General features: G+C 41.3%; 7 protein-coding genes across 14 annotated transcripts; 1 reads left to right on the forward strand and 6 right to left on the reverse strand.

The window, feature by feature from the left end:
* Positions 1–3,470: 3,470 nt before the first annotated feature.
* PCBD2 (pterin-4 alpha-carbinolamine dehydratase 2) lies at positions 3,471–38,011 on the reverse strand. The gene is made up of 4 exons (XM_054037501.1): positions 37,883–38,011; positions 32,788–32,919; positions 7,457–7,537; positions 3,471–5,376 (listed from the first exon to the last, which is right to left on the reverse strand). The coding sequence occupies exons 1-4, from the start codon at positions 37,994–37,996 to the stop codon at positions 5,281–5,283; spliced, it is 423 nt and encodes a 140-aa protein (XP_053893476.1). The 5' UTR covers positions 37,997–38,011; the 3' UTR covers positions 3,471–5,280.
* Positions 38,012–40,303: 2,292 nt separating this feature from the next.
* Positions 40,304–46,144, reverse strand: TXNDC15 (thioredoxin domain containing 15). Of its 2 annotated transcripts, none has more exons than XM_054037389.1 (5): positions 45,994–46,144; positions 44,948–45,423; positions 43,203–43,366; positions 42,397–42,527; positions 40,304–41,249 (listed from the first exon to the last, which is right to left on the reverse strand). In XM_054037389.1, the coding sequence occupies exons 1-5, from the start codon at positions 46,070–46,072 to the stop codon at positions 41,203–41,205; spliced, it is 897 nt and encodes a 298-aa protein (XP_053893364.1). In that variant the 5' UTR covers positions 46,073–46,144; the 3' UTR covers positions 40,304–41,202. The 2 variants fall into 2 exon arrangements, with proteins under 2 accessions (XP_053893364.1, XP_053893363.1); XM_054037388.1 differs by having other exon boundaries at positions 40,323–41,367; positions 45,994–46,143.
* Positions 46,145–64,857: 18,713 nt separating this feature from the next.
* On the reverse strand, positions 64,858–89,326 carry C8H5orf24 (chromosome 8 C5orf24 homolog). 3 transcript variants are annotated; one of them, XM_054037939.1, is made up of 3 exons: positions 89,144–89,326; positions 75,286–75,376; positions 64,858–69,660 (listed from the first exon to the last, which is right to left on the reverse strand). In XM_054037939.1, the coding sequence occupies exon 3, from the start codon at positions 69,654–69,656 to the stop codon at positions 69,090–69,092; it is 567 nt and encodes a 188-aa protein (XP_053893914.1). In that variant the 5' UTR covers positions 69,657–69,660; positions 75,286–75,376; positions 89,144–89,326; the 3' UTR covers positions 64,858–69,089. The 3 variants fall into 3 exon arrangements, with proteins under 3 accessions (XP_053893914.1, XP_053893915.1, XP_053893913.1); XM_054037940.1 differs by lacking the exon at positions 75,286–75,376 and having other exon boundaries at positions 64,858–67,304; positions 69,230–69,660; positions 89,144–89,323; XM_054037938.1 differs by lacking the exon at positions 75,286–75,376.
* A 16,086-nt stretch (positions 89,327–105,412) lies between these two features.
* DDX46 (DEAD-box helicase 46) lies at positions 105,413–141,930 on the reverse strand. Of its 2 annotated transcripts, none has more exons than XM_054036509.1 (23): positions 141,802–141,930; positions 136,232–136,420; positions 135,685–135,819; positions 131,972–132,068; positions 130,705–130,870; positions 129,547–129,698; positions 129,109–129,222; positions 127,590–127,755; positions 126,958–127,078; positions 126,422–126,597; positions 125,248–125,369; positions 124,221–124,299; positions 121,939–122,021; positions 120,663–120,827; positions 115,919–116,081; positions 115,066–115,259; positions 114,029–114,166; positions 113,202–113,351; positions 112,081–112,254; positions 110,417–110,635; positions 108,994–109,138; positions 108,195–108,268; positions 105,413–107,395 (listed from the first exon to the last, which is right to left on the reverse strand). In XM_054036509.1, exons 1-23 carry the CDS (start codon positions 141,816–141,818, stop codon positions 107,348–107,350), a joined length of 3,087 nt encoding a protein of 1,028 aa, XP_053892484.1. In that variant the 5' UTR covers positions 141,819–141,930; the 3' UTR covers positions 105,413–107,347. The 2 variants fall into 2 exon arrangements, with proteins under 2 accessions (XP_053892484.1, XP_053892483.1); XM_054036508.1 differs by having other exon boundaries at positions 112,057–112,254.
* Positions 141,931–147,492: 5,562 nt separating this feature from the next.
* Positions 147,493–158,747, reverse strand: CAMLG (calcium modulating ligand). The gene is made up of 4 exons (XM_054037400.1): positions 158,492–158,747; positions 155,436–155,893; positions 154,705–154,770; positions 147,493–150,744 (listed from the first exon to the last, which is right to left on the reverse strand). Exons 1-4 carry the CDS (start codon positions 158,667–158,669, stop codon positions 150,553–150,555), a joined length of 894 nt encoding a protein of 297 aa, XP_053893375.1. The 5' UTR covers positions 158,670–158,747; the 3' UTR covers positions 147,493–150,552.
* A 3,514-nt stretch (positions 158,748–162,261) lies between these two features.
* Positions 162,262–216,319, reverse strand: SEC24A (SEC24 homolog A, COPII coat complex component). Of its 3 annotated transcripts, none has more exons than XM_054036816.1 (23): positions 216,151–216,319; positions 206,677–207,201; positions 202,356–202,532; positions 198,201–198,281; positions 197,682–197,848; positions 196,538–196,710; positions 194,692–194,794; positions 193,593–193,719; positions 193,080–193,189; positions 191,486–191,598; positions 189,950–190,068; positions 186,155–186,210; positions 183,320–183,526; positions 182,876–182,996; positions 180,524–180,682; positions 178,742–178,915; positions 178,014–178,124; positions 177,389–177,564; positions 175,370–175,507; positions 174,161–174,265; positions 173,941–174,033; positions 173,240–173,343; positions 162,262–165,615 (listed from the first exon to the last, which is right to left on the reverse strand). In XM_054036816.1, exons 1-23 carry the CDS (start codon positions 216,158–216,160, stop codon positions 165,501–165,503), a joined length of 3,264 nt encoding a protein of 1,087 aa, XP_053892791.1. In that variant the 5' UTR covers positions 216,161–216,319; the 3' UTR covers positions 162,262–165,500. The 3 variants fall into 3 exon arrangements, with proteins under 3 accessions (XP_053892791.1, XP_053892790.1, XP_053892789.1); XM_054036815.1 differs by lacking the exon at positions 216,151–216,319 and adding an exon at positions 212,910–213,069 and having other exon boundaries at positions 198,201–198,278; XM_054036814.1 differs by lacking the exon at positions 216,151–216,319 and adding an exon at positions 212,910–213,069.
* Positions 216,320–219,013: 2,694 nt separating this feature from the next.
* On the forward strand, positions 219,014–242,109 carry SAR1B (secretion associated Ras related GTPase 1B). Of its 2 annotated transcripts, XM_054038471.1 has the most exons (8): positions 219,046–219,115; positions 223,294–223,342; positions 228,947–229,022; positions 233,136–233,255; positions 234,190–234,255; positions 235,017–235,120; positions 235,347–235,478; positions 237,295–242,109. In XM_054038471.1, the coding sequence occupies exons 3-8, from the start codon at positions 228,965–228,967 to the stop codon at positions 237,409–237,411; spliced, it is 597 nt and encodes a 198-aa protein (XP_053894446.1). In that variant the 5' UTR covers positions 219,046–219,115; positions 223,294–223,342; positions 228,947–228,964; the 3' UTR covers positions 237,412–242,109. The 2 variants fall into 2 exon arrangements, with proteins under 2 accessions (XP_053894447.1, XP_053894446.1); XM_054038472.1 differs by lacking the exon at positions 223,294–223,342 and having other exon boundaries at positions 219,014–219,115.
* Positions 242,110–287,350: the final 45,241 nt, after the last annotated feature.

Raw genomic sequence — 287,350 nt, forward strand, 5'->3', positions numbered from 1 at the left:
GGAAATTATAACTCATTTTTATATGCTTAAGTTTTAAGAGGGCCATTTCTTTTCCTTGCTCTCAGTCTAATTATATTTTCTAAAAATAAGGCAGAAGGGCAAGGAGAGGGACACTAATCTCAAATTTCTGCAGCACAGAAGGTAATGGTCTGAGTGGTGTCTTCTACCATTACTCACTTCTCTTGCCATATTCAATCCCTCTTCACACAGTAGAGGGCTTTACATTTAGCAGACAAAAGGTAGGTCTATACTTACCTCCGGGTCCGGCGGTAAGCAATCGATCTTCTGGGATCGATTTATCGTGTCTTGTGTAGACGCGATAAATAGATCCCGGATCGATCCCAGAAGTGCTCGCCGTGGACGCCGGTACTCCTGCTCCGCGAGAGGAGTACGCGGAGTCGACGGGGGAGCCTGCCTGCCGCGTCTGGACCCACGGTAAGTTCGAACTAAGGTACTTCGACTTCAGCTACGTTATTCACGTAGCTGAAGTTGCGTATCTTAGTTCGAAGTGGGGGGTTAGTGTGGACCAGGCAAAAGGCATAACAAGTTCCAATGGCTGGAAGCTGAAGCTAAACAAATTCAGTCTAGAAATAAGGTGCACATTTTTCACAGTGCGGGTTAAGAAGCACTGCAACAATTTACCTATGGATGTAATGGATTCTGTCACTTGAAGTTCTCAAAATCAAGACTGAGTGGACTTTCTAAGAAGTATAGTCTAACTCCACCAGAAGTTATGGGCTTGATGGAAGAATCACTTGAGGAAAATTCCTCGGCCTGTGTAATACAGGAGGTCAAACTAGTTGATCAGAGTGGTCCCTTCTGGCCTTAAAACCTATGAATCTATACTTTGAAGATATTCTGAATACTGTCTAATCCTCCACAGATAAATCTGTCTAATCTCTATCTCCTGGACTAGATATAGAGATCTGGGCATCACAGCACAACAGAAAATGTTTCACAGATCAAGTTTGGAGAATGAAATGAGAATACAACAATATTTAATTAAAAGACCTTTATTCTCCCGATTCAGTACTGTAGGAGTCTGCTATTGGGAATAGGTATGGATATTCTGTTATTAGCGTATCAGACTTCTGTGCTATTCTTGCAAAAACTGAAATTTAATTAAAAGAAATACCAAAAGAAAAAGACACCTTTCTCTTCAGCAACTACCTCAAAGTCTTTCCATCACTACAATTGAGTAATAAGAAGGATTAGGAAAAGTTCGTTTTTTTATAGACAGATGGACATGCTTCAATGGTGAATGGGTTTACTTCCAATCTTTCTGCTTGATCTGGTAAAGTCCAATGATTGTGTCCTTTCACTTACATCTACTTACATTTGTAAGGCTTTCTTTATTTTTTTTTCCTTTTCTATTTTGCCTCTGGTATTCCACAGGAATTTTTTAGGGAAAAGTTACTTTTCTTTTCAAACATATTCTGTGATGAGGACAATGTCTTTAACTCTGTCAGTTCTCTTTGATTATAATCAGATGACGGCTCAAAGTGGGAGCAAACACACAGGCCAGTGGGAAATGGGGAACATTTGGTGACCTTGGTGATATTAGCACTGCACGGGATAGCATCAGGGTTGCACTGTGATAGCAGAAGCCAGCACTCCTGCCAGTGATTATAATCACTACTTTAATTACCTCACCAAGACCCAGTACCCAATGTGGTGTTTGCATGGTTTGCTTAACAGTCCCACTGAGGACTCCTGCTTTTGGGGTAATTTATTGAATTTGTTTCAGACTTCCCTGTGAAACTGGAGATCCCATTGGCAACTGGGAACAGGTCTAGATTAATCCAGATGCAGGGAAGTTACCTTCAAGGAAACAGTTGTTTAATGACAGATAATCCAAACACTCATCAGCACCACAATCAACCTGGAAACAAAAACATTCCAAAGAAATATAACCTAGTGGTTGCTGACCTAGTGGTTGCAACGAGCAGGGAAACATTGCCAGTGTAAGAGAAAGGGGCACCATGCTGCGGTGGGCCGTTATTCTGAAGTTCCAAGCAGAGCAGGCACCCGTCAGTACTAGAAAGTGAAAGCTACTAGAAAAAAAATTAGGACACCGCAGAAGTGGTATCTGTGATGAAATAGGATGTTTTGACCTATTGAACCAGCCTGATGTGATGGAGCATTAGGACTCTACAGGTTCTGTTTTTCAGACAAGATTAAAAACTGAAGTTTTGGCCACTTTTGGTCATCCAAAACCCACTGGTACTTTTCACAAGAGAAGCATTAGCCCATATGTCCTGACTAAAATGCAATACCTGTAATTAAATTCTTCCTATATAAAATTTCCCATAAAGTTTCAACTGGACATGGCACCATTCACTTCCTTGGTTAAAGTTGCTATACACTGTCGCAAAGCTCTAACCGAGGGGTCAATATTGAGTGAAACGATTATTCTCCCAACTTCTCAATATCTCTACACATCCTCTCAACGTATAACAAGAGCGTATATACTCATGTACAGGAACTTATTTTGAGAGAGACAGACACATGCACAAACTGTGAACTCAAGCTAGATGGCGGATTTATGCTTCCTTAATCTTTCCCAGATACAGAAAGGGAAGCCAGAGGTTTTTCAGCATAGTTAGTGGAGTGCCAAGATTCCATTGCCACTTGCTTCACACAAAGCAGCTAGTTTATTACAAAAGCTAAGGATTGGGGGGGCGGGGGAGGTGTGATGAAGGTTCAACACAGTTTGGATGCAATTCAAAAATGCTAAGAACTCTGTCAAAACCTAAAAACTGGACTTTGGTAATGAAAGGAGAATCTAGTGTCTGCAAGGCAAACCAAAGCCCAGGAGAACATCATTGCTTTTTGTGCCGAGGAGCTGCAGGTATCATGGAGTGCAGGAGAAAGAAGCAGCCAATAGCCGTTTAGCAAAAAGATTGAAGAGGAACTGGAGGAAAGGAAATTGCCTCTGAGGCTAAGGTGAAGCCAATGGCATAACTGCCACGGATTTCAAAGGAGCCAGGATTTTCCCCTTAGATTCGGTCTCTGAAGTCAACAGTCTTTGAACAGACATGAGCAGTTTTTCACTATTATTTTCATTACAAGATAACAAAGTTTACACAGCAATACTCACAGAGGACACCTCACAGCTCTCTGCAATAACCAGGAGAGGAGCAGGAGGCAGAAGCCAAACAAATATTATCCCAAAAAGCTACGCTGAAGTAAGAGTATTTCCAATGCACTGCTCACCTTTTCTATTTATTTCGCTCAGTCTCCATCACCAAGCAGCAGACCAAAAAAACAACAACACTGCACAGCCTGGCGTCACTAGAGAATACTGCTCTGAGCTCTAAATGAATTTGTGGGGATTTTTTTCTAAGAGAATGTAAATATATATTAATATTTTAAACCCAAGACCTCCCAGTAACTAGATATAAGTTATGCGAATGCCAAACAGCTTTGTCACATATGTGCATGTATATAATAATTATACAGGAACAAAATTACAGAGGAGGAATTAGATTTTATTGTTCTTATCTAAAGCTTTCCCATAATATCTCATTTCTAAAAAACAAAAATAGTTTTCAGAGCTTATTAGAGAGGCATTGTCAAACCTTCAGGACCAGATTTATTTATCCGTGGGTAACACAAGACACCAGTTATTTTTTCAAGTAATTCCCTGCAGCAGTGATCACTTTAAAATCATGTCAAAGAAATTCTTAGTTTCATACAAATACAAACAGATTTTAAGGGATGGGCATTTGAAAGCATAAAACCTAGATTGGTTCCCTTTAGTTTTAACTTGGTAGCCTATGGATGCTAACTTAAAAAACTTCTCGGTTCAAAAATCTTCCCAATCAACAACTGTCGTCTATAAGTGCATGATACGGCATATGTTAATTATTTTGTGCTTCATTATTTTACAAATGTATTGATGGGAATATTTGGATAGCAGCTACTGCACTGCATCCAAAAAGTATTGGGAGAGCACATATCTAATACATACAAAAAGGCTTTGACAATGACATGAATCAATATAGATCTAGTTTCTTAGTAGTTAGTAATTGTGCCTCTGGTGTCATTCTATCTATGTATCTAGGCATTTATAAGATGCCAATTAACCCGGTAGTTAAGCAGCAACATAATTATTAGAAAGGCTTGATTGTGCATGTTGAGTACACTTAGTACTGCAGAGAGAGTTCTTTCCATACTTACATGAGCAGAACTCCCACTGCGATCAGTGGGAATTTTGTCTGAGTGAGAATAAAGGCCACAGACTTTATGACCTTTGGGATGTTGTGAGAAATGGATTTTAAACCTAGCTGGATCTGTAGGATCTGTAGCTCTTAGAACAAGATTTACAAACAAATTTTTTTAACTATAAGAAAATGGGTCACCATAACTTTAGATTAGCCCTGCCCACATTATCAAGAGAACCCTGCTAACGTCGTTTCCTTTACTGCTGGCAGCACTTATTGGTGTGACGGAAACCTGGCTTAATCCACACTCCCCTTTCCTATAGATGGGCTTTAATAAAATATGAGAATGCTATCACAAAATAAGGATTCAAATACTGAGTTCTCTGGCCCCAATCCATCAAAATATTTAAGCACTTCACCCAAGTACATGAGTACTTCCAGTGGCTTCAGCAGGACTATTCATGTGCTTAAAGTTCAGTAAGTCCTTAAGTGTTTTGACGGATAAAGGCCAGGGTACTCAGCAGCTTGCAGGATCAAGCCCTCAATATACTGCTATTGGGAAGGTGACAGGTCTGAAAAGCACCTCACCACTACTGGTGTCTGCATACAAGAGTACAGAGAAAGAAAGCTACTGTCCTGCTGGCTGGGATCAAGAATAAGGCACGCTCACTTGGCAGTACCCCAGTGCTATTACTCCCTGTAGGGTTAACTAGGCTATGGGCTTGGAGAATCCTATCACTCTGGAAGGATTCCAGCAGTCATTCTGGCCTTTATCCATTGTGGAAATAATGGCGAATCACATTTCTGGTTTGGGTTTTTAATGTGAAAAGTCTATTTTAATTTCTAAGGAAGGATTGTTCAAAATTCCCTTTGTTGCTTTGTCTGATGTATTGTACGTGTGACCAGTAATGATAAGTAGGAGGTATTGGCAGTTTTCTCAGACTAAGGTTGATGAGTTTTGGTTTTTTTTAAATGCTGCTGCTAAACTAGTTTTATTACAAATCATTTTACACTACAAGTGGCAGCAGCAATTTAGAATGTAGAACACTTCACTGAATGATAAAGTTCAAATATAAAGCAGTTTGAAGGCAACGCTATTTTCAACATTCAGTTATTACACAGAAGCAGCAGCTTTGTCAATAAATTGAGCCAGCTTCACATCTCTTTTGGTCAGTCCTCCACAGTCATGGGAAATAAGAGTTATCTGAACCTGTAAGCAAAAGGAAAGGAAGTGGATTACAATTTACATTCCAAGCTTTCAATGAAGACTGGTCAGAATTCAATTTGAAATTTTTTGTGGGGAGGGTGATCTTTAATGAATTGGTTTAAAAAAAAATCCTGCCTGCAGACGAAGAGTAGGAATCTTACTATTTTTTCAAATTGTAAGACATCATATGAGTCAGCTGCAAGGTGAGTAGGCTCAACAGAATCTGGAGACTAACCAAAGAGGCACTTCACAGAGTAAAAAAATAATTTTGGCTTCATGTTCTTGGGTTTCATCCAAGAGGCAGCATCCGATTAAATTACTCATTCTTTACATTTAAATTCCACATATTGGTTTCATGAAGAATTCAGGTCATTGACCAAGTTGCAAACACCAAATAAAGTGACTGGAGCATAAAAATCAGTATCTTAAAGGTGAAGAAACTGGTGAGCTCTTTGCAGATTAGTTTTGAAAGGAAAAAATAAACAGACTGGTGTGCATGTCGCTATGATACAGGCTGCCTGTATGAGTTTGTTTAGACTTACCCAGATGAAAAGTCATGTGCTACATTTTGTTAGTTGTTCCTGTGTAGCAGGGATTTGCAAAAAAGAAAATCTAAACACCCTGGGAAGTCAAGACAATCTTCCAGAGTGTGAGATAAGCACTTTGTCCAACATCACTTAATGTCTCTCTTTAAATAAGATAGTTAGAATGTATTTAATTTTGCCTTATTGTTTAAAAAAAGAATTAGATCGTTTCAGTGCCAATTAATCCCCATTTTGAAAAAAATACACATGGCACTTTGTGCCAGTCAGACAAAAAACATTGCTTTATGTGTATGCATCATCATTCTGCTTGTCCCTTGTTTTGTTTTAGATAGGCATGGTATATATTTACCAGTGACTAAAGAAAAAATAGTTAATAGAACAAAATGAGATTAGAAAATAAAATGATAGTAATAATCGGCTCTTGAAGTATTGCCTTTTATCGGAGGGTCTCAATGCACCTGACTAATATTTGCTCTCATGAAACCACTACGAATTAAATAAGTTTTATAACTGACTTTACAGGCAGCTACACTGAGAAACCGGAGTCAAGATTTTCAAAATATGAGTCTAAGGGCTTGTCTACATTACCCACTGGATCGACGGGCAGTGATCGATCCAGCGGGTGTCGATTTATCGCATCTAGTCTAGATGCGATAAATCGACCGCTGAGCGCTCTCCCGTCGACTCTGGTACTCCACCAGGGTGAGAGGCACGGGCGGAGTTGATGGGAGAGCACCAGCCGTCAACTTACCGCAGTGAAGACACTGCGGTAAGTAGATCTAAGTACGTTGACTTCAGCTACGTTATTCACGTAGCTGAAGTTGCGTAACTTAGATCGATTCCCCCGCCCCCAGTGTAGACCAGGCCTAAGTTAGCTTTCCAGGCTCCTGTTTCGGCACCGGAACAAGTGGCTTGATCTTCCAAAATTCTGAACTCCCATTAACTTCCACATGCATCAAAAGGAGCTGATAAGTGTTCAGTAGCTTTGAAAAAATCAGAGCATTTATTTAGATGGCCTAAACATGGATTTAGGGGCCTAAGTTTAGGCTTAGATTTTAGGAAATTTTGTTCGAAGAGGTTACATGATGTGTCCAAGTCACACAGCCTGTGGTGAGAAATCTGAGAGAACTATGGAGTCCTGGCTCTCTAACCACTGACTAGACAATCTCTTCACTATTTAATATACAAGTTTAAAAGGTAGGAACAATTTGAGGTTTAAACACTTTCACAGTGTGTCAAATGTTAAGCACATTACCATGATGACAACAGGAAGAAAATCAGCCTAGTCTAAGATAAAAGAAACACCCACACACACAAAAAAGAACAAAACGCTAATTTATTCTGCCCATCAGCAGGACTGGATCTTCTTTGCAAATATTATTTTAAAATCCACAAAGGAGATAGGTAAAGTCACTACCTCTTTTGATGTATAGAAGCTTCCTAATGTGAAAAGGAGTGACAGAAAAGGATGTTCTATACGCTGATCTGGTCTAGTAAATTGTTCATAAAGGTACCTAAAAAGTTATTCAATGTATTACCTTGTTGTACACATTAAACCATTCGGGATGATGATTCATCTTTTCTGCTTGCAGAGCAACTCGTGTCATAAATCCAAAAGCCTAGGATAAAAGGAATACAGAGAAATATTTCATCTGTTAGGAACGTGCGTTAAGGTTAGTGTTATGGATCTACAAGGATATATTCCAAAAGCCTAGCGATATGTAATGACAGGGATGGCCCTTGTGTACTGGGACCTAAAGATAATTTTTTTTGTACCCTATCCCTTTGAGTACTCTGAGTACGTCACCTTTTGGAGCATTCCACCTTCCCTGGATTACTCCCCATTCTATCATCACTGTTCCCTTACTAAAGCAGCATTCTGCAGCACATGCCCCAGGGATGAACTCCCAGTAGAGTGACCAGATGTCCCGATTTTATAGGGACAGTCCCAATATTTGGGGGAGGGGGGTATATGGGTTCTGATTACCCCCCACCCCATCCCGATTTTTCACCCTTACTAGCTGGTCACCCTAACTCCCAGAGTTCATGGCTTTCTGATTAGCTGGCTTCTTCCTGCAATGGGTTACAACCCCCTCTGCTCAGTGGGATACTGCTCCAAGTCATGGTCCCCTTGTTAAAAATTTACTACCAATCTAAAGGGATTATGGTCATTTTCCTGCTGCTGATAGAGTTCTCTCCCTCTTTGGATACTGGTCTATCGTTCTATCTAAAATGACTTATCCAAAGATACCGATGAAGAACAATTATTTTGCCTATGGTGTGCCACAGGTATCAGATATTTTGAAATATTCACCCAAGGGAGATATCCGTATGCCCCTGGATCTTCACCCCACCTTTCCTCCAAGTTAAACACTCTGCTATACTATCAATATACACCAGGGGTGGGCAAACTTTTTGGCCTGAGGGCTGCATCACATTTCGTAAATTGTACGGAGGGCCGGTTAGGAACCCCTGTTGTTCCCTGATGGCCCCCCCGGAACCTCTGCCCCATTCACACCCCGCCCCCCACTCCCTGTCCCCTGACTGCCCCGGGAACCCCTGCCCCTGAGTGCACCCCGCCACCCTATCCAACCCCCCCCCCCTCCTTCCTGACTGCCCCCCCCCAGGACCCCTGCCCCCATTCAACCCCGTCCCCTCCCCCGACCCCTATCCATACTCCCACCCCCTGAACTTCCCTGCCCTCTATCCAACCCCCCCTGCTCCCTGCCCCCTTACCACGCTGCCTGTGGCTGGCGGCGTTACAGCTGTGCCACCCGGCTGGAGCCGTGTCACGCCGCCGCCACTGCCACCATGCAGCACAGAGACCGGGTCAGGCCGGGCTCTGCAGCTGCGCTGCCCCAGGCGCGCACAGCCCTGCCGCCCAGAGCATTGCGCCGGCGGTGGAGCAAGTGAGCTGAGGCTGCGGGGGACGGAGGACAGTGGGGGAGGGGCTGGAGCTAGGCTCCCAGGCCAGGAGCTCAGGGGCCGGGCAGGACAGTCCCGCGAGCCGGATGTGGCCTGCGGGCTGTAGTTTGCCCACCTCTGATATACCCAGTGTATTTTTCAGGAACAGAGTTCATTTCCAGTGACTTTCCCTGAATGTAAGCAGTTTAGTTTAGTTTTGTTTTGGAGCGGGGGAGGAGGGAGGTTGGCCATGTGAGGTCACTTCTCTCCTTTATGAGAAAAGGTTTTGGTTTAAATGAGAGAATACAGACTTCCGAGTCCCCCACCCTCTTCTCTTCACACTCCCCCGTGATACAGGATTTAATCACAGGCTCAAGGAGAAAATGTGGGAAGCCCTTGCCAAAAATATTTCCAGAAAATCTCTGCATTATAAAAAAAACCACTCCATGCAAATCAAGGACTCACTCTACGATAGTACCCATGTAGGTAGGCCCATATGCCTGCCCAGAGACCAAGGAAAGTCAATGGGCTCTGCACAGATGTAGGAGTCCATCCAGGAGGATCAGGGCCTAAATTAAAACTGCAAAGCAAAAAAAACCCCTATCCACATACATAATCTGGTTCATATTAAAATACTTGCCATAAGTTAGTATCTTGACATAGACCTACCTGTTTAGATCATTTTTAGCACTAATTTATAGACTAGCCTGTATATGGCCCATCAAGCAATGGCCATTTCAAACAAACATGTGGTCAATAAATAACATAATGGTTGATAATAGTTTCAGTCTTTTTTTCTCTCACAAATTACAAACACTTTAAGAAAAAGCATCAGTGCCTGGATGAAGTATGACTTTGTAAGTCACTTTGCCAGTCAGATGAATGCAAACGTTACAATCAGAGCAAATTATTCCAATGAGGTTTGTCATTTGGAAACCACCAAACTGTCAGCAATTAAAAAGCTTTTTTCTTTGACCCGAGAACATTCAAAAAAATTGGGAACACTAACTTCCCTTGAAGCTCTAGTTTGGTTTAATTTTACTTGGAGTGAACAATTACGTTTCAAAAATGTCAAGCATTGCAACAAGATGCTTCAAAGCATAAAGCAGTAAACTCAGCACTAGACATTCGGGAATATACAGCTTTATTAAAAATTCTAAGATTTACATTTTATTTAAATATTTTTTTAAATACCCACTGCCTTAACATCTTTATTTACAAGACCATACCAAATTATACATAGAATTGCTTCCAAAGGGTAGTTTAAAAGCCACTGTTGCAGTCAGAAAGGCATCTGAAACTAGATTGCCTTTTTATCGCCAGGCAGTGCAGGGAAAACGGGAGGGAATTCATGAAAAATCTGACCAAATCCATATATGCACTGCCAGTATCTATATCTATGTACAGAGACACACACGTGTGTGTGTGTGTGCGCACACGAGTACATACATATATTTTTCCATGGATATTTTTATTTTATTGCATAACCATCACCACTCACTCTTAAGTTCAAATGGAAAAAACATTAAAGAACAAATTAATTGGTGACCAAATATGACCATTAAACTTTACCAGACCATTCCCTGTGCCTCCCCCCCCCTCACCAACTTGACCAGAAATCAGCAGTTAGCAGACCTTGATGTCCCCCCCACCACCACCACCACAGCTAAAAATGGAAAGTCATCTTAAAGTTGCACTTCATCCTGAAGATAGCCAAACTCAGGATTTCATCAACTACAAGAGGGAATGAATTCCTAAGCACTGGACCCTCCATGGAGAATGTCCTGTTGTCCTTTCCTATGAGCTCAATCCTGGGAACAGGTAGTAAGAGCGTTCCAGTGGGACATAACTACCACAGCAGAGGCTTTTGGAGGTTTCAGAGCTAAAAGGATCCCAAAACTATGATTTTATACATACGTCATGTGTGTGTGCAATTATATACACGTAGGGGTATGTACATACATACACATATAACCCTGCTTTACCCAAAGCAATCTTCTCTGCTCCACGTTACTAAAATAAACTACTTTTTCTGTTTTGATTATAGACTATTTTAATTATGCACAAAAGAGCACATATCTCCCACTAAGAAAATGAGCAGCAGTTCTGCTGAGTAATTTCACCAGTGCAATCTCCATTAGGCCCCTAAATACATCCTTTTCTAATTACATAAATTAGAACTCTATTGTTTATGGATCACCTTTATGTTTGTAGGCCCATAACCTTCCTTTTACAAAATACAACTGGCTCTGGAGGAAAAGATATTTAGGTTTGATTAGATATGAAAACACTATTACACAATCAGTTTGGACGTTTCTTCACGTCTTGAAACATGATCGGTAATTTGGTCTAATTGGTGATCAAGGAAACTATCTTGTGATCAATTAAAGTAATTACCTGATTCCGGCAACATAACCAACCTTATTTTGAGCTGGAGTCTGCACTTCTTCAACGTTAATTAAAAATAATGAAAATTATTAAGCAGTCTGCAGTGCAAGATCATTATCAAGCATGAGTCACATGACAGTATTGTCACTTGGCATTGGTGGGTACAGTTTACCAGACAGCCAAAACATTTCTTGTTGCTAGGTGGATAAGTGTTTTATTTATGCTGATAAGTCCCTACATGGCCTTGACCTTAGCAGATTGTTTTTGGCACCTATAACCACTGATGACATCATTTTAAGATCTTAATTTGAATATATATATATCATCCACAACACAGAACCTCAGCAGCATTTTCTAAAATCTGTGCATCAAGTTTTAAAAGCAGCTATTTTGAATAAAGGAAATACCATACCGGATGAGATCAACAGTCTTTCTGTGCCTTGGTTCCCCATCCATAAGATGGAGATAAAATAGTACTTCCCTCCCTCACAAGGGGTGTTGTGAAGATAAATACATTAAAAATTGTGAGGTACTCTGGTACTGCGGTAATAGGAGCCACAGGAATACCTTATATAGATTTTTGACTGTGTAATTTTAGTTTAGATTTAGATAATGTTTTACTAAAATAAAGTTTAGAAATATAGGTTTCTACACATTTCTTAACCTGTGAAAAAATTTCCCCAGGGAAATATTGGAAGCAACACTTAAATTAGAGTGGAAACAGCACTAGAATTTTTACTGTATGGAACAATCCGGCTCTGGCAAGGAGATGGACTGGATGATCCAACGGGTCTTTTCCATTTCTATCTTCTACGAGTCATGAAAGGAATAACTAAAAAACTACTGAAATTGCAGGAGTAGCTCAGCTGCAATTTCTAAGACAGAGATTCATTTTCTAGATGCCCCCAGCTTTGACATGCCTGTTTTGGGAAAATATTTCCTTGCTAAATCGTTCCTGAAAGAAGAAATCATATTGAGAAAGTGTTTTAAGCAAGCTCAGCTGGTACCTCTTGCTCAAGCTGTGCCCTGGGATAGCCCAACTATACTCTTAAAATGACAGAACATGCTATCACTAAATATGGCTTAATGCAACTTGCTTTTCCTGAGAAAGGGAAAAAACTGTGCTATATGCTTTGCTTTCATGAGTGAATGGAAAGATGAAATTCCATCTACCTCTTTGCACTATAGAGTATTTAACAGCTTTGGGAGGCTTGCAGAGTCTCTCTGCTAATCTGCTATTCTTCTTTTCACATGTCTTAAGCAAGGACTCAATTCATCTTAACACTTTTTAAACATACAGCTTTTGCACAATGCTTGCCAACATTATCCTGATGATTAATACATCAAAGCAAGGCAGGCTGATGTGTGGTGCTAATATATCACTGCCTGGTGAGTTCCCAGTGATAGAGTACCATAATGTATCACCGGAACACAGCATTCAGACAATTCTTTACTCAAAAGATGGGGCTCCTCAAGAAAAATAGCTTTGAGACCTAGCAATTTAGCAAGCATTTTATTTATTTGTTTTTAAATGCAAAGGTTACGAACTTAGGGTCCCCGGGCCTCCTAAATCTTTCAGCCAAGAGAAACATAAGCTAATCACAAATACATTAAGGTTTTTATTTCCAATCTGTCATTATAATGCTGGGAGCAGTATTAACCTTGACCTGGTGTAAGGGCTACCTGTCTTTGCAGCATTACTATTTAATAACAAAAACATTTTGTATCCTTTATTAATGGGATACACGTACGTAATGGATAATACAAGTCATAATAATGCATTTATACTTTAGAATATACTGTGCTTAGCATGTTTGCTTTCACTTTGTACCATTACATATTCTCACTGAACACTATGCGTTGCATTTGTCCTCTTTGTTCTTCATGCAGTTTAACTCCCTATGTTACAGAATAATAAAGAGAATTACACATCATTAGGCCTCAGCTCCAAATTGTGAAACTTCCATGCATGCAACCTACACTTTACTCATTCCTGTAACTAGCTAACTTTTATTTATGGGTCAGCAGGCAGAGAAAATAAGTTGCTTAATGTTGAGCTAAATTAAAGGTATGCTGTACAATACCTTCGTTTATAGTCAGTCACTTGGTTTTGTTTAAGTTAGTTTCATTACTTTTTCTGTTGTGCTCCAAGCGAAATCTGCATTTTAAAAAATTCTATTGACTACATTTAGGGAAGATTTTTCCTTGTTAAAACAGAGACATCTTGTTACATGGTTATGGTATTTTTTTAAAAAGTTAATTCAGTTTTTAAAAACCTAAAAATTCCACCAATGTTAAAAAGGGAAGGAAGAGACATTTGGTGAGGTGTTTGTTATCAAATCTTTATCTATTTATCCATCTAAAGATTCTCTATTGTGTCCATCACCATAATATCTAGGTAAATTAGAGCTACAAGGCACTAAGCAGCTATCTTCATGGAACTGCCTTTCCTTTTCCCTAGCTGGGTTTTACATTAATCATCACATAAAAAATGGTTTTTAATATCATTGCAAGAATGGTGGGAAAGCTCACTCAGAAAAGGAGGTAGCTAAAGCATGCCCTAAATATAATCACACTCTTGCATAGTCTGACTCCTTCTGGGAGCAAGTTCCACAACTGAACTTCCTTGACCCAGAGAACTTTATCTCCACCTCTCAAACACCTTCTCCTGCACTTTGTGGGCTGCATTGCTCCAGAAAAGTGCAGCTGCCTTGAGGCGTCCTGGATGGATAGGCTGACCGGATAGCAAGTGTCAAAAATCAGGACAGGAGATGGGGGGGTAATAGGTGCCTATGTGAGAAAAAGACCCCAAAATCGGGACATCTGCTCACCCTATGGATAGAGAAGCAGTTGCTGATATCCTGACCTATTTGACAATCAGGACTATGTCTTTGAACTGGCAACAGAAACAGACAGGAGCCAGTGAAAGGATCATAGTGCAGGGGTGATGGATGCACAGCAACCATGGAGGCAGGCTACCACATTCAACACAAGCTGGAGCCTTTGCATTGCTTTCACGTTCAGGCCCAGGGAGTTATACTAATACATATTGGAGGGGCCTAATGCATAGACCACTGGGACCAGAACATCAGCACTTCCTAGCAAACAAGGTGAATTTATGTTTTTCTATTGCCAACACTACCTGATCATTTAGGCAAGGGACACCTAAAGGGCCTGAACATGCAATATATTGAGCACCCTAAATTCTTCTTGTCTCACAGGTGCTGCTCAGCACTTTAGAAGATTGGGCGCTTAACTATGAAAAATACTAATGGAGGGAAACAGTAGGGGTACAATACTAATGACATGTAGGCATGCATGGACATGGAATTTTTTTATTGGAACATCTAAAAAAATACTGACCTTGTAAGAAATATTAACCTCAATTATTGGTCTATATTCTTCCTAATTTAGACTATCATATTAGAAATCAAATGAGGACTGGCTGCTGAAGTTTTCCATCCTTGATCATCAGATCCCATTTATGCAAAACTGAAGCCTGTTTGCTTTGCTCCCTAAAATAAAATTATATATCAATATTAGAGCTGTATATTCTATACCCCAAGTTATATGTTAAAGCTTTCAAAATATCTGAAAACCTTTACACTTTTTTTCCACAAAGGAGGCTGTCTCTGGCTTGCAACACTTGTTTACAATTATGTCGGTGAAGAAACTAGCTAGCCAGCTCTATATCAAACATTTTGACAGCAAAAGCACAAACACTGATCTATTCTAAGTAGTTTGCCACTCTATGTAATCTTGGAAAAGGCATTCTTGCCTTTGATTCTTCAAATGTTTATACTTCATACATCATGCAAATAGTGTTTTAAATATTAAGAAATAATGTGAGCAAATCTGAAGTTAAATTAAATTCTTTAACAATAACCCTGCCAAAGCACTGTGATTTTCCTATAAAAAAATTATTCCAATTTGTTGATCTTACATTGGATGAAACATACTGTAACAATCTTCATAATTTATATCCTGTTGGGACACTATGATTTAAAGTAACATAATACAGACCAGCATCACTGCTAATCTAAACCACCTGACCAGATAAACAACAGTTTCCCCTTCTCTCTTCACTGAGGGTATTTCTGTTTATTGTCATATGATTTACTCATTTTAAAAACATGAAGAAAAAATGCTGTGAAACAGAACTGCAGCTAGGAGGCATGGCCTTTCTTACACTGGGAACTTTTCACACACAGGTACCAGTATAATGTCAAGAAATGCAGGAGACCGAAGGCAATTCCAAGAATTCTGTTCTCAGGGAAAAAAAAAAAAAAAAAATCACAGCAAAAAAAGATTAGGTTCATTCTGTACAATCTGGACCAGGTGCAGTGTTAGAAGCTACATATTTTTGATGTTACGAAAGATACAATTCTACAAAATAAATCAGAGTCAAAGACATTATGTGCCAAGTTCAGCAGTGCTCTAAATTGTGGTATACGTTTGTCAGAAAACAGGTGCAAGTGTAGTTTGCCTCTATTTGGCATTCAGTGTGTGAGCAAATGGGTACCATTTTTGTGCCAAGGAGGCATGGGGGATTGTTGAAGAAAAAGCATTAAAAGAAGGGTGCAGATAAAATAGACTCTCTCCCTTAAGCCCTTCTCTTAGTTGTTCTGCTTCTTACACTCCTTTCCTGCTATTTCCTCAGAGTGTATGTTACACTCATTTTTGCACACTCCCTGAAATTCAAATAGGTGCAATTTGCACTACTTATTGCTAGCCACACATTCGGCTTTTCTGACCAACTTACACTCCGATTTGTATCACTGCTGCATTTGGCCCTATGAATAAATATTTTTTTTCTTGTAACTGATGTTACGGATAGTCTCCTAAAGGGAAGCAGGGTATCAGGTCTATCACCCTTTTCCTCATCTGTAGCCTTCCAAAATAACCACAATGTTATTTGGAGATCATCTTTCCCTCTTCCCGTTTTACAATGCAACGGTGACAGAATGCAACTGGAAATCATGTGCAGGCCCTATTCACTGTGATTCAATTAAAAGACTTTACAACCAAATTTTTATAAACTTGGATTGAAGACAAACAATTGTTTTAGAGTGGCATCAAAAACTACTTTCTGCTGTTGCTGAGACATCTCAAAGCTTTTCATGCTCCATTGGAAAGTGCTCGCTTCACAAGCCATGTTGGCCCTGACAACTAAATGGTCTGATACGCTTTATTACAAAGTGTATCAGTTTTCTTACACAGGCAAATATATAATTATCTTTGCCCATAAAGACTAGTGCAAAGTAAGTATGATTCCTAAACTGAGAAGATTGGAGTTACAAAATCACAGCTTGAAATGGAGCGACTAACTCGCACTAGCTTGCAGCAATTAAAATCTCCTTTATTGTGCCATCTACTTTGAAGTCTGTTGTAACAATCGCGTACTAATTAATACAATTCTTTTTGAATAGGCAAATGTAATGGCAAACCTTACAATCTCAACCTTGCTGGCTTTTACTAGTGACCCTAGACAAAATTCCTGAAAATTAATTTCAGCTTTGTACCACAAATCTGGTGTCTAGGTAATACTGTATATTGCATTTCACTGTGCACTTTGCACTGTGTCCAAAGAAGGAAAAGGAAAATGAAGGAAAAAATTGTGACTTAATAATACTTTACAGACTTATTGTTAATTAAATTCCATACTACCAGTATGAGAAACAAAGTTCAGTATGCTAAAAGCATGTAAGCTTACAAAGCACTCCAAAAGGCATTATTTGTTATGTATAATTTCACTCAGAAACATTTGGCAAATGGGTAGGATTTCTACATTTTGCATTTAATGCTTAGGGCAAGAGCTACCTTGTAACTATATTATTTCTTCAAAAATGAAGCCATGTCAGATTTTAAAATATTACCCAGATTCACAGAAAATTTGTATCAAGCTGCATTTTTCTTTATTACTGATACTTTATGTCAATTACTCAGTAGAGAAAAAAATCATCAAGAAGCACCATGTCTGAATTAAAATCTCACTTACCAACAAGAATAGGCAGCTAACTTCCACCTTCCTCTTCCTAAGCATATTGGTTTAATGTGTGTTGTGTCAAAAATGAAAAACAAAGTTTTCACTAAGAGGTTTACACTAAATGAAATGCTCACTTAAAGAAACTGGACTTCTTTTTTATTTACTAAACAGGCAGTGCACCCAACCAAAACAATTAAATAATACAGCGAAACCCTCATTAACTGAGCACCTGTTAAAGCAATCAGTTACTTAAAATAATAAACTCTCTTTGTTGTGCAACTGAAAGGACAATGATAATTTGACTTGTTAAAAGAAATGCTTGGTCTAGCAAATAAAAACACTTGATGTACTGTAATAAAACCCTCAAACAAAACACTATACAAACTAGTAATAAAATGCACTCTGGGCCCTGTTCAGACCTTTTGATTGTATATACCTGAATGCTCCGTTACCTCACTTTACTCACCCTGATCTTTACAATGTTCTGCCACTCAGATGTTAAAAATGCTTGAGTATATATTACTATACCAAAACATATGGCTATATAAGCACTTTGTAAAAGCCCAATTTAAGAAAGGACCCAACTTTAAATACAAATCCCATTGACTTCAATTGGACTTACAACACATGCTTAAGAGCTTTTTTGAATAGGAATGCGTTCCTGAATTGGTGCCCAACGGTATGTCCATACTACAGACATTACACTGGTAGTTATAGACACAGCCTACACAGACAGAAGGGGTCTTTCTATTGGCGTACAAACATCACCTACCCAGATGAAGTTAGCTATGTCAACAGAAGCCCAATATAATTTTTGGCGTAGGCCAGGCCAAAACAAATAGAGAAATGCAAGGGAAATTCGCTAGTTATCTAATTATGTCCTATCAGAAAAAAAAAAATCAGGAAAAAAGAACAAAATTCTGCTGGTTTTCCAACTATTTCTTTCACTTCCCAAAGAACACAGAGGATTTCACTCTGAACATGAAAAGCCAGTCCACATTCCAGACATGCAGTTGATGACATTAGTAGCAATGATACAAGGTTCTTCTTGGTCTGTTGCCAAGATCATGTGCAATGTCAGCTCAATATCCAATATAGTCTCTGCTGAGCATATATCCTAATCCTAAGAGGACATCAAAGAACAATAAGAAAGTCTCCCTTTATAATACTTCCCTAACTCACAAGAGTGTTGTGAGGATAAATACATTAAAGATTGTGAAGCGCTTTGAGACCTGCTGATGAAAAGCGCTATGTAAGACTAGGTATTACTATTGTTAGGATGGATGAAGAGAGGAAGCAGTTGGCCCACATCATCATCAGGAATCTTTTTTTTTGGCGGCACAGACATATCTCAATGTCAATCATTCAAACACGTTAAAGCAGAAAAAAGGTCTGAAATTATAAATTGATAGGAGATGAGAAACAAGATCTGCAGGTCCAATCAGGTAGGTCATTTGGTCCCACTGCGTGTGGCTGAAAGCACTCTGGCCATGGTATCGAGCCATACTGGCCATGGTATCGAGCCATCTCTCAAGCCTTCGGCAAGTTTCTATAAAACTTCAGGAAAGGAGATTATATCATAACCCAATGACTCCAATGGGAGTTTTGCCTGAGTCCGGGTTGTTAAGCTCATAATTTGTATCCAATTGTAATATTTGAATAATCGTATGAAGTGTTTTTCATGTATTTATTTCAAATCTAGTGATGATGCATTCTTTGAAAGAAGAGTATGGAGAGAAGGACCATCTTCCTAGACAATACGAGAAAACAGAAAAAGAAAAATAAGACTTAAAAAAAACCTGATTTGTTTTAGACAGTTACCATTTCTTACATAATATTTCCAATTTTCCTTATGCAAAAAGTTATGTAATCAGTATAAATTACATTTAATTGTATTTCATTTGCTGTTCTTGATATTTGAACAACTGGTGAAATGGGGCTAGAAATACAGAAATTAACAGAAAAAGTGACAAATTAAGAACAGATTATTAAAAACAAAAGTGGATTAATTTTATTAGCAATATTTTGCATAAGGATACATGACCTACGGTCAATATTTTAAGCTGTCATGAAAAACTTTTGGTGTACTCCAAATTTATGACGAAGTGCCAGACAGTATGTGTAATGCAATATATTGGGGAAACTCCAGGGGTTTTTCTTTTAACCCACAATTGTTCTTTCCCTTTTGTAGAACCCACCACCACACACACACACACACACACACACACACACACACCTTTTGCAAATCAATACATTCTTGAAATAGATGCAGTCCATGAATGGTAAAAACTGATTGTAGCCAGGCAAGGGATTTTTTTTTTTAAATAACATTTAAAAAAAAAAAGATGCATCCAACGTAAGTGAGATGAAATATGGTCCTTTGTAAGAAAGATTAACATCTGTATACTTTTATTAGATTAGACACTTTACAATCTGTGTGTAACTGTAACCAACCAAAGATTGTAAAACTAATAAAGTTTTGCCTCCAAATGCCCACTTCTACCAGGTTATGGAGATTCCTCTAACAATACAAAATACACATTTACATAGCTATTGCTGTTACTATCCCAATCAAGATTAAATCATCCAGTCCATGAAATGAATTACTACTCTCCACTCAGAATCCCAGTGCCAGAATGTTTCCTTGTAAAGCACCACCATGAACAATTCTCAGGAGAAGAAAAAAAAAGGTGCTGAGTAACCTCAACCCCCACAACCTGAACGTACTCAGTATCTCACACGACAGGACCCAAAATTAGAACCCTGGCTCCTAACTGAACAACATGTGCTTTACCAAAACAATCTCACACAAATCCCTCAATGGATTCAGCCAGCTCCATGTTAGTTCAAGACGTAAGCAAGTTTTAATCTCAACCCAACAAAAGTTAAAGGAAGAAAATGGCAAATGAAGGAGGGGAGGAGGCAGTCCCCAAAATACATTTAGAGCTGGTTTACAGCTTTATGAAGGACAAATGAAAAATTATACTCACATCGCACTGATCAACTGTGGGTCTGCCAGTGGTTTTTCAGAGCAGATGTAACATTTTAGCAAAATGTGATTGTTTGTGAAAGAAATAATTCTGATCAAAAACTAAATTGCAGCCAGCGCAAGCTCTGCACTTTGTCACTCTAATCCATTCTGACAGGAAGCAGTAAGTGGAGATTCCTACTGTGAAAGGAGCAGATGTGAAAGGTCAACCTTGGCCTGGAACTTCAAAACCGTTAACGTGTAAAACAGTGTGCATTAAAGCCTGAAACAGCTAACCGCTGGATTAACGGATGTCCGCTAAGTAGGTCTGATGTGCTTTTGGCAAGTAATGGTTAATTTTTAAATAGGTTCATTGTAATTTTTTTTATTTTACTTTTTACCTTTTACCAGCCAGAGTCCATTTTTAATTACAATTGCAGAGTATAATATTCCAAAACATGCCTTTTCTTTACTCTTTGGGGGGAAAAGCCACTGTTGTAGAACGCTATTTACAGTTATTAATAAGGTCATGCTCACCATTTGGAAAGCAAGGGGATGCAAGAGGTTAAACACTATCAAACTGGAGACAGAACTTACCATCTGTACTGAAATTAGTATCTTCCCAGTTCCCCTATGTTCAGAATAGCTATCCCAGGACATTACAAAGCTACAAGAGAACAGGTTTCTTTAACTGAAAAAGTAAAAGTGATTCTGAATGAAGATATTCTTGAGAATAGAGGGAATGTAAATCTTACTAATTTCCCCAACTGAAACTGTACAGTTACAGAACTTGCCACCACTGAGTTAACAAATCTGGGAGGATTCCAAATTTTAGTTAAAATCAAAGTCAACATGCCGGCATTTGGTATCTTACAGGAGTGAAGGAAAGTCTTGCCTCCACAGTGGACATAACCATTTTCTTCCCTTATTTCAAATGCAACGAGCAAGCATTAGAAGAGTAGTTATGGATTATATAGAGCAGCCAATAGTGTGACACTTCCATTTTCTTTTTCAATCTAAATGAATACTTGTGAGAAGTGAAAAGTATATTTACAAAAATCTTTAGCCAGTTCAAATTCAACCCCCAGATACAATATTTCCAGATTAATGGATGAAAATTAAATGCTATAATAATTTTCACTTAAGTGATCATAAATCTACACTAATATTTTAAGAGAAGCATTGGTAGAAGAGCCAACTGCAAAGTGGACCAAAGGTCAGGAGGAGAACTTCCTGGTCCTCTTTAGACTAGATAACACAGGTCTAACTGCTCCAAGGGTATGCAGCACATGCACAGTAATTGTAGAAGAGCCTCTTCCCCTTGGAAATACGCTATTCTTTCTTTATTTGTATTTTATTTTTTTACCCTAGAATGAAGGGAAGGAAAGAGAGATAAGGTATTCTAAGTCACAGTTAAGTTTAACTAATAACAAATTGATGTCAACTTCTGTTTCTAGAGCACATGGAGAATAAGAGTCTTGAACTTCTACATATCACCTGTTACCTGTGGCTGTCAGGCCTGCTGCTCCTGATAGATACAAACATAAAAACCTCTTCCTACCTCAAGAAAGCGAAACACAAAGGTATGTTCTGAATCTTTAATGTCATTATGATTCACTTAAATATAATTTAATATAATAGTATTGTTAATTTCAATACTGTGACATTAATAATAATATTGCAATAGCGCCTATGGCCACAAACAGGTTGGGCTCCATTGTACAAATAGCCTATGCCCCAAAGAGCTTGTAACCTAAAAAACAAGACGTAATGGGGGGTAAGACAGTTAAGTGGGATGTGCAGAGTTCTTAGCCATTGACTAGCAGTGATCACAGCTTGCCACCTGCTTGGTCTTCAGTTTTCTATATGCATTACAGCAGAGATGAGTTTGGAGGATAAAGAGGTGACTTGATGGATTCTTACTAAGCTTTCTCCACTCACAAAGGGCAGCATGACCGAAAACTTGAAAGAATTTGTCGGAGAAGTGGCCTGTTGAGGCTGGCATTGCTGGCACCCATGGAAGGTGGGCACAGACGTTGCGATAAGGAAATAGCTCAGCTAGGTACAGCAAGACTAAATTTGGGCGTATGGAGGGTGAAAGTAAAGACAAAAGTTGCCAATATAATATGATGATTCAATTATTTACAAGTAGGAAAAAATGCTGGTAATTTAAAAAATTTGGACTGAACATTGAGGCAGAGACATCCTTCACTCTGTATTTTGCACAGTGGCCATGACAAATAAGTAAGTAAATAAATAACAAATATTTCCAAACTCCCAGCAACAAGGAGTTAATTTGTATCTGGTAGCTCCTGACTGACCACTGACATCACACCAGACTCTGTATAATTATGCAGCATTTCTCGTCAATAAGAAAACTACTTCTGCCAGTTAACTGGTAGTATTGTTGGAAAGAGGCTGCATTGACTAGTACACCATTGTTGTCTCTTTGTCTTTTTAAAGCCAGGGCAGGAGAATCTTAAATTTTCAGATGAATGATCTCCAGAGAACCTCCATTTATTTTTCATCCAGAAGTCAAGCACCCTAGCTTTTCAGACCCAGTGCAACACTAGGATATGGGTAGGTGGAATGTGTCCAGTTCCACAGCTGGATCTTGACCCTATAACCTTCTGACGCAGAGGCAAGAGGGTTATTTACTAAGCCATTCACAAGCATAACCATAAGGAAGGTGTGATTGTATAAAAATATATTTTTACTAAACTATGTTTTGACCCAGCTCACTCTCACATATTTTGGCCTGAATTAATCTTCACGAGGCCTGAAAATTTTACTGTCAGTTTCTAATAAGGAAAAACAACAAATAGGCAGATAGGCCAAAAATTCAATATTCAAGCCTTATTTTCAAATACAAAGATTTTCTCTACTCTGTAAACCCACTCAAATAATTTTGATTTATAGCAAATCAGTTATTGTGTTCATAAATGCAAGGACATTAGCAAACATACCTACCAAAAGAAATACTTTCATAATTTTGCAGGTGTACAAATCATAGTAAATGGGAGAGGACTCGAAGAATAATGGGAAATTGAGCAGTCTAGGAAACACTATAAGAAAAACAACACCTACCTAGGTGGATATAAAACCAATTATTTTCATCCAAGAGGCAATCTAATACAAAAGTCTAACAGAGGGGCAAGTAGTCAACAGTCACATTAAAAACAGTTAACCCACCAAATAAATGAAATTGGTTTGTCTTTTGATAAGCAAAACTGACAATAATGGACTCATGTTGCTCATTCTTTGAGGTTAAACACAACTGACATAAGCTACACCTGAAACCAATCAGGGCTGAGGCTTTGAGAAGATTCACACGCGAGGACTAAATTTGTCACAAATGGGTTGGTTTCCGATCCTAATGTAGCCAACTTGCTTTACTCTGACCTCCATTTAACAAATCAACTTAATGGGCAATGGGAGTGCTATAAAACTTAACAATGGAGTGATTTTAACTTTTAAAATATAGTTATGAAGCAAAACGTTAGAGAGCTCCTTCAATACTGGAAATCAAATTAAATCTAGACATTTTTTAACAGTCTTGACAGACATAATCCTAGTTACCATGTAAATTTATGGTAAGCTGCTGTGATATTAGTCACAGGTGCTACTTTTAATATATGGGCTGCATCTGGCTGGGAATAAAATTTCTCAGAGGACTGAAAATGACCTCACTAACAGACAATGGGGAGGGAGGATAATACCACTGTGGCATATAAAAAGCTGGAGATATGGTCCACAAGTGAATATTTTACATAAAATTCAAGTTACCTCTGCAGATTGTAGGTTTATGTTTTCAATACATAAATGGCGCAGACATATTTCAGCCAAACAGCCAAAATATTAAGTTCGTAAAACAGCTATGAAATACTCGGGCTATGCACATAATAACAAATTTTCCAACCTGTGATTAACAGAGGAGACAAAGTGATGTGCCGAGAAACTGAAAAAAGGAAGTATCAACACAGATTAAGTTCAGGAATATTCAGTATTTTTACAAATGAGTTAAACTAAATTAAGTGATTACAGCAACTAAAAGAGCACTAATTCATTAAGAATGTGTTCCCTGTATCCCAGTTCCATGGGATTTGGTAAATTTGTGAAGTTCTTCATGGTCATTAATCAAGGTGAAGGTACCTATAGAAAGGACTAGCACCAAGGGATTGTCACCGAGTAAGAAGATTAAACTATATAAAGATCATAAATCGCTTAGCCAGCAAGTTAGTTTTGATATACTGATAACAGGGACCATCCATTAGAGAGCACAAAAATAAATATGCCCTAGCACAGTTAAAGCAAAGTAGCTGGAAATACAGACAGGGCATATAAAACAGAAACTCTGTTTGCAGTGGATGCTTTCTGAGTTTTGGGTGTTATTACTGGTTTGGAGAAGGAAAGTTGGGAAGTATACCAACTTAATGCAAGAGCTACAATGACTTAATTTCTTCTGAAATAATTCTTCAGAAGCTGTGCAAGTCTCCTTTAAACAAATAATCAAAGAGACAAGATTTGCTACGATTTTCAGGATCCATGAGCCCTACACAGCAGGCAGCAAGCAACAGAGGGTCCTGTGGCACCTTTGAGACTAACAGAAGTATAGGGAGCATAAGCTTTCGTGGGTAAGAACCTCACTTCTTCAGATGCAAGACTGCAAGCTTATGCTCCCTATACTTCTGTTAGTCTTTAAGGTGCCACAGGACCCTCTGTTGCTTTTTTACAGATTCAGACTAACACGGCTACCCCTCTGATACACAGCAGGCAGTCTCCCTGCTATTTTCTCCAGTCAGAGTTTTATCTTTTAACTTAAATAGGTTCTTATGTCATCTGAATGCAAAATATATTTTAAACAATTAAAAAAAATTCAGACTTTTAAGATGGGATATAACCACCTGCTACTTTATATAATAAATAAGGGTACGATTCTGTCATAGAGGTCACGGATTCCGTGACTTTCTGGGACCTCCGCAACTTCTTCTGAAGGGGCAGGGCTGGAGCAGCTGTCAGCCCCAAAGCCACCAGAGCAACGGCCAGCCCTGGGGCCACTGGAGCAGGGGCCACGATAGCAATGGCCAGCAGTCAGCCCTGGAGCCACAGGAGCAGAGGCCACCATAGCAACGGGCCACATAGCAACAGCCAGCAGTCAACCCCAGGACCGCCCAGAGCAGGGGCCACCATTGGGTCAGCCCCCCTGAGGCTGGAGCTGCAGCAGTCAGCCCCTGCCACAGGAGCAGCAGTGGGGATGGTGCAGCTGCAGGAGCTCAGCGCCCAACAGCGCTCCAACTGTTAGTCGTCTCCCCCCCTCCCCCGCCCACCAGGGAGAGGTCCTGGGCTTCTGTGAATTTTTGTTTATCGCCCACAAACTGTCCCTGACTTTTACTAAAAATCCTCATAACAGAATCTTAACCTTAATACTAAAGGTTCAGTCACTGAACTCTGTACACAAGCATACACACTTCACCTATCTAGAAAGTGTGATGGATAAAAGATTAAATTTATTCATTTAAAAAAATCTGTGAAGTAGTCACAAGTATTAAACCTCAGCATCCCTGCCAAATATTTTGGTTTTACAACCACATTGTCCTAAGTGTTTCTCTCCCCTGTTGCTATCTGATGGACCTACACAAACAGAGGAAACTGATTGACTATACAGGGTAAGCGTGAAACTGGCTGAACCCAAAGGGTATGTCTACACAGCGACTGGACACCCGTGGCTGACCCGTACCAGTCGACTCGGGCACGCAGGGTTATTTCAATGCAGTGTAGACTTATGGGCTCAGGTTACAGCCCAAGCTCTGGGACCTTCCCACCCCACAGGGTCCTAGAGCCCAGGCTCCAGCCCAAGCCTTCAAGTCTACACAGCAATGAAATAGCCATGCAGTCTGAGCCCCGTGAGCAAAAGTCGGCTGGCACGGGCCAGCCCTGGGTGTCTAGTTGCTGTATAGACATACCCTATGCGAACAAACCAGAAACAACTTTTCCCCTTCTTCTTTCAATAGTAGTAATTTTAGGTGTTCCTTCTAAAAGCAGTAGGGAAAACATTTTCAGATGGAAGTGACTCATCCTTCTGCACTATAGTGGACAGGGATTCTTCAAGAATTGAGCGTTATGTAGAACATGTTTTATTAATTTAGATGGAATACCCCTGTATAAAACCAGTCATTGTCCAACATTGAACAGTGTTAAACAAAGCTTGGGGTTTGGTATACAGAGACCTCAGTCCGCTTAGTACCATGGTGCAAACACCATTAAAACACATTATCTTTTTATTAAAGATAAAAAGGAAAAACAGTTAAAGCATTTGAAATATTAAGTATTAAATAAGGCTTTCATTTTAACAACAACAATCCCTTTTCCCTTTCCTTTTAGCTGGAGAGTGTTTTTGGGAAAAATACCAAGTTGTCTCTTAGATGGTACCAAAGATGGTAAAAACTGTCCCGTCAGGGAAAAGAGAAGACGTTAGTTAAGAATGGCTGAAGCTATTGTTGAAGTCTGTTTCATCCCAAATGGTGTTTGGGATTCAGCTGAACCCAGTAAAGGTGGACATATCATCTGAGTCCCTCTCTCTGGCCTGGTCTGGTCAGGACATCTCTCAGGATCAGGATGACAAAGGTCCGAAGTCCCAGGAGATGGTGGTAGTGGTAGCCATGATGGTGAACCTCACTCTAGTAGCCAATTTTTATCCCTATATCTGTTTCTTTAAGGACTCACAAAAGGAAGGGTGGACGGAGTAGCCCATGCCCTCATTATTTTGTTAACGAATTAGGTCTAGTTTCCCCACACACCAATTTTGATTCACTGATTTCCAGTTCCACACTCTTCTGACTTACCAAGCATGATCTTAACACAGTCTTTGAGTTATAACAGGACAGTTTTTTGTTTGGACTAATTCAGTCTCTCCTTTGTGCACCATTTCCTATCAATCTTTGTTATAATAGGTGATTGTGACATGTTATTAATTTTCACGTTTTTTTTTTTTTACAGTTGAGCTCACAAGAAGGGTAAATTTGTAGGCCAAATTATAAGACCAGATACAGGCCAGGAACCTTGAAGTTTTGAACAGTTTGGTGACAATTCTATTTTCTCTAGACCAGGGGTCCCCAAACTTTTCAAAGTCACGCCTCTCCTTTACCTGTCTGCGCCTTGCTCCCACAGGAGCTGGGGCCAGGAGCGGGGTTGTGGCTGGGTCGGGGGGGGGGTGGAGGGGGCCACGAACAGGGGTAAGGGGGCCAAGGCTGGGACTGCAGCTGCGGGCAGGTCTGGGGCTGGGAACAGAGCCATGGTCAGGTGCCAAGGCTGGAGGCGGGGCCAAAGACGCAGCCGGGGGCCAAAGCTGGAGGTGGGAGTAGGGCCAGGAGCAGAAGCTCCAGTTGGGTCATGGTCAAGAGCCAAGGCTGGGGGCAGGGCTGAGGGCGGAAGCCTGGGCTGGAGCGGGGCTAGATAACACTCCCTTCCCACCCCCCATGGGGGCTGGCCCAAGCCCTGCTGCACCTCCCCAAATGTTCCTTCATGCCCCCGTAGGGGGGCATGCCCCACCATTTGGAGACCTCTGCTCTAGACTAAAAACTTTTCAACTTTTTCTTTTTGCCAGAGATTTCAGTAAATGAAGAAAAAAAATGCATTAGCAAACATTGCTAGTCAGGCTCCTGAAGTAATGACAGTATTTTTGTAACTCTCATTGACTCAGACTTTTGCTTTGGCAAATTGAAATGGATTGGTTGCTCTATCAGTGAGTAATAGGCATTTTGTTTCTGTATCTGTCACTTGGGAATAGAAATTAAGAGTCTTTAAAACATGTTTCTTTTATGTAATACAAAGTGGCTTGAAAGCACAGATTACTTCTTTTTCTTTTTCTTCCACTCTCTCTCTCCACAGCCCCATTTTAAAAGGCAATAGTCTCATAAACATCTGTAGCCTGCCAGTTCACACAAATAGAGGGCAGAAGACTGGAGGAATGATGGAATGGGAAAACAGACAATGACAACAGTATTTAGGGTGACCATATTTCCCATGGGAAAACGGGATACTGCACAGGGCTGGCTCAAGGCCCACCCTTCTCCCTGTGGCATAGGGCTAACAGCCTGAGGCCCAGCGTCTGGTGTCATCATTCGCCTCCCTCAAAGTTCTTCCACACTCCATTGGGAGGGAGGGAGGAACCCCTCACTTTTTTGGCAAACTGGGCATTTGTCCCATTTGGTCTTGCCAACTGATAAATTGGCGAAAGTAAATGGGACAAATGACCACTTTCGCCAAGAAAGTCGGGACATCCAGGACAAGGCTTAAAAAGGGTACTGTCCCGGCCAAAACGGGACGTATGTTCACCCTACTTGTGTTTGTTGTCTTGTCAGTCAAAACAGAAGCTGTAATTGTAAAAAAAAAAATCTGTGAACATGGCAGGATGCATCAATATCAGGCTGTACTGATGGATAAATCCAGTGAAGATGGGACCATGTATGATGGCTAGTCTTCTTCCAGAGCTATTACAGGATTCTGTGATTTACCGTGGACAAGTTTGAAGTGATTAGGTACCATGATTTTCTTATGCCTCAGTCCCCCCAGCTGGTAGGGAATGGAGTGAACAGCAGTGATGATAATATGGCTATGAGGAGAAAGTGGAAACTAACATTTCAGTCATAGAAGCTGCCCAAATGAGGGATGGGGAACAAGCTGCAATGGATACCAGATGCTTTTCTTTCTGGGTAGGGTTGGGTGGAGGACACTATATACATCAATTTTTTTTCAAACCAGGACATCGCAACTAGCATGCAATGGCAATTATAGCAGAGAAAAGGACTGACAACAGGAAGTACAGTCACTGACTTATTTTAGGAACATTTCAAACTGTTTTCCAACTCATTTTCTGAAAATCACTCTCTAAAGCCCATTTTTATAAAATTTATCTTAAAAAAAAAAAAAAAACACCACCAGCGGTTTCAAGTGAAATCCTGTAATAAAATAATTTCCCAAGCCAGAAGCGTAATTTCTGATAGCTTTTAAGCAAGTTAATCTCAGTCTGAAAGCTTTAGGAATCTAAATAACTTTCTCATTTCACAGAAGTTTCATTTCATTCTCCCTCATACTGAAAATATACATAAACCACGTTCATGTCTACGCATTTGAGCGACTTTATAATAAAAACTCTGTTTATATTCTTAACATCTGTTGACATACATAGTCTTTGTAAACCTGGCATAGATTTTAAAGCCACAGAATTTTCCATGCATCATGCACATTATCTGTGGGAAGCAATAAAGAAACAATGAATACATTAATCATACTCATATCATCTGCAAAACATAAATCTGAAATACCTTTCATGTCAGTTCAACTGCTCAGGTTTGGATTTGTTTTTTTTTTTTTTTTTTTCCTTTACACACCTGATTTTATGCCATCTGTAAAAGGGCAGGATGGAGATCATAGAGGAAATTGTATTTCTTGGCTGTCTGACTTTTACTAAATATTCACACTAAGTTCTGTAAACAGAAGATTTATTAAATAAAAAGTTACACCTAAAAGTCCATGTTTATTAAAGGACAGCATATTGACTGCAAAACTCTACAAAGCAGGTAGCTAGCTCCATTTTTGGCACTTTTGTTTCCCTGATCTGTAATATGCTTTTGAGACGTACCAATAAATAAATAAATGTTGTATGGGGACATTAGTAAATGTAAGCATTGGTAGATGAATTAAAATATACCAGTTCAGTTTATCTTCAGTGCCACCTTCCCAGGAGACAAACATTTGCTCTCTGCAAACATTCATGCATTCCCTAGCCAAATTCCATCTTAAGCCATACCCCAAGGCTAAGAGATCACCAACTTGTTCTACAGCTTGAAATGTCAAATGGCGATGTTACATCACCACAGCTGCCCCAATTTTCTAAATGCTTACGGGCAAAATTCTGCCCTCATATAGATACATGTAGCCCCCTTGACCGCAATGAAAACAGTGTAGACAGTTTGGCCCCTGTTAGTTTACCCAGTGGTACACACAGCTGAAAGTGCCAGAAGTTTTGAATTCTTAAGCCAATTTCCAATCATTCAGAGTAATAATAGCTCTTGCGTAGCCCTTTTCATCTAACACTTTTAAGGGTCAAGCAGGAATGGGGGCACACTGAGCACCCACCAATATCTTCCACCCAACTGGAATAGACATTTCAAAAAAGGACCATTTTAGGATGATATATTTGATGGGGTGAGACCTAGCCAATTCTGAACCCAGAAAAAAACAACAGACTATTAGCTTTAGGCTTAGTATAACCTACAGTGTACATTTAAATATATTTTGACTTTCCACTCTAGCATCCTCTTCATGTCTCTCTCTCGGACTTGCAACTTTATGAATAGCTGACTAATTTCTACCCTGTAACATTTCAAGGATAAAGCCTTAAAAAAAAAAAAATCAACTATTCAATTCTCCTTCTGATGTCTAAGCTGCTGGGTTTTCCAGATTTCTATTACAGGGCTGTTTGCTCTCATCTCTTTGGTATATAGTCTTCAGGTCCACTGCCTAAAGATGAACGGCAGAAATGATTTATTTCACTTATTTGCAATATACAAAGGTTACTTTACGCTAATTTTAAAAAAGCATTTCCAGCTATGCTGAGCCAACAAGCTCTCCAATTACACCGTTGCATGGACACTTTCAAGAGTGCCCCCAGCGTGAAAGCTGTAAACTCAGCACCTACAGTTTGATGCAGAGGAGTAGCTATCCCTCGGTCCTTGGCTCTCCAGTTCTCCCATCCAGGTCTCATGTAAACTCCCCCTCATAGTTTCCCCCTCCTTCATTGCCTCATAATTTGTTTTATTTGAAGTTGTTTGTTTTGTTCTATTATTAACTCCCAGGTTTAAAGTGCAATCCAGGAAAAATGTACTCAGGGCTCCACACGTGCAGTTCTGTACCTGCTCTTGCTCCGTATTGTAGCTATGCTGCTCTTTTCTCCCTACCTCACACACATTTTATTCTATGTTCTCTTGAATGGCTGCAATTTCCTAACTATGACAATTAACTATTTGAAATATTAAAAAGGGTGGGCATTGCAAATTGGCATTTTCACATATCACCATACAGGGTCTCCTAAAGACCTTTGTCTGGATTATATTAGGGCCATGAGAATAAACAGCACATTATATAACACTTACATGCGTCAGTCTACAAATGTAGATAGATATTACACTGTGAATTGAGTGTGGTGTGGATGGGACGGGGCGGGGGCGGGGGGGGAGAAGAGATATCTTCAGAGGAATATGGCATTTTTTTAAAAAATGTAATCTTACCCTTCAGCCCTGGGAGAGCATAGCCCTTTCAAAAATAAAGTAGGAACTGGGAATTATCTTCATCTGTTCCCATTCCACACGTAGGTTACCATCTGCCTAAAACTGTAAGAATAGCTGATCTTTCACAGCTAATCATTTAGTATATAACAATCTACTACTATTTTGATCAGAACTGAGGATTGTTAAATTGACTGTACCCGAGCAATAGAAATGAGGGGAAGAGGAGTAGGAGACCTAAACAAACACATTTAGTGGCAATTTTTCAAAAACACTGGGTGGATATCTACACCCAAACATGTGCACAATTGCAGAGTCACATGCTATAAGGCTAAGCTTTAACCTTTTGATAATGTGACCCTAAATCTGCATAAGAAGATCCAAGCTAGAATAAAAATAGGTCCCTTATATAAAAGGTGCAATAATATCAGTAAGGCCAGGTTTTAAAAAAAAGAGCAGTGAGAAAATTAAATAAGACATAACTGAAACTAATGTATTTTCTCCAGATAAACCCAAGTTTAATGGCACTGAAATGGGAAGGGTATGTTACGACTAATTCTTGTCTTATTTAGCAGGGCCATAATACAGCTAATTATTCCTCTTCTGACTTGTATCTTTTTGTACGTCTCACTTGATTAATCAGAAATCAAATTTTCTTTCCGAAATGAGATATGGTAGCATGAATCTAGTTGACAATCTTACCTTAAGAAAATATATTAAATAATAGTTGGCCATATGGTGCCACCAATTTTCAAAGCAGGTTTCATCTCTGATTTCAAATTTAAAGATTCTTAAAAACTGATGACACAGTATGGCCCAGGGTTTTGACTTAAAATTCAAGCCCAACAGGGTTTACAATCTGCTGTACCAAGGTAGCCTCACAAAGTGTCTATTGCAATTCATTCAAGACAGTACCATAACGCTCCCTTCCTGTATAAAAGGTGAGTTTTATGACACTTCTCTTCACATTTTCCCCCCAGGTCTGGCTTGATAAATATCAGTACTTTCATTCTTACGCACCTTTGTAAAGTTCTTGATAGCCAAATATTTTTATCATTGAGTTAGGACTGCTAGTAATAACAAAGATATCAAGAGTAAAATTCTGCTTGCCTTACCATGGAACAATGCCAATAAAGTCAATGAATTACACCTGGGTAACTGAGATTAGAATCTGGCCCGATAACTTTAGTGACACTACTGACATGAGGAAAGCAAACAGGATTTGGTCCCAAATACTCCTAGATTTGTGGATGTGAACATCTCTTCACTAGGAACACAATACAAACTAGGATAATTACATTTCCTTTTATATTAGGAATAATATATAGCAATAGTTACCTGATTAAAAGTTTTGAAATTGAACTCTTTGTAGATGGCATCTCTTTCACCCAGCTCAGACCATCCCGAAGCTTTGAGGTCAAGTAAAACTTGGGTCCTTTCCTCTGTTGTCAACCAGTGAGACTGTGAAGACTATAAAGAAAAAAAAATACATTCCAGAACTAGGGTTAATGTCCTCTCATTGCTTTACACAACAATAAGAAAATTATGTGCTGAAATTATGATTTATGTATTTCAAAAATATAATCCTTCAGGACAACAGAAGTAGAAAATTTACTGTGCGGTTTTGTTCCACTTTATAATTTAACAGAACACCATCTCTTGCCAGTTAACTGAGCCATGAAACATAACTATTTTGGTGAATTAACTTTGGTTATGTGCTTGCATATAAGAGTTTTTTACTCTTTTGCTGGGATGAAATATGGACTCAAGAATACCTCTGTCCAGTAGTAGTATTACTTTCATTTATACTAGGCCTATCTGAATTATCCATATACTGTGAAGCTTGAAATATTTGATGACAATCCAATTTCGCCATTTTTCCTCATTTAAATATTAAAGTTAAATGTAATGTACAGTAATTAGTTGAAGTTAAAAGGGGAATATCACCTGAAAAATACTAAGCATGACTAATTTTAAATTAGAAAAGCACAGATTATACCAGAAATCACTGTGTATTATGTATAATTATATGTATTTCCTAAGAAGAAAGTTTAAAAAACCAAAAGCAAGATAGTTACTGAACTCAAATAGTAATATAGTTTCTCTCTGGCACTGAAAAGAAAAACAATCCGACACTAAGGATATGTGCTACCCCCAATTTGCCAAGGCATTCCACAGACAGCACTGAGGAGTTCTGTCTAAGGATATGAAGCATGGGCCACTCATTCCATTACAAATCCAGAAGTAACTCAATTAAATAGAGTTCCCACTAAAAGGCCCAGACTCAGCAAGGTACTTAAGTATCTGTCTAACTTTAAGCAAATGAGTACTCCCCTATTGAGGTCAATGGAACTACACACACACTAACTATTTAAGCGCATGCTTAAGTACCTTGCTGAATCAGGACCTAAAACTGGTATGAGGTCAGAATCAGATCTTGAGAGTAGAATAAGATCCTAAAAGTTTACTAAATTTCTCCCTGAAAATACAGAACACACTCCCTCCCTCTGACAGAATGTATGAGATATTAAACTTGATCTTAGCTAAAATCCAAGTATTTCATCCAAAGGTGGATTATCCAATTTTCTGTCCCTGGTCACAGACCCATCCCAAACTCATTCTAAGAACACAATCGGTAGAACAAAAACAACAAGGAGTCCTTGTGGCACCTTAGAGATTTATTTGGGCATAAGTTTTCATGGGCTAAAACCCACTTCATTAATAGGTAGAACAGAAATTCTCAGTTGCCTTTTGTCTTTGCATATATTAATAATCAACTATCCTCATTTTTGAAAACTTACTGGCAATTAGCTGAATGATTATCTACCAAAAACTGCAAAATAGAGTCTAAGATGGGAGTTCCACCCAATATATCTGACTTTGTAAACAGTTTTTATTTTGACGGTTTTAAAGTGTGTGGATACTTCATTCCAGAAGTGCCAGCCCATGTATAGTCACACTTAATTATACACTCATTTGGCAATGTTGATGTGAACTTTTTTTGAAAATATAGTCTGCCGTGTATGTGTATAAGTGCTGTATCTTTGTACACATCTTTATTATAAATATAAAGTTACCACTTCACCACTAGATGGTGCTGCATGTCAAATCAGAAGTTAATTCAATTAATTCTAATTAAGCAGCAGAAAGGTTTTAAGATTGTTCCTTATTACTGAATGACTTTGGCACAGAAAGTAATGATAAATACACATGCATCATTTAAAGATGAAATATACTTATTACTGTAACCTACTAATTAACTCCAAGAAGCCAAATATAACACATTCACTAACAGTGAGGATAAAAAGAGCACTCTGTACAGATGCAGTTAATGCAACTAATTAAACAATTGTTTTCAACTGGATTCACCCATTCTAACATACAAGTTTTAAATATCCAAAAACTAACATTTCAATTTAGTCTATCTAGTCTTTCTTATAAAATATGTGCCTTGCTTTCATATAAAATTAATGTTCCACAAACATATATATTAGTGTTGCTATAGGAACATTTATTGATTAGAATTTCCCTTTAAGCCTGTTTTAAAGCATGTACAGATAGTCTCTGGGTTGAAATTGATCATGTTTATAGTCAGCCAGGAGGTAAAATTGTTTTGTTTTGTTGGAGATTTTTGTGTTCTTACTTTTTAGAACCAATTAAGACATTTCAGTTACTTTCTTGAGGCCTTATCCAAACCCCCCTGGAGTAACGAAGAGTCCATCCACTCATTTCAGAGCTAATCATCAGATTTTAATAAATAGATTTATTTTGTTTGGCCTGGTCCTCAGTGCACAGCAGCTCTTTTGACACTGAAGAAATTTAACTTAGAAATAATGGTCGTAAAAGCCAAGTTCTGCATTCTGGCTGCAAATACACGTGCACCTGCCACTGACTTAAAAAGTTTAGTAAAAAGCAGTATACTGAGCACATGCTGATTTATTTTAAGACAACTTCAAGGAGGTGCAAGCTCCAGAAACATGCTCACATGTATGTATCTGTGGTAACACACAATGAAGCACAGTGCAAACCCACTGAAGAGGTGGAAAGGTACAACAAAAACAAACAGAGTATGGACACTGAAATGTAAACATAAGACTTAGCATACAAAACTGACCCATGATTTACTGATTATATCCTGTTATATGATGGGCCCTAAGCTAGTTAAAAAATAATAGCTTTATTTGAAAGTAGACCAGGAAAGAAAGAGAGGAGTTTGATGCCAAAGCATCCATTATCCTGTATCAAAGATTTGCATGATAAAATATGTTCTGGGGGCAATGAGGGGCGGCTATTAGATAATCATATATGCAAAATTATGTATTACTATTACTTGATGTCAGACTGCCTATGCTCTATAGAGACTGAAATGCAGGGGATGTAAATAATCATATATCTTCTGAGAGAAGAGGGGGTAGATCCAAGACTGAAACCGATTTAATTTTTTTTATTAAAGTGAACGTTAAAATTATATAATACATAGGTTAAGAAAAGAGTGTCTGTACATCTGGGTATAGTGCTTAAATTATGTGAAAGTACAAAGTCATACAGTACATATACTACATAATCAGCAATAACCCACATTTAGATGAACATTTAAAGATACAGTTTAGTTATTAGCAATACTAGATAAAGAACTAATTCAACTACCCCAAAGATAATTCCTAAAGAATTACCGTACTTCTACTCAGGATCCTGGCTCCTAGGCCCATGCAGCATCCTAACTTTGGTATTCCTTTGATTTAGCAGATTTACTATTCTGCCTAATGCATACTTGGTACATTTCTTTCACACAGTGGCTTTTAAAGGACTCTGCGTTCAGAGGAATTAGGAGATGGGATGGCTGGGCTGGGTGTGAAGAGCATCTGGGGCAGTCGAGGTTTAGATGGATAAACTGGGCACAGCCTGAAAGCTCCATCAACTGGTTTGCCCAGGAAAAATCACATTCAGACAACCTGCACAAGATAATTTTCACTTCTTTAGAACCTTCCAGGGCAGGACCGCAAATATGAGTGAATTGCACTTATGTGCAACCCTAGGAATCAGGTATTACTCCCACTTTAAAAATGGGTAACCTGAAGTTCAGACAGGTCAAGTGACTTGCTCAAGATCAAATTGTGAATTTGGGTCTGAGCTAGAAATAAAACCCAAATCTCTTAATTATAAATCCTGTGCTTTCCAGTATCAAATCCACATAACCCACCCATTCACATGTTGACAGATATGAAGAACTAAAGTTGCTTCTCATATTGACAGATCATGAGCTTTCAGTTGGTAAATGGAACATCAAAGTCAGTCCAGCAGGAAAAGTTTTTTGATGGGTAATCAAGCACATAAGGATTAGAATAATAATTTCTTAGTTCCTTAGTTTGGGGGGATTTTAAAAGCGCATTTGAGTCCATTATCTCCCACCATTTTCCCTTGAATATTTAATTAAATTAAGCACCAAGAGCTGGGAGAACTTTTTAAACCAATTGTTATTTGCTTCAGTGTGAATCGCGCCTGGCACATTATTGGTGATATACAAAACAGATTATGCAACATTTTGAGAGGCTGTTGTTCACCCTTCACCCCATTTCTCTGGGGAAGTCATTTTTGCCTGCTTTCAGGGGCTGATACCCATCTGATGCCCAGAAAGCCACCCCCTTACCCACCTAATCTGGCCCTTTAGCAGGAAACAAATCAAACATATTTGCAATGCTGTGACTGGAAAGTATTTTCTTCATGGTAGCTACATTTTGTGCTCCACAATTAAAATTTTCATTTAAAAAAAAACCCAACAAATTAAGCATCAAATCCTTATAAAGGCAAAGAAAAATCACAAAACACGCCTACGTAGAGGTATCAAGTATCAGAAGAGTAGCTGTGTTAGTCTAAATCTGTAAAAAGCAACAGAGGGTCCTGTGGCACCTTTAAGACTAACAGAAGTATTGGAGCATAAGCTTTCGTGGGTGAATGCCCACTTCATCAGACGCAAGCGTATACTCCAGTACTTCTGTTAGTCTTAAAGGTGCCACAGGACCCTCTGTTGCTTTTTACGTAGAGGTAGGCACCCAACTCTGCAGACAGCATGAAACAAAAGCTCTGGCAGAGGTGAACTGCCGTATTTATCTCAGCAGCGTTGGCTCTGAACCCTAATGATGGGGATGTCCGTGCCCAGGCAGTTCGCTCTTTCACAGCACAGAGGGAAGAAGAGGGATGATCCTACTATGAAGCACCCAGCACAAGTAACATCTGGAATGGGGTCCCCAGAGTGCGGGACTTGGGTTAGGGCTGCTCCTAGGGGGCTTTCCTCTGGCCACCCCCCGCCACCTGGGGGACTCGCCCTGCCCTGCCCAGCCCCTGGATCGCGGCTCGCTTGCCCCATTATCTCTGGGGCGCTCCCCAGGTCTGCTGCCCTCCCGCACCCCCAGGGCGGCGGCCGCCTGCCTCTCACCATGGCGGAGAGGCTCCTGCTGCCGGGTCCCGAGCCGCCCTGCCCCGCGCTCGCCGCCGCTGCCAGGCGCGCTCCGAACCGCGCCAGCCGCAGCCCGACCCCGCCGCCTCCCATCGCCTCAGCGCGGCCGCGGCCCCGCCCCCTCACGGCGCCAAGGGCCCAGTGCAGGGGCCTACGCAAGTGCCTGCGCCGCCAGGGCCGTCGCGCGGCCCAGGGAGGGACACAGGCTCGTCTGCGCCCGCGCCTCCGCAGCGAACCCGTCAGGGGGGTTCCCCCAAACCCCGACAAGAATGGTACTTACCCCCTCACCTGCACCGAACACCCCCGCGCTGGGCGAATGGTACTTACTCTCCCCCCAGCTGTGATCCATGCACCTCTGCTGCAAAACCCCAGCCTGAGTCCCCGGGACCCCAACCCTTCACCTTTGTCAGTGGCAGCTGCAGCGTGCAGCTGCAGGCAGAACGCTTCACTGGCTAGAATGACTGACCAGATGTCCCAATTTTATAGGGACATTCTCGATTTTGGGGTCTTTTTCTTATATTGGCTATTACTCCCCACCCCCGTCCCGATTTTTCACACTTGCTGTCTGGTCACCCTATCACCACCTCTTAGTGGCTTCGATTATCAAAACAAGGGAGTGCCAGGCCTTTAATCTTCAGCCTTCAAGGGGGTTGTTCCTATTTCCATTCATTTTGGTTTGGTCAGTGAAGTTGGTTTCAGTTCAGGTTCTTAGATCTGCAAAGGCAGCCTTTCCCACTCAGCAGGGAATGGTTAAAAGAAAAAAGAGGACTTTACAATTCTTTATAGGGCTTATGTTCTGTAAAGGATTGCTTATAAAAGTTTTAATTTGGGTATAAATTGTGGCCTTGGAAAATATGATTCTATTCTAAAACAATGCAAAAAAAATTTATTGCCTTTGCTATGGAATGATTGAAATAAAAGATGGACCTGTCTTTTTTACAAATCACTTTTCAGGGTAAAATGTTGCTGAGGGGAAAGGGAAGGGTAGCTACAAAATCAAGTCCACAGTCTGAAGTTCTATATGTTTCAGCTAAGTGCATATTCATAGACAAAACTTCATAGGCTGTTTTAAATACATAGCCACATGCCAACAGCCAGGAGGGTAAATACAGACCAATGTAGTATAAAATTGTGTAGGTTCTTAAGGAAAATCTTATCTTTAGTCTTTTGCACAAATGGAACAATTTCAAGAGTATTCTACAGATCTCTATTAACCATGTGAGGAATAATGCAAGCCAAAATGGAAATTAAAAGTGGGCTAGATCCTCAGCTGATGTAAATCAGCATTGCTCCATTGAAGCCAAGGGAGCTACATGAGTTTACCCCAGCTGAGAATCTGACCCTGTATGTCTAAAGCTAAGCTGTATCTTATTCTAGAGCCTCAAAATTAATAAAATCAGATTAGTACTAAAAGTCATAATTAGAGTAAGCTTATCAACTCTTTACACACTCAGCAGCTGAGGCTTTCAAACTAACAATGAACAAAGATTTATGTAAATACAAACCAGCCTCATGACTGGTCCTGCTTATTTAGATGGGAGATCAGTACTTGAAGTTGTATGGAATGCTGAATGGCCATTTTTATTCCTGCCAGAAATCAATACCTAGAGAAAAGGAAGTCAATTCTGACCGCAAAAGTTACATTAAAACCCTGCTGTAGAAAAACAAGTAGTAAGTGAAGTTTAACTGTGTAGAGAAGCAAGGAAGAATACATACACAATAAAATGCCTTTTCTGCACAATCCTTAGAAAGGAAAGGCAGATCCCTCAGAGCATGGTAAACCAAGGATATCAAACATCCAGCCTCAGGGCCAAATGTAATACATGGTCACCCTCTCCGCAGCTGCAAAATGAAGATTTTTATTATTGCTAAACTTAACCAGCAAGTGCAAAACACACTTTCCTCAAACCCCAAACATCAGTACTAAACTCCTTTGGAAGTGGTCTTTCCTCCAGTAGGTACCATTAAAATATAAGATGGAAGAAATAACTACTCTTAATAATATATTAGTGAAACATATTAATAAACAATTTTAAAACCCTATTAAAAATACAGTAGAACCTCAGAGTTAAACACCTCAGGAAAGGAAGTTGTTCGTAACTCTGAAATGTTCATAACTCTGAACAAAACATTATGGTTGTTCTTTCAAAATGTTACAAATAAATATTGACATAATACAGCTTTGAAACTTTACTCTGCAGAAGAAAAATGCTTTTAACTATTTTAATTTAAATGAAACAAGCACAGAAACAGTTTCCTTACCTTGTCTAATCTTTTTTTAAACTTTCCCTTTATTTTTTTTAGTAGTTTACGTTTAACACAGAACTGTACAGTATTTGCTTTTTGTTTTGTTTTGGTCTTGCCTGCCTGATTGCGTACTTCTAGTTACAATTGAGGTGTGCGGTTGACTGGTCAGTTCGTAACTCTGGTGTTCATTACACTGAGGTTCTACTGTAATCTTTTCCCTTTGTGTTACTGTATCTTGTCAGTGGAAAAACACCAATTTGAATTTGTTTAGTGACCTCTTTAAAATGCTGGATGCCTTTATTTAAGGACATATAATATCCTTTAACCTTTTATTTTGGCTTCTCCCTTCTTGCAATAACATGAACATCTTCCATGTAGGTTTACACCTATTACTAGTAATTTCTGTGGTTTTCTACAATACACATCATCTATCCATGTATGCAGTTTGAATTTGTAGTCATGGGTCTTGAAAAGGAAAAACACATTAAAAGGCTGAGATCCCTGAATTCCAAAATAATGGAAGTGGTTGTACATTACTGCTGCCAAAGCAGTACCGCTGGCTGTAGAACTCTTACTTTCCCTATAAAGATCATCTGCAATATTTCAACGTCCCACTGTATGACACTACTGATAACTACAAGTTCAAAGTAAAATTTTGCAACAAATTAACATTATTCCTAAAAAAGTGAGTCAGTTTATTAAAAAACAAACAATCTTCATAATAATTATTGTTTTCTGATATTTACACAGCAAGGATTTGTAAACCTGTTAATACTTCCTAAATAAATAAATAAAAACCCTTCTACTGAATCTTTTTGTATTTGTTTACTTAATTACCAGCAGTTTGACTTTACACATACAGTAGTTAATGAACAAAAGTGATTTTATTATTATAAATTAACTAATAAGATTATAAATTACAACCATCTAATTCACTGTACAAGTTTATGCAATTTCAGTTCATATAAATTCCTGCTTTATCTGTAGGCATGAAGTGTGTTCTCACGTCACTATCTCAACTTATTCCTGATGCTCCTGCTCTTGTCCCGGTATTAGCCAACGAATGCTCTCAGTCCGAATGGTAGCATACATAATAAAACTAACCAGAAACAATAAAGAGAATAAAAGTAACCAATCTATTCCTTTTGTTAGGACACTCGGTAGAGGGCCTGCTCGGTCTTCCTCAGTTACCACCACATCATTCTTAGCTTCTATTCCTGAAAGAAGAAACCAGCGATAAAAGCTGCTAGCAATAGGCATTTTTTAAATCTATGGGTGATTAGTTCATTGTAGGAACTGTATTCTCATCTCCAAATTAAGCAGCTTGTGCTACAGGACTTAACACAACTCTGGTTCATATAGTCCCAGGATTTTACTATATAACTATGGGGCATCTGCTCATGCGTTTTAGATAGTAGAACAGCACAGATCTGTTTTCAGTGACCTATGCTAAAAGTCAGTTTTCCATTTTCAAACTGTCAAAGTATCTTAATACATATTTTCTTAGTACTATGTCATTAGAAGAGTTTTATTCTCCCCAGTCCCAGTGTAATCTTTGGTAGAAGTACCAGTCAGGGAATCTACAACAGTAGTAAAGGTAATCCTGCTTTAATAACGATTTAGCAGTCTCTTCCATTAATCTGTCACAATACTAGTGCATGTTCTTTCTTCTACTCTCATAAGGCTAATTATGCTGTTGGAAGGGAGAGGGGAGCTGGGTAAACTCAGCCCATGGAGATCAGAGCCTGGACAGCTGATTCCCAGGAAAGCTATTCAGGGCTCCCTCTGCTCCTATGTCCCCACCAACATAAGAACTAAGGCTGCCATGTCCCCCACCTGTTGCCTAGCCTACAGCAATGGGACATAGGAGTCTGATCCTTTGCCCTCCTGGACTGTGGAGATAAGGGTAGTACTAATATCTGTCCAGAACTATTCCCGAATAATCCAGGACTTCAGGAGTGGGGAAGTGCTTGATCCTCCTACTTACACTCTCTGCCTGAGCTCCAAGCACCCTCCCCCACTTTCCACCAAAACAGCTTTCGATAACTGGGCTGTTTGCTTCTACCTTGTCCTGAAATTCCACTCCGTGCTATAGTGACTGAACAGGAACTTCCTAAGGCTCTGTTCCTGGCAGCAGAAAGGCTCTAGGAGGCCCTAATATAGCCTCTTAAAAAAAGGGAGAAGTCAGTTTGAGGCTATACCTGATCCTGACCTTCATAGTTCTGCATCAAGTTTAGCCTACATACCTGTCTGATTAAAAATGAATGCTTTCAGCATTTCCAGGGTTCGGTCTGTATGATTAAATCTGGCCATGGGTTTGGCTCCTTGGAAAAGGAGGATATTCGGAACGGCCACAGTTCCAAATCTGGTTGATAAACTGAAGGAAATAAGTAGGTAAGAAATGAGGTCACAATAGAAGAAGGAAAAGTCTGCTTTACTAAATTAACATTTAATTTAACTCAAGAACAAGGGCACAACTATTTTCTTATGGCATTAGGGAATGTTTCACTAGTGAATTTAGGCAATACAAAATTCTGCAGTGGGTTAGTGCATTAACTTTCATTTTGGAGACCCACGTTTCAATCCTGTCTTAGGGCACAAGGGTCTTGTTCTTGTCCTTTGAGGATGCACTGTGAAGTGGTCAGAGAAATGGATGTGGCATATTTTACAGTCTCTGCTCAGAAGAAACCCAGAAATGAATTTGCATGTCAAGATTTAGATGAATTAGCAGAGCCCAGCATCAATCTACACTAGGTCAAATTTTAGCCAGTGCTATTAATCCCTCATCTTGAAGAGCAAGATATTCATTTGAACATTTAAGAAAATATTAACTTCATTATCAAAAGATGAATGAGGGAGAAAATTGCCTGAAGAAAAGCTAAAGGAAGTAAAGGCAGAGTCAGAGGGGCAGAGAACTCTAATTTACTCAGGGAGTACATATTACTCCATCAATACATTTTAAAAACATAAGGTTTGTCAGAATCAAGAAACAAAGTGCTAATACTGTAGCATGTGAAGCTTTATAAGGTGAAGTGTATTTATTGCAAGTTACCTGCTATGCTGAGATGCATCCAATGCCAGGAAGTTTAGAGTTGGAAATGCTCGGGGCAAAGAATTAAAATGAGGGGCCAGATTGGCAGAGAAGCGACACCAGGGTGTATAAAACAAGACTAATGTACAGTCACTGCTGTTTGGGTTTAAAAACTCCATCAGGTCCTGTGAAAGAAAACATGCTGATTTAAAAAGGAGGGGCCAATAAAATATTTAAAAGGGTTCTATTACATATCATTGCATAATACTTTGGTAACAGATTAATTTCAGGAGAATACTGTAGTACCATCATAAGCAAATTTGAGTTGGCATTTCAGTCAGAAGTCTGTTTTTAGCAGTATTTCAACAGTACATAAACATTCAACAAACAAAATTTAGTCAGACCGATTTTAATCTTAACTGCATTTTTCAAATGTAAAAATCTCCTTGGTAGACAAATAATACTTAGGGGATTATTGCTAAATAAAAAAGGCATTTTTTCATTCTCTTCTCCCTCACCTAAGAGGCCTTACTCCCTGGCTGCCGATGTGTAATGTAGGAGCTGAATCCTGTTCATCAGGAAGTGGGCCTGACAGCTCTGAAGGGAAAGTTAGGAGATCCACCACTTCATTTCTTCTCTAATACAGGAATTCCAAGCCTTAACAGGGCTAAGAAGCTAATTTGTGGGATAAAAGGGTAGTGGAGCTGTTCCAAAAACAAGACAAGTGAAGGGCCAGAAGAGAAAGCGGGAGATGAACAAGGATATGAAAGGAAGTTACTTAGTCACAGGACAGAGAACTAATCAGGCTAGGGAATCACAGGCAAGGATGGCTTGTGGAAGGGTAGGAAGGAAGGCAAGCAAGGACCTGGTAAGCTAAACTTATTCAAATAAACTGTGCCCAGGCCCATGCTCCCTTCTGACTCCCTTTATCTCCCCAGCATTTGGGGGAACAGAGAGAAACCTCTGTTGTATAAAACCAGACTCAAACTGGTTCTGCTATCCTATAGTTTGGTCTGGGGTGATGTAATATCTCAAATACTTAAACCAGTCTTTAAGACAAAGCTGGGAGCTAACAAAGGGGAGAGAGAGACTTGCTGTAGCCTCCTGGGAACAGGAATGCCTTACTGAGATTCCAACAAGACAAGCTGCTTTTTAAACTATGGGTCAGCTGAAGGACTTTTAAGGTGTCTCAATTATTTTCCATACTTAGTAGAGCTGGTCAGAAATGTCAAAAATGAAATTTCAACTAAAATTTGTGAAAAGTTTCCATTTTCCTACCAGCTGTAATTCATAGTAGTATTTATCTGAAATCTGTTTTGTTTTTTTTTAGTTTTATTTTCTACCCTCTCTTTAAGTAAAGCCACCTAAATTAGAATTTAGTGGAAACAAGTGCTGCAAAGCATTCCTGCGGAAGGAAATTGGTCTAAAGAAAAAAGTGCTGCAGGGAAGCTGGCACAAGTCACGATGGGTTCCGTGAGACCCTTTAGACTTGGGGAACATAGGCATGGTACATAGTGGAATTGAATATCTTACTATTTCTGTATTTCAAAACAATATGGAAAGTGCACTGCCCTGTATGCTAACCCCCTCCCACCAGCACACTAAACACTTGTTTTAAGTTATCCTTTTTGTGCTACTAAACTCACAAGGGCAAATACTGGAAGGATTATAGAGTTTTTACTCAAATGCTACATATATTTGTGTAACACCTACCCAGGTATCAAGATAAACATAGAAAGTAGCAAACAGAATGATTTCCTACTTACTTGCGAAACATTCAGGATTTGTAGCGTGAAGTTTCTGATCCCGGTAATATTTCTTTCCTCACAGTTCACTTTGGGAGTTTTTACACTGTCTGTGCTATTAGATTCCTCAGCTGGTGAAGCAGGTATAGCCTCTAGCACTACATTAGTGTCCCCTGCTTGTTCTTGAACATGTGAACCAGGCTGTGAGAAGTGAGAAGCAAGGCTAGTCCCCACACTACATTCAGCATCTTCTACTGCTGCATCGCAGGTGCCAATACCGAATTCAGACATGCGTCTGTCCTTTGCTTCTCCTGGAATAACTGACAGCACCACAGACTGATCAGCAGGAATCCCACTACCCAGCATTGCATCAGCAATTTCTGCAGTCTTGTACTGCACTGGTGCCTGAGGCTCTCCAGTAAGGACAGAACCACGTTCTGTGCTAAGAGGTAGGGCAGTTTCAGACAGTGGGTCAGCATTTTCCTCTGCTGCTGCTCCTATAAAAGTAACAATATTTAGCACCTGCGTTCAATTGTAGCTTTAGCTTCTTTCAGGCTATTTTTTTTTTAAGGGATCAGCAGTTTTCGTGGAAGTGAGGGTCAGGGGGAGGAGAACACAGCGATAACCACCACGGCCAATATCTCCTGCTCTTAGAGTTCTATTACATTTGACACCTGGAGAGCCCTGCCTGACAGCAGGGAAGAGCCCCACACAGACGAGCCCCTACATCCAAGCAGAGGGCAGCTGGAAGATGAACGTGTCCCGTCCCCTCCTCCTACCCCTTTACTCAAGAGGGCCATGGTGCAGCTTAGAGGAGCAGGCAAGAAGGGAGCCAGCCTGGGGCCGGCTGTGCGACCCTCCTACCCGGCACAGAGCAGCGGGAGAGGGCTGGTACCAGCACCGTGACCCTAAAACCTGGGTCAGGCCCGGGAATGGTGGAGACAAAGACACCTCCCCCCCAACACACACAGGACGGTGGCGAAGGGGAGCAAGAGCGAGCAGGGCTGGCGGATCAGCCTGGTTCCCTCGGGCCGGCCCGCTACATGGCCTCTCCCCCGTGCCCTCACCTGCCAGGAGGCTCCCGCTCAGCCAGGTCACCCAGAGCAGCTGCCGGAGTCTCCCCCCGGGAGAGGAGAGAGCCCGCATCCTCGGGCGGCAGAAAGAACGAGCCCAGCCGGCCTGCGTCTCCACTGACAACCACCGCTTCCGGCCGGCTCCTCACTCGCTTCCGCTACCGGGGTCAAAGCTGCAGACCCAGCTCTGAAAGCGCCATCTTGGGCCTGGGCAGCGTGGCCTCGGCCGCCATCTTGGGTTCGGGCAAAGGATCCGTAGAGTCTACAGACTTCAGGTCACTGCCCATCACGGCCGCTGTGCGCGCGAATGCCCTATCGCATCCCTCCCGCGAGCGCCCGAGGTACTCTGGCCCCGCCCCTTCCCCCCCGCCTGCATCCCTCAGCTCCTCTCACCTTAGCAGGATGCCCGCCAACAGGTGGCAGACTGTCCCCGCCCTTCACAGCCACTCCGGGCCTGTTGGTCCAGCCCTGGCCTAGGGTGGCTGTAGCCTCTGGTCCTGGGCGGGCCTGTAGCGGTTGGGTTCAACGTTTAGCAGGGAGGCGAGTGTTTTTCATCACCCCCGCTTTGCACACATGCCATAACTCATCCTCATAGACAGAGTAACGCGGGGGGGGGGGGGGGGGTTACTCACACCTTACAGATGGAGAAAGGGAGGCAGATCGGCTGTAGCACTGGTTCTCAAGCAGGGGTACTGGGGGTCTTCTAGGGGATACATCACCGCATCGAGCCTTTGGCCTAGTTTTACAACAGGCTACATAAAAAGCACCAGCGAATCAGTGCAAACTAAAATTTCATTCAGTGACTTGTTTATACCTCGCTCGAGACTATACACTGAAATGAAAGTACAGTATTTATATTCCAGTTGATTTAGTTTATAATTAGATGGTGAAAATGAGAAAGTAAGCAGTTTTTCTGTGACCGTGTGCTGGGGGGGGGGGGTGTTTTTTCTGTATAGTGTGTATTTTTATGTGTGGTTTTGTAAGCAAATAATTTTGAAGTGAAGTAAAACTTGGGGGTTCACAAGACAAATCAGACTCCTGAAAAGGGGACAGTAGTCTGGAAAGGTTAAGAGCTACTGGGTCAGATGATTTGCTCAAGCCCAGAGCAAGAGGCACGGTCCGGGTACAGAACTCAGGAAGTTTGCTACTTAGGCCCATTAATTTTTCACTAGTTTAAGCATCCTTCTCTTATTTTATGAGCCAGATTAGGTGACTGGTTAGTTTAAAAAACTAAAATTACCATTTAGTGTGAACTTTCACCCAACCTAGGTTGGCAAGGGTGCTCTCAAAGTCGGGCCACCGCTTGTTCAGGGAAAGCCCCTGGCAGTCCCGGCCAGTTTGTTTACCTGCCATGTCCGCGGGTTCGGCCGATCGCGGCTCCCACTGGCCGCGGTTCACTGCTCCAGGCCAATGGGGCCTGCAGGAAGCGGCACGGGCTGAGGGATGTGCTGTCTGCCCTTCCCGCAGCCCCCATTGGCCTGGAGTGGCAAACGGCGGCCAGTGGGAACCGCAATCGGTCAAACCTGCAGATGCGGCAGGTAAAAAAAAACATCCCGGCCTGCCAGGGGCTTTCCTTGAACAAGCAGCGGACCGGCTTTGAGAAGCACTGGGTTTAGTCTATTTCATAACTTCAGTAAATAATTCAGTGTTGGCTTTTGGTAATTGTTGTCTAAAGAGGGGCTAATTCCTTTTATTTGCATATAAGCACAGCTATCTGCATTTTTAAAAAGACATTGACTACACCTACATACTATTTGTAAAATGCATTTCCATCCCAAGAGGCTGGTAATGTAAATACAGGACTATGACTTCACAGCAGAAGCAAAAGGAGGCAGTAGTGTCTTACAGGGGAGACAAAAGACGGTTACTCACCGTTGTAACTGTTGTTCTTCGAGATGTGTTGCTCATATCCATTCCATTAGGTGTGTGCGCGCCGCGTGCACGATCGTCGGAAGATTTTCTACCCTAGCAACACCGGCGGGTCGGCTGTGGAGCCCCCTAGAGTGGCGCCTTCATGGCGCTGAATATATACCCCAGCCGACCCGGCGCCCCCTCAGTTCCTTCTTGCCGGCTACTCCGACAGTGGGGACGGGGGGCGGGTTTGGAATGGATATGAGCAACACATCTCGAAGAACAACAGTTACAACGGTGAGTAACCGTCTTTTCTTCTTCGAGTGCTTGCTCATATCCATTCCATTAGGTGACTCCCAAGCCCAACTTAGGTGGTGGGGTCGGAGTGAGACATTGCCGTGTGCAAAACCGCTGATCCGAAGGCAGCATCGTCCCTGGACTGCTGCACTAGTGCATAGTGAGCTGTAAATGTGTGGACTGATGACCAAACCGCCGCTCTACAAATGTCCTGTATCGGAACATGTGCCAGGAAAGCAGTCGAGGAGGCTTGGGCCCTCGTGGAGTGAGCGGTGAGGTGCGGTGCTGAGACACCTGCCAGGTCATAGCAAGTCCGGATGCAAGACGTAATCCAGGAGGATAGGCGCTGTGAGGAGACCGGTGAGCCTTTCATTCGGTCGGCCACTGCAACGAAGAGCTGCGTCGTCTTTCTAAAGTGCTTTGTGCGGTCAATATAGAAGGCCAGGGCCCTTCGTACGTCCAGGGAATGCAAGCGTTGATCCTGGCGAGTGGCATGTGGTTTGGGATGAAAGACCGGGAGAAAGATGTCCTGGTTGATGTGAAAAGGAGAAACCACCTTAGGGAGAAAGGCAGGATGTGGACGAAGCTGCACTTTATCCTTATGGAAAACTGTATAAGGGGGCTCGGATGTCAGCGCCCTGAGTTCAGAAACGCGCCTTGCTGAGGTGATGGCTACGAGGAAGGCTGTCTTCCAGGATAGGTACAGAAGTGAACAGGTGGCCAGTGGCTCAAATGGAGGACCTGTGAGCTTGGAGAGAACCAGGTTGAGGTCCCACGTCGGGACGGGCTGACGTTGTTGTGGGTACATCCGGTCTAAGCCCTTGAGGAATCTAACGACCATCGGGTTAGAGAATACCGAGGACGCGAGTCCCCCTGGGTGAAAGGCCGATATAGCGGCCAGGTGAACCCTAATTGAAGATATCGCCAACCCCTGATGTTTTAGGGAGAGGAGATACTCCAAAATGAGAGGAATGGGTGCCTGCAACGGGGACGTGGCTCGTTGTTCGCACCAACAGGAGAACCGCTTCCACTTGGCCAGGTACGTGGTGCGTGTTGAGGGCTTCCTACTGCTCAGCAGAATCTGTTGGACAGAGTGCGAGCATTGCTGCTCTGCCTGGGTGAACCATGGAGCAGCCACGCTGTGAGGTGGAGTGATTGCAGGTCGGGGTGACGCAGCCGGCCGTGGTCCTGCGTGATGAGATCCGGATACAACGGAAGCGGGATCGGTGTCTGAACCGAGAGTTCCAACAGTGTGGTGTACCAATGTTGTCTCGGCCACGCTGGAGCGACCAGAATTACCTGTGCCTGGTCTCTGCGCAATTTGAGCAGTACCTTGTGGACCAGAGGAAACGGAGGGAAGGCGTAAAACAGGTGGTCTTTCCAGGGAAGGAGAAACGCATCCGAGAGGGAGCCCGGAGCTCGACCTTGTAGGGAGCAGAACACGTGGCACTTCCTGTTGTCTCGGGATGCAAACAGGTCTACCTGGGGAAACCCCCACCTCTGGAAGATGGAATGTATGATGTCCGGACGGATAGACCACTCGTGCGTCTGGAAGGACCTGCTGAGTCGGTCCGCTAGAGTGTTCTGGACTCCAGGGAGGAACGATGCCGTGAGGTGGATTGAGTGGGCGATGCAGAAGTCCCACAGGCGAATGGCCTCTTGGCATAGGATTGACGAACGTGCTCCTCCTTGCTTGTTGATGTAAAACATGGCCGTGGTGTTGTCGATGAGAACTAACACACATCGGCCACGTAGGAGGTTGAGAAATGCCTGGCACGCCAGGCGCACCGCCATCAGTTCCCGAACATTGATGTGCAGGGCTAGCTGGGATGCAGTCCACAGGCCCTGGGTATGGTGTTCGTTGAGATGGGCGCCCCAACCCAGAGATGAAGCGTCTGTGACCAGGTGCAGAGAGGGTTGTGGGGCGTGAAATGGCATCCCCTCGCAGACCACATTGTGATCTAGCCACCAGGTGAGGGAGGTCAGGACCGAGATCGGGACCGTGACCACCATGTTCAGGCTGTCCCGATGTGGACGGTATATTGAAGACACCCAGGTTTGAAGTGGGCGAAGCCGAAGTCTGGCATACCTGGTTACGTACGTGCAGGAAGCCATGTGGCCCAGCAGGGTAAGGCACGACCTCACCGTGGTAGTTGGGAACGCCTGGAGCCCTTGAATGAGGCTCATGATGGTGCCAAATCGGTTGTCTGGCAGGATGGCTTGTGCACGTCTGGAGTCTAGAACTGCGCCTATGAATTCTATTCTCTGGGTAGGTTCTAGAGTGGATTTGTCCTTGTTGAGTAGGATGCCCAACTCGTTGAATGTGTGCACTATTATGTGGACGTGAGCTTGAACTTGCTCCTTGGTGCGACCGCGTACCAGCCAGTCGTCTAGGTACGGGAACACCTGTATCCCTTGCCGACGAAGGTACGCTGCCACGACAGCCATACATTTCGTGAACACTCTTGGGGCCGAGGATAGGCCGAAGGGAAGGACTGCAAATTGGTAGTGCACCATGTTTACCACGAATCGCAGGAAGCGTCTGTGAGGTGGGTAAATTGAGATGTGAAAGTATGCGTCTTTCATGTCGAGGGCGGCGAACCAGTCTCCAGGATCGAGGGAAGGGATAATGGCCCCCAAAGAGACCATGCGGAACTTCAACTTTACTACGAATTTGTTGAGTCCGCGCAAGTCCAAGATGGGCCGCAGACCTCCTTTGGACTTGGGGATCAGGAAGTAACGGGAATAAAATCCCCTGCCCCTTAACTCTACTGGAACCTCCTCTATGGCCCCCATGGCCAGGAGCGTAGAAACCTCCTGAATAAGAAGTTGCTCGTGAGAAGGGTCCCTGAAGAGGGACGGGGAAGGGGGGTGGGAGGGGGGGATAGAAGAAAATTGGATAGCGTATCCCCTCTCCACCGTGCGGAGGACCCAACGGTCCGAAGTTATAAGGGACCAAGCACGGTGGAAGTGGGAGAGGCGATCCCGAAAGGAGGGGGTTGGATCCTGGGGGATGACTGGGGCGCCGTCCTCGACCGCACCTTCAAAAGTTCTGCCTGGGGCCTGAAGGTGGTCTAGGTGGCCCCTGGTTTTGGCCGGGTTGAGGGCCGGTCCACCTTCTTCTACCACCTCGCCCTCGCCTCCTGGCCGAGTCCTGTCTCTGACGAGGTGGGGGGGGGTAGAAGCGCTGAGGCTGCGGCCTAAATGGCCTGCGCTGAGGGCCCACAACATGCATCCCCAGGGAGCGCATGATTGTTCTCGAGTCCTTTAGGCTCTGCAGGCGAGAGTCCGTTTTGTCTGAGAACAATCCGTGTCCCTCAAAGGGGAGATCCTGTAGGGTTTGCTGCAGCTCCGGAGGCAAACCCGAGACCTGAAGCCAGGAGATCCTACGCATAGCGATACCCGAAGCCAGGGTCCTCGCAGCTGAGTCTGCTATGTCCAAGGAGGCCTGCAAGGAGGTCCGAGCCACCTTCTTGCCCTCCTCTACCATGGCTCCAAACTCTTCCCTGGACTCTTGGGGAATCAGCTCCTTAAACTTACCCATAGAGTTCCAGGAGTTGAAACTGTAGCGGCTCAGCAGCGCCTGCTGGTTCGCTGCTCTAAGTTGTAGCCCTCCGGCTGAGTAAACCTTACGGCCAAACAAATCGAGCCGCTTAGCCTCTTTTGATTTAGGCGCTGCAGCCTGCTGGCCGTGGCGCTCTCGTGCGTTCACTGATTCCACCACCAGTGAACACGGTTGGGGGTGGGTATACAAGTACCCGTAGTCCTTAGACGGGACAAAGTACTTCCTTTCCACCCCTCTCGCTGTGGGTGGGATAGAGGCAGGAGTCTGCCATATCGTATCCGCATTCATTTGAATCGTGCGGATCAGGGGTAACGCTACCCTCGATGGGGCATCCGCTCCAAGGATATTCACGATCGGGTCGTGAACCTCCACTATCTCCTCCGCCTGCAGGTCCATATTACGGGCCATCCTGCGCAGAAGATCCTGGTGAGCCCGAAGATCTATTGGAGGCGGGCCTGTGCACGATGTGCCCGCCACTGCCTCATCGGGAGAAGAAGAGGAAGATGCCTGCGGTGGAACAGGATCCAAGGGCTGGTCCTGGTCTCCCTGTTCCTGGGCTGGAGCATCACCTGTGCCTGGGTCCAGGGTGTCAGGTGGTGCGGACCCAGAGGCCTCCATGCCCCCTGGCGGAGGCCGAGAGATGGTGGACTCCGGGGCCCCTCTGACGGAGTGACCGGAGCGAGAGGTCGACGCAATTGGAGCCCCTTGCGCCTGATGGTACGCCCACGGGGTCCAGAACGACCAGTGAGATGGGCCATGAGCAGGGTCCTCTGCTACCTCCTGCCAATGGCCTATGTCCTGCTCCTCGGCTTGACCCTGAGGGGGGTATGCCGATCTCGATACTTCCTCAGAGGAGCGGGACACCGATCTCGATGGCCATGGCGGTGCCGAGTGCGTCGAGACGAATCCCGTGGGATGCGGTGCCGCACGGTGCCGGTCCGGGGATGTTCTATCTCCACGCGGTGCCGGCGATCGGTGCCGGGACCGCGACCGGTGCCGATGACCTCGTCGGTGCCGGGAGTCGGATCTGGACCTCGACGAGGACCTGGAGTATGCCCGGTGCCGGGAGCGGCCTCTCGACGTCGAGCGTCGACCGTAGCGGTGCCGAGAGCTACGTCTCGACGTTGATCGGTGCCGACGATCATATCGGTGCCGAGACGTAGAGCGGTGCCGCGAAGAAGATCTTGGCCGCGAGTACGACCGGTGCCGAGATGATATTCGGTGCCGGGACTGCGAGCGGCGTGGGGACCTGCTTCGGGACCTGGAGCGGTGCCGAGGTTCCAGTCCTTGTGGAGGGCGCATCAAGGCCGGTTTCCCCCTCGACTGGACCGGGCGAGTCAGCGGTGCAGTCGGTGCCGGTGGTTGAGGCGGTGCCGGCTCCGTGAGAGCTATTAAGTCTCTCGCCGCCGCGAAGGTCTCTGGAGTCGACGGTAGGCACTGTATCACCGCCGGCCTCGGTGGAGACGCTATCTGCACCGGACTCAACGGCTTCGGTGCCGGAGTCGACGGTGCTGGAGGCACCTGTTTCCTTTGCTCCACCGGCGGACGCGGCTCTACCCCCGGCACTGGGGGAGCTGGCGTCTTCGGCACGGACGTCCCCGTTTTATGGGCTTTTTTATGCCCCGGGGATAATGATCGGCGCCGAGGCACTGCTTGCGGTGCCGACGAGGTCCGGTGCCGGGGAGGCTTGTCTGACGCCACTCGCGTGGTCGTCAAAGCCGGTGCTGCCGGTGCACTGCGCACCGAGGTGCTAGGCGCCGGGGTCTGGCCCGTAGAGGGAGTGTCCGGGCTAAGTGCCGCCTCCATCAGGAGTTGCCTGAGCCGAAAGTCCCGCTCCTTCTTGGTCCTTGGTCTGAAGGCCTTACAGATCTTGCACTTATCTGTTTGGTGGGACTCTCCCAGGCACTTCAGACAGGAGTCGTGCGGGTCGCTCGTGGGCATAGGCTTCGCGCAGGAGGCGCACTGCTTGAAGCCGGGAGCGTTGGGCATGAGCCCGGCCCCGCGGCCGGGGAAGAAAGGGGGAGACGACCCCCTTAATCCCCTGAGCTACTTAGAACAACTATAACAACTTTTTTAAAAACTATTTAACTATTTAACTATAAACACTATAACTATAACTGCTAATAACCAACAAAGCTAGGGAGAGTGGAGAACAGCTAAGCAGCGCTCCACAGTTCCAACGACCGTCAGGGGCGGTAAGAAGGAACTGAGGGGGCGCCGGGTCGGCTGGGGTATATATTCAGCGCCATGAAGGCGCCACTCTAGGGGGCTCCACAGCCGACCCGCCGGTGTTGCTAGGGTAGAAAATCTTCCGACGATCGTGCACGCGGCGCGCACACACCTAATGGAATGGATATGAGCAAGCACTCGAAGAAGAACCTGATTAACACAGAGTTATGAGTTATCATCCATAACAATTTTAGTCTTCAAACATTAAACTACTCCTCACCAAATCCCTAAAGTAGATAATCTTATCATCCCCATTTTGTAGATAGGAAAGCTACTAGAAATTAAACAATTTGCCCAAGATTACAGCAGTGGCAAAAAAGAATTAAAATTCAGTTCCTGCATCCCAGTCCTCTGTTCTGACTGAGCCCTAGACCACTGTTTCTCAACAGCGGGTCCATGGATCTCCCTGACACAGTTTATGAAGGCAGCAAGCCAATCCCTGATATCAAAAAAGGTTGAAAAACACTACACTAGACCATTCTATCCTCATAGCAACATGGACACAAAAATTAAATGTTAAATCAATTTCTTACTCAAACCTTCACTGTTGCATACCTTTTGATCCATGCCAGAAGCCCTCCTCTAACTTCCATGCAAGCATGCAAATAGGGCAGTTCCATTAATTTATTTGTACAGTCTTTTCATACAATTAGGGAAAATTCAACTGACAGTTGTTTATTACAGCGTATTTCAGAGCAAATGCTACACTAATGAGAAGGCTTAAAGACTTGCCAAGAGTGTGTCAGCTGATGCTGCCATAGAGATCAATCGACATTTTACTATGGACTTAACTTGGATCAGGTCCAAATTTCTGCAATGAGAGAGAGGTGGCCCTGTGGCTATGACAGGATGTTTTGATTGTATGGAAGCTTATACAGTACATGAGCACACAACATGCAGTTTATTTCAAAAGTGTGCTTCATTGTAGCACAATAGCACAATGCTAGACTCCAGCGGTAATGAGTGAAAGTAGCAGGGAATATTGTTTACCAACTTCCCAGCATGGTAGATATCAAGCCTCCCCCTTGAGCTATGGGAACTCAAGCCCTAGTTGCCTTTGGCCTTCCAAAGCTGAAATGCTGGCTTCAGTGGAGCACTAGCACACATTTATTTGCCATCCTGATCAGACACAGGTAGTTTTATAAGGACAATGAGCCAACCAGCTACAAGCTGCTTTTTAAAATTCTATAAAGGAGGAACAGACAAGCACATGTGCAAATTGAGCATGTCACTCCTCATTTAGCAGACCATCAGTAAAGAGAAATTTGGTAATTTTCCTTTTTGTGGGGATGAGGGAGAGGGGGAAAAGGGGTGGTATTCTTGCCAGAAAGTTACCCCCATTTGGGTTGAATGCAGGGATTTGCCTACACCCCCCGAATTTGCCCAACACCCCCCTCCCCAGTTTTGTGAACTAGTTACATGCAGTGTTGCCAATTTAGTGATTGTTCCGAAATCTGAATTGAAATTGAAACATTAATACACATTTTAAAAACATATAAAGTGTATGATAAAATACGTGCATTTGAAAAAGTATAATAGATTTGGAAAGTATGAACATAGACTAGCTTCCTTATACAGCTGTTTTTTATGACAATGTCAGTGCATTCATTTCGGTGATGTTGGCCAAGCTAATAATTTCAAATGATGATTTGTAAGCAAAGTCTAAATGAGCTCTCCCTGACAGCTAGTGATGGGCTGGGGGGAAAGGCTTCAGGACCAGATTGTATTTACATTCATACCTAATCTACCTAGGTATCCAGCAAACAGAGCTGTGTTGCCCAAGTGATAGATTTTGGCTGGGGTTGGGTTACAAATCACTTGAATGTGTGTGTGTGTGTGGGGGGGGGGGTAATGAAATGTTATTCTTATTGTATGAGTAAAGGGCAGTAGAACTGTACTTAGCCTGTGCTGATTGAGGGCATCAAGAGAGAGGGTGGGGACAGGTGTTTTGCTTGATGGTCTGCCTAAGTCACAAGTACTATTTGACCTGCCCCTCTCCATTGTTTAAAGACAGAGCTGATTAGGTTCCATAGATAGTCATTCGTTTTGTTAAGTGACAGCTGAAATCACTGATAATCAGGTCTAAGTGCTTAGACCTGCTGTGGGACAGTATTTCTGTGGAAGAGACAGCCCAGTGTGCACTAGCAGCGAGGTTCCCCCACTGAGAGCTCAGCTCAAATCATTCATAGCTGGGTGGAACCTCAAGAGACCAACTTGCAGACGTCACAGTGGCAGGTGGCAGCAGAAGGTGACGGCACAGGGCCATTGGCAACAGAGCGATGGAGTGAACGGTGGCACAATGAACAACAGTGGCCAGAGCGAACAGTGAGCAGATGGAGGAATGAGCAAGGTGCCTTATTGCCTCCCACCTGGGAGGTGAACTCATGTGAAAGCGCCTCTGAACTCAGTCTCCACTGACCAAGGACAACACCGGTGAGAGTGTTAATGAGGCTGTTAAGAATGCTGGAGATACAACATAGTTCATGCAAACAAACATGGCTGTGGCATCATACTTTTCATTTAAGCAAGAGATACCACACACTACAAACTGGAAGCCAATGTTAAGTGCATTGTCACTTGTTCATCCTGAAGTTGAACACTGGTTCCGAACAAGACCAGCAAATGCTCACTATCTTTCTGGCTAGAAGCATGTGGTGCAACAGTGAAAGACTCAACAGTTGAAAAAGTGAAGCGCACTCTCACCACATTCAAAAAATTTGCATACATGGCTGATGAATGCACCGATGCAAATGAGCATCAAGTATTAAGTCATTGTGTACATTATCTTGAGGTCAGTGGTAGGCCAGTACATACATTTCTAGATGTCCAAGTTATGGAAGATACATCACCTGCATCTGTGACAACCCACATCTTAAAAGAGTTAAATGCTTGTCAACTTGACCCCAAACAGATGGCTGCTTGTGCATTTGATGGAGCTGCAAACTTCTCTGGAAGACATGGTGGAGTACAAGCTTTGCTCAGAGAAAAGTGTAACCCTAATCTCTCCTATACACACTGCAGAGGCCATCTACTCCAACTAGCACTAGTACAAGCTGCAGACTCTTCAAAAGACATTAAAAAAGCTATAAATGTAATGTCTTCATTATATTCTTTTTTCAGCAAGAGTCCAAAAAGACTGAATATCTTGGAAAATATAGAAGATCAAATTAGTCCAACCTGGGAAAACCCTCTGGCTTTCTCATGAGCGATCCTTGGCTATTGTCTTAAAATTACTCCAGCTGTTATTACTGGCTTTGGAAAGTATCTACCAAGATAGGATGGATCTAAGTAGTGAGGTTGTTGGATTACTTTTGCTACTATGTTCAGAGAAGACTATTGCCATTCTCTCTCTTGTAAGTCTACTGTTGAAACCACTTGGGTCATTAAACAATCCCGTCCAGGCATCTGCTACAACAGTAGTAGATCTTTGTCCAGCAATAGAAGCTACATTTGGATCAATCAGAGAGTTATCCACTGAAAAAGTACTGAAAGAAGCAAAGATTTCAGTCCAGAAGTTGACTAATGAAGGCATTTATATTGAATCCTTAAGTGAAGAGGACAAGAAACGTTTAAGACAACTGAAAAAGTACACAGACTTGATTCTTAAAAATCTACAACAGCGACTTCTAGATTCTACTCAACCTCTACGTAGCTTTTACAGATCCCTGTCCTATAAAACACTGACAGTTGAGTGAGGCACTACCTGCAATGGGGCTGCCACGTGCTCAGGACAGAATAGAGAATTTGAACACAGAGTGGAATATCATACAACGAATGAATGAAGATTTGACGACTTCTTTTTTATCATCTCTAGTGGCTCGACCCGATCTTTGTGGTATGTTTCCTGGGATGAAAGAAGTAGGAATTCATCTCTTGCTACTCCCAGTCACAACAGCTACAGTTGAGTGTTCTTTTTCATCATTGAATAGAATTGTGTGTTCTGAAAGGAGTCGCCTTCTGCCTGATCATGTGAATGAACTAATGAGCATATCAATTGTAGGAATGGAAGTACTGGACACACGAGAAGCCACTAAAGATGAACGCAATGCATTCAAGAAGCTTATTAACAGACTTGTGCAAAATTATAAAAAGAAACCAGGACGGATGTAGATCAGGGATCGGTAACCTTTGGCCCGCAGCCCGTCAGGGTAAGCACCCGGCAGGCCGAGCCCATTTGTTTACCTGCCGTGTCCGCAGGTTTGGCCAATCGCGGCTCCCACTGGCCGCGGTTTGCCGCTCCAAGCTGTGGGAAGCGGCGCGGGCTGAGAGATGTGCTGGCTGCTGCTTCCCGCAGCCCCCATTGGCCTGGAGCGGCAAACCACAGCCAGTGGGAGCCGCAATCAGCTGAACCTACAGACACGGCAGGTAAACAAACCGGCCCTGGCGGGCTGTGTGCCAAAGGTTGCCGATCCCTGATGTAGGGGATGTAGTGCTTCATAGAAGGCTTGAGTAGTCAACTTTAATTTGTGTCAAGTATCAGGGGGTAGCCGTGTTAGTCTGTATCTACAAAAACAACAAGGAGTCTGGTGGCACCTTAAAGACTAACAGATTTATTTGGGCATAAGCTTTCGTGAGTAAAAACCTCACTTCTTCGGATGCATAGAGTGCCTGGCATCTGTAGCTTTCACTCTATGCATCCGAAGAAGTGAGGTTTTTACTCACGAAAGCTTATGCCCAAATAAATCTGTTAGTCTTTAAGGTGCCACCAGACTCCTTGTTGTTTTAATTTGTGTGATGATTTTAAAACATGAGTTAAATCTCATGACCATTTTATTAAACATTTTTCAGTTTTTACTATGGTGCCATACAGCCCACCTTCACCCTCACGGTCTCACCCCTCATCGGCCCTGACTCCTCTCCCCCCACCCCCATAAATTCGAACACCCCCCCCCCCCATTTCAATTCCTGGGGAAAACATTGGTTGAATGTAAAGATGAAATCTAAGGATTAGCTACCTGACTCCTCCGGTGACAGAGTAGCATTTGGACACCTTCCTTAGCTTCGTTTTCCATTGTTCCTTAAAATTATCAGCAGCATACACAAGGTGGGGGAAAGAAACATATTTATTAATGTTAACAAGACTACAGGCAAAAATAAGGACAAGGAATACAGATTACAAGAATGAACTATGTCCACCATATCAAAACAGACAAAAGATTGTGTGGCATATAAATGAATGCAGATGTCAAAAAATGCACTAAATAGAAATGAGACCTTGTCTTTATCAACTCCTATAGCTATCAGACATTTTACTAACCATCTCTTACCTAGTTTTGTTTCACGTAGGCAGCCTGAGTTTGGGAATTTTTCCACTTCCCATCCTTTACATGCTTCTCTCTTTCAGGAAGGATTAAAGAATCCAGCCTGGAGCAGATTATCCAGGAAACCGTATTTCTTCCTCATCATCACCTTGGTGAATTTTGGATAAGGAAACTGTGATTTCCAGCCTGACAGCTATTTCTTTCCCATACCTGGTTGAATGTGGGTTCCTGCCCTGACCTCTCAGCCACCAGTTTCTTCAAATAACTGCTGCTCTGCTTGGTATCACATCTCTGTCCCCAATTGTTTATATTGCAACCCCTCAAAGTAGATGTGTTGCTAAAATGATATGACTATCATCCCTGTAGAATTCGCTTCCATCACAACAGAAGGGACAGGAGCTGTGCGTATATGTGAATTTACACACACATTACACAAGAGAATGGGATAGTAATCTGTATTGTGAACTAAACAAAATATTCCCCTGAAAGATGTGGGTACTCAGCACAATATCCCACACAAGTCAGGATAAATGTATTGTCCCAGTCTATGCATACGTTTTAGGCAAGGCTGTTATTAAAGTTTCCTAACAATTCCAATTATAATACCCTGTTTTCAATTGCTTACAACTTTGCCAAGCTTAAACCATTTGAGCTGAAAGTTTGCATGCTGGGTGTCAGCCTCAAGCCGATTATTAATTATTATTAAATTTCAGCCAAACTGGTCCAGCCATTTCCACGAATGAGGCTAGGAAAAATTACATTGGTTTGCTCATGTTAAAAGAATTCTGGCAACCTTTTTTTTTGAGAAGCTTTGGCACCCCCATGCTTTGTAGCAGGGACTTGAAATTTGTCAACAAGGTAGCCTTAGTGTCAAGGATAAGCCTTTTGTCATTCCCTGAGAAAATCCGCTGAAATCCATCCAAGTTACAAGCTTTAACAAATCAGTTTATACATCAGAGGTGGGGAAACTTTTTGGCCTGAGGGCCACATCTGGGAATAGAAATTGTATGGCGGGCCATGAATGCTCACAAAATTGGGGTTGCAGTGCGGGAGAGGGTGCGGGCTCTGGGGTGGGGCCAAAAATGAGTTCAGAATGTGGGAGGGAGCTCCGGGGAGGGCTCCAGCGGGGGGTGCAGACTCTGGGGTGGAGCTGGAGAAGAGGAGTTTGTGGTGTAGGAGGGTGCTCTGGGCTGGGACCCAAGGGGTTTGGAGGGCAGAAGGGGTATCAGGGCTGTGGTAGGGGCATGGGAAGAGGCTATGGGGTGTGGGAAGAGGCTCAAGGGTTCAGGCTCCCAGCAGCGCTTACCTCAAGCGGCTCCTGGAAGCATGTCCCCTCTTTGGCTCCTACACGGAGGTGTGGCCAGGCGGCTCTGCACGCTGCCCCATCCACAGGCACCGCCCCTGCAGCTCCCATTGGAGCGCTGGAGGGGGCCATAGAAGCCGGAGTGTGGCCATGACGTGGCTTCTGGGAGCCGCGTGGAGCAGCCCCTGACCCTGTGCCCCAGCTGGAGAGCCAGAGCGGGGTCATGCCGTGGCTTCCGGGAGCTGCGTGGTGTAGCCTCTGACCGTGTGCCCCAGCTGAAATGCCAGTGGGGCCAGCACCAGACCCCGCTCCCCAGCGGGAGCTCACGGGCCAACTTAAAACAGCTTGTGGGCCAGATCCAGCCTGCGGGCCATAGTTTGCCCACCTGTTACATATGCTCTATAGAGATTTTGATTTTAGAGCCAAATTCTCCAAAGATTCTGTCCACACTGGGCATCTCCAGAAGCTGAGAATGTATCACTTGATGATTCCCTCCAAAGCACCTGGCATTGGCCACTGTCGGAAGACAGGATATTGTGCTAGATGGACCTTTGGTCTGACCCAGTATGGCCATTCTTCTTATGTAGGGGCTGAGTAAGACTTTCCTGGCAATTGCACTTCTTGACTGTTGTGGGTCATGCCAGAGCTGGGCACCAGAGTAGGGAGACTGTCTCTCCTGTGTTCTCAATGACACCCTCGACCCCCATCCTTGCTGGGCCTGGGCAGCAGCAAAGAGGAAGCTGACTGATTTGAATGCAGAGGGAACAAGAGCCACGGGGGTAGGAGTGAGGAGAAGCCTAGATTGAGGCAAAAAATGGTAGAAAGACTGGGACTGCAGGTTGGCACGGGGGGAGGGAAATGGGACTGGGGAGGAAATCTGGGGGGCCTGGACAAGGAAACAGAGAGCAGGAAGAGAGGACAGATTGGATGAGGAGCAGGAATGAGGGAGACGGACTGAGAATAAGTTGGGCGGAGGGAAGAGGGGGGCAAGGAGACAGATCTGAAAGAAATGAGGTGTAGTGGGAGAACTGGGATTGGATTTATTATAACAATTTATTATAATGTAATAGTTAAAACAATAAGGTCAAAATTAAATATTCAGAATATGTAATAGGGCAAAAAAAATCTACTTTCAGATTTCAACTTTTAGTCCTGAATTAGAATAAAACAAAATTTAGAAATCTCTATTTCCCTGGGAAGGAATTTTTGTTTTTTTGACAGCTCTAGTTCCAATCCTGCTAATGACCCATGTCAATATGATGCCACCTAATGGAATTTGTTGAGAGTTTTTTCTGTTTGCTCTTTTAAAAACTTAGAAAATTACACACATACAAATCTACTTTAAAAGAACAATACTGTATTGAGGTTGCAAAGTCAAGCACTCAAAAGTAAGGAAGATTGCCTGTGCAACTTTAAATTCAGTCCCCTTGTGCTTATGCATTGTGATAGTCTAATTACACAGGCAACTTTAAATCGGATACTTCCTAATTTTTGAGTGCTTGATTTTACAATCATAATATTGTTGTTTTAATGTAATTGTGTGTGTAATTATCTAAACGTGGTATTAACATAGAAAATACTCGAAACAGAGAGCACCAACCTACACATTGTTTACTATGTACATCACAAAGGACTAAATAATAAAACTCATTTTCACCATTATAGAAAGTTTTATTTAATAATTAGAACAGGCTTTTGTGGTATGCAAGGTAAATAGCATGTACCCTAAGGATCTGAGTCAAATCTTTATAACTGTTTTGACATAACACTTAGCAGTTCTACAATGCTTTTCATCTTCAACATGCTTTAAAATCATTAATTAGTCCCGCCAGCACCCCTGCAAGGTAGGCAAGTAATTTTACTTCACTTTTATAGCTGGGTAAATGAGGTGGACCTGTTCCAAGACCGGAGAGAGAATCTGGGCCAAAGCCACATTTAGAATTTAGGAGCTTCCTGGCTGCCAGTCCTATGTGCTTAAACTATGCCAGTCTCTCAAATATAAAACAATATTCAACCATAGGCAGAGATCCTAGTAAAAATAACAAGCAAAGCAACAAAGCAAGCCAGCCAAGCCTTTATTTCTCACAATACAGCTTTAACGCTAGCTTCGGAACATTCTTAATTTTGGTCTCAATGTGAAAGGCGGCTCTGCCTAGCCACCATCTCACCATGTTTAACATTTATTATTTCCATAAACTCACTTGAAATTATTTGTATTGCAGTACTACCTAGTGGCCTAGGTCAGGCATCAGGGCTCCATTGGGCTTCACACTGCACAAAAGCATAAAAAACAGCCCTGCCTCACAGAAAAGCTTGGTATCTCACCAAGTAAATAATGTCTTTCTTAAAACAAAAGGACAGTCACCACTTAGAAAACTCTCCCAAGATGCCCTACTTGCTTAACAGCCATCCAAACATAGCTGTGAGCAGTGTCAAAAACCTGACAATCCTGGAGTCTCTCAGCATGAATAAATCATAATGTGGTTCTGTCGTCAGCGACTCTGCACTTGGCATTATACACTGCCTGCATATTGAGGGAGCAGACTGCTTTGCAATTCTTATTGTTCAATTCATTATGTGGCAGAGAGAACACAATAGCCATGTGAGTGGTAAAGTAGCTCCCAGCACAGCTAAAAAGCCAGTATTGTCGTGTGATATAATTTATGAATGACTTTGTAGTGTATACTTAAGGTCTTATGGAAAACTAACGGGTTTACTCATTTTCCCCTAAGAATTGCATCTGAGAACTGATCTATACAATAAGATGTGGTAGACTGCCTGGAGTCTGACTCACTCTGTTCTAAATATATCCAATCGCCTTGAAAGCCAGGGCACTTAGAACTACCAGACCCGTTTAAGTCAATCAAAGCTGGCATTGGTTAGCTTTTCTGAGTAAGAGCCACTATACTCCTTTGCATAGTCACAAGCTATAGTTTCTAAAATGATCCCTTCCTAGCCACATTTAGTGTTCTTAGAGTAGTTATTACAGAGTAAAGTATTTAGACTGCCTACACCCTCTCTGTCCCCAAAGTGCAGCTGCTTGGATAAGTATAGTCCTTCTTACTCCAGAATTACTTACACCATAGGAGCAACACAGGTTTTTGGTATTTTTCTAAAGGGTTTCCCTAACAGTGTAATTACCCACACTGGAATGTAGCCAGGACACAGGGATAAACACACCACTCCTACAAAAACTGCCATATTTAATGACTGGGACAGAAGGTTGGAATACTCCGGCTTACACTCAAAGAGGATGGCTTTGCCTCTCTAACTTTATAACCATTCATGAGACTAACAGAGTTCACCTGCCTACAAATATTTAATAGTCTTCTTCCTTACATTTGATTTTCAAATGATTTTTCAGTGCAATATACAGACTATGAAAGTTGGTAAACTCACCACTTACTATTTCTTCCCCTTCCTTTGTATCTGTAAAGACCACATAATGTACTGTTTTAAACAAATAATAGGCAAATATTTCAGTGCTATGGTTTTGTTTTTTTTTGTGAGAGTTTTAAATCTAATCTCAGAAGCCCAAAACTAATGAATACCACACAAAAATAAACTGGTACATGCAGCCCAACTCATGAGCAACTCTAAAATAACAAATTGTCATTCACATGCAGTGAAGAAAGGGAAAATCAAAAAGGAAGTACAACGGAAGTTTGCATAATGTTGTTATAAACAATAGTATAAACAGAGCTTTTAATCTATTTATGTACTTATATGACCCCTCATGACTGTCATATTTAAGCATCAACAGAAGGATAATTTCAAAGTTATGAAAACTACCTTGGCTACATTTTCCATTTAATAATAAAAGAGTTGTCATTTCTCTATTTTCTAATAACTTGCAATACAAAGTGGGATTTTTTGTTAGGCCACAAATCTGCTGGCACTTGCTTATAAAGAACACTTGACCATTTATCACTAACAAATATAAGCATCAGCTTAGCAAATCCTGTACCGAAGAAAAAAATTAAGTCATATGGTGACATCCTTGTGGGGGTGAGGAGGTGGGGGGAGAAATCTGATGTAGTTAGAGGTCTTTCCTCTCGCTCACTCTCTCTCTCTTTAAAAAGAGCTGAAAATATATAATGTTTGGGGCAAAAGGAAAATAAGAATGGATTTAAAATATAATCCATATAATAAATGGCATAACATTTGCAGTATCAAATTTAGGTCACTTGAAACATGAATGAGTAAAGCAGAAGGAAAAGCAGCATCCCTACATTCACAAGAGATGAGTTAATCTAAGGCCTTATTGAAAAGTAGCTCACAATGCTGCCACTCCATCTTCTTTAGAAAGAGAACAACCAAGTTTCAGAATGGTGTAAAACAAGAATAAAATATTTGGTTTAAATGTATTGACTTTATTAATAAATATACATCCATATGGTGATGTAAATACAGATCATGAAGACTACTCCATTCCCATACACATAATTGCACATGAGTAGCTCAAGTTCATGGACATAAAAACAAACAGCATCTAAACAGGCTTTTTACAGCAGAGAACAGGGTGCTGATATTAGATATTTATTGGGTAATTGTCTCCTCCAAAATAACCTGTGGGAAAAGCAAACTGTGAAAGATTAAGGAATCAAAGTGGTCCAAATTACTACATAATAAGCAAAATCTTCCTAACAATTTATCGTATCATCATTATACTTGCAAAAATTTGAAAAAACAGATTTGCCTACATGAGGAAAATAATCACTAGGAAAAGGCTCTAGTGTCTACTAGAGTTCAAAAACATATTTAAGCAATGTTAAAATATATGTATAATAATAATAAAGGGAACAAACTTTTGTGATCAGAAATGAAGTTTGCAGTTCCAAGTTTTTATGATTATGATCCACTGCTTTGTATTTTTAATTTTCTGTTGGAATAGCATTGAACTTTACTGTCCATGTAGTACAAAGAACAGCAGAGTCACAACGAAAGTAACCTTCAGACACATAACCTTGAATTGCTCTGCCTTTTAAAGCTCTTCAAAATGGGGGGGGGAAGTGAAGTTCTGATCTCAATTACTTTATATGTTGCAGATAAAAGGTAATTCTTTCCCCAAACATATCACTCCACTGACTAGGTTTGGTTTTGTCCTGACTGAATCCAAAGAAAACTTCCAGACAAAATGAAAAATGTATTATTTCGGAACAAAGATGTTTAATGGGTCTCGATATATGAAGTGGTGTGGGATTAATTAAAAGCAAATACAATATATAAAGAATGTGTTGTTTTAATGACGGAGCTAACAGTGGATATTTAAAAATGCCATTTTAGTATTCAAAGTTAGCCACTTTGATAGATTTTTTTTTCTTGACAATATGTGCTGCTAGCATTCTGAAAATATACAGTGCAAAACTTCAAAAATAGTAGCAAAATTATTGAATTCTAAAGTTTATGTAAATTTAATTGGAAATTGAGTAGCAGTTACTGGATGTATTTTAAACAATGGCTTTTGAGTTCTCTATTACTTAGGTTTCACTTATGTATAAATAAGACATTAGAAATGTGATATTTAAAAAAAAATCATTAAAAACACAAAACTTGACATGTAGATCATTTTTCTCAACAGTGTTAATACATAACAGTAACCCTATCTTATGAAGAGCAGTATTATTGTACATAATATAAAATTAGCGATTTACCTTACAAATAATGTTTTCATACTATAGTGGAAAAGGCCAGTTTTCCCATTGATAATATCAAAGTATGGGCATTAACATGCTGTTTCAGTGTTTGTCATGACAACAGACAGTGTTACAAAAAAAGCACAATATATTCTGTAGATTATATATAATAGGCAAAGCAAAAACATTTGACGATTCCATTCGTATTTCTTCTTGACTTCTCTCTCTTTCTCCCACAGCATGGCACCAGTAAACTGCAGTTATGTATAAAATAAACCAGAATGAGGAAGTGCCAAGCATTGCACTTTCTGGTCTCATTGCCAAATCCAAGATGCCAAGTGGCCTTTTACAGATGCCATGAACACATTTTTCTACTTTAGTTCATCCTTTCACAATTGACAACGTTCATTCTTTTTACTGGGATTATATTTCATCTGATATTAATAAACACTATAATGAATATAAATTGTTTAGATGATTTCATTATTTCATCCACATACTTGAATACAAAATTCATTATTCTAGTAGAACAATAATACATCTGCATTATCTCCTGACACACGGCACAGCACCATTGAGTAGATGCACAAGTGAGAAACGAAACGGGTGAACAGGATAAACAGAAGGAGGTAAGAAGTGGCATTATTCGAAGGTACATTGGTGACATGCAAAGTGTTCCTTGCCAGCGAGGTGTGACACTCCTGTAGTTATTACATTCAGCTGAAGAAGACTGCTTTCCAGGAAGAGTTCAGGAAACCTAAAGCAGCCTTTTGTTGAAAAATCATCTGATAAAACAGCCAATATAACACGTATCCTGAGGGTGAATTAGCTCATGTTAGCTTTTTGCATGTATCAGAAGTTACACCATTCTGAGAAAAATTACTAAAAGTGTCATATTTTTCAGTTTGTTGAGGAACAGAAAGTGTAACTTGACTTTACAGCTTCAGCATGGAGAAACTATATTTTAGTAGCAGTTTAGCTGCCATTAGTTTACACATTGACTAAGGAGCCATCCAGTATTGTTGAGGTTCATTGTCTTAGTTGCCAGTGCATACATAGTCCCCCAATCACAATTCAACACACCTATTGTAAAGTACAGCATAAAGTCCAGCTCATTATGTGTTAGGCATCACTGGAACACCTGAAGGCTTGCTGCTTTTTTCCTGATAAAAAAGGTATGAAACATGACATCTGTTTCTTAAGTTGTCATTATTGAAATCAGAGTTCTCATCAAAATTACAGCAAGCCAGACTTTATCTTACAACAAAAGTATTGATACTGTTCATTTTCAACAAAAGCTCTAATTAACCTGAAAGATTTCGGTTCCCAAAAACCTGCAAACATTATATAACTCCCACCGGTATTTGAAGCTACAAATTCAGTATAATTTTAAACTACATTTTAAACAATTTTATGTAAACTTTCTTCCAGAATTAAAAGCTTTAACTCTAGCAAGAGCTATTTAGAATAAATATATCAATATGCAATATTGAGGAATGTTATTTTCCAAGTATAGGTGGGTGTGTACATATTACACACACATGCACACGCGCACTTTTTTAAACCACACACACCCAGTTGAAAATGAAACTGGTTAGATGCAGGAAAAGTTTCAGTTTGAGTCAGAAAAAGATATTTATAGTTAACAAACATAGCTTTTCAACTTGCATGCATAGATTAATTCCTATGAAATGCTTTCTATCTGGGGTCTGGCAATTCAGTAAACTGCATCCTGTTTGAACCAGCTATACAGTTTGCTATTATGAATCATGAAAATGTTATCCTTTGGTAGATATATAAGCTTCCATAACTTAAATAAGTATAAATGTTAAACAATGGGATAACTATTCCTGGAACATCTGGAAAAACGAAATCTGAAAAGCTGGCAACAGTGTAAAAAAGTTTAATCTATAAACATATTAAATTAGTACTTTAAAACTTATTAACTCCTGCCATCAAAGCACATACTGTGAAGGCAAAAAACAGCTTATGTAGCTATTTACAGATTTAAGAACATACTGTGTAATATTCCTATCTATTCAGTTTGTTACTAGAATTAACAGTACTTATTTTGTAGTTATTTATAAAATATATCAGATTTTTAATTAATTATTTGCAATTTGGTATATGCATTCTCAGGCATTTTTAAAATTATACAGCAGAATCCTGTAAGTAGCATAACTACAAGATCTGCCATCACCTAAAGGCAAATTAGCTCATGTTTGTAAGGCGCTTTTGAAGATGTAAAGCGCTGCATACATGTTTATTATTATTATTACTACACATTTTCAAAAAATATTTTTGGAACATCAGTGAGACCTGCCAATGCTACAATAGAGCAAATAAAAACTGCCTGAAATTAGCACTTTTAAAAAAAATAGCTTTTAAAGTTTCAAAATATTTATGAACAATTGAGGTCTGTATCAGGTCTAGCAAAAGTGGAAAATTTAATTTGCTCTCTATTCACAAAACCCACAGACATTTCAAAACTGTAACAGATTCTTACTTGTAAAATAGTCCAGAATTGTTTGTTTCGTTTCATCAGTTATAAATTCTTCTGGACGAGATCTTTATTATGGCCTAGGCTCACTTCATAGCCAACAGCCAGATAATGTTTTCCTGCTTATTTCAATTTCTTGGTGCATAATCACACAATTAATTTTTTCAGACAATAATTGTGAAGCTCAGGATCTGAGTATTACTTTAAGGAAACACCCAAGGGCATAATTTAAGAGTTTACTTATAAACCTATGTAAAAAACAAAAACAAAGCAATACCTATGCCCTTTCACGTTATATTAAAAATTAGTGGACTGCACGTTGGACATATGAACAAAAAATAAAATTTGGAAAGCCAAAGTTATAGAAATATTACATAAAAATGTGAAAAACATGCCAAGACTCAGTTTAAAAAGGATTAATTAGGAAATACTATCTAATTCCTTTCTTTCACTCATTGGGTTGTTTGACTTTGCTACTAGTTTCACCAGCAGCATGTACTCCTCTGTTATGCACCATAGGATAGGGAAAAGCTGCACTGCCACAAGTATAACTTAGATTTGCAAGCCGTGATAGAGCTTTAATGCTACCTGGAGGTCTGCCTGGGCTGACTTTGTATCCTGCAGCTTTAGTTGTACCCAAGGGTCTGCCTGGACTTGTTTTAAATCCAGCTGCTTTGGTGGTCCCAAGAGGTCGACCTGTGCTGGTTCGGTACCCCGCTGATTTTGTGGTCCCCGATGGCCTTCCACGTTTACCAGATCGGTTGAGGTTTTTCTTTTTCTTTAGTTCATCTTTTGTCTCTATATTCCTGCCACTTGTGGCCTGCAAGTGTGTTTCATTTAACGTGTCTTGTCTCTGGCATGCAATTGGTTTGTGGCTGACTGTGTGGCTGTATTTGCTTTGCTGTGTAGAATACAAGTCAAACTGATCAGTGGATCTCACATTGTCTTCGTTAAGGCAAGAACTCTTGCCAGTCCCACAGAAAGCTGTATTACTGCTGGCAACAGGATGCATCATTTTTCTACCAAAAATAAAAGACAAATATGTATAAATATATAACATGACATCGTTTAACCAAAAACTTCTCTTTTCCAACAGCTATGAAGGTTCCCTAAAATTACCCTGAACTGGCTTGAATGCAAACCATTTAAGGAAACAAGATGTCTATCAATAGATTCAAAAAATCAAAAAAATCATGACATTTAAAAAAATATCTTTCAAACACATACAATGATGTAAGAAATGCATCAACGATAAAATTTAAATGATCTGGACTTGAAATATCCTCTCACCCACAGTGATTTGGAAGCTTTCCTGGGTGAATCTAAGCTTTCGTTTGAGGAAAACAATTCTAGCCACTTAGTTGCATCAATAACCTATCAAATGAAAAGCAATACAGTGTCATCTTCCTGATTCAGCAGATGGCTCCCAATGTTTCTGCTTCTAAATTTTCCATTACTGCTGCAATGTGAAATTAATAAACAATTTCACTGCTGCTATCCAGAACGTTGTGAAAAACATACAAATGGATAAAAATCCAGTCAATTTAGTTCTGCTGAGGGTTAAGAAAGCAACTGAGGTAAGTACTGAAACTATTCACAGGCAAGAACTATCCTAAAACAAAGGCTGTCACTGAGTAGTTTAGCAGAGACACTCTCTCCCTTCTCCCACTCCATTACTACTATCAAAGCAGGCAGCAGACCCTGGAACAACAAGGGGAAACCAGAGAAAAAGATCACTCTCAATTCATTCAGGGGGCTTGAAGGATGGTGGAACTTAAATTTATCCAACACCTATTAGCCTGAGCTACCACCCTGCTAAGATGAATGTGGTCAGCTCAAATCTCTCTCAGAGTCATGGTTTCAATTGGTTCCCTTTCAAACAGAGTCGGATCACACTTCCAAGTTTTTTTTACAACCAGAAGTAACTGTAAGCAGTAGGTGCTCAGCATCTCTGAAAATCAGGCCAACACCTGCCACTAACTATTCCATTCAAATACACTTTAAGCTACCTTTCACAGCATCGAGAAAAATATTGGCACTTGAGAAATAAATAAAACTTGCACAACACAACTCCTCACTATACTTGGCATAGCTGTTAGTCACATCTAAAAACATCAAATTCACACACACTATTAAGAATTAAAACAAATAAAGCGCACAATATGTAAGGTTCACAAAACTTCCAGAGACAACTGTTGTACAGAAGTCACCCTGCCAACCACATCTTTCCTAAAGAGTAATGTGTAGATACATTCATTTTAACAGCTTTAAACAGTGACTTGAATTTTAAAATTAGTAATTTTGTTACCATACCTCAGATACATTATTGTAAGGTGCATGGAACTTGCAGGGAAAATATTCCCCATAACCATTAAAGAGCTGTTCATGGCTCATGGAACTCTTTTAAACACTCTAGTTGAACAAGCCTGCAAATATACCCTATTTTATGTGCCATCTTTCCATATGATTTGTAACATTCATGGGAAATAACATTTTCTTACCAAAAAACATAGGACCAGATCTGCTTTGCATCACACCACTGGCAAAATCTGATGGGATAGAGCTGCCATAATCAGTCACGAGAGGACCAACTCACTACAGAAGTAACAGCTCCTACACCATTATCCGCCTCTGCCATTGCTGCTGATATAAGGGGCATGGCTAGGACACCCTTAGGCTTCACTGATGATCAGCTTCACCTTGGGGCTCTTGGCAGCTAATGTACCCTTTAAGATGTTTTAACTTAGGCCTGGGAACCAGACCAGCACATAGCAGTCACAGGATAGAGGAAGTGCAACGGTCACATTAGCACACAGCCTATGCTGTGTCGTTCCTAAGTCATAGCTGATGATCTGGCACAGAATCTTTTGTTTAGGAGATCCCAGGGGGTCACTTTGAAATTATAGTACTAGCAGAAGTACAGATCCTGCATAGGCTCCATCAGCACAGACCCCTGTAGTATTGCAGAGTAGCACTGACTTCAACAGTAGGAATTTTTTTTTTTATTATTTCCCTCATATAAACAAGGTTCTAGATGAGTGCCTAGTGATATTTTTAGATGAATGCCAATCTAGCTCTCACCATCTCCAGTCATGCCAATTCCATAACCTTCTTTGGCAGCTTCTCCCATTTCTGAACAGTGCATTCAGTGATGCCAATTTTTCCTAAAATATTCTCTGCTGTAGCCCATCACTTCTTGTTCTGTCCTTAGTTATGGAGAATAATTGATCCCTATCATTTTTAGTACATCCCTTTAGTTATACGTAGACAGCAAGCAGGTCTCTTTCTCTAAACTGAACATGCTTCATAGTCTTATTTTTCCAAAGCTTTTATTATGTGTGCTTCTTTCCTCTGACCTTTCTTCAGTTTAACTCATCTTTTATTAAAACTTGATATCCCAAAATGAATGCACTGTGCCTCAACTGAGGCTTAACCTGTGACTGGAATGGAACAGTTATCTTTATCTCCCCAACACTACCACACACGCCCAATACCCATATTAATATATATACACCTCTACCCCAATATAATGCTGTCCTCGGGAGCCAAAAAATCTTACCGCGTTATAGGTGAAACCGCGTTATTTCGAACTTGCTTTGATCCGCCAGAGTGCACAGCCCCGCCCCCCTCCCCCCGGAGCACTGCTTTACCGCGTTATATCCGAATTCATGTTATATCGGGTCGCGTTATAGCGGGGTAGAGGTGTGTATATGTGGAGAGAGAGAGAGAGAGAGCGTGCGAGCGAGCGCGCGCAAGCGCATTTGGCAGCACCAAAAACCTCAGTATTTACTAACAGAGCAGGTACAGAATGGGCACCAGTAATGCAAACTTCAGTCTGCCTGTGGATTTAAAGATTTAATTTGTGATAACAGATTATGTGATATGAACAAGTCTTGAAACATTTACCCAGCATCTAACATCCTGAGATCTAAGCCTAAAAATCAGAGTGAAAAATACCTGTGCAATCATACACCCTAAGGCCTTGCTTCTGTCCACAGCACTTAATTTTAACAATAATCATATATACTACATTTAAAAATGCAACTCACTATTAGGACTGGCCAAATAGCTGGAAAAAAATTCTGAATAGTCTCTAACCAACTATGTAGCTGGCTGAACACTGCAAAAAAGTATTTTTTAAATAAATGAATTTTTTCCATTATAAATCCCATTTTTCAGCAGTTTATAAAATAGCCATAAACATTTGATCCAAGCAGAAACATGGAATGCAAGGCCTCAGCCAAAGCGTGACAATTGATAATTTTTAACAATTGATTTTACTGGCTTTTAAAGGTATAAGGAGACCAAAAACAAACAAACATGTCTTACAGATTCATACATATTTGCACAAATCTCCATCAATACTGCAAAGCAATTGTGGCCTGTTATGTCAATAATCTGCAAATTAAGGGTTTATAGCATCCTGTACCTTTATGATGTACTGTAACAACTTCTTACATATTACGTTAATAATTCACACATCAAAAGGAGTGATCCTTATGTTTCCAGAGATTTGCCTTGGATTTTTTTTTTTTTTTTTTTTAATCAAAGCAGCAGAATAAAGTAAGATCACAGCTAGACCTTCAGAATAGCTTCATAGGGTAAAATCTCCAAAAAGTTTATCAGCACCTTTTGTCTGTACATCACTTCAGTGCACTCTAATCCTAATGTACAAAAAGGTATGCACCTGTCTATGATGTTCCAAATGGGTTGTCTGTTGCCCAGCTGGTAGCACCCCTTTAAGGCCATGTCCACAACTGAGAATTGACCTATTTCTAATTGAATGTGTTGGGCATAACTGATTTAAGCACAAACTGTTCAGTATATTCATATTAGCAAAGCTTATTTATATTTTGAATCACTGTAGTTTTGCCTCACTTCCATACTAGCACCATTCTACCCTTTTTCTGTTGTAATGCTTTCTAGATTCCTATCATGCAGATCCCAGCACAAATCTCAAGAGAAGTGGATCCTGAGAGATTGGTAAAGGCCACCAGTGCACTCTTGGACAGTAGTGGGAGGACAATTTGAACCATTTTAGCACGGTCTACATGGAAACTAAATTTATACAGGCTGAAACCATTCAGACTAAGACAGTATTTAACCCTGCTGGAGGCAAATCTAATCCAAACACTATCTGGAATACACAAACTATTTGGAGTACATGTACGTGGCCATGAAGTGCCTTACAAGCATGACAAGGAGACCACAGTTTTCAGCATAGCAAATTTCTCCAGTGTATACTAGGTCAGTACCCCTTTATGTTAAATATAGGAAAAAGAGAAATATAATAAACGGCTTAGCGTAGCCAAACTTAAATAGTATCACACAGTTGCTTGCAGGGTCTATTTACTGGCAGAAAGAGTTCACAACAATATAAAGGTTGAGTCTCTTTTCCCAGAGCTGACATCTCTCTTCAGCCACCTCTCTCCTTCAGAGGGCATAGCATTCATAGCAGTTGTAATCAGTTCCAGTTGGGGCATTTCCTGCTTCCTATTGCCTGCATTAACCCCTTTCTTCCTTCTAAGGTGCCTGGGTATATAAACCTTATCACAGTGCATATGCAGTGCATGTGTAAATATGTGAACATGATTTTACATGTGCAATATTTAAATATAGATGCAGTAATAATGTAGTTCAGCACATCCATATATTAAATGGTTGTTATAACACAGATTCTCTATGCACTATAATTCAGATTTTTTGAGCAACATATGGTGGAGCAGTCGTGAAACCATAGTTAAGATTGCATTACAATTTCAGTTTCAAAGTAAGAATACGCAATAATCCTGTGTTGTTTAGAAAAGGACAAAAAAATGTAAGATACAATTTGGGAAGGGGACGAATTTTTGGTGTGGTAATAACAGAGGTAAGTAGTTAGTGTCTGTAAAAAGCAATAAAAAATCTTCTGATTTTAACAAGGCAACATCTCACTTCTCTTTCGACTCTTCAATATAGTTTACATTATAGAATTGCCTGAGACTTCTCATGACACTTAATGCATGCATGAGGGTTCTGCAAATTCTCCTTTTGTGTCACCAAGTTGTATTAGTGTAATGGAAAGATATAACAAACAGCAAGTAAGCACGCCATGCATATGATGCTAGATTTGTATATGTTGATATACTATCTGAGAACATTAATCAGAGTAATAATCAACATTTTTTCCTTCAGTGTCTCATTTGAACATTGGCACGCAGGCTCTAGCTTTCAGGAGGAGCTCACGGCTCTCCAGTCTGCCTCAATGGCCCAGTCACAGAGAAAGTTGGCTTCAGCTGAGCAAGATCAATGTCACACAGGGAATCGGACAGAATACAGAACAGACACAATGATGCACAAGGGAGGCAGTCATAGAGAGCATTGCCAGGCAAATATCAACAACCACCACCCCAAATTCCTATCACCATTTTCCTCCTATTCAGAGTCTACCATACTCTACCATCTGCATCCCCTCTCCCCACAGGGAACAATGAGTCTTGCCATGGCTTCCAAGATCCACCTCCCCAGCCACTCCAACACTACACCAGGGAGTTCTCACCCGCAAATATATACCACTAACATGTAAAATGCTGCAACTTCATCTTTGCGTACATACTTGCACTTACTTCTGACAAGTGATAAAATTCTCTAGAGACAAATGTTACCTGTCTATAATTGATGATATCAGAATTGACACATGAGGAGCAAAGCGCAGATCACAGAGAGTGTTTCAGAGTTCTCGCAAAAAGGGGGAGTCTGAAAAAAGGTGAGACAATCCAGTTAAAAACAAACAGACAACAGGGATATTTTTGGAATGCTTATTATTCTCTCTGTATCCATTTTTTCATCGTGCTATGAAAAATGCAAGTATTACTAAAGTTTAAAAATGGCACAAATAAAAACAAAGAATGTAATGAGATTTTTACAAAATACGTTTTTAAGACATGTTCAGAGTGGAAGTGACTTTGTTGGCAGAGGGATGTAGAGTACAAGTGAGGACTGGTCTACACACAAATTTGTATTGGTTTAGCAAAAGGTGTGATTTAAAACCCATTCAATTAAACCCATGCAACTGTGTGTGTTGACACTATTAAATCAATGTGAACCTGGCTGCTATTGGTTTATCTTACACCTGTAAATTTAGATGAGCAAGGTAAACCAATATAATCAGTTGTAAACCAATGTAAGTGCATCCTCACAACAGTCTGAACCAATTTAATTAAATTGGCTTTTAAACCAATCTAACTTAAACCAGTGCAGCTTCTGTGTATAAACAAGCCATAAGAACACTTAATATGAGAGATGGGTATTATGGTAGTGAAAAAATTATTATTTTAGCTACTCATTTCCCTGCCTTTAGGGGTTTGTGTTGGTGTCACTTAAAAAACTTCTTCTTTCATATGGCGATAGTCAAACAGTGAAAGCAACAGTATGACTACAGTTGGATCTTAAGAAATCTCTTATCCAGTCCAGAGCAGAGGGTAGCCATGTAAATGGCTGAGACACCTCCAGGAAGAGCATGGATTGGGCAATTGTCCATGATGTGTCCATGACAGTTTGCATCAGACCACAGTCGCAGTTTGGTAATTCCCTTGCTTTCAATCTATGGAGTAAGTATGCGCATCTTCCATGTTAGATGCAGATATGGTTTAGAGCTGTCCATATGCACGTGGGGAAGAGAAGCCTGGCACTTGCACAGCTGGGTCGTCGATTAGATTTTTGTTTGGTACATCAGCAGCCACCCAGGCTTTAGACCATCGTCCGTGAACATCCTTATCTTCCATGAGGAGGGCTGTGGCACGAGACCAGAAAGGTTTTCTTGATTTTAGTCAGTGGCGAGGGAGTGTTAAAAATTATAACTGGTTGTAAACAAAGGGGTCTTTATGGTAATTTCTTTTTTTTAATAGGTGTTGCTGTGGCAGAAGGAAGAGAACAATAGGCCAGAGGATTTGGGAAAAGAGGGATGGGTGGCCTAGGGACCTCCTCTATAGTGAAGCACGGGAGCTCTACCAGTGCTACACAGGAGTCAAGGAATAAGTTCTTCTTTCCTGGAACTTGCGAGGCATTTCTGATGGGGACGCCTATGAATCTTGGGGACAGTAGCAGGTCCCAGCCTAACAAAATACAGCTGGTTTGTCACCAGGACAAGATAAACCCTTAATGGCAACCTCAATAATGTTAAAGCAGATTAACTTCCCAAATACCCTGAATGTTTGACAGTAAGATGTGCTGATCTGTTAATACAAAGCATAAAATCATAGAAATGTAGGGCTGAAAGGGATCTCAAAAAGTCATCCTCCCGTCCAGCCACCTGCACTGAGGCAGGACCAACAAAAACTCCTAGACCATCCCTAACAGATGTTTGTCCAACCTGTTTTTAAAAACTTCCAGTGATGGTATTTCCACAACCTCCCTTGGAAGTCTATTCCCAAGCTTAACTATCCTTATAGTTGGAAAGTTTTTCTTAATAGCTAACCTAAATCTTCCATACTGCAGATTAAGTCCATTACTTCTTATCCTACCTTCGGTGGACATGGAGAACAATTGATCACTCTTCTCTTTATAACAGTCATTAACATATTTGAATACTATCATGTCTCCTCTCAGTTTTCTTTTCTCAAGACTATACACGCCCAGTTGTTTTAACCTTTTTTATAGGTCAGGTTTTCTAAATTTATCATCATTTTTGTTGCTCTCATCTGGATTCTCTCCAATTTATCCACATCTTTCCTAAAGTGTGGTGTCCAGAATTGGACACAGTACTCCAGCTGATGCGTCACCAATGCCGATCAGAGGGGGACAATTACCTCCAGTATCTTACATACAACACTCCTGTTAATACATCCCAGAATATTAGCCTTTTTTGCAGCTGCATGAGATTGTTGACTAATAATCAATTTGTGATCCACTATAACCCCAAATCCTTTTCAGCAACACTTCCACTTAGTCAATTATTCCCCATTTTGTAGTTGTGCATTTGTTTTTTCCTTCTTACATGAAGTACTTGTACTCATCTTTATTGAATTTTATCTTGTTGAATTCAGATCAATTCTTCAATTTGTCAAGGTCATTTTGAATTCTAATCCTGTCCTACAAAGTACTTGCAACCCCTTCCAGATCGTTGTCTTCTGCAAATTTTATAAGCATACTCTCAGCTCTATTATCCAAGTCATTAATGAAAATATTGAATAGTACCATACCCAGGACCAACCCTTGAGGGACCCCACTAGATACATCCTCCAAGCATGACAGCAAACCATTGATAACTACTCTGAGTACAGTCTTTCAATCAGTTGGGCACTCACCATTTAGTAATTTCATCTACACCGTATTTTCCTAGTTTTCTATGGACATGTGAATGTCATGTGGGACTGTGTAAAAAGCCTTACTAAAAATCAAGCTATATCACATCTACTGCTTCCCCTTATCCACTAGACCAGCAACCCTGTCAACAAAGGAAATTAGATTGGTTTGGCATGATTTGTTCTTGACAAATCCATGCTGGCTATTCCTTATCACCCTATTATCCTCCATGTGCTTACAAATTGATGGTTTAATAATTTGAGGTTGCCGCTAAGGTTTTGCATTACATAAGAATATAAGAATGGCCATACTGGGTCAGACCAAAGGTCCATCCAGCCCAGTATCCTGTCTACTGACAGTGACCAATGCCAGGTGTCCCAGAGGGAGTGAACCTAACAGGCAATAATCAAGTGATCTCTCTCCTGCCATCCATCTCCACCCTCTGACAAACAGAGGATAGGGACACTATTCCTTACCCATCCTGGCTAATAGCCATTAATGGACTTAACCTCCATGAATTTATCTAGTTCTCTTTTAAACCCTGTTATAGTCCTAGCCTTCACAACCACCTCAGGCAAGGAGTTCCACAGGCTGATTGTGCACTGTGTGAAGAACTTCCTTTTATTCGTTTTAAACCTACTGCCCATTAATTTCACTTGGTGGCCCCTAGTTCTTATTGTGACGGGTTGGATCACAGAAACCCCCTTGGGAGCTGCCACCTGATGTGCAAAGACTACCTCTGCTCCTGTTTTCCCTGCCAGCTCAGGACTCCAGCACCCTGTCTTGCTGAGCCAGACATTTCTGTCTGCTCCAACACAGACCCAGGGTCTGAATCACTTGTCCCAAAGCTGCAAGTTTACCTGAAAACAGCTCACAGAAGTGTGCTTGTCTTTAGCACTCAGATGCCCAACTCCCAATGGGGTCTAAACCCAGATAAATCCGTTTTACCCTGCATAAAGCTTATGCAGGGCAAACTCATAAATTGTTCGCCCTCTATAACACTGATAGAGAGATATGCACAGTTGTTTGCTCCCCCAGGTATTAATACATACTCTGAGTAAATTACTAAATAAAAAGTGATTTTATTAAATACAGACAGTAGGATTTAAGTGGTTCCAAGTAGTAACAGACAGAACAAAGTAAGTCACCAAGTAAAATAAAATGTGCAAATCTATGTCTAATCAAACTGAATACAAATAATCTCACCCTCAGAGATGCTTCAGTAAGCTTTTTCTCAGGCTGGACACCTTCCAAGCCTGGGCACAATTCTTTCCCCTGGTACAGCTCTTGTTCCAGCTTAGGTGATAGCCAGGGGATTCTTCATGATGGCTCCTCTCTCTCCTTTGTTCCCTTCCACCCCTTTATATATCTTTTCAATAAGGCGGGAACCCTTTGTCCCTCTGGGTTTCCACCGCCCCCTCACTGGAAAAGCACCAGGTTAAAGATGGATTCCAGTTCAGGTGACATGATCACATGTCACTGCAAGACTTCATTACTTACTTGCCAGCACACACATATACAGGAAGACTCACAGGTAAACACAGCCATCTGCAGACAATGGGAGTCATCAAGATTCCAAACCATCATTAATGGCCCACACTTTACATAATTACAATAGGCCCTCAGAGTTATATTTTATATTTCTAGTTTTAGATACAAGAGTGGTACATTTATACAAATCGGATGATCACACTCAGTAGATTATAAGCTTTGTAATGATACCTTACAAGAGACCTTTTGCATGAAGCATATCCCAGGTACGTTATATTCACTTTTTACATTATATTCACTTATTATCATGTTTTTATAAAGCCATATAGACTGCACATCACACTTATATTATGGGAACAAGTAAATAACTTTTCCATATTCACTTTCTCCACACCATTCATGATTTTATATAACTATCATATCCCACCTTAGTCTCCTCTTTTCCAAGCTGAAAAGTCCTAGCCTCTTTAATCTCTCCCCATATGGGACCCGTTCCAAACCCCTAATCATTTTAGTTGCCCTTCTCTGAACCTTTTCTATCGCCAGTATATCTTTTTTGAGATGAGGAGATCACATCCATACGCAGTATTCATGATGTGGGCGTACCACAGATTTATATAAGGGCAATAAGATATTCTCTGTCTTATTCTCTATCCCTTTTTAATGATTCCTAATATCCTATTTGTTTTTTGACTGTCGCTGCACACTGCGTGGACATCTTCAGAGAACTATCCACGATGACTCCAAGATCTCTTTCCTGATTAGTTGTAGCTAAATTAGCCCCCATCATATTGTATGTATAGTTGGGGTTATTTTTTCCAATGTGCATTACTTTACATTTATCCACATTAAATTTCATTTGCCATTTTGTTCCCCAATCACTTAGTTTTGTGAGATCTTTTTGAAGTTCTTCACAGTCTGCTTTGGTGTTCACTATCTTGAGCCATTTAGTATGATCTGCAAACTTTTCCACCTCACTGTTTACCCCTTCCTCCAGATCATTTATGAGTAAGTTGAATAGGATTGGTCCTAGGACTGACCCTTGGGGAACACCACTAATTACCCCTCTCCATTCTGAAAATATACCATTTATTCCTACTCTTTGTTCCCTGTCTTTTAACCAGTTCTCAATCCATGAAAGGATCTTCCCTCTTATCCCATGACAACTTAATTTACGTAAGAGCCTTTGGTGAGGGACCTTGTCAAAGGCTTTCTGGAAATCTAAGTACACTATGTCCACTGGATCCCCCTTGTCCACATGTTTGTTGACCCCTTCAAAGAACTCTAATAGATTAGTAAGACATGATTTCCCTTTACAGAAACCATGTTGACTTTTGCCCAACAATTTATGTTCTTCTATGTGTCTGACAATTTTATTCTTTACTATTGTTTCAACTAATTTGCCCGGTACTGACATTAGACTTACCGGTCTGTAATTGCCGGGATCACCTCTAGAGCCCTTTTTAAATATTGGCGTTACATCAGCTATCTTCCAGTCACTGGGTACAGAAGCTGATTTAAAGGACAGATTACAAACCATAGTTAATAGTTCTGCAAGTTCACATTTAAGTTCTTCAGAACGCTTGGGTGAATGCCCTCTGGTCCCAATGACTTGTTACTGTTAAATTTATCAATTAATTCCAAAACCTCCTCTAGTGACACCTCAATCTGTGACAATTCCTCAGATCTGTCACCTACAAAGGACGGCTCAAGGTTTGGGAATCTCCCTAACATCCTCAGCCGTGAAGACTGAAGCAAAGAATTCATTTAGTTTCTCTGCAATGACTATCGTCTTTAAGCACTCCTTTCATATCTCGATCGTCCATGGGCCCTACTGGTTGTTTAGCAGGCTTCCTGCTTCTGATGTACTTAAAAAACATTTTGTTATTACCTTCTGAGTTTTTGGTTAGCTGTTCTTCAAACTCCTTTTTGGCTTTTCTTATTACATTTTTACACTTAATTTGGCAGTGTTTATGCTCCTTTCTATTCACCTCACTAGGCTCTGACTTCCACTTTTTAAAAGATGCCTTTTTATCTCTCACTGCTTCTTTTACATGGTTGTTAAGCCACAGTGGCTCTTTTTTAGTTCTTTTACTGTGTTTTTTAATTTGGGGTATATATTTAAGTTGGGCCTCTATTATGGTGTCTTTTAAAAGTGTCCATGCAGCTTGCAGGGATTTCACTTTAGTCACTGTACCTTTTAATTTCTGTTTAACTAACCTTCTCATTTTTCCATAGTTCCCCTTTCTGAAATTAAATGCCACAGTGTTGGGCTGTTGAGGTGTTCTTCCCACCACAGTAATGTTAAATATTATTATATTATGGTCACTATTTCCAAGCGGTCCTGTTATAGTTACCTCTTGGACCAGATCCTGCGCTCCACTCAGGACTAAATCAAGAATTGCCTCTCCCCTTGTGGGTTCCTGTACCAGCTGCTCCAAGAAGCAGTCATTTAAAGTATCAAGAAATTTTGTGTCTGCATTTCATCCTGAGGTGACATGTACCCAGTCAATATGGGAATAATTGAAATCCCACACTATTACTGAGTTCTTTATTTTGATAGCCTCTCTAATCTCCCTTAGCATTTTATCATCACTGTCCTGGTCAGGTGGTCAATAATAGATCCCTACTGTTAGATTCTTATTAGAGCATGGAATTACTATCCATAGAGATTCTATGGAACATGTTGATTCATTTAAGATTTTTACTTCATTTGATTCTACATTTTCTTTCACATATAGTGCCACTCTCCTTGCCCACCCCCACACGACCTGTTATGTCCTTCCGGTATATTTTGTACCCCGGAATGACTGTGTCCCACTGATTGTCCCCACTCCACCTGGTTTCTGTGATGCCTATGATATCAATATCCTCCTTTAATACGAGGCACTCTAGTTCACCCATCTTATTATTTAGACTTCTAGCATTTGTGTACAAGCACTTTAAAAACTTGTCACTGTTTGTTTGTCTGCCCTTTTCTGATGCGTCACATTCTTTTTTATGTGAATGTTTCTTGTCTGATCTGGCCCATACTTTATCCTCTTCCATCCTCTCCTCCTGACTAAAACCTAGAGAATCTCTATCAATAGGCTCTCCTCTAAGAGAAGTCTCTGTCCGATCCATGTGCTCCTCTGCAGCAATCGGCTTTCCCCCATCTCTTAGTTTAAAAACTGCTCTGCAACCTTTTTAATGTTAAGTGCCAGCAGTCTTGATCCACTTTGGTTTAGGTGGAGCCCATAATCCTGTATAGGCTCCCCTATCCCAAAAGTTTCCCCAATTCCTAATAAATCTAAATCCCTCCTCTCTACACTATCGTCTCGTCCATGCATTGAGACTCTGAAGCTCTGCCTGCCTACCTGGCCCTGCACATGGAACTGGAAGCATTTCTGAGAATGCTACCATAGAGGTCCTGGATTTCAGTCTCTTTCCTAGCAGCCCAAATTTGTCCTCCAGGATGTCTCTCCTACCCTTCCCTATGTCATTGGTACCTACATGTACCACGACCAAGTTTGATAAAGTTGGGTACATATTGCTTTTTGGTATCTGCTGGAGAATGAAGTGAAAGCCTTATGGGGTGTTATCAACTAAGACCCAGGAATCTCTTAGTACTGACAGGCAGAGGTCACAGGGGGTGCAGAGTGTTTTACAGGGATCCCTGAGGGCAGGTATATGCATAATAATTCATTAAAGCATAGCATGTGAGGTCCCTGAGAGACAGTAGCCCACTGAACATACTAATCACTGCAAAATATATGTATGCATAATATTTAAAGAGCTGTGTCAGTACTGAAAATTCTGTTTTGAAGGCAGGTAACCACGAGGTGACATGTCTCAGACAGGTTCCTTTTAAGCAGATGGTAACAGACATTTACCACTGTGTCTGGTCGTGTATTAGGCATTATACAACTCTCAGTGGATGCCTGTTTGCATATTGAGCCAAATGTTAATCAAGATTGCAAAATTTTCAAGAGAGGAAATTTACAGGAAGAAAAACAGCAAGAGAGGATCTTGTTTACAAATAACGGCAATGGATTGTTGGGGTATATTTAGGGGTGGATCCTTCACTGAGGAGGCAAGCTAATAGAGTGTCTGTCTTATGAATGGAGGGTGACAGTCAGCCAAGCCTAGCTATAAAATGTTGGAAGGACTTGAGCACTGCTCTATAAAACATCAAAGTATCTAGTTAAGTCAGTCTACGTCATAGAAGGCATGTTATTATTTCATTTTATATGTAACCATTTGTTTCCATCACTTAAATCTCTATGTTACTTGTTTTCACTATAAATGTACCTAAGTACTGTGTGTTAAGCGGAGTGGTGACCTGAGGAGTAACTGGTAAGCTGAGGTGTACCGAGAGTGTCCAGTGGAACAGGTGCTAGACACTCTAGGGAGATGCCTAGAGATGGATGGACAGGGTACATCCTGATGAAACCTTAATTATCACTAATCATAGTTTTTGTTTATGTTAATATAGCCTTATGCTTTAAACTTAGAGCTACTGGGACCTCTCTTTCACCACTATGGTCTATCCAACACGATGATGGAAACTGTGCTAACACAGTGTTTAAATCAGCTTCTCAGTTCAAAGAGACAAAGAGGGTATTTTTAAAGAATAATGCTAGCCAAGCCATGTTACAAACCCCTTAGGTCTTCACTCGTGCAGTGTTTGATAACAGTTGTCAAACACCATGCCCTCTACTCCCTCCTTAACTATGGGTTAGGCTGCTTTTGTGGACAGAGCCAAAACGCAGAAGCGGAAAGCATCAATCACCACTAATAATCAGTTGATCATAATTTCTTACAATGCGTATTGAATGTGGTTCAACTTACCTACATTAATGGGACAACTATTTCCAGCACAGGAAGTGAAGTCCTGTCCACAGTAGGGAGATTTCCCCCTAATGTTAACACCAGTTGTAACAACATAAAATGGAAGTTGTAGTATTGACTCACAGATGGTGTTTTTAACAATATTGATAAGACCTGTTCTGAATAGGTTTACCTGATGCAGAGTTAAAAATTATGACAATAACTGGCAGCGCATCTACACTATGGCTCTCAACACTATGAACACCATTAGAGTTGAAGTTGTGTTGACAAAAATGAGACATTTTAAAAAGTGGTCCTAGTGTCCTTTCTAGAATTGTGCTAGAAATAATGTTTAAACATAACTAACCTTATTTTCTGAAATCTCCTGCTACTGAATTACCAACTCTATTAGTGGCTTTCACAGTGATCGAGCTAGTGCAGACTTGGCATCAGCATTATATCATCTTGTCATCTAACCTTGATTACAGCAAGTCTGCACGATGTGATAATAAAAATGCCAGAAGTCACCAGTGTTCTATTTGCACTAGTATTCCCAGCTGTAGCTGCCACTGGTGAAGCTGCAACAGTGGAAGAGCAAGGTAGAGTGTTTGTAAAGTCTAGCATATACCAGGCCTTAGCATGGACAGTACTGGTATGATGCTGAGTGTGAAGCTACAATGTTATGGAGTGCTGGTTCCAAATGTGCCACAGATTACTATTGGAGGAGCACATTTTACCTTAAAACTTCCAAAAGAAGTAACACACATACTATATTGTTTTTACTGCTTCCACCAAAGGATACAAACAATGAGAGAGACACTGGCATACAACATCTATAAAATGAACTATATCCACAAATAAAAGGAACAGTACAATTACCTAAAAAAAGTTAATATTTATCAGCTCAGTCTGTACAAATTAACTCTTCTGCAATTAAGACCTTGTTTGTTTAAAACACTAAGTGCTTACTTTTGCAACTTGTAAATAAAGCTTTAAAAATAGTTTATAAAAAGAAACAGTCACCTATCTTGAGTATTCCAGTGAATTAAATAGGTTTATCTCAATTATGTACCCAGCAAAATAGACAGAGTATAGATAACCAAATATCTAAGTATGTATCTTTTATTCAATACTCCAATAAAGTATATTCACCTGCAAAAAAAACCCAGCGCACTTGTCCAGTTTTTGAATATTAAATTTGAGAAAAATGCCTAGTCTGTTAAATGGGTAGAGAGAACTTTCACTCAATTTTAGAGATTTTATTAAAGCAACATATTATAGGTGTTCTGATGACTACATTACTGTATAATGTCTCTTTAAACAAAATCTAACTGTTGTAACATTTCTTTTTGTTTGTTTGTTTTGTTTCTGACATTTACATAGCAAGGATTTGTAAACTTGTTGAAACTTCCTAAATAAATTAAATATGCAAGAGCTACCTGTAAACCCTAATCTCCAACACCAGCAAACTTTGTATCTAGTTTTTCGAAGTCCTATCAGTATTTGTACAACACACACCACCAAGACACCTAAACATACATGCAAAGTATAATCTACTTCTGAAGCTAGATAAGAGTTTCCCAAGCTTCAGTCATGAAGCATTTCCTGGTGACCCATAGAGAGTAGACTGGTCATATAGTATGGCTTTTTATTTTGCACTTGCTAAATTATATTTTAAAAAGCTAAACAAATATTAAATTATTTCCTAGTATTACCCTACATACAATTGTTACAGATGCCACAAGGATGTCAAGAGACTGTGAATGATAGGAGAGTGAGTGTGGATGACTGAATGGGAAGAAAGCAGTTTATTAGACGCTCTGTGTACTAAGAAGTGCTCTATGAAATTGTTCAGAGGTTCCTGAACCAAAACAAGGTACCACAAATAAATTAGAATTGTGATCCTTGGCTTGATGACACAGCCAGCTACTGCAACCTTTCCTCATACTGAATGGCACTTACACAAGTAGCCTCACTGACTTCAATGGAGCTACTTACTCAAGCACTATGCGTTAAAGGTTGCAGTGGCCCTGCATTACCAAGCCAAGTCATAATTTACCTAGGATAGCATGTGTTCGGTTTAAAGTCCACTTGCTAGGCATATTTAACAATTGCCACTTGGATCCTTACACAGAAACACAAATACACACATCTATCTGAAGAACAATAAAAAATAAACTGGAGTAAGAGACCCTCTGACCCTTGTATACCGAGGAACCAGTTGTAACATTCATTTATTTTTCTAATCATCTTAAACTAATCTAGGGTCACACTCCAAAAGCAACTTCTTGCTACTTCTGTATTTTGTGGAGAGTTATAGAGAGCAAAATCATAATATTATTCCCCTTTGAATATATGCCCAGTTATAAACACATGTAAAATAAACAATTAAGACATAAATATCCACTAGCTAACTGCACTGAAAGTGTTATATACTATTAAGTTCACACTAAAGGAAATAAATAGGTACTATTTATATGCACTAATGGAAATGGGCATTATTTACATGCATTACAATAGTACAGTATATACTAATAAACATGCACAAAAGGAAATAATCAGAGACAATGCAGATGCACTCAAATTATGTGATAATGAAAATATGCACTATTCATGTACATTAAACAATATGCCCGCCTAATAAATATGCACTGTTTATATACATTAAAATTCCATGCACTAATTGAACTATGCACTAAATGGAAAGTTCAAAAAATGTGAATTAAAAAGAATATGAACTAAAGAGAATAAACAGATGATTTCAAGGCACTACAAAGACTCTGTACTAAGACAACATGATGTTCAGCTCTCCCTGCTGCTTAGAGGCCAGAGAAGTGGGCAACAAACAAGAGGGGGAGCAGGTTGCACAGCTGCCCCAACCCTATGGGCATCTGAGTTGGGATGTTCCTCCTTGCAGTATTTGCAGGGGAGGTTGTCCAGCTGCTACCCCAACCTCCAGAGTAGCTGAGGGTTGCCCAGCTGCCACCTCCCTGGGGCACTGATAGAAGGAGATGGGGAGTAGCCCAGCTCTATCACCTCCCCCTCATGGGCACTGAGACAGATACATGTTTAGAGGAGTTCCCCGCACTGTCACCTTGTCCCAGAGAATTGAGGAAGTAGATGAGGGGCAGCTTTACTCAAGTCTGTCACTTCCCCACACCCCACAGAAAAAGGAGACCTGGGAGAGTGGTGTTAACCATGTTGCCCCAGGGCAATAAAGGAGATGGGGGACCCTACTCCACCTGTCCCTGTCTCCCCAGCACTGAGTGAGGAGATGGGGGGCCCCTGCTCCACCCGTCCCCACCACCACCCCGGCACTGAGGAAGGAGATGGGGGGCCCCTGCTCCGCCTGTCCTCCTCCTCCCCCCAGCACTGAGTGAGGAGATGGGGGGGGCCCTGTTCCGCCTGTCCCCGCCCCCCCAGCACTGAGTGAGGAGATGGGGGGCCCCTGCTCCACCTGTCCCCCTCTCCCCCGCACTGAGAGAGGAGATGGGGGGCCCCTGCTCCACCTGTCCCCCTCCCCCCGCACTGAGAGAGGAGATGGGGGGCCCCCTGCTCCGCCTGCCCCCCCCGGCACTGAGAAAGGAGATGGGGGGGCCCTGTTCCGCCTGCCCCCCCCGGCACTGAGAGAGGAGATGGGGGGGCCTGCTCCGCCTGCCCCCCGGCGTTCAGGGAAGAGATGGGGGGGCCCTGCTCCGCCTGCCCCCCCCGAACTGAGGGAGGAGATGGGGGCCCTGCTCCGCTGCACCCCCCCGCACTGAGAGAGGAGATGGGGGGCCCTGCTCCGCCTGCCCCCCCCGCACTGAGAGAGATGGAGGGCCCTGCTCCGCCTGCCCCCCCCGCACTGAGAGAGGAGATGGGGGGCCCTGCTCCGCCTGCCCCCCCAAACTGAGAGAGGAGATGGGGGGCCCTGCTCCGCCTGCCCCCCCCCCCGGCACTGAGAGAGGAGATGGGGGGGGCCTGCTCCGCCTGCCCCCCCCCCGGCACTGAGAGAGGAGATGGGGGGGGCCTGCTCCGCCTGCCCCCGCCCCGGCACTGAGAGAGGAGATGGGGGGGGCCTGCTCCGCCTGCCCCCCCCCCGGCACTGAGAGAGGAGATGGGGGGGCCTGCTCCGCCTGCCCCCCCCCCGGCACTGAGAGAGGAGACGGGGGGGGCTGCTCCGCCTGCCCCCCCCCCGGCACTGAGAGAGGAGACGGGGGGGGGCTGCTCCGCCTGCCCCCCCCCCCGGCACTGAGAGAGGAGATGGGGGGGGGCTGCTCCGCCTGCCCCCCCCCCCCGGCACTGAGAGAGGAGATGGGGGGGCCCTGCTCCGCCTGCCCCCCCCCCGCACTGAGAGAGGAGATGGGGGGGCCCTGCTCCGCCTGCCCCCCCCCCGCACTGAGAGAGGAGATGGGGGGCCTGCTCCGCCTGCCCCCCCACACACTGAGAGAGGAGATGGGGGGCCCTGCGCCCCCTGCCCCCCCCGGCACTGAGAGAGGAGATGGGGGGCCCTGCGCCCCCTGCCCCCCCCCGCACTGAGAGAGGAGATGGGGGGCCCTGCGCCCCCTGCCCCCCCCCGCACTGAGAGAGGAGATGGGGGGCCCTGCGCCCCCTGCCCCCCCCCGCACTGAGAGAGGAGATGGGGGGCCCTGCGCCCCCTGCCCCCCCCCGCACTGAGAGAGGAGATGGGGGGCCCTGCGCCCCCTGCCCCCCCCCCGCACTGAGAGAGGAGATGGGGGGGCCCTGCGCCCCCTGCCCCCCGGCGCTCAGGGAAGAGGTGGGGAACTGCTCCCCCCGGCGCTCAGGGAGGAGCTGCCTGCGGCCCCCGCCGGGCCCGGAGACGGGGCTCCCATCCCTCCCGACTGGGTGCCCGCTGACTGAGTCTCCATCTTGCCCGCCCGCCCGCCCGCCGCTTCTTCCCGGGGCTCGGCCCAGACCTACCCGCAGGGCTGCCCGGGGCGCGGCGCGGCGCCTCCCCTCCTGGGCTCGGGGTGTCGGAGCGGCCCGGAGAGGACGAGTCCGTGCGGCCCCCTCCCCCCAGCACACAGCGACCGGGCCCGGCCGGGTGGCTGCAAGCAGCGGGCGGGGAGCGGGGCTGCGGCGTGCGCGGGCGGGGAGCGGGACGCGCTCCCGACAGGACGGGGGAACGAGCCTGGCGGCTGAGTGGGGAAGCGGGCGCGCGCTGGGGCGGTTAACGGAAGGGGGGGGGGGGGGACAGGCGCCGTGGGGAGAGCCTGGGGCCGGGGCTGGGGCTGGGGGAGAGACTAGAGATAGTAGCTAGGGGACGCAGGGAGACAGTGGGGTAGTAGGAGATGGAGGGAGAAGTAGTGTGGGGATGGGGCAGGTCCTAGAGGGGAAAGGGCGCAGTGGGGAAGTAGATGTGGGGCAGCAGTGGGAAGGAGTAGTAGGATGGGAGTATAGCTGCAGGGAGGTCCGGGGGGGCAGTGGGAGAGATGATGTGGGGGGGAGCACTGTGGGGGGTGATTCAGTGGGGGTGTAGCTGGAGATCCGGGGGGGGAGTCACTGGGTGGGGGTGTAGATGGAGGGAGGTCCTGGAGGGCAGTGGGAGAGGATGTGGGGGGAAAGCACTGGGGGGGGGGTGATTCAGTGGGGGTGTAGGAGAATCAGTGGGGGGGTGTAGATGGAGGGAGGTCTTGGAGGGCAGTGGGAGAGTAGATGTGGGGGGGAGCACTGCGGAGTGGGTGATTCAGTGGGGGTGTAGCTGGAGATCCAGGACGGAGGGGGAGAATCAGTGGGGGGATGTAGATGGAGGGAGGTCCTGGAGGGCAGTGGGAGAGTAGATGTGGGGGGAGAAGCACGGGGGGTGTGATTCCATGGGGGTGTAGCTGGAGATCCAGGGGGGAGGGGGAGAATCAGTGGGGGGATGTAGATGGAGGGAGGTCCTGGAGGGCAGTGGGAGAGTAGATGTGGGGGGCGGGAGAAGCACTGGGAGTGGGTGATTCAGTGGGGGTGTAGCTGGAGATCCAGGGGGGAGGGGGAGAATCAGTGGGGGGATGTAGATGGAGGGAGGTCCTGGAGGGCAGTCTGAGAGGATGTGGGGGGGAAAGTTCAGGGAGGAGAATTGGGATGAGATTTGGGGGGTTCTTATCTTGACTGACACCCTGAGTTCTTTTCTTGTCTCTTTTCTTCTGTCACTTTTATTTTATAAGGGCAGTTAGTTGCAGTGGAAATGATTATCCAGGAGTGGTTAGACTTTCTCACAGTGGCTGTTTGTGCTCCATTCCCATCCTCAAGGATTGAGGAACCCCAAATCAGAGCAATATCATTTTGTACATATCCATGTTTTATGAACAATAGTGAATTAAAGAAAAGTGATTTAAAAGGACCGAAAATTTGGCATTGCACATTGAAATAAGGTAGGACTGTCTCCTATCAAGATTCCAGCAAACTGGCCTGACTGCAATCCACATCATGTTTCCTAGGCTTGGTCTCTACACTATAGAGTTAGGTCAATATAAGGCAGCTTAAGTCAATGTAACTCTTTAAGTGTCTACACAACAATGTTGCTCCCACCCATGTAAGTTGCCCACTGCTACACTTACCTAATAACTAAACCTCTGCAAGAGTCACAGCGCTTAGATTGATGTCGTTAAGGCAGCACAGTGTCTGTGTAGACACTGCATTACTTACATCATCTGTTGGCTGGGAGCCCCACAAGGAGTTCACAGCTGGAGCTCCTCTGCCCCAGGGCTCACAGCTCCAACTGACAGTCCTGGGGGGGAGGACTCCAGCTGTGAGCCCTGCGTGGGGTGACAGCTCTGACTGTCAGCCCCAGGGAGGGGGGGCTCCAGCTGTCAGTGCCCCACAATCCCCACACACTTAAGTTGGTGGAAGCACTCCTGGTGAGGATGTGCTCCACCGACAGAGGGGGCATAGTGTGGACATGAACCACCGCAGTAATTACTGTGGTGTCTGTGCATCAACCTAATTTAGGTTGACTTAATTTTGTCATGTAGACAAGGCCCTATTGTAATTTAAACTGGAAGCTGAAAAAGAGCCACCAAACTAGAATGTACCTGTGACTTTTTTGCCTGCATATTCAACTATTAAAAAGGATTTTAATTTAAAAAGAGAGGTGTGGCCAGCTCTGATAATGACTTCCTTTGTGGCCTAGAGCAAGTCACTGAACTACTCTGTCTCAATTTCCTAATCTGTAAATTAGAGAGAACATTTGGCTCTCTCAGGAGCAGTATAGTGAAGATTAATTAGCTAGGGTGATAAAACACTTGGGAGATGAAAAGTGCTAGATAAATCCTAAGTGTTGTTTTAATTTCCTAACTTGTTAAATACAAAAACATATGTACTGACACACAGCATTGTTGACAGCTGACCGAGTATATTCTCCAAAAAGCACCTCTGAAGGTTCTGATATTGGCCAGTGATTGAAGCAACATACTGGAGTTGGTAACTAGTGTTTCTGATTCTGTATGTCCAATCAAGTGTTTCTATTTAGCGCATACGTCTGTTTTAGGCCCCCATTACCATTGTATCTGAGTGCCTTGCAATTTTTTTTAATTAATTTAATATCCTAATAGGCCTGTGAGGTAGAGAAGTACTATTTATCTCCATTTTACAATTGGGGAACTGAGGCACAGAGCAACTAAGGGTATGTCTACACTACCTGCTGGATCAGCAGGCAGCGATCGATCTATCATGTCTAGTCTAGATGCAATAAATCAACCCGAGCGCTCTCCTGTCGACTCCTGTACTCCAGCACCGCGAGAGGCACAGGCAGAGTTGACGGGGGAGCAGCAGCAGTCGACTCACCGCAGTGAAGACACCACAGTAAGTCGATCTAAGTACGTCGACTTCAGATACGTTATTCACGTAGCTGAAGGTGCTTAACTTAGATCGATCCCCCCAGTGTAGACCAGGGCTAAGTAAATTGTCCAAGGTCACCACAGGAAATCTGTGGTAGACCAGGGAATTGAACCAGTGTCTCCCAAGTTTCAGGCTAGTACTGAACCATCCTTCCTTTCCTGACTTTACTATTCTGATCTATGTAGAAATTGACCACTACCACTAACTGCCTCTCTATTAAAAACAAGTTAAATTACTGATTTATTTTACCTTAAAATAGAAAATATTTTTATAGGGGATTTTTTCTGGAATGTGAAGGGTTAAACACAATAGCAAAAGCTGCCTTTTATTCCCAAGCAATGTTTCCATTGCTGCCTTCAGAAGGGGTGCTGAGGAGTTTGATGGGTTCTCTTCCAAAGGCCCAATAACGCTCCCCTTGCAATCCACAAGAGCAAAAATCGAGCCCTAAGACTGTATTGAAAATAATTTATTGAAAGATTGTTTCCCCCTTTCCCTGCAGATTTGCAACAGGGAAGGCAGCCATTGCTCTGACATGTATAACCCATAAGTGTCTGGGTACATGCATCGTGGGCCAGTATAGACTTGCAGCACCACCAGCAAGAGAACTATTAAATTTTAATCTGCTGTATTTCTTTTAATGATGATTGAATCCTGTGAAGCCTGAGAGTGCAGTTCCCTCATCATCTCTTCCCTTCAGGTAGGCAGTTTATAAACCAGACTCTACACTCATCTCAGCCCCTTTAAAGTGTGAACAGCAAATTCCGCTTGAGATGTTGAAGGAGATTTAAATACCGAATGGGCTAATTTAGGACCCAAAGTCAATGGAAGTTGAAGGCACTCAGTGCTTCACAGCATTAGGCCTTTAGTTAGCAAGGTGAGCCATATTACTCTACAGAGCTACCAACTGCTGATTTGTGTCTGAATTTGCTAATGAATGCAGCTGCAGCAACAATAAGGTCAGCAGCTATTCTACCTAAGTGCTGCTTTGTCCAATGCACGGACTAGTTCAAGTTAAAGGTCTTGGATTTAAATTACCATAAACCTTAAAAGGACTGAGTCCCATATACCTGAAGTTGAGTGGTAAGAGACGTACTGTGTGATTCAAACGAGACCTTAACAAACCAAGGGTGTGTTAGCTCCGATAAGACAGAGCTGATTGGAACTTTAGGTAAGAGTTTTTCCAACACTGCTTGTCCAAATGTTTCCCTCCTCCACTGTTGTGCAATGTGGTGGCTGCCGTGGTCCACCCCAAAGGTACATATTTCTAAAATACGTTGTGGTCCTTTGGGATGAAGGTTGCTATACAAATGTGCGACATTTATCTTGCCAGGACTATGATCCACGTTGCCCTCTAAATTCAGACAGAATAAGGTTTTAATCCAAAGGAACGATAGAGGTAGAATAGTTGCCTCCTTGCCTTTGTTGCCCAAGGTTTGTGGAATTCCTAACCTCTGCCATTAGGAAGTAGCATGGAAGAGAAGCATAAAGATTTTTTTTTTAATTAAAAGCCACTTTCATCCCTGCATAATGATTTAGTTTATTTATGTGACTTTCTGCCAGACTGGGGTTAATTTTTACTTGAGAGGCACCATATCAAATCAAACAGAATTAGGCTCCAAGTACTTCCTTGCTACCTTTCTTTATATTATTTCCCCTTAGTTTCCAACCACCACTATCCCCATTCTTTGAAATCAGATGAAGTCCTGGCATGCTTTATGCCCCAATTTCCCTACAAACAACTCTGCTCTCTGACCTCAGCAGAAGCAAGCGTTGGCAAAATAATGTATACAAGTGAATTGCAATAGCATTTCCATGCACTGAACTGTTCCATCTCTATAAAGAGGGAAACCAAAGTCAGCCTATTGTTACAACTATCACTGTGAGACTGACAGAGCAAGATCTAAACATTTGACCTTCAAGCTGGAAATGGATTTGTGGCTGTACTAAGACTGCGTGACTGATCTGTATGGTTCTGGGGGCAAATTAATTCCAGGTGATCAGTAAGGCAATCCTGGTGCCATATTGCTCAAACGTTAGTCTGGTAGCACTAATGTCTGGATTTCTAGTCTGTTTTTTTTTTGTTAACACAAACAAAAGAATTTGAGTGTTACACTAGCTGATTTTCCGAAAACGCTCCAAGATCCGCAGTCTGGCCCTTATTTACATTGTAAACTACTTGGGGCAGGGACCTTCTCTTTCTGTCTCCAAAGCACCCAGGCACCATACAAACTAATAAAAGTTTCCATCTGTACGGAAAGGGGAGATGAAATGCTACCTTTTTCCCCACCAACCAAAAGAATGGAGTTCTCCCTCTACCTTCAGTAGGGTCAGTATCCCCACCCACCAATGCAGTTTGTAGTCTCACTGAGGGACAGGGCAGGGGATTTGAATTTGTAAGAAGAGGATTTTGGGGAAATTTATTCCTTTTATTTCCCTCCCCCACACACATCCCAAAACAGCTTTGCAACATTCTCTCTTTACACATGGAGTGGGGACCACATGTGGCAGAGTGGGAAGAGGAAGGGATGCTACATGAACTCTTAAAAGTAGGGTGTGGGTACATCTGTGCTGCAGCTACACGTGCCGGAGATCTCATTCTTGGACCACTGCAGCTGTGTATTCATGTCTATTTAATAGTAAATTAATAAAACCGTTCATTTCTAGAAATGCACCAGGCAGATGCTAACACCTACATGCAACAGGGGCTAATGTTCCATTTAAGGTAAAAATAATATAACAACTTCCTGGCTCAGGGTTCAGAACAAGAGTGCAGCTGCATCTAGTGCAGGGGTCAGCCACCTTTCAGAAGTGGTGTGCCGAGTCTTCATTTTCTCATTCTGATTTAAGGTTTCGCGTGCCAGTCATACATTGTAATGTTTTTAGAAGGTCTCTTTCTATAAGTCTATAATATCTAACTAAACTATTGTTGTATGTAAAGTAAATAAGGTTTTTAAAATGTTGAAGAAGCTTAATTTAAAATTAAATTAAAATGCAAAGCCCCCCCAGACCGGTGGCCAGGACCCAGGCAGTGTGAGTGCCACTGAAATTCAGCTCATGTGCCGCCTTTGGCACGTGTGCCATAGGTTGCCTACCCCTTATGGGAACAGGGTCACAGAGTAGTGGTGACCTAACTAGAATGCCTGCGATAGTCCTATTTAAGAAACACTGTCAACATAAAAATTATACACCCCTCTGTATTACATTACCAGTAACTCCTTAGAGAATCAGAACTAAACATGTTTTAAATCTAACTTTATTTCCCTCCCTTCCCCCCATTTATGCTGGCTGTAACAGGAGCAGCTGCCGCCCAAGTACCCCCTCATGCACAGAAGTGCCTGGGCTATGCCCTGCCCCTATTTTTCCCTTCACCAGGGTTCCTTCCCCAGGAAAACACCACAGTCTCTTTCAATCACAGCTCTTCTTAGGGCAGCTTTATATTGAAAAACAGCCTTAAGCTGGGCATAGCCCCTCCTTCCTGAGGAACTGTGCTGGAGGAAGCCTTCCTTCCCTGTACCTTTACACTGCTGTTCCCTCACCGCAGGAGGCCCCCCAGCTTCCGGCTGCCTTCTTATCCTGGGATAACCTGATTCAACCCAGGTGTGGCTCATCCTGCAAGTAAGCCTGTTTCAGATGAGAATTCTCCGTGAAGCAATGTTTGGGTTGCAGTCACTGCAGGGCAGTGGCTCTTTGTTTAAAAATAATTGTTTCCACTGGAACTAAAAAGAAAATAAGAAAAACTAATCTATTTGAGGTTTTGCTAACACTCAAATATCTACAAAATGTGTATTTGGGGCCAAATTTGAGTCCAACTTTGTCTCTTTTGTCCTTGTATTTTTGGAAAGAGTTCTAGGCAGAAGGTTTTTTCCCCCTCCATTCTGGAAGCCAGAATTTCTTCTGCAAAAGCCTGAGCTTAAGATCACAAACTCGTTTAAGCTGATACCATATTTGGAAGAGATCTGCGTCAAGAAAAATAATCAAAAGGGAAGTGCATTCCTCTTCAGTCATGTGACTGGAACAGACTGCATGCGTGCACACATGCTCATTTTAGCATCACCCAAAGCAAAGGGACAGGACACTGCTCTAAGAAACAGCACCGTCGAGCTTTGGTGCAAGTGGGAGATAGGGAGGTGAACTGGCATCATAAACTGTTTCACATTCTAAAAACCTCAGTTTTACTGGCTTATTTAAAGGTGAGCCATGCTGGTTTGGGAAAACCTTTAAGCATAGAGGTGCACTGCACCAAGCCCTGGATAGTTTAGCATCTGCACAACCAACCAGATATGTAGGTTCCCATTTAGGTCCCCATCCTGCATGTACACATGTGCTTAACTTTAAGCACGAAGTCCTAGCGAAGTCATTGGGACGACTCATGTGCTTAAAGCTAAGCACATATGTTTGCAAGGTCGTAGCCTTGAACTGCATCCTTACAGAGAGCTATGCCATCTTTTCATATTATCTCAGCAAGCTCCTGGATCCAGCCACTACCACTTAATTTCAGCTTCTTGGGCTATGACAATTGCAAACTTTTAGCCAAATAAAGCATTTTAGCTTTAGAAACAAACTATATTTTCAAGTAATTGGGCGATTCATGTGAGAAATTGTTCCTAAAGCTACTGATACATTGTCTGCAACCCTCCCAACCATTTATTCAATTACCAGCTATATACATATTTAAAATGATAGTACAATCAAAGCTGTACAATAATTAATGTTCCACTGAACAGTTAATGTTCTAATTATACCCCTAGCTGGGCCAAGTTGCACATCTATTACATTTTGGATACACATTTTACAGCATAAAGAGTAATGTATTAAATTACCTATTTCACCAAAACACAGGAAGGGAAGCAAGGGCACCGGAAGCTTTGTAGAAGTGGGGACATGCCCCCCACTTTCTAACATAGGCATAGTTCCAGAGTGGGCAAACTGATCTGACCCACATGTCCTTCTGTTCATTTGATCTGCGTATGAAACAAACAGATGAGGTGAGGAATGGAAAGGCTTATCTCAATCCAGATAAAAAGCTAGACATTTCCCGACATCCACATGTAAAGATGCTGCTCCTCTGCGGTTGAATGTGGCTTAGAGAAGAACACTAATAAATATATAACCTGGTTCAAGTGACTCGTTCTCTCTTGCGGCAAACAGGTTGACCATTGGAATGCTCCAAACTGCAAAGATGGCCTGCAGGATGCTGGGCTTCAGAGACCACTCGTGAGTTAGGGAGAATTTCCTGCTTAGATGATCTTGCCAGATGATTGTGGATCCCAGGCAAGTGATTGGCCATAGGGGTAATGTTTTTCCTGATGCAAAACTGCCAGAGCCTGATCACCTCCTGACACAGCACATTGGCATGTGCTCCCCAGTCGTGTTCACATAATACATTGTGGTGGTATTGTCAGTGAGTATGAGAACCTTTGAGCCCCTGATGTGATCCTAAAAAGTCTGTCAGCCATTGTAGATGGCATGAAACTCCAAGAACATTGATATGCAGAGAAACTTCTTGTTCCAACCATAGGTCTTGAACTTTCAGCGAGTCCAGATGTGCTCCCCAATCTATTAAGGAGGCATCAGTGACTATAGTCCTGGTTGGCAGAGGCCATGTGAAAGGGATACCTAGCACACACCATCCCGAATTGCCCACCACCATAAGGAGCCCAGAATCAGTGGAGGCAGTCAGACCAGTGTGTCCAAAGAATATCGATTTGGACAATAGATTGATTTCAGCCATAGCTGAGGAGGACAGAGTCACAGCCTCCCATATTAAATTACTTGTGTATACGTGGCCATATGGCCTAGAAACCTCCAGCATACTCAGTCTGTGGTTGAGTGTAGAGACTGCAGCTCCAGCAATGGGGGTGGATTGCCTGAAATTGCTCAGTGGGTAGAAATGCTCTTGAACTTGTAGAGTCTATCCGGGCCACAGTGAACTCGGTTCTTTGCATTGGAACCAATGCTGACTTCCTGCTGTTTTGGTTGACACCTAAATGCTCAAGTAGGCATAGTGTGAAGAGAACATGAGAGAGGACTTCCTCTCTGGACTTGCCACTCAGTAACCAATCATCCAGATACAAGAAGATATGAATTCCCTTCTGTCTGAAGTATGAAGTTACCAGAGTCACATACTTAATAAAAACCCAGGGAGTAGAAGACAGGCTGAAAGGCAGCATGGTGTACTAGCAGTTCTGGCCAGCCAAGACAAACCTGAGAAACCTTTGTGGCTTGGGATGATTGTTACATGGAAATATGTATCCTGCAGGTCCAGAGCGGCAAACCAGTCATTGTGATTCAAGGTGGAGAGGATAGTTGCCAAGGTGACCATCTGGAATCTCACATATCTGATGTATTTGTTGAGATCACAGACTCAATAATAGGTCTCATCCCTCCATTGGGCTTGGGGATCAGGAAATACCGGGAGTAGAATCCCAGCCTCAAATGCTCCAGGGGAACCTCCTTTACAGCCCCCAGAGCCAGTAAAGACTGAACCTAATCAAGGAGCAGTGTCTCGTGAGAAGGGTCCCTGAAGAGGGACAGGGGAGGGGAGAGGGATTGGAACTGTATGGCATAACCCAATCTGACCATGCTTAGGACCCAGTTGTCTGTTGAAATTGAGTCCCACTCACTGTAAAAGAAGGTCAGCCTGTCTCCAATCAGGGAGGACCAAGAAGGAGAGGTTACCACTGGATCGCTATCCTGAACACACAAGTCAAAATGAGCACTTGCTGGGTGCCGGGGGCAGGGCGGCAGCTAGTTAAACCCAGAATCAGAGGACCTTCACCTTTGTGATCTGTAACTCTTTCTGAAGTAGTCCCGCTGCCACACAAGAAGGGAGGATTGTCCAAAAAAACCACTGTACACAGTATTGCTGCTGACCATTATAATGGCTTCTCTTTATGGTGAGAGTATATACTCCCAAAACATGCAGAGTTTCTCAGGAGTCTTGAAATGAGGCCAAGTTTTCGTCAGTCTTTTCTGAAAAAAAAATCCAGCCGTTGAATGGTATGTCCTCATTGGTCTGCTGCACATCAGGCACAATGCCAAAATTCTGCAGCCATGAGGCCTCCTCATGACTACAGCCGATGCCATAATCCTGGCTGAGGCATTCGACATGTCTAGAGCTGCCTGCAAGGAGGTCTTGGCTGCCACATGGACTTCTGAAATGAATGCCTTAAACCCTTACCTGCAGGGTTCTTGTAACCTTTATGTGAACTTACACGTGGCCACCCAATTAAAGTCATTTTCTGAGAGCAGTGCCTGCTGGTTCATGATGCACATCTGCAGGGAAGAGGAAGTATAAATGTTTCTCCCCATCAAGTCGATTATCTTGGACTCTCAGTCTTTTGGTGTGGACTTATACCTTCTCTTCTGAGTCCTGTCATTTCCTGCAGTCACCACAAGGAAGTTAGGGGCTGGGTGGGAGTAGAAAATGTCAAATCTTTGCATGGGAATGAAGTACTCTTTCTCTGAACATTTCGCCATAGAGGGCAATGAAGCAGGGATATTCCAGAGGGCCTTTTCAGGCTCAGGACAGCCTCATTTATCAGGGGGCTACTCCCCTGGAGCTGATGGTTAGAGAATATCAAGCAGCATATGTGTATTCTCCTGGAAGTATTCCACCTGGATATCCAAGATAGTGGCCAAACACCTCAAGAGATCCTGATATACCTTTCAAGTCCTCGGGCACCAAGGGAAAGGAAGATTTCAGCATGCTAGAGTCACCCAGGGAGGACAAGGAGGTGGTGTACTGTCCCAACGATAGATCCTTTTCTTGTCCCACAGGATCCAGTCAGAAGAGCCCCATAGGTCCCAGGGGAATGGACTCAGTGGTCACTTGCAGTAGTATGGGAGTGGGAGCCACCCTCGGGACCAACAATCTCACTCTGGAGCGGGTGAAGAAGTGGCACATCAGGGACTAAGGAGTGTCCCAGGGATTCCAAGTAGGCCACTGGGCTTACAGATAAGGCATCCGTGGTCAGTAGGCACCAGGCCAAGAGCTCCTTTCTCAACTGCAGGACAGATACCAGTCTCAGTACCTATAGTGATCCAAGGGTGATCTCTGGTGTCCATCCGATGAGGAGGATGATCTCAGCCTGAATCTTGAGGAATCACACAGGTTCAGTGGTGACAATGGGAGAGCCAGGCATTGGCAACAAGGCTGGTACCAAACTTGATGGTAGGAGCTGCTGCCAAGACAATGATGATGCCAAAGGATGCACCAGCATTGAGGGGGCCTTCAGTGCCAGGCCCAGCATAAACTCCATAGCCTGCAGCCTAAGTGGTGCAAGCTGTGTTGCCAATGGAGCTGAAGGCTCTGTGACACAGTCAGAAGGTGTCAGAGGCACAACAGAGGACAAGCCGTTAGAAGCCATAGCACCAGAAAACTCCTGAACCAGCAGAGAGTCTGGGACTGAGAGGCAAAGCAGGTCTGAAGCCACCTCATATGCTGTCACCATGGAGATGGTCAGCGTGGGTGCCAGCATTGTCAGTACTGGACTCAACTGATAACCCATGGCCAGAACCAGAGTCAGACAAGGGTCTCAGTGCCAAAACGGGTCTCATGGCCTGCTCCAGAAGATGCTGCTTCAAGTCTCTTGTCACCCGAGTCCTCTTGGTGAATCTCTTGCAGATGGAGCACTGCTCTTTAATGTGTCCCTTGCCAACACACAACAAGCACCTCATATGGGGAGCACTATTGCAGATAGCCCTATATGAGGAACAATGCTTGTACCCTCATGAGGGCATCACACAATGGAGCCAACTACTCTACTAACTAAACTAACTTTAAACTAACCCTAAGGTACTACTACCACCATATACAAAAAAAGTTTTCAGAAAACTGAGTGCAACAGTGTGAGGTGAAAACTTCACACAGAGCTCTGACTCTAGCCACAGGCAGTGAGAAGGGACTGAAGTAGCCAGGGTGGTGCCACCTTTATACAGCCAGGGGAGCGACTATGGCTGCAGGGCATGAGTGCAACCCTTACGGGTACTGCTAGGCAAAGTTCTCTTGCTCCGATGCGCAGGGCATGCACACCCACATGGAATACACGGCTGCATCTACTCAACGAATGTTAGCAATGGAGCATGCCCACATTTACATTTCCCATCTTTTGGGATTCTCCCTGTGCAACCTTCATGTTGCATTGACACAGCTTTCTGCATTTAAGTCTCTTGGTTTATTTTAAAGAGAAAAGAAATTCTGGAGCTAGTTCATTGACCAACAATAGTGCGCTCCAGCAGCCACACACATGTGCAGCACAATTGTGTTTAAGTGTTTTCTACTGAACATGCTCAGTATGTGATTTTCTAAATAATTTCTCTGTTAAATTAAGTTCTCTTAAATCAAACAAAGGCACTAGCGAGGGACCATTGGCATGCTAGGTTTTAAACTTCATCCATATTTGGAGCAGCCTGGTGGTAGCTCTATGCCAACGTGCATGTGCAGGGCTTTGGAGGACTGTATTGTTTTTTAATACAGACAGATGAACTTTCTGCTAAAAAACCCTCCCTGTGCGCCCGAGGCAGAGCATAGCACGGCACAGTATAAGGATACAGAAAATTTCAACTCAAAAGGTGAATATTAGAAAATGATGAGCCTGGGCACGTGCTAAAATAGGAATCACTTCACCTCATAATTGAAATTCAGGTGCTTCTGTGATAAAAACATGGCAGCTGTTTATATGGACTGAATATTAGATATCCAGGGCAGGAAGTTAAGCAACTGGTTAGGGCTGTTTGAGCTGGAAAACAGATATTGACTAACAAAATGATTTTTCTAGGAGATTGGGGGAATCAGAAAAATAGAGGAGTTTTACTTTTTGGCTTCACTGAAAATAGCTGTTATGTGAGTGGCAATAGCACAATCAGTTCTGTACAGTATGCTACACTGATACTTTTATAGCCCACACCATCATAGTATCTGAGGGTCTCACAAACAATGAATTTATTCTCATAACCCCCATGAGAAGTAGGGTGGTGGTATCTGTTTTACAGATAAACTGTGCCACAGAGATTATTAATCGACTCCAGGTCATACACAAGAACGGCCATACTGGGTTAGACTAAAGGTCTATCTAGCCCAGTATCCTGCCTTCTGACAGTGGCCAATGCCAGGTGCCCCAGAGGGAATGAACAGAACAGGTAATCAAGTGAGCCATCCCGTCGCCCATTCCCAGCGTCTGGCAAACAGAGGCGAGGGACACCATCCCTGCCCATCCGGGCTAATAGCCATTGATGGACCTATCCTCCAGTCTTTAGCAATGCCAGACCCAGACCCTCTGAGTCCATTGGCTTAACCACAAGCCATTCTTCCTAAGTTCCTTATTCACAAGTTACACAAAGGAAGGGCTGGGAAATAAGACTCTTTTCTTCAATTTCTGCTTAGGTGCATAAGCACAGATTTAATTTTGCTACCATATGACAAGCTAAACTGTAATCTGAGCAGGGTCACAGACTCTTAGGTTTCTATAAAAAATATTTTTTACTTTTGAAGCTTTGTAGTGTCATGGGGCAGCAGATATTAATGGTTTCAAAAAAAAAAAAAAAAAAACCCAAAACACCACCACCAAAAACCCTACTCACTGGAGTGGTGAAACACAAAAATCACTCTTGTGACCACTGCAAGATTTTTTTTAATTTAAAATCTTAAAACTGCTGCACTTCTTGATTACTCTAACATTCATTATTAAACATACGCAATGTATTGTGTCCCAGGACAGCTGCCATAACCTTTAGGCCACAGAATGCCTCTTTGAATCATCCAGCAGAAAGACCCCTACCACTATAAAATCAAAGTATTTCTCCAGAAAGCAAACACAGTTGTGCGGATTTTTGCTGTCTCCCATCTTAGTATCGGCAGCTTCTTCCTGACACTCACATCGTCCACCTCCTATAAAATACAAAGCAGATGCCAAGAGCATCAATCTGACCACGTCACCCCTCCTTTGAATCCTTTCCCAAGCTCCCCCACCCCCCTTTGCTGCATCTTGAGTGCAATTAGTTCTTTGGGGAAGGGCCTGTGCAATTTATATATACTGCAAGTTACATCGCACCATGCTGAGCATGTCACCATTTTCACATTTCTGTTGCACTGTTGTGCTCACGAAGGTACAACCCCCTGTACACAACTTGAAAGCAAAGCAGAGGGGTAGCTCTTGTGCTCATACCTCCTCAGGAACAGATGCAGATCATGTAATTAGCTGCCTCTAATGCAGTCATTGGAGCCAATGCTATTCTTGTATTCAGACACCCATTTTGATGTATTCTGAAAAATCCACTAATGTGACTTCTTACGTGCACAAGCCCAGTCAGTGTTTCTGACAAAGTAAAAGGATTGGAACCCTCCTTTTGCTTGTGTTTGCTCAGCACCTAATACGATGGAGTCCTGGTCTCAGCCTGGGGCTCTTAGGCACTGCTACAATACAAATAATAAAACAACAGGCCCAGCTGTGAGCAAGGAGTGCATAAACGTAACCGCCCTCAATAGTCTCATGTGGTATTGTGACTCCAACATCCAACTGATGCACGATTCCTCCCTACTCAGGATTGGAGAGCAAGAATTAGGTTCCAGCCAAAACCAGCAGCAAATTGTGACTCCCACTATGCAAGTCCCATTGTGCTGGCCAGCCAGTGGGCAAGGCTCTGCCAATTTGCCACTCAGCTGCTAGGAAGGAGGTGCAGGGAGGAAGTGGACGCACAGCACCTGCTTACTCCTGTGGACCCAGCGACCCAAGGTCCATGTAGCCAACTTACAGGTGTAAGGGATGTGCTTGTTCGCCCTTCACTCCATTGCACAGGCACTTAGGGCTGGTCTACACTAGAGTTAGATCAATGTAAGGTGCCTTCCATTGATCTAACTCTGTAAGCATCCACACTAAATGTAGCTCCCACCAATGTAAATTGCCCACTACACAGAGTAAGTCCACCTCTGCAAGAGGCATAGCACTTAGGATGTAGTTAGGACAACAAGTGTCCGTGTAGACATCATTACTTAGATCGCCTGTTGGCTGTCAGCCCTGGGGCCTTGGGGCTTGTGCCCCATACAGTTAGTCAGTGGAAGCATTCCTGGTGAGGACGCACATCACCAACAGGAGGAGCATAGCGTGGACATGAAACACTGCTTTAATTATTGTGGTGGCTGTACATCAACTTAACTTGACTTAATTTTGTAGTGTAGACATAGCCTTAAAATCACGATCTAACCCTCACAACCAGTGGTTAGTCACTATCAGGAGGGATATTTCTGCACTGCACACACTATAGAATAGCTGGTAAGTATATAAGGCATCCTGGATCTACCACTAGTCAGGACAAGAGATGCCACAAGAAGAGGAACCCATGGCTAGTAGCTGCTGACAAAATAGGATAACAGCAAAACATTTCAAAGTTTATTATCCAGCATCACTTTTTGATATTTCTGCCCAAAATACAATCGCTGGAGGATGTTTTGGTTACTCTAACACCAAAACTGTAAGGAAAATATAGGGAGTTGGGAACACACACTCTTCAGAAAGTGTGTTAGATAACAGAGCAAAAAGGGTATATTGCTCTATTATATTGCCTTTTTTTTAATTATTATTAAAAAATACAGTTCCAGTTCTCTTCCAGCATCTGAAAGGGGGTGCATCCCCCAAGGAAGCAGCAGACATGTTATGGTTATCAGAGAGCTGGGTCCATTTCCATGAGCACAAAAACAATTAGGAAGAAAGATTTAATGCAACAATTTTACTACATTGTTTTCCTCCATATTCTTTTATTCTTCGCATTGTTGCCACTATAGCTTTTTTCCCTTCATTTCAATTTCTCTTTTTTCCTTAAGAGTTTCTCATTTTTTTCCTCTCTTGCGTATTTGCCGACCCTCCCCATCCCAAGTTCCTTCAGTGATGTTTCTATTGCAGCAGTTTTACTGTCTAGTGTGTCTGTCCTCCTGCTTTTCATTACATGCCTAACAAAGATTCTAATGTAATGGTAGTGCACGTTTCCCTCCCCTTAAAGGAGCAGCTACAATTAGGCCTGGTCCCCACTAACCCCCCACTTCGGAGTAGGGTACGCAAATTCAGCTACGTTAATAACGTAGCTGAATTCGAAGTACCTTAGTTCGAACTTACCGTGGGTCCAGACGCGGCAGGGAGGCTCCCCCGTCGATGCCGCGTACTCCTCTCGCCGAGCTGGAGTACCGGCGTCAACGGCGAGCACTTCCGGGATCGATTTATCGCTTCTAAACCAGACGCGATAAATCGATCCCAGAACATCGATTGCCTGCCGCCGGACCCGGAGGTAAGTGTAGACGTACCCTTAGTGAGCACAGAGCTGCAGCAGAACAAGTGCAGAGGCATAGCAAACAGGGCAGAAAACACATCAGAGAGAGCATTTCAGAAAAACACATTGAAATTATTTTTATTTTTAGAGGAATTAAAAAAAATATGAATATTGACATTGCATTTAAAAAACCTTGGAAGATTGTACATTTTCCAACCTCGCTGAAAATCCAACAGCGTTGAGCTGGAAATCACAGAAGTATGTCTATCAGAGCTTTGCTCAGTAGATATCATCACAGAAATTTCAAACCAAAGACGTTTAAAAAAAAAAAAAAGTCAGAATGCCTGAACCTGAAAGTGCTCTACACCAAACATATCAAAACCCACCACAACTCTGGGGGACATCGCAATTTACAGCACTGTCAAAAAGTTAGACAAGTCAGCACAAACTGTGTGAAACATCTTACATAATAAATAATCCTAACTAAATGTGTGAAGCCTGAAACATTTAAAGGGAATCTGATTTTGAAAATATCTGAGATTTTGTTTGAACTTTAAGAAGATTTTCTTGTATGTGCTACTTCTGGCTCCATTCAGGGTTTTTTTGTTTTTGTTTTTAAACTTTCTTAGGTATCGTATTAAGGTTGTTCCTTGCAGAGTAAATGTATAGTGCTTAGTGGATATGGCCAGTGTTTTCTTCTAAATCTACAAATTTATTTTGTATCTCAAAACCGGAGTGGACTTCAAAATATTTGATTTTTGGAAAAAATGAATTTATAACCATGATGCAAGGATTTGATTTGTTCTTCACTAGGGTTAAAGCAGTACATACACATAGCTATTTTAAAATTATATTTTGTCCTCCACAATGTCAGGTCAGGAAAGCTTTCTACAAAAAGCCTTGTAAGTTTATCTTCTTGAAAGCTTTTTCAGCTGCTAGAACGACTCAACAATCAGTAACTTTGGTTACAGATAAGACAAGAGGCTAAAAAAAAAAAATTAAATCTTGACAGTAACAATGTGAAATGTTAATGGCTTCTGGGGATGAGGGAAAAGTGGGTTAAAAAAAGTTGACTCCAGGAAGTGATCACGTTCCACCACTGCAATAAGGGTCAACGCTTGTGGAGCCGACCTACAAAGTTAATTTTTTGTGTAAAGCCATTCTCTAATAGTATAAGGACAGTAGTCCTGAAAGAATCACATTAAATGTATATATATAACACTATAAAAATGTGTCGAACTTTATACTTGATTACAAAAGTGGTTTCTCTTTTGCGGAGCTTGATTTTATTTTATTTACTAAAGGTTGAAGAATGGGAACAAAATCAAATCCTAAAATGCTGACATTTAGAGAAAATCTGAAAGCCATTTTTGTACTACAAAATGTCTCATTTTACAAGAAACCCAAAGATTTAACTATTCTATTCCCCAAATGATAAAGGCAAAGTAGGAAGTAAAGAAGGATGGGGGGGAAAAACCATCTGTAAAACTAAACCCTAATTGTTCTAGGACAAAATTTTAAACTCTGTTCAGCACAGGGCTCTCACTGACATCAATGGGGGTTTTGCAGAGGGAATGCATATGGAATAGGTCACAGAGATGCTACAGATTAGGGAGGAAAATTCTGCTCTTATATTGGCTGTTTTACTATTCCACAAAAAACTGAAAAGGTGTGAACTACCCAATAAATGTGAAGCTGTAAGTACATCGTAACAAATTCCAATGCAAAGCCAAAATAGTTTAATTTACATTATACTAGAATGTCAGGTAAATTAAAAATCTGTTTTATTCAGTAGTTTTACAGTGAAAAACTATATAAACTATACTTTTCAATTAAATCATGCCCTGACAAAGCTGGTCTGCTTTTAGACTGCTAACCTTAGTGAAGAGAATGAGATGTCTCAGCAAATATCAATTTTGTGTTAAAAATGTCAGCAAGGAAAAAATAAAAATATCTTAATTTACAATAAGCAGTGTGAACACCAAAGACAACAGAAGCCACGAAGTGTCAGACACCAGCCACTGGCAGACAGGTTACTCCAAATATTTACAGAACTTTGTATCTTCCTTTGTTGGTTGGCTGGTATGAATTTTGCTGCAATTAAAGAGGAAAAATAAGTCAATGACAGCACTAGTTGAAAACAGACAAGTGAACAGTGAATCATTCAATATTAGAATTGCTCAGCAACAGTAACTTTAACAGTTGGAAGGAATTTTTACGTAGAGCTCTGTTTTTAAAATTGCTGAGCAAAACTAGGTCAATGAAGACACAACAAGAACAACGGGACCCACAAGTGGTTCGGTTGAGCAGTGTCTGCTACCAGCAGTTCTGCCTGAGTCTAATGCAATATTATTGGAGGTTGCGCCACAAAAAGCCAAGGCTTGTGCTTCTGAAGAACTTAGAATTCAATCTCCCAGGGCAATCCCTGCTTTGAAAACAAGGAGCAAGATAACTGAATACAGACGACTACTGCTCCAGGGCGTGCTGCATGGAGCAACAGATAGAAAGAAAAACAAACCCCAACAATACAAACAGAACTAAAACCAAGAAAAGTTAAAAACCAATCTGTTACACGCCCAGCTGCCTGATGGAGCTAAAGCCAGGAAATGAACTGTTTTGTTAGGTAAGAACTAGCCCTTATAGTGATGTCACAACATTCTGTTGATGTCTTTTGTCGGCATAGAATACCTACGAGCCTGGGTTGACCCACAGAACAGAGAAATGTATTTTCTTTGCTCTTCACCAATACAGCATATTTTAGATCTGCAGCTTCCAGTCCCAGATATTAACAAAGATTTATGCTCTGTCGCTGGTATAAACTTTCTGAAACGTGTTCTTGTAAAGCTTTAAAAAGCCAAGCACATTCTTCTGAAATACAGTATATTTCACTTACCAGTCTGATAAGTTCTTCTTTTATAAGCCTAGTGATTTCTGCCTTTGCTTTCTGCACAGCCAGTTCATTGGCACCTGGAGACAGAACAAGAAACAAAATATTAGAATCTTTTCCACACACAAAGCCTAAAAAGTAAAACTGCAAATTACTTCTAGTAGCACCATGTACGTTGCCAAACATCTTAATAGTTTGCTGTTGAACTGTCTACTAGTGTTTATTACCAGTGCTGGTATGGTTTTTTTAAACAAAGGACATACTTAACATTTCAAGTCACATTTTACACTACCCACACAAACACCTAAAACAACAGGTTACTTGGCAGACAAACTCACGTCAGCAACAGAGCATGCCAGAGTAACCATAAGATGAATTGGGCCATAGGTTGCAGACAATAGATTTGAGCAGATATGATCCCTGCCCGGTCCTGCTGGATAACAGCAACATTGTGTCTCTTCTTCATGGCAGCTCAAATAAGGTCTCCCCGTTTCCTCTCACTTTTTAGCACCAGGTGAATTCTTCTTGTTATTCTTTTTTTTGAATATTGTCATATACACCATGTAAGGACTTTCACTTTGGGTAGCATGTGAAGATTTTTTGGGACCTACATCACTACAGCTCCATGATCTAACTGGCAAAAACTATCGAGACAAATGAGTGGCTTCCCTGGGTGCCCACCTTTCCATAACCAAAGATGGTCTGGAGTGAGGACCCAAAAGTTACTATCACAAGGATTCTCACGTCAAGTTTTACTCTGCACTGGGGACGTTTTTTTAAATTTAAATACATCTGTCATACTTACTCTCTATAGCCAAGTAAATTTTTCGTTCTCCTTCCTTGGGCTCCTTGCCTGGAGGGAAATACGTTCCTCTGATTGTAATGGCAGCTTCAGAATATTCACTGATTCTCTGAAGTGCTTCCTTGGAGGTAACCTTCCACCTAGCAGTCTGCACAAGAAAAACGTATAGGAAGAGGGGCAGTGAGAAAGACATTTTATAAAAGAGAAATCAGAGGGTTAAGCTGACATTCGAGAAAAAATGTAGCAACAAAATTATATAGTAAGAGCTATTTAAACAAAAATGTGTTTCAGGGCAAATGGGTTTTAATCAGTTCTTTTAAAAATGAGTACCCACGTCCAAACGAATGTATACCTAAAATACATTAGCACTGCTGCTCCTTATGTCAGGGGAATAAGAAAGGGGGAGGAAAGAGAATGATGGATGTACAGGACCACTGGAGAGAGCTCGCCAAGTGTCTCCATTTCACTCTGTGGGAAGTTTACAAGCCCAAAGACTGAAGTGTGAGAAAGAGTACTTCATTCACTTAGACATTGAGATTTCAACAGAAATAATCTCTTAGACACACTGTTACAAATTCTTTTCAAGAATGAGACAAACTTATCTTGTGTATCACCTACTATGATCTAATGTACAAAGGTAGGGGCATATGAAGAACAAACTCAGGGTTAGGATATAGCCCATACAGTGATTAAGTGCATGCAATTTGAGTCCCATTGAGAAAACTCATGCAATTATACTAAACATTTACACTGTACTTGCATTAGGAAGAGCTGGCGGGAAAGAGCAAACTCACATCTCTCTCACTAATTCTACTAGTCAGGCAACTTTCTTATTTGTATTAGAATAGCACCAAGAGGCCCAATCACTGGTCAGGGCCCCATTGTGCTAGACAACATACAGACAGAGAGCAAGAGGCTTACAGTGGAGATTTTTTAGAAGCATAAATGGCAGTTAGGTGCCTGACTACTTTTTATGCCCCTGAAAATCTCCCCTAACAATCTTAATTTCAGAAGAGATGTAATAATCAAGACATATGGGTCTAGACCAGAATTATGGTAGTGTGGCCAGAGAAAAAAGGCCAGATCTTTTCAATATTAGAGAGGAAGATGCAATAAGATTTAGATGCGGATTAGGTCAAGGGCAGAGCTTCACGTTTGTGTGTGGTAAAGAACATTCTTAGAATGTGTCTGAAAGATTATGTATCTCTTGCACGAGGAAAGAAAGTCAATAGATACATGGTGCAGATTACACAGCTGAGCTAATGTCACAGAGCTTTATTGGATACAGCTGATAAAGATCTGAAATACAGCTAAAACCTCTCGGTTAGAATCAACACATTATAAACTTGGTACAAAGAATCTGAGGTAAAGCACTGTGTTAAGTGATTGGCATTAAAATATGATTAAAGAAAAAATGGATGCTTGCCTGTGGGAAGTCATTGATCTCTAATTCCTCCTCATATCTCTTAAACGATTCACTTTGTCCTCCCTCCTGTTTTTCTTCCTCTTGTTTTTCTATGGGCACATAGTTGAGTTTGGCATTTATCTTTTCAGCCAGTTGCTCTGCAATAGTTTTGGCAGATACAGTAGGAGCCTGAATTGTGCCTCCTCTCAAGATAGCGTTTGTAGCCTGCTGCATCACATCCTGTAATGAAACAAGTCTACATTCATTACAAAGTACCCAGAGATAGCACCATAAAAACCTGGCCTTTTCAGCACCAGAGTTTCATTACATTTCTACACATAGTAAATGTCCATGTAGGCAGCTTTAACACTTCCCTCCCCCCAAAAAGCCTTGCTGCATTTTCAACTCTAAATGCTATGGACATTCCAGACTGCCGTCAGCAAAACAAAATGTAATTTTAACTCTTCCCACACACTTCTAGTCCAATTACTAAGCTAAGAAAATGAGCATACACTCCTTCCTGCGATGGAAATCAAAACTCAGCAGTGCACAAGGACTGCTCTGACAATATACTTGGTTTTTTAGTTCAGTGGATCTCAACCTTTCCAGACTGCTGTACCCCTTTCAGGAGTCTGATTTGTCTTGGGTACCCCCAAGTTTCACCTCACTTAAAAACTACTTGCTTACAAAATCAGACAAAAATACAAAAAAAGTGTCATAGCACACGATTACTGAAAAACTGCTTGCTTTCTCATTTTTACCACATAATTATAAAATAAATCAATTGGAATATAAATATTGTACTTACATTTCAGTGTATAATATATAGAGCAGTATAAACAAGTCATTGTCTGTATGAAATTTTAGTCTGTACTGACTTCGCTAGTGTTTTTATGTAGCCTGTTGTACAACTAGATAAACATCTAGATGAGTTGATGTATCCTCTGGAAGACCTCTGTGTACCCCCAGGAGTATGTGTACCCCTGGTCGAGAACCACTGCTTTAGTTCATCCAAGACATTATACATTGTGAACTGAAATCCCCCAACACTAAACAAGAAACTACATAATAACTTTCACAGCAGTATATTCTAAAAAGCTTAAACTTTCAGCTGAACATTATTAATGCTTTATAGCAGCAGTGAGTTGACTGCTGTTAGCTAGGAGTTAGATTTGGATCAAAATCTCCTCCTCCCCTCTAGCCCTCCACTAAGAATCAGAGGTTCATGGTGACTATGTTGATTCCAACTGTGGAAACTTCAAAAACTAAAACCATCTTCTGCAAAATACTACTAAAGTTCATATACATTTTAAATTAAATTACAGAGTTCTACAACCAAGAGAAAACGTATTGTATATTGCGTACTTCAACAGACAGATATTTTGTAATTCTAATAATGTTAACAAATCCGTTAGTCACTACTGGTAAAATTAGTTATAATTAACCCCTTTGTGTCAAAGCAGATCAGGGTTCCAGTCTTTGTGCTAATGCATTTTGTCACATCAAAAAGATTACAAAACGGATAGTCAAAGACTCATATGATTTACCATTAAGTACCGAATAAAGAAGCTAAATAGAACAATACGTTAACATGGCTGTAAAACAAAAATACATTCTATTAAACATTTAGTAAAAAATGGTTGCTTGGTAGAGAGGGTGACCTTAAAGTGAAAAGGGACCAATACTTGTGCCTCTGCTCCAAGATTCTTCTGAGCATTAATTCTTAAAGCTAGTCTTTTGGCAATTTCCAGTTTTTCTGCATTACCAGCTGTTGGTGTAGGAACATTAGATGTTCCCGGTGCTGCCATGTCTTTCACTCTCTTTTTTGAATTGAACATGCTCTCAATTTGTTCATCAATCTAAGGAATAGAACAATATCATCAGTACATTTAGCATTACGCAATTCTTGTCCACATATGGTAAGAAAATACCAGTGTGCATTTGCTTTATATTTCAAAAAATAAATTCTGAATCTTGCAACAATAAACGTTGCCAAAGCCTGCACAGAACTACAGTGCAACCATGAGGAAGGATGATCTTTTGGTCAAGAAACAGACTGGGCATCAGGAGATTGGAGATCTATTTCTGGCTGTGGCAGAGATTTACTTTCTACCTTTAACAAGGGATTTATACTGAGTCCCTTCAGTTTCACACAAAGGTTAAGGTTAAGCACTTTGAGATTCTCACAGGGGAAGTGTCATTTAAGTGCAAACTGATGCACCAAATTCTGTAAGCAATCTCACCCTTAAACTGGGAGAGGCAGAGGGGGGCAGCGTTCACATTGTGAAGGCTACAGAGCTGGTTTGTGAGGGAGGATTTCCAGCAGCAGTTCTTCTACAGCCCTTGTACCAGTAGTCAGAGTAATTTTCCAGTTCATGGAAAAGGTAGCAAATATTAAGGAAAAGTATCGAATATGGATTTAGAAATGGAAAAAGCTGCTATACATTTCTTTCAAGCACTATACTACAAGACTATTGTGAATGAGTGCAACCATTTTATTTTGTGCAAGATGATTAACTTTGCAAAGGTGAAAAAACTGCTTGTGCCCTTTTGAATGAAATAATATCCGTATTTATCTTATTTATAAAATACTAGTAAGTGACAAATGGCAGATTTTTAACTCTTTATGAGGTCTATACCCTCATACATTAAAGGAAATATAGATTTACACACAAGATGTGTGAAATAGCAGAAATCCATGCATTCTGCAATCTGTTATTAGACAGAGTTGTATTTGTATGGGTTATTTTAGTGAATACAGTGAAATCCCTTAAAAAATGTTAACACTTTTCCCCCTAATGCTTACATCGAGAGCGGTATCCTCATCATCTGAATCCTGCAAGCCAAGAGCAGCTTTTTGTAGTTTCTTTCGCTCATTAGCCAAAGCATGTTCTGTTTCATCAAACTTGAATCCTTTGCCAGAGAATCCGCTGCTCTTTTTAATAGTCTTCCCCTCCTATAAAACAGGTATGTTTATTCTAAAAAGTCACTTCAAACACTAAAATTTTTAAAAGACACTTCCAGAAGTAGTAAAACAATTGTGAATATAGACTATTTATCTAACTGATAATGACATTAAATGAAAAAAAAAAATCAAGACAAAAAATTAGGACATTTATCAGGCTTTTCAAACCTTGAAATAACTATTTTACAATGAAAAGTTTAACAGCTATTTTATATCAATTGAGTAGATCTAAACAAATCTTTTATTTTTGAATAATACAAGTGTATAAACTAAAATACTCCTTAAGATAACAGAATTCTCTCTTTGGCAGACAAGAAACACATTATTTTAAATTGAACCGTGTGCTCAAATACTGTGATGGTGTGACCAATATAAATAAAATATAAATACTACAGCACCCTCGTCTTTTATATGATTTCTGACAAAATAAAGTCTCAAGACAGCCACACACATATGGTTACAGCATTCAAATTCACAAGAAGAGTCTTGAAAACACTTCAGACCCCAGTCCTGCAAACATTTAATCCCTATTTGACCTCACACGAGTAGCCCCAATGAAGTTAGTGAGATTACTTATGCATGTAGAGTTATGTGTGCCCAGAATTGAGACCCAAGAGTGCAAAGTAGCAAAAGCACAACTCACATCAAAAAAGAAAAAGGTCACTTACAGCCTTCTGTTGATCTTTGAAGTCACTCCAGAGCTTCTCGAGCTCAGCAGGAATTGGTTTCCCTGACAATTCCAATGCCTTAATTATATCACCAGCATACCGTGCCTGATCTTCAGTAATGAAAGTGAATGCAAATCCCTATTGAACATTAATAAAAAATGTGAATTTAATCAGTATTAATAATCCATTAAGACCCTTGACCTCTTATTCTATTGAAGCATTGTAGCACAGGTAGCGCTGTTAAACTGCATTTTTAAATATACACTTCCTTTTTAAGAGGAATTTGAATGAACTAGTTCCACTTTCGTGATAAAAGAGATTGCACTTGTATTAGGTGAATTGAAAAATACTATTTCTTTTGTTTATTTACAGTGCAAATACCTGTAATCAAAAATATAAAGTGAGCACTGTACACTTTGTATTCTGTGTTGTAATTGAAATCAATGTATTTGAAAAACTTAGAAAATATCAAAAATATATAAATAAATGGTATTCTATTATTGTTTAATCACGATTAATTTTTTTAATCGTGCGATTAATCGCTTGACAGCCCTAGAACTAACTTAGCTTAGCATGTAAAGTGATACAATAATTCAACCATTCACAATTAAATCTAAAGCTTTTTATTTAAGTCTGGTCATGGTTGTAAGTTTAGAACATGAAATCTTCCAAGGTCATTCATGCACATTACCAAGCATGAGCAGTATCAAATGTTCAGCAACAGGGCCAAACTCATGGGGAAATCTTATTCCAGTAAGCATTTCCTAAGTGCCACATAAATTTGGTTCAGAACAGGAGGCAGAGTTTTAAAATTTAGACCAGTGTCTTACTCTTGATGTCTCTAAAAACCTCACAGCATTCTTTTATTATTATTATTTAATATTTGTATTACTGTGGTGCCTGACCCTAGGATCCCTTCTCATCAAATACCAAAGGAACATTCTCTTCTCCCAATCCCTGTTTTGCATAACTATATTAGACAAACAGGGCAGGATTCTAAAGACAGTTAAGAAGAACAAATAATTACTTTTACATACTTTGTTGCCAGCTCGTCCAGTTCGGCCTGCTCTGTGCACATAGTCTTCATAATGGTTGGGACAGCTGTAATTGACTACCAGCATTAGTTGCTTTACATCCAAGCCTCGTGCTGCTACAGATGTAGCCACAAGAAGTTTGCACACTCCGTTCTTAAAATCATTAATTATGCTGTCTCTGTCATATTGATCAATACCTGCAAGGAGCCACACAAAATACCTCATTTTAAAACATTGTTTGATTTAATTTTAGGCATTTATTTTCTTTCAATTTTGAATAATAAAGAGCATCCTTACAGAGGCTCAGGGAACCCTCACCAATTATTTAAAATGCCAAAACCTAATACAAAATTCAGTTCACTCCAGAACAATAAACCATTTAGTTTCTGCACTACAGTAGCCTGAGCAAAATTATTTATGCTCCACTCTGTGTTCTAGACAGGTTTCCACCACCTACATTTTTAAATTACTACTGCATGGCAGAGAAATTAAACAGCCACTAGTTTTGTGGACACTACAAAAACCCATTTTATACTCCCGGTATTGGTCTGCAGCAGCAATGAACTACTATTCTCAGAGATGCGTTACTGCCAGACCAGTTCGTAATCCTGCTGCATAAAGAAATATTTTGGCATAATGGCATTTTATAGGTTAAAAACGCCATGTCAATTGCAGTTCCATTCAAACGGTGAGAAAAATATCCGTCTCTCAAATGAAAGGCCACAGTGGCGAGGGAGATAATATTCCAAGGTCTATAATAGTATTGTATGGAAATAAAAAAATTAAAACATTTCCTTAAAATTACCCAAGCCTATTATTCTAGTTTAAAACGTCAGCCCTTAAGATTGCACACTACCTCCATGAAGTGACATGCAGGGATAAGAGGCTCTCATTAAATCTTTCAGCAGCCCGTCAGCGTGTTCCTGTTTATCGACAAATATGATGACTGATCCTTTCTCTTGATAATGTCCCAGAAGCTCAAGTAACTTCAAGAACTTGTTCTCTTCTTCTATCACGATCTGAAAAGCAAACAGAACAAACCAAGTAGAGACATTGCACCTTCAACTGGATTATGGGTATTACAAACTCTTAACTCCTTTTACTGGGCTTTGATTACACGAATACTGTGAACAGGAGCTGGATTTTCTTTGTGTTGCATCCACAGATAGAAGTGGGACTATTAAAGCTGCCCGTGAGCTAAGCTGGTCCAAACCTAATAAAGAAACTAGTTACATTACTATCCACAAAGGGCAGGGGGGGCTTATTATAGCACAACAGCATGGGGCATGGCTGGGGAAGCCTGGATGAAGCAGGGGCAAGAGTCCCAGCTGGAGGTGGGTAGTAGGAGTGAGGGGGCTCACCTCAGTGTGCTGCTCAGGCTACATAACCAAGGTAGCGTGCAGCCCTCCATTAAGCTTCTGCCTGTGAGATGTGTACACAGCAGCATTGGGCAGGAGACAGCAAGGAGCAACTTTTAAAGGGATGAGTACGGGCAGGGGAGCTGGAAATGTTGGTGGGGAGCCAGATGTTCTGGGGAACGGTGGGGCAGGTGAAGAAGGAAAGAGACATGCCAGTAATAAAACTGTCAAGCTTTTGGGACATAACCCATGGATGAAATTTCTCTTACCAGACCTGTTAAAAAACTACACATTGCAAACATTTCACAGCACAACCATTATCTCCATTTCCTTATAACAAAATGTACAAGAGGAGCACTTAGGAATCACATATCAATCATGTGGCCTAGTGGAAAGACCATTGGACTGAGGTTTTTCCTAGCTCTGCCACTGGCCTGCTGGGTAACCTTGGGTAATCACTTCACCTCTCTGTGCCTCAGTTTCCCATCTGTAAAAGGGGAAAATGATGTAAAGTTCTTTGAGATCTACTAATGAACAGCACTGTATAAAAGCTAGGGGATGGTCTACATTGAAAACTTGTATCAGCATAGCTACATCTCAGTGGTGTGAAAACTCGACTCCCCAGTGAGACGTAGCTATGCCAACCTAGTCTCTGGTACAGGTAGCACTAGACTGACAGTATTTTTCCATCAACCTAGCTACCGCATCGCAGGAAAGTGGATTAACTACAGGAAGGGTTCTCCCATCGCTGTAGTTAGTGTCTACAATGAAGTGCTGCAGCTGTGCCACTGTAGCATTAAGTGGAGACACATCCTAAGGCCACGTCTACACTTACAAGTTTACAGTGGAACAGCAGCATCGGTACAGCTGTGCTGCATCAGTACAGCTGTGCTGCTGTAAGATTGCTCGTGTAGTTGCGTTATGCCAACAGGAGAAAGCTCTCCCATCGATATAACAAAACCAGCAAAATGAGTGGCGGTAGTTATGTCACCAGGAGAGCATCTCCTGCCGACACAATGCTGTGCACGAGGGCTTATTCCAGGAAACTTATGTCGCTCAACGGGTGTTTTTTTTCACACCCCTGAGCAATAAAAGCTTTGCCAACGTAAGTGCTAGTGTAGACATGGCGTAAGTCTTTGGAATATTACCTACTCACAGTAGCGTATCAACTGCAAACGCAGGTGAGGACTAAAGCTGTCTAAATGATTATTAACTCCTACCAACAAACATTTTTCTTTCTGTTTAAAAAAAACCTAGAAATTAAATGGCAAAATGCTTCACTAATGGAGAGTTAAGGTTGTGTGGTGATAGCTTGTGCCCTGCCAGAATATCTAATTCAGCAAACCTCAAACTTCTCCAAACCTGGAAATATAGAGTTAAGGTGAACACCCTGTGACACATGGCTAGAAAGGGTTAAACATTCTGCAAAATAAACAACCCTCAAAAGACACCTGGAGAGAGAATGTTTGTGTTTTTGTGTATTTACATAGGTCTGAGTAGGGTTGACAATGTATCAACAGTCCCTGTATATGCTGTATTCTGATAGTTCAGAGATCAAAAGAACATCCCAGCATTTAAATAAATTGTAAAAACGGGATCTCAGTATTCATCTCTTTGAAATATACTGCAAATGGTGGAGAAACAAGCAAATTGCCTTATGTTAATTCTATAGTTAAGTACCAGTGATGGACCTCCATCAAAGTCATCCTAATGACCTTTTGTTCCTGGAAGAACTCCCAACTTGTCAAAGAGGACATGAAATTGTATAAAAGATCCTTGGGTCCTGATTCTGTCATCTCAGATCTGCTTAGGCTACATCAGGGGAAGTTTGAGTCGCAAGACTGAGATCCCAGTTATGCTGGTACACCCTGAATATGATATTTAAACAGTGGACTATATATAACCTATGAACTGAATTTTAAAGGAACTCTTTGCAACTAAAAAGCTCACCAACTCTGCTGTGAATCTAAACCTCAATGAACTGAACTCATGTCTGTATGTATATTGATCTTGTAAACATACTCACTCTTTTGTTTTTTAATAAATGTTAGTTTAGTTAATAAGAATTGGCTGTAGCGTGTATTTGGGTAAGATCTGGAATATTCAATAACCTGGGAGGTAATGTGTCCGATCCTTTGGGATTGGTAGAACCTTTTCTTTTATATGATGAAATAAGATTTTCAGGAATCTTCATCATATTTGATTTAGGTACCTGGATGGAGGCCTGAGGCTGGATCACTTTAAGGGAACTATGTTGTTTGGACGTCTGAGTAACAAGAAAGGTAATAAAGAAGGTGTTTTATGCTGGTTTGGTAAATCTAAATACTGGAATATCCACCAGCTTTTGGGGGTTTGTCTGCCCTATTCTTTGCCGTTCACCCTAATTGAGTAACCACAGATGGCTCCCACAGGGACCCCGGTCACACACCCACTCAGCCTTAACTCTGCTCTCTGAGCAATGACACACACACACACACACACACACACACACACTCTTTTCACTGTAATGGACAGGCACAAACTGCACTTCCCTTACGCTCAAACACGGAGTCTATTCCACCGACAGAATACTACATTTGTAAAATTTAACAGCAACTTCAGACCCTTTTACAACTCCTTCATACTGGCACACAAGATACCACCTAAACCTATACTTTCTCCTACCTATCATTAAATCCACAGACTGCTCTCCTATCCCACTACCCTATTGACAATACCCATGGCAAGACGACCCCAGGGCCCTGTTACTGACAGCCTACACAATTCCATAGTGCAATGATGTAGACTGAAACCTCAAAGTACACATGCACCTCTTTCTTCTGATAGCACACAGGGGTACCCAGATCTCCTCATCTCAATCACAGCTCTTTCAAGCTGCCCTAGTTTATTCCTCCACCATTCAATACGGCTACACATAATGCAGTGATTGCAGCTGAGGGCATGCTGACAATTCCCAGTGGCTACTGCTAGCTCCAGGGGCGCAGAGCTAAGGCTGAGTAGGTATTTCCCTTAACTCTATTTTACTGATTTTCAGAAGTTTCAATTGTGCTGAGTTCGACATTCTGGAACGGCACAACCTATCACTAGGCACTCTGAACTCCGCATTAACCAAGCTTTTTGCCACGTAACTGCATTAGTACTCACTAACATACCTGATACCATTTCTGTAGCAATGTAATGTTCTAATGAAAAATGGCACATGAAAGACGACACCCCAGAGTGGCACAGCAAAGTGACTAGTAGGCAAGCCAAAATGACTCTACAAATATAACTTAATAGTTATCCATTGATTTGGGCTGCAATTATTTGGCAAGGCAGTTGTTTTTATATTCAGAGAATGTGGCCATCAGAGATAGGCCAGGATAATAAACATTATTTGATTTAAGCATTCCATTATAAACTTTTGGAATCATAAAAACAAGAAAGGCCACAAATAAAAACATACTTTAATATAGCAATTCCTTTTAAACCCCTTTAGCTTTGTTTGAAGAAAAATTGTATTTACTAGGATTTAACTGACAAACCATAAGATATTACCATATCAGTAGGATGTTTGAAAATTTAAAGAAACAACTGCACCTTCTGCTGAGTCCAACAGTCTAAAAATTCACAAGGTAAGAAGCACCTGTACAATGAACAAACTGTGGAATATATATTTTTAAAACATTCTTCATTACAGTTGCCATTTCTGAACTTCCATATAATCTAATGTCACATTAACTAGGATGGCAGCTCAGAAATGCCACTTAACTGTGACTGACCATATACATTTAATATTTTACCCAGAGTGAGGACTGCTTGCCTCGTGAGAACTTTCATGCTGCTGAGCTAGCCAAAATAGGTGCCATTTTCTTTTAAGTACTAGCAAACATTTCTGGAAACCTTCTGTATCTCCCACAACTCATTACACCAAATAAACAAGTTGTATCCCTTGGGCATACATGTAAGGGGGAAAATAATCTTATTTACTGACATAATTTTAATAATATGCTGTCCTTTCCAATCAATTCCAAGAAACCTATTACTTTTTCAAGTCAGTGTCTCAAATCATTGTTAAATTATTTACTACTTCATTGAGTGAAAGTATTAGAAAGTATTTTTAATGGTTTAAGCCCACAAAATATCCAGAAGTAAAATAGCCTTTAGTATATGGTTTTGCATTCAGTATTAAATATTCTTCCAGAAATGTCTTATCACTAATGAAACAAAAAAAGATAAAAGATGCAGCAATGCAATACTCACCACCTCTTGTTCCACATCAGAACAGACAACACTCCTGCCCCCAACTTGTACCTCAATTGGCTTATTCAGAATTCGGCGAGCTAATGCCTCCATAGCTCTGGGGAAGGTGGCAGAGAACATGACTGTCTGACGATCAGGTCTGATGTTATCTACAATGCGCATGACCTGGATGAAGAGTAAAATAGGGGGGAGGGACAGCTCAGTGGTTTGAGCATTGGCCTGCTAAACCCAGGGTTATGAGTTCAATCCTTGAGGGGGCCACTTAGGGATCTGGGGCAAAAATCAGTACTTGGTACTGCTAGTGAAGGCAGGGGGCTGGACTCGACCTTTCAAGGTCTCTTCCAGTTCTAGGAGACAGGATATCTCCATTAATTTAAAATTGAATTTATTTATTTAAAACTACAGTTAATACCAAAAAGTGTTCTACACAAGGCGGAATGGACTTCACACACACATTTGCCTGTCAGTTTTAAAACTAAGGAGTAACAGCTTTGCACAGAATATAAATATCCTTTTGTAAGTTTTATCTTCCAGAGTCTGTGTATTCTCACTGGAAAAGCAACAGAAATTGCTGTACTCAATAGAAACACCACAGAAATGGAAAAGGGTGGGATGTTGTAGTGCTCCTCGGAGGCACAACACAAACCTCAGCCCATGGGAACAAGGGTGGTGGCTTCCCAACTCTAGAAGAGTAAATGTCCCTTGGCGTAACCTAGAAGCCCCAAGCTGCCCGTGAAAGGGGGCCCCACCACCCGGATTCACCTGTCACTTCTAGGGCTTATCCAAGGAGATAATGGAGTCTCTAAGGCTCAGTAGTTTGAGCATTGGCCTGCTAAACCAGAGTTGAGAGTTCAATGCTTGGAGGGGGCCATTTAGGGAACTGGGATAAAAATCTGCCTGGGGATTGGTCCTGCTTTGAGCAGGGGGTTGGACTAAATAACCTCCTGAGGTTCCTTCCAACCCTGATATTCTATGATTCTATGAGAGACACGGAGTCCTAGTCATGATCAATGCAAAAAAACCTCAGAGTCAGCTTACAAACTGTCACCCAAAACCAGCACGCCTTGCTGACCAGGTGTTGGTAGTCTCATTATATGACAGCATTGATAATATGTAGGTTTAATCCAATTAATTCTCCCCCTCTTTACCTGTGCCCCACAAAATCCTTTAAGCAAGAATAATGTCCTCAAGCCTAGCATGTCCTTAAGTCACTTCCATTGCCATCTCTCCTCCACCACTAAAATCAAAACTTAAAATCCACTGTGCCATTCATTACCTGAGGTTCAAAACCCATGTCAAACATTCTGTCTGCTTCATCCAGTACAACATATGTAACTCTGCGAAGGTTTGTCACCCGACCTGTGAAAAAGGAGAGGGAAAAAAAGAAGAATCAATATCATACAGAACTCTCTTTCCCCTCAGGAGTAATTTTAAGTAAAATGTTAAGTATTCTGACTAGCTTCTAACAAACATATAAAAGTTAAATAGGGTGGTTTTTTTTGTTTTAAAGAATTCACCATGTGTGTTTTAAATTTCTTGTTCTAACGACATATACATTCTGGCAAACGTGTAAAGATGCACAAGGCCCTTTATTTTGTCAAACTCTTCTCGTGCGTACCATCATAGGGCCAGAAGAACCTGTAAAATTCAGAAAACAGCCCTCGCCAAAACACATCATAAAACTAAGACTGAGATGAAGCAACGAGCCACATCAGCCATTATCTGATAGCGCCACCTAGGAAAAAACATATTAGAGATTACAGCGCATGTGTGGAAGGCAAAGTTCCAGTTTTAACTGATGAAGCCTCACAAAATTTCCCTCTATATTATAATCTGCAATGCCTCATTGGATTTAGAAATAATGATTTGAGGATATTCATTTGTATTAACTATTTGTAGTTAATTACTAATAGAATAATAAAGTGTAACCAACATTTTACTAACAAACATATACAGATTAAAACCTGTCTATTAAACCCGCGAAGATAAAAAGTAACAAGAACCCCAGTCTTTGGTACAAGTGGAATCAAAGCACGCAAAAAGTTGTACATCTGTACACATCTCATTTTGAAATGGTCATGGATAAACAAGTTACTAGTCTTCCCAAGCAGTGGAAAAAGGCACCCCTTAAAGAGTGAAAATAAAAACATCAAGAGGTGAAAAAAAAAGTGAATTAAATCATATTATCTTTAAAAGATGTTTATACAAGAATACATTGGATTTCAAGCAATAATATGGTGATACTTTATTGTCTGTTCTCAGACTGAAAGCAGGATTTGCACATTTCCCTACAACCGTCACTCAAACTGGTACCTTTATCAAACTATGTGAGAACCTATTACTTTTACATTTAAACTATAGCTGTCAAGTCCTCAAATTACTATTTTAAAAAATATAATGCAATATTTTTTTAGATGTTCAATTCACACTTAGTGGTCCAAAATAATATTTATTAAAAATCTACATATTTAACATGTTAATATTTGCATCCCCAAATAATAACTCTGCAAAATTACTTGGGAACAGCATTAATGTACCTACCTTTGACGGTTTAAGTCTTGGAAGCCCAGTTCTATAAGTCTTGAAGGGACTTTCCACAGAAGTTAAATAATGTCAACAGTTTATTAGTGGTTTGATGTGGAATATTTTAATAATCAAACGTTGTCTAACAAGCATGCAATGATTACAGTAAGCCAAAGCCTCTTAAAGCTGCAGTATCTCATTTTAACCTACGCAGGTATTTGATCTAGGAAGACACTAGTTTTAATTTTTAAAACATTTTAAATAGATGATCATTCAGGTAACAATTTTTGTTTTTTAGCAACAGATAAAAGCAGAGTCTTCTGTATAGCTAAGTCTCTTTTATGCAAAAGTGAACTGCTGTTAAGTTGTGCTAATGCTGAAGATCAGTTATTGGGCAATGGAAAGTCAAAATAAGCAAGCATTACATAAGTAAGCCTTCCTTTATCTACAGGGTTGTCTACATGGCAAGTTAGTCTGCAGCAAGCTAGGTTGTGAATCCACAGCATACCAGCTTGCTGAACAGTAATTTCCCCGGTGAATACTGCTACCGCACACTGAAAATGAGAGCAGCTTGACATACTAGTACTTGAAAGCATAGTAAGCCAAGCCAGTCTTTAGGATTTTCAGCGAGCAACAGAAGTGCCACATGGGACATTACTGCACAGCAAGCTGGTGAGGTGTAGATTCACAACCTAGCTTGCTGCAAAATAACTTGCCATGTAGACAAGCCCGAAACTACCCAAAAGTACCAGAAATTTGGAGTAGAGTTATAAATTGACTGTACATATAAATTCTTAGAAATTCTTCAAGCATGTTGCAATGCCTGTCCTTCAAAATGAAGCTAATAATTGAATAGAGCCATTTTCATTGCTGTACATTCTGAAATGCCACTAATAGATATCACAGCTTCAAGAGATGTAAATAAATACCAGAAGACAATTTATAAAAAAAAACATTATTTCCTGATTTTGTTTATTAGAATTACAAAATAAATATATAAAAAAATATCTCTAAAGGAATAAAGTTTCTACTCACCATTATTAGCTGCTAACATGTCAATCATACGTCCAGGTGTGCAAACAATAATTTCAGCACCTCTTTTTAGTTCAGCAATCTGATTTTAAAGACAATTAAATTAAATTTAACAAACCATTTGAAGTTTTTATGGATATCAGAGATTGAATCATTTAAGTAATGTTTTCAGTCACTGTAATTAACCATTCATGTTTAACTATAATTTACAACAACATTGGTAGAACACTGATTATTTATTTGAAGATTTTGTTTGGCAATTTCCTTAGTGTTTGGAAATTACTTTTAAAATAATGATTTATGAAGACTTGGAGTTGCTACAATCTAGAGCAGTGCACATGAAAGGGTTATGATTCCTACACAACGTAGCGTTCATCTTTATATTATAGCAAACGCTGCATATTAGGACAATTCATGTAGGGAATCGTAAAATATCTCTACAGCTGTGAATATATTAATCTCTATTACATATGGTTATTGAATTTATAAATCTTGTAGTTTCCATGGGTTAAAAATAAAAAAACAAAAATACACTGGGTAACTTCAAAATTAATCAAGCTTTATGAAAATAGTCAAAAAGCATTACTCGCTAAAGACAAATCAGATTAAGTGTTCCTCAGCCTTCTTTTTTGAGATAGGAGATATCAAAAAAGTTAGGGAACTCTTTGGAAACAAGAAACCGTTATTTCAAACTATCATGTTCCAAAAATGCTTTGCTTAATTACCACCAAACTATATTAAAAAAAATACTGTCAGACACATAGGCCCATACATGAGAAACTTCAGACTGATGACTTCTGGCAACATATGCTTGTGTACATGTGCAAAGGACAGGTGCTGGTGGTAGTAGTGAGGGGCAGTCAAAAGCAGGCTTTTAAAATAAACCTAATTGCTACCAAATCTCCAACATATAGAGAAAATCAAAAATGAGAGTTCAGAACTAATATTGTATTTATGGGAAACACCCACTAAGCAAGGTTGGTAAATGACAGATGTTATGAGATTTCTGATAAATATACTTTAAGTGTACCTGTTCACTGATTCCTGTTCCTCCATAGACACAGACAACTCTAAACCCAAGTGTCTTTGAGAACTTCTTACATTCCTTGGTAATTTGTAAAGCCAACTCTCGAGTTGGGGTCATGATGACAGCTGAAAAACAAAGATATTAAAAACATAACCACAAAAAGTTTAGGAGATAATGATCCTTTACATGGTAGAAACTGAACCTTTATGGTGAAGCTTAAACCATCTCTTTTAGACTAATACAACTCTACTGTATACATTATTGTCTGTACTTTAAAATCCCTTATTTCAAGCGATCTACAGTATCTGAGGCTGCCCTGGAATTAAAAATAAACTTGACCATAGCTCCAACAACCCACTGAAAACAGGATAAACGAGGGGAAAAATTCCTCCTTTAAAGGTATATGGAAATGTGTAGTTGAGTGGAAATGCAAATATTCCTCAAGTACAAACCATACAGCAAAAATACATTTTTGTGGCTTATTGTGTTGGCAGAACCTTCAGTGCTCACTAAGAAAAAAAGCCTCTCAGGGTTGACGTACAGTCGTGAAATACATGTTCCTCCAAAACACCAAGAGAGGAACTGAAGGCCCCTCTGAAAAGCTTATAGAAGCACATAAAGAAATATCTGACAAAACAAATTGAGAATGCTGTACTTCAGGTCCTAATGAGTAAGAGGACTTGCACTGACTGTTAAAATCATGTAGCAGCCCTGTGCCAATTTCCAATGAAAAAAAATCAAAGGTGCAAACTTCCCTTTCATTCTTCCTAACTAGTCGTTCTATATAAAGAGATACGTTAAGCAAAAAAATCCCTCAATGTACACGAAACAGAAGGATGTACAATGAATCTATTTGCTGAATCAGAGCTTAAAAACTGAGCTGTGCCAGAAGAAATGTTTGTGGTAGGTTCTGTGTCATCATCCCAGAGCTCTGAGGATTCTCATTCTACCTTCTGGCACGGGGAGAACAATTCCTAAGTTACACATTGGTACAGGGAATTTATACCACACACAGAGTTCTATTGTCACAATATATCTTAGCCACAACTAGTGTATTTAAACACAGTTCACTAGAAAAATCAAAATAAACACAGATGTTTAAATTATGGTATCCAAGACTTAAAAAAAAAAAAGTATAAATTTCAATCTGTCAATATCTGAAAACAAAGATTTGTACCTATTGGACCTTCTCCTTCTTCTAATGACCTCTGATCCATGATGTGTCTGAACATAGGCAACAGAAATGCAATGGTCTTTCCACTTCCTGTTTTAGCAATGCCTATCAAGTCACGTCCACTCATAATTGCTGGTATAGCCTGAGTTTGGATGGGAGTGGGCTTTTCATAGCCATGTCTCAAAGAAAGAAAAACAAGTACTGTCAGGAGCAAAAAAGGATTTCTCATGAATTGCACATAATCCTGCTAGAAAGATTTACATATTCCACTTGAGTGGAAGCTTTAGTTCCGTGCAACTACAGCACAACAAATACAGGGTGAAGAAATGTGTGTTATGTAATTAGTGGGAAAGAATAGTTTATAATTGCCCAGAAGAGCAATCCTGAGTGAGCACCTTAATCTAGATGGTTGGTATACGTGGTGCCATAGAATAAGAATATGTAAAACAAATAAGTATCCTGGCCTGAACACTCCACAATCTTAACACAAGGACACAATGGAAACAACTGGTATTTTGGTTCATAAATTGTTCACTTACTTCTTAAGAGAGCTGAGAATCTTCATGGAAATACCACACTGTACCCAGGTTTTGATTGGCTTGGGGCAGCCTTTTCCCTTGACTACAATGCCCTCCATTTCCAGCCTGTATACATTTACCTCTGAAAAAACACACTCTGAATTAATACACAATCAAACTAAGTACTTCTCTGCTATCTTATTCAAAGTCTACTTGAAACGTACTGTCTCCGAACATGATGCAACAGATTTTAGCTAGCTACAGACACAGATGCTGAATATGTAGAAAGTGTAGCGGAAAACTTTCAATGAGCAGGTCACAAATATAACTAAATGGAAAGTAACAGTACATCAGTAATACTCACTGACTGGGTGATTAAACCTCCCTGCCCCACCTCCGGCCTGTCAAGTTGCACCAAGAAAATTCCCTTGCACGCTTTAATTCCTCTCTGTAACTAATAATTGGGTTGCTGCTTTATGTCAGCCTCTCAAATTATAGCCTGTACTTTCCTTCTCGATGGTCCACAGAATTTTGGCTTTAATGTCCAAAGGACAAGACCTAAAGAACTTACTGGTGTCTTGCATATCTAAATTTGACAGACATTTTCTTCCATTAAAAACTACCCTACAAATTTCATTTTTATTTGCCATTACCATCTAGGGTCATTTTAGCCAGCTCTGGTACTTCAACATAGAAGTTTTTCCTGAAGGGCTCATATTCTATCTTTCCATGATCCACTGGTTCCAACAGCTTCCTCTGTTTGGTCTGATAGCCTGTCAGGGCAGTCTGAAGATCAACTTCCTCCTCTTCTGACGAATACTGTACAGATAATAAATCATAAAGAAATATATTCAGTGACAAAAACCCTCTTCAAGGGTTTGATTTTTCACTGACATAACAATGGAACATTGATTGGGGACATTTAACTCTTCCTACACTGCGCCAAAACCAGTTACGAGAGGGAGAATTACTTTAAGCTTCAAGGATCTCCCCAGTTTTACACACATTCATTCTTTTGGCAACTTCCCCTCTCATCACTCCCCACCTTTCTCCAGCTCCCACCAATCTTAACTGACTTCTGGATAGGACTTGCCATCTAGAACTAATCAACAGTGATTCGGAGGGGGGTGGGGGCAGAAGGGAGAGAGAGAGGAGATTCTCATGCAATGGAACTCATCCAGCCTATTCAATTGCCAGTGCAGTGCGGAGAGATTTAAAACCTATTTAAGACCTAAAAACCACAGCACCTTATAGGTTAATCACTTGACATCCCTTTTATGTGAGTAATCTGGACACAGGACAAATTGCTCTGATAAGCTGGAACCCAATAATTGTGCAGGGAGGCTATGCAAATCCCCCCAGCAGAGTATCAACATTGCATATTTATTACATACAGGCAGTGTAACAGAAGTTTATTAGTTGAGTTTAGAGTGTTACCTGATAATTAGAAGCACATGATTGGGAGTCAGAAGACAGGCATTGTATTCCTGTCTTTGTGACTTTGGGCAAAAATCAAACCTCTTTGTACCTGTTTCCCATTCTGTAAAAGGAAAATAGCTACCTCCCAGGGGTGCACAGAGATTTCTCATTAATATTTGTGTATTTTGAGATCCTCAAATTAAAGGCACTTTAGAAGCATGAAGATAATTTAACTATAAACATAAAACCCAGATTTTGATAATTAAACATATTCAAATGGACCTGTAATTATTGTGACTGAATATATGGGCTCAGTAGCTACATACATATATAACCACTTAGATGTTCAACTGGTCATTCGCATGCAAAATTGCCATGACTGAATGCACAATTTCAATAACTGTGTATAAATTGTGTATGCACCAAGTTTAGACATCCACACAGCAACTCAATTATATTAAGATGTTATCAACCTAAACAACTTGATGCATTAATTTAGTTTTCATTTATACCATGTTGTCTTTACACAAGATTGTGCGAGCTGTGGTGTTTTTTAAATTAATCAGTGTCAGCTCTATTTTGGCCATGATTCAACAACATACATAAGCAAATGCCAAACTTTTAGCATGTAAGTAGTCCCACTGAAGCCAACAGGGCTACTTGTGCACTTAAGTACTTTGCTGAACCAAGGCCTTTTTGCTAGAAAAACAAACAGCCCATTTCCACAATAGACACCTAAGACTTTTCAGTTACCTCCATTGCATCTTGGTCATTCTCCATGAGCTCCCCTTTCTTCTTTTCTGATTCCGCAGCTGCCTTTTTGGTTGTCACAACGGTTACTACTTTGGTAACAGTCGGCCCAGATTTCTAATAAAACAGTTAAGGAAAACCATTATCCTACTACAGAGAGCGTGGAGACGCACTATGCAGAATGTACAAATTCTGTATACTCCTGAGCACAGTATAGTGGCTTTGATCCCACTTCCTTAGATGAGATTTCATCAGGGTTCATATCAAACAGCTGATTTGGGGAGATAAAAGGCAAGGACAGGTAGGCATTACATGTAGCATAACCTCTTTGTCTGTTTGCATATTTTCCATCTTAACATGTGCTCTTCAAGATCATTTTTCCTATATTAAAATGCTAACACTACTTAAAAAAAGACAAACAAGACAATCTTAATTTTTTACCTTTTCACTCCCACCTCCACCTTTCACACTTCTCATATTAAACTTCTTGACCTCTTCTTTAACTTCTTCCATATAAGCATCCAGTGGATCTAATTCTTCATCTTCAATCTCATCTGCTTCTTTTTCCCCTTCTGCAGTCTCCTCCTCGTCATCTAGTACATGACAGAGAAATGTTTTTGTTTAAAAAAAAAAAAAACACGTTGTGCTTATGAATTCCAAAATCCTTGTTTTTTCCTGCTTTTAGTACAATGCAGGTGTACAGAACCCTGAAAAATGTTTACAAAGCACATACAAATGGGGGGACACTATACTGTAAACTTACAGAACAAAGGTGAAGAACACCATGAGGATAGGAATACACCCCTTCCCCTGGAGTGGAGCCAGCCACGGGGGAAGAAGAGTATCTGGGAGCAGAAGGGATGGGGATCTTCTAATGTTGTCTAAGGGTTTAGTCACCAGTCAGAGAAACCCTGGAATCAAAGGCCATCGTTCCCCATTGACACTACATGGGCACTCTCCCTTCCCCTTGGAGACGGAATGTTCCCTGAAAGAAGACAGACTAAATGTGGAGATGCCAGGGGAGCCAGCATGCTCCCGCAGCCTGCAGGAGCTCCTCTAATGCCTCTAGGTCATTTTAGAAGACTTCTCCTCTTTTGGGGAGAAGTGAGGATGGAGATTCTCCACAAGGGGTATGAGGAACTGGCTGTATTGAGAGAGGTCATCAATAAATGGGAAATTTAGCTAGGATTTTAGTGGGTACAAAATAGCAGTTACGGGTTCCCGGAAAAGAATTGGGTCCACAAAAATGTCCAAAGCCTAGGTGAAATTTTTTTAAAAACTGGGACTGAAGTAAGAGGGAGAAGAAAAGAGTTTAAACATATGTTGATAAACTACCATTATATCCCCATAACTGATCTGAATAATTGCACAGCATTATTATTGTATCATTTGTCCTCTCTTTCTCTTAATCCCCCACCAGGTGCTCACTTGTGTCTTAAGCTGTTTGGGACCATGAACCAGTCTAGATTTCATAATTTTAGATTTCACTGAAGAATAATTTAAGTTTTAAAATCAAAGATGGTAATTAAAAGCTGTGTTTATCACTACAAAATGAAGCAATTATCTGTTAATTGTTATATAAAAATATTAAGGAAATACCATCATCATCTTCTAAGCTCCATTTTTTGCCTTGTTTCATCTCTTCAATTTCTTTTTTCAGTTCTCCTATGTTTTCCATAGCCTTCTTGCGCTGTTCTTCCCTCCATTTCTCCACTCTCTCTTTTCGTTTTCTCATTTCCTCCTCTAGTTTGTTCTGATCAAAGTTCTAGGAGAACAAACAACCAAACTAAAAAGTTATGAATTATTGGCCTGCCTCTGCACTTCTCTAGACAAACTCCTCTTTCAAATCTATGGGAGTTTTGTCTGAGGATTGACTAATAAAAACATATTGCAATACAAGTTTAACTTAATCTATCTCAGATACACTCTGTAGTGACACCAACTACTATACTTGCATGAGTGAGGTGACTGTAAAATAAAGTGAAATGTAGTTATCTGCCTTGCATCCAATGCCAGAACTTGGGCCTAGGGATCTACATTTCTAAACAAATACTCCTAAATACGTCAAATTTTCCTCACCCTCATAGGGAAAGTATACAACAGCAATGATTCTCAACCTTTTTTTGGTGTGTGACCCTGAAAAGCCACCTTGCAACTCACTATTTCCCCAAATGATTTGGGTCAGAGAAACAAGCTATGAGTGGTTATGACCAATGAGTCCTAGGCAGGAGTGCTGGTTGAAGGTGCATGCATTCTTGACTGGGTTTGATGAGGATGTTGGTTTGGTGGCCTGTTGCTGACTCCTGCCAGACTGGAGGGTTGCTCGTGAAGTACTGCTTCCCCTGCCCCAGAGCCAAGCACTGTCTGTGTGTTGGAGTGCTGCTCTGGAACTGGGGGAAGCAGAGGCAAAAACAGAGGAAGCAAACTGCTCCTTCCCTTTCTTCCCGACTCCTGCTAGGTTCTAGTGACCAAAGGATGTTTTCTACATAAAAATGTATTTAGAAAGCACTTGACCTGAAGTAAGATTTTACACGTTTCCAAATCATCTAACCCACCACATCCAGCAATCACTGAAGTGACAAGTGACCCCTCACTATCCGCCTGAGATCTGCATTCTACAGGTTGAGAAGTCCTGCATTAAGGGAAGAATGTTTCTTCTGTCAAGTGGTAGAAGCATACCCATTGTAACAGAAGTCTGTGCTATATGAAGTCCGTGCTATACGAAGTCCAGACATAAAAAAGGGATTATCTAAGGTGATTTTTTAAAAGTACAGTAAACTATATCTAAATTTATTTTAGAACTTTATCATTTGTAAGAGCTAATGTTTAACTGATACAATCTTCTCTCATTGGTCAGTATACATACACTAACATCTTTATCCTTTTCTTCCTCTTTGTCTTCTTTCTCTTTTTTCTTTTCTTTGGAAACTTCCACACCTTCTGTCTTTTCTTTAGACCTTGATCTGAAAGATAATATCAAAAATGTATGTACTGCATGTCTGAGTTGAACAGACTGTTCCAGCTTTTCTTGGGAAAGATGTGTGTGTGCTGGAAGAAACAATGTCATTCACACATTTTTTAAATATCTTGCAGAGTATATTCACGTCCCAGAGAATCTCTTCATTTCATGGACATATTTCCTAGAACTACCAGAGATGCAAAAATCTATTAGGACACACTGATTCATATGCTCTAGTTCTGTTGTTCTCATTTCTTTATGGGAGGAAGTTGCAGACTTCATTTCCAGAAATACTTAGAACTGATACTCTCATGGTTCCAGAGTTTATTTTACACCACCTTGAAAATAGCTGTTGGAATAGAGAGACTCAGAAATTCCTGTCTTTTGCACTTCTAATATCAAAGTGATCTAGCACCTTGCCTTGTAAGTCTGAGTGCCCCTGAAGGATTTAACTACTGGCTGAAAAACATAACACCTCCCGTCAGGAAAGGCTACCTATATAACTTGATCTAAAACCCATTCACATTTATTATAGACTTTACTATTCCTACCCCCTCTAATAATAATAATAATAAAAAAAAAAATAGATACATCCAACCTAAACATGTGTGGCTAACCCATGATAATACATTTAAAATTCGCTTTTCAGCTGAAAGGGGGAAAAAAAACGTAGTAAGCTTTTTTCAGAGCTCATAGGGCTATTTTAATGCAAACCATGTGTTTATTTTACAAGATGTTATGTCATTCCAACTTCTCAGAATATAATTTCCATGTTGTTTTAATTAAGGCCCTGGGATAGTCACCAACCTCCTTATTCCATATACACATTAATATTACAGTTTACCCATACAGTACTGCTTTTCTTTAAACTGTGCAACTTCATTGTCTGTTTGTGATTATAATTGAAAATTCAGTTTAAAATGTATTTAGAAAGCACTTGACCTGAAGTAAGATTTTACACATTTCTAAATTCAACATTAAAAGGACCTCAAACTACACCTTTTTGTTACTAGTCATCTTATTTGATCATAAACGCATACAGGTAGGGACCTTGTCTACTCCATGTTCTCTACAATGCTGAGCACGCTGACCGTATTCAACAAACACCACAGATGAGAAGTGATGGCATGGTATAAGCATATTTCATGGATTTCTTTGAAGTGTTATACTATGCACTTTATCTGTTAGCATGAATATGAAAAATCTTGGCTATGAATCCACTGTAGTCATGCTACTTTTTTTTTTTTTTTTTAAATATAAGAACATGAATCATTTAATTTCTTTGAAGATGTGTGCACATGTGTGGGACGGGCGGGCAGGGACTCAGTGCACCATTTGGAAACCATGCACAAAAGTGACTTTAGTAAGTGAAAAGTCAGCTGTCATCCAACAATTTAAAGCAGTTTATAACTACTAATTAAGTCTCATAAAACCCTCTGAATTGTAATATAGTAATATTAAACATAGGTTCAAAGAGTTTAAGTGACTTGGCAGAGGACACCCAATAAGTTCATGGCAAAGCCAGCAATACAACCCACAGCCCTGGAGAGCACCACTTCCCAGATGAAGTTGGCACCTAGCATGGGGCAAACACTTGTTACAAGAAGGACTGCTGCCTACATAGGTTTTGGAGGACATTAATATATTAAAATTATTTAAATAAGTCTTGAGATAAGAATAATGAATGATACCATCACTCAATTTTCTAAGAGGCATTACGTGATTTAGCCACAGTATTTTCAACAAGAGTTACATTTTCAACACACTGCATGAGTGTCAGCTGTGCTAGAGATCACCTTTAACACATCTTTTCCACAGAGGTGTGACCACAAAACAGCACTCACTGATCCTAGACCCTGAAGTAACTATGATTTAAAGATATTAGACTAAAGGGCCAGTGTGAATTTTTTTTTCTGGTAGGTGTCACTAGCTTAACTTTAAATTTATGTGTATTCAGGTCTTTTCCTGAATTACTGAAATAGAAATATTCCTCCAGTGAACGTAAAACAGCATTTCTAGAACTTAAAATATTGTTTTATTGCTTCCTTATATTCTTCTGTCTGCCTGTATCCATCTGTTGTCTTGTCTTACACTTAGACTGTCAGCTCTTTGTGACAAGAACTGTCTCTTTGCTCTGTATTAATACAGCACCTAGCACAATGGGGTCCTGGTCCATGACTAGAGCTCCTATGTACTATGCGAATACAAATAATAAATAAAATATAGGATATGTAGCTACTTAGATCTATAAAAGAGTTTTTAAGCAATGGGAACAAACCATAAGATTTAGGTAGTACATGTGCACTCACTGAATATTCTCCTTCTAAAAGCCAGAGCTGTGCATGGCTTTCCTGACTTATTGCCTCCAGGCCTTAATATCAAGTGCAATATTTAAATACATATGAGGAGTTTTTAAAACAAACACATGATGCATTGAGCGGGGCTATTTTGCAAATAGCGAAACAAACTAAGCCATTCAGTATGTGTTTGCTATTGAACGCAGGCTCACAGAAATCAAGAACAAAGACAAACAACATTTTGTATGGTTACTCTTCCTCAAAATTGCTTATTGTGTTCAAGGTCAAAACCACTTATATGAGATATAAAAAGTGCTGCATTTTCTAATTATTATTAAAATAATGGAGGATATCAAATATAGCAACATACTCAAATACAAGTCAAGTACATGTCACAATGATCTCAGTTGAAACAAACTAAGATCAACATCTAAAGATAAGCCTTTTTACCAAAATCTATTCAGACTTTCCAGAAAGTTTGTTTTATTCTCCTACGGGGATGGAGAGCTTTACCAAAAAAGTGGACAAACATCCAGCAGGGAGAATATGAGAGTGAACTCCTGTCTCTAGGGTTGAAAGATTAACCTAATGTTTGATCTAGCTACCAATTTGAGCATTTTGAATTTGAGCAAAATTCTGCAATGGTGAAAGTTAATCATCTGGAAAATGATGATCCAGGAACAGGCATAAATAGCCTAAGATGCTGATGAGGCATTCTGTGCACGTACAAAACAAGCACAACTGCATTTTCACAAACGCAGAGAGTGACGATGACAAGGGATGTAGCATAAAAAGGGGTTGCAGTTAGAGATGTAAATAGCATGTACAAAAAGTAACCATGTAACCTATTAAAATTCGATCGGTTAAAAGGTTAAACATTTAGCTGGGGAATTAAGGGTGAGGGGAGTTCTGCAGTACCCCCATGTTTGGGACCCCGCTGGCGCCCGGTGCACTTGGGGTCCTGCCCGGCCACTGGGCGCACGGGACAGCAGCAGAGTTTAATTGTTAACTGAAACCGATAAGCATCAAGCTCATGGTTAAACTTTTACATCCCTAGTTACACTCAGGCTACTTGGGTGAGAAAACCAACATTATTTTGCAAATGTGCGCACACACACACACACGAAAAAGCCTTAGTATGCCAAGGAACATGGTGAGGAATATTTTTATTCCTGAAAAAAAGATTTACAGAAATACTGGAAAACCAGTTTAATATCTCTATCTGGCAACTATATCCAGTCCCCGTATAGGAAGAGATTATAATCTATAAATCTTTCCATGTCTAGTTACTAACGTATTAATCACAGCTGTGAATGAGAGTACCTGTTTTCTGTTTTCTTGTTCTTGTTAGGACTGGTGGACCGGGACCGTCTACTTCTGCTTCTGGACCGTTTCCTCTCTCGACTGCGTGATCTTCTTCTCTCTCTGCTCCGTTCCCTCTCTCTGCTTCTTGAACGTCTGCCACAGAAGCAGAATTGACTTATTTAGTATTCTGCACTTATGGCCATTATTTTAAAATATAAGAATATATGAAAACTGAGAAGTTTTAGTTTGGGGGGTTTAACATAAATTGGTCTGTTAACATAAGAAAAAACAATCTTCAGCAAAAATCTGCAAAAGGAAGCCAAGAGCCATTAAGGTTACAGAGAGGGTTACCAAATCCGAATTACGGCAGCTTACCACAGCCAAAATTGAAATCAAGTTAAGTATACTATGCACTACTTTACCTAAGTAAAACCTATTACAAAAGGCAGATACCAATCGTACAGAGAGGAACATCAGATATTCATAAAAAGATAGCCCAGACTGACTCAAGTCAAATCTTATTTTCGAAGAACACATACATTTCCTGAGACTTTGCAACTCATACCTCAGGCGCTTCCTGTCCCGTGACCGAGATCTCCTCTTGTCCCTGCTGCGTGACCTCTCACGCCTGCGTTCTCGATCTCTACTTCTAGAACGTCTGTCTTCTCCACGTTTTGTTCTTTTGTCAGCTGGAGATCGACTTCTAGAGCGGCTACCAGAACGTCCACGTGATGTAGAGCGCTTCCGATAATGTCTGTGTAGTTGCAAATTCATAATAAGAGTCAAGATGTACAGGAAAACACTTTGCAGTTTAAAGGTACTTTAATCCCATTTAGAACAGAAACCATAAAAAGGAAAGACCAGGTCCTTTTTTTTTTTTTTTTTTTTTAAAGATTACAAAGCAATTTGAGCATTGGCCTGCTAAACCCAGGGTTGTGAGTTCAATCCTTGAAGGGGCCATTTGGGGCAAAAATCTGTATAGGGATTAGTCCTGCTTTGTGCAGGTCCCTTCCAACCCTGATATTCTAGGATTCTTTCCTGGTCTTGCGTAACTGAATCAGTACACACACATATGCACCTACCGAGACACTGAAGTTAGCTGGATTACTTTGCTATATATCATTGAAAGAGCCCTAGTGAGGTCACACCACGAGAGCAAAGCTTTGTGATAGCATCAGAATTCCAAGAGGCATTTACTATTTAGTAATCCATCAATTTTTATATGCAGGAAAAAGATTAAAACTGCATGTGAAGAGGTCTCATAGGGCAGTCTGCCTCAGTTTATATCTCAGTTCCAAAAAGATACTATCAAACTCCATTCAAAAAATTGTGTGCAAGCGTGAGCCTGTGTGGTGTAATGGAAAGGGCACTGGACTGGTAGTCAGGAGGCGTAGATTTTCTTCCCAGCTCTATTACTAACATTGATACCAGACACCTCTGTGTTCCTGGGAAACCAGGGTGCAGTATCCAGCCGGACTCATGAAAGACACCTCCCCCCAGCCTCTGCTTAAACCAAAACCCATCAGAAGAAGAAAACTTGCAGAGAGCAGTGAAGGGCGTTGGGAGACACACCTAGACCCCTCCTGACAAGGATGACAAGATTAAGACATCTCCATTAGCATACAGAATGGAGAGTAGAGACAACTCCCCTAGCCTTATCTGCATGAAAGATGGGACAGGAAGACATCTCAATTTACATACAGAATGGAGAACAGAGAACCACACTAAATTCTGGGACCAGAAAAAGCAGGGAAGCACTGCGTCCTGAGAATCTCTGCTCCAGATGCTAATGAACCTATGCCTGCACACACACCCAGCTCAGCAGTTAGCAGACCAATTCTAGTAATGAATCCTTAACTGATATCCAAATACTGAAGCAGCCTAGTTGCATTGTGAGCTCCCTGGAAGAAAACACCACCCATAGCCAAGAGTGATCAGATCCTATTGTCTAGTCTAAAGAAAACCCTTGAGTCATCAGTTTACCTATAAACAAATCTAGTGTTCTCCCTTGAACCATTGTATTTTCGCTACAAAAATCCCTACTCACCCTCTAGTCAGGGTTCTGATGCTTAGATCCAAACTATGCATCAGTTCCACTGGAACTCCATCTTCTGACTGATTGTGCTGGGGGCTCTGCCTGTCTCCAGCATTCAGGACCCTCAGCTACCACCATCACCTGGGAACCCCCACCAGTTCAAGCCTCATGGAGTGGGTGAGATCCCCCCTTCTTTCTCTCTCTCTGTTTTCCTTTCTACCTTAGGTATTAACCTTTAATCATGTATGTTAGGTTGGTTTAGTCCTCCTTGTGTAGTTATCACTATTAACCATAGAAGTTATTTATTGAATAAGTTGGTTGCTTCTCTCTCTCTTGCTGAACTTTACTCGTTTGTGTTTTTAGCTTCCCCCGTTCACTCTACAGCAACACTTCTTTTACCTAAGCTAAAGATCCCTGCAGCGCCCAAAATACTGTGGGGTTTGCTCATCAAGTAGGTTACTGCCAGTACAATTGTGTTGGGGGAGTGGGGATAGGGACGTGCAGAATTTGGGACACATAAGGGTAACAGCTTGAAAGTGCTGCTTGACCCAGTCCATGGAGCGCAGAGGCATATAAGGAGAGACAGCTTGAAAGTGTTGCTTCCTCCAGCCCAGTGAGTCCAGAGACATACAAGGGGTCAGTTTGACAGTGCTGATTGACCTGGTCCGCTCAGACTTGCTCTGTTAATGTACGGGTGGGGGTGGGGGTGTTCATCCGGTTCTGGGGCGGGTGTAACCCAGCTCTAGGGACCCTAGGTTCTGCAGGATAGCTCCATTGGGAGGGGACTTGCAGAAGGGAGAAGTAAAGCTCCATATGAAAACACAAATGACACAAGCAGTACATTGACAGGATTACAGAACCCCCTTCCCCAGAGGAGTAACCCGAATAAATGAGCATACCCCAAAGTAATGGGCACATCTGGTGGTAACATGCTGTGTGACCTCAAGCAAGTCACTTCTTCACTTCTCTGAGCCTCTATATTCCCCTCCAACCTTTTGTCAGTTCTGTCTATTTAGACTTTAGCTCTTTGGGAAAAAGACTGTCCCGCCAGACATTTGTGCAATTTGTATCGGGGCTTGGATCTTGGCTGGGCCTGTAAGTGCTTCTCTTATAAAAATCACGTGGCCACAGAGCACATTTCAAGTTGGCAGCACTATCAACAAAGGATACAAACTGTAATGAGCAGAGGAGTCCATGACAAGCATCTTTTATCTTAGGATTCAAAAATGCTCAAACTTTATAAACTTATACCTTTAACAGACAGGAATAATTGAATCCATCACAGAAATGCAGATACCTCTGAGTGGAGCATAATGTGTAAACACCATATTAACATTAGACAACAATTCAAGACAAAAAATGAAGACCTAAAACAGCAGGGATAATTTACATACACAGCATCTCACTAACTGAGGTGGAATTTTCTCAGGACACAGAGATTAACAATCAGCTATCAGGGAATTAGAGGTATGTCTCCACTATGGCGACTATCTCAGTACAGCTATGTTGCGAGGGCTGTGCCAATGCAGCCTACATCAACAGTAGAGGTTTTTCTGTCAGTGTAAGACACACACCCCAAATCACATTAGCTGCGCTGATGACATTCTTCTGTCACCATAGCTGTGTCTACACTGAGGGTTATGTCGGCATAGTTATTTCGGTCAGGGGTATGTTTTTTTCAGATCTCAGAACAACGTAGCTATGCCAATATAACTTACAAGAGTAAACCAAGCAGAGGAGCCATGAGACGTAGGCTATGCCTACACTATAGGCTTCTGCCAGCACACAGGTATGATCCCAGACCAACACAGCTGTGTCAGCAAAAGATTTTAGTGTAGACACAATTATACAGAAGCATCCAGTGCAGCCCACCCTCTGCATACACTGCTCATCTCAGACGTATAATCAGGGCCAGCTCTAGGCTTTTTGCAGCCCCAAGCAAAAAAAAATTTTGGCTGCCCCCCACTCCAGCCCTGGGCTTTCCCCCCCCCCCCCCCCGTATCCTCCTGCTGCCCCAGTCCTGGGCTCTTCCCTCCCCACCCCCTTCCCCACCCCCCCACCAGTGCCCTCCCCCCCACCCGCACCCCCCTGCCGCCCCAGCCCTGGGCTCTTCCCCCCACACCACCTCCCCCCCCCACCAGTGCCCTCCCCCCCACCCGCACCCCCTGCCGACCAAGCCTCTCCCCCCCGCCACCTGTACCCTCCTGCTGCCCCAGCCCTGGGTCACCGGTAACTCACTCCCAGGGCAGGTCATCAGCATTCCGCTCATGACACTAGCAGGGGCGGAGGCTGCATCCACCCGACTCCTTCCCGGCCCCCAGGGGGGCCCTGACTCCGCCTGCTCCCCCTCTCATCTCCAGCCGGTCTGGCGCTGGCAGAGTCGGGGTAAGCAGCGGGGCTCCCGCGCCTCAGCCCAGGGTCCCTCGAGCCGGGACTCCTGCCTCCAGGACCGGCAGGGAATTAGAAGGGCAGAGCCGGGAGGGACTACCTCAGCAGGGAAGCCTCAGAGGGAGCGGCCAGCGGGGAACGGAGCCCTAGAGAGCGGGACGTGGGCTCCACACAGCAGCGCCCCGGGCACCGGTCCCCTCTATGGCCCCGCTGCTGCTCCTGGCCGCCCTGCCGCAGCCCCTGAGCGACTCGAGCCACTTCGCCCAGCCCCGGCACTGGGGGGCAGCCGCCCGGTGGCACTTGCAAGCGGCTCCGTGTGCCCCGCATGGTGGCCCCCTGCCCAAGTGTCCCGTGCTCCACGTGTCAGAGCCCCCTGGATGGCCTGCCCGGGCCCGGCAGCACAAACCACAGCAGCCCCAGGGCACCCCCCGCATACGAAGTGCTGCTGGACCCCAGTCTCAGGGCCAGCTTTGGCCACCCGCTGCGGCTCTTCCACCTGGACTGCAGCATCAGCTTGGGGGCCAGGACAATGTCTACCTGGGGGAGCGCCCGCAGAGCCAGCCCGCCCCCCCAAAAAAGATGGCCCGAATGCTGCCACTGCAAATGTGCCGCCCCAAGCACCTGCTTGCTTTGCTGGTGCATAGAGCCAGTCCTGGGTATAATCTCCCAATATCATTCATGGGTATGGCTTGAATTAGGTCAGTTGTGACATGCCTGCCAGTCTGACCCTTCTCTGATGGCACCACTGCATTCCACAGAGTGTGGGTTTTTCCTTAATTGAAAAAAAGGTGCACTCATGACATCAGGATAACCTACCTCTGTGTAAAATTCTAGTAGAGGCACCACACAAGTAGTTTTTGTCTTGATATAGGCTGGACATTGTGAGTAACTACATTTCCCCCCACCCCACCCTTAGGGCTGACCTTCACCAGCTCCATCAAGATAAAAACGGCAATGCCTTGTCCCCACTAGCGTTCAGCGAGATGAGGCACTTCACGGACGTGAAAAACCAGCACAAACCATTCACATATAATAAATGTATGGGCTTGAATCCCAACAGTGGTATCCATCATTTTGGTACACGGAGTCTGCTCCGCTGGGCTGGAGACGAGAACCACCACTTCCTACCCCTTCGTTTGCCCTGAGGACTTGAAGCCAATGCCTCCCCAGAGCTTTTCGGGAGACGCCGAGCGGGGGTGGGGGTGGGGAGAGAGAGAGAGAGAGATAATAACTGGTCGGAGATTGGGGAATATCCGAACAGGCGGCATCAGAGCCATGTGGACCTGCGATCAGAGCCGCTCTCCGTCTCCAAGAACTGGGCCACACTCGTGCCGCCGAGCGGAGCCACCTGGAGCGCCAAACAATCGCGTTGCGACACCACCAGGGCGAGCGCCCCCCGCCCGCCGCGGCGGGCCGAGGTGACGCCACCGCTCGGGCCTCCGAGCCGCGGACTCCCCGAAGGCCACATGCGGGGCTTCTGGAGCCAACAGCCCGAACGGGGCAGCCCCTCTGCGGACGGGGGCTCCCTGGACGCTCCCCCACAGCCTCGGCCACTGCCGGCTTCTCCCCCCAGCCCAGCCTCCGGAGGGAGCCCGCTCCCCCGCTCCTAGGCGAGCCTCCCCTCGGCTCGGGCCCGCCGCGGCCCTTTGTTCCCGTGGCCGGGCTGGGGCCGCCCCGCTCGGACAGCGGCAGAGCCGCTCCCGCCTCCTCACCTGGACTCTCGGCCCATGGCTGCCCCGGGCCCGAGCGCGCGGAGCAGCGGCGGCCTGTGGGATTCAGCTAGATCCGGGAACCCCTACGCAGCTGCCGCCATTACGAGCCCGTAGCGCGGTGACCAACGAGAGGAAGGAGCGGGACCGGCAGCGGGAAGCTGCCTGCCCCACTAGTCCCCGGGATACAGCGCACCCTGGCGGCGGGAGGCGGGAAGTGCAGCCTACGCCTCGCGCCGGTGCGGGCCTGAGAGAGCAGTGCAAGGAGCGCACTTACACCTTGCTGCACTCCGGAGCATCCCGGCCACGGCGATCAAACCCGGCCCAGCCCAGAGTCCCAAGCAAGGTCCTTTATGGAGGCTGCTGGGAGTTGGAGCAGCAGCTCCAAGAGGGCCTGGGTCGGGTCTGGTCTACACTAGCCTCTTTGGTCAAGTTTCTCATTGTTAGCAATGGCCGGAGTGCACCTGTTGACTGGCCACCTTCTCAACTAGAGCTGCGTTTAGCAGGGCTAACCAGTGGTGGTTAAAATGGGAGTCGCTGCTCCACACCTGTTCTCCCATTGGTGGAATCAGGGTGTGTGTGTGTGGGGGGGTCACAGTCTCTGATTCATTTTCCTCATCTCAAGAATGGCTATCCCCCTCTAAACCCAGAGGCCTTAGGGTATGTCTACACTACGAAATTAGGTAGATTTTATAGAAGTTGATTTTTAGAAATCGATTTTATACAGTCGATTGTGTATGTGCATACTAAGCACATTAAGTCGGGGGAGTGTGTCCTCACTACCGTGGCTAGCATCAACTTACAGAGCGGTGCACTGTGGGTAGCTATCCCACAGTTCCCACAGTCTCTGCTGCCCATTGGAATTCTGGGTTAAGTTCCCAATGCCTGATGGGGCAAAAACATTGTCGCGGATGGTTTTGGGTACATGTTGTCAGTCGCTCCTCCCTCCATGAAAGCAACGGCAGACAATCATTTCCTGCCTTTTTTCCTGGGTTTCCCGTGCAGACTCCATATCAGGACAAGCATGGAGCCCACTCAGCTCACCGTCACCGCTGCTGTTGCATCAGAGAGGCTTTGAAAACCAGTTTCATGACTGGCCAGGCTTCAGTGTGACAGTTGTGTGTGTTTCTCCTCAATGCAAACCCACCCCCTTTGTTGATTTTAATTCCCTCTAAACCAACCACACTCCCCTCTTCGAAATAAAGTCACTATTGTTTTAAAACCATGCATTCTTTCTTTATTAATTAAAAATAAGTGAGATAACGGACAAGGTAGCCCAGATGGGGTAGGGGAGGAGGGAAAATAAGGCCACATTGCTTATTGTAGCCACACTAAAAATCGAACTGTATGAATGACAGCCTTCTGTTGCTTGGGCCATCCTCTAGAGTGGAGTGGCTGGGTGCCCGGAGCCTCCCCCCTCCCCCACATATTTGGGTGTCTGGGTGAGGTGGCTACGGAACATGGGGAGGAGGGGGTTATACAGTGGATGCAGCAAGGGGTCTGTGCTCTTGTTGGCTTTCCTGCAGTTCCAACAGACACTTCATGTCCGTTGCTCCCCCATTAGCCTCAGCATCGCATCCTCCTCCGCTCTTCGCGCTCACTTAATTCTTTCCTAGTCTCTGCCACTGAACTAAGCTGTGCCCTATCAGTGGGGGAGGACTGCATGAGCATGGAAAACATGTTTTTTTTTGCCTTCTAATCTGCAATAACCTCAGGGACGGAGATGATAGGGGGAGAGTAGAAACATTCTACGCTCTACGATTCTGGGGGGACTGTATGGGCACCTGTGCTGCTGAATTCACCACACTGACCACACAGGAAATAAAATTCAAAAATTCCCAGGGCTTTTCCTGTGTACCTGGCTAGTGCATCGGAGTTCAAAGTGCTGTTGAGAGTGGTCACAATGGAGCACTCTGGGATAGCTCCCAGAGGCCAATACAATCGATTTGCATCCACACTACCCCAAATTCGACCCAGCAAAGTCGATTTTAGTGCTACTCCCCTTTCTGGGGAGGAGTACAGAAGTCAATTTTAAGAGCCCTTTAGGTCGACGGAACAGGGTTGGTTGTGTGGATGCATTCATTTCTAAATCGACCTAACATGGCTAAATTTGACCTACCCCCGTAGTGTAGACCAGGCCTTAATGTTCAAGAGCACTAGGGAGTACATCACAGTTGGTGTTCACATCTCATACTCAGATCCTGTGGCTATCAGCCTCTTTAGCATGCAAAAATAACCATGTTGGAACACCCTTTACTTAACCCTGTTCTAACATAGTTTATTCTTGCCCACAGGGACAAAATCCCACCACTGCACAACAACGCTGGCATGGCCCCAGCAGTACTCAAACAGGAATATTTTTGTCATGTAATACTCGACTAAAGCCTCTGTACCCTATACTTGGGGGAATCCTGAGTTAAAAGTTATAGTGCTGATGAAACCTAAGTGTCACTGAAACCAACCTATAACATTAATTTTTTTAATCGCTTGATAAATGTAATCATGATTAATTGCACTGTTAATAATAAAATACCATTTATTTAAATATTTGTGGGTGTTTTCTACATTTTCAAATATATTGATTTCACTGACAACAGAATACAAAGTGTACAATACTCACTTTATATTTATTTTTTATTACAAATATTTGCACTGTCAAAAAAAATAGTATTTTTAAATTTACCTAATACAAGTACTGTACTGCAATCTCTGTATCTTGAAAGCTGAACTTACATATGTAGAATTATGTACAAAAAAACCCCAGCATTCAAAAATAGAACAATGTAAAACTTTAGAGCCTACAAGTCCACTCAGTTCTACTTCTTGTTCAGCCAATCGCTCAGATAAACAAGTCCGTTTACATTTGCTGAAGATAATGCTGCATGCTTCTTTTACAATGTCACCTGAAAGTGAGAACAGGCATTTGCATGGCACTGTTGTAGCTGGTGTTGCAAGATATTTAGCACATCTGGCATGTAAAGAGTCACATGTCCCTTCATGCTTCAACCACCATTCCCGAGGATGTGTCCATGCTGATGATGGGTTCTGCTCAATAATGATCCAAAACAATGCAGATCGATGCATGTTAATTTTCATCATCTGAGTCAGATGTCACCAACAGAAGGTTAATTGTCTTTTTTGGTGGTTTGGGTTCTGTAGTTTCCACATCAGAATGTTGCTCGTTTAAGACTTCTGAAAGTATGCTCCATACCTCATCCCTCTCAGATTTTGAAAGGTACTTCAGATTGTTAAATTTTGGGTTGAGTGCTGTAGCTATCTTTAGAAATTTCACATTGGTATCTTCTTTGCATTTTGTCAAATTTGCAGTGAGAGTGTTCTTAAAATGAACAACATCCAAGGATGCTGAGTCATCATCCGAGACTGCTATAACATGAAATATATGGCATAATACACGTAAAACAGAGCAGGCGACATACATTTCTGCCCCAAGGAGTTCAGTCACAAATTTAATTAACGCATTATTTTTTTAACGAGCATCATCAGCATAGAAGCATGTCCTCTGGAACGATGGCCGAAGCATGAAGAGGTATATGAATCTTTAGCGTGTCTGGCATGTAAATATCTTGTGATGCCAGCTACAACAGTGCCATGCAAACACCTGTTTTCAATTTCAGGTGACATTGTAACTAAGAAGTGGGCATTATCTCCCGTAAATATAAACAAACTTGTTTGTCTGAGCGATTGGCTGAACAAGAAGTAGGACTGAATGGATTTGTAGGCTCTAAAGTTTTACATTGTTTTGTTTTGGAGTGCAGTTATGTAACAAAAAAAACCTACATTTGTAAGTTGCACTTCCATGGTAAAGAGATTGCACTACAGTACTTGTAGGAGGTGAAGTGAAAATACTATTTCTTTTATCATTTTTACAGTGCAAATATTTAATAAAATAAAAATATAAAGTGAGCACTGTACACTTTGTATTCTATGGTGTAATTGATATCCACATTTGAAAATGTAGAAAAACCAAAAATATTTAATAAATTTCAATTGGTATATTAACAGTGCAATAAATTGTGATTTTTTTTTAGTTAATCGCATGCATTACCTGCAATTAATTAACAGCCCTAATTTTTACCATGTTGTAACCCTTGTTAGAGGGCAGGTTTTCTTCGTGTATAGGAATGTAGTTTGGGAAGGGAAGCCGCACCTATCTAAAAATAAATGAAGGGCTCTTATTTAGAATGGTCCAATGGGTGTAACTTGAAAAAAATGCAATAAAATTAAATCTGAGGCTGCATATCAGGATGAAAAATCATAGTGAATTCAATTAGCCTGCAAAAATTGCACCTCAAAGGTGATGGAAGCCTCATTTTTCAGAATATTTAAATCTAGAGGGGAAAAAACACCTCAGAATACAGATAGAGAAAAGTGACCTAATTATGACTTCCATACATAACTACTTCTTTGCTAATGGGTCCCACCGTCTGAAACCAGAAACATTTGCTCCAGGTAAAAGGACTGAATTTGTACCATACAAATTACAAGTCCAGATTAAGGGGCATTTTTATTTAAATTTACAAAATAATATCAAACTTCTTTTTAATGGTTTTGGGACTAAAATTAACAAAAATTAATCAGTCAAATGAAAACTACACCTGAAAACTGACCACTTGTGTCTTAGGCAGATGCTAATTTTACTGGTAAAGTTATAAAAACCAAGATTTACTAGGGAAATAACTATTTTATGAAGACCATAACAAGACACGTTGTCAGTCCTGTGCATTTACAGTAAGACTGTAGAGAATACAGATTAGAATTTTGATTTGTTTGATTAAAAAACAGTCATTTTAAATGACTGCTGAAGGCAAATCTGTTTTACAGAGAAAAATATGAACCTAAATAAACACAGCCAGACACTTAGAGCTCCTACATGTGATATACCTGGTACAAAGACTCATCACATGTAACAAGTGTATGATATCAATTACCAAAGGGACTATTAATAACTTCAGAAATTCTTGTAAAAAAGGTAATATTGGGATCAGGTATGGTCACCTCAGAGTACCCAAACATCTGTACATTGAGATTGATTGTTCAGTTGGCATTCAAATTTAGGTAAACAATTTGTACATGCAATCAATTCAGATTTAAAAAAAATAAATGTATATGCATATAATGAACACCAATTTTGAGGTTTACTCAGTAATCAGTGTGCTAACCTCATGGCTGTAATTTAACACACATGCAGTTTATGTGTAGTAATTAACCCCAAACAATACTTAGCATTTATATAGTTCTTTTAATGTTTACAGAGCTTTACAAATATTATATATTATTAATTTATACAATACCCTGTAAGTAACCATGAGCTTCCCCCCTTCAAAGTGTTACTCAGGCAAGCATTGTATCTTCTGGGGTCTTATTAATGTCATTGGGATACCTGAACAAGTACAGCTTTGTAGAATGGGAGAAATAGAACCGAGCTCTGCAGATAGGGAAACTGAGGCAGGGGGTTCAACTACTCATTGAAAGCATCTGAGCTGGGATTACTACTAAGGAATTTCCAGCTCTTAGTCCTGTGCTCAAATTAAACAGTTTACTAATACAAGACCATAAAACTTAGCCCTTTTTTGATGTTCCTTGTGGAATTGGCAACTCGTTCAGAACATTAACAAAGCAGGAGATCTCAATTAATAAAAAGGGTGGCTTCCCAAGCACAGTCAAACCATAAGAGAAGGTGGTAACAAGCATAAATTTAATAAATTTAATTGAAAACAACCAGTGTAGAAATAAAGAAACATTAAAGAGAATATTGTACATGAACAGAGAAAATGAGATCATGGTGATTGAATTCATCCTCGACCAAGCAATGAAAGAATTCCATCTTATGAACATTTGCCCTATCAGCCCTATGCTTCATTCGTTAATTACAGCAGGGAGGAGGGTTATATGCCCACCCTATCTTCAGCAGGATTATATGTCTGACAAAAGTATTCTTTTCAGAGTCAAAATTTCCATGTTAAGCCTCAGAGCAATATTTCTTCTGGCACCTACGAAAAAAATCTGGTTTAGTCATTTCCAAGTTATAGGAATGCAAAAGGAGTAGAGTCCAGAAAGAATAATAATCTGTATGCCAAGGTGCTTTTCTAGGCTTAACTAATTACAATGAAACCATTCTTAAAAGCTGAAATATTAGTCAGGAATAATGAGAAATTCCGCATTTTTAGACCCTCCATAGGACTAATATGTTGCATTTCTGCAATACTTGTTTATGTGCTATATAATCCTGAAAGTTAGGTCACGTATCATTTTTTGAGCAGACTCATTATTTACATTTCAACAATGGTTTGAAAAGCCCCTATCTGAATCTGTTGACTGAACCTTTTAACGTGTCTACTTTTGTGCTAAGACAAGGTGGATGAGGTAATATCTTTTACTGGACCAACTTCTGTTGGTGAAAGAGACAAGCTTTCAAGCTACACAGAGCCTCTTTTACCAAGGGTACGTCTATACTTACCGGAGGGTCTGGCGGCAGGCAATCGATGTTCTGGGATCGATTTATCGCATCTGGTTTAGACACGATAAATCGATCCCGGAAGTGCTCGCCGTCGACGCCGGTACTCCAGCTCGGCGAGAGGAGTACACGGCATCGACGGGGGAGCCTCCCTGCCGCGTCTGGACCCGCGGTAAGTTTGGACTAAGGTACTTCGAATTCAGCTACGTTATTAACGTAGCTGAATTTGCGTACCTTAGTCCAAAGTGGGGGGTTAGTGGGGACCAGGCCTAACAGAAGTTGGTCCAGTAAAAGATATTAACTCACCCACTTTGTCTCTCTCTAATATCCTGGGATCAACACAGCTACACTGTCACCACAAACTGCATTGGTGCTATCAGACCTAAATCAGAATAGTTTACAATCTAGCCCTAAATGTATACAATTGGCTGGCCAACAAAAATAATGGTAATGCAAAAGAACTGAATGTAGTGTAGACTCAGAACATACGATTCTTTTTCATGCCATAGACATAGGTCTAACAATTGGCTGAGAAATACAGAATTAAAATTATAATGCAGATAATTTTAGTTGAGAAAGATTAGGCAGAAAGCACAGTCTTGTTTACTTTAGCAACATGTAGCCAGATTTTTTTTTTTTGTTAGGAAGCAAAACTATCATTGTAGACAAGCACCAATAAAATGATTGATCTTCTCCAAATTAAAAAACTGATATTGGCCTATTTCACCAATAGACAAGCTACATGGTGGAGGTAACACCTAGTTCAGATGCAGCAGAAATAATTGAAGATGGCCAATGTGAAGGGGTGGCTAGCTGGGATAACACTTCACATAGCCCATTCCTTCCTCTCAATGTGTCACATTTCTGTGGGATTGAAAAGGTAGCTCACTTCCCCCTAGAGAGAGAATAGTATTTATCTGCCTTGGCGGCCTCCTAAATCCCTCCTGTCTGGTTTTACATGTGCTCCTAACAGGTACCACTTTCCCCCTCAACACATTGATCTCCATGTGGAAATAAACTCAAAACAACATGGTGATAAGAAAATGTTTTTTCCATTGCCCGTTTCAGTAGTTCAGATTTGAATAAGCATGGCTATTGTGATTTATTTGGGGGGACTTCAAACCAACATGTAGAACAAAGGAATAAGCAAGTCAGTCAATATATAAATAGCTCTGCTGAATGCCAGCCAAAGGTTCTGTTATGCTGTTGAGCAGTAGCAGTATTAAGCAGCGGAGCAGAACTCCCATGCAATTAAGATCCTGTTTACATGCAAATGTCTTTAGTAATAAACACAGGGAGAGAAATACAGAAAAGATATACATAGTCAAAATATGTAGTCCCCTGGTTAACTAGCGGTTGACCAAAACAACACAGACATTTTTAATAAATATGAAGCAACTGCTTTAGACTTGGGCTTTTTGAGTGCTGCTTTCACTGTAGAAAGTGAACCCTCTAGAGAGAGAGAGTAGTAAACCGAGGTCAAGATGAAAGTGTGGGTAAAACTAGGGTTAGGATAACTACTAGGATTAGAGAGCTGCCAAATGCTCAGGGAAACATTATGAGATTAGCATAGTTTCTAAATATGTCTTCTTACTTCTTGAAGAACGACATTTGTAGGACAACAGGATTTTTTTGCTTAGTAGTTTTGCTCCAGTTTCCTCACTTGAAATCAGTCATGGCTATAACAAATAACTTATGCACAGAGAGAATGAGGACTTCAACTGAGAGCAAGTCAATGAGGTGGCACATCACCAAACTGCTGCAGAAGCAGCAGGCATGTGGGCTGAGGCTATTTTTGTTCAACATTCAAAGTTTGAACAATAGAATGTCTGGGTACATTTTACTTTATTTAAATTTTAAAAAACAGAAGTAATACACAGGGAGCAGTCTTTAGGTAAGTCCTGTCACAATGTATAAATAGTTCTGTTGAGAGCACACCAGTTCTGTTGTGTTCTCACACTACCAAGTCAACAAGAAAGTGACATAATGTAAGTGATGCTTGGGGTACGGTGAAAAGGACATCTAACTAAATAAGCAAAAGATATAAATCACTGACACTTGCACTCTAATCTCCACATTAGAAATTGAATAAACTGTACTAATACAACCCCAAACCAGGGACCCTGTTCTTCCATTCATATGAGTGGATTTAACCGGTTTCAAGCATTTGAATAGGTAAGAATTAAGTAAGGTATAAACCTGTGTGGCATACCCAGCGATATTATAGGAATACAGAACGGAAAACTTTTATGCAACTACTGTATTGAGTTCTACAGCCATCACGGCACTTCAGAACCAAAAAAACCAAGCAGTTCATGGCAGAAGATAAAAGTAAAGAAATAAACACAGAGATCTGTGAAAATGTCTCCCATTTTGCTATAGGTATCCATGGAACGACTAATCACTTCTGCAGGGATTCCTGACAGTAAAAGAGCAGCAGTTAATACCGTAGTTTTCATCTTCTTTTCACTCTAAACATCAAAAAACAAAAACAGTGATTACTAAATTATTTCACAATCCAGTTCTGCTTAAAGCAACACACCTACCTTTAAGCCAATACCTGAATATTTTTAGTATGTTTATTTGTATGAATTGTCAGTATAGATAACATACATTTTATCCCCCTGTGAAGTCTTGCATCCATTCTCTGCAATTGTGCTCTAGGATTCTGAACATTTCTCTCTTATTGTCTTTGCAGCAGATTCATGCTGAGATGGTTCCAATATTCTCCCAAACCACCGTGAAAAATAGGGAAGTCTGAGTTAGTTTAGCTATGCTGGCAAAACTTCCTAGCACAGACATAGCTTTTGCTGGGAAAAAATGTGCTTTTGCTGGTATAGCTTATACCAGTTCCCTATATAAACTACACTGGCAAAAGCCAGTATAGCTGCATCTACACTAGGACTCTTGCCATTATAAAAATGTCGAAGATTATATCCCTAACGGACATTACTTTACCAGCAACAATTTCTAGTGCAGACCTGCTCTAAGTTTGGGAGGCTTTCATCTATCCTTTCATTTCAAACTATCCAACCCTATTTTTTATTCTCAAACTGTCACTGTGTGCTAATCCTGTGGCAGCAAGTCCAGACAGCAAGACTCAGCTTCAGCAGTAAATGCCACTGGCTGCTATGGAGGATACAATCTTCTCTCATCTTTCTAGACACCATGGATATTATATCTCCCAAAGACTGACAAGGGAAGAGTGGAAGCTCACTTGGTGTGTCATGCTTATTTTGACCTGTAAGCTCTTCAGGGCTGGAACTGTCTTCACTTGTATTACTGAGTTAAGATCAATTTGATCACGTCCTCTTGGGAATCTGAGATCTTGATCCTTTTCTAATGCAGAAAAATGATTTAGTTTAAAACCTGACCCCACGTGTGGACTCCAGCAAGAGTAGCTGGGACTGCTACTTGATTGTTTTATTCTTTTATCTCAGAGATCCCAGTGAGCAGTTTTGGGAGGGTGCTTTTCTGCCCGGAGGATGATCTCATGTGGGATGCTGCAGGTTTCCACTATGCATAGAGAGCTGAAAGGATGGCTAGCAAGGAGACATGCAGTGAATTTTTTTTTTTTTTTTAGTATCCTGACAATACCCACTTTGTATTTTCAGGTCATCCAACACAAAGTGCGATAAAGAATCTTTCTGTGTCTGTTTGAGACTGGTGCATGAGGAGAGCAAGCTAGTTTACCTGAGTTTTATACCCTTGAGCTTTATGACCAGCTGGGGCAAGAAGCCAGGAGCTATAATGAAGACTAATCAGATTGTTTGTCCCACTGGTTGTCACTCAAGGGTGCAATCAGTAGTCTTGTTATATTAACAGTTGATACTGGATAATCCCAACAGTGATGATCAAAACTACTTTTTCCCCATCTTTTTCTGGTTAGAGAGTGTAACCATCTCTTGATGCAACCCTGCTACTGTAATCAATGCCTTTATCATCTCTAAATTAGATTATGACCATGTGCTCTATTTAGGGCTACATCTTAAATGCATTTGGCAACAACTAGCATAGAATGCAGCAGCTTACTTGCTAAGCAGCTTTTCCCTCCATGAACACACATACACTGGCTATCAGGCTGGTTTCTAGGTCAAGTTCAAGATGTTGGTTTTGACCTAGTAATCCACAAATGGCATGGCACTTCTCTCTCCATCAAATACTGCTTCAGATATCATCAGCACAGGTGATCACACTGGTGCTCCATCAGTTTTCTAAACGGAACTGCTGCAGAGCTCTCTTAAGAAGGGCCATGACCACCTTCAAATTCACTCCCTTCTCAGTGGTCTGAAATAGTTTGAATCTGTTGACCATTAGGAGGCCTTGACAATTCCATCTCTTAAAACGGGTAATAGGAAAGGGCTGAGACTGTAAGGTTAAGGTTTTTGTAGGATGGGTGAATTGGCTACTCTCTGTGTTACAGGTTGTGGTTTAAGTTATTTGTCAAAGGTCCTAAATTCTAGAATAGATGTCTGTTTGGCATTTTATACTGAAATTCATTTTTGGGAAGGCAACATTAAGTTGTGTGAAATTTCAAAATGTGATCTATTACAGTTTAGTATTGCAACTTATTATTGTACAGTATAGGTAAATCAAGCCATTTATGAATATTTAAACAATCCTATACTCATGGTATCCCAACATTTTTATAAAGCAACAAAAATGGACACCGATAGCAGAATGACCTGCGTAAGTATTAGTAATTATTTACTAAGCAATTAGCTCACACAAGATTAATCATTATAATATATTTAAAATGAGGGAAAGGGGTTTGGCCATTTCCTCTCAAAATGTGCCAGGAAAGTTGTACTTTCCACTTAGCTAGCCCAGAGATGGACCGACAGGCCTGTGGTTTAAAGTATCATTAAAGCAACATACACAATGAACGGTAAATGTTGTCAGCAAGCATATTATTTTCAAATTAAAAAAAGTCACATCTTAAAATATTACAGTTAAATAACTGAAATTAGAATCATGGAAACTAGAGCTAAAAAAAATCTAATGGGTGATCTAGTCCAGGTGCTCTAATCCAGGATGGATCCCCTTAATACACTGTCTGGTGTTGTCTGCAGATCAGTTTAGAATGACTTCTTGAAAGTTCACTGTTTTCAATTACATCTTACCTAAGAAAGGCCAACCACTCATTTATTCCTACAGTCTATAGTTAATCTACTATTCCTTTGAAAAGGAACATTAGAATTTTAAACTATGGATCAAGTATTAGTTGACCTTCCTTTACAATGTAGGCTGATAAAGACATCAGCTAAGCAGTCACTTAATTGTAATTAACCAGGATAGATATATAAAGCAAGGGATACAGTTTCCTATTGACGAACAGGAAGTTAGGCATGTAAATAAATCCTCACATTTCAAAGTCTTCCACCTTGACTTCTGCCCTACATTTAAACAGTTATTAGTAAGTGAATTCAGTGACCTTGAAAATGAAGGACTAGGGTTTAGTTCACACAGAGGGGAAAAATTCTGTTAGCTCGAACATCTCACGCACATCATCTGTGGATGAAACCACACAACAGTGACCGCAGATAAGTACCGTATATACTCGTTCATTAGCCCGTTCGTTTATAAGCCGACCCCCCAAAATGGATAGGTAAAAATAGCAAGAACTGTATGACCCTGTCATAAGCCGACCCTATATTTCAGGGGTTGGAAAACTTTGACTCCTGGCCCATCAGGGTAAGCTGCTGGCAGGTCGGGACGTTTTGTTTACTTGGAGCTTCTGCAGGCATGGAACCCCCCTCAGCTCCCTGTGGCCGCAGTTCGCTGTTCCCAGCCAATGGGAGCGGCGGGAAGTTCCCACAGCTCCCATTGGCTGGGAACGGCGAACTGCGGCCACAGGGAGCTGAGGGGCTCCATGCCTGCAGACGCTCCAGGTAAACAAAATGACAATGTATTAGATATTCAATTAAATGATTCCATAGAGGTTAAAATCATCAAATTTTGGTGTAGACCCGTTTATAAGACGAGCCCCGCTCTTTGATGCATCACTTTTTAACCAAAAATATTCGGCTTATGAACGAGTATATATGGTACTGCATGGATGGAAGGTAAATGCTTCATAACACAAAAGAAGAACTAAAGTCATCTTTTGACCAGATACTTCTAATGGTAGTATAACTAAATGTTCACGAGGCACAAGAACAAGACAATAGAACTCATTTTCACTCGAGGGTTTAACAGGATTTGAATTAAGGTCCTGACAATTTAAAGGCTAGTGCATTAATCCACAATAATAGGTGCCTTTCATTTCATTACCTTAAAATGAAAGGGGGTCATATTGATACATCAATTAGTCACTTAATCCTGTTTGTAAAGTACATTCTGTACTAGCTGGGCCCATGCTAAACCACTCAGTTTTAAAGATTCTCAGTTTTAAAGATTTTAAATTAATCTTTTCTGAATACTGATCTTACCTTTGGAAAATATTTGGACAGTCCCATATATGCAAGTTGTAGAGTAAGAAATGGTGCAAATATTGACTGTGAAGATTGAAGAGAAAACATGAAAATTAGTTAGACAAACAAGGATAATTGGGGAATCACATTAACTTACTCTTCCAAGGAAAATGCCATTTGTGTGTAATAAAATTTCAGTCACTGCACTGCAAAATAAAATAACCATTTTTATGAACACTGGTTGCCTAAATAGATAAATTTAACCACTAAGGAGGAATAGCTGCATAAATTCTCTTAAGCCCTGACCCTGAAAGGAGATAGACATAGGAGGCCTTACAGACTTACCAAAGATTGTTGCCACAGTTACATCATCAATGCTGTCTAAAGTCAACCCAATTACTCAGAAGATGGTACTTTGTGCTAGCTACATACTTCTAGATGAGATTCCAGCTGGAGACACAGGCAAATGCTTGAAGCATTCTGGTGCTAATGTTCTTAGTCTCTAGGAGATGAGGTTATAGTTTGCTCTTCTCTCAACTGCTACCTACTGGCTGCATTACCCAGACAGTGCAGGTTCTGAAATGACTGCCTGCCTCAAGAAGGTAATGATTACTCAGGGCTTATATAAGAAAAAAAGTTCCCTACTCATCCAGTCACCAACTACAGACAAGGGCCATGATGAATTTCATGTTACCTCTAGAAGAGAACTAATGTGGGATTTGCAGCAACAAATATTTTTCTTAACTCACCAAGTACTTGCACACAAAAGCCCTAACTCCTATGGCAAGAAGCGCACATCCCACCAATCTAAAAATGCGAAAAGAATCAAATTCCTCCACTGCATTCCCATTCTCTTGACTAGGCTTCTCATTCATCAGCTGGTTTCTTAGCTTCATAGCTTCATCAAATCTTGATAAGTATTGATCTAATCCATGTCGAGGTGCTCTCTGTGAAGCTTCTGATGCCAGATCCCCTCTGCTACGATGCCGGAGCTCGCTGGTACCATCGTTACCGAGCTCAGGAGTTTTACTGAACAAGTCCTTTTTATCTCCTTTGAGCTCTATAATGCCACTTGTGTGGTCAGATGTTCCTGCCAAATTACAGACAGAATCACCAAGCACAATTCGCTTTGAAACTGCAGGAATAGGGAGGGAGTTCGATTTATCTTGCTCATGTTGAAGTTTTGATTCTGTGTGACTTTCATCATCTGAAGAGGAGAAACAGAACATGAAGCATGTTATTCCCACTGAATATTTAGATCAGCCTCTCAGCCTGCTGGATTTTGGGCATCAGGTTGATGTATTAAATCATTTTTGTGAAACCACAGCTTTACTATTGATAACGAATACGTTCAAGCTTTTCTTCACAGTATTTTATAAACAGTATTTAACTAATCTTCCTAAACCCCCTGAGAAGTAAATGAGTGACTATCAGCAGTCCCATTTGACAGATGGAGAAACTGAGGCAGTGGTTAAGTGACTTGCCCTAGGCAATAGAAGACCTCTGTGTTAGAGCTAGGATTAGAATTCAGGCGTTCCTGACTACTACTTCTATGCTCAGACCATTACACCATGTCTCCTGGTGGAAAACAATAAAAAAAATTGCATAAAGCCAGCTTCAGCATCAAGACAAAAATCTGTTATCTTGACAGTGACTTCATAAGATCCATCCTTTTATTTTTTTATATATACATTTGCAATGGGCTCTAAGAAGCTCAATGACTTCCCTCTACCACCATACTGACTTCCATAGGTGCATATGACACTTTCCAAAATACAAAATATACATTAAAACCCAGCAATAAAGAGTTTATAAAAACTGTAGCAGATGTTGGGCTGCATTCTTCAATTGTCTGTACAAGTGTCAGCACAGCACAGTCACTCCGCAATGAAAAACCAAGTAAAAGCACTGGGTGTGAAGAGAGATTTGAAGAATGACATCTGGAACACAGGAAGCAAGGGGTTATTTCAAGCAAAGAGAGCAGTGTAAAAGAGACATAGAATTCAGAGTAAGTGAAGCAGACAGAAGGAGCATTAAGAACCATACGCAACCTAGAAGGTATGGAAGGAAACAAGCCAAGATGTAGTCAATTGTGGAGTTGCAGAGTGCTAAATGAGGACAATGACCTTTCATTTGGTGGGGAAAGAGAAAATGCAATAAAAGGATATTCCAGTCATGGGTATTAAACCAGAAAAAAAGAAAAACTATAAGAGAAGTATTTTTCATAATCAAAATTTAGCTTATTAATTAGAATGGTTAATGAAAGTTGGAGACAAATACAAACTGGATTGTTTAAGTGAAGCAAATTGTAATAAGGGCTCTTAAAGGCTCCCGCTAAAGTCCTGGGGTGGCAAAACAACAGGTGGAAAGGTCCCAAACAAGGACTGTAAAAAGCGACAGAGTCCTGTGGCATCTTATAGGCCAACAGACGTATTGGAGCATAAGCTTTCGTGGGTGAACACCCACTTTGTCAGATGCATGCGGTCTGTGACTCTCTGCCTGTGCTGACACTCGAGCTGCATTCTTCAATTGTCTGTACAACATCTGCTACCTTCTTTAATGCCATCTGCAAAACTGTCAAGAAGGGGTTACTCCTTATCAAGGCAAAAGGAATAAAGAATATTGTTAAAATGAAAGCCTTACTTACAACTTTACATTTCTAACGCTTTAACTGTTTTTGTTTTTCTGTATCTTTAATAAAATATTTAAAAGATTGAGATGGTGGCTACTATAATGGGAGTAAACCAGCGATAATTTCACACAAAACCCCAAACACAACATTAAACAGGATTAAGTGTGAACAGTGAAGAAGAGTTTTATTAGCATTCCTTTGTTGGGCCCAAGGAACCCCCAATCAGCACAACAGGACACAATCCTGCCTACTCCTGTACAAGCAGAAAATTCCATTGAAGTCAATGGCAATTGTGTGTGTAGAGTCCTTGCAGGATCAGACCCTTAAATTGTAAATTATTTTTAGGGGGCAGGAGGAGGACCCCCCCCCCTTATTTTATGTGTATACATCTATGGTGCTTTATAGATAATAATAACCCTAATACACTAAAGAGCCCTGAACAGAAGTTTAATGTGATTCCAAATACATGAAACATGGAAGAAAAAAATATGACCACAAGCAGCAAATCTCAACAACACAGTAAACTGGAGTGTGCAGAAGTCACCTAAACTATTTTACAGAGAGCAGAAAATGCTGAGGTCAGTAAAGATCTCCAGATACCATCCCTCACCCACTGAGGGAAATCACACAGGCATTTGTATGCTGCACTGAGGTGTGTTTCTGCACAGCAAAGTGGACTCCTCCAATCTCTGCAGTAAAGCATGGGCAGAAGAGGAGTGAGGATGTAACTACCACAAAAAAACCCCATCACCGATAGCACAGTCATGCCCCCACCCATCTTGGTGGGGAAGAGTGTTTTCCCCGCTCCCGGAGAGGAGAAAGATGCCATCACTATACATCCCCAGAGCCCCTCGCCTTGCCTAGAGGCAAGGTAACAAGAGCATGGCTGTTGTGTATCATATACCCCAAAAGCTGAGGGGCTAGCCACAGCCTCCAACCTATGCTGGCCCTATCTCCCCCTGCCCCTTTTTTAATGGGAGGAGTATCCCCAGCAATCTCCAGCCCAGACTGGCTCCCTTCAGTGGCAGGGGTCCGCCCCAGCAGCCTCTCCCTCTTGCCTGCCCCCAGCCCCTTCCTCAGTGTCTTCGTGGAGGCCACAGCCCCTCACCGTTGGCCTCCCGTCGGGCTAGGGCTGAGCGACACCCGGCCCCCACATGTCTCCCCGCCTCTTACCCCTCACCCCGCCCGGCCGGTGGAAGCCCATGATGCGGTTGATCCTCTCCTCCGAGTTCAGCAGCAGCTTCCTCCGCCGGAGCTCGGCCCGGCGCTGCGACACTGAGAGCACTGGGGGGACTCCCAGGGGACCAGGAGCAGACCCGCCATCCACCCCAGCCAGCGCCTCCGGCTCCATCCGCAGCAAAAACAGCACAAGCGGCTCCGCCCCCCACAAAACAATGGGGCCTGCCAGGCCTCGCCACCTCCCTCACGCCTAGTGCGCAGGCGTAACCCCCGCCGCCATCCTAGAACCGCCTCCAACTGCTGAAGCAATAAGCGCCATCTTGGATGAGGGCAGAGGCCACAGGAACTGGGAGTGACGTCCCGCCAGTAAACCTCGCCAACCCCCGCACCTTTCCGGACTTGATGCCCACAGTAAAGATGGCGGCTCCGGCCTCGGGATTGCCACACAAAGAGGCGCGTGAGGGGAGGCGTGTCGCAGCAGCGCTCGCCAGCTAGGTGACAGGGCCGGGTGCACCACGCGGCTAAGGGGAGGGCCCGGTGTGATTAGAGTCAGAGCAACCACCTGCTTCCGCGGGCGAAACGGCTCCCCGGGGGGAAGGGTCCCGGCGGGCGCCCTACCGAGGAGGCGGCGGCACAGCCCAGGGGACAGGCGCCTTCAGTCCACAGGCCCGTTGCGCCCCGGTCGGCGATCCAACAACCTGGCCGCGCGACCCGCACGCAGAGCCTGCCCCAGCGCTTTGCCTAGCGCGGTGCGGTGCGGTGCGGCGCGCGAGGGGTGAAGTCAGAGCTGCCTGGCGTTGGCGCCTGGCCAAAGGCGCCCAGGATTGGCCCGCGGCTGAGTGTCTGCCCCGCTGCCGGTGCCTAGGGGCTAAGTCATCGCGACGGCCCGGTTTGTGTGCCTCAGAGATGGCAACTCTAGAGCTCCCCCCATCAGACACAGAGCAGTTGGCTGTGCCTGGTCCCACCGCTCCCCCCCATCAGACACAGAGCAGTTGGCTGTGCCTGGTCCCACCGCTCCCCCCCATCAGACACAGAGCAGTTGGCTGTGCCTGGTCCCACCGCTCCCCCCCATCAGACACAGTGCAGCTCTCTCATTTGAGCACCAATTCTCTACAAAGGGGATCTCACACGCACCCCCCTCCTTAATGTTTGAGGCTCCCGCAGCAATAGCGAGTGACTATCACTATGATGACAAGTACAGAAATGACTTGCACAGGGGAAATCCTCAGACAAGGCTCATTGTTACAAAAACCAAAAGTCAATTCTTCCCGAATCTGTCACTCTGTGTACTCGCCTCTGTCCTTCAGGGTATGCTCTAATTACTGCCCAAGGGCTGGAAAATGACTGAAAAAAAGCAAGTGTCTCTGACTAATAGCTTTCTTTTGTTAATACACCTCACTATATTCTCAGCATCCAACCATAAAGGGCTGATTGTAGCCCAGGGACCTTTGTGTAGGAGTAGAGGTACTAAATGGCAAAATGCCAATTTAGGTAATTCCACATGGTTTAATATTCTCCTGTAGATTCAACTGAGGCAAGCGTTTGTTTGGATTTACTACCCTAAACTCTTGCACATGGCTACTGTTGAACCATTGCTGTTTCATGCAGATATATTATCAATTGTTTAGATCATGAAGCACTTTTAGATCCTTTGTCAGTAAAAGGCAAGCTACTATTTTACAGTGTTCTGAACAAAGTATTTTACAGTGTTGTGAACTAAACATTCCTGGAACTCTGTACTAATATTTAATTTGAAAGCATTAGGTCAAGTTTAATCAAACACTTGCCACAGAAATCCATTTACTGCCCCATGTGCCCGACAATTAAATTTAGCCCACTGAAATGCCTGAATTAGCTCATTGCTATTCCTATTTTTGGGTCAAGTTTTCTATGGATAATAGCTACGGCAATTGATAATTTTTATCTGTTAACATACTTCCCCATTGTACCTTCATATTCAGAAATGAGTTTTTCCTAAGTACCCCCTGTAGGAAAGAGAATGAGGTGCTGTTCATTAGAGAGATGGCAAAATGAACTTTTTAAATAGGTAGTAAAATCTAGTCTGGTAAACTATTGTATAGCCAGGTGTCCCAAAGTTTATTGGGAGAGAGTGAGTTTGTATACAGTTACTGCACTGCCAGTGTTCATACAGACAACCTCAAAAGGCTGAGTACTTAAGAAAACAGCTCTTAGAGGAGAAAAATGCTGACAAGAATTCCAGAGTTACAGCTCTTCTCAAAGTGCCATGGGATCTTTAGTTCCACCACAGATGTTCAGTATCGCTTTTGAAAGATTGTATCTTATTGCTGTGGCAATTTCCTATGTTTGCAAAAAACAGTGGGAACGTTAAATATGACCAAGTCCCAGGAAAGGGCTTAAAATCCACCCTACTGTTAACCCCAAGAGGGCTAACTAGACCATAGTATTTACACAGTACTCTTGTCCTAGTTCAAAACTCACGAAACTAACACACATACACGTGGAGATGGGCCTGAAAACTCATGCAGCTAACTCACTAGAGATGGGCCCAAATTGCAAACCTCTCTCAACTCCCCAGAACTTTAGGAAAATTCACATCTAAACTTCACAGTGCAGTCCCATCTCTAGTAAATACCTAGTTGAAATACTGTTTTAACCTCATGTTAATGCTCAAGAAGATGAGAATCTTTCCTTCAACTAATGCCCTAATCTGGTATTAAGAGATCCATGTGCTGCTAAAGGTTTCGTGCAGCAGATAGGAGTAAAATACAGGTCCTGAACATTCTGAAACGTAGTAATTCCCATACCAGATCAACCATCTATTTAGTCCAGTATCTTCTCTCAGTGACCAGTACCAGATGCTTCAGAGGAAGATGTAGTAGATTATGAAATAGACTATAGGCAACTTTTTTTCCTACTCCTTTGTCGGTTGTAATTATTTCCTTTCGTTACTTTTAAATCTGTTGCCTTTCACACTGAGTGTTCCTTTTTCTTGTATTATGAGACAGGAGGATCAGTAGTGTCCCATTTACCTTCTTCTCTACCACCCAACAGCTGTGTATGTTCTATTTGTGCTATTTTTTTTCTCAATAGCCTGACCACATTTGAATATAGCATTCCAGGTGAGAATACCTTTATTTATATAATGGTTTATTTTCAATGTTACTTTCTACCCTGTTCTTTATACATCCTAAAAGTGGAAACAGCTGCTCAATTCACAGTGAATTGAGTTGTCCAGGACTTCCAACCATTTTTTCTGAATGGTTACAAGTAACTAAGAACTCAGCTGTGTGTATGAGTAGTTAAATTTATCCCTTCCTATGTATGTTATCTTTGCATTCGTCAATACTTAAGTTTTTCTGCCACGATGCTGCACACTGGAGATGGAGCTACTAATTATGTCCCAAAAACACTTGCTTTACTCTAAGAAAAAAATTTACAGTGACAGTCATCAAATGCCTCTGTGCAAAAGCCAGTACATCTGATTTTTCCTTGTTTGAAGTTGATTATAAATATTGTGCAGTAACAAAGTGGAATTTTGCCAGTGATCGCAATTATGTAACAGAAATGCTTCCATCTTTTTCTCCTGAAATATGAAATCCCCCAATCTTTGTACCATTTACAGATTGACAATTTTAGCAAGTTACAATTTTTTCCTTTAGCTATGCAATTACCGTTACTGAAGTTACTAATGCAACCAATGGGAAAAAATGTCACCCAGTGATTGGTCAAATATGGAATCCCACTTCTGTTTATTAATTAAAGGACTTATGGACTTTTGTGAGCACTTTCAATTAGTTTTATTGAGTAGCCAAATCTTTTAAATTAGCACAGATAAAATAAGCATTTGCATGTGTTACAAATGACTTTTTACAGGAATAAAACAGTGAAAATTACAAACTGTAAAAAGGAGGACAAGTAAATCCTGTCTCAGATTCAGAAGGGGCAAGATTTATAACTTCATGCTGAAGATCTGTGTCTGAGTTTCAGAAAACAAGGATTTAATATTACAATATTATACACTACTTTACAAAATTAAATTTATAAGGATTACATCCCTAATAGTGAACAAAAAGCTTAAAATCACATTTGATGGTCCCTTATATAACAGCCATTCTGCATCTTTGATTATAAATTGTTAAGAAATTAACTCTGAATAAAAGAAATGTAAATCTTATTCTAGTTATTGCAAAATAGTCTATTTAGACTGATACTCAAATATATTAAATTATAAAAGATAATGTATACAAATTAAAATGGATGGTACTGATGTTGACTGAATTAACATTAATGTGTCAAACAAATAGTTAAACCTCAGAAACTAGAAAAATAGAGTATATGTGCTGTGGTAGGGTTGTCACATTAAGACAGAACAACCAAGACCACCCTTGCCTGTTTAAGATCTTAAAATAAACAAGTTATCCTTGACATTTGTAATACAGTGAGAAGTGTGGCATAGGCAGTTTATACACCGGTATGCTCTGCAATGATGTAAGAGTAATACAAATTGAAGCAGCATGTTTTGTCCTCCCCTGCATGGAATTAAACTACACATTCAATATTGCAGAATATTTCTTAAATACAATATGGACATTCCAAAAGCATTCTACTTCAAATGGGTTCGTTTGCTCGCTCGTTCATAAGTTTCACAGAGAAAAATATTAGGGATCCTAACTTGAAATGTTGTTAGTTACTGTATTGGCATGTAGACTGACATTCATAACTGTTATCCTGGTTTACATAAAGCAAGTGACACTCTCTGAAACAGACATTTAAAAATGTAAGTTTATGGAATATAATGACAAAGTATGTGGTAATAATAAGAAAAACCAAAGGCTTTGGGTCTGTTGTGAGATGCATGGATGATTTCCAACATCCTAGTGGGTACATTTTATCATCACGTGCCTGGAGTGAGGAACCACTTAATAAAACTGTGGTTGTCTGAATGACTGATTCTCATTTAAGAAATAAAAAATTTAGGATTTAAATGTGCGTGAAGCCAGAAATAAAGTAATCGAGTAAATTTTAAAACATAATTTTCCCCTATGTACTTACAATATATTTTCACATTGACTGAAGATAATGCACAATCTTATAAAAAACTTTTGGGAAATACATTTCCACTAGTCATGTAGACACAGCAGGCAGGGTGTTTAAATAATCTTTGGGAGAAGTAAATCTGTTCCAAAATGCTCTTTTGAAAACATCACAAAAATCAGCACAAATGATAGTGGCTTTTTTGTGCTCAAATTGCACAAGATGTTTCTATGAAGAAACAGCTGCTTCTCCCCTGCATTGAGGTAACTCCTGTCAGTCAATTATACTGTAACTGGAGCAGAAGCAGACGAAAGGCTGCAGAAACTGTGATCCTACCAGATCCTGTTAAATCCTCTTTGCAAAACCTTCACAAGTTTACTAGCCTAGGCACAATATCTACTTGCCTACCTTTATAGTAAACATTTCACTCATCAATGAAAAGTTACTTGACCCCAACAAGGAGATTTTTGCAAGTCTCCTATAAAAGTGTGTGAGCATTAACATGAACTAAAAGCAAATTAAAGTAGAAAACAATTTTTCCACATCACAGTTCTTCCATGGGCATATAAGGGGCAGAAATTGACTAGTAACATAAAGAGAAACAGCCTGTCATCTACAGATTGCTCCCCAACCAATGTACTTTAATTCCCATGTACTTTACACATCTTACATTTAAGAATACCAGCTTTCTATAAATCCAATTTCCATGTTTCATTTGTAGCACTTGCAGGTCTGTCAGTTAAATTAAAACGTATATTGTGTGCACACATGTCCTGGAATTAGGCTTGTTACATAGCTTCAATAAAAAAAGATTTCTGAGAACTTTAAATATATTCACTGAACTATAAAACACTTCCTACCAATATGTTTTTTTTTTCCATTTATTTCAAGAGCAAAATGATTACTTCTACTTGGATTCAGTTTTAGATGTCAAACAAAATATTCAGTGCTGTCTCAAAAATATTGATAAATTAAGGATGAAATGCTACCACAGCCTCATTTCACAAAACAATCATTTTATGGGCCTAACATTTAGTTAACCTATATTAGAGCAGAAATCTAATGTAACGCACAGAAAGGAGCAGGTGGTTTTATGCTTTTCCTTCTTCTCCCCCACTTTCCTGCCACTTAATGAACTATTATGACAAGACCAACTCATTATTTTTAACTACAAACACAAGGCTCAGTGTCAGTCTTAGCCCATTTTTGCTGCCAGACCACTTGATTATAGTTTTCAGTTTACACAGTATGCTATGCCAACTTTGTCTTTCAGTTTAGGTACAAGAATATTGATGCATTTAAAAGCTTTTTAACAAATTACTTCAGTCTATCTCAATCCAGCTAGGCCAGTTTAAGCTACCTTTAGACCTATCCAACATAACCATTTCTAGAACATTACATTCTAAAATGTTCATAATTTTTTTTTCAAACATTTGTTCATTTCACAATGAGTTGTTTCATTGCTACTTTAAGTGTACCAGGTAGCTTTCTTTTTTAAAAGAAATGTTCAATCTTTAATCAGTGGATATATACTGTATCATAAAGACAATATAATTTCCCTGCAACTCAATCATATTGAGGTTTTAAATCTAGCAGCATCCCTCCCCTCTCCCCCCAAAAAAGCAAAACTAAAAGTTACAGAAATATACATTTTGAACAAAACTCCATTTTACAAAATGTATTTCACCCTTTCAATATTGCCTTTGCAAATGTACTTCATGCTGCAATTGCTTACAGTAAAAGCATAATTTGCAGCAAATTAAAGATCCCCAACCTCTTCAAATATATTTTGATTTGAAAAGTACAATATTATCTCGTTGCACACATGATTCTCAGTTGTGGTCCTTTATTTGCTTTACTTTGAAATCACAGTGAGAACTTCTCATCAACTGCACCAGGCCACAAACTTAACAAAAGATATTACAAGCACAAGTGTTCTTTACTGCAGAAATTTTCATTAAGCAAGCGAGCCATACAACCCAGTGGTTCATTTATTCACTTGCTGCTGTATATGCAAGAGGAACTCATAGTATGATAAGGCAGATTCTGTTCTGTCTTCTATCATGTTCTGTAGGAAACTTGATTTCAGTGGACTTTCATCCCTTAGAAATAGAAATAAAATGACTTGAGTGAAATGAAACATTCACTAACCTCTACAGTACAGTATTTTTAAAGTTATAGGATGAACTAGCGTTTTGAAAGCTATTTAAAAATAAGTGCATCAACTGGTGAAGTGTAAATGAAAAGCCCGTACTGTAGGCCTCACAATCATTCATACCACAATATTGCTGGATAATGTTCACATTTAATTCACTAAAATGTCTGCTGTTAAACACAGGCAAACTGGTTACATTTATAATGTAAGAGCCCCTCAATACCACCTGGTAGAGGGCCCACTCGTCTGTAAACTCCCATCAGGTCTGACACTTTATACGTTATCATAGTATTTATCTGTAAAGAGTGTTGTGTAGTATCAAATGAGAGTTGGCGACATGGTAGCCAATAATCTCACTGTGATGTTTGTACAGACAGTGTGTAAAGAGTCGTGTGCTGGAAATAAAATCCTAAAATGTTTTGGGGGCAGACTTGATAAACAAATTGTCCTAGACAAAGGCAGAGGAAGTTACTTGTCTGTAACTGGAGGTTCTTTGAGATGCGTGGTCCCTATCTGTATTGCACACGTGGGTAGGCAGGTGTGCCATGCACCTGAATCCTGACGTGTTTCTTAGCAGTATCCACGGACCAGCAGCTGTATGGTGCATCCCCTCATGCTCCCAGCCAAGGGTATAATAGGTAGTGCCTCTCCAGTCTCCCTCTTACCATCTTGGAATATAGTCCGAAGCAGAGGGAAGAAAGAGCGGGTAGTGGAATACAGATAGGGACCACATATCTTGAAGTTACAGGCAAGTAACCTCTCTTCTTCGAGTGATGGTCCCTATGTGTATTCCACACATGGGTAACTCACGAGCAGTGATCAGTACAGAGGTGGGTGTGAGGATGTCAATGGAAGTGTGGTCTGCACTACAGCCTAGCCCGCTATCGCTTGTGCAATAGTGTATTGCGTTGTGAACGTATGGACAGAGCGCCAGATGGCTGCACGACTTAGGTCTTGCCAGGACACATCCGCCAGTGAAGCCGATGTGGTGGCTTGCACTCATGTAGAGTGAGCTGTGACTCCATCAGGCGGGGGTATGCCAGATTGTTTGCAGCATTCACAGATGAGACCCATTTGGAGATTGGTTTGGAGGAGAGGGCTTGACCCTTGAACTGTTCAGTGATGTGCGAAAAGAATTGAATCCTGTGAAGGTAGAAAGCCAGTGCATAGCAGATATCAAGGGATTGTAGGACCCTATTAGTGGGGGAGGTGTGCGGTTTGGGGTAGAAAACAGATAGGTGGATGCACTGGTTTAGGTGGAATTCCAACACTACCTTTGGGAGGAATTTAGGGTGGAGCCATAGGGACACCTTGTCCTTGTGGAATATAGTGTGAGAGGGAGGGTGACCTGTCATCATGGCTCCAAGTTCACTGACCTGCCTGGCTGAGGTTCAGGCTACCATGAATGTCACTTTCATCAAAAGGTGGGAGAGTAAACATGTTGCCAGTGGTTCAAAGGGTGGCTTTAGGAGGACAGAAAAGATGAGATTAAGGTCCCATGGGGGTGTGGGCTTCAGAACTGGTGGAAAAGTGTTAAGTAAACCCTTAATGAAGTGGACAGTGGTGGGGTACGTAAACACTGAGGTGCAGTCCGGGGGGGGAGAGGGAGAGAGAAAGACACTGATGCAGCCCTATAGAGTTGATTACTAGGCCGGACATTTGAGGGCGAGAAGGTAGTCTAGGTCGACTGGTATAGATACCACACTCAGTGAGTGACCGTCACATTGAGCCCATACTGTGAAGCATCTACATTTTGCTCAGTAGCATGCCCTGGTGGATTCTCTCCAGCGCTCTGGGTAAAGATTTGCCACACTGAGGTGGAGCATGCCTGGTCTATCCTCGACCCTCATCCAAATACCAAGCTGTGAGGTGAAGAGGGCCGGGATTGGGATGCCGGATTCTCCCGATCTTATGAGACTAGATCCGGGAAGAGCGTGAAGGCAGAGCGGCGTTCAGGTGGAGAATCTGAGGAGATCTGTGAACCAGAACTGACAGAGCCAGAATGGGGCTACAAGCATCACAGTGGCTCTGTCTCAACAAATCTTGCGTAGTACTTGCAGCAGGAGGGGAATGGGAGGAAAGGAGTAACAGAGGTGGTCTTCCAGGGGAGGAGAAGAGCATCGCCCTGCAAATTCTTCCCTATTTCTACTATGGAGCAACAGAGGGACAGCTTCTGGTTCTTCAGGGTGGCAAATAGGTCCCACTGAGGGGTGCCCTGGTTCTCGAAGAGGTACTGTAGTGTGGCGTCATGTAGCTCTCACTCGTGATTGAAGTAGAGAGTCCTGTTGAGCGCATCGGCCAGAGAATTCTGGGTGCCTAGGAGGTATGTGGCTTGAAGCATTACGTTGTTTTTGTTGCACCAGTTACAAAGGCGGACGGGCTCGAGGCAGAGGGAGGAAGACTTGGCGCCGCCCCACTTGTTTATGTACACCACTGCTGCAATGTTGTTTGAGAGCAGTTGAATGTGGAGGGGCTGAATGAGCAGGAGAAAGGCCTGACACACTGAACAGACTGCATGGAGTTCTAGCACGTTTATATAAATCCTGCCCTCCCATGGCATCCACGCTCCATAGGCCATGTGGTGCTCCCGGTGGGCTTCCCAACCCGTGAGGGAGGCGTCTGTTGTGATGGTGACCTGTGATATGGAAAGGGGGAAGGAGGTGCTGATCATCATCTTGGGAGGATTGGCCCACTACGTGAGTGAGGCTACCATGGTCCAGGGAACTATGATTATTGCGAAGTAGTCTACCATGAGGAAACCTCTCGCTGCAATGGAGTCAAGACGTGCTCTGAGAAATACTGTCTGTGTAGGTATCAATACTGACTTTTCCTTGTTGACACAAATACCTAGAGATGCCAATAGAATGCTAAGGGTGAGGATCGCGGCAGCTACTTCCTGGCACGATAAGCACCACAAGGAGCCAGTTGTTAAGGTAGGGGTATACTGAGCAGCAGAGGCGGTGCATTTGGACTGCCACCACAGCGAAGACACTTGTGAACACTCTTGGAGCTGTCGCTATACCAAACGAGAGGACCTAGGGTGACCAGACAGCAAATGTGAAAAATCGGGACGAGGGTGGGGGATAATAGGAGCCTATGTAAGAAAAAGACCCAAAAATTGTGACTGTCCCTATAAAATCGGGACATCTGGTCACCCTAAGAGGACCTGAAGCTGGTTGTGTTGGTGTCCTACCCAAAAATGGAGAAACTTGCAGTGGGGAGGGTGAATATCTACATTGATGTAAGTGTCCATGTTGAGAGCTGTGAACCAGGCTCCTTGGGGGAGGGAAGAAATAATCTATGCCAGCGCTACCATGCAGAATTTGGATTTTCTGAAAAAGGTATTTAGCTCTTGAAGATCTAGAATGGGACAGCACATGGCACCCTTCTTCGGGACAAGGAAGTATGGTAAGTAGAAGCCTTTTCCCTTGCATTGAGGTGGGACAGGCTCTATGGCCCTCTCCGGGTGCAGATTTTCTCTTCTTTTTGGAGAGTGCATTCATGGGAGGGATCCCCAGGAGAAGTCCAGGGGAAAGAGGAATCAAGGAGGTGGGAATGAGAGGAATTTTATGGAGTATCCATGGTGGATGTTCTCCAGTACCCAAATGTCCATGGTGATCTTGTCCCAATTGTGGGGAAATAGGGCAAGATGGCCCCCATAGATGGTATGAGGCACTGCACTGGCATCGGGGAAGGTTAAGGGATCAACATGCAAGTCAAAACTGAGGTTTTGGCTGCTGCTGGGAAAGGGTCAAAGAATTGGTTGTGGCGAAGGCAGGGAAGCGTGGCTGTTGCAAGCGGTGCCACTTAAGTGGCACGTCCTGCTGGCGTTGGTAGTAGGCCAGGTAAGGAGCATATGGTCAGGGACAGAATGGTTGTCTCTGCTGCTTGTGTCTCAGGGCCGGGGTGTATATACCAAGGGACTGTAGTGTGGCCTTAGAGTCCTTCAGCACATGAAGGGATTCATCCATTTTCTCGTGGAACAACTTGCTCAAAGGGGAGGTCCTCAACTGTATTTTGGATCTCCCTGGAAAAGACAGACGATTGTAACTACAAGTCCTGGTGCATAATGACCCCGGTCACTAGAGAGCAAGAGGACATGTCAGCCATGTCTACAGACAGCCTGAAGGCCCACCTTGGCCATCAGTCACCCCTGGTCTACCAGCACCTGGAATTGCTGCTGTTGGTCTGGTGGGAGGAGCTTGTCCTTGAACTCTTATTAGCTTGTTGTAGTTATTAAGTCATAGCAGCGCCTGGTAGTTTGCAATCTGTAACTGTAGTCCTGTTGAGGAATACACTTTCCTGCCTAGGTCCCTCCTCTTTTCCTCCCTATCTGGGGGAGCAGACTTCTATGGGTTCTAGCGTGGCCGCTCTATTGCTGAATGGACGAAAGCGGGGGGGAAAGGGAGGATGACACTGCCCCTTTAGCAGGCACGAAATATCTCCTCGCTGCCCTCTTCGGTGTGGCAGCACAGGAGGCAGGAGTGTGCCATATTGCCCGTGCCAGTTGAAGAATGGCCTCATTAATGGGTAGAGCCGCTTGAGAGGGCCCCTTTACAAGCCTTCTTAATTTGCTATCATTGGTATGGTTGATTAATGAGCCTTTTATTTTACCTCATTCTTAACTTGTCCAGGGAAAAGGGTCAGATGCAATGGAATTCAAACAAGAAAGGGAAACGAAAGAAAAGCAGTTTTCGCTTTCCACTGGGAAGTGTGATTAAGCAGATTAAAAAGAAATTCTCGCAGTGATATGTCTATTAGAGTAACCATCCCAGTGCCAAGAACAAATTTTCTGTTAACAGTCCTAGCTTCCTTGCCTTTCACATTTACTTAGTAGAGATTTACTATCAAGGTAGTTGGGTCTTCAAGGGTTTTGTTAATTCATTTAGCTAGTAAAATATTTATTGCATCACTTATAAGTACTGGGCACATCGGGGTTGGAGAATGTCCAGGAGCTGATGTGGGTCCTGGACCTCTTCCAATGGAATATGGAATACCCAAGTCTGCTGCTACCCTCTGGAGCAAGTCCTAATACTGGTGATGGTCATCCGGCGTTGAGAGTGGGAGAGGAATAAGCACCTGGTCCAGCAATGATGAAGCAACAGTGGGGACCAGCAGAGCTGGCAGTAACAGTTAATGTCTGCCTCTTCCTCATAGACAGATGGTGTCATTGGGCGAATGGGGGATGGTTGATAAGATGCCTGTGATGGTGCCTTGCATCCACAGGTGCCCATTATGGTCAGAAAGAAGGGTCCCTGGGATGTGGTGGGCCCCATGGGTAGCAGTACAGGCCTCTGCTGATGGATCATATACTGGGGGATAAGGCAGTCTGGGCCGCAAGTCTGGACTTCAGCAGGACATCAGAGAAAACAAGGGTTCTTCTCAGAGAACTCCTCGGACTCCGAAGACGGTTCCGGAGGGCTGCAATGCAGCAATGGGACAGGCTTCTCTGGCAGCAGCAGTACAGCTTTGTCCTCTGGAGTGGGGGTCCGGAGAGGAGAGGAGATTGTGGATACTGAAGGATCAGCTCCTCCATCGAAAAGAAAGGGTCAGATGTCCAGGAGTCTATGGTGTGCCTCTGGAAATGACAGAGGTCCCAGGCAGCATCTGCGGGGTTGGCCTATCTGGGAGGCACAGAGGCACCAATAGGATGGGCAGTGCACGTGCCGGTGAGTGTTTTGGATGCGTGGGTACCAAGGCAGTAATCAGTACCGTTGGATCTTCTTTGCACCTGGCCGTACCCTCCACACGGAGAAGCTTGGGCGCTGGTCTGGATGGATCTGCGCACAACATCTCACCTGACTTGGCTTGGCTTGAGGAGGAAATGCTGCACTTAGGAGGAGTCCACGACAGGGATGTGCTCTTATGCCCGTGAGAGTGTTTTTTACTCTCACGTCGGGACTTATTCTTTGTCTTCAGCATCGATGGATCCAGGGCATGCAAGGTGCTCAGAGGGGCGCTCACCACCAGTGACAATTGCTGTACCAGGGATTCTGCTGGTCCCAGATCCGAGTATGCCCTCTGTCCTATGGCTTCCTCCATCAACTACTTACGGAGTCAAAGCTTTGAGTTTCCTGGGTTCGGGGAGGGAAGGACTTGCAGGACTTTCTTGCTGAGGCCTGTAGTTCACAGAGAATGAGTGTGGGCAGGAAACAGTTTTTAAATCCCAGAATCCAGGGTATAGTCCTGGGGCGAGATGAGGGGATGGGATGGAACACGTTCCCCAAAACGGGGGAAAAACTACAGTAACTTATCTATCACTAAAATGACAATATACAACTGTGTACAACTATATACACTGAACAAGGAGTGGTCGCTGACCTAGCAAAACTAAGGGCACAAAGGAACAGTGGTTCTGACTCAGGCCATGCCGCGGTAAGAGGGAACTGGAGAGGCGTTGACCTGCATTACCAATTATATACTTGACTGAGAGCATGAGGGGACACACCATGCATTTTGCGGGTCAAGGGACACTGCTAAAAATACTTCTGAACTCAGGCACATGAGCACCCAACATGTGGAATACAGATAGGGACCATCACTCGAAGAAGAATATTGATTTGCCTGTCTATAATGTAAACTGAGCATGGGGATGCCACAGACAATGGGCAATTTATTTGTATCTGCAGTAAACACCAGTTATCAGGAGGATGAAGAAAAGCCTGGTGTTCGCATGCAGGAAGAGACCGCAGTCTGAACCCCAGTGTCTCATCCTGATTCTTGAGACAGACAATTAACATTGGGGAATATAAGGAAAAGCAAAAGGGCATCTTGTGATCCATCACTGAGGGAACAAAGAGGTCAGCGCTCTTTGCAACTATGAAGGGTGAATCCCCAACTATGTGGGTTGGTGAGGCTGAAAAGCAATTGTAGGTGAGAACAAAGCTTGTAGCCTGCTATGGTTATATGCAGACTTTTAGAAGCATGTTATTCTTTTGTTTATTTGTAACCACTTTCTATTTCTATTATCTGCTTAGTATCACTTATTCTTGTTTTATTATAAATTCATCTCAGTGCTATTATACTAAAGTAAGGTGTGCATCCTCAGTTGAGCTAATAGCCTGGGGTGTATTCTGTCTCTTTGGAGACAGTGGACTTGGTATTTCTGTGGGCATATAGTGACAAAACCTGGATGCTGCAGAGGAACACTCTTCCAGGGGATTCAGGAACTGAAGTACACCAAGAGTTAGCCTGCAAGGCAAAGTCTGGAGTGGCAGAGTCCTGAGGAGTCTGTTTGGCTAGCTAGCAGACGGGGGGGCAGGAAGCTGTCACACCGTATAGCACCAATAAATCTCTTGCCGAGACAGAAGGGTAACAAGGTGACTTACAGTTCTGGATGCCCTGAGAAAGCATCAAACCTCCACAAATTAAAATATGACAAAACAAGAAGTTAAAATCACATGCCAGGTTTTCAAGCATTTACAATTCACACTATGCGCAACTCTTACAAATCTTGTGTGAGGGCAATGCAGTATAAAATATGTCACTACAGTGGCTGACATGACTATGCATGCATGTCTGCAAGTATGACCATGCATACTTGTGTATTAGAGTTGTCAAAAAGAACTTACCTTATTATATACAGTATAGGGAAGAATGGCCTTTGCTCTCTCAGCCAAGAGATAAAAGCTATTGTTCTGGTAGATTCAGCTGTTTCAAGTTCTGGAAGATGCGTCTATTAGACAAAAGTTATCATTAATACATAGTATAACACACACTGTTTTTAGGAGACAGAGTTAATTTAGTGTTAATGAAAAGGGCCAAGCATCGTAATCAGGCATAAAGCAGGCACAGTTAGTATGAAACTGTTCCACATACCACTGCAATTTCAGTCTCAGATCATCCTTGAACAAACTATCAATTGTGCCAAACTGAATAGTGGCTTTTGGCTGTCATAACTGGGACTACATTAACAGATTCATTTTCACTTGTGACCTAAACTAGGATTTGAATTTTCCAGCAACTGAAGGCTGGTGAGCTAACGCACTCTCCTTCCTGGTCCCAATATTCTCAATCTGCTCAGACTTTTACTGGATCTAACTGATGGTTATCAACTTCTATTTATTGTGGTTTCATGGTGAGAGCTGGATTAAGATTATTTTAAGTGGGGAACCTAAGGAAGAGTGGCATGTGATGGGGGAAGTGAGCTTTTCCTGAAACTGGAATTAATTACAATCAGCTACAATTCTAAAAGGCTCTTTAGCTTATACCAGGTGATATATTATATTTTAAAAAGTTATTTGTCCTATTTAAGACCAAAGCAAGCACTTACCATATTCTGTGGTATTGATACATAACTTGGAACTCCAAGGACTTGGCTGATAAAATTTTGTCCACAATTCTTTCCAATCCACATAAACATTACCTACAAGACAGTCCGATAATGACAGCATTAATCTATGCAATACATACACCCTTATACTCACCTGTCTATCTAAAGTGCTCAGTAGTCTTCAGAAAAACCCACAAGTTCATATAAAATTTTAACTTACAGAGCCAGCATCCATAAGATAAGCACCATCCCTACTCAACTTCTCCACAGACAGCTGGAGAATGGGTGGCTGAGGTATTGTTCTATCATTGATGTTGAGGGCTCCCTAAAGAGAAAAATTGCTACAATGTAAGTGTGCTTCTAGATATATAGATAAAAAAGGGAGACAGGAATGAAAAATATTCAAGTGGAATACATTTTTATTAGTAAAAACAATTAAGGACAAATTATACCTCTTGCACCCAAGTGCATCATCATCTGTTGATGTCTGACTTTTATATTCTTAAAATTCATATATAACATACTTTATTATAAAAAAATCAGTCTTTATTTTGTCTTATTGAAATTGATTCTCTTCTGAAAACTTCATACAGTTATGTTAGGCTTCAAAGTCTGGATGTACAGAATTAGTCTGCCTGCACTGAGTAACTCCTACACATACTTGTTCACGGAACTAATGACAGGACTTATTTTAAAAAGGAAGTTGTACAATAGTATGAAACACATCATTCCTGTTGCAGCATATCCCCTTTTAAGGGGATGTGCTTTGTAGTGTAATAGACGATTTTCAAATCAGAATGCTAGCTACATTTTTCAAAATGGTTGTCTAAAGAATCCAATCCACATCGTGTCTAGAGTGGGGTGTTAGCCACATGTTCCCTCCAGAGCCCATCTATACCACCCCCAACAGACAACCTGGAAAATAAAGGAGCTACATCTTATATGTATGTATGGTTTACAGTATTTGTAAACTTTTACACATTTCAATTTAGTTTGAAATGCAATCCAACACTGGAACTACCCCTCATCTCACGATTTATAATTCATCAATGTATTGCTTCCAAGTTATTACTGCAAAACTTGATTTAGAATAAGTCTGGATTACATGGAGTGGCAATTTAGTGCGGCAGTCTTTATGATTATTTCTTAATAGTCACACACATGCATGATTCATGTCATGTGACTTAATTAAAGTGCCAAGGAATTGTCCTATCAGTTTGCCTTTAATGGATAGGTTGCTTTGATGTATCTTTAAAACTTTTAATCTTGTAACTGCCTGTGAGCTCTCAGACTACATACCTTGAAGAATACAGTTCTTATTTAAAGGGTTTTCTATGCAATACATATTCATCACTACAAATAAAGGTGTTTGGAACCAAGCAACCACAGAACAAGTGTAATAAGTAAAAAACAAAAAAAAACCTCATACCTCATCTGTGAGATTGTCAACTCTGTACAGATTGGGATGGGTCATAAGCATGAGGAAAATTAGGGGCTGGTTTTTCACTTGACACATAGTAAAAATACGCTCATCTAAACGGATATTTGTCCCAGTCTGGAATGCTTTCTGTGAATAAAACCAGTATTTGAAATATTTTAATTTATTAATTCAAAGTCAGCAAGTGAAAAGCACTAGACTACGTTAAGAAATATTTTGAGTCCCACACAAAATTTAGCCTTAAGTATTTTGATCTGAAAATATAATAAAAATGTCTTCATTACTACAGTGACCTCCCCTACTTAATTTATCCACATTTCTTAATTGATTATCTGTACTCAAAGCAAGTTTCGTATATTATTTATATGCAAACAACTTTGTGACTAATCACAAAAGCAGTGCATCTTTGGACTCTGGAACCACTGACATAGCATACTGTAATATATGTTGGTCCTATGTATGTAGAACACTTTCTGAAGAGTGGAGTTGGAATGATGACATATTAAGATGGATTTTTAATAAAATTATGCTTACTACTTTGTCTCAAGAAGCTACATAATGATATTTTAAAATCGCAATCCAAAGACCTGTTATGCTTAATCCTTCGGCTCTAATGCACATCTTTGTCAGAGGTGTTCTGACTTAATGGTAAATGCACTCCATTGGTAAATGCACAGCTGAACTGCTGCTGAAGCAGGATCCCATCCCAAACAAGTATTGAAAACCATTCAAGTGTTTGACTTTGTCTATATTAAAAAGATCAGATCTCCCCCAGCATAAACACAGCCATAATATAGACTTGACAAGGGTTTTTAGTACCATTTGAGAAAGTGTGAATGAAATGATTCCACCAGGTCTTGATCATGCTGCATTCTGAAAGAGTAAGCCATCTATCCTAACACTAACCATTTTCTATACTAGTTCAGGGGGACCCACGGCTGAAAGCCATTTTCAGAAATTGTTCTGTTTTATAGTGTAGACAAGACTCAGGGATGCTGCAAACCCCTTTGATAGAAAAGGGAAAGATCAGTTATTTGAAAGCTAGCACTTAGCTCTTGCTCTACACCCCATATTAAGCTGGTGTATAGATTTGCCTTGTCAGCAGCACACAGAGGGAAGCTCCTCAAAGCCACACTGAACAGCAATTGCTGCATGTTCCCCAGGCTAGTAGTCAGGAGTATCAGGCAATCACGGCAAGTCTCCCCATATTACTCCCTGCTCCCACTTTCCTTTGCTTCCTCTCTTGGCTGCCCACTTCTGCCTCAGTACCAATGCACTCTCAGGCACCCAAACTTCTTGCCCTCTAGCTCCACCTCCCTGGTGCTATTCTTCACCATACTCCCCATCCTACACTGCTGCAGCTCTATACATGGAACAGAGGCCCCTTCTTTCTGTCATGACACACTCCACGCCACAACTATACCACCTCCCCACATTGTTCATAAAAATTGAAGCTGTATGATAAATGCATCTGACATAAGCTCTAGATGCAGTACACAAACACAGCCTATACATATGTAACTTGTCACATTTAGATATTATGGTAACTTTTAGAAAACCCTTTGTTGGTGGCTGACAGACACCCAAGCCATCTTCTACTATAGTTGGCCCCAATGAAAGCCTAGGTGAACAAGCCAGTCTTGCTTTGCAGTGGTACCGGGAAGGGGGGGGGGGGGGAGAGAGAGAGAGAGAGAGAGAGAGAGAGAGATCACCAAATCCAGAGTCTGGAGAAGTGAGACAAGAAGTTGGCTCCAGAGCGGTCCCATTTAGACCAGAAGAGGCTATTATCTTGAATGACAAACAACCTCAATTCCTGTTACAGTATATGGAGAGAAGGCTGGTTTTAATTAAACTGGATCTAAACCAATGAAGACATCACCCCCTTCAAATATTGGCAAAACCCTACATATATAATATCATCTCACTGAAATGTTTACTTATACATCATTCAGACTGACATCCTGAATATAAAAATAACATTCTCTGGAAAGATTTTATTTTCATTCTTACTTGTTTTAAGAGAGCCAGTACATGAAGTGGAAAGAGTCGTAGGGAATAGGGAGCCATCAGACCAGGCTGCTGAATGCTTAGGACTGAAGAGCGGTAAGCTGATAGTGAATCGATTACAGCATTCACCAAGGCATCCCGAGCATCACTTAAACTAGCAGAAACTGACCGGTCCACAGCTAAAAAGCAAAAGAGAGAGAGACGTTTAACAGCTAATTATACCCTATTTCTTTTCTAGGAATTACTGATACGTATTATTTTGTACTTCTAGAGCTCATCTCAGGATCTTAAGATGGTTACAAGCACACATTAATGGAGCTTTACTGTGCCTTCAAGAGGCATAGAGGGATGGGAACATTAATGGTACTGCCCAGAATTAAAAAAATCCAGGAGTCCTAACTGCTGCTCTAACTTCTGATGTGCAGAATTCTAAAGCCATATCAAACAAGGTGACAACATACAGTTGTACTGATGTCCTCACACATCAGAGGAGCTGTAAATCATGTGGCGAAGTGCCTTCAACCATTCAGAAGGTAGGATACTTCCCTTGTAATCTTCCTTCCTGAAGGATTATTCCTCAAAAGTTTTAGATATTTTACACATGTACATCAAAGAGCATCATGCTTACCCATATTGGCTAATAACCCTGTAATAGCTTGTACGTCAGCCCCCAGATAGACATCATTCAGAGTTGTAACAACAGGTAAACACATAGTGTGGACTCTAATCCTTCTTTCACCTATAGGGAGAAAATAAATATGTGTAGTCGCCAAATGGCATTTTCCACACCATTATCTAAACTGTGGTTGGGGGGGTTGGGGGGGGAGGGGGGAGGAGAGAGAGGATCACAAATGTAGCAAAAATGAAGCCTGTACACTAAAATTTGCAGTAACTCTAATTTTTAAAGTCAATTTATTTAAGAGTATCTTTTTTGCTCAATTTAACAAAAGTAATTAGTCTATATTTTAGATAAATAACTTATAAAATGGATTTAATACACCATGAACTTGTCACACAAGTATCTTAAATTAACACCTGTTAAGCAGCCAATTTATTATCTTTGGCCAATTTATTTCTGGGCTAAAATTGCCCATTTCAGATTAGAGCAAGTTTTTCAGCAAATCTGTAAGCCCCTGAAATGCAGCTGCTGAATAATGAATAACCACTATCACCAACAGCAGCTGAGAAATGAGTGTGCTACCATGTTTGTACTCTACCCTCTCTTATTGGGGATATGAAGATGCCGTTGAAGTTATTTACTTACTACAAGCAAACGATTATAATTTAAGAATTTACACACAATGGCAGCTAACATATTATATCATTGAACCAGCCAATGCTGTTTACTTTTCTTACCTTTGCTGGATGTGTACAGTAGTGCTGACTGAAAAGAAACAACTGGCATGTCAGTGAGACTTTCCTCTACTGACATTTGTACAGCATATCCTGCATCCGGGTTTACATTGGGTAAAGACAACAAGTCTGTTGATCGCACAAAGAAGTTCCCATGGAAGGTATGAATGGAAAGACCTACGAAAGGAAAAAACCATGTAATGTGTTTTATTAATGTTACTTTTGCCATTTAATGCAAACGATGAACTGATTACATAGTTGCCCTGATTTTTAGATTGTGTTCTACTCTAGATTATGGACAAACCCTTTTCAAAATACAGTTCCTTTAGTAAATTTAAATATCGCAAGTTGCATATTAATTTGTAGTATGCACTAAAGCCAATGGCTACCAAGCACTCAGAATACGAGTCAGCTCAAAGATTAATAATGTTGCAAATTTCTTTAACTCTTTGAGGCTGAAAGTCACAATGCGCTGACATTTCTAGTACAGAATATATGATAGGATCAGTCATTTAAGGGAAAATACTATATACAGCGCAGTAAAGTACTTTTTCTAGACAAGTGCTACCCTTGGGAACCAGTAGTTTAGTTCTAAAAGGGCTGTCAAGCAAATTTAAAAAATGAATCACAATTATTGTTTAACAGCACGATTAATAGAATACCATTTATTTAAATATTTTTGGATGTCGTGGTTGAAGAATGTTTTATGAATGCACTTGCAATGCCAGCTACAAAAGTGCCATGCGAACGCCTGTTCTCACTTTCTGATTACGTTGTAAATACGGAGTCAGCAGCATTATCTCCCGTAAATTTAAACAAACTTGTTTGTCTTAGCGATTAGCTGAACAAGAAGGACTGAGTGGACTTGTAGGCTCTAAAGTTTTACATTGCACTCAAAAATATCAGTTATGTAACAAAACAAAAAATCTACAGTTGTAAGTTGCACTTTCACGATAAAGACATTGCACTGCAATATTTGTATGGGGTGAATTAAAAATATTATTTCTTTTATCTTTTTACAGTGCAAATATTTGTAATAAAAAATATAGAGTGAGCACTGTACACTTTGTATTCTGTGTTGTAACTGAAATCAATATATTTGAAAATGTAGAAAAACATCCCCAAATATTTAATAAATTTCAATTGGTATTCTATTGTTTACCAGTGCAATTAAAACTGTGATGATTGCGATTAATTTTTTTAAATCATGATTTTTGAGTTAATCGCATGAGTTAACTGTGATTAATCGACAGCGCTATTACAAATACAGGACGTTGAATTCAGTTAGACCCAAGGTACAGGAGCCTTGTTACAATACACTGTTCAAATCCTTTTCTGTTGCTTCTTTATAATTTTTAGATGGAGGTACAAGACAGTAAAAAGTTCCCTTTATCCTCTCAGCTTATGAAAAATTGAAAAAAAAAAATCAGGCTTCTGGTTTAACCACAGGGCTGGACACAGTTTTGAAAGTAAACCATGTAACAGGAATATTAAATTGTGAATTCCTTATTTTTGCTTGAGGAGCATGTGGAAGTACATGGTAATGAAGTACCTATTTCTAGCTTTGGCAAGCCATAGATACTGATCCTAAACATCACCGGCACCTTGATAGATAAACTCTTTTGTGCCGTTCTACTAATTCTGCTTTCTTTTGTACAGTTGGATTCATAATGCCTGATTTTACATGTACATATTTGCTAACTATTCATTCAGAATTATATAAAAACAAAATACCAATAAATCATTTTTAAATAATAAACTATGCAAAAAAGATTCTATTCAGACCTTTGGTGCATCTTATCCTCATGACGGCCTCAAAGCCAATCTTTCTAGTTAAGTATCGTTTCAGCTCTTTCTGTAATTTCTCCACCTGGACAGGGTTGTGCTGATGATGGTAAGATTGATAGTAATAGACACTTCCTGCTGAATACCTCGATATACAGCCTAGAATAGAAAATGTGCGTCGGTGGAGTTCAAACCAACAGTTGTTGCTGCAGTCTTCAAATATCTGTTCAGATAACCTAATTCTCCTTGTAATTTTATTTGCAAGCATGAACAGTTTAACATTAATAACCTTATTCTAAACAGGTATAGGCCTAGATATAATGTGTAGATGTGACCAATAACTTGCATGTTCACTTGATTATGAAGGTTATAAAGTGTGAAATGGATTTAAAATTGGGTCTAAAGGAAAGATGGTACCACGCCACTCAGGAACAGAAATCAGAGGATATGTTGGGGGTGAGAAAGTAATTAAAATGGTAACAAAGCTTGCTCCTATAAAGGTGTTTTACTCCATCATGCATTGAGAGGTAAGAATGAAAATAAATTCCTTCAGATGACTCGCACCTTATTCCAGAATCAAAGTAATTCTTTGAAATACTCCTACAAGTCGAGAGGGAAGAGCATCTTGGAAATTATCATGCTAACCAGAAGGAAGTTGTAATATTATGCCTCATGAACAATGTCATTATGCATTAAGGGTGCAGTCATCTCAACGTGAAATTCCATCCTACCCAGCAGGGGTGGGGAACCTATGGCCCGCTACTTCATTTCATGTGGCCCGTGGCAAGTCTCTGCGCTGTGGGCCGGAAGCACCAAGCCCCGGCGCTCCTCTGCGGGGCTGGAGCTGCGAGCGCTGGCTCACCCTGCTGCGGGGAGAAGCTAGGGTTGCCAGGCTGTTAAAAGTGCAGTCGGCTCTGCGCAGCTCCCGAAAGCGACTGGCATGTCCCTGCGGCCCCTAGGATCAGGGGTGAACAGGGAAACTCCACGTGATGCCCCTTAATCCCAGTGCCAGCGCCGCAGCTCCCATCGACCGGGAACCATGACCAATGGGAGCAGTGGGGACAGCACCTGTGGGCCCGGGCAGTGCACCCAACACAGAACCCCCTGACCCCTTGGCCTAGGGGCAGGACATGCCGGCCGCTTCTGGGAGCTGCGAGGAGCCAGGGAGCCTTAGCTCCAGTGCAACGCCGCCCGGGAGCCACCTGAGGTAAGTGCTGCCCGGCCGTAGCCTGCACCTCAAATCCCCTGCCCTAGGTTAGAATCCTCTCCCACACACTAACTCCCTCCCAGACCTCACACCTCAACCTCCTGCCCCAGCCCTGAGCCCCCTCCTGCACCCAAACTCCCACCTGGAGCCCGCACCCCAACCCCCTACCCCAGCCCTGAGCCCACTCCCACATTCCAAACCCCTCATCCCCAGCCCAACCCCCCCAACTGCACTCCAAACCCCTCATCCCCATCCCACACCCCAAGCCCCTGCCCGGAGCCCCCTCCTGCACCCTGAATCCATCATTTCTGGCCCCACCCCGGAGCCTAGCAGAAGCCCGGAGCCTCCGCAGCTCGCCCCAATGCAGGGGGAAGCCCCGAGCCTGTGCGCAGCCCACGGCTCATTTTTCCTGTGGGTCAATAGCCCCTGGTAAGAAAAAGGTTCCCCACCCCTGCTATTCACCCTATTCAGGTTCTTATACTGTGTTTATCACCATGGTATCTGACATATGTTTATGTCCAGAACAAAGGGAAATCCTCTTTGTACAAATTTAGGACATGATCTAGGGGGAAAAGAGTCAAGTTTTGTAAACAGAACTCTGTCATTGAGCAGCCAACAGACACAATCAGATACTGAGCTATGAACTGCTTTGCCATACAAGGATATAGCTACCAATTTTTAATTTTTTTAAGAAGTCGTCTCACAGCCCACACTAGTGAGGCTTTTCAGAATCTGGAAATGATGAGATTATATCCAGATAGTTTAAACATATTTCTATTTGTTAAACAGGGCTTTGTTTAAATATTTCTAGAACTCTGATTTTTGTCTAGTAATAGGGAACAAGTCCTGACAATGGTCTAAGAGATGAGACAATCTCAGCCCTCAGGTAAGAAGAAAACAGGCTAGTTAGCTTGTCCTCAAACAAAATACCATAATCTCTACCCATAGAAATGTCAAACAGTGGATAGGGGAACATGCAATCTCATAGGTAGCCCTCTTGGGCACGATTGCCAATACCAACCATTACATTAAAATGGTAGAATATGCGTAAGTGAAAGAGCAAAATCAATTTTCTTTTAAGCATTACACAGTGTTCCATAGAACACCGAAGCTACGAACTTAAAAAGCAGCTTATAATGACTTACCTAATGAAGCCAAGTCAGAATATTGCCCACTAAGAAGGAACAAGTCAACTGCAACCTGCTGCCCTGAACAGTCCAAGGCTAACTTCTTATAGAAGTCAGTGGATGGTGTAAGATGTATGTCCTGTTAATACAAGGAAATAGAAAAGAGGAATTCCAAAAGGCGCACACTCCTGTGACCTAATTTCAGGGATGCTCACTGCATCTCTCACACTGACTTCAATGGCTGTTCTGAGGGCTCAGTATCTTTCAAAATCAGAGCATTACTCTGGGTTTATAGGTTTCCTTGTTAGTAACATTTGATTAATACGGTATAAGAATGTCAGCTCTCACAACAGAACTACAATAAAACTAAGATAATCCAGACCATGCCATTCAAAATTTATATAAACTCATGCAACAGGATTGTAAATTTTCATAATCTGTGTTTAAGAGTGTTTTTGTAACCTTTGCAGATGCTCTTTGGTTAGGTTCTTCTCGGGATTTCAGTGATCCCACTCCTACAGATGGAAGCTGTGTCTGGAAGACTGAAATTCGACCACCAGTGGGAGACATCAGTTTGAAGGCGGCCTGCAGCGCAGGTCCTAGAGCACTCTGTGTTTCCAGGGATTTGGTAAACATCTGTGGCAAGGTCCTCAGTAAATCTTGAATTAGCTGGTATAAAGTAAAAAGTTACTCAGAATTAAAATGTTTCCGAAGAGATTTCTCTTCTGTTGCACAGGCTATTTATTATGCATGTAACATTGAGTACTGCAGGTATTAAAGAGATAAATTAAATACATATTTTTTTGTGTATCATTTAATACCTTAAAACAAGATGTGAGGGTAGTTTGCTGTTTTACAGCACCCAGCCAGCACTAGGCCTCTTAAAAATCTGGCTTTCTATCTGACCTCTACTTTTTCACTTGAAATTCAGCATTTCCAAAACTGTAGGAACTAATTAAGAGTTATTTTGAACATTTTGCCTCAGATGACCAAAGCAACTTTTCAAAGTTAAATAATTTACTTTTTCCTAGTCTGTCATCTACTACTCACATTCAGTGTTGATACACACATGCTCCTTTTTGAGCAGAGTGGATGTATTACTCTCATCCAACAATGCCTGGGAAGAAAGTACCAAATCTGCTCCAAACTAATTGGAGGTATGTGAACTGCCACCATAACCAAGTGTCCATGTGTAAGCTCTCAGGTTTTACCTAGAGTGACATTCTACAGTATTCCATAACCTACCGCTTCTAATAAAACAAGACACAAAAAACTAGGAATTCAATATGGCAAAGCTTGCCAACATTTTAAACAGGCTGTCAAGTGATGAAAAAAATTAATTGTGATTAAATTGTGCTGTTAAACAATAATAAAAAAGACAATTTAAGTATTTTTGGATATTTTCTACATTTTCATATATATTGATTTCAATTACAACACAAAACACAAAGTATATAGTGCTCACTTTATTTTTTATTACAAATATTTGCGCTGTAAAAACAAAAAAATAGTATTGTTCAATTCGCCTAATACAAGTACTGTAGTGCAATCGCTTTATCACGAAAGTTGAACTTACAAATGTAGTCCTACTTCTTGCTCAGCCAATCGCTCGGACAAACAAGTTTGTTTACATTTGCAGGAGATAATGCTGCCTGCTTCTTGTTACAATGTCGCTTCTTGTTACAATGTCGCCTGAAAATGAGAACAGGCGGTTACATGGCACTGTTGTAGCCGGCATTGCAAGGTATTTACGTGCCAGATGCGCTACAGGTTCTTATTCCCTTCACGCTTCAACCACTATTCCAGAGAACACGCATCCATGCTGATGACGGGTTCTGCTCAAAAACAATCCAAAGCACTGCAGACCTACGCATGTTCATTTTCATCATCTGAGTCAGATGCCACCAGCAGAAGGCTGATTTTCTTTTTTGGTGGTTTGGGTTCCGTAGTTTCGGCATCGGGAGTGTTGCTCTTTTAAGACTTCTGAAAGCATGCTCCACATCTCACCCCTCTCAGATTTTGGAAGGAGATTCTTAAACCTTGGGTCGAGTGCTGTAGCTATCTTTAGAAATCTCACATTGGTACCTTCTTTGCATTCTGTCAAATCTGTTGTGTAAGTGCTCTTAAAATGAACATGTGCTGAGGCATCATCCGAGACTGCTATCAGATGAAATACATGGCAGAATGCGGGTAAAACAGAGCAGGAGACATACAAATTCTCCCCCAAGGAGTTCAGTCACAAATTTAATTAATGCATTATTTTTTTTAACGAGCATCATCAGCATGGAATCACATCCTCTGGAATGGTGGCCAAAGCATGAAGGGGCATACGAATGTTTTGCATATCTGGCGCATTAAATGCTTTGCAATGCTGGCTACAAAAGTGCCACATGAACGCCTGTTCTTACTTTCTGGTATCGTTGTAAATAAGAAGCGGGCAGTATTATCTCCCGTAACAGTAAGTAGACTTGTTTGTCTTAGCGATTGGCTGAACAAGAAGTAGGATCGAGTGGGCTTGCAGGCTCTAAAGTTTTACTTTTTTTTTTGTGCGTGCAGTTATGTAACAAAAAATCTACATTTGTAAGTTGCACTTTCACGAAAAAGACTGCACTACAATACTTGTACGAGGTGAATGAAAAATACTATTTCTTTTGTTTATCATTTTTACAATGCAAATATTTGTAATAAAGTGAGCACTGTAACTTTGTATACGGTATTGTAATTGAAATCAATATATTTGAAAATGTAGAAAAACATCCAAAAATATTTAATAAATGTCAACTGGTATTCTATTGTTTAACAATGTGATTAAAACTGCGATGAATCACAATTAATTTTTTCAGTTAATCGCATGAGTTAGCTGCAACTAATCGACAGCCCTTATTTTAAGTTATTTCATCTAGTAAGAGACACGCATTGATTCCCTTATCTTTAAATACAGAGACCTAAGATATTTAAAGGCCACCATTAACTTGAAATGTAACCAATTAAAAGTGATTTGGCAATTCTCTGCTTGCTTGTTTGTTTTTTTAAAGAAAGATGAGTCTCCACAGACAAACTAGCTGACTACACAGGGGAAACAGCAACACTAATTACATACAACGCAATTAAATGCACAAAGTAAAACTGAACAAAATATTTCCATTTACTTCAGTTACAGTAATTTTTGTAATAAAAGTAGACTAGAAATTCAGACAAGTGTGATTTAAGTACATTATTTCATTAAGTACTGTACAAGTTATCAAATGCAGTTCATATTGCCTGAATGTCACCTAAACAGTTTAAGACAGGTCTTACCTCTTTGTTTTCATTTAAGTTTACTAATAAGTTCTCTGGCATTGGTATAAACACATCTGGAAGAGCAGAAAAATGAACCGATTAAAGCTATCTGAAAACATTTCAGCTAGTTTTCAGATCAGTCTGGGTCTTATTCTGCCCTCAGTTATACCTGTGCAATCCCTTGCATTTCAGTTTGAGATACTGATTATTTAGCATGAAAAGCAAAAGAGTAAAAGAGGATAAGAACACGGCCTGTAAAACAAAAGTATTGTGAAAAACTATCAGGCAATACAATTAAGAGTAAAAGAACAAATCTTTTAAGCATCATACAGCCACTTAGGAATTATATTGAAGCTATTGAGATCAATAGTTTAAACAGGATTGTAATACAAAGTTTAGATAATTTTAGGAGTTAAACTAGAATGCCAGGAAAGTTGACTTCATGTTTCAGGTCATGAACAGATCACCTGTTAAGGCCACTAAAGAAGCCCAATTACAGCACTGAACAATTAACTTTAACGGGCCTTAGCTGAGACCCTAGATACGTTAAATAGATTTCACTACTCTTTGAAGCATCTGGTGCTGGCCACTGCTAGATGAATTAGTGATCTGATCTGGCAACTCCCTGCGTATGTGAACATAAGAACAACTCTACTAGCTCAATATCCTGTCTCTGACCATGGACAGTACAGGGCAATCATCAAGTGGTCCGTTCCCAGTTGTCTAGTCCCAGCCGGTGGCAGTCAGGGTACGTTTCCAGAGTCCAGGCTCAAGCCTGAGCTTAAATGTCTACACAGCAATTTCTAGCCCTGCAGCCCAAATCAGCTGACCCGTGCTAGCCACAGCCCTTTTAGTTCAGTGTAGATGCACCCCCAGAGGCTTAGGGACACAGAACTTGGGGTTGCTTCTCTGACCATCTTGGCTAATAGCCATTGATGGACCTATCCTCCATTAATTTATCTAATTACTTTTTGAACCTAGTTATACTTTTGGCCTTCACAGCATGCCCTGCGGTAACAAGTTCCACACAAGCTGACTGTGCGTTGTGTGAAGTAGTACTTCCTTTTATTTGAAACCGGCTGCCTCTTAATTTCACCAGGGGACTCCTACTTTGTGTGTTATGTGAAGGAGTAAACACTTCCCTATTCGCTTTCTCCACACCGTTCATGATTTTATAGACCTCTACCGTATCCCTCCTTCATCATCTCTTTTCTAAGCTGAACAGTCCCAGTCTTCTTAATCTCTTCTCAATGGAAACTGTTCTAACACCCTTAATCATCTGTCTTGCCCTTCCTCCAATTTTAATATCTCTTTATTGAGATAGAGTGACCAGAACTGCATGCAGTATTCAAGGTGTGGACATACCATGGATTTATAGAGTGGCATTATGATTTTTTTTTGTTTAATTTTCTATCCCTTTCCTAAGGGTTCTTAACATTGTTAGCTTTTTTGACTGCTGCTACACATCAAGCTGATGTTTTCAGAGAACTATCCACGATGGTTCCAAGATCTCTTTCTTGAATGGTAATAGATCATTTTGTATGGATAGTTGGGATTATGTTTTCCAGTGAGCACTATTTTGCACTTATCAACACTGAATTCCATCTGCCATTTTGTCAGCCAATTTAGTAACTCTTTGCAGTCAATTTTGGATTTAACTATCTTCATTTTGTATTGTCTGTAAATTTTACCATCTCGTAGTTCACTCCCTTTCCTAGACCATCTATGAATATGTTGAACAGCACAGGTCCCAATACAGATTCTTGGGGGACCCCCACTATTTACCTCTCTCCATTGTGAAAATTGAGCATTTATTCCTACCCTTTGTTTTCTGTCTTTTAACCCATGAGAGGACATTCCCTCTTAGCCCATGGCTGCTTAGTTTGCTTAACAGCCTTTGGTGAAGGACTTAGATTTTCAGAAAACCTTTGTCAAAGTGCATTATATTGACTGGATCACACTTGTCCACATGCTTATTGGCTCCCTTAGAGAATTTAAGAGATTGGTGAGGCATGATTTTCCTTTACACAAGCTGTGCTGAGTCTTCACCAACGTATTGTGTTTATCTAATTGTCTGATAATTCTGTTCTTTGGCATAGTTTCAACCAGTTTGCCTGGTACTGAAGTTAGGCAATTACAGGCTGGTAAACCTTTTTAAAAATTATTAGCTACATTAGCTACCCTGCAGTCATCTGCTACAGAGACTGATTTACATGGTAGTTTCATACCATAGTTAGTATAGTACACCTGCAATTTTATTTTTGAATTCCTTCAAAACTCTTGGGTGAATACCATCTGGTCCCGGCGACTTATTGCTATTTATGGCTCGGGTGTAGGAATCTCCCCCATATCCTCTGCATTGAAGACCAATGCAAAGAATTCATTTAGCTTCTCCATGATCGCCTTATCTTCCTTGAGTGCTCTTTTAGCATCTCGATCATCCAGAGGCCACACTGACTGTTTTGCAGAATTCCTGCTGCTGATGTACCTAAAAACTAATGGCAAAAAAATGTTTGTGTCCTTAGCTAGCTGCTCTTCAAATTCTTTCTTGGCCTGCCTTATTATAACTTTACACTTGACTTGCCAGAGTTTATGTTCCTTTCTAATTTCCTCAGAAGGAATGAACTTCAAACTTTTAAAAGATGTTTTTTGGCTCTAACTGCCTCTTTCACTCTACTTTTTAGTCATGGTGGCATGTTTTGGGGTTTTTTATGTGAAGTATACATATAGTCAGACTTTTGTACTGGTGACCCCTTTCACATAGCAAGCCTCTGAGTGTGACCCCCCACCTTATACCTTAAAAACACTTTTTTTATACATTTAACACCATTATAAATGCTGGAGGCAAAGCAGGGTTTGGGGTGGAGGCTGACAGCTCGTGACCCCCCATATAATAACCTCACGATCCCCTGAGGGGTCACGACCCCCAGTTTGAGAACCCCTGATATAGTCTGAGCCTCTATTATGGTGTTTTTAAATAGTCTCCATGCAGTGTGCAGGCATTTCACCCTTGTGATTATTCGTGTTAATTTCTGTTTAACTAGCTTCCTCATTTTTGTGTAGTTCCCCTTTTTTAAGTTAAATGCTACCATAGTGAATTTCTTTGACATGTTCCCCCCCCTACAAAGATGTTTAATTAAATTACATTATGGTTATTACCAAGCGGTCCAGCTATATTCACCTCTCAAACCTGATCCTGTACTCCACTTCGGACTAAATCAAGAATTGCCCCTTCCCTTTTAAGTTCCAGGACAAGATGTTTCAAGAAGCAGTCTTTTATGGTATCTAAAATTTTTATCTCTGCATTCCTTCCTGAACTGAAATGTTCCTAGTCCATATGAGGATAGCTGAAATCCCCCATTATTATTGAGTTTTCTGCTTCACTGCCTCTCTAATCTCCCTAAGCATTTCACGGTCATTGTCACCATTCAGCTGGTCGGTAGTATATTACTATTGCTATATTCTTATTGTCCAAGCATGGAATTTCTATTCTTAGAGATTTTATGGTACAGTTCAATTCATTTAAGATTTTTACTATATTTGACTATTCTTTCTTTCACATAATGCCATTCCCCCAACAGTGTGACCTACAATCACTTCTATAAATTTTGTACCCTGATATTACCATGTTCTATCGATTATCCTTATTCCAACAAGTTTCTGTAATCTTAATTATGTCAATATCCTAATTTAATGCAAGGCACCCTAGTTCACCCATCTTAGTATTTAGAGTTCTAGACTGTGCCAACATAATATGTCAAATCATTAGGTATCATTTTATAAAAATTCAATTTAGATGTTATTCTTGCATACCTTCAATATCTGAAACTATTAGCATCTGAGGCTGAGAGAGACCTTCCTGAAGACTGTAGAAATGGATTGTGCTGTCAAATGTTATAAAACCTATTTTTGTTCTAGTGTTCCCAGGAAGCCTAAAAATCAAAAACAAAGTGTTCAGCAAGTCGATTTTAGTTAGCCTACACTGTTCAAGTGCAAGTACGTTCTCTCAGAGCTATTACAATGACATAAGGTAGAGGGACATTTTATTCCTGCTGGGAAATATAACTTCTGCAATATCCATTGCATCATTCTCAGGCTAATGCTTACACTCCCCCACCCCCCAACAAGGAGTTAGAACAACTGCAGTACTGAAATTTGTTTATGGCTTGGCTTTGAGCCATTTTACAGCACTAAACTGACATTACCTGTGTTGAGACTTACTCTAAATCAACGGTTTTTCAAGTTTTTTTCATTTTGGACCCCTATGGAAATTCAACCTGTAATCTGCATGGGGGAAGCTCCCTAATAATCCCTCCCCGCCTCCCCCAAAAAACCTGTTCCATACTCTTCCCACCCATACCCAACAACCATCCAAGTTCACACCCAGGCTCCTTTCCAGCAATTTATTTCCCCCTCCCTCAGCTCCTCTGTTACTCCAGACTCCCCCAAGCCTTTGCACTGTTTCTGAGGGGTGTGGGAAATACGGTTCTGTATTGTAGTTTAAATGAATTATTATTCAGAGTTCTGTATTAATATGCCATGATTAGGAATCTATTTGTCAAAAAACATTTCCTGAATCTTTTTTGTTGTCTGTATTGTTACAGACATACTTGCTGACAGGTATTTTGAAATAAATCACCAAAAATAATTGAAACTGGTGTGATTATATTGTGTTATTTTGAAAAATAAAATATGCAGAATTATAAAATACCGCGCATGTAATTTTTAATTTTAAGGCGCTGAATTCCCCCAGGAGTAAAAGATGTAAAGCATTGCACAAGTTCATAGTGGGAGTAGCTACAAATTGTTACCTTGTGTGCATGTATGTTTAGACACATTTTCCAGACCTGAGGAGGATCACTGTGTAAGCCTGAAAGCTTGTCTCTCTCACCAACAGAAGTTGGTCCAATAAAAGATATTACCTCACCCAACTTGTGTCTCATCCAAAGCTTTATAGACATGTATGTGCATTTGTTGCAAGGAGTGCACACTGAATTACTGTTTCTAAAGCCATAGTTCCAAATCTTTGTTCAAAGCAAACCTATGATATTCTTATACATTTTTTGCATTATTAAAGCAAAACCAAGAAGTTGTATAATCAGACTGACAGCTACATTTTAAAATTAGGGGTTTTATCATTGCAACTACAACTGATAAGAACTGAATTTAAGGCTAATTCCTATGCAGTACTTTGAAAATTTTTCTCTCTGGGTCATAAATGGGCTAAATTAAAATCCTGTTCACACAACATTAAACTAGTTTCACAGATCACAAAAAACATTTCCACAAAGAAAATACTGGAAATATAAGGAAAAAAGATTAAATTCTGAAACGAGAACCAAAACTTACAAGTCAAGATTGTCTAATAAGGTCTTGCAGACTGTATTCAAGTATCCTGTTTCTATTGCATTGTGGGAGACATCAAACACAAAGAGATACACAGGAGGTTGAGGTGGACGTAGCTAAAAAAAAACCAAGAGATTTTTAATGTCCAGTGATTGAAATTGTCAGTCTCAGTTTATTGGTTATACTGTAGGTTTACATTGCATCACTCAGAACACATCCCCAAAATAGAAATCTCTCTCATTTGTGTAATAGCGGACAAATAAGCAAAGATAGTACAGTAGGAAATACGGAGGAAAAACATATGGGATAAATTCTAATCCTTGCTGAAGTGAAACTGTCAGATCAAATTTGGCCTGAAACTGATGTTTGTAAAAATAAGATTTTATAAAATCCAGAGTCAACAAGAATATTCCCATGTAATTTAAAGATTACCAAGGGACTTTTTTTGACCGTTCCACAGCAATATTTGTAACCCAAACAGTGGAGCATCCTGATAGCATACGAGAGTCTGATAGTAATCCAGAAGTGACTAGTTATAATCCAAGTTGAGATAATGCAAGGGAAAAATATATGAATATCTATGTTAGCTTTCTAAAGTATTAATTTTTTAAAACCTAAGGTATTTTGAACAAATTAATTTGTACTTCAATGTATCTGATTTGATGTTGTCCCTTTAACAAGCTGTCTTCCCCAAGTTCTCAGAACTGGTATTTTTCAATCTAGATGACACACAAGTTACTTTAGAAAAGTGCAGACACAATGATACATTTCATCACCATTAGTTTAGTTTAGCTGGTAATGCTTAAGGAGCAGATTCTGCAAACTTTATCCAAACACACACTGAAGTCAATAGGTGAACTCAGATATGCAAAGGTTGCAGGACTGGACTCTTGGTCTATTACCCAGTGGTTTTAGTACAACTATATCATCTTAAGTACAGTTTAAGCCACAATAATGACAAAATTTTCCAATATTTTTCATTACAATATTAAGAGCTAATATGAACCAGAAATAAAGATTAACGTTTAGAAGATGGAACCACAATTTTTTATATATCTATTATTTAAGATTCTTTGCCTTAACACGCCAGGCATGTTAACAGAAACTAGATCATGGCGTCCTATGCCAGGGGTTTTCAGCTTAGGGGTCCTGAATACATCTGGGTTTTGTGAGAGTATGAGAGAGACAAAAACCATTTCTTTATATTAGAGGGGTGAGGTCCAAAAACTTGTCATAATTCAAGATCAATACACAAAAGGTATTGGTAAAGGTAAAGGAACCACTGGCACCTTCAGCTATAACTGCAGAAGACGACAAAATTGATCAATCTCAGATATACTGTTGGGGAGCACCATCAAATGACTTTTACTCATCTACCAAAACCAGAAGTGCAAGCAGTGATTGTGTGCAATTTTTCTTGATATTAAGTCAAGAAAACATTGTGTTGAAGTTGCAGTACATTAGTATAAGAAACCCTGGGTGAGAACACATGCAGACACCATGAGGGTTAAAAAAAAACATAGGGATCTTTTCTGATTGGAGCCCCTAGACATTAAAGCAATATATAAAAGTTTAAGAGGAGGAAACAAAACCTCACCATGTATTCGGAGGGAGCCATGAACTCAATAGTAGCATTTTGAACTTCAGGTCTTTTATGAGGTTCTCCATATACTCTTGTCACAGGATTGTACATGAATTCTTCAGGAACTACATAAAATGAAAATTATAATATTATTACAATTCACACTAACATACAGTAATATTAACTGCGCTAGGATTTAGCACAGACATGTCTGAGTAACCATGCTCTATCTGCAGTGAGATACTGTGTAAGAGGAAATATATAGGGGGTACTAAGTAGGGCAGCAAGTTAGTACAATAATATTTCACATTTGGAGATTGTTTCAAACTCAATGAAGCTCTTTAGTGATTACATCTTGGTCCGTTAGTGGAAGACTCCCTACATCACACAATGCTGATCTGGGAAGGACCAGACGTATAGCAGCAGACCTCAGATGTCAGGAAAAAAATGTATTGATGGAATACTGGTAGAAGTCAAATTCAAAAGTTGACATGAATGTTTAAGTGGGCTCATTGGTTTAAAACCTACCATCATTCACTCTATAACACAAGTTGCACTTCCATCTCCTTTGGTCTAGAAAGCTGACAAAAGGGTTAATATATGTCCTGCAGGAACGACATCTCACAATTGTACTGGAGGTGACCACAGGTAATTGCTGGAAAAGAGGAACTTCTGCTTTAAAACCCCAAAGCAAGATGCTTATGACATATCTACAATTGTAATACTATCTTATCTGTGCTCTCAGGTTAACCAGCCTAAATGCAACTCTCACTTAAACAGAATAGAGAAAGAAAATACCCCAATCCACATGGTGCCCCCAAAACTTTAACTGTTAGAAAGGCTGGTTAAATTCAGGCTCCAACCTACTTAGCTGTGTATGTTTCTTTTTCAAAAAAAGATGATAAACCTCTCAATTGCATGTCTAATTTTGTATTTTCAGTTTATTTTAAAAAAAAGACAGAACACTGTCCCCCAACTCAGCACTGCAGAAACAGACATTATATAAAGATGTATGTTAGAAATTGAAGTCAACTGTGGAAGTAAGAGGCTGTGGGACCCATATGAATTTATAGTAATTGAATCCACATTGCCTTCCTTATGACTCTAGTGATCACTTCACCACCACCAAAAATCACACTTATCTGGAACAGCAGCAATAGTAGCAAATTAAATCCAAGTAATACATGGCTTAAAGGAGGTCTGAGGCCATCTGAGTCTCAGTTTTTGACTTTGTTAAGAGTTAGTGCTCAGGGAACTGGAGTATAGGAAGAAATCAATGGCTACAGCTGGTGATTAGGTGAAAAGATAAAACTACACAAGCTATACCAATATTAAAATATATTAACTCACTTCATTATAGTTTGAGTGGTGTACTGCACCTCAGCTTCCAAAATCATGTAAGATGAGGCTAGGGACTGTAACAGTGGGGGCAGATATTTAAAAAGATGACACTGGTTTTCATGGAGCAGAAGCAAGATGACTAAACAGTTTTCTATGGGAGGTTTTTTTCCTGGGCCCAACATTATCTGAGACATTTGCCTCTTATAGAGTTAGTTATCTGTTACTGAACTCTAGTACAGGTATAGCTGACACTACAGTATTTAAAGCTTTGAATATTTCATCGTACCGATAGGTCTTTGAAAGGATGAAGCAGGAGCCCCAAAGGAAGTTTGGCTTTATTCAATAAGGCCTGAGTTTGAGGAATGTTAGTCAGGGTACATCGGAACAACCTACATGAAAGATAAAGGGTTATTTTCAGACTTTCAGAGAATAACATTGTTATTTAAGTAGTACATAGCATCTTTTATATTTTCTTTTCACAGTTGATAGTAGTGAATTACTATTTCCTGACAGAATACCCTCTCCAGCTTTATGCCAAATCCACCGCAACTTCAACCTGAACTGTTTGAATCCAAGGCATAACCATCACACGTACCTTGTCTTTCCTAAATTGTCACCGTATTTTGTATACATTTGGTTGAGTGGAATAAGTATATTGGCCCCTAACACATTCTGTTACAAACAAATACAAAACTTACATACAGGTTACTTAACCCCAAGTTAGACTTCTCAGATAGACATCAAAAGGGTATCTTTGGTTATATGTAAATTGATAATATTGCCAAGGTTTTCTCAGTTAGATTATAGTAGACACTACATTGCTAGCCTTCTGTTTAGCCAACTATTTACTCCATTATTTAAAACTTTTCACTGGTTACCTCTGGCACAGAGTTCAAAATGTAATGTACATTCAAGATTATTATTATTTGCTTTGCCTTATTTAAATGACTTAATTTCTACTTCTACAACTGCCCAGAATCCATTCTGTTTTTGACTTTTGTTTCTTGCTGGTTGTAACTCTTGGGTTCTATCACACCTATCCAAGTGCCTTGAAAGTACCAGGCCTTTGACCAGGTTCCCACAGGGTGGATCACAATCCACTCTTGAGATGCACACTGCACACTCATTTTATCAGATGGCTTAAACACAGTTTTGTATTTATTGTGTTTATATTGCTGTAGATAGCGTCATGAAAAACACTTTAGTTACATATTGTAGCAGGAGAAGGCCTAGTCATTAGCCTTAGAACTGAAGATCCTAAGTACTTCAAAGCACTGATCTTTGTCTAATGGATATGATGGAGTTAGGCATGACTATCTCAAAATATGATATATAGGTTGAGGTGAGTGGAGAAATAATTTCAGCTGGTTAGATAACTAACCAGATCTATATCCTGGAAAAAAGGATTACACTCAAGGAATCCCCTGTTTATAAGAGGAGATGAGGTCGTTGATGGGAGTTATCCAACTAATCTCATCTAACTTATTTTTAGGTCTCTGACAGAGCAAGGGCAAAAGGAGGGATATGGTTTACCAAAAGTGTTCTAAAAACAGGGTTTAGAAGAAGATTTAGTAATTGATATTATCTTATATAAAGTACAATATACTTTCATACAAACTTCTAAGACATTACAATGTTCCCAGAGGAATTTTTCCAGTGAGAACATATGAACCCTCCTTCTCACTTGAGACAGAGAGAGGTAACTGACTGACAGCAATAAAAGCTGCTATGGACTTGCATTTCACTCTCCTCTGATCAACTGAACACCAGCAGTTTTGCCCAAGTAAGTATAAACTATAAAGAGAGATTATGAGGAATAGTTTAAGACACAAATGAATCTATTTGGCTTATACCTGGAATGTGTTCAGAGCAGTGTTTGCACTCTGGTCTGTTCTTTACTCATCTTTTTTAAAGTAAAAAAATTAAGCCATTTTTCATCTTCCATTATTTTAATAAAAATGAAGCTGCTTTCCAAACAATTACTAGCAGTATCCAAAAAAACTAAGCAAATATTTCAGGAATGTAAGAATAAAAAATATGCTGATTTTTAGACCCTAAGGATTTTTTTAAATCTGAGGAATAGTTCTTATTTCCATTTCTTTTGATAAATTATAGCTAATGGGAAACCTTACTCTGGATTACAGTTGAGCTTCTGGATTTCTTCATGCAAGTTTGGGATAGGAGCCTGCAAAGGTGTTGTAGGAAGAATATTTCTTTCTTGAAGAAGGTTGATAGATCTTAATCCTTCTGGTTGCAGACTCAGGCCACCCATAGACCCAGTTATGTGATTAGTGCCTAAGGCAGGCTAAGTTAAAAAAAAAAAAAAATTAAGAAGTTAATTGACCTTATCTGGATGATACATCAATTTAAAAAAGAAGCAAATTATTTCTCTTTCAGAATTTTGTAGTTCAAGTATTATTTGGTGTTCTGTTGCAATATATTCGGGCACTAGTTAGAAAACTAACTTAATCTTGTCAACTGTCAAGAAACAAGCAGTTTATGTATTATAGCAAAGATAGGTACCACCATGCACTTGTTCTAAGACTTCCGAGTTTATTGAATTCTTTTGGCAGTCAACAGGACCCTGGTGTATGCTATTATCCAGGCACAGAAATAATCATATTTTATCTGCCTATGTATGCATTTGCTGCATCAATTTGATTTCAAAGGGAGTTTGATGCCTAAATACCTTTGATGATCTGGACCAGTGTGGCCAGCTCAAGTGGGAGTACATGCAGCAGCATGAGATCCACAATTATTATCTGGGATGGAACAAGGGGAGACTTGCCATATCTGTTCTTCTAAACCACACAAACATGAAGTTACTGGGCAGATGCCTTCCCCGGGTGCATAACTCCCAAGACTCAGTGTTGTGGAGCTCTGTACTTTTGAGAGTCTAGGAATCCTGGCAACCACATCCTCCAAGCCCCACTGACAGTGCTTCAGCCCTTCACCACTGTCTCTCAGCCTATCAAGTTATGTGATGATTAACACTGCAGTATAATGCTGCATAATTCAACGTAGTCATGCCACATAAATCAGGGGACCCTTGCTGCATAATTTAGGTCGAACACGTTGCACAGTACAAGAGGTCTTGGCAAGAAAACTTATTTGAATACATCTAATACAAAATTTGATGAAGAATTCCATGTTAAATAATGTTCAGTCTATTATTTTAAACAGGGACAAATCTGTGCACTGCATTCTAAAATAGGTAAAGTGAGCCAAGCAGTTTACAGGACTGAAGCTTTAGTGATAGACAAAATCAATGTTTACCTGAGGAAATGGTTGTGGTCCAGCTGGATATTGCAGGGGTGAGGACTGCATTCCTGGTGCTCCAGGTGAAGATGAATTCTGGTAGCCTGGTGGTAAGGTGGGGTAAGAATACCCAACATTTCTACCCATTTTAAGATTCTGGGGAGCAGGAGATGGATACGTTGTTGCTAGAGTGGACAAAGAGGGTTTACATATTCAAATAAGTTATCCAAGAAATGCATCTAGGTTAATACACAAAAATAATAGCACTTCCATTGATATCGTGCTATTATGTTGACATTCTGGCCAGGCACTTACTGAAAGGTTTTGGCTGGATTGTTGTTTAAAAAACACACTTACATGGATAAGCATGATAAAATGTTAAAACAAACCTTCAAACACCAAAGTCAATTTCCTTGAGATAAACTTACACTGAGCAAAGTATACATTTGTTAGAATAACACCCCACCACCTCCCGCCTGAAATGGCTTTAAAAATTAAGTTCCTCAAAATTAAAAGTGTTTCATAAGAATGTCCTACCCATGAAGCCTCCTCCTTCTATTGCATCGTAACTGTTTTGGACCAAAGATCCATCACTGGCAGCGGCGGTTGCATCACCTGCTAAAAACAATCCATTAAGAAACGAAGGCTTAAATTCTGAAACCGAGCTGCTTTTCCTCATTGGAAGTTTAATATCAGCAATTGATTTAATAGGATAGTGACAAGCTGGAGAACATTTCAGCGTAAAAATCCTAATGCTTGATTCTAAAACATGAAGCGAAAAAGGATCATCTAATGGAAGAAGACCCCGGGCAGTGGTCCCTGGCTGGCCGGAGCCACTGTGGTCAACGGCAGCGGTTCCCGGCCAGCTGGAGCAATCGTGGTCCGCGGCAGCAGTCCCTGGCTGGCCACTGGCCCCAGGTAGCTGGTGCCACTGGCCAAGGCCATCCCCCCAACGCTCCTCCAGCGCCCTCCCCCAAGATTTAATCACAGGTATTTTTAGTATAAGTTATGGACAGGTTACCGGACATGAATTTTTGTTTGTTGCCTGCAACCTATCCATGGCATTTACTAAAAATACCTGTGACTAAATCGTAGGCTTAGGTATAGTTACTTTAACAACCTTCCACTATATTCAGTATCTGTAGTAAAACATACATGTGAATAATCCCTTTTCAATTTATCAAAATACAGTGTTCCCACATTTTGGATGAAGCTCGAGATTAGCATGATTTTGCACTTATTTTGCTTGTGCACCAGTGATTAACTAGAGATATAGGTATGCAGCTTACTTGTGCTCCCCGCTGCTGACTCTGCATGCGCCGAGCACATTAAATGTCATCAACCCTTCAAAAACGTTATTTATCAGTTGAATGAACTACTTTACCAGAGATGTAATTTTTAGTTAGGCTAGATAACAGGCTTTGCAAAGAGTCCAACTTGATTTGCAGTGTAGCAAGATGCCAAATTCCTCCCCTGGTTGCACATGTTGGAAAAGAGATTTTCAAAAGCACCTCAGGGATTCAGATGCTCAATTCCCTTATGTATTTTTGAAAATTCCACCCTTAAATGATTACTTATGTCTGCTAAAAGAACAAGAAACCAAACACTCTTCTCTTAAGAGCACCCATCCTGCTCCATCTACTGATTCTATCAATAGCAGCTTCTGGAAGTCACACACCCAATCAAGAGTAAACTGTGGTAAAGAACCAAAAGAATTGTAAAGTGGCAAAAGAAGGAAGGGAATTATTAATGAAGGGCTACTGGGAACCATCAACTAATACATAAAGGGTTTATTTGGATTAGTAAAAGGAAAAACATATCCAACCCATATCCAAACAGTAACCCAAATTAAAGAGACTTGCTACCCAGAAGTAAATAAGTCACTTCATAGTCTGTTAAAAATTCTAACTTATCTAGAAAGAATGTGTTACATGGCTTTTTATTAAATGTGGAAAAAAATACCAGTTTGCTAACCAAATGCAATTTCCAGTAAATTTCATATGCTTAAAAATAATAAAAAATAGTCTTTATTGTCCATGCAAGTTTCCTTTTGAAATGGGTCTTCATACTACAATTTCACCAAGCTACCATAGGAGAAAGCAGTTATCAATTTTACTGCATTGGGGGAAAACCAAGAACAATTTTGACTTGATACCCCACACTACTAGATTTAAAAAAAAAGCAGTGCCAATTACTATATGACCCTGTCTAAGATTAACACTAACTGTGAAACACTACAAGGTGGTTTGGTACATGGTGGATAAAAATCAAATTTTTTTTAATTGAAATCGGATTTTTTTTTTTTTATAAAGTACTTTGAGGAAAAAGCCCATCTAAAAATAGTTTTAATTAAGATACATTATACCTCAAAGATATCTCATCATGGAATAGGAATTATAAATTCTAATTCTATAGTATGAGACAATCTATTCATGTAATATTTAAGAAAAGTTTTGTAAATGAGTTTCAGTAGTTCATGGATTAGGGAACCAATTTTATGGGATTCCAGGGGCTTCTGTATAGATTATTTAGATTAATCTTTCTATCTACCCAATGGGATTCAGAGCTCAGTCTAGAAGATACCATCAGAGATGCTTAGTTTTGCAGTTCTCAAACTGTGGATTTGTGTCTCCAGATATAACATGCTTGTTAACAGCAAAAATGTTTTAAAATAAATAAATATATAGAGATGAGAAATAACAGACCTCAACCCTATTGCCTCTCTGCAAATTTGTGTACAGAGTCAATCCCTTACCTCTCTTTAAAAGTGCAAAGTTTCAAAAAGTTCAATAAATAGAAGATTGTTGGGGGCAGAATAGAACTGGACAAGGAGAAGAAGTCTGGAGATAAATGTGAGAAGGGAGGGACAGGCAGTAGAAACAAAAGTGAAACTGTTCGAGCAGCATATTCCAGAAGCCTTGAGGTCTTTCTGAGTGTAGCCTTCATTGATTTGAGATCTACCATACCATTCTCTAAGGGAAAACCTATAGTGGCAGCAGGCCATAAAAGAGACCCAGTTTGGGAATATTTTAATGAAGTTCCTCTACCTGTAGGTAAGAGAGTCATGCGTGCAAAATGCAAACAGTGCAACAAAGAAAAACTTGAATATTTAACTAAATTCATATGCTTGTTTTATTAAAATATTATATGTTTGCTGTTGAAGAAATAAATCCAGAAATACACAACGTTGTCGTTTTAGTTAAATAAAATAATTTAAATGTCTGTCTGGTGATGTTCTCCTCTTAATACAGCATGTCAAGAAAATCCTCCAAATATTAATGATTAACCTGTTGAACTGGAGATAGTTCACCTCCCAATGACTTCATAAATATCTGCTTAAATTACCTTTGGTAAATGAATTAACCAAACAATCATTCATTTTCTGATATAGCTGTAAAACTGATCTGAAAAGTTTTCAAAATAAATCACTTTAAAAATGTATAGCGTGTACCTTCTAAAAATGAAACCTACATCTATCTCTGAGTTGTGAAGAATATGTATTAAGGTTATAACAACCAAGAAGAATGCACTTTTATGTAGAAATGCATGATTAAATCTAGTCTTCCTGACTAGTGATTTAAATCAAATCCACCCTGGTTTGGTACAAAGCAGTGATGAGTGCTTAAACACAATGGCATACTTGTGCGGCAGCCATAGGAGTCAACCTCATGACTGCCATATTTTTTCTTAGATTATTGATAGTCCTGGACAGCTGGTACTGTGTAAGGCATTTATTAAGAGCAGGTGTCACTCTCCAACTACCTTAACATACCGCAAAGAAAGCACACAGTAAGTATGATTCAAAAGTTTCACTACAAAAAGTTAAATATAACATACAGCACTTACATCTGATACAGCATTGCAGAGCTCACATTTTATAAAATTGCTCCAGGAGCAATGATACCAGGATTCAAATGATGCTAACTCCTATTTTGATCCTACTGGATAAAGGGAAGAACTCCATGCAGGAATAACATATTTTAATCCTCCCTAGTTGCTGCAGGATTGGTGGTAAAGAGATTTAAATTTCCCACACAGTTTTGAAACAATGAGAAAAAAGAAAAATCCCTCCTAAGTACAAAAAAGTGAATATAAAAACCAAGGGCATAACATCACACATGTATCACTCACAGATACCTATTTTGAACACTCAGTTTTTTACTTCTCTTCTGCATCTGTCAATGGGAAATAATATACCATCTTTCTCCCATCAGTTTTACCTTGAAACTGTGAGGAAACTATGCTACACTGATGTCAAATTCTCAACTTATGTCAATGCAATAAAATCAGTGCATTAATTAGTACAGTTTTTTCACAGACACATTGCAACACATTCAACACACATGAAATAAATTTGTTCTTCTGAAAATATAGTATCAGAAACTGATATTTGGGAAACATTTCATATTTGAACTACCTCTAAGTTTAAGTTAAAGAAAAAAAGTTTGAAGTTTAAGAAAAAAGATCCTCTAACAATCATTTGGAAGTACTGGTGATGAAAACATTCAGATATCAAAAAAAAAATGGAAGAGTTCTGAAGCATAGTTACTTCAGTGAAATCATGGGAAAGAGTTTTCTAGCAGCCAAAAGTTTCTGTTCACTAAGTCATTCTGAGTGACTTTAATTTCTGTATTTACAATTACCTATATTGATATGGAAATACCAAATAAATAGAACTGATCAATCCCTTACCTTCTTGGTTTGTAGCTGAATTTAGCAGAGGTTGGGGTAGATTGCTGTTAGGCGGTCCTACTGGGGTTGCCGATGGCCTCACTAAAGGTGGACCTCCAGCCGGAGGCGGTCCTAGAGGAGGTCTAGCAGGAGGGAATGCTGAAGCTAAAGGCCGATTCACTGGTGGAGGAACAGAGCCTGTAGAGATAATTCATTTTCAAGAGCTTTAAACTGACTGAAGAGTCACAGATGGTTACTTACATACAGGTCAATCTGAATATTAATCTTATTTATTCAGTGGAAAGAGCAGCACAAGTTATAGAAACCCAAAAGAAGCACATGAAGTTTAACAGCTGTTAGCCAGTTTTTCTTCTCATCTTTAAGTACTGGGACTTCTGTAGCTCCATGATCTATGTCACTACCTGGTTTGACGATTAATAAGGCACATTAACCACAAGAGTTGCCTTTGAAAATGCCAGCCTATGTCAATACTATGCATCTGATGATCCTATAAATTCACACTTTTTTTTTTTAAACAAATTTCCCTTGACAGGATGTCCATCTGCCACCTATATGATTTGATGCTAAGTTGTCATTGTTAGAAATGCGTATTTTCTAGATTTTTTAATTACTTGTCAAAAAAGATTTTACACCGAGAATACTGCAGTAATGAGACACAGCCCAAGTATACTTCTGCAATGCAAGGGATTTTTGTTTTGAAACTAAATACTCTAGGTCAAGGATACTACACAAAGATTTATTAGCATCTATATATTGAAAAGCTCACATCAAGTGTTAATCTTCCTAGGTTAGAGAAATGTACAAAAGTTCTAAGACCATACCATTTTTCTGTAACTTTCTCCCCACCTCAGCCAATGGAAGATTTTCCCCTTCCTGGACATTCATGGATAATTTAAAGATAATTACTTATTTAATTGCCATCCCGACCTTAATTTCTTACTTTATGCTTAAGAGTTGTCCTAGGAGCACCTTTTTCCATTTCAGAGAGTGGTAGGTCTATTCGTCTCTAAAAGGACCAAGTGCACTGTCAGGCATTAACTAAATTTGAAATAGTTAATATCTTCTCCAAGGATCAATCACCAACTTTTGTCAGTACATCAGGTCTTCACCAGGATGGGCAGCATGTGGCCACACATTAAAATATATTAGAAGTATTTCTATAGTACACTGATTATTTAGCCATAAGGTAAGTTGTCAGACCAAACTACACAAACTTAACTGATCATTTAAAAAATTATCTGCTTGATTACTTATGAAACAACATTCAATATTCCAGTTGTATCTGTAGTGGTGACATCAAACAAAAGTAGATCTTTATCACAGTTACTTCCATTTTGTTCCTTTACCTTAGACTTTGCCAACACAGATAGCTTCGGGCAAGGTACATTACCAACATTAGCAGAAACCTTTGCTCCCACTAAATACAAGAAGCATCTAGCCAATAAGCTAAGTTATGCAATCTAATTTTAAAGACAATACATGTCACTAATTCTACAAATAACTACAACCGATTTAGTTCAGGAAAAATTTTTATTGCATTATGGCTATGAGAGTTCTGCTATTACAGTCCTTCATTTTTATTCTGTAGACCATTCTGAAAAACCAGTCTCACAAGGTCTGCCTTTTCTCCCAACAATCTACTTCTTAATTTCCCTCCACCTGTGGACTACAAGGGGTATCTTCATGGACATCAATGGCTCGCAGAACACAGTTTGAAAGCCACTGTGCAATTAGTTTCCTTTTAATGTGCATGATTAACATTAAAGATGATCCTTTACTCTCACAGATCTTGGGAGACAGACCTGTCCTCGCTTACAGACAACCCCCCAACCTAAAGCAAATACTCACCAGCAACCACACATCACTGAACAAAACCACTAACCCAGGAACCTATCCTTGTAACAAACCCCGATGCCAAGTCTGTCCACATATCTATTCAAGTGACATCATCATATGACCTAATCACATCAGCCATACCATCAGGGGCTCGTTCACCTGCACATCTACCAATGTGATATATGCCATCATGTGCCAGCAATGCCCCTCTGCCATGTACATTGGCCAAACCGGACAGTCTCTACGCAAAAGAATTAATGGACACAAATCTGACATCAGGAATCAAAATACTCAAAAACCAGTGGGAGAACACTTTAACCTGTCTGGTCATTCAGTGACAGACCTGCGGGTGGCTATATTACAACAGAAAAACTTCAAAAACAGACTCCAACGAGAGACTGCAGAGCTAGAATTGATATGCAAACTAGACACAATCAACTCCGGTTTGAATAAGGACTGGGAATGGCTGAGCCATTACAAACATTGACTCTATCTCCCCTTGTAAGTATTCTCACACTTATTATCAAACTGTCTGTACTGGGCTAGCTTGATTATCACTTCAAAAGTTTTTTTTCTCTTAATTAATTGGCCTCTCAGAGTTGGTAAGACAACTCCCACCTGTTTATGCTCTCTGTATGTGTGTATATATATCTCCTCAATATATGTTCCATTCTATATGCACCCGAAGAAGTGGGCTGTAGTCCACAAAAGCTTATGCTCTAATAAATTTGTTAGTCTCTAAGGTGCCACAAGTACTCCTGTTCTTCTTTTTATTGACACATCAGTCAACATGAGTTTAAAAGTCATCCACAAAGAAAATATTTACTTTAGCATTCCAGTTGCTTTGATTTGCAATAAATTTTATAGCAGGATAGCACACTACTCCCATTAACAGGAACTTGTGCTCAGTAGAAGAATAATTAGAAAAGGAACTGCTGGATGTGAATTGGATAGTAGAAACCTGATGATAAAACTGTAGTGAACTGAAACTGTACAAGTGGTTTGCATCTGTATTGTGTTTCCAAAATGGTTAAAGTCAGCAGTTAGTGTTATGCAAATTTTGTCACCTGCATATCATAGGGCACAAAAAAAAAAAGAGCTGATATGTCTAATAATTTGCTGCTCTATCACTTTTATAGCCCATTTCACACTTCTCTTCTCAGAAACTTTCTAGAGACAAACAACTTGGGATGGAATGAAAACTAGAAATTTAGAATAAGGAAGCTTTCTATCAAGAAGTATACTAAGCTTTCCATTTAACAATAATATGCATATCACTTTATTCATGTTTTCTTACTTCCCATAAAATGTTGAGGGCTACTATTCCAGATACTTGACTTGCTTTAGTGAACGATGCTAAAGAAACTATTATAGCTTGTTACAAATTCATTCAAGAAAATATGACCACAAAATGTTAAATGTTTACCACTAATAGAAGCCAGTGATGAGATCGGAGAATGGCTGGTGCATATTACCAGGGAAGAGAGAAGCATTAGTGAGATTTTATTTGCTAATGTATGTTTTGATATCTGTGCTGTGCTCAATGAAGTCTGTGTGCCTGGTTGTGTTTTCCCGAACAAATCATCCTTGTCTAGAGTGAACTGAACTGTAGCATCACTGCTTTCTCCCAGCTTCTCCTTTCAAACGCACATACATACCAGGCTTCTGTATTTCAGAATGACTGTCGTATGACTCAACAAACTATGCTCAAGGAGTTCAAGTTGCAACTTTCCAACCAAGGCCATGCTGAGAACTGCCAGCATTAAATGATTAACAGGAATCCTAACAAAACTTCAACTTGCACACACACCCCTACTGACAGAAAATCGCAAGAGCCCAAGATTTGATCCAAGTGTGCAAATGTTCAAATAGGCATCATTCAGAAGAGCACGAAAAGGCATATAGGTACCATGTATGCTTACCCAACCTCTGTACTGTATACCTGTTTCCCAACACACAAATATAAGACATATTTTTGCCAATCCTCCGTTCTCTATATTTCTAGTCCTTCTCTTCCTTTTTTAAAAGGCAGGTAGCTACCACAAAGAGGTGTTAAGTGGTGGGGAGAAAAGAACCTCTAGGTTCAGAGCTGTGAGAAAGAACGCCTAGAAAGCATTAAGACATGCAAACATTTGACCTAAATAAGCAGTATTAAACAAATTTAAACAAGACAATGAGTGAGAAAGGCCAATTCCCAGCAAATGCCTGTTGCAGGATTCTCCAAAACACAAAATTAAGAGCCTGCTCCCTACGTGGAACTTTCTTTGAAGTGAATGGAAGTTCTCCAAGTAGTTCTAAACTGCATTTCATCAGAGCATCTAGCTCAACAATGCAGTCCCACTACTATTCGGAGTCACTGCAGAATGAGATCTTTATTTATTTTTAACCACAACAGCTAAGGTGAGAATCAACTTTTGCAACTAGATGTATAATTCAGTCCAAACATATGCCACTGTACAAGAGTCCTTATGTTTATCTTTCTTACCTGGTTTCATGTAGCTGTTTTGAAGTGGAGGACCTCCAGGGGAAACAGTATACTGATAACTTGTTGCAGGATTTGTACTCCCTGATGATGATAATGGCTGGGTTGATAATGTTCCTGCTACATGAGCAAAATGGTTTGTTTGAGACCCAGTTGGCTGACTCATAGGAGTCTGACCATACTGCCAGTTTGAAAGTGCTGGGGGATAAGCTCCAGGAACGAAGCTACTAGAAGATGATGGTATAGCAGCAGAGTTTTGTGATGGAGGGAGCATCTGGGAAACAGAATTTGCATGTTGCAAAGGTGCCATAGAAATAGGTCCCACAGGTGGTCTATTAAGAGTCTGCCCAGATCCCTGATTACTTAATGGAGAAACATTCTGAGAACCACCAAAGTTATATTGTCCAGAAGATGGATGTACAGGAACCTTTGTTGGTATTTGAGGCGAGTATAATCCTGGAACTGTAGAGCTGAATCCTTGGCCATCTAACATTTGTGATGAATGCATCAGTGAGTTTTGCACAGGACCTACAAGAAAAAAACCTTCAAAGAGTCAATGTTGTACCCAAGAAGAAATTTCCAGCTTCCCAATAACATATCACTTATTTACAGCCCCTGGGAATTTACCACTAGACCCTTAGTAATGAAGTGCTTTTTAGTAACAAGCCAGGAATACGGAGAGCAGTATAAGACACATGAACTTAATAATTAATTGCTCTTAATACACTAGATCTTTGTTTAATTATTTTTCTGACAACCTAGTAGAATCCTGATATTCTCTAAAAGTTTCAGGTTTGAACATGGGCCATCATCCGTGGCTGATGTTTGCACCTGAACATCCAGAAGCTAGACCTTCAATAAAAGCAAATCAAACATAACTGTGATGCTCTCACATGCAACTGGCTGGTAAACCAGAATGAGACAATTAAATGTAGATGGCAGACAGGGAAAATATGCTTGGAGTTTGAAACAATTTAGAAATATTCCTTTTAACATGATGATTGACCCTACTGGGGAACATACAAGTTAGTGGACATATCAGCATAGTTCTTAAGGTAATAAACCATGACTGATATTTCCCACAAGCTTGAGAATGAAAACGTCTAGTGGTCAGTTTTAGTAAGAGGAAAAACTCATCCCCATATTATTCATGTAGCATTTACTTTGGAAAATGCAAGTTCTGGAAGCCAATTAATAGAAAAGTTATTTTCTATTGCCCATTTAAAGCCAAGTGACAATCAGCTAAGCCAAATGTATTTGAGGGGAAAAATCATATATTAGTATGATCATACTCACATGGCAGTGGGCATTTGTGTTGATTCCCCAAGTAACTGTTGTGCACACATGAAGGGTGGCGAACAGAGTATACATGCTGAAGTGACCAAGAGTGAAAATGCTTTTTAAAAGCTGCTGTTCACACCAATTAGCAGCTACATTTTCCTTAATACTTTTTTTAAAGCATCTCTGTCAGGATCATGGCACAGAGGTCAATTCTGCCATCAAAAATCTCAGAAATTTTGCCCAGTGAAGTAAAAAAAGGTAGCTTATGCATTTAATCTGCTTTTTAGATTTTTCCTGGCTGGTATAGCTGAACTAAACTGAATTCATTTGGAGAAAATATATAGAAGCAAGCAGTTTATGAAACCATTAGCCATTTTGAGAATGATTTACATTCTTAGGACATCATTCATTTTCCATATTTTAAAGATGACAACTAGATACAATAAGGGAAAATAGTACTACATTATTTATTTTCACAATGTTGGGACTATAGCTGGTGGGGAATTTTTTTTTATGGGCAGGTGGCAGACAGCTGATAAATGTTTGATTTTTGTGAAATGAAATCTTCGGCGTTTGCTTTCCACAGGAAATTTCAAGTTTTCATTCCGAATCGGAACAATTGTTTTTCAAGATTTCAGAACTGAAGACCACAGTTGTAAGTTGTACACACCATATGTTATCCACTAGACACACATCCCCACCCTGAAGGGAGGCGATATATATCGCCAAGTGACATGTTTTTGAGTGATCTAAATACGCTGCCTATTGTATCCCAGTTGACATTACAACTATTTTTCTGTCACAAGTTCTCTCTTGAACTGTTTTTGGCTATTCGTAGTCAAGTTGTGTCTTTCTGAATGACTTCCCATTCCAATACCTCAAGTTTATAAAAATGTTATGTGATTTTTGCATGCCCATTTAAGGGACTATAAAAAATACCTTTGCTTTAAATGCTTAGGTTTTTAAGCAAGCAGTCCTTGATGTGCATACACAGTAGCAACCTTAAAGTTAACATAGTATTTTAACTGTTATACTGTATTAAAAATAAGGAAACAGTCATATTGGTTATCTCTGAGGTTTGCAAAAAAGCTGTTTCAAGCTGTTTAGGTCAAATTGTATTAACTGGAATCTCACCGTTTCAGTCTTCAAGACAGATCTTAAGAAGGGAATATATCGATTATTTTGCTCAATGCATCCTCACTTCTGTCTCTGAGGGAGAACCTCTAACTTCTGTCCCTTCATTATACATAGATAACTAAAATATCCTCAGTTCTCCCATGACTTCAGTGATAAGATCAACATTTACAATACATAATATATATAGAACAGTTGCATGAGAATCATTCCTGGATCACTGAACACCTACTTTTCAAACAAAAATACAGTATTCAGATTCCCTGATAAGAATCAGATGTCATCAAATCATCTTAATGCTGTTGATACAGTAGCTAGAAACATGACAGTGAACTGTTTTTGTTTAATGTACTACTGTATTTTAAGAGAAAGTTATAATTAAGATAACACCTTGAAAAAATAAATCTGTTGAGAAGTTTGTTGGGGGGGGGGGTTGGGAAGGAGATGAAGATTAGGTTAAAAATCTATGAAAAGGAAAGTATGGTGTCAGAAGAATACAACTCAATATTACTTTTGCCAGTCCAATTTTCAATGAAAGCCTCAAGATGATATTTTTCACTGTTATCTACAAACAAATGTAAAGACATTTTATCTCTGGAGACCGTTTGAACAATACTTGTGCACTGAAAAAAAGTAAATGCCAGTGTGTTATTTTAAGTTAACCAATCAAAGTAGAGAGTTGCTTACAAAGAGATACGGATTTAATATACATAGTTGGATTGTGCTTCGTACATTCTTGTTTTGTCATTGAATTGACTGGCTCCAAATATATTGATATATTGTAAATATAGCAAATGTAAGGTTTTATGAATATTAAAAAGGTAAATAGTTGTATAGTAACTTTACTTGCAAGTACAAAAGACACTCTCTTATTTGTAAATAATCATTGGACCAAGGAAAGAGTGACTCTACCGACGTGGATTTAGGGCACTCACCTGGGAGATGGGAGACCCAAATTGCAGTCCCTGCTCCAATCACTATTTATAAAAGTGGAACAACATCAAGAAGAAAGACTGAGAAAGCACTACACACCAGAATATCCCCATGGCTAGGGTACTGTTCTGCAACGTAGTGGACTCTGGTTCAAAATCCTTCTCCTCAGCAGGCAGAGGGGGGAATTCAACCCAGGTCTCCCACATACCAGTTGAGTACCCCAATCACTGGGCTAACGCCTATAAAAGAGACAAATTCACCATGTCCTCAAGCCATGTTGTGAATTTACTCCTCCTTTCTTTAGCTTTCATCAAAATGCCTGAAAGTTAAACAAAACATTTCAGGTCAAAATACTTTGTTTTGACTTATTCAGCTTGCTCAAAACTATTTGATGAACTCGACACAAATTCATGAATACTTTTGATACATCTGAAACTGCACTTTTGGTCAAATATGCTATTTGTCTGAAAAAGTTCACCCACATCCAGTGTAAACCAATGCAGTAAAATCTGCCCAAGTGTGTAGAAAATCTGAAACAAGAGCTTTAAGGGATATGAACCACCCCCATTCATCATAATCAGAGCCCAACAGACTCCATTCTGTAACTGTAGAACATGGCCTGCTTACAAGATGCCTCTGAATTTGCCATTTTGCTGCAGCCAGGTACCTATTTTATTTTTCATCTCTTTGCCCTGATGGGACCTGCCTTTTCCTCTCCAGCTTCCTCCACCAGAAAAACCTGATTGGATTACACTGCTTATGTTCTGCTTATTTCCATGGGAGTCCAGCTTGCAACCAGAAGCACAGACTGATGAGCTACAATGCCTGAAGAGCCAAGAAAAAGAGTTGGGGAGATAAGCCATTAATGCTGGCTAAAAACTTCTCTCTTCCTTGGTGTCAGTGGCTCATCTCTGATAACTCCAGTCCATTCCTACTCCAGGCAATATTAACTAAATCAGTGCTTACAAAAAATTAAAACCAAAGAGCTCTCAGATTATACAATTTATTGAATGGAAGAACACTATTTTTGCATAAACTGCAAAGTAAAATTACATTATGTGTTTTACTCTAAAGTTACAGGATCCTCCCACTGCAAGTGATAACCATGGTGCCACAAGTACACTACATTACAAAAGGTCACAGACACTCAGATTATGAATGACTTCTGAATTTAGAAAGTTGAATGCAATCTATAATTGGTGAGATATACTTTAAATAAATCTTTCACTCACTCAACAACTTTATTTTACAAAATAGGGCTTTTTTTCTAAAAAATAAGAAAAGAAAACAATGTGCATCGTGTAGCAGTCTGAGGACCATACACACATTATTAAAACTTATCTCTCACTATAATGTGAGCAGAGGATGACAGCTTATTTACCAAATAATGGGCTAAAACAGACTGATTTTTATAGAAATACTATTCTATTACGGCAAATACAGTCCATTGGCTCATTATCTCATGTAATTCCCCATCTGTGCCATCACCTAATGTTTCCAGAGAACAAAGCCTCATGACCACCTACTGTATGTGCATTGGGGTTTGTGAGAGTGAGAACTCCATCCCCTCATAGGGATCAGGTTATGTCCTCTCCTGATATTATTGTTAAAAATAACCCATCTCCTTCTTAAAAGTCCAACTTATTTTCCTCTATAACCTTACTGATGGACATAAAGAGAAATGGTATGCGCAAAGCTGTTTGCAATCAGATACTGAAATCTTTAATGTTACTACCAAACATCTTTTAACTCAAGATCTGGCCACTTTTTATGGCAGGGGTTCTCAAACTGGGGGTCAGGACGCCTCAGGAGGTCATGAGGTTATTATGTGGGCAGTCACGAGTTGTCATCCCCCACCTCAAACCCCGCTTTGCCTCCAGCATTTATAACAGTGTTAAATATATAAAAAAGTGTTTTTAATTTATAAGGAGGGGTCGCACTCAGAGACTTGCTATGTGAAAGGGGTCCCCAGTACGAAAGCTTGAGAATCACTGTTTTATGGCTTGTTGCTAAATCAGAATAAAGCAAAACAGGTTAACAGACATCCCGTGTGTATTCTAGTGATGAAACCAGTAGCCAATTTGAATGTGATTTGCTCAAAATGCCACAAAGAAGGTACTTGGAAAACGTTTTCTCAGTAATGCCCATCCACACACGTACAACCTCACAGACAGGAGCCATTTCTTCCCCATGGGTTTGGTTTTTTTAACTGGTTTTGTTAGTTTCCCACAGAAACCTGTCACTGGGTGTATCTGTGGGGACACGGCTCGTGCCCTTCCCCACTCACCCAGTTTGGGATGCGTATTCCGATACTGGAGTGATGAGCACAACGTAAGTGATCCAAAATGATGACCCACGTCCTACGTGGCACACACACCCCCACTCAAACCCTGAAACTGAGCACAAGCTGGCGTCCCGTGAACCCTGGCCCTCTGACGGCCCGCCCAGGGCAGCTGTGCCCGCTCGGCCTCACCACGGGGCCAGTGTGGGGGAGCGCAGAGGTCTCAGGGGCAAACTAAATCCCGGGAAAACGCAGGCCTCGCCCACTGGAGACCCCCCAACACGGCTGCCCGCTCCCTCAGTGTCCCGGTGGGGCGGCGGGAAGGGAGCTGGGGAAGATCAGTGAGTCCCTCGCCGGGCCCCAGGAGCCCACCACCGCCCGGGGCCTGCTCTCTGGGGGATCCCCGGACAAAGGGCCGGGCACGGAGGCTGCGCTAGGGACCGTGCTCCCCGTAAGGCGCCGCAGGCCCCAGGCTGGGTCTCCGGCCTGCCCTCGCCCGGGGAATCGCACGGATTCTCCTCGCCCTCCCCCGGGGAGCGGCCGAGCTTCCCCTCAGCCTCGAGGCAGGGAGCGGCCGGACCCTCGGCCCCGGGCGGCCTGGCCTCACCGTTGCTGTAGCGTTCCCCTCCAGCCCCGTTCTGGCTGCTGTGCCCGGAGGCGGCGGGGGGTCTCCCGGGCTGGGCCATGGCGGGAGCGGACGCAGCTCTGCCTGTGTTCGCCCGGCCCCAGCTCCGAGCCTGGGGGGAGGACGGAGGGAGGGAACCACACACCGGAAGCACCGACGGCTACGCCGCGCAGGCGCACTCCGTACACGTGGCATTTCCGGGCCCAAGCGGTCTGCGACAGTAGGCGTGGCCAGGGCATGGATGGGGCGGAGTCTGAAGTGGGTGGGGTTTCAGAGGGGGCGTTCGCTCCCCTGCTTTGCTGGTGCTGGACTGGATGGACTTGGTCGTTCTTTGGACAGCTGTAGCGTAGCACGATTCCTGTATCCCTCATTACATGGAATAGTCCACGCTGGTATTAGAGTTTGGGTTTATTTTGTCTCCCACTGAGTAGTTAATTATAGCTTTTCATTCCTAAACCAATGTATTTCATCATGTCATAATAACAATAGCTTACAGTAATATAACGCTACCCGTCCACCCCTGTTTGAGCACCAATACAGTATCATTTTTTCTTGAAAAATCCTCAAGCACAGTAGCCAGGCAGACGACGTACTGCACAATAGTTTAGGCGAGAAAAAGAGGGCATCCAGCTGAAACGGGGCTGTATAAGTAGGGGCATTGCCAGCAGATCGAGGAACGTGATCGTTCCCCTTTATTCGACATTGGTGAGGCCTCATCTGGAATACTGTGTCCAGTTTTGGGCCCCACACTACAAGAAGGATGTGGAAAAATTGGAAAGAGTCCAGCAGAGGGCAACAAAAATGATTAGGGGTCTGGAGCACATGACTTATGAGGAGAGGCTGAGGGAACTGGGATTGTTTAGTCTCCAGAAGAGAAGAATGAGGGGGGATTTGATAGCAGCCTTCAACTACCTGAAGGGGGGTTCCAAAGAGGATGGAGCTCGGCTGTTCTCAGTGGTGGCAGATGACAGAACAAGGAGCAATGGTCTCAAGTTGCAGTGGGGGAGGTCCAGGTTGGATATCAGGAAAAACTATTTCACTAGGAGGGTGGTGAAACACTGGAATGCGTTACCTAGGGAGGTGGTGGAGTCTCCTTCCTTGGAGGTTTTTAAGGCCCGGCTTGACAAAGCCCTGGCTGGGATGATTTAGCTGGGAATTGGTCCTGCTTTGAGCAGGGGGTTGGACTAGATGACCTCTTGAGATCCCTTCCAACTCTGATATTCTATGATTCTATGATTCTATGAAGAGGAAGGAATATTAGGGATGCAGAATGTAATGACTCTAACATAACAGCAGAATTCTCTTGTGCGTGATCCTGTTCAGGTTGAAGTCAATGGCAAAACTCTCAGTGACATCAACAGGGACTTCTTCTCTTCTGCAAAGTGACCCAGGGTTTATAAGAAACACGAGACCACTTCTGTTTTACATGCAAAAAGATTCCACTTAAATTCCCACAACATAAATGCCATAAATTTTGGTGCAGGAATCAGGGGTGCTGGAACAATTTTTATAGTCGGGATGCTCAGAACCATTGAACCAAACTCTATATAATGGAAATCCCTTCAAGCCATCGGGTGCTGCAGCACCCTCCACACCTCTGGTTCCAGCACCTATGGCAGCAATTATAACTCAGAAGGAAGAACACCACCACCTACCTATTAGAATCCTGGGGTGTAGGGGAGGCAAGATTCTTGAGAAAGTTTGTAAAGCAGAGTCCCGATCCTGCAAGGAGCAGCACGCAAGTGGATCTCAAGAGGGCTCTAAACAGGAGCAGGGGTCCAACTCCTTGCTGGATTGGGGTTTAGGGCCTGGGCATAACATCCTGACATAAAAGTAAACAATTTAGAATGTTAGCCTGGAGGGGAACAATCTCTGAAATGTAATTAACCCAGTGGGAATAAGCAACAGGAGCAGAGGAATTTAGAAACACTAAATACTAGATTTTCAACCAAATATTCTTCCTACTAATAATACAAATAGTGAAAAAAGGAAATATGAAATAATACTGACAGTATTGTTATAAAGAGAATATTTAAAAAAATTCCTTAAAATATTACCAGCTCTTTAAAGAACCTTTGAAAGGATTAAATTATGATTGTAGAAATCCGGCATACCAGTTTAAGTCCTGATCATGCAAGTACTTACACACATGCTTAACTTTGTTTCCCATTTACTCTGGACCTTGGTACCTCATCTTTCACTCCCTTCAGACCAATGCGTCATCTGGGTTGTGAATGTACAAAAAATACAAAAATCTATCTTTCTTAGGGTGATTTCAATCACTCTAGTATCTAAGTACTTCCCAGGACTGTGTTTTCCATCACTTTTGTGCATAGCATGAGGCTGTGATATCTATGTTTAAAATACAAAATTAAGTTAACTGTTAGTGCTTTATTTTACCTCCTACAGCGCTAACGACTTATGCTAAACAATCTGCTCCACCTTGCATTTAGCTGTGACACTTGGAGTACCTTTCGCAGACCTGAAGAAGAACTCTGTGTGGCTCGAAAGCTTGTCTCTCTCAACAACAGAAATTGGTCCAATCAAAGATATTACCTCTCCCACCTTGTCTCTCTAATATCCTGGGACCGTCATGGTTACAATTATACTGCATACCTCCAACAATAACATTCAAAATTAGCAATTTAAAATAAAAGTTTGCATAGTCAAAGTTCAGAGAAGTATCTCTGGTCCTATTCTTGCAATTGGATTTATTCATGTGGTCCTATGCTTCCTTGCAAGTCCCTGTTAATTTCAATGGGACAGTGATGCAAATATTTATTAATAAACTTTTAAATATTTGAAAAGATAATTAGACAATATTTCATCAATCTTTATTAATAAAGTAAAAATTACAACACCAAATAGAGAAGAATAAAGCAACAACATGTAAAAAGAGATGAACAAAGGACCAAAACAACTGAACAAAAGAATCCCATGTACCTCAGGACTGAATTTGGCTTAATATTTCATACTCATACAGTTTTAAATATAAGATAAACTATTAACTCCTGATACTTTTTAATGATTGAGCTACTTCTATTCCAACCACCTTTTCTAAAAAAAGGTGTTCAAATTAATTCAAATGTGTCAATTTCCTCTTACATGACTGTCTTATTGTATTGTTTCAAATCCTGCCTCAAGTTACAAAATGAAGATACTTTTTTATTCTTAGTACTTTCTACTGCCATCAAATTACTCTTCAGACAATCAAATTACTAACCTTGTTCCATTTCAGATTTGCATAATGGAGTATATTCCAGTGATAAATTTATAAATGTTTGAAAGGATTGAATGGAAATTAGTAAATTAATATAGTATAGTCTCTGTGGCTGATTCAGGCCTTAACGGAGTCTCTCTCATGAGGCTAGGGAGCCAACTGTGTTGGTGTTCTGTGGGATAGACGTTTGTTTACTGGCAGCTCATTTCATACAGGTCACTGAACAGCCTTCAAATGCTGTAATGCTGGCTCTGAAAAGTCTACTCTTTCCAACCAGAATACTTTGGAGTACGTCTCTATCACAGTTATCCAACTTGAATAAAAAGAGCGTTTAGGATTTCAGCATTCTTATTGCAGCCAACAAATAGTTCACTTTTTAATAGGAAACCTGAGATTAGCATTTATAAAGAGGCATATATAAGCAAAACAAGTATGTGATTATACAACGTGCACATCACATGACTTATTGGATTTATGCCATTAAAAATAAAAAAACATAGAAATGCTTAAATCACTAAAAGTGCCAACAAATCCTCACTCAGTAAAGGTGGAATTTCAAAAATTCCTCATTTGAACAAAAAAAAAAAGTTTCTGTATAATCTAAAAAACAGCATTGCGAATGTATTTATTGGTTGTTCATTGTTAACACGTTTTGTATAACTGAGGGGATGGTATTCTACAAATAGTGGTATAAGGGTCCAATTCATTTCTAAATTAGATCAATGGGAGTCTTTCCATTGACTACATGGGAATCAGATCAGGCCCTAAAGATGTAGCAATTCACACTGGATTTTCTTGTATTAGATTTTTTTAACATGCATTAATTTGATGGCTTCTTGCATAGTCCTGAGAGTTCTTACTGTGGGGATATTTATGGACCGGTGGAAGGCTAGAAAGAAGTACAGTATTTCTGGGTTGTTCAGCATTTCTTTGTTTTTATATGAGACACTATGTAAGTGTAAAAAGGAAGAATGAAACTTAAAAGTTGCTATAGTTTCTATTAATGCTGTTGCAGGTGACTTTTTTTGGCTCATGACTCTGCTTCAAGGATAATTTACTCAAACTTCTCTCAGAAGCAGGTGTAAAGTGCAATGTCACTATACATGGAGGCCACACATAGGCAAGCTGTGCAGAACCATGTACTGTGCTGGGACTTTAAAGCCAATTGCTTTTGGTTTGGTCATAGTTCACATTTTGATAAATTATATTAAGACTTTAGCATGTAACTAGTGATTTTGGGATCTCAGTTTTTGGGTGCCCATCTTGATACACCTTGAAGTACTGAGCACTCATCATCTGAAAATCAGACCTCTTTAAAGTGATTCAACTTGAGCTACTTAGGACGAGACACTTAAAATTACTAGCCACTTTTTAATAAAATCGGTAGAAGAAATTATGGAAGAGTAAAAGTTCTCTACAGCAGTTCTTAAGTGAAAAATAGTCACCATTATCACTGCAATTTTCTCTTCTTCCCACAGATACTAATTCATTTACTTCCTTGGCATCAGTGACAATACCAAACATACATTTTACAATAGCTTGGGATATTAAGCTTTCTTTATAACAACAATAGACTTTGATCCTGCAAGCTTAAGCCCACTTGGAGCATTACTGAAATAGTTTGTATTTACAACTGGGTGCTTTAAAATATTAATAGCTGAATTTCACACCACCCCTCTGAGGTAAGGAAGTGTTTTTCCAGTTTGACAGATGGTAAAATTAAGGTACAGAGAATTTAAGTGACTTGCCTAGTCACACAGTGAGTGTACGTCAGAGTCAGAAGCATAACCTATGTCTCACGACTCCAAGCCTTGTGTTTTAATCACAAGAACCTCTTTTGTGCTATAAATGCTACATTTCTTGTGACATTTGTATGTATTGCCTTTACATCAAGAAAGCAGCCCATTTCCATTATTTCTTTGTATTGTAAGCGAAGAATTTAAAAATAAAAAAATACAATTCTAAGCACCTCTTCAACAAGGAACCATGGCAAAGAAAACAGAGGGTTGATTTAGGGCCTGGCTGCAGCTCTTGCACTGGGGATCCAACTGGTGATGAGGAAGAAAGGCAGGAGGCTGAATTTGGAAAGCCATCCCCCCTAATGCTAAAGGGGGGAGAGTGACTTAGGAAACCCCCCTGTTTTGGGCAGGGAATGATTCAGAGGCTAGCACACAGACTTGGTTTGATGAGTTGGGGGGCAGCCCCAGATAGGGTTGCCAACTGCCCCTTATTTTTTCATCTCTGTACAGGTTTGGGAGTTGCTGAGTGTTGCAAAAAGCGGCAACAAATACCCCCGGTGAATGTAGGTGAGTACTGCTTATTAGTAAATAAATAATAATATGGGGAAGAGAGGTGGGGTGGAGAGGCTAAGAAATTAGTCCCTTATTTTTTAAATACACTGTTGGCAACCCTAATTCCAGGGCTGGTGCCTGGGGGTGTGGGATGCCCCACTGGGGAGGGGAGTTAGGGTGGGTGGGTTGGTTGCCTCTGTACTGGACTGGGGGGATCTGAGGGGCAACCCCAGAAAAGGGTGAGTATGGAATGAGGGTGAGTGGGGGCGTGGCCCCAGTATTAGGGAGTTTGTTTGGGGGCAGCCCGTTGGGAAGCAGCCCCTGGGCTGAATCCAAGTTGGGGGCAGCCCCGAGAAGCGGCAGGAGGGGGGACAGGATAAGTTCCCCGTACTGGAAGGAGGCAACCCGCCTGTGGGGAGGAGCGCTTAGCCTTGGGGATGTGCGGGAGGGACAGGCAGCCCGCAGTAAGCGCAGTTCCCAGGAAAGGGGAGCGGGTGAGTCGGGGTCCTGGGGCGGCCCCTGAGCTCCAGGAGCCGGCGCCGGGCGGAGCGCGCTGAGTGTGACAAGGCCGGCTGGGCCCGGAAGGAGCGGGGTGGGGGCGGGGCCGAGGGCGCTGAGGGTCCGTGTCGGTGCCGGGCGGAGCGGGGCGGCCTGGATCTCAGGTTCTGCACCAGCGGGTGAGTGAGCGGCGGGGGCGCCGCGATGCGCTTGGGCCCGGGCCCTCCACCCCCACGTCCTCCGCCACCATTGTCTCCTGCTGTCTGATCCGTCTGTGTCCCCCCATATCTTCGCCTTGGTACCCGCTATTCGCCCACCTTCCCCTTTGGACCCGCTGCTCTCCCACCTTCCCCTTTGTACCTGCTTCCCCCCCCCCACCTGGACCCGCTGCTCCCCCCCCTTCCCCTTTGTACCTGCTCCCCCACCTTCCCCTTTGGACCCGCTGCCCCCCACCTGGACCCGCTGCTCCCCCACCTTCCCCTTTGGACCCGCTGCCTCCCCCCCCACCTGGACCCGCTGCTCCCCCACCTTCCCACCTGCTCCCCCCCCACCTGGACCCGCTGCTCCCCCACCTTCCCCTTTGTACCTGCTCCCCCACCTTCCCCTTTGGACCCGCTGCCCCCCACCTGGACCCGCTGCTCCCCCACCTTCCCCTTTGGACCCGCTGCCTCCCCCCCCACCTGGACCCGCTGCTCCCCCACCTTCCCCTTTGGACCCGCTGCCTCCCCCCCACCTGGACCCGCTGCTCCCCCACCTTCCCCTTTGTACCTGCTGCTCCCCAATCTTCCCCTTTGTACCCCCATCTTCCCTTCTACCCCCTGTATCCACTGCCCCTGCATGTGCACTCTGCCTCCCACCTTCCCCTCTGTAATCACTCCCCCCACTTGTAGCTTCCCTGCTGTCCCCCCCCTCACTGTAACTGCTGCCCCCACCTGGACCCTCTGCTCCTCTTCTTCTCTGTTTCCCTATCCTCCTCTTTATACCCACTGCCCTCCATACCTTCCCCTCTGCCCCCACCATCCCCATCTGTACCTTAACCACTGTCTCCCTCCACCTTCCTGTCTATATTCGATGCCCCAACCTGTACCTTCCTCTCGGTCTTCCTTTTTCCTCTCTGCCTGCCCATACTTTCCTCTTTGTACCCTCTTTCCCCTTCACTCCCTTGTGCCCTCAGTGTCTTCCTTTCTGCCCCCACTTCATTCTCTTCTCTCCCCCCACTTGGTTCCTCCATTTGCCCCCCAACGTCTTCTATTCTGCTCCTACTTGTCGCCCCAAGATTTCATCCTCTCACCATGTTTTTCTCTTTCTCAGCTGCCTGCAGAACTTTTCTCTCCATGTAAACTACTGTATGCTCCTCTCCTTAGATCTTGTATTTTTCTTTCCTTCATTGATCCCTTTTAATAATAATACTCTAGCTTTCTCTTGCAGTGTTTAGGTCTAGTTCTCACAGCCTAACTAGTTCATTCACTCAATATCCCTGTTAGGTAGGTAAATAATTATTATTGTCCTCAATTTAAAGACAAGGAAACTGAGTCACTAAGGGTATGTCTTCACTAGCCGCTAGATCCGAGGGCAGTGATCGAGCCAGCGGGAGTCAATTTATCATGTCTAGTCTAGATGTGATAAATAGACCCCGAGCGCTCTCCCGTCGACTCCTGTACTCTAGCACCGCGAGTCGACTCACCGCAGTGAAGACACCACAGTAAGTCGATCTAATGTCGACTTCAGCTACGTTATTCGCCGTAGCTGAAGTTGCGTAACTTAGATTGATCCTCCCCCGCCCTCCCAGGCCTAAGGCTATGTCTACATTACACACCTTACAGTGGCACAGCTGTACTGCTGTAAGATCTCCTGTGTAGCTGTTCTTTGCTGACGGGAGAGAGCTCTCCTGCCGGGATAATTAAACCATCCCCAACGGGTGGCGGTAACTATGATAGTGGGAGATGGTCTCCCACTGACAGTGCTGTCCCCAGTGAAACTTACGTTGGTCGGGGAGGTGTATTTTTCACATCCTTGACCTACAAAAACGTTACCGACAAAAGTGCTAATGTAGACATAGCTTAAGTGACTTGCCCTAGGTCATAGCGTGAGTTAGTGCTGGAGCTGTGGGTAGAAGTCCTGGCTCCTAGGCCTGTGCTTCAGCCACTAGACCGTGCTGCCCTCATTCTGTTCATGTGTGTGCACATACACTGTTAAAGTAATAGGTTGTTCGTAAAATGTTATTTTCCAACACCTCTCTCATGCTGGGTAGATAACTCATTGAATTAAATGATTAAATCACAACTGATGTCTTTTCTGTCATGGAAGCTCACATCAGATGATGGGATGGGAGACACATAGTGATGGGCAGTTGGAGATTAGAGCCAGGGGAAGACAGACAGATCATTAGAAGGAAGGTGTTGTATCCCTTCTATGTTCAGGGCTTTTGAAAAGGGGGGAAATGCACTGTGTGGCCAATATAATGATTATTACAATCTGTAATAGGAGGATTTTGCTTGATATAGATTCAGTGTAGTTTCCAGAGAATTAACAATGCACTTATGAAATATGTTTGTTATGATGGTAACCCCTGTGGGCTCTGTGTAGGATCATAGCTGAATATGCTAAGTGCTATACAATTACAGACTTGGATTCTGTGAATGTTTCTTTGCAGGTGAACTCACGTTTCAAGGCATGACTGTGTCTTCCTCTATTGACCCATAAGTTGGATAATCCCACCCACACAGAGTATGTCATAGAAGAGCCATGGTCCTTGCCCCCCAAAAAATTAAAGTAAAGTTTTAAAGAACTGAGTAACAAGAATTTTGAGGTTTAGCATGTTATTTTTCGTTAGCTAGTGTGGTTTGAAACTCATAGGGGCCATCCACATTAGGGAAATGACCAATTCCGGATAATGGTTTTCAGCAATTGATATCCTCCTCCCCCCTCAGTCTTCCTTCACTTGGTGTTGAAAACACTTTTAACTGCTTGCATAGATAGGACAAAAATGCTTTCAACTGATGCTGAAAGGTGGTCTCAGCCATCCTTTTTGTAGTGGTATTGAGAACTATTCCTGATTGGAAGGAAAATATGTCTCAACTGAATATCTGCGGTAATTTGGGCTACATTTAAATATCAGCCATTAGCATTTTGTCAATATTTAATTTATACAGCTGTTACTGAAAAACTGTTTAAATGGTACTGTTGGCATAAGGGTTTTGGACAAGTTCACTGGAACTGTAGTGACCTAATAAGAAGTGATCTAGGGGGTCACTCCCTATGAATTGGGATTCAGGCATGGTTTTCAATAAGCCCTGTTAAAAACACTGCACAACAGGCATGGAAGATTCCTATTAGGATTTCATAAGCTAGGAAATGAGAACTCAGTTGCTCATGTCACCTGGCATGGCTCATACTAGAAAGTGTTTTTTTTAGAAGGAATCTATTGGGAAAATATTAGTAATTTAAATAACATATCACAAATTTTATAGATTTTTTTAAAAGTTGGAACTAGAGATGACAACTCTTAAAAATGAAAAATATTGATATTTTATCAGATAGACTGTATAAGAAAGGATATTTTATTATAAAAGTGTTTTAATTCGTAAAACCACCAGCAAGATTGTTTGCTTATTTTATTATGTTAACAATGTTCATTCAATCTGTTCAAAGGAGTTACTTGGCACTGAGAAATTTTGACAAAATATTGGCTACCTATTAAGGACTAGGAAACATATATACAAATAAAAAGAGGCAGGCGCAGTTGGAAGGACAGGCCCAGTGCAAAGGATTGTGTAATCACACACAACTGCTATTTGGCTTTGCCGCCTGTTGAATCTGAAAGTAAACTTTACTGAAAGAAAATACCTTGAGTTTCTTAAGTCTTTTTTAAATAGTAGATATGCGGCAATTTATGTTTTCCAAGCCTTGCTTTGGTATTGTCAGACTAATAATAAAAAATGCATCTCTCTTACTGGAAACACTAAGATATAACAACTCTGAGTATTAGAAGGTGATGTGAATATGACTCTTTCAGCAATCTGATGGTCCAGCTGAAGTGTATTTAATACATTTTAGTGGACTCTTACATCTCCACATTATTTCAGTTATTTTGTCTGAGAATTGTGTGACCACCTCCATTCATTACATCATCCAAAATAGCTAAGTGACTCTGAAAACTGTGAGTCAGAATCCCTGTAGTGATGATTCATTACTCTCCCTCTCTTCACCTACCTGTCTTTGCTGGAATTTATTTTCCTTTCTCTTTGTTATTGGAAACGCATTCCAAAGAAAGGGCTTTCTAAACGATAGAGATACTCCTTGTGTTTATCTTGATTGCATTAATCTGTAAGAGTACTATTTGGCAATTCCTTTTCAGTGTTGGATTGTATTTCTCTTTGATGTTGATGGTCTTCAATACAGCATCAGTAAGTATTCATTTCCAATTTACAAACTTTTTGAATTTATCTGCTACCGTGAATCTTGTTTTAGTGTGGCATGTTGGATTGATTTGTTCGGAACATTCCGTTTGTAAAAATAATAAAAATATATTATCGCAGCTAAGAGGAAAAAGGTTCATATCTATTCAAATTCCTAGGTAAACTTTTTTTCATGTAAGAAAATTACACTAGGCCATAAAGTCTATTTTTACTTTCAAAATATGACCTGAAACCAGGTTTTGTTACTTGGATTATTTCAGTTATAGTGTATTTATTTTCCTTTCGGATCTAACATAACTGCTGCATCACCATTTTCACAGTCTTATTTTTTTATTTATTGTTTCAAACAAAGCTAAAAATTATGCTATGCCTAGAGTGCAAGATTATAGAAAGATCTGTTAATTTATATGCCTATATAATGCCTCTTTAAACAAAAGCTAAACATTATAATGATTGTTTTGTATTTGATATTTACATGGCAAGGATGTGTAAACTTGTTAAAACTTCCTAAATAAATAGTGTAAAAAAAACTTAGCACATCCTGCAACATTATCTTCCTTTGTTTACTGAAGCACATAGTTACAGAGCTATATTGATGATGATATAAATCATTTTTGAGGTTTCACAACTATTTACAAGAAAGTCATTCAAATGCATAAAAATCTGTTACTTCTTTCGTTTTTGAAGTGACTCCCTTTCCCCCTACCTCAAAGGTATTCTTGAGGTGACTTATTGGGCCAAAATATGCATTCCAGCCTTATTTTTTTAAATGATCTGTACTAGAGCAGATGTATATCATAACTTCAAATAAGGAGTTTTGTTAAGGATATTGATTTTTTTCCCCATTGGTAAGATTTTATGAAATTAGATCAAATCTGCAATAAAATTTGCGTACAGCCTTAAAGTAGACTTTAAACACTTGTTTGCCAAGTTGTTTCTAGAAGACTGTGTTCCTGGAATTATTGAAGTTCAGAGTACACTGGTTAAAGTGCAGTCATGTTGGATAGTCATGATTCACTAAGCTTTTGTTAGCAGTCTCTCCAGGCCCCGTAGAATGCACTTTTCAGTTTATGCAAAGGGCATTTTACTTGAATAAAACTAGTCATTTTTTACTAGTTATGCTTTTTGTGTTGTAAAGTAATAGTATGTTAAATTTAAAAAAAGAACACAATCCACTATCCTAACAAAACGTATTTAAAATTGCTAATTTAACACCATATTAAACAGAACAACCACTATATTAACCAGCTTGGAAAGCATAACAGAATTTATTTTTATCTGTAACAAATTTATAGTGGTAGAGGGAAAGAAAATGTAATCTTTTCTGATCTATCTCCTGACAGGTAAGGAATGATAGAATTACAATGAGTCTGTTTGATAACTCTTTCTTATTAGGAACCTTCCGTCTTAAGAGGTTGTTCAAGCTTTACCCAAAGTTATAGTGTCCAATTCTACTTCACCTTAAGTAGAAGATCGCCTCCACTAAGCAACAGTTTTTGTTGATCAGTTGAGTGACTGCCGAAGACAGGTTCCATATAACTTACAAAATCAAGCTCAGGGTGTAATGATGATGTAATGTTAGTCACAGTTGAGACATACGTGGAAGTGATAACCATATGTTAGGCATTCTGATGTGATTCAATAAAATTATTTCTGTTTTCTTAAGGAGGGCATGGGTCAATAAATTAAAGTGATTTTTATTGAAACAGCCAGTACCAAAAGATCGTCACAAACCAACTGAAATCTGTTTGCAGTCAAAAACAAACGAAAACAATGGCTCCCCAAAAAACAGCAGCCCATGATTTCAAATTGCCTTGAAAAGAATTAAAGCTATATCATTTAAAAGAACCCCAAAACAGACAGCCTTTGGCTTCCTTGTGGTTTGTAGAATATGGATGTTAAATTTTTCTGGTGCTTTTGGATCAGTCATGCCAGTTTAAATGGCTGTGTACAGCAAGCCTTTGCTTGTTTTATTTGTTTTGTAGTGGCCAGACTTCAGCATGTTAGTTACAACATAATCGTTTCATATCAAATGTAGAGATAAGTCATTTAATTAATAGATTTGAAGCTCAGATTAAAATTATGCAGTTTGTTTTCTGCGTGGTAACAGTAGATTTAACACTCCCATCCAAATATTACAATGTTCCCTTCTAAAATAACTGTCAAGCTATCTTTCCTTTAATTTTCAGTGTTGTCAGGTGTTATTACTGTTAATTTTTGTTGGTATGTTTTTGAGTTATTTGGACACGTCCTATTTTAAAACCACAAATCTTTTGACTAATCTAAGATTCTTTCATTGCACTAGAGAACCTAATTTTGTATTTTACTTTATGATAGGGATTTAACCATTAATGCTCTAATTTCAACTGTATACGCTGAATAACCCTTTCTCATTTTAATAGCATATTTAAATCTTGCATGTTGTTACAGTTTAATAGTGCATAAAGAAAATCTTTGGAGTTTTTTATTTAACGTGACTAGGCTTTAAGAAATTATTTTCACTTCAGTAATTTGAGCAGTTCCGTTGCATCACACCCTTTGCACTGATTTGTACGTTACTTGAGTAGATAATATTTCTAAGCCTCAAAGAGGCTTCTCCTGATTGGTATTTTGTTTGAGCAATAAACAAATCTGCTGACGTGTATGTTCTGTGTTTGCTTGTTCCTGACCTTTGCTTTTGAGACATGTAAATGACAGTTGTATTCATAGTGTTGTGGGACTTAGTGTTCATGTGGTACTTTTTATTCCTTAGTCATTCTTTTGTCTTATTTGATCAACTCAGTTTCCAGTAACTCATGATGTGAATGAGGAATCCTAGGTTTCTTCATGGCTAACCCTAACCGTTTAAATTATGGGGAGGATGGGACAGCAAATGTGCACTGGATGGATCAAACTTTGCTTTAAGATTCAAATTAAAATATTCCTTTCCTTTTTTTCTTCATGCTCTGTTCCTGGGATAGGTCTGTCCCTTTGTGGCAACACTGAAAAATTCTTCTCACCTAGGGCTAGTAATTGATTGTTTCAAGCTTCTAAGCTATTACTTTTTTCTCATCATTGTAACAAAGGTGGGTTGGTAGGTTTTGGCCTGTGTCGAGCTTCATCCAGTTTGTACTATATTACTGATGCAAAGCGTCTCTAAAACCATTTCACCCAGCCACTGGAAGATCACCAGTGTTAGAAGATCCTCAGGTGGCATTGGAAACTGTAGCTAGTCTGAGGGGCGGGGTGGGATGAGGCTTTGCCAAAGGAAAGAGGACATGGCCAGAGTGCCTTGGCAATTGATACTTGGCACTAAGTACCTTATGCTTGCAAAATGTTGTCCAAACAATAATTTGGAACATCCCCGGGGGTAGGTAAGTATACAGTACTTATCTCCATTTTAAAGATTGGGAAATTGAGATTAAAGAGATTAAGCAAGTTGCCCATGGCAGAGCAGTGAGTCAGTGGCAGTGATATTTGTACATCACAAATACTGCTTCAGAAGTGATGTACATTCTAGCTCTGTGCAAAATGAATGCTGACTTCCTCAGATGAGCATTCAGCATCCATCACTAGTGGGTACATGGAGAGGCTATTTTTGTATTGGGGGTTGTCCATTAATGGGTTTCTATCACACAAATGCAGCATTTCTTGATAAGATTCTACTGCTTGATACTGCTCTTTGAACAAACTTAGGGCATATGGCCTTCTTGCTGTCACTTAGTTGTTATTTCCCAGGAGAAGAGGGTCTAAACCAGGACCATTCTAGTTGTATCTTATTGGCCAAGAAAAACGTATTTGTACGCCTCCATGATCTGATGTACCAGTGTTTCTCCCTGAGAACACGGGTGTAACTTTAAAACTTGATGGTTGATTTAAGCAGCAGATAGACCCCCCCCCCCATAATTAGCTAGTCTCTAGTGGAAAAAATATTTATTTTCTTCCTTTTGGACATGGAGCTGGACAAAAAATTATCAGCAACTAGAAAATTCACCCAGAAATGCATGGTTAGGAGAACAGAAACTATTCTCTGTCTCCCACCTCTCAAGAAAATGCCCTAGCTACTTGGCTTTGGGATATTGTGGTGTATGTCTCTTTCAGTCTTTCCTATTGAAGTTATTTCACTTTGTGTAAATAATTACATAGTCACTGGAGTAGGGACTTGAACTTGGATCTCCTTCATCCTAGGTGAGTACCCTAATCATCAAATTAAAGAGTAATTCTCTCTTTCTAGCCCAATGATTTTTATCATCATTCATAGTAATTCATAATGACTATTCACTAGTCTGTCTTTATAAAGTCCCATTATGAATGACAACAAATAGTATAGAATGTGGGAATGACTATACTATAGCCTGGTGGTTCAGGTACAATCACCGTACTGGAAAGTCAATTCACTCAACTCTAGTGATTAGGATAAGATGGACAGTGCACTGACCTATCCAGAGTATTTATCCCTCTAAATTTATATGCTAAAATTCCATATGAAATGTTCAGTTAAATAACTCTCAGTGCTTCTACACAGACCCATTTTAAAATAAATTAATTTGTACTACCATTGCTAAGACTTCCATTTTTTCCCATCACAATACAGAGGAAGAACAGTGAGTGTTGGCAGTATGGCGATCTGGGTTCTTTTCCCCAACTCTGCAACAAACTTGCTGCGTGACCTTGGACAAGTCACTTAATGCCTGTCCATGCTTTAGTTTCCCCACCTGTAAAATATGTGGATGTTGTGAGTCTAAATTCATTGTTTGTAAAGTGCTTTGAAATTTTCCAATGGAAGCAAAAGGTGCTACGGAAGTGCGCATTTGTATTTTGAAATTTAAGGCAAAATTATTATTTTTCTGATTTAGTTAAAAAAAGGATTTTATTACATTTTTACAAAATATGGAAAGCTCACTCCTAGAAGAAGCTGTTGAGTGCTGCGTGGCACCCCTTCCTCATCTCAGTGTCTTAGTATGCAGTCTGTGCAATAGTCTTAACTCCTGTTGGCTGTGAGAATAATAGAATGGGATCAAGAATTGAACTGGATCTACCATGTGGCAGTATACTCTATGGGGCATCAAGCCACTCTTGGAGTTATTTTAATGCAAGTTTATAAATCTTGTTAAATAAGGTGTTTAACAGTAATGCTGAAAGACCCTTAATTTATAAATCATTAAAAAAGATAAACATATATTTTGAAATGAGGGTAAAACTGATGTCTCAGATTTCTGGGCTTAAACTTCCACTCCGATAAATAAATTATCTGTGAATACAAACTACTCATTAGACTCTGATAGCATTCTCTTACAAGGCTGCTTCACCCGAATACACTGCTTCCAACAGTACATCATATTCTGGCAGTCCTTGCTGTAACAATAATTCTTTAACACATTCAAAATGTTTAGCTGTCCAGCATAGTGTTCAGGGGTAAACTATATAAAGCAAAGCTCAGATCAAACTAAGTGCCAGGTGATTGATAATTGAATACCAAAAAATGAATCTATCTACTGATCCATGCTAATTGCTCTTAGTTTTTTCATCCAGTATTTTGGATTCCTCGTAATTCAGACAGATGTTTTATATGATATTCCGATAGTGCTTAAATGCATTCTCTTTTTCTTTCAGACCCCTTAAGATTCGGATATGTCCTTCATATTTGATTGGATTTACAGTGGTTTCAGTAGTGTACTGCAGTTTTTAGGTAAGTTTTTATGCTGCTCTGTTATAGTGGTTTTCATTTACATTTGCATCCTTAAAACATAGTACTAGTTAAACAGCAGCATTTATTTTGGTGTAAATGAAATGACATTCAAATTAAAGATGTGAAATATTAAGCAGAGTTATTCTCTTAACAGCACTGAGTCCTTACTGTACTCTTCATCCATCCATCCCTCTGTTTAGAGAAAATACGTTTTTTTTGTTTTTTGTTTTTTTTCCCTGAGAGTGGGGCCTACATAGGCTTAGAGGGGAGTGGTTGTGCTGCCTTTGGGTGGTGGAGTCAGGGAGCTGACCCCTGGCAGGCACAGACATGGCTTCCTCACACTAAGTGCAGGTGGTAGTGAGGTGCCTCACAAACCTGTGTACCTCGGGAAGCATTACTGTAGTATGAACACAATGGACTTGATTTTCCACTCACACTAGATTTATACTGGTGTAGCTCCATTCACTTCTGTGGAGTTACTCCTGATTCTCACTAGTGCAAGAGAAGAGAACGGGGCCCAGTGACTTGACTTTATACCTCATTTATCACTTATCATTTGTATTATGGTATTACCTGGAGGCCTCTTTCAGGATCAAAGAGCTCAATTGTGGCCCTGTATAATGACAGAGAGCTGGATTCTGACATCCTTACTCATGTTGAACAGTACTTTACTTTACTGCATGAGCAGTACCAGTGAAGTCAGTGGTACCATACTAAGTTAAGTGTTACTAAAATCAGATGAAGGGCATCGGAAGGGCCCGTAATATGAAAACAGTTCCTACCCAAAAATGTTTCAAGCCAGGTTGATACAGGATGCAATATGTGAGCTTAACTCTCAACAGATAGGGCAAGGAAAGGGATATGAGGATAACAGTAAGGGGACACATGGTTACATAGACCAGTAATGTGTATGATTTACATGTTTTATGTATTTATTAAATAAATAATAGAAGATTAATGAATCACTCCAAGTCACCCGCCTAGCCATTATCAGTTAGATGTTTAAACTTCCTCACTGTATGTTAGACCCTTGGCCAGCTATCTGAATGTTAGCCAGTGAAATGTCAACTAAGTGGAATAACCTCTTATCGCTCTTACTTTATTTAATCAAGCAGTGATTGCTGCACTTTTGAAAACTTCGCCACTTCCACCCCACCCCCACATTCCTCCAAGGATATTTCTAGTGAGAAAGATACTATAGACCAAAGTGCCAGGGAAAATGTTTCTTGATGTGTCCTTTTATGTACCCTAAGAGCAACTTGCTTCCTCTATTCCTACTCTTGCTCAAAGATTTTTTTCTAAATTAAAAAATGGGACTATATTGTCATGATTAAACAGACTTTCCTAATAAATTAGGAGCCCTTGATTTTACTGTTACTGATATATTATTATCCTGAAGGGATTATAACATTTTGTAAATCATAAAAGAAAAATGTCCATGAAGAGATTTCTGGGAAGGAATTTTTTCTGTATATTGTGATTTTGCTGTACTTTATAGTTGGAGTATTACCAATTGAGCACTTTGTATTCTTATGAAAAACCCAACAAAAATTGTATTATAGTACTGAGAAGCAGGGGCAACATTTGCTGTTTCATTCTGTCCATAATGTACCTATCTATACTTAGAAATGTATAGCTCTGCGGTACAAATGTGCTCTTGTTTGGAATAGGTAAATAATGTCTTGGCCAGGAAAGAGGTATTATTTGTTCTTCTTAGAAAATTTGAAGGGAGTACATTTAGCTATTTTTCCAGGGAAAGAGATGCCAAAAAAACTAGAGCCATCCTACGCAGTTATCTTCCACATAATGAATTCACTTGTTCCCAAACTTCCTGAAGGGAGGACATGCACCTCTTCTGTGGTGTATGTTGAACAATGTAAGAACTTGTTAGATGACCTTTTCTTGTTTTGTAGATGGTGATGTCTTGCTACTTTACTCAGTAACTTACAAATTATCCTGGTTATCCGTTATGTTCCAAGAGCTGAATTTGAGAAGTCAGATGTGCTGTATCTGAAGAAGAAACCACTGTTTTTTAAATGGTCTTTATATACACATTATGTTTTTAACTCACATACTACTAGTATTTATGATCTTGGCACAAGAGAACACACATTCAGTCATCAGATAACAAATAACATACCTGTAGTATTAGAAGAGTACCAGATTCATTCTCCTCATCTGATTCTGTTAGAGAATTACAGCCTTCTCTGCCAAGGTTATAAATGTTCCCTGTTCGAATGTGATCCTAGAGATTACAGTTTAAAAGCAGAGAAGGTAAGTAAATAATACCAGGATAAAGGTTAACAGGGTAGATGTTTGTCTGTATGTGGAATGCTGCAGTGTCTCAGAAGTTGTCTAATTCAGAATCCAAATGAAAGATTCATTTTAAAAAGTCCTCACTAAACAAAAACAAAGATCAGAAAAAGTCTGATCACCAATTCAGCCTTCATCAGGTATGGCGTGAGCAGGATCTCTTCTTTATCAAAAGCCTTCATCAGTAACCTAAGACCCAAGCAGTGCTCTGTCTGGCCCATTTTTAGAAGAATTGTGACCACAAATACATAGACTTTTTTTCTCTTTTCTCGAACACGTGAACCTAGCAATTGGAAATATAAATAATACACAACTTTTGACAGTTGCATTATAATACACAGTTGAGCATAATGAATGCAGAGAAACTAAGCTGGTGAACGTTAATAGCACAATATTAATTGTATAATCCAATAATTTACTACATTAGCTATTTCTATATCTTCATAAAGTTTGTAAAATAAATATTTCCTTAATTGTATATCACATTGCCAAGTACAATGGCATCATATAATGAAAGACCCAGTCATACAGTGGGCACCATTAGATAACCAAACGTTTACTTCACTACAGTAGTTGCCTTGCTTATTCCTTATACACAGAATAAGTAATAGAAATGCAGTGGTAAATTTAGCTATCGCAAGTAATGCTGATTTGTTTTTCTTAATGGCACCCACTTTAACACTGAATTTTCTGTACTTGTGTGTGATTTTCAAACTTTAGGAACATGTAACAGCCTAATTTTATCTTTTTTTTAAAAAAGGTTTCTCTTGCTGAAATTCATACTTCACTCTTCCTTCTTATACCATTTTTATTATCATTAAACCTTGTTCTACACTAACGGAAAACTAACAGCTGTGTGGCTGGCAGTGGTAATTAACAGAATGTATTGAACAGTCTGGCCAGGTCACATTTCTTTGAAGGGGGTAAGGGGACTCCCTTAAAGGAGATTCTATGTTCTACAGGTCTTCAAAACAGGCGGTGACTTTCAACCTGACATTAGTTTTAAGATTACTGCATTCTTAGCATTGAACAGTTTGCAGAAGCAGAGAATAGCTCTGATCCAGGATACAGTGTTGAGGGAGGTAGTGTTATAAATTAAGAGAATCACCCTTTGATGATCTCAATTTAAAAATTATTATTTTAAAATGTCTTACTTTTTAACCCTTCCCTCCTCCCCTCTAGTTATTGTTTATACTGGAGGCATAAACATGGTGAAATTAAAAGTGAAGTTTTGTTCTTATAAAGATTAATGAAATGTAAAACTTCTAATCCATATTATTAGAGCGTTATCACATGACAGGAAACATTTCATCTATGCATTATACACTGTTGATGGCACAAGCTTGTAACTCTCCTGAGGCATCGATGCGTGTCTTAGGCAAGGCTTGTCATGTCTTTAAGCTCTATTGATCAAACTACTAAATGCATCTTAGTATGTGTAAGATCACCAACCAGTAATAGAATATGTGTAGAATTAAAAACAGCAAATAACATTTAAAACCAGTTTTCCCCTTTACTTACCTGCCAAGACAATTTCCTTTGCAACAGTTATAGACAGAGAAGAAAATGGAGGAAAACATCCCCTGTTCAAGGGTGATATCTTGGGCTTCCAGCATAGGCGAGGTCCCACAGGATATGGAAGAGTCCTCTGCTTAAGAATAGCTGAAAATACTACTGTTAATCTTCTGTTACATGTCATAATTTAAACTTGTAGTCCTTTGGTCGTACTGCATTTTATCGTTATAATATTACACTATAAAATCAATATATTCAGTAAACACTTTTTTTTTTAAAAAACAGGACTGTATAAGAAATCTGGTAAACTAGTATTTCTTGGATTGGACAATGCTGGAAAAACTACACTGCTGCACATGCTCAAAGATGACAGACTGGGACAACATGTCCCTACATTACATCCCAGTAAGTCAACACCCCCAGTTCTTTAACACTAGAAACAGTGCCTTAAATCTCTCATGTGTGCCACATCCTTTGTAGTGTGTTCACTAATATTACAAAAACTACATTTGTTGTAATATAGTTCAGTATGGGCTACTTAAAAATCTTAGACATGGAGTGTGCACGTTAGCAGGGGCTGAGAGTGCAGATCATGAGAGATGGAGTGCCTTGCTTTGTTCAACAGCTGCCTCTACAGCTAGTTGCAAACATGCCATTAACAGCCTCTACAGCAGGCCTGCACAACATGCGGCCCGGGGGCCACATGCGGCCCGCGTGGGCTCTTTGTGCGGCCCGCGGGGGGTGAGTAGGTGGGCTCACTGTGTGACCCGCAGGGGAAGGAGGGTTTGTTTCTGTGGGGCGGGCGGTGCTGGGGGGGGGGTTGTTTCAGGGGGGCTGGGTGGCACTGGGGGGGTTGTTTCTGTGGGGCGGGGGGTGTTGTGTTTCGGGGGGCTGCACAGTGCTGTGGGGGGGTTCAGCGGGGCCGGGGGGTTTCGGCCCTCAGCTGTTTTCTTTGGAGTAATATGGCCCTCGCCGCTTTACGAGTTGTGCAGGCCTGCTCTACAGGAATGCTGTTTGGTTCTCTTTGGCTGAAAGGGTGTTGACTATGACTTACCAGGGAGGCTTTGTAAGAGGGGACTTCAACCCCAGATGAAAAATGGACTAATAGGTCCATGAGGACCCAAAGGACTCTTGGGAGGAAGAGGGGAAGAAGACAGAGTGAACAATATTTTAGATATTTTGCTTATGTGGGCTACATAGTGTTACACACTCAAGCTCCCTGCAATGTGTTATTAGTGAAGTAAGAAAACTGATTATTGGGCCTAGCCCCGTACCACTTATTCAGGAAATATTCCCATTGAAGACCGTAAGAGAACATACCATTTTTGTGTATTTTTAGCCTCAGAAGAGCTGACAATTGCTGGTATGACTTTTACCACTTTTGATCTGGGTGGACATGCTCAAGGTAAGATAGTGACTCAACTGGCTCATTTGTCCTTGTAACTATATTGACTTCAGTGCCAATAATTGTAACCTTTATTTGTTTCATATCAAACCATGCTACAAATATTATTCTTTCAGGCTTATTATTTTTGCCACTATAGAAAACATTTCCTGATCTGCTTTCTCTCTCTACCGTTCATTGCACCCTAATATAAAATTAGGTGGGAGCAACATAGAGCTGAAGTAGAGGGTAAAGCCGTTGATTGATGTGACCATTAGAAAAACCAAATAAAAAAGATCAAAACAAAAACCCCTACCCTGAGATTTACCACCAGCCTTTATGGTTTAAACTTACATTTGCTGATTTAGGTTAATAGAAAAGGTAAACTGCAGTATATCTATGCACATGTGGAATTGATCTATCATGGGCACTAATAAAACTTCCACCTCTTCTACTGCTAACTTGGACTGAAAGTGCAATACAGTTTATCAAAAATTTCAAATTCTTCAGATCGTCATAAGCCATTTGACTGCTAAAAAATACACTAAGTCACAGACTTTTAGAGCTGTACTTACGGATATGAACAGTTTTTCTCCTGGTTCAAATAGTAAAGTGTTCCTTTTTTGCTTCTGTATTTCAAGCTATGTCAAGCAGGGTAGGTTGTCCTAAAGATTTTAAACTTTTTAAAATAGAACTGGCTGCCCTTTTAAAGACTCTGCTATTTAATGAAATCCTGTGCATTACTCTGAATTTTGCTGTTAATTTATAACGCTCTTTGTTAGCTCGCAGAGTGTGGAAAAATTATCTGCCTGCCATCAATGGCATTGTGTTTCTGGTGGACTGTGCTGATCATGAAAGATTGACTGAATCAAAAGAAGAACTTGATGTAAGTAAATAAATTGGATTTTTTTTTTTAAATTGAACTTATGTTCTCAGTACCTGAAAATGGGCACGTCTGCCACCCAATCAGGGGGTTCAGCAGTGTGTTCTTTTTCCTCCCTCCGCTCTCTCCATCCCTCACCCCAAGTACTGTTTGCTGCTGGTTTCCTCTCCTTGCATACAAGGATACATATTCTCATTGAACTCCTCTTCCTTTTTTCTCCCCGTCATAGTCGCTAATGACAGATGAAACTGTTGCAAATGTGCCTATCCTAATTCTTGGTAACAAGATTGACAGACCTGAAGCCATCAGTGAAGAGAGGTTACGGGAGATGTTTGGTTTGTATGGCCAAACAACAGGAAAGGTAATGCTTGTTTTCTTGTTAGAATTTGCTTTCCCTGTACTCCAGAGCGAGCATTCTTTTGCATCACTTCTTTCCAGCTACACACACAAACTGTGTACTTTAGTATTCATAGATTAAAAAATGTAATATCTACAAAATAAAGTCTAAAACTTCTGGATTAGATATAGTTCTACTAATAATTTATTAATTGTTTTCAGGGTCATCTTTGTTCAGAGAAAGAGAATCACACTTAAACTATCCTGGTACAGTGCTTATAGCTTCCTGTAAAATACTTTGAGTGAGCAAGTCTCTAAAGGTAGTTCTTCAGATTTAGAACTCTGTTAGGAGATTTGATAAAGTTTGGTAGGCACTGATCTTTCTGATTTATAGTGCAGGTTCATAGAGCGATACAATCTGAAAATATTAGTCCAAGGATTAGAAATGAGATACTAAACTCCACTACACTACTGTGGAAATCTTGATTGGTAGTTTATAAAAAAAGTTCTTACTAATACCTGTAGCAATAAAGTAGGTTTTACATCTGAATCATTGTGCTATTTGAACTCTCTACTTCTAATAGCACACTCAATGTGTAACAGATATTCAGTTGTAGGGGATTAAAAACAAGTTTCTCCAATATCCCTCATGCTTGTAATGTAGATTTTTCTAGACCAGCCATGTGAAATTCAATATATTTTTCTGGAGAAGAACAAGACCCACCTTTGGCTCGTAACACAGCATTTGGGTTATAATGGGCATTATCAAGTATGTGGGGAAAAAAGATGGAGAGAGTTACAATTATACAGCTGTATTTGCAACTTCTCAACAGTGTGTAGCATGAGGTTATGTTTTAGTGCCAGTGTAGCCTATGCATGGGCACAGGTAGGGTTAAGTGCTAGACAGATTTGTCCACACTGAGCAGTAGTAAATATCAAGTCCCTTGTGCATTCGATCCCTCATTCAGAAGTGCACAGGGTAAAAGAGTGTGTCTGTGATGGGGGATCCTTATTGTAGGATCATGGAAATGTAGAACTAGAAGGGACCTTAAGAGGTCATCAAGTCCAGTTCCCTCCGCTTAGGCCAGACCAAGTAAACCTAGACCATCCCTGACAGGTGTTTGTCCAACCTTTCTTAAAAACCTCCAACCATGGGGATTCCACCTCCCTTTGGAAGCCTATTCCAGAGCTTAATTACTCTTCTTGTTATCTCCTTTGCTGCAGATAAAGCCCATTACTTCTTGTTCTACTGTCAGTGGACATGGAGAACAATGGTGGTTGGATTCTCCCGTTTTCTCTGCCCTCCTTATTACCTTTTTATCTTGCTCTTATTTTCATAACACTCGCACCTATGTTGTGCAAGTTCAAACCCAAAATGCAGTACAGGCAAAAATGTCTTCAAATGAGTAGTAACGGTTTTTGTTATTGCTATTCCTTGGCCTTGGACTACAGTCAGCATGACTGAGGTCAGTCTTACCATTAGTGGCAAATGCCCTTCTTATCTAATTGCAAAATGAATAATGCCCATCCATAGAGAAACTCCTAATGTGAGTTTTCAAAAATCATCTTGGTTTAAAAACCTCCTTTTTGACCATGCTTGCTCTTGCATTCCTGTTGCATGTACTTCATCTCCTCTGAATATAACAGATAGAAATGATAGAATGCACAGTATATTTCAGAAAGGGACTTTATTCTTGGTATCTTCAGGTTAATTTTTCAAATTTCTAGTATTTAAAACAAATTAGGTAATAACATTACATTAAAAAATGTTTGTTTTTGTAGAAAGAACCCATTTTTTCATACTATTGAGATTTGATATACTTTTGATCTCTTACTTCCAGGGCAATGTATCTCTGAAAGAATTGAATGCCAGACCACTGGAAGTCTTTATGTGCAGCGTGCTAAAGAGACAAGGCTATGGAGAAGGATTCCGTTGGATGGCACAATACATTGATTAACACCAAAATCACATCAGTACATTCTGTCCTATGTCTGAATATGAAGTCTGCTCATTATTTGATCACTCAGTGTACATAACTTAAACTCAGTAGACTTTGTTTGGTTACAAAAGCAAATGTTTTTTAGATTATTAAATCAACTATGCTAAACGGCAAGTGTGAGGATTGAAAACTGATTTTAAGCAAGTTTGTAAGACTGAATATCACCACATGTTAGCTTTCAAATCCCATAACACAACATTCTTTTGAAATTTATAACTTGACAATAGTCTCCTGCACCATTTTTTGACAGAGTGACCTTCCAGGACAGTACGTTTGAACGCACTTTTTAACAGCTAAAAACTAGAGCCATGTGAACGACATTTAATGCTCATCATGTTAAATTTTTTATGTACTTTTTTGAAACTGGTTTTATAAATTTAGACTATATAACCACCTCTCAAGGAACAATAAATTATTAGCTTATTGATAATTGCATGATGCCTTACAGCTTTCAATAATACACTTTCTTATGCAACGTCATGCAATAAAACTAAATCCAGTTTTTGGCATCTTTGATGGGAAATGTTTCGTTTTAATGTGTCTTAACTAGTGAGGATGTCTGAAGATCTGACTATGTGGATTATCTTCCTGAAACATAGGAGGCCACAAGGTAGTTTCAGTGAACTTTAGATTATTCCGCTGTTAATGCAAAATCCTAACAAATGCAATCAGGTAGTTTGAAAAGCTTATAATTCTCTAATCAGATGCCCCATAACCACTAATCTGTAATTAAAAAAAAAAAAAAAAAGAATCACATTAAATTAATCAATTAGTGCCTACACAATTCTTGCACTAAAAGCAAAAGTTAGCCCATTTTATTGGTCTCGTGACTTAAAATGAACTTGTAAACTGGCAGAGGAAGTTTAGATTTCCTTGAAGAAATGAAAAAAAAAAAAAAAAATTGCATGAAATAATGTACTCCCAGTTAAATTGACTTTAGTTGTGCCAGAGGAGTTGATTCTGAATAACTGTTAATTCCCAGAAAGGCGTTTGCCCATGTTACCTTTGGAAACTCATGCTATCCCTCGCCCAACTGGATGTGAGTTTAGCCTCTATTTCTTTTTTTCAAGGATTCTTTGGACAGTTTTGCCATGTTGGAAAACTGTATGTTATGTCTTGGAATCTGAGGTGGCTTATTACTGGGATAAAGTTTTAATATCACAAAGACTTGTGTGCTGACATTTGACTGTTCCTTTTCCCATTCCTCTGCATGCATTACTTCTTTGGGAAGGAATGAAGATTATCTTCTAAGATGGAAAGTGTTGGAGCACATGTCAACTTGTTGTTAGTTGGTACTTACTTTTGAATTGTGGTTTGTGTGGTGTAAGATGTCACATTCTGTAGCCTTTATCTGAGCCTATTTACAGCAGGTGGGCTGTTGTTTTACATATATCTGAAAAAAGGGATGGAAGTTGAATAATAGATTTCAAACTGGGAGTCCTCTTTTTGTGATGTTGTTCAGTGGAGGTTTTGCCTAAGAGACTAAGGACAGATATACAGTTCTTAGTGTTTAAGGTTGATTTCAAGAAAAGGTTGGGCCTGCTTCCCTCCTGGCTATATAAGCTCTCTCTTCGGGAATATATGTGGATCCTGGTGTCCAATATTCATGGTATATTGATAATGTATGTCTGGAATTGATTGTTTTCTTCTTGTTGTCTCATTGGGTTTGACTTCCAGATGCAGGGTATACAAGATCACAGTGGGTAGATGTGAGCTACCCTTTTCCCTGATCTGAACTTGAATGACAGAGTATTGATAAACATATCTCCACAGTCCTGAATTGTGCATCTGAATAAGAGGAATAATTCAGAACCTTGAAGTTAATGTTTATAACTCACGTTTGCTATTCTGCAGATCCTGTCTTCATATTAAGCCTTTTTCTAAGTCAAAGTCGTTTGTGGGTGCTGAGGTCTTAGCAGTAAGTGAAGGCAACAGATAGCTTAAATGCAACCTAAAAGTGACTCCGATGTGGGTGATCTCCCCCCAAAATTATCTATCTACTATAGAATACTGTGTCTGGGTTGCATAAACCAAACTTTTTAGGTAAGAAATGGCCTCTTATCAGAGTTAGGGCATCATGCAGGTCTTACCATGGATATTTTTTGGGGACATGCTTGTCTTCAGTTATTTCTGATGATCATTATAATGCTGAGAATAACTAAATCAACTGATAGTGTAAATATTTAAAATAATTCTTGCAGCTAGGTGGCACAATGCTGATATGGGAGACTTGGGATTCTTGTTGCCTGTGCTTATGGAGATGACCTGTTTACCCCTCTTCGGAATAGGCCATGCTTGCAGTTCACTTCTGCTGGCTAATCCATTATGGTGGGCATTGAAACAGATGTTGTGTGCTCTTCAGCTGATATTTCAAGCAACCTGTGACAGTGGCAGCAAGGAAAGTGGTGGTAGTGTTGAGAATAAAAATGGAGGTGATAATCTTTAAAAGTGTATATTGAGACTAATTTTTAGTGTTTTGGAAATATGCAGATTTCATGCTTGATACTGTAAGATGCTGGTTTAAAATGTAGTCATAACAAGGGCATGCAAGAAATTGTATCTATACATCTTGGTACTTTCATGGCCCCCCTCATGGTAGTATCTGAGCATCTCTCAAGTATTTAAATAAAGAAATAACAATTTCTCTCTCACTTCCTTTCCAGCCTGTAAGAGAAATACCTTGATTAATTTATAGGGTTTATTTGGTTTTGGTTGTGTATGTGAATGGGTGTATTGTGTGTCTGTGTGAAGAAATTATTGAGGGAAAGTTAAGTTAGTGAAATGAGTTTGGCATTTCTGGAGGTGACTAGTTTCTAAAGTGGTTCGTCTGTGGTCATTTGTATTTTTGTGGGAGTGGGTTTCATTGTCTAGGTCCAGCTCCTGTCAAAGTTTTTTGCCCTCCTGAGTATCCAGCTACACAGCCTTCAGTTTAAACATTACAGTGACTTAAAGAATATGTGCTGAAAAAACAAAGCTCGTCATTAGTAAAGGTGTATTTATGAAGTGTCTCCAACTTATTTTTATACCACAACAGTTTCTTAGGGTATGTGGACACAGACTCCATATATTTCAGTAACTGCTGCTGAGATTGTGACCTGTGCATTGCAGTCACTTAATATTTCCTCTTGTGAATTGTTTAACATTGATTTTGCCTGGGTAGCGCTTACGCTTTCATTCTAGGATACACTGTATGACCTCAAGATTTGAGGTGTAATCGTATCTCTATCCTGGCCTGCTAAATTATTTTTTAGCACAAATAAATAAAAGAATCATAGAAGTTAGAGATGGCAAAAGTCTATTAAGTCATCTAGTTCATTCTCCTTCCAGTGCAGGATTGTTCCCTAAAATATTTTGTCTAGTGCCATACTCAGTGTTCAGGTAGTGTCCGTGATGTGCCAAAGATGACCTATGGCATCCATTGGAATCGAATACCTGCATGTTTGTGAGTTTTAATAATATAGATTTGCCATGTTGTATTTTAATAATCAGAGAGTAACAGAAGATATTTTACACTTACTGATTTATGTCTTGAGCCAGGTCAGCAAAACATAAGGTGCTGTGTATCTTTAACCCAAGTGAATTTGCAGATCTGCATGTAGTGGGAAATACTCCAGCCTCTTCTCTTGTTACTGTACATTCACAAAGGATTTGGTGGGTACTCTCTAAAGTCCAATATTTCCACACAGTACTACTTCCTTAGATTTAGTGTAAATATAAGTCCCCAATTATGGACTTATAGAGCTGCATAAAAATGGGAAGTCCTCTGGCTCACTGTGGGAAGACTTAACTTCTTACTAACTTATTTGCACTTAGATAAACCACTTTTTGCACTAGTATCTCAGTGTGGAATTAACCTTTTCTGTTATGGAATGTGAGTGCTGTAAATGTTTAAAAATATAATTTATATAATGAACTTTCAGTTTATGTATTTCTGCAGAAGGATAGTTATAGATTAAAATGTTCTTAAATGGTTAATGTGCTGTTTTTTTAATCACTGTTATGTTATCCCATCACGTGCTTTAAATTTAAATGTCAGGATAGCAAAATAAAATTCTGACCTGAACTTTGAAGAAATGTAGTTTTAAAATGTCACATTTCTTGTTGAATGATTACGTAATCAAAGAATGAAAAAATAACCTGCTAGCTTTATAGACATTCTGGTAATGAGTTTGGATCTCTTCATTAAGTGTAGAAGATGCTGATTACACTAAAAATCAGCTACCCTGTGGAATTTAAGGTATGTAAAATCCCAGACTTAGAGAACTTTCAAGTACTTACAAATTGTCTTTATCCCTACCCTCCTATTCTCGAAATTTCAAAATGTTCACACGAATCTTAGGCATTACCAAAGTGGGGAAATGTTAACTGGATGTTTGCATCATGCAAGCAGACACTTATCAGTACTTTTTTTCATATAGTTTTGCTGATTCACTGCAGCTGACTTTTGTCACACTGATATTGTGTCTATATTGAGTCAGGACTGCCAGCAATTCAGAATTCTGTGTTTTAAATGCAGACAAACTTATAGACTGAGAGCATTGAACTCATTTCACTTATGGACATAAATTCTCTCCTGGTGAAAGTAGCTTAACCCACTGTGCCATGTAACAACTTGCAAACCTTGACTATGTTCTCAGATTAAAATTACCAATTTAATTCTTAACTCTCCGTCTTTTCTCAGGAGTTCCACTGGTTGTCAATGGATGAATCGAAATAGCCAACATGAAGAATTTATACATGGGCTTATTTAAGACACCACTTATTATGGTTGGTGTCCTCTTCTATTAAGTGTGTCATTTATTACAATAATACTTTGCGCCCCTTAATGCTTTTCATTCCAGGATCTCAAAGCACTCTGCAGTTTAATAAATTAAGCGCTCAACATCCCGGTGAGTCAGAGAGGTATTATTGTCCCTATTTTACTCATGCAGAAACTGAGGCCCAGAGAGATTGTCTTGCTCAAAGTTACTCAACAAATCAGTGACAGAAAGAGTAGAACCCAGAACTCCTTAAACTCTGACTCTTGCATCTTTTCTGTGCACTAGCCATTCGTCCCATTTATCAGAGTTTTGGGAAGAACTTTGCAGCATTTCTGAGCTGCTTCCTATCTCTAAGGCACCTATCACCATGCCATCCCTAGCACTCTAAACTTGCATGCCCACTTGCAACTATTATGACAAATGAACTATGACAAAACGTAAGGGATAGAAAACAAGCCAAAAGCATACCACAAAAATTGGCCAGGGGAGTTTGGGATAGGTGTAACTATCTGAAACTTCTACTGAATTTTTTAAAACACTAGATTTCAAGTTAATGGTATCCATTTACAGTCAGAACTTTACTTGCAGTCGCTTTAAACAAAACAAAAAGTGAAGGGATATTGTCAGGGCTCTTGGATGCAAATACCCATTGTTGATACAGTCTGATGCCTATCATCCTGTCTGTAGTTAAGTAGGATTTTTTTTTTTCCAAAAGTGTTCCTTTAATTGCAGAATGATTTAATGAAATAATAGGAGCGGTACTTATGCTAGTCAAAGAGTAAATAAACCTTTGTCAATAGTTAGTTCACATGTGCACACGTGTTCCAATCAGGAACTTCAGAGCCACTTCGAGTTTACAGTTTCTCTTCATTAAGACTTAATCTTACCATTTTCATTATACCTGAGTACATACAAGCCTAGAAGTAAACGTAATCACCATATTAACAAAACCAACACAGTGACACGCAACTGGTTTGGGAAAGGAACAGATGGGAGCTTGCCAAGGATTTTCAGACCAAACAGGTAAGGGATGTGGTTGGGGGGAACCTAATCTTAAAAACAAAATCCCACCATCACACTCTTTGAATGTGAAATCATGTCAATAGGATGGGAAATAGTTTACATTCTGTAGCATGGAGGGTTACCCTTGCAAATGAGATCACATTTCAGCAAGATGATGGGATGCATGAGGAGACTTGGATTGGGCTCCTAATTATGTTTAAAAATTGGGGCTTGTTAAAACCTTCACAAGAAAGAATAGATTAGTCAGCGCCCTTTCAAGGTGGCATAGTCCTCAAGTAGTGAATAGGCTAGATGGGAGGTCATGCCTCAGTAACTTGGATTCCTTTCAAATATTACTCCCTGGGCTGACAAAGGTGAGGCATTTGATTGTTATATGATCTTCAGAAAGCATTCAGCAAAGTTGCACATCAGAAGTTAAGTGGCTGGGAGCGTTATAGAATAAAAGTAGGGGAGAATTGGTTGGATTGAAAAATGCCTTATTGTCAATGGAGAAGGGAATAGTACCTGTGAATAGAACTCCTCAAGGTGCGCTGACCCAGTCTGCTTGTAGGATATTCGCAGTCAGTGTTCTGAAATGTCGGTGCTTATGAAACAAAAAGGGGGATAGAATTGGCTAGAGACAGTAACTGAGCAACAAACCACCACATGCATGCACACAGTGGTGCCCAATGTGTTTTCAGCGTTACATTGAAATTCCTCAGCTATTCTAGGAATAACCTTCTTAGTAAGGCTAAAATACTGAATTTTGCTAATTTTGCAGTGTTTTGGTTATGGGGGCCAGTGTTCTCCAAGGACAAAACTGAGGACACAAATCAACTGGTGGGTCATTAGACATGAGCATGGACTGCAAAATTTTTAAAATCGGATTTTGATCCCTCAGAAGTCTGTGGTTGTTCAGATGTGGGTTTACCCCACTATGCATGTAAACATCAGCCACAGAATTTGGATCTGGATTTGGATTCTGAACATCCTCTCCCCATCAGTTTTACTTGTTGGGCCCACACTGGATTTGAACCTGAATGATACCTGCACTAACTATGTTCTACTTATCTCCCCAACTCTTCTAATTAAAATGACACTGATCTATTTGAAAAAGATTTTTAGAGGAGAATAAATACTGAGAAGTAATGTTATCAAAGTACAGAGGCTGTCACCTAGTGAAAGCCCTGGGCTCATGGTGAAGTAAGGGCCTTGAGGCTAAAAATCAGGGAATTTGCCATACAGAAAATAGAGAGTTTTGGTCTGGCCAATAAATAACTGTGGGAGTCATCATAGGAAAAACTCTCATATGCAGTTACAGCAAAGAATGCAACTTGAGACTAAAGTGCTGGTAGGGAAACACCAATTAGGCAGAAGAGCAGCAAATGTGCAAATAATTTGGTTTGTTTTCTCACAAGCACTTTTTTTGTTATCAGCATCAGATATAAACTCATCATTAGAGCTGGTCAAAAACATTCCAAATATTTCTATAAAAATGGATAAATTATGCAGGAAAAAAATTGCAAAAATATGTCCTTTTATCATCTCTCCTCGTCATCCCCTACCTAAGGTCCTACATGGCCCTAACTTTGTAGCTGCTGGTCCTCTGAAACGAGGCCTGAGAGGCTTCAAATTGGACACCCCAAAATGGAGGCACACAGAATCAGTGGCCAAATCTGAAAATTTGCTTGTAGAGGAAATTTCCTCTGAGAGTTATGTTCAGTTTTTGTTTTCCTCTCGACCCAATCCTACACATCTTTCTGTCTAGCCTTCATTTCCTAAACCTTAGCTGGAGGGCACTTGGGTCACTTAATTCCCAGTCCTCCAGTGATGTGATTATGAGGCTATTTGGGCGAGATTTTTTCTTCATAATGAGCCTAACATTTAAAGTCATGGTGACGAAGTACTTGTGACAGGTATTTTTGTCAAACCGAAAGCCCTGCCTAGGCTTTGACAGAATCAATACAGGATAAAGCGAAGGGTTTACACATGCTGATTGCTACTACTTTGGGGAAAAATAACGTATAGTCAACTTGGTCAATTAAAGTTCCCTGGGCTGCCATAAGTTGTTTGGCTACTTCTATTATGTTAAGAATGTGTAACAGATCCTTATCCATGTGACCACAGCACCATTTCTATTTATGTCACTGTAAACATGAAATCATGAGATAAGCTCCATGGAGATGTTATTGAAGTCCTTGCGTGACCTGTGTCATCTACTAGATTGTCTTACAAATCTCAATGGGTAAAAGGAGTTCATTTTAATGTGTTATTGGCCTCTACAGCTGTTGAAAACAGTTGTTTACTGGGAAGGAAATAGACTCACAATGTTCGCCAAAATTTAGGATAAAGCAATTGAACATCTCACCACATAAGAGGGCAATTGAGTTCCTTTATGTAGTTCTTAATGCTTGGATTTACATATTGCATCTTTTGTATGAATTACTATATTGAACCTTGGAAAAATAATTTTGAAACAATGGTTTTTATTATACCATCTACCCATTAAGAGTGAGTGTGTGTAAAATTCACTAGCTGTTTTGACTAGAGATGCTTGTTTTTATGGATGAAAAATGATGCTAAAAGAGAAACATAAGCACTGTCCACTATACACAATGGCCAGGTCTGGCCAGTGTTAGGGCCTCTCACTTTCAGCACTAAATTCACTCTGACTTTATAATAAAAAGAAAAAAATGCACTAATGACCGATTCTAAAACCACATCCATATTTACACCCATCAGCCCTCACAGTGCATCCTTCTAAAATGGCTGTCAAAGAAATTTCCCTAGAACCCATAATGGTGAGAAATGTATTTCAATGTATTTAATAAAAGACCATTTGAGTGACCGTAAAGATTTGTGTCTTGGATGTAGATCCTGACACAGACATCGTTAAGTACACGACTACAGTATTTCCTACAAGAACAATGTCTTGGAGTACTGATTAGACATTTATTTTTTCAGGTGCTTTAAACAACTGGATTTTCTTTGTATCATTAAAATTAATCACAATAACGCTCTGCCTCTGACACCTGGGAGCCTTTTGCAAAACAACCAGTAAAACAACTTTACCGCATCATGGGAATTTTGGTTTGTTTTTTAATTTGGAAGAAATAAAAACTAGTGCCATGAAGGTGGCTTTCTTTTTTAATTAATTAGATCAAATTCACCACTGACTTAAGCGAATCCAACTCTGTTGACTTCAGGGCAGTTATGCGCACTTCCACCATCCGTGAAACACTTTTGCCAGGGCACGTCAAGGCAGAATCTCTGACATACAGATCCTGTTGCCAAAGGGTGCCTATAGGTAGCTGCAAGTGAGAGTCAAAGAAGTAGGCTGTGGTGTAGCATGTAGCTGAACTGTACCAGCCAGCAGCCTGCTGGGGCAAGCAGACAGTCTGGCTTCACTTGGCAAGAAGATCAAGGACTTCAGGGTAGGAGGAATACAGAAGACTATCATGGGAACAGGGAGGGAAGTTTGCCCAAGAAGGGAGGCAGAGAGGAAAAATCTGGAGGGAAAGTTTGGGAGTTCCTGGACCATCTCAAGCATTAATTAATCATTAACTGCCTGTCTGAAATGAGAACTAGGCATAAATCATGACCCAGCTCAGTCTCATAGCTGAAAACTAGTAAATGCAAAATGATTTTACAAGCTTTGTCATGAAGCAGGTAGTGTTGCTACATACACAGCACACCTGACACAAACCCACAAAAGTGAGGCAATGAAAAGTTCAGCTATCTACCAGTACACACCTTCTACTCCTCCATGCGCCAGCCTATCCCTAACCATTACACCATGGCTATAACCCACAGACCATGCACTGCAACCTTAACTCTCTCCCCCTCAACCTGCGCTTCTGCATCCCTCTCATTCCCAAACTACCCACGCCAAACACTATTACCTGTGGATGTTTGGTGTCATAGTGTATGGTGTTGGGAAGAAGCAGTTGGATAAACGGGGTGTCCTCATATGGGCAGAGTTAAGGTTATGGTGTGCGATCTGTGAGTTATGGTCTTTGTAGTAATGGTAAATAATGTGTCTGTGTGGAGAAGAGGGCATGCAGTATTAGGTGGCTTAACTTATCATTTCCTCACTTTTGTGGGTTTGCATCAGGTAGGTTGTGTGTAGCAAACCCCCTAACTACTTTTACAATGGGTTATTTTGTGTATATTTTCTAATTTTCTTTAAGTTCAAGAGTGGAGGTGAAAAGTTAGGTTGGGAGCAGCTGTACATAAAACTTCTACAGTGTAGTATACAATTGGATAAACTGTAGCTGATGATGAGACGATTGTATTCATTGGCAACTGTTGGCGCATCAACTTTCAGCCAAGAATAACAACAGCTAAAAAAATGACCCAAAATCCAGTCTGATTTTTTTTAAAGGATAAGTTGCACCAGAGCTATTCAGGATTGCTCCTGTCTACCAAATACTGTGTAAATAGATAAATATCAATTAACAATGAAATGGTGGAGCCTGCCAAGGACAAATTTCAGCCAGAGCATAATTTCAAAGGCTTTCCTATTAATTTTATAAAGAGAAACCAAATAAAAAGTACATCGAAAAGTCAAAAGGCACAAAAGTTATCCTTGTGTGACATTTTACCCCAATAGGCTGCCTACTGTAGAAAATCTAAAAGTTATGCCCCACTTTAAGCCCATGTTCAAATACAGCCCAGCGTATGGCATAGCTATCAAGAGCAACCATAATTAATATTATTTCTAATGTCTCTTCTTCCCCCCCCGCTCCATTTCCATGTACTGTCTTCCTCAGACATAGTAACTATGTTAAGGGCTCAAGTGGTTCACAGGGCCTCTTGTGGTCTCTCTGTACAAGGGTTGAATCTCAAAGTAACTGAATATTGGAAAGCATGTGTCAGTTATTTGCGGTCCCAGGTACATTGCCTGATCTTGCAGCAAGCTCTGTGCCTGCAGAGCTCCCATTGACTTCATCAGGTGTTCTGCAAAAGGAGGACTTGAGGACTGGGCTTGTAGTTTAGTCTGTACCAATGGGAAACTGCAGAATTGTGTGTTATGCGTTTACGGAGTGATCTTGCGCATCCCAGAGACATCGAGGGAGTTGGGGTGCTCAGCGTCTCGCAATTTAGGCCCTTAATTCTGCAGAATCACTCCCTTGATAGCTTTGTTGTCATATTAATCTTCGTTCAATAATACAGGTGTGCAAGGCAATTTACTGAGTTTTGGGTACACAAGGGCTGCAGGACAACGCCTTTCATTTTCATCCTGGAACTCTGAGACATTTATCTAATATGTGATAAAGGCATTGAAGTCCCAGTACAGTAGGTGATATATCCCTGGTTCCTTTCCTTAGCACCTTTCATCCACATTGCGGAGGGAAGCCCAGCTGCAAAAGGGAATCCAGATCAAAGAGCTTCTAGAGCATTTGATGTCAATGAGGATCTGAAATATAAGATGGTCTAAATAAGCTAGACAGTTTTATTTGAAAAAACATAAATGCCAAGAAATTGGGCATTTTTATCATTTTGATTCTTGTGCCCTGCAGAAGCCTCACATCTGGTAATTGGATAATTCCAGATATTTCAGTGGTAATAGTTTGCTACCTGTCTCTCCCTATAGATGCTGTGTTTATAGTTAAAAGAGAGATTTTCATTCATATCGTTTTCATGTGAATGCCATTTGTAAAAGGAAGATTTTTGTGCAAACAGAGTGATCAATACAGGTCAATCACTGTGGAATTTGAATGAAAAGAAGCTTAAATATCATATGAAGTAATATTAGTAACAAGTCATACAAAGTAATAAAGTGCACACATATTGGCAAGTAACGGTTGGCCACTGCTGGCTACTTCTGAGCCTACATTCAGCCAAAGGGCTTAGAAACTGTCGATACAAACTGACTGACTATTAGCATTTTAGAACAATATAGTTTCTCCCTGGGAAATGACTCAGGGTAAAAGATAAACAGGTTTTTCAATAAGCCAAAGCCTGTGAAATAACAGGATGAGAGAAAATAAAATCATCACCTGAAATTTTGTCGTCCCCCCCCGCAACCTTTTCCTTTATTGCAGCAGCATCCACATCAAGCCACTTGATCAGACCATACATGCCCCCAACTAATTTTGAGCCTTCAGACTCTGTGTGTGTGTGTGTAATATATTAACATACTAGACTGTACCCATGTCTAGAACTCACATGATGCATGTAGCAAAGTGTATCTCATGATCTCGGATTATTGTAGTGCTTTATCCTTCCCAGATTGCCCACCCCTTTTTGTTTGTCCTCCCTGTGTCATAGCTAATGTAAAAACTTAAGGTTCTGACACCCTCAATTCCCCGGGGAGGTTCTTGACACCTCGTAGGCTCCGTGGAGCAGGGAGCTAGCCCTTTGTCTATAGGGCACCCTGCATGCCTGGGCACTAGCATGATAAAGGTGTGATGAGTTGCACTGTGGTTCCACAGTAAATACTACCTGACTTCTTCTTTTTCTCTGTTACATTCAGAAATACCCAAGGGCCCTAATAGCCCCAACCATAAACCAACCCCCTTACTAATAGGATATTGTAAAAAATGAGGTAGCCTGTCAATGATGGAGGCCTGTTCTATCCTGCTCCAAGGTCCATATGGAGCCACAGCCTATGCCAGTTTAGTGGCACTTGTAGCCCGTATGGACCTGTGGGTATAGTCCACTGAATTTTACAGCACATTGATCACCCATATGGCATCCTGACTGCAAACCAGGAGCTAGCTCTCAAGAGGTTAATAAAATAAAAAATAGCTAGTTAAGGAGAGGGAACAGCTATGACTTGTCAGTAAGAATTAGTGGCCCAAAAGAGCCTGCAGATTAGGCAATCAAATTAATCCAAAAGACTTAACCATTCCAAAGAAAAATGTGTTTTGGCAACAGATGGCCTATGACCAGGCTGCACTGTGATGCTGTTTCTTTTTCAAAGTATTTTTTTTTCTCTTTGACTTCTTCTTTCATAAATGTTAACCATCACAAACCTCAACCGCATTGCGTGTGCAGGGTAGTCTAAAAGGACTATAGAAATAAAGAGAAACAGGAGGCCTCTAAAGCAAGACACCATATATCCCAATAAGTGTCAACAGTCCTTCAGGCTGGAAGCTCAGATCTAACGTCAGAAATTTACTTAACGTTCAACTTCCAAGACCCCAAATGGTCAGGTCTCTAGAACCTAAAAGGTGCAGCCGCAAATATCCCTCCTGTGGCAGTCTAGGGCTTTCTCCAGGAATAGGATGAAACCTAGAAGAGAGTCATTAAGCATTAACCACAGAAAATACAGAAAAGGTTTAATTTCAGCCTTTTGGAATATGCCCACGCTTTAAAAAAAAAATCCACCTATTATAGTATACTGAAATAGACACATTGTTAGAAGACAGGTCAGAACCAGTGTAGGTTTTGAAAACAAACCCAACAACAATAGGCTTTATCATAATAGAATCTCCCCCGCACTTCCCCCCAGTGCTCCAGGAAAGAGAGAGAATTGAAACCATGTTCCACGGTAAGAAAAGCTACACAAACAGCCTTGCGAGACCGTGCAGGTTTTCTTCCCTGGAATCTCAGCTGAATGAAGGCTCTTCGCCTGATTCTGTCTCAGACTTGCCCTGTCCTGTGCAAAAAGTTTGGACAACATCTGTCTTGACAGAATCCCAGAAAAGAAATATCTTTTCATTGTATCTGAGAGAATCAAGTTCTATGAGTCCTCACTGAACTCTCTCTTTATAATGGGCTGAACCAAAATCCCAGCTTCAAATTGCCCTGAAGCAATGGAAAATTTGGATGTGAACGCTGCAGCTTGGGCATTTCTTTATAGGATTTTTCAGGGCAGAAGGTCTTACATTTAAATCTCTGGTACCTCACCTACCACCTAGAGTGTTCTATGGGGTATTCCTTATTACTTCTCATCTCTAGATGGCAGCAGTCTTTAAAAACTAACACGCTCCTCATGTTTTTCGCTAAGTGCTGATCTAATGAGGTACTTTCCCCTGACTCTGGCTGACCTTTACTTCAGCTAACAATCAAAGCTCTGAAAATAATTTTAAATGGTTTTCAAGGGTATTTTTTATGAACAAAACCCTTGCTGCTCATGTACACAACCTTTTTCACAAGACATTAACAAAAAGTCAGAGCACATGGATTAAAAGGTAAGATCAACACCCCTTTAGATCCAAGGCTGCCTTTAGAAAGGCTAAGAGCTTGTTTTGCAAAAATCATCCAAGCAAACTTGCTCATCCAGAATATTTTTTTGGATTATTATGACTTTAATGTTTCCTCAGCAAAAGCATTTGGACACAAAAGCTCATGTTAATTATGCAAATTTTAGTTGCTATACTCAAATCTTCTTTGCATGTTGTCTGTGTCCCTGGCAGACTTTGGGGAGCCCCCTCTTTCCCTCCGTATTAATCTCCAGCTCCTATCCGGGGTTGACTCAGATGGTGCTGTCAAACCTACAGCTGCAGGGGACTTCAGAGTCATGGAGACAGGTTGAAATACGAGTGTGATGTTGCCTGCTTATATTGCAGCACCATGTGGAGTATGAACTGCTTCATGCTGACAGAGCTTTGTTGTGATAAATACTTGAGCCTCTTGGGGAAGCAGGATGTCTCTCCTGCCTCCTCTCCCTCTAGCAGGGGCACATTACAGCTTCCCTCCCTGTCCTGTGTAATAGGAAGCTTTGGTTTACTGCTCTCCGCAGTCCAAGCTCTCTCCATAAAAGCACACACCAGCTCTGCCCTGGCAGAGAAGTTTGGAGCAAGCTTGGGGCAAAAGGTCGCACATTAAACCTTTTGAGGGGAACCCTAGTGAATAGCCTCAGAAGAGTCCCTATCTTTGCTTCAGAGTTTCACCGCTAGGCCATCCAGCCATCAGCCTGACTCGACCTCGGTCCTGACGTGGTTGGCACGCTATAAGCACCAAACACTGGACTGAAAGACAGGAGGTCATATCAAGCTGTATTTTATTGACAACCGAGCTAGTTGCAATGTTATTCTTTTTCTGTGGCTGGAGGCGAGGAGAAGTCTAAGGCTTCGTCTACACTACGAGGCTTTTAGCGACACAGCTGTGCCGCCACAGCCGTGCCGCTAAAAGGTGCACAGTGTGGCTGCTGTTTGTTGGCAGGAGAGCGCTCTCCTGTGGACAAAAAACTTCCACCCCCCAGGAGAGCGCTCCTCCCAACAAAGCGCTGTTCACACTGATGCTTTTCGTTGGTAAAACTTTTGTCATTCTGTGGTGTGGGCTTTTTAACACCCCTGAACGACAAAAGTTTTGCTGACAAAGTGCCAGTGTAGACAAAGCCTAAGCCTCTTTACTCCATTGCCCGCTCAAGAATTCCATGTTGTGCTGCTGACAAGCTTTCTAGCTGAGAGTGCCAGATCACCCACTCCCGTGGAAGCAGCCACAAGAGGGGACGGGGAGAAAGAAAACAGGGAGGTTCACCTTATGGATCTTATCCCAGATTTTCCCATTAAGGAGTGGGCTTTGAGCCCTCTGGAATGGCCAAGGAATTTTCTCTCTAGAACATGCATATCCCCAAGATCAGCTGGAGGTGCAGGACCATCTGCTTAGAGGCCTTGCGCCTCCCGCACCTGCTCCCAGGCCCCTAGTAGTTCAGTTCCAGTGATGCCACATGGCTGTAGCTTCTGCTGTCTGCTGGTACCCACAAAGCCCCTGAGGAATCAGCCTCAGGCTGTGATAGTTTTTTTGTAGATTCCCCCGGTGTTGGTGGGGACATCTGGTCCCACCCCCAGCCCTCTCCCTCCCTATACCCAGATCCCCAGACTCCCTAAGGGCTTTTTGCAGTTCAGGAGACGGGGGATAGTACCATTAAAGTGGCTGACCATCCCCCCACCCAACCTCTACTTCTACTGGAGTCCTTCAAGGCTGGTCATGAGCTGGCCAGAGTAGACCTTGCATGGTGATGTATAGTGCTCCCCACCCCAGCACCAAGAGAGCAGACAGCAAGATTCTAGTTCTTGGGGCTGCTGCTGCTGCTGTGTGTGTGTGGGGGGGGGGGAGGGTTTATCAGAATCACCCAAACAATTTGGACTGTGTTGACATGAAACAGCTAAAAGCTCTATAATCTGCAGATGAGCCTGAAAGGACAACATCACTCCTTGCAACAAACCCAGATGAAATTGTCTAAGGAGAGAAACAGCCCTTTGTCCTGAGAAAGAAATCAGTCACTGGATGACTCAGTGACTGAATCAGAAACCTGTTAAAGAATTGCTGAGCCATTAGTAAGGAAAGCTCTTTAAAATGCGGAGATTCAGGTTAATGGATCACGCCATTGCTGGCTGCCCAGAGGTCACCTATAGCACCAGAAAAGAGAGAGAAAAGACCCTTTAAAAGCCATCAGCTGTCAGTGCATTTACACACTGCCTAGAATTCTCGTTGTTTTTACTCATGTGATGAATGTGCCCTTTCCCACCATTCTCAATCATGCAGCTTTATAGTAAGATTCTTTCCTTATATTTTATTAGCTGTCATAAACTCAGAAGGTTTGGACTTGGTTATCACCAGCAGAAGTGACCTCCAAGGAGTAACCCACATGACTGCAGAAAGTGGAGTTGGAGGGAGCACTTTATACTGGACCAGTGTCTCATCATGGGTTACAGGCACTTTGCTATTGTCAGTGCCATGTCTAAGGCATAATATAGTGAATCATAAAGGTCCTGACCACTTTGGGTCATTAAAGATCCCACAGCACTTTTCACAAGTGCCTTGGCCAAATTCCCACATGGGTGATGACATTTCACCTGCTTCGAGAAAAAGAAGAAGATATTTGCCCATCACTTTAATTGGATAAAGTATTCTTCACTTCCTGGCAATAAACTGGAGTAGTGTTGCTGGGGCCGTTATAATGGTATCCGCATTTTACCACAGAGGTGGCTGGATTTCAGTAGTGAGTGAAGTGAACCCTAAATCGATAGAGCTTCTGTAAAGTGCTTAGAGGTTTGTGAAAGGTGATGAATAAAGCTATACAACAACAACAATAATAATAATTAATAATAAATCACTGTAATGTATATATGGATGATGAGTGTCATCCCTATAAGAATCAGGCATGATGATGGAGCCAAACAGGAAAAGGAAAGCTTTGATTTATTATAGACAAAGCTAGTAGCACTGTCTATTATTAAGGTAACCTGACATTTTCCATTGTAAGAACCAGTTTTCAGTTGCTTATAACTTTGCCAGATTTTAACCATTTGGGCTCAAATTTTCCATGCCGGTGTCTGTTTCTGCCTGAATTTTTTTTGTAAAGTTTTAGTGGTTCAGCCATTTCTGAGAATGAGTCTAGGGAAAACGTTATTTTACAGTTTAAAAAAATCTGGCAACCTTTTAAAAAAATGTTCTAGCGCCCACATGCTTTGGCATAGGGACTTGAAATTGGGCATCTCGGTAGTCTTTTGTGTCAAAGATTAGCCTTTTGCGGTGCCTGTAAAAATCCACCCCGATTTGGCTAAGTTGTAAGTATTTGACAAATTGCAACATTCTTAGATTTGAGCAGCTAGATTTTGGCCCACTAGACAACATGCTCCTCCAGCTAGGAACAGAACTCAGGTTTCCTGAGTCTCATCATTCCTCTGCTGTCAGCAAGTATCTATGAAACCCAGTGGTGAAGTGTATGTTACCTCCCCATATAGTGCTGGTCCACATAGAGGACATTAGCCTACTACTGCTATCAGTTACTCTATAGATGAAGTGGCAGAGGGTTGTGTGGTGGATCTAAAGGTTCCAACACTGCTGATGACACATGTAGGTGCAAAATGATGCCACATGATGGAATTTATAGTTTTTCAGCTTGCTTTTTTTAAATCTTCGGAAATTATACACAACAAACTCTGTTAAAAGAACATTATTAATGTTGCGAAGTCAGGTGCTCAAATATTCGGAGATGCCGGAATTAAGGTTGCTGTTGATCTCAGTGGGAGTTAGGCACCTAAATAACTTTGAGGACCTGGGTGTTAGGAACCTACGTCTCTAGGATTTGGGTTCCTAAGTGCCTACGTCACTTTTGAAAATGGGACTTAGCTGCCTAAGTTACTGAGGCAGGAAATATTAAGTGGACCAGTGCCTAAATGCCTTTAAAAATCTGGGCCTTATATACTATAATGATGAGCACCATAGAAAAGGCAGTGAGGAAATTAATCATTCTGTATTTAGAGTGGGGTTTGAATAGTGACCGGTAAGAAAAGCCGAGGATCACATATTTAACAATGAGGAGAAAACAAAGTACCGAATAGCTGCTTATTAACTTATCATTGACCAGTCTACACAGTGAATGAGGCAGGGATCCATGGGGAAAAAACAGTCTGTGTACAAGAAACCTTCATTCTGGCATGTCTTACTTTTCAGTGCTTGACTTCGTAATCTTTGTGTTTCTTTAATGTAGTTATTTTGTGTGTAATACACAAAGATACTCTGGTTATCAGCAATGCTGGAAAATGGGCTACAACACAACACATTCAGTACAGCTGAGCCAAGATATCTGAAACTCAGGTGTTCCATGAGATGGAGAACACTGGAAGTCAGTATTAATGAAAGTTACCCTAGTGCTGAGAGGAGGACATCAAAGTCAGGCATCAGTTTGGACTGTGATATGGTGGCAAAAGAAGAGCAAATGCAATACTGGGCAGCATACATCAACTCATTGCATTATGAAGTAGCTGGGGTACAGTAATATTCTCACTCTGTATGACTGTGGGGAGTGGAAAACTACTCCCTTGTTTCTTCCCCCTCCCCCCGGTTCTAGTTATCTCACTACCAAAAGATTTAACAAACTGCAAGATTTGGAGAAGAGCAACAAAGGTTATCAAGGAGCCAGGAAATAGGGTTAAAAATTATGTGCTTGATCTTGCGCCAGAGAAATGAGTGAGAGTTAAACCATTTACTTCAAAATGGGAGTTGAATTAGATTCTGCTTTCAATTACATCCGTTTACATTTGGTGTAAATCAATTGACAGCAGTGTAATAGAGAGCAGATCTGAACCAATAGTTACAGCCTGGCTAAGTGATGACTAAGGGGAGACAAGACAACAATTTCCGAAGAGGAAAATTGATGAAAAATGTCATGGTGCAGTGATCTCCCGAGACAAGAGATGGATGCTCCAGCTATTGGGACATTTAAAGCTAGACAGGCTAAAGCACTTTCAAATATACTTTAGGAACTATCCTCCTCTGGCCAAAGGGTGGCTTAAATGCAACCAAATATGTTTATTTTCCCAGCTTTAATTTCTATGATTCTGTGAGGAAAGCACATGACATTTTGGAGTATTAGAATTTTTTAAGTAACAATCTTAAAATATATATGTAGTAAAGTTGGTTGAGTGACACCGTGATGCGATATCTTCACGTCATACAGAGGTAAGATAAGTATAATTGTGTGACTGTGAATGAACGGGAACCTTGAATTCACCAAGCACACCATAGACTTATGAATTCTAGGCTTTTCCTGTTATTTTAGTCTTCGGTAAGTATTTAAACATATTTTATTGAGAAGTTAGTTACATGCAGGCTTCTATACAAGGAGTTGTTCCACGGTAGTGCTCTAAAGTAATATGCATGTTAACAGTGGTTAGCGTTACAGTCAGAACTGCCCATATTTTGACCCATGTGAGACTAGCAGTGATCTCACCTGGCTGTGCTGGGCCTGTAACAGCAGCGAAATCACAGCACACAAGGTTGTATGGCTACATTTTTGCTCTATACCATGGTCATTTTATTCAGTCAGGTGAGGAAAAATCTTCTCTTTAATAAACTGGTCTACTCCTTACCCTTTCATACATGCATAACCCCCACACAGTAGGACTAATGCCCATGCATCGAGGCTAGGTAACAGGTACCGTACCCCAATAATTGTGCAATGCTTCTGTTTACAGCAGATCAGAAAAGTTTATAAATTTCAAACTTTCAATGAGAAGCAAGACATTGTTCACTTTTTGGTTTCCATTTTCCAGCCAGCTTTACTCATACTGTATATGTGCCTATATACGTTCAGCCCTAGCTAGTCATTGAGGGCTTGTCCTGCGCCCTTGGAAGACAATAGAAATTGTCTTTTTTATTTCAATGGGGTCAGACCGTGATAGAGCAGTCTGATTTCTGGTTCATTAGTTCAAGGTAAGTCGGTCCCTGGTACCACCCTACGGAAACCTAATATTGTGTGGAATATACACAGGATTCTCATCTACAGTTAACCATTATTTTACTGTTCTTCTGTTTACGTCCCACCTGTTTACATGGGGACATGCTACTAATAATGCAGGGTTCTACTGATGTTGGGCCAGACCCTCAGCTAGATGGTGTCAATCAATGGAGCTGATCGAATCGATTTATATCAAATGAGGACCTAGCCCAATGTCTACAAGGACTCTGTGAATTCTGTGGTATATGTACTATGTAAAGTGATATGCTGTCTGGATTTTCTTTCCCTTTCAATAGCATGAAGTTAAAAATCCCATTAACTCAATCTTCCTACCCAGCAGGCAGATCCTGTAGTGTAATCTGTCTCTGTAAAAGATACCACTTTATATTTGTTTGCATGATTTCACTTCATAAATCACATTTTATAAGTAACTCCCATGCAGCCAAATTGCATTTGCAAGCAACAAGAACCCGCAAATTTAAATGACACCCTTCTCAAATGGCTTGGTGCACAGCTTGTTGCAATAATGGTTAATGGCAGTGCGCATAAAAACCTGGGTGAAATGTGGCCATCAATAAAATTCACAAAGTCTAAAATTGTCACAAAGTGGCACCTCCACATACCTATTATAAACAGTACATGGGTGGCTAGGGCTGTATTATATTTCAGTGTTCTGATGATGTGAAGGAAAGAAAAGTGTTTTTGACAAAGAAACGACTATTAAGGGGGATTTCATTGAGATGCTGTATCAACAAAACTGAAATGCAAAAGGTGACATATAAATTAAAACTAAGCCAGCTGTTGATTTTTCAGCCATGTTACAAAAAGGTAAGGTTGGGAAATATGAACATGATAAGGAATAGTTTTATACCCTGTGTCCTGTAAAATGCGTGATCAGAGAGACGAATGCATTGCAAGAGGAGACATACTACCTATCTTAGGGTTTTGTACTGCCACGTATCACCATAGCACCTGAGATCCTCCCATGTTAATTAGATTGCAGTAAGAAAATTCTTAGTAGCCTTCAAGAAGTCTGTTGTTCTTCTTTTCTGGGTTATAGAAATGCCAGTTTGCAGGCATTTTTGGGTGATGGAAGGAAGGTGGATGTTGTGATGCCATTCTGGCTATGGTGGAAAAGTTGTATCAAAGTAGAAGGCTTTGCAGTATTTCCTGAAGGTGGTCACAGACTCCAGACTGGTCCAATTTCCTCTGTACGTTTGTTTCCATAGTCAGATCATCTCGATTATATCCAGTTTGCAGATTTTTGTTCATCCTCCTGTGGTGAGATCCTAGCTGAGGCTAGTTATTCATTTGCAACTGTCAGCTTCCAGAAGATGGCATCTTAGTACACAAGTTGTTCACTGCAGTCAAAGTGGAGTGAAACATTGCATGGATTAAAAGATACATCCCCCTGGCTTCCAGGCTGAATTCAAAGTTCCTGGCTCAAGAACAACAATGACAAGACATGTAGAAGAGCTAAGTCACATGAGACCAATGACTTGACAAGCATTCCCTACTCCTTACTTGATCTAGAAGAAAGGCCAAAATGATATTTCTTTAGATACTCAGCTAACCACATGGTTAATGTAATAAATGGGAGGAAGCTGGTTAACAGGGTACTCAGTACTTAAATTCCCATAACTCCAAGAAAACAGCTCAGTAAGTATTACACTGAAGTATTAAAAACAGCTCTGAAATCTGTACTTACAGGGCTAAGGCGTCACAGTATTGTCCTTGCATAACACTGTGCCCTGACCTGGACATCAATGATCATTGACCCTCCCTAGCTGCTTCCTTTCATTTCCTTGAGATTATTATAATTTTTTTAATAGACGCTGACTAAGGAGTCTATAAATGATGAATGTTTAACTTGTACAAATTCTGCTCTTTGTAGATTAAGGTGGGAAAGTTACAATGTACGGCTGTGCTGTCAGTCTTCAAAGTAACAATCGATAACGTTAGTATGTCTTTATCCTCCCACACTCTCAGATGCATAGGCCATCCACTAGTTTCCACCATTTTTTTTGGTCTTGTTCTGGTCTGTTCAGACTTTTGAGTGTCATGTTGATGGATTTTGCTTCTTTCTCTATTGTTCTGTGTAGTTTCTCTAGGTAATCCTCTTTTTCTCTTCCCAAATAGTGTACATATATCACTTGACGTGGAAGACGAGTTGGTGACATCCTTAAAACATATCCTAAATATGTCCATAAGATCATAAGAATGGCCATATTCAGTCAGACCAATGGTCCATCTAGCCCATCTCTTCCAACAGTGCCCAGTGCCAGATATTTCAGAGGGAGTGAACAGAACAGGGCAATTTATCAAGTGATCCAATGTTGTCCCGCCCCAGGTTCTAGCAGTCAGAGGTTTAGGGGTGGTGTCCCTGGCCATCTTGATTAATAACCATTGATGGATCTATCCTCCATGAATTTGCCTAATTCTTTTTTGAACCAAGTTCTACTTTTGGACTTCACAACATCCCCTGGCAACAAATTCCACAGGTTGAATGTACATTGCGTGCAGTAGTACTTTCTTAGGTTTGTTTTAAATTTGCTGACTATTAATTTCATTGGGTGACCCCTAGTTAGTGTGTTATGTGACTGGGTAAATAACTACTGTGACTCTGCTCCATAAAGGAGGACCGACATGATGTTAGTGCTAAAAATTCATATTATAGTATCAGTGCCATTCATACTACTTTTCCAGATCTTTTCAAGGTTATGAAAGTTGTTTGCTGCTTTTGATAGTCGTTGCTTGACATCTAGCATGGTGTCAAGATCACTTCATATCTCACTCCTTAGATAAATTCATAGATTCACAGATTCCAAGGCCAGATGCAACCATTGCGATCATCTAGCCTGAACTCCTGCATAACACAGGCCATAGAACTTCCCCAAAATAATTCCTAGAGCAGATCTGGGTAAAATGACTTACTTCTAGAGTTTCTCCATCTACTCTGATGATTACTTTTGGGAAATCGATTGCCATATATTTTTATCTTCTCCTTGTTGTTGATAAACAAACCAATTTGTTTTGCTGTATCTGACAGAGACTGTGACTTCTATTATGCAATGTGTTGAACTAAATAGGACAATGTCATCAGCAAAAATTAGTGCTATATCATTTGTCCATAAAATTCCTGGTTGCCTTCTGCTGTTACTTTCCTCACGACATAGTCAACGACCAGTGCAAACAATAGTGGGAACATAATTCACCCTTGCCTTACTCAAGCTGTCACTGCAAACCATTGGCTGATGTTATCACCATCTTTGACTGCCCATTCAGCATTATTATATAGATCCTGGACTACTCTAATTATTTTTGCTGGTATTCCATAATATGCCATAATTTTCCAAAGAATGTCCCTAAGTGCACTATCAAAAGCCTTCTGGAAATCTATAAAATTTATCACAAGAGGTGCTTGCCGTTCCACATGTTGTTCTATAATATGTCTGAAAACAACAATTAGGTCTCACCACGTGATCTTAATGGTCTAAAACCTGCTGTACCTCTCTAAATTGGAGATTTATTTGTTTTTTGATCTGTTCCAGGATGATGTTGTATATGATTTTCCAAGGCACTGAAAGTAATGTGATTCCTTTCCACTTATTGTAGTTGGTAAGGTCACTTTTCCTTGGCAATTGTATTATAAGCCCTCTCTTCCACTGAGTTGGGTTCTTGTCTTCATTCCATATTTTATCCAAAAACACCAGGAAAGTTTGGAGAGCTGTTTCATCACTTGTTTTAAGCATTTTTCCAGTAATGTTATCTTCTCCAGCTGCTTTCCCATTTTTAAGTTTACCAGTGGCTTTTCTAACTTCTTCCATTGTGATATCTCCTAAATCAATATCCAGCTATGGTGGTAGATCTTAATCACATATTTCAAGTCGTTTGCTTGGGGTTGATCTATTTAAACACAAATTTTTCTGCCCATCTTTTCCTTTGTTCTTCTCCTGTATTAAGAGTCTTTCCATTTGAGTCTTTAATAGGGCCCCTAGTACTGCTAAAGGTTCCAGTTAACTGTTAGATTGTCTGATACAAGGTTGTAAGGTCACCTCTTTGGCTAGCATCTTGAGCCCCTCAATATTTGTTATCAATCTGTGCCCTTCTAGCATGTCTTTTTACCTCTCTACCTAGAACTCTGTATTTTCCTTGCCTCTTCACCTCTTAGCATTCAGGTGGTTTTGCTTTTCCACTGTTGCCCAAGTAGCATCACTAATCCATTCTTCCTGTCCAAATGTTGTTATTAGGATTGCGTTTGCACTTTCTAGACAGCACTCTCTGAGGTTCCCCACAGAATATCATTGACCTGGTTTTCTTTAGTTGACTGCATTGGAACACCAACCCTGTTTTTCAGTTCAAGATTAAAAGCATTTTTTGTGTCTGGATGTTTTAATCATGGGTTCCTGATGTGTTCTTTCAACCTTCTTCATCCACTTTAACTTGATCTTCAATTTAGCAGTACAAAGACTATGGGCACTACTCACATCTGCTCCCCTGTAGGCACATACATCAACCAATGAGCTGCAAAACTTCTGTGAAATGCAGAAGTAACTTCTCTGATTCTTTGTGGTACCATCTGAGGAATTCCATGACACTTTTATTGGATTTCTTGATGAGGAAATATTGTTCCACCTATCACGATTCACGCTGCAGATTTCTACTCATCATTCATGATTTTGGTTTATATCCAAACCCCTGTGACACTTGCACATAACTTTATCCAGCCCATCATTGTTGCTTCCAACCTTTGGATTAAAATCAAGCATAGTCACTATGATACCATGTTTTGGGACCTTGGTTAGCACATCTGTAACAAATCACAAAAAGCACCTTTTTCCGCATCTGGGTTTTCCTTGGTTGGTGAAGATCATTGTATGACTGTTTAAGAATCTAATCTGAAAACTAGCTCTAATAATTCTTTCATTGAATGATTCCCACTCAGTGCGTGTTCTGGTTCATTTGACATTAGAATTGCTACACCAGCATCATGTCTATCGTCCACTTTCCCAGAGTAGATGATGGTCTTATTTGTTTCTCTAAAGTGTAGTTTCTTCGAACTTGTCCATCTACTCTCACTGATGCCAAGGACATCAAGTTGCTATCTATCAATTTCTTTAATTATTTGAGCAGTTTTAATAGTTCTCACATTCCAAAATCCAGTTTTCATGACTGATCTGGCCTTGAGCAAGGGACTTTTCAGGAAATGGCTTCCTTATGAGTGTAACCAGTGCCAGTCATACTATTCACATAAAGCTGATCTCTTGTTTGAGCCTGCTACATACTGATACAGCACCTGGTGTTCATTATCCAAGCAGTCCAAAGTGCTTTAAAAAAGGAGGGTAAGCAGAGACGCCAACTCTGTAGGTGCTCCAGGTTCAAGCACCCATGGAAAAAAATAGGGGATGCTCAACACTCACTGGCCACCACTGTTTGGCGGGGCCACCAATCAGCTGTTCGGCAGAGCCCCATATCAGTTATTTGGCGGCTGGCTGGAGGCACTCGGGAGGGGTTGGAGAGCAGAGACTGTTGGGCAGGCAGGGACTTCGGAGGAGGGGGGCAGAGTAGAGGGGTGGGAAGAGGTGGAGAGAGGACGTGGCCTGGGGGGAAGGGGCAGAGTGGGGGAGGGGCCTTGGGGGGCAGAGCGGGGGTGGAGCACCATGGGAAAAATATAAGCCAGCGTCTGTGAGGATATCATAATTCCTAATTACTGATGGAGAAACTGAAGCTCGGCGAGATTAAATGACTTGCCCAAAGCCACATGGTGAGTCAATGGTAGAACAATTCATGATTGTGACTCAACTGCTTTATCCTATGGACCAGACTGCTCCTAATTCTGAGCTGTATCACCACAAGCAGAGGGGCTGTAGCCACTGTCTCCCTCTTAAGGGATATGGAAGAGGTGGTCCGAGCCCACCAAACTCTTTTTGCAACTAGCCATCTGTATTAGCCTGTGCTGGATTTGAACTGGTGCCATAAAGGTTTATGTGTGTGTGTGGGGGGGTCAAAGCCCATTTTCTGTGGCTTCCTTTGATGAATGCCCAGCTATCTGTGAATCTTGATCGACAGTTACCAGAATGTGCATTTGGGAGCTCCACTTGTAAATCGGCTTTTCCTTTTAAAAACTGGACTCTGGTGTAACATTGTATTTACTGTGTCATGCGCAACAGCAATTTCACACATTTCCCAATTACATTATCTGAAAATTCCACGTATGTGCTTTGTAAGTTTCCTAGAAATTAAGCTCATGTGAAGGTTTAATCAGCAATTGCTCCAGTCACCCAGTGCTGCTATCCAGGCTGATTGCCTATCCTAATGCTTCTAGTGTTTCCTCTAGAGCCAATTGAAATGAGCATTAAAAAAATAAAGGATCTTCCACCGGGTATTAAATAGACCTCTGTGCACCTGGCGTCCCAGCAAATGATCTACAACTATGTGATACTAAGGTATAATAAGGCTGAGGCTAATCACCTTAAGCCTCCACTGATCTCAGGGGAGCTTCGCTGGAAGCTGGATCAGGACCTAACGTTTTAAAGGAGGGAGCTATTCTCATCATTTGGTGACTTATTTTCTGGCTCAGCCACGTGGGGCCAGCTTGAACGGCTCGTGCCAAGGCAAATGCTTTCAGCTTGACTCTCCTGCCGGCAGTGCAAAAATTAGCAACTGTCCATTGCCCCTCGCTTTGCAGACTTCACCAGCTGCTCAGTGAAAACTGTCGTTGAGACAGCTCTATTTCCCTTTAGCATGCTGCTGACTCATCCTCCCAGGTCTCCCGGCGTGTGGGTGACTGAATGCAGGGGTAGGGTGGGGTGTTTCACTGGAAAATGATTCACGTCCCCCCGCTTCAGGAACATAATATCCTTTAGCCCCGTCTTTGCAAAGCAGATTCAGCCAGTACAGCACAAAGATTGGTGCATATGCAGTAAACACTTCGATGTGTCCCCCTCTGCTCCAACTCCTCCCCCCTTTTGTGTTACAAAACAAGCCAGGGTTTGTCCTGTGTGTTGTCCTTTCTGGTAGATGACTGGTGCAGTGGCGGCAACTCACAGTCACAAAATGCACAGGCGAACTCGTCTCAAACCAGCCAGCTCAGAGCAAATGCCAAAGTGTTATGCAAAATCCTATGTTTGCAAGCAAAGCTGCTGGTCACAAAAATAAGTGTTAGAAGGCAGGGTGGGAGGGATAGGCCATGCTGGGGAGCGGACTGTAAATTAAACATGCCCATTTTGGCTGGCTCCTGTAGGCACAGAAATGGGATCCTGTGTTTCATGCTGACATCGGCTGAGCGCAGAGATGAGTCATTCTGTTCACAGGGAAGATGATGCTATCTGCTCCGGGGAGAGAGAAGCTCCCCCTCCTTCTCCTCCTCCTTTCCCCCCTCTCCTCCCCCAGGTGAACATGCCATAAGCGCTGCCTGCAGCAGGAGTGAGCAGAGAGAGACGGTGGGGGTTGGAGGAAGAGTACTGAGCACATGGTTAAAGCAGGGAGCTCTAATTGCTGTTAATCTTGGTTAAGAAGGAAATGTAGTGCTCTCTGTGTTGCTAATTCAGAGGGCTGGGTTTGGAAAATTACTTGGGCTTCTGGGCCCTGGGCCAACGTGGGTAGAATGCGTGTCAAAGAGGTAATGAGCTAAGAGTAGGGACGTGTGCCAGTATAACAACCCCACTCTACCTGCTTCTCCAACAGATTTAGCAAGAAGCTATCCGCCTGCAGCACCAGAGATTCTGAGCTTCCTCCACAACTGTGCCTGATGCACCAGCCGGACTAAAACGTTCCCCTTTTAAAATGCAGCTCTCAAAAACCTCTGCCCTCTACTGATTGTTTTGCTGCAGGGCCCCCTGAGAATTGCGAGAGGAGAGGAGTTAGAATCTATCCCCAGACCGGGCTGCATTGCTCTGATGTAGGTTACATTTTAACTGTGCCCTTGTCAGAAAACCTTCCTGGATCAGGGATGGTGCTGAGTGCTTACCATGGGGAGCCGTCAAGTTCAGAAGGGTGTCCCTCCACCTCTCTCTGACCCCTGCTGAAATCCAGAGCTGTACCAAGGATTAAAGGAGAGATCGGCCCAAGTCCATACCTGCATGGTACCATATAGGGGAGCCCCAAATCAAGAGACTATGAGAGAGGGGACCAGCTTATTATAGAAGTGGGGCCACCTGTGAAATTTGGAGATGGATTCAAGTTCAGATTCTGGACCAACCCCAAATTTGGGTCTGTTTCAATCTTGGGTTTTCCTTTAGCTTAAACTCAGTTGAATCACAGAAAGTTGCCTGACCAGGCCAAAAATAAGAGACCTCTGAGGTGGATCTAAGGCCATCAGTCCTGTTACTGCAGCTCAGGTCAGCGCACACATTACCAGAGAGATGTTGACATTTGCACTCACACATGGAGAGAGGGCCTGTAAACACCACAAAATCATAGGATTAGGAGATGCAAATTCCTAATTAAACTGCAGGAAAGTGGGTCACAGTCAGAGCCATGCAGTGCTCAGTGGCTTCCATCTCCAAAGGGCTTGGGCAAAACTTCCCCCCAGGTTTCCCTGTGCCTGGGGTTTGCGCCCTCTGAGTTTCGGGTTGGAATGACCCAAAATCTCAAAGCAAAGCTCAGCTAAAACCATAGCATTGCACGGTTTCTGCTAGAGATGGGTCAGATTCAACCTTCCAGAGCTGAGTGCCTACAATTTGCATCTTTATTAATATTTATTATCTGTTTATGTAGTGACAGCCATGTACTAGGCTGTGCACAAACACATAGGAAGACATGGTCCCTGCCCCGAGAGCTTAGGCCTGGATCCACAAAGGGACCTCCAGGATGGATGTACAAATCTTTTAGTCCCTGGAGGGATCTCCCAGCTGTCTCTCTAAAGCAATGTACTGAAACACTACGTGGGAAGGTGGGGAAGAAGTTGGATCTCTAGCCCAGCAGGGGCCCTTTTTAAAGGTCTGAGCCTAACTAGGCACAGTTGTGTCTGATTATTTTCTAGCTGGGAGTGCCACCCTGAGCTGGGGTTTAGGTGCCTCAGTCCCTTTGTGGCTCTCACCCTTAGTCTAAAAAGACAAAGGATAAAGCAAAAAGGGGGTACAACATACAAGTAAAGTGGTCAAGGCGTTGGTTGGCCACATCTTGATAATACAGTTGCTTTTACACTACATTGGATATATAACCTAGCCCCCAAAGTCCCTCCTTCTTGCCTTTATTAGCCATTTAATTTTGTGTAGGCATCAGAGTAGGTATCTTCAATAGTGATTTCAATATGAAGAGGGTAGGAACCTGTATGCAACCTTCATGTCTCTCTATGGGTTCAGCCAGCACTCCACATCCAAACACTGCCAGAGGTCTGGGGAAGTTCAGATGCTGATCCGCACTTAGCCAGTGTCTCCAAATCCCTAGATCCCAACCAAAACTCCAGATCAAAACACATCCAAGCTTTAGATGTGTGGACTTTGTCCATTGGTTTCCACTTGAAATCAATTGCTTTCATAATGAAAGTTGGCCGAGGTGTCTTGAAAGATTTGCACACCTCAGGGAACCCAAAGTAGCCTATTGACTACCTAGCTCACCGACAGAGAGACTGATGACACCAATCTGAATAGCACGAGTGTTGGAAATACAGTCATTTCCCAAACAGTGTTTTCAGCCATAGAGTCCATGCCATAGAATCCAATCTTAAGTCCTTATGAGCACAAAAGCCCCTATTCATTGCAGTGGGAGTTTGGCTTGTGCCAAGCCTGCCAGAGGCAGTACTGTTGCGTGTGACAAAATCTAATTTCTGTTGGGTATCTAACGGTCATATCCAGGGAGGGAATGTGGTCTAGTGGTTAGTGCTGGGAGTTTTGGGTTTGGCTCACTATGCAACCTTGGGCAATTATCGTAATGGGAACAATAATCCGTAACCACCTTTCGCAGGGCTGTTGCAAGACTCCAATTTATCAGTGTTTGTAAAGGGCTCGAAGGTCTTCAGATGAAAGGTGTGACATACATAGTAGTTTATGTATTAATACTCATAGAGGGCAGCTCAAGAAGCAGACAGAGGATTCGATAACCAGTCACTTTTTGTACTATTCACCCCGGGGACCTGGTGGTCAAACTTGGGACACCAAGACTATGACTTCCATCCTTACTTGGGGGCTCAGAGCACCACCTACGCACTCAAAAACCTTCCAGGGCACCACCTAACCAAACACAAATTTGAAAACGGCTTTGGGCGTGAAAGAGAAAGCGGGAGCCCTGTGTGGGGAGCTACAAACCTCTGGGAAAGAGGTGTGGAGCTGACTCAGCCTCGGGCTTTGCAGCAGCAGTTCCCACTCCCTGGGTGAGCCAGCAACCAGGGGCTGATTGAATGTTGTTTCTGTTGTTGGTGTCCAACGTGGGCTCGTGCGTCTGTTACAAAAACAAACTGTTGATTAGCTCCCGTCTGTCAGGCAGACTGCACAGCCTTCAGAACTCCCGGGGATGAGACGCTGCGGGCGGAAGGAAAGACAGCTGATATTGGCCCAGCACTATTGTCAATAAACTAACAGGAGAGGAAACAAATAGTCACGGCAGTGTGAACAGGACGCTGAGTACTACACTGAATGTTGCAGCTCTTCCTTATTCTGAAGACCCTTGGCTGCATTGGGGATGGGCTCGACTGGTGCGCTAGTAACATTTTCTTCAGAGAAACGACGTTTTTAAAAAAAACCCACCCCAGCAGAGAAGGCAGTATTACCCCATGAGCTACGCAAACCTGAGCCCTGATCCAGCCTGTCTGTGCGGTAGCCTGGCACAAAGTAGCCCTAAATCTGCTGGATTTGGCCCTTGGAAGATCTCCCCTGTGTAGGGGGATCTGCGGGTGGGCAGAGGCTCCTTTGCCAATATGGCCTAGGCACAGGAGAGAAGAAGATGTGACTTCATGTGCCTGTGTCCCAGGGATGCTCAGGCCTTTAGCTACAAGCACAGATTTGAGCTGCCTTTAGCTTATATCTGCAGCTGTCTGCAAGGAGCAGAGATGGGCCTGCAAGGCTATATTCACACCCTACTATGTATCTAATTTCCCAACCATTCTAGAGAAGGGTTCAGAGAGGGGTATTAGCTTGGCTCATTGCAGATGTAAGCAGCTGCAGTGTTCACGTCTAGCACGAGATTCAGATCCAAAGTTCCCCAAGTTCAGATCTCGGGTGTTGGTTCATGCCCTTAGCTGATGAGTAAAATGTCTACATTTATATTCTGAGTAATTGTACTGCAATTCTAATGCTAGGCCTGAATCACTAGTCCTACACGTGGAGCAGACAGATGGGCTGATGCCCACATTTGCAAGAGTGCACATATTTCTGATTCAGTCGGCTGGACAAAGGGACGCTTTTTCAGGTTCTGCTTGAGGCTGGGCAGAAAGGATTTCAGAAGCCAAAGGACGGTGACTCACCTGACCAATGCTATGACTCCTTTGTGCTGCCCTAATGGCAGGGAGAGAGACTGTACAGTAACCCCAGCTAGGCAGCTGAAGATTCTCCTAGCACGGGGGAAATCCCTGGCTAGCGTAAAGCTGGCTAGATTGGCTTTATGCCACCACCTTATAGCCCCTGGTACAGGGACATGTGAGAGGTATGCCTGGGGAGGTGCAGCATAGCTGAACTCCTGTGATTCCTGGCTGGTACGATAACCCTTTGGGGGACATTACTAGCTGGTACAACTTAGAGCAGTATATATAGGGACTCATTTCAGAGAATGGTTTCTCAGAGGGTGTCTTGTGACCATCTATGGTTGCATGACTCTGTTGCTTGCCAGAATATTTCATAGATGAAATACCAGCCAGGAGTTTTCCGAGGCTGTAAGGAGGCCAATTCTTTGCCTTCTCCTAAATGAGGTCTGTTGTACACTTACTGTCCAGTTGTATTTGATTAAAGACAAGTAATTGACCGTCTTTCACCAATAAAGCCATCTCATTACACTCGCTAAGCCCTAGACAGTGCAATGCACTGTTGCCAACACTCAGTGTAGTTGCACCAATGCAGAAAAGTACTTATGAAATTTCCCTGGGTAGAGGCTCCCTAAGAGTAGGGTTGCCAGATGTCCGGTTTTCGACTGGAACGCCGGATGAAAAGGGACCCTGACGGCTCCGATTAGCACTGCTAACCGGGCCATTAAAAGTCCAGTCAGTGGCACGACAGGGCTAAGGCAGGCTTCCTGCCTGCCATGGCTCCATGCGGCTCCTGGAAGCAGCGGCATGTCCCCCCTCTGGCTCCTAGGCATAGGACATGGAGCTGCTTGAGGAAAGCACCTCCCGGAGCCTGCACCCCAACCGCTTAGCCCCAGCCCTGATCCATCTCCTGCCCTCTGAACCCCTCGATCCCAGCCCAGAGCACCCTCTTGCACCCCAAAACCCTCATCCCCAACCCCACCCCAGAGCTCACACCCCCAGCCGGAGCCCTCACCCCCTCCTGCACCCCAACCCTCTGACCCAGACTTGATCCCCCTCCCACCTCCAAACACCTTGGTCACAGCCCGGACCACCCTCCTACATCCCAAACCTCTCATCTCCAGTCCCACCCCAGAGTCTGCACCCCCAGCCAGAACCCTCACACACACCCTGCATGCCAACCCCCTGCCTTAGCCCAGAGCCCCCTCCTATACTCAGAAACCCTTGGTTCCACCCCCCAACCTGGCGCCTCCTCCTGCACCCCAAACCCCTCATCCCTGGCCCCACTCCAGAGCCCACCCCCCACCCCCTGAGCCAGCTTGGTGAAAATGAGCGTGTGAGTGAGGGTGTGGAGAGTGAGCGATGCGGGGGGAGGGAGGGAGAATGGAGTGAGTGGGGGGTGGGGCCTTGGAGAAGGGGCTGATCGGGGTGGGGCAGGAGGCGGGACAAGGGTGTTCCTTCAGTTTTGTCGAGGAGAAAGTTGGCAGTTTGCTGAGACAGGGCGTAATTCTGCCATGCAGCCCATTTGCACAGATGCATTCAGCAAGAGTGGGAAGTATCTTGGACAGGAAATAGATACCATCCTCGCTGCATTTCAAGGAATTATTCTCTCACTGTGACAGAACCTCGGGAAAGGAAGATGTAGATGGGAATGGGGGAGGGGAACACCAGGGCATTTTTTCCATACTCTGATTAACTAAAGATTTTAGCTCAGGCACTTTAGTTGTTATTAGCCATAGACCAGGGCTACTCACAGCAACTGCACTATTTTAATTAAAATCAGCTTAAAACATGGAAAATTAAGCTAGTTCAAACCCCGGTGTGGACATGTTTATATCAGTTGACAACCAGCTAATATTGGTTTCGCTTGCATCAGTTTACTGGCTGCAACTTGTGTATAAGAACCAGTCCTTTCATTGTGGTAGCACCCAGTTGCCAACCAGGCGGGGGGAGAGACACTGTTGCAGGGCAATGGAGGTAAATAGCAGATGATAAGAACTGTGTTGGGACTGGGAATTGGGCAGATCAATCAGTTCCAAGTGAGAATGTAACATTACTGGGGCAGACCTATTCTGTGGGAAGGATACTTCAGCATCTGCTGCTCGTCCTTCTGTCCTTGTTCAGTTAGCTTAAACCTCCCGGAGACTGGGAGTGGCTGGTTTTGGTCTCACACCATGACAAGGTGAATGAGACCACATCTTTCCCTTTTCTCTGAGGTGATGACACTCCCTAAAATGAGAGTAATTGCTGGGGTTAACATTCTGAAACTACTGGGCAAAGGCAGGAATTCTGCTGCCGATTTTCAACTGTTGCTGTTAACACAGTCTGTAAGCTACACCCTAGCTCCATGTTATCAAGTTACAGGTTTTAACAGTAGCCACTGGAGTTACTGGATACTGGCCCCTGCCAAGGGAAGAATCTTTTGTAATACTGACACATGCCATGTGACTGGGGCCAGGAAACAAAAAGGTGTCTCTTAGCAGCACTCCTGTGTGTCACACCCTTATTACACAGGTCCTGCACTGCTTAGGAACATCTCATACACAAGAACATAAGAATGGCCGTATTGGGTCAGAACAAAAGTCCATCTAGCCCACTATCCTCAAATCTCAAATAACTAAAGCTGTGTTGTGTTCAGAAGGATCATAAAGCACCCACTTGGATTTCCTTAACAAAATATTGACCCTTATTTACTAAATGCACAAAAGGTTTCCAAGGAGAGACCTTGGTCAACACAGCAGTTTCAATCCAGATAAAACATCTTTCATTTTAGAGAATGACAGACTTTGACTAATTGGAGACAAGTGCAATCTAGAAAATTAGGTGCAATAACATAGAATATCAGGGTTAGAAGGGACCTCAGGAGATCATCTAGTCTAACCCCCTGCTCAAAGCAAGACAAATCCCCAGACAGATTTTTTTTTTTTTTTAATCCCAGTTCTCTAAATGGTCCCGTCAAGGATTGAATTCACAACCCTGGGTTTAGCAGGTCAATGCTCAAACCACTGAGCTATTAATATATGAATGTGCTTTAGCATCTCTAGCCATTGGGGACACAGCAGACAGCTCATGTGTATACACTAGAAGGATAACAATTAAGGATTTAAACTCTCATGCTTCAGGGCATAACCAACCAATAACTGATGAGGGTTAGGAAGAAACATCCCCTTTCAGGAAGTTATTTCATAATTGTCTGCTATTGGGTTTCTTGTGCCTGTCTTTGAAGTGACTGGCACTACCTACCTTCAGAGAAGGGATAATAGACCAGATATGATCCAAATGGCAATTTCTATCTATAGTCGTACTCAGCTCAGAACCAAACTCTGAAAACATGAACAGGACACTGCGAACTTGTGTGTGGAACTGAACCTGATAGCAGTCCACTGTGCAAGGGTATCAATTTGTTTCCCTGGCAAAAAATGTTTTGCATTTAAACTTGAGCTCTTACAGTCTGTAACAAAACCACCAAGAACCTGGAGCTAGTGGAGAGAGAAATCCAAGACTGAGCATGTGGATGTGTTTGATGAGATTTTGTTTTTCAGCAATAAAATCGGAACAAGAAAGTATGACCATATGGTCACTGAAGGCTTGTTTTTACATCCCATTAACAGTGCCTTGAAAGGATCCAAAGGACTCTTGAAAAACTGCCCTTGGGGCCTTTTTGGGTTCTTTATAAGTACAAAGAAGGATTTTCTGTTTGTTTAAACAAGAGTTTTTTTCTGCCTGTTTTTCACCTTAGAGAATCAGGGACCATGATTCTGATCTTCCCTGGTTTTGCTGGAGAATCTATCAGATGTTATTGTGCGCTCCAACACCTTCGTCAAACAGGAGGGGCTCTTTAATCATCAGCAAACCCATGATTTCTTCAGAATGTTCATTAATCATAGAAGTCAAATGGGTTTTTTACCAAAAACAAACAAAATCTTTTAAACAGTCTGACTAAAAGTCTCTTCCCTGCTCTAAAATCCTTTCTCAGCTCTCATTCTCTTAGCTTCTGTGGTGTAATAGTTTCACCCATTCTCCAGCCACCATGGCATTTTGTGGGCTAGACAGGTCCTAAATTTCTAATGTAAAAACAAGTGGGAAAATATATTTTTGAAAGAAAAGTTTAGGCCTTCCTAATTCATCATAAAGAAATCCAAAAGGGCATTAACCCATTATTTACCCCCACTGCAGGTCATCTTTAAAACTTGAACATCCCAGTGGAAAGACATCAGTAATGCCCTGTCACTTCTTCCTCTGCATCTTTAAGTTCTAACTCATACTATTTTTCTAACTAAACAATGGAAATCCTATCTCGACAGTTTAACACAGTCTGAGGAAAATCAACCTTACACAAAATGCCTTAATTTGAGGGGAAGCCCATTTGCCGGTGCTGCCACTTGGTGCTGCCACCTTCCTAGTGCTAGAAGACTTGGGGCAAGTTAGGCAGAAGAGGAGACTGTCCCAGGTTTGCTGAATGTCAATGTTTTGTTGCTGCCCAGGAATAGTGTCTGTGCATTAGCCTTCTTGGCAGTGGTGAGGAGCGCCTGGAGCTGCCAGGGAGAAATTAGAGAAGTAGCACTGTTTATACAGCCATTTGCTGCTGACTCATGGACAGGAACTGACAGACAGCAGCTGTGAGAAACTTGTTTTCAAGTCCAATTTTCTCTCAGCAGGTTACTTATAAAATTTTAGCTTTTAAGGTAGCAGCGTCAAAAGATTGAAGGGCCCAGAGGAAAAGCAAGAGGGAAATTGGTAAAAATATGTTCCATAGCAACCTAATTCCATTTAAACTTAGATAAATATAAACATCTAGATGGACTGTCCCCCCCACAATCTACAGTTCTATGTTGTGTACTAATAGAGATGCATCAATGCCACTAGGCTTCTCTCAGGGTAATTCAATTTCCTAGGAAACTATGAAGAAAAATGTAAGTGAAATATGAGGGCCCATTTTAAAAGGACAGTCATGGCTGTTAATTATAATTTAGGTCAAGATGGCAAATTGGAAAGGAAGTACTGTGCACGATCATGATATTAAATTGTTTGTGCTTTCAGTGTGGTTATTAGTTTAACATATATTAGGACACTTAGTTATCAATGTTAATAATATTACTGAGCTATGAAACAGTTCATTCTCACGTATGTGCACAGTGACAACTTTATGTCAGTGGGATGTTTTAACAATGACTAAGAATTTTTCCTCAGTTCCCTTCTTCCTTCCTTCCTTCCTTCCTTCCTTCTTAGTCTTAGTAAAATAAGGCCCTGAATCCCTATTCACTTACCCCAATTTTACACCCATTTAAATCCACTGATTTCAATGAAGTTATTCCTGCTTTAAACCTGTTTAAGTGATCTCAAAATCAGGTAACAAGTACTACTTTCCCCATGCATGGGTTCTCTGATTTCTAAGAATCCTCTTTGTATTGCCATAGACAGAACATTGGCATGGATGGTGTGTATACACAGACCACTTATAGAAAGTGTATAGCCAGAGACTGTCTAGCGCATAGACAGCATACCCCACTTAAGTACAGATGATGACCAGAGATTCCCAGCATTGATACAAAAGGCTCTGGACCAGGTTCTGATCTCAGCTCTACTGGTGAAAATCTGGAATATCTCTACTGAAATCACTGCAATTATTCTGGTCTAGAACACTGTGAATTAAAACAGAATCTGTGTCCCAGCTGCTCTCCCTGCAACAGAAAAGGGCTGAAGGTATCTCCAATGTATGTCTACATTGCAAGTGCTACCGCAATACAGCTGCAGCTACCCTGCTGTAGCGCTGTAGTGTAGATACTCGCCACAGCAATGGGAGAAGTTTTCCATCGCTGTAATAAATCCAGCCCCTCGAGAAGTGGTAGGTAAGTTGACGGAATAATTTTTCTATCGATCTAGCTAGGTCTATACCGGGGCTTATATCAGCTTACCCACATCTCTCAGGAGTGTGAATTTTTCACACCTCTGAACATCATAGCTAGGCTGAGCAAAGTTTTAGGTATAGGCCCAAACCATTAAACCACGGTGACCATTAGAGGAAACAATATCTCAGAGCTCCTCTCTCCAGGGGCTGGCCTCAGGCCTGCTCTGCTCTCAGTCGCGGTTGGCCTAGGAGTGCAGTACCCAGCATAGGGCCTGAGCACACCAAATTGTCACTAGATCACCACATAGCCCAGCACAAATCTTTTCTTTCTAAAATGGAAGTGACACCTGAAGCTGGAGAAGCCTGGATCTTATGCTGAGATGGTTTTTCAAATCCCATACATGTAAATGCTGCCACTATCCTCCTGAAAGTCTTCCCCATGCACTTTCATTGGCTGAAGTGACATTTCTCCTAGAAGATTGTCATGGCCCATTTGGCTGTTCTGCTGAAGCCTTCTGCTTTAGGACCGAGCACACATCTGCTCATCTCTGTTTAGTATGTTAACATTGTCTTGGTCGCCTTTTACTATATTCATAACCTGCGGACATCCCTTCTTGATGCTTCCAATAGCCAGTGGTTTAACAAGTCTGATATCACTCACAGCCAACGGAGATTTGCCTTTAGCTCTAAGTGGTTGTTGCAGTGACAGTTCTGGGTGGGAGGGGTCCCGGTGCCAAGGCCCAGCAGTGAGCAGGTCAGATATTTCAGTACCTAGCCACGGCTACATGAAACCAAGTTTGAATTACAGTCACTCTCCAGTCCAGGGCTAAACTCAGCCTGGCGGCAGGTAAAACTTCGTAGACTCAGTGGAGTTCAGCCCGGACTGACTTACAGGTGCTGTAAGAACTAATCTTCTGCACTGCGAGTACTTTTAAACTCCAATCCAGCCTGTATTTCCTTTTGGTCCAAGTAAGGAAAAGAGGATTTTTTCCTGCACTCTGCAGTAAAACTTAAACCCGACGTTAAAAGAGCCTATAAAGGACAGCAAATAGCATTAAAACAAGCAATGAATGGCAGAATAGGGCCTACTGGGTTAGTTGTCTGGGACATTACAGCTTAGACGACGTGCCGGTAGCAATCCAATGGATACGTGAAAATGAAAAGGCAATGAAGAGACAACACCATGGGCTGTTCTGTAACTAGCCAAGTTATAGTGTAAGAAATGAGTGTCGAATGACACAATGGCATTGTACAAGGCAAAGCAGTACCAAGGAAAGAAATGACCCTCCACCAAAGCCCACAGCCTCTGTATTGAAAGGATAAAGTGGCAGAAAGAAAGGCCAGGTTTCGAGACCGGGAAGACATGATGGGCACTGAGTTAAAGTGCTTCTGTCACCGCTCACATGCTGTGCATGGGAGCAGCATACACGGCTCGGAGGAATCAATAGCTTGGTTTGTTCACACACAGAAATCTGGGGGAGTTGTTTTTAATTTTTCATGTGAATTTAGTGCTGGTGAAAGGAGCTGACTCACAGCCCTTGAGGCTGGAGCCCTCTGTTTATCTACAGAACAGGGGTCATCAGCAGGGCCAGTGTCTGCTGCCCACAGTGCCCTGAGCTCTGGCTTGCAGAGAGTACCCATAGGGAAAGTAGCCCTGCCCACCTGCACTGTAGTTTGGCTGTTGGCAAACAGCTATGCATTGATCTGTCTCTGCCTCTTACTTTACCTCTCCCTCTGCCTCATGATCTCTTCAAGGTCCCCACTGAGTGTGAGGCTCCTGCTTTAATCAGCCCTTGTTGTGAGGGAGAACAGGAGTGAACTTGCCAGGAGCGAAAAGCTACTTTGCCTAGAAAAAAGAAGAACAGGAGTACTTGTGGCACCTTAGAGACTAACAAATTTATTAGAGCATAAGCTTTCGTGGACTACAGCCCACTTCTTACGAAAGCTTATGCTCTAATAAATTTGTTAGTCTCTAAGGTGCCACAAGTACTCCTGTTCTTCTTTTTGCGGATACAGACTAACACGGCTGTTACTCTGATACTTTGCCTAGCTCCGCTATAGGCTTTTCCCCATTCCCAGATTCCATTGCTGGATACAAGACTTGGGGTCAAATCCTTGGCTGGTGTAAATTGGTGTCGCTCCATTGCTGCACCAAGTTATGCTAACTGGCAGTCAGGCCCTCCGTCTTTGTTGATAAAAATTACACATGGTTTTGGAGAAAACAAACTGGATTTATACAGAGATTGAACTGTAGATTGTCGGCCTGGCTTCCCTTGGACAACAAAGTCTTCACTGTCTTTCCATCACAAACTGCCTATACTGCCTTGGGGGATGGAAAGGAGGAAAATGAGGTCATTCCTGAGCTCTGGTCAGCCAGAGCAAGCGAAACTAAACAACGCAAAAGGCTGACTCAGTTTCCCTTTGTATTGGGCATCTTCATTCTACATTCAGAAAATAAAACAACGGCTTTGCTTACAAATGCCCCAGAAACAGAGATCTGTTAGCTCAGTCACTCCATCTTCCTGTAAATGCAGAATGGTGCCATTTTAAGTTTTTTGTCCAGTCCTCTTTTTAAATAAGCCAAATAATCGATCATTTACCACTCCCCTTGAGGGACAGTTCCACAGGTGGCTGTCCTGGCATTGGGACGTTTTCCCACTACTCCATGTACTGTAGCACTGTAAAGAATTCCTCTTCATCATGGTGTTTACGCCTTTCAACTCACTGCATGCTCATATCATGCTTCCCTCAGTCATCTCTTAGCCAAACTGTATATTTAGCTCTTTTCATATTTTGTCCTGAGTCTGCCCCGATCTTTCATGCTGTTTTTCTCTGAAACTCTCTCCAATTTGCCAATAACTTTCTTGTAATACCCAGAACCAAATGCAGCCTTCCAGGTGCAGGTGTACTAGAAACATGTAGAGAGGGACCTTGCTCCTAATTTTATGCCTTTGTGTATACAGGCCAATATTTAATTGGGCTTTTTTTAGCTATATTTCAAATTCACAGTTTTTTGCTGCCTACTGTCACCTCTAGGTCTCATTCAGCATTTCTCCTTCCCAGTAATATACATGTATTTCAATCCCGAGGTATATTAATATACGGTGTTTTCCAAGTTGAATTTCACTGTGTTATTTTCTGCCTATGGTTCTAACCCCTACAGGTGTGTTTGTGTTATTTCTCTATTCTAGAGGCCAAGCTACATGAACCCCAGAGCAATAAAAAACAGAGACAACCTTTTTTTCCCCTTGCAGATATTAGATATGCTCTTCAGATGGGAGTCAACCCATTATCTTTCTTCTTTTCTTAAAACAATGCTGAGTACTCAGTGCATATTTGCCTTGGGTGAATCCCATTCTCATGTTGACATCTTTCATCCTTCTGTTGTTACAGATGCTTCAAAGGCAGTAATCCTGCCATGTCACATCTGTAGAGTTGTATCACAAAGATAAGATAGTGTGATTAAATAAGGAATTATTCAACATATAAATATTCGGTAAGAGACGATAAAATGTGCAAGCAGAAATGTGTCTCCTACTTAAAACACAGAAGAGAAAATTTGCATGTCACATCTCCATTAGCTTTGCACAACTTTAAACTATGTGAACTACATAAAAAATGGTAAACTTATTTTAAACAAAAAATGTATCGTGTTTAATCTTATCAAATTATAAAAGCACATTTGAGCCACAGCCCCATGTGAAAGGTTTAAAGGCCGTCTAGAAAGTACAAAAAGGAAACTGCCCTGTAGAAAGTTTGAAACTGAAACCTCTTTCCTCCCCAATCCGTTTTCATCAGAGATGGAAAGTGGTTTGTTATTATAGAGTTAGAACCATAGAACATCAGGGTTAGAAAGGACCTCAGGAAGTCATCTAGTCCAACCCCCTGCACAAAGCAGGGCCAATCCCCAGACAGATTTTTGCCCTAAATGCACCCCTCAAGGATTGAACTCACAACGGTAAGTTTAGTTGGCCAATACTCACACCACTGACCTATCTCCCCCATAACCTAGACCATGCAATGTAGTTAATTGTCAGATTGCTCATGAAATTTAGGCCGTGCACCTTGGTTTGTTATTGTAGAGCTGACCATTAGGATTATTTGTGCACAAAGGTTAATAGCTGTTGGGCTTTGCATCGTATGTGTGTGAGGGGGATTTTCAAAAGCCCTCAGAGCTGCCATTGAAGTCAATGGTGAAACTCCCATGGGAGCAGTATGGCCAGCACAGTACCTGACTGTGGTCACTGATTTGTTATTGCAGGGTTTATCATAAGAGTGAGTGTGTGCATGTTTGGTTAGAAGTTGCAGGGCTGCTCATCAATATTTAGCTGTGCACATTGGGTTGATCCATTAATGAGCTCTGCTCACTGGTTTGCTATTGTAGGGTTGCTCACCATATAATGATTTTATCTCACTCCCCTATCACTTAGGGATATATATTTTTGCAGAGCTTTATATGAATGTAATGACACCAAGTCCTACAGTCCTCACTCATGGAAATCCCTTTTTCCAGGGCTCAATTGGAAGTGCAACTGAAATACAGCTGTAGCATTGAATACAGTTGAAGCTGCAAGGAAAATTTGTATTAGGGAGAAAATAAATAATGGCATAGGAATTTTGTTAGAACATTGAGGCTAACAACTCTACTCTTATTTTGTGTGGGAGATTTCTACATAGATGCTTCATCATATAAACTAATACACATCATCTTTGGACACCTCCAACAAAATAGCAGATATTGTTCCTTGAGGTTCAATTGTGTTCCAAGAAAAAAGGACCTATTTGTAGTTTTGTTCTGGTTTTCATTTATTGCCAAAGAGCTGGCAGAGCTACAATTAATCTTCCAAGGGGAAGAGAAGATTTGTGTTAGGAAGAGGCCAGTGGAGTTCAGCAGGAATGGAGACTGTCATGCTGAATTCCAAGTATCACAAATAATGCGTGCAGGACATCAGCCAAACTGAAACAAATGCTGGTTTAGTCCCCAAGGTAGGAAGAAGAATAACACTATCATCACTCATCCAGGTGAAAACAGCATATCAGCAGAGGTATTTTCTGCTTCAAAACTTTTAGCATAGACACCAGGTGCTCTCCTTAGCTTACTTTCAATATGAGATGCCTTAAATCACAATTGTATTAGAATTCTAAAATTAGTGGCAAGATGGGGCTAAGCTGCCATGTTTGGATCTAGAATTGTATGTGGGTTGTTTAGACTGGGGGGGGGGACGACACCTTAATTCAGCCCATTATAGGAATGAGCTATGAAGGTTGGATCTGCACTTTCCTAAGGACTGGCAATGTTCTGATCAGAAGTTTCAGTTTGGCCCATTACAGAGATTGTTGAGAAATTCTGTTCTGGATTTGGATACAAACTTCCCCAAAGTTTGGGAGTATTCAGATCAGAGGTTTTGGTTTTGGCCCAACTGTATACATGACCAACAAAACACCACAAATCTGTAATAAACTAAAATAATCCTGGATGCCATTCTGCCCTGTAACGATGGGATTTTACAATTCTTGTCCCGATTTGGTGAGCAAGTATTATTAATGAGACATTAAACAATGACCCAGTATTAAAGATACAGATCAGAAGCATTCTACACTGTGGGGAACTAAAGCCAAGAAGGGACAACAGTGACTAACACATGCATGTTGCCATGTGAGTAAATATGATCTCAATACGACAAAAACAAACAGGCAGACACAAAAGCATACACTACATCACAGGGGAGTCCAGCTTCATTCTGCATTCTCAAATAAAAGATACAAGAGAGAGCCCCACCCCTAATCTAGTAATTGTTCGGAGTCTGGCATTAGTCTATAGAAAATATTAATCAAGCCTTAACTAGCCTCCTGGAAAGCATGCAGAGTAGGATTATGATATTCTTTAATCATGAGTGGCCAAACTTTTTTGGCATGTGGGTTGCACACTCATTCCAGACTGAGGCTCTGGGATACAAGTGACCCAGGACTGCTGCTCTCTATTGCAAACACATCATGCTGCCTCGAGTCATGGGCTAACTCTTTGCACGCCTTCCCCCTGCAGTTCAGATCCAACGCTCCTTACAAAAAGCTATTTGTTATTATCTGATTCATCCCACCCTGCCTCTGTTCCTCCTGACTCATGGCAGCAGGGAAAGGAATGGAAACAAGTGACTGCTGGATCAGCTGCTGCGGAGTTGAATAGCTGCCATGCACAGAGCCATACACAGACGCCTCTGTGGGACTGGGATGTTGAGCATTGTGCTGGGGCAGATTAGGAGGGCAGGGGCCAGAGCACTATTTTCTCACCTCTTGTTTCAAATGATTAATTTTATTCCATTCTCAGGTGGATTACAAGAGGGGCTTGAATGTGCAAATTTTAAACCCAGCCACTCTGTGTTTGGTATAACGGGTATGTGTGTATGTGGGAGACAGAGAAATTTGTACATGCATTGAGTGACTGAGTCCGTATATTCTGCTTTGATGTATTGTAAATAAAGTGAAGCTTAACCAGTACTTTTGAAACTGCTGCTAGTGCTTGAGAATAGTATATAAATAGACTTGCAGGGCCAATTTTTCAGACAGCCTTAAACCACTCCCCACTTTGTATGTGCAACTGACTGCTTGAATAGGTGCTGCTGCTGGAAAAGAGTTTAGCTTCAAATGGAAGTTCATTTTGAGACTAGCTAAACGCATTGCCCAAGATTTTCAAAGGTGACTAGTGAATCTGGCTGCCATAAAGATGCCTGCAGATTTTCCACACTTTCTGAAAATCAGGCCCATTCAAGCTGGGCTTCCAAAAATCACTAGTCCTCTTTGAAAATCTTGGCTTCTGTCTGTTATTCACGGTATTTCAAATTTCTGTTAAGGATGGGAGAACTGATTTTGCCAAATTTTAAAACCAAAATTGCGTGTTCTAGATTTAGAAAATAACTTTGTAAAATTGGCATAATAATATTTCCCCACTTCATAGGGAGCAGGGGATGTTAATTAATGTTTGTAAAGCATTTTCAGACGTTTGTGTGAAAGACTTTACATATTCATGTAAGGTCTGATGTTATTATGGTTTACTGGATGCTGATGCTGACAAGGCATTTACTGTTTATCTGGGTGTATACGTGCCCCTGCTTTCTGTCATTCTCTGCTTTATTTATAAGAGTTCCCTCCACTGCCTGAGCTAGTCATGGAGTTCCTTTCTCTTATTTGTTATAGGCTTGTGTTTTTTGAGCTCATCTATTCCCAGTGCTACCTCTTGATGGTGTATTTATATAAGCAGGGTTCACAATTGTAGTCAAACAAACGGACACACAGAGGGTTGGTAAAAGCCATATTAGATCAAACTCAGAGGAGTAACAGAACTCTTTAAAGCTCAGCAAATTTCAGCGACTTCCTTGCTGCGCTGATAAACACAGACACAAGGATACAAGAAAATTCCACTGACCCTTATTTGACCTCCTTACCTCAGCATCCCAGGGTCTTAAAGGAACACCATCAGCTCACAGCTCATTACTGTTTGTTGTTGGTGAAATGTAAGTGTGTAGCGGATATGAGGCACTCCCTCAGATCCTTGCCCGTAAAGAACTAGATGCCAAACTGAAGGCATTAAAACCAAAGTGACAGACAATAGAAATGAAACTTCTCTTTCATCCATACCTCTGCTCTAGTACTCTTGAGAGAGTAGGTTAGTGTACATGGCCCATTCAGCCATCTGCATTCCTGCTCAGACTCTCCGCGAGGGCACTAGTTAGCACTGCACCAGTTCTGAAGGTGTTTTCTGCCAAGTGAAGCCCTAGCAAGAGGACTGAGATCACCAACTCCTTTCACATAGGCCACAAGACACCTTCTGGGGGAGTAACAACCAGGGACCGCTCTAGCTGTAGGAGAAGGGGGCAGATGCCTAGGGCGGCAGACATTTGAGTGGTGTTATCACTCCTTGCCCCAGGTTGCAACGCCACTGTGACGCTTTTTTGGGTCACCCAGAACTATGGGTGACTTTGTTAACCCTTTGCCTTAGCAAAAGAGAGACTTGTTGGAGCTAACCTGGGTGACAGCTCCCTGTCTGTTAGCCAACCAATCCCCTCTAAAGCTCGGCCAGGGTTTTACTTTGCCTTGCAGGTAACATTTGATGTACCCTAGTCCTTGAGCCCCCAGACGAGCATTTCTGTGCAGTATCCAGCCCCCGTCACTGGACGCTCTCAAAAATGACCAAGGCCACTGTCTCCAAATAGACCGTATGCATTCCGGCCTGCTACCTTGGTGAGGACTTGCACTTTAAAAATTTTATTAAGATGATGTTAAAAAAAAAATAGTGAACAGAGTTTGAGCATAGAAGTTTCTGGTTATCAGGGAATAACATACAGATTATTGAGGGTGCAAAGTTTGTCTTAAGATAAAGTGGCATGAGGAATACATAATCTGCAATATCCCCGATTGGGGGTAGAACGCGGGGAAGAAATTATAGCAAAACCAAGAATACGTTTATTAATAAAGAACAGAGATTTAAGTGATACTAAGCAAAGACAATAGCAACAGAAAATGATTACAAACACAGAAAGATACCACGTTTCTACAAGGCTAGAACTTAACTCTGGAAAGTTAATCTTATCTAAAATAGTATCTTACCTAAAACGTTTCCTGTAGATCTTGCTGGTATTTAGTCATACTGGGTCCAGATTTTCATGATTCCCCTATGCCTTGGAAGGGGTTTCCTCAATGAATGGATACCAAAATGTCTTTTTTCTTCACCTTATATTTCCCTAAAACTCATTGTTTTGACCCCAGAGACAAGACAACCCCTGAGGCCTTGGTCTCTCCTGCTGATTTCACATCCCCCAATCAATCTTGCTTTTCCTATTGATTTACATGCAAATGGAGCTTCCTTTGTGTTGATTTCACACACGTAATTTACATTAGAGGCATGAAGCTAACTACCTTCCCTTTTGTCTGGCAGAAAACCTGTTTCTCCCTTTGTTTGGGGATAGATTTTAAAGCATAATATCAGTAAATATCCATAATTCCTCATATAGTGCCAATATCTACATTTCAGAATGATATTAATGACCAGCTTCTTGGCTCTCCGTGAGCTGAGGGATGAAAACATTACCAGCTTTCATTTGATACCTTGCATGATTTTCTCTATAGATAAACATTATGACAACAATGTGTTAAGAGTCTGCCAGGCCTGACAAGAGTTGCTGACGCAGAGTAGTGAATCCCCAATAGGCCTCTGTGTCACAGCCTCTCACTCAAATTTGGCCTGGCTGCCCCTCCTTTATGACAGAGGGGCCGCTGGGCCAAATCTGCTGCCTCAGGCCTATGAGGAGAGGGGCAGCACTGAAGTTTTGCTTAGGGCAGCAGATTATCATGGATGGCCTCTGGTAACAACCATTAATCTCCACTGAACTGGACTGGATATGAATCACTGAGCGCTATGTGTACTGGATGGCTCATTTGTTCAGTCATAGCTTCCAGACCATTACCTGGATTGAAATGAGCTGCAGGCAACTTTTAGTGGAAAGGATTTGTATCTCTGCTGTTCCGTTTTATCCTCTGAACTTTGCTGTGTTCCCTCAGGTATAGAGGCTAGGAGCTGCAAAAATTACGGATTTCTCTCCTTTGGAATTCCATTATTAGTCCTGCTGGGTTCATAAGGTTAGGTATTTATACCCTTCTCTGCCATTCCCTTTGTGCAGTAGCTAGCATTCTTTGTGGTATCTGAGAAAGCAAATGCCTTTTTAAGGGCTTTTTTGGACATTTTTAATGCACTGTTTGCAACTTCGTAAGCTTCTTGCCTTGCAGGTAGCCCTGAGCCATTGGTGCCCCCTTCCACATAAATGCATGAAGATAGGTTCAGCCTTCAAGAATGATCCAAAGTTTGAGCAGATTCTGTTGCTTTCCAGGCGTGGAGTTTTGGTTTGACCCCATCTCTAACTCCAAAGCTTCACATCCAACCATCTTCTTGCTCCCCAGCCTCTATTGAGCAGAAAGGCGCATGCAGTATATCGCAATGAAGAGGAGAAGTGGAAAGCTATGGAATCAGAAGTTGAGAACACAAGGAAATGGAGGAGAATAAAGGAGAGGAAAAATAAATAAATACAGAGGAGACTGAAAAGTGAATTGGAAACATGAAAAAGGTTTACACATAGTAGCATGGAAAAGCCTTAAACTCTTCCTATGGCAGCATCAGCTTCTTCTAGGAGTTTTAGAGGCTGCGCATTCAGTTTAACTAATTTCTAGACTGGCAGTAGAAAATACCTGTGTAATTAGCCAGAGGGTCAGCCTCTTTTGTCAGGCTATTGCCCATTTATCTGCATCCTCTGCCTGTCCTGTGTCCGATCTCAGCAGGGGGAGAAGCGGAGCAGCTGCAGAACCCACATGCAAGGACACCACTGTCCTCAATGTGTTGTTGCTACTCAGTGCAGTCCTAGTTGTTCCAAAGATTAATAGAAAACGGTAGATTAGTTAAGCACATTTCACGTCAAAATTACCCTGTCTCAAAGCCCTTGTAGGTAAACATTTTCTAATCACAAATTGAGGTGCAGGGATGGGTACCATGCCAAATTTCTTGAAGGAACCATGTACAATAAGCCTCGCCATTTTTAGCACACCACATTCATTGACGCATCCCAAAATTCTGTGTAGATGGGTGAGAACATTTTGCTCCATGCACAGTGGAATGCTATCAGTTACCATGTGGCATGTCAGGATACTTAATGGTATCTGATTTGAAAGCCTACTTCTATTACCACTGTAACAGTTTTTGAGACACCACAAGAATTTGGTAGAAACATAAAACCTATCCTACAATGGGCAAACGAATCGGATCCATCTGACCATGGTTCCTGGCTCTACATCCTGCTCTAAGACAGCTGAGCACTGCATGTGGCGAGCACTGCAAGGTGGATAATCCTTAATGAGTAGTAACGAATTGCTTGGGTACTCTTGGCTCAACCTCTCACTTGTTTCCAGTTGGATTTCCTCAAGGAGGCTTTGAGAGCAGTTATCTTATATATCATCTTTTGGCAAAAGTCACAACTGTATGAATATTTGCTATTTTGTTACTTGACTTGCAAGGAAAATTCCATCTTATTGATCAGACAATTTCAATCTAGTGGCAAGGCTGCTAATGGCTGATTCACAACAGCAATATTTTAACTGTCGCCCTTTTTATAGTGTCTGTTTCCTCTGTAGTTGGTAATAGTATTATAATTTATTGCTGAAAAGACAAGCACATCTGGTTAATGATTACATCTTCATTAAATCTAAATAGCTATCACTCATTGCCCTTTTTAAAAAAGTGTGCATTTTGTATTAAACAGAGATGGTTCTAGGGTGACCAGACGTCCCGATAAAATCGGGACCGTCACAATATTTAGATGTTTGTCCCGATATTTCACTTCTCCGGCAGCACTCGGGTTTTTTTTGTTTGTTTTTTTTCTGCTCCGCCGGTAGCTCTTGGTTTTTGTTTTTGTTTTTTGTTGCTACACTGGTGGATCCCTCCCCCCCCCATGTGTCCCGATATTTTCTTCCTCTCATCTGGTCACCCTAGATGGTCCTGAGTTGAAATACCCACCAGGGGCCCAACCTTACAGCCCTTATTCACATACTTAGACCTTATTTATGCAAATAGTTCCCCTAGACAGGATGATTCACATGAGCAAGAGCTGCAGCCTAAGGTTCTATATCCTGACTGCTAGTGGGTAATTATATGACACATGCTTCCATATACAAACCCGTTCTTTCAGTCTAAACTGATTTACATTTCTTCTTGTTGGTTTCCTTTTTTTTAATTTTAGGCCAAGGAAATTAACAAGAAAGAACAAAGGTAAAGTCTCCATGAGAGAGCATAGTGTGTGTGTCTTCTATGTAAAAAGTGAGAAGCAACCTTAAATGGCTCCTGAACTCTGCACTCAGAGACTTCTTCAAAATATAAAGGAAGAGGAATAAGTATCAGTTTCATAGCTATATACTGCACCCCAGTGACCTAGTCCCCAAATATGGGGGTTAACTGTTTGGTACCTGAAAGAATATTTCTCCTCCATTGAAAAAGCGGTTGGGTGCAGTTGGCTTGTGTGTGTTTGGTCTAGGGGAACCAGTCGTCTGGTCCAGCTTCCCATTTACACACCAGACATCACTGCAGAGAGCATGCCACTGCTATGATATCTGCCAGAGAGTAGGCTAAGAATCCAGAAGTGCTTTGATCTATGTGTTTGGAAGTGAAAGTCAGAGAGAGTTGTTCCTTGTTATTTGCTCAGGACTGTGCATGAGGAAATATGGTATAGCGTTTTTGCTTTTTAATTTGAGCAACTGTTTCGTAGTAGCATTTCTTTCCCAAGTACTCATCCAAGATACCGTTACTCCAGCATCATTTTATGTTGTGAAGTCAGCGGAGTTACTCCTGAATTGCATCAGTGTAACTGAGACCAGAATCTGCCTCTATGTGTCTCTTTCTGATGGGCCATACACGACTGTTAATTCATCCAACAAGGCAAAGGTGGTGTGAGGCTGCTAAATGTACTGGGCCCATTCTAAGACCTCCTTTTCCTCCTGATTGGATGGCAATCATAGAACCCAGCTGCCAAGGTAGAGAAGTTATTTTTCCAACAGAGGCATCTGGAGCCTTGGCACTTTCAACTGTCAGTTGTGTTGGCTTCTTTGCAAATGCCTCTAGGTCTGTCAAGTAATTAAACTGTTGATGGGATGTCTTGTACTCCTGGATGCCACTTTCTTTTAATCCATCTTTAATTGTTTGCCATTTACATGTTTCCTCTCGC

Source organism: Malaclemys terrapin, chromosome 8 (genome assembly GCF_027887155.1).
Source record: "Malaclemys terrapin pileata isolate rMalTer1 chromosome 8, rMalTer1.hap1, whole genome shotgun sequence".
In the NCBI taxonomy this organism is placed as follows: Eukaryota; Metazoa; Chordata; order Testudines; family Emydidae; genus Malaclemys; species Malaclemys terrapin.

Bases quoted from the DNA above. Each gene is read 5' to 3' on its own strand.
- TXNDC15 (XM_054037388.1), bottom strand. From the start codon at position 46,072: ATGCGGGCTCTCTCCTCTCCCGGGGGGAGACTCCGGCAGCTGCTCTGG. The intron at 45,424-45,993 runs GTGAGGGCACGG...TTACTTTTATAG, and splicing joins GAGCGGGAGCCTCCTGGCAG to GAGCAGCAGCAGAGGAAAAT. The intron at 41,368-42,396 runs GTATGTAGGCTA...TTCTTCTTTCAG, and splicing joins ATTCATTTTTAATCAGACAG to GAATAGAAGCTAAGAATGAT.
- DDX46 (XM_054036508.1), bottom strand. The intron at 129,699-130,704 runs GTATTTCCTTAA...GTCATGTACTAG, and splicing joins GAGCTTAGAAGATGATGATG to ATGACGAGGAGGAGACTGCA. The intron at 126,598-126,957 runs GTAAGTGAACAA...TCTTTCTTTGAG, and splicing joins ATTCTCAGCTCTCTTAAGAA to ACATGGCTATGAAAAGCCCA.
- SEC24A (XM_054036814.1), bottom strand. From the start codon at position 212,988: ATGGCCCAGCCCGGGAGACCCCCCGCCGCCTCCGGGCACAGCAGCCAG. The intron at 197,849-198,200 runs GTAGGACATTCT...TGTCCACTCTAG, and splicing joins AGAAGGAGGAGGCTTCATGG to CAACAACGTATCCATCTCCT. The intron at 180,683-182,875 runs GTAAGTCATTAT...TTTCTATTCTAG, and splicing joins TTCTGACTTGGCTTCATTAG to GCTGTATATCGAGGTATTCA.
- CAMLG (XM_054037400.1), bottom strand. From the start codon at position 158,669: ATGGAGCCGGAGGCGCTGGCTGGGGTGGATGGCGGGTCTGCTCCTGGT. The intron at 155,894-158,491 runs GTAAGAGGCGGG...TCTCCTCTTCAG, and splicing joins CCGGCCGGGCGGGGTGAGGG to ATGATGAAAGTCACACAGAA. The intron at 154,771-155,435 runs GTGAGTTAAGAA...CAATCTTCACAG, and splicing joins CTTTTGTGTGCAAGTACTTG to TCAATATTTGCACCATTTCT.
- SAR1B (XM_054038472.1), top strand. From the start codon at position 228,965: ATGTCCTTCATATTTGATTGGATTTACAGTGGTTTCAGTAGTGTACTG. The intron at 233,256-234,189 runs GTAAGTCAACAC...GTGTATTTTTAG, and splicing joins TGTCCCTACATTACATCCCA to CCTCAGAAGAGCTGACAATT. The intron at 235,479-237,294 runs GTAATGCTTGTT...TCTTACTTCCAG, and splicing joins ATGGCCAAACAACAGGAAAG to GGCAATGTATCTCTGAAAGA.
- C8H5orf24 (XM_054037938.1), bottom strand. From the start codon at position 69,656: ATGATGCATCCTGTTGCCAGCAGTAATACAGCTTTCTGTGGGACTGGC.
- PCBD2 (XM_054037501.1), bottom strand. From the start codon at position 37,996: ATGGGAGGCGGCGGGGTCGGGCTGCGGCTGGCGCGGTTCGGAGCGCGC. The intron at 32,920-37,882 runs GTGAGAGGCAGG...TTTTCTTTATAG, and splicing joins GCAGGAGCCTCTCCGCCATG to TCTTCACAGTCTCACTGGTT. The intron at 7,538-32,787 runs GTAACTATTGCT...CTTTTATCCTAG, and splicing joins ATTTCAAAACTTTTAATCAG to GCTTTTGGATTTATGACACG.